The sequence below is a fragment of the Tamandua tetradactyla genome, chromosome 13 (assembly GCF_023851605.1).
Source record: "Tamandua tetradactyla isolate mTamTet1 chromosome 13, mTamTet1.pri, whole genome shotgun sequence".
NCBI lineage: Eukaryota > Metazoa > Chordata > Mammalia > Pilosa > Myrmecophagidae > Tamandua > Tamandua tetradactyla.
In genome coordinates this window covers 73,074,207-73,362,564 of record NC_135339.1, presented here as the reverse complement: position 1 = coordinate 73,362,564, position 288,358 = coordinate 73,074,207, and the positions used below count along the sequence as shown (strand labels likewise).

The 288,358-nt window shown below is 41.6% G+C and overlaps 1 protein-coding gene and 1 long non-coding RNA gene across 2 annotated transcripts; both read right to left on the bottom strand.

Moving 5' to 3' along the window:
- Positions 1 to 143,061: 143,061 nt before the first annotated feature.
- On the bottom strand, positions 143,062 to 268,853 carry LOC143653236 (uncharacterized). The gene is made up of 3 exons (XR_013161185.1): positions 268,734 to 268,853; positions 181,522 to 181,588; positions 143,062 to 143,326 (listed from the first exon to the last, which is right to left on the bottom strand). It is a non-coding gene; the product is annotated as an uncharacterized LOC143653236 (long non-coding RNA).
- Positions 268,854 to 280,676: 11,823 nt separating this feature from the next.
- ADRA2A (adrenoceptor alpha 2A) lies at positions 280,677 to 283,679 on the bottom strand. Its single transcript, XM_077124462.1, is given in 18 exon segments — positions 280,677 to 280,927; positions 280,929 to 280,998; positions 281,001 to 281,063; positions 281,066 to 281,107; positions 281,110 to 281,157; positions 281,160 to 281,195; positions 281,198 to 281,241; positions 281,243 to 281,282; positions 281,285 to 281,503; positions 281,506 to 281,544; positions 281,547 to 281,596; positions 281,598 to 281,690; positions 281,692 to 281,737; positions 281,740 to 282,072; positions 282,075 to 282,288; positions 282,605 to 283,120; positions 283,211 to 283,429; positions 283,560 to 283,679. Coding segments are annotated over 18 exon segments (2,310 nt in total). The 3' UTR covers positions 280,677 to 280,809.
- Positions 283,680 to 288,358: the final 4,679 nt, after the last annotated feature.

Below are 288,358 nucleotides of genomic sequence, written 5' to 3'. Positions count from 1 at the left end.
ACAACTAGGATTCCTATATGGTTCTCTTCCCTGATAGGTAGCTTGTCTCAAGAATATGTTAAAGCCACTTGACAGTGAATGGGGAGGTTAATGGAGACCAGAGGCCCACCATCACCATCTCAATTTCCAAACTCCTTTTGCTACAGCAATTCCAAAGGTACCTGCTTTTAATTTTCTCACGTAGGCCCCTGAAACCAAACACCATTCTAGCACTTACTGGCCAAGACTATGGGGAAGCTATCTAATTTATCTGAGCTTAAGAGACTTTCTATGTAGAATGAGGTTGAAAGTAGCTGCCCAATAGATGGTTATGTGAGTTGAATAACAAATGTAGATAAAGCATCTAACAAAATCTGGTATATAGTAAGGGCTTTAATCTTAGTCCCTCCCCTTCCTTTCCTTTTCCTACTATAGAAAATTAGGTTGGGCAATGGTGGCTCAGTGGCAGAGTTCTTGCCTGCCATGCTGGAGACCTGGGTTCGATTCCTGGTGCCTGCCCATGTAAAAAAAATTGATGGTGCATCCCAACCTGGGATAGTCGAAGTGTGTGTCTGCTGCTTGGCACCAAGAGGGGGTAGCCAAAGTGTTACTTTATTTTTGCTCATTGGATTAATAGTGCCCAGAAAGCCCTTGAAACAACAAAATAATTGAGATGAACAGCTCAATCTCTAAGCAAACTCAGAAATTCCAGCTGGCAACAATTTTGCTTAAGTACCGAGACTGCTAGTTGCTCTCTAACTAACTTGCCTTATTTACTTACCAAATCCCTCTCCAGAAAGAGTTTCAGAAAACACTTCTGACTTCAATCAGCTTAACATAATAAACTCCAATTCTAATCCAGACCCTGCAGTGCAGGTTGGGCCCTGCTGAGGTGGGAGCTGACATGGCACCAATGCTTTGCATCAATACAAGATCTTTGCTGCTCCAGATTATCTGCTCAGAGGAAGAGCACCATTTTCTACTTAGCAGAAAGTCACTGTATAGATCAGCAGTGGCCCTGAGCCTTGTCACAATTCTGATCCTCTTCTAATGAGCACTGTCTTCTCCTTGGCCCTTAGGTACTTTTTGGTCTCATGTTTGCCTACACCAATTGGCTTCAGGAGGTTCTTGGCCTTCACTCTGTTTGGTCTGAAGCTTTTTGCTCTCCAGCAGAAGAGCTTGCAATCACTGGACAGAAATTTTTCTGCTGCCACTATTGTTCTTGCCCTCCCTTCTCTCTGTTTACCATTTGCCTCAGCACCTTTACACACACTGTTCCCTCAGCCTAGAACAAACATTCTTCCTGCGGCTGAATCATCTCATGTTTCAAATACTGGCTTAACCATCAACTCTTCAGGGAAACCTTCCTGGGCAGTCCTATTTAGATGGGTCCCACCCTCATCTACACTATTCTCTGCCACCTGCTGCTTTTGTGATAAGTGCCACATAACAGACAAAAAATAATTTATACCCACAATTATTGCTTGTTAATTTTTGTCTGCTGATTGAAATTTAAAACTCTCTGAGGGAAGGGGCCATATCTGTGTTTTCACTAATAGATGTTGTATTGCTAGCATATTTCTTGAAACAACCTTCCCCTTTCTATTTGTGGAATAATAGAATAAATTTATGGAATAAACGAATAAATGCTGGAATCACTCTTCCTCTCTGTATTCACATTTAGGTTGCCTATTATCTTTGGAACTTATGGGACTTTATCCTAGCAAACAGGTAACCAAACTTGTAAAGAGGCCTACTCACTGTAAGAACTATGGAAATAAAAGTTTTATTAAAGGAGTTAAACCATATGCAAACATGGGAGGAGCTGAGGAAATGAAAGTCTGGAGGAGGGAGTTAGAAGATCAAAGAAATGGTTACTGACCAGGCTGCCAAAAAGCACTGGTGCATGTGGATATCTTGGAGCTAAAAATGACATTTAAGGGACTGAGTGTATCCAATCCTGAAGCTGGATATAGAAGGGGGAGCTTATGGAGAAGTACATGGGTTTCTCTGCTTTTAGAGGTTAACACCAATACACCTGGTGGTGGGCCTGGATTGCTATTGGTCAGTGAGATGACGTGGGCACTGAGGAGAGGGTACAGGGCCAAACCAGGGCCCACTAACTATCCATCGGTATCTATCCATTGCATAACTGTCCATGACCACCATCCAATAGGAATAATTACTTCTTCACTGCCACCTTCCAAATGCATGCAAAGTCCTCTTTGGGCCAACTCTCATCCAGAACCCTACAGAAAAGGGTACTCTGGGAAACACAGCCCCAGCCTTGATCAAGCTGACAAGACACCACCCAGCAAACCTACCTTGCCCTATCAATGCCATGTCTTCTCTGACCATACCTCTCTGCAAGGTTCCTGCTGGCCCCAATGGCTCCTAGACCCAGTCCTGACAATGTGTTGAATAAGAAATGCTTACCTCTTTTGACTGGATCTCACAACCTCCTCTGCCCATGTTCCACCATGATTCACTCAAGTCTGTGGCAACTTGGTTTGGCTAAGCCCCACTAAGTGCAGGAGCAGCTTAGCTCATCCCTGTGGTTTGGAGAAAGGGGTTAAACCTTCTATGCAAAATGCCTCCCAGAAGACTGAAATAAAAGAATATACTGACTCAGGGGACACAATGTGATCTTTTCTTGTGTGCTGGTAAACCAGGACTAAAATCAACTTCTGCACTAATCCAAGGTTTTCCTGGTCTGTGTGAAAACCTGCCATTCCTTCTTTAGTCCCTAGCTTCCTCTCCCAATTCCATGCTCACAAAGTATAGCAGGACCCCCCTAGCAGGAAGGACAAGATAAACCAAACTTCAGGCATCTGTCCATCTCTCTATCTGCCCCCACAACTCCTCCCGTTTCCACACATCACTCCTGGACCCTTGAATGGGAAGGGATTTTGCCACCTATTCTTCAGTTCTCCCTCTCTTCAGGCCACTGATCTTATACCCTCATTCCTCTGGTGCATGACAGCACCCCTGATCCTCTGGGACAAACCAGAGCTTTCAAGCCAGCAAAGCATCCTGCCTCCCCTTTCATTTCCCAGGCAGCTATCATGTCCCCCACTCATCTTCTCTGGAGGTGATGAGCTGTCTGGCTCAGCCGTCATCCTGCTGCTCCAGGATGTAAATCACAGGAGGTATCCTGGCTAAGAAAAACAATTAACACAAAATACCAGGATTACTGTCTGCCACATATACAAATCTCTACAGCTTGCATTTGTCTCTCCCTACAATTTATGCCTCCACACTGTCAAGCTGTTCAAATATCCTATCTTTTCCCTAAATGGACTGACTCGTGGTTCTTGGCACTGCTTGGACCATTTATTATAAAAGCCAGAGTCATCAGCAGCAATATTCCATCAGAAGAGCTTGTGCCATGCAGAGGATCGTCATAGTTATATTTCTTTGTCCCACCAAAGTGAAGACGGGTTCTATTTCCAGTGAAAAGAGAATGCAGGTTCAAAAGCTGTGCAAATGCTTTGCAGGATTTGCATCTTCCCTGGGTGATGGCCAGCATGACGACTGTCCATGGTCAAAGTCATAAAGATAGGAAATCCTCATTGCAAAGAGAGTGCAATGATTACCCAGTGGTTCTCAACTAGGGGTCATTTTATCCCCTAGGGGACACTGGGCAATATTAGTAAAAATTTTTGATTGTCACATTTATAGGTTAAGGGGAAGGGGTCTACTGGCATCTAGTGGGTAGGGACAAGAGAGGTTCCTAATTATCCTACAATGCACAATATGTCCCTCTCCAGCATCATTTAAGAATTAACTGACACACAATTGTAATGGTGTATAGGTCGAGAAATAGTGCAAGTTGGCTTCTCTCACTCTTGTATCTCAAATACGGCCTCAAGTCAAGATGGCTTTTGGAGAAACATGGGAGAGAGAGAAGGGCTCAAATTAGATGGTTCGTTATTTCCTGATCTCTCTCCTATTCTTTACAAAAACAGCCATCTTAGTGCAAAGTAACCCAGAAAGAGCACTCCATCTAAAATGAGCTATCCATATTTGGATATTCATTACCTTGACATTCAGCTTCCCTGTCTGCAAAGTGTGGCCATGAAATCTTGCTGCCCTGCCATACTCACAAGGTCCTTGCAGCACCCAATAGGAGATAGTGTATTAGGAAGCTCACTGGGGCGCCAAGGATTTTAAATGGCAATCATGAGGATTCACTGTGGTAAAAAATGAAGTGAAAACAAATACTGTCCTAGCAGCTGGCATGAAAATTCCTGTTACAGAGAAAATTCTCTCTCTCTCTCTCTCTCTCTCTCTCTCTCTCTCTCTCTCTCTCTCTCTCTCTCTCTCTCTCTCTCTCTCTCTCTCTCCCCCTCCCTCCCTCCCTCCCTCCCTCCCTCTCTCTCTCTCTCTCTCTCTCTCTCTCTCTCTCTCTCCCCCCCCCTTTCTCGCTGTCTTTTGAAGACATGTTAGTTTGCTAAAGCTGACAAAATGCAATATATCAGAACTAGGTTGGTTTTTACAATGGGAATTTATTAACTCACAAGTTTAGAGTTCTAAGGCCATGAAAATGTCCAAATCAAGAAATCAACCGTGATGTTTTCTCCCCAAAGACCAGCTATTGGCGATCCTCGCGGCACGTGGCAATGTCTGCTGGTCCCTTCCTCCTCTCCCGGGCTTCACTGCCTTCAGCTTTTGGCTTCAGTAGCTTCCGTTCTGTTTCTGTGGTTTCTCTCTGTTTCTTTTTTGTGTCCTTGAGTGCTTTGAGAAAGTATAAGTGTGCATGTATGTGTATATAATTTTAAAAAGATGTTGAATTTCAGATATGTATCAACACAATGGAGGGCAGAGGCAAGATGCATCGACACAGGAACCTAAAAGCCGTAAGTACATCACCAGCACCCTCTACCCTCAAACACGCATAGAGTTTCACAGAAATTTTGAAAAAAGTCATGGAAATTTAAGGAGGAAGTTTGAATTGATGTTACATAAAGCCTAAGGGACAAGAAAGCACCCAGCTCAATTCTGAGTGTATTCCTGGCATAAGCTCAAGATTTTTGTGCATTTTTCAGTCAGTCTACATTCCTAGTCTAGTTCTTGGCACATTTCTCTGATGTGCCAGACCCCTGCCACTATCCGGTGCTATGGAGCAGTCCCTGAAGAGATGCCTATTTGGCCAACTAAAAAACTTCCAAAGCATCTCCCAACCAAAAGTGTCACGTAGCTTCCTGCCAATGCAGAGAGCCCCTCCCTCCCTGGAGATGGAATGAGGGGAATTTTGAAACTGAAGTTTGCTTCCTCTCTCTCATCAGTTTTGGATGGATTTGAAAATCCCAGTTTTGTCTAAGGAGTCAGTGTTGTGCTTAATTGGATGACAGCCAAGTTGGCCTTTGGGAAAAAAGTTTCTGAAGGCTCAATATTCATTAGTTTGGTTCTTCATTAAGTGAAACACATGTGGTGAAGGAATAATTAGTGAAGTTAATTTGTGGCTTCACAGAGAACCAAGGGGAATCCAGTGAAATGTCCTAATATTAATGAAGAGCAATACATTCAGTGTTCCTGCAAGTAATTGCAATTAGAAAGTGAGGGAAGAGATAGGGTCTCTATCTGTAACTAATCACACACCTTTATCACAGTAGACATGGGCTGCTGTATTACTGGAGACATCTGTCTTGTGTTCTACCTCTGCACTCTTGGGTAGGTTTTTGCTGTATTTCTCACCTTGCTAGTGTCTGTGTTTTGTACCTTCCACATATTCTAGTCCTGTCTTTCTAGAGGGGCAAGGATTCTTGACCATGTCTCCATTAAAACACAAATCTGCAAACTCCCTGACATAAGGTAGGTACTCAGTAACTATTTAATAAATGAATTAGTAATGAAGAGTGAGTGAGTGGGAAGGCTCTTCTCCCATTTATGCAGATTGCAATGGGCACCGACTCTTTGAAAGCCACAGAAAAGCTGACTCTGAGGATATGAAGAGTGAAAAAGGAGATTTTTCTGAATGGGGCTAGCACATCTAGAGCTGGTAGTTCCTGGGGTTGCCTGGCTCTAGTGAACAAAATGGCCCTTGAAGAGCATCCCCTCCCTCTTTTTCTGGCATTATCTTCTCAAGCAGGATGAGTTTGAACATTCAGACACTAGCTTTCCTGTTGCTGACACTGTTGCCCTCAAATTATTTATCAAATATCCTCCCCCACCCCCAAAGGAAAACCTGATCAATCCATGCATAAAATACAGGCACTTGCTTCTTCATGGATTTTGTAAAGCTTAGATTAGCAATGGAGGTAAGGCCCCTGGAAAAAGACTGGATCTTGACTCTTTGGTTTCCTGGAGACTTAAGAAGTTATTTCAATTCTGGAATGCATAAAATCTTAGATACAGAAGTGGTCCAGAGTTGAGCTTTGACCCAGAGTTTGTCTGACACCAATGTCTTGAGAAGTCTTATTTGGTCAACAAAATCTTTTAAGATTCTGCCCGTCACATTATATCCATATTCTTTTATATTATTAGAACCTCAAAATGTTATGATAACTTTATTTGCTATGATAGAAGATATAATAAAGAGATGCCCAAATTCATGGGCTTAAACTACTTGCAAGTTTGCTGAGTTCTCATATGTCAGTCCAGGACAAGTAGACCGCTCAGCTCAATGAAGCCACCCAGGGAAGGAAGTGAGGAGGGAGGCTCTGTTATCCTTAGCGCATGCCTTTGAAGGTCGTTTGGCAATGCCCTTCCAGTCATTTAGAAGGAAAGAATGGAAACACATTGCAAGGGATTTCCTTTTAAGCAAGTGACATGAAGTTTCATCCATCATTTCTGCTTAAATTTCAGTGGAGGAAACTATGTGGCACGGCTATACCATGCTGCAAGCAAGCCTGGGACATGCAATCTGTGCCAGTTTGAGGGGATGTATGTACCCTAGAAAAACCATGTTTTAATCCTATTTCCATTTTGTAAAGGCAGCTGTTTCTTCTAATCCTTATTCAGTACTATATGTGTGAAACTGTAATCAGATTGTCTCCCTGGAGATATGACTCAATCAAGAGTAGTCGTTAAACTGGATTAGGTGGAGATGTGCCTCCACCCATTTGGGTGGGGCTTGACTAGTTTACTGGAATCCCAAAAAAGAGGAAACATTTTGGAGAAAGCTAGAGATTCAGAGAGAGCAGAGAATGCTGCAGCACCACAAAGCAGAGAGTCCACGAGCCAGCAACCATTGGAGAGGAAGAAGGAAAATGCCTCCCAGGGAGCTTCATGAAACAGGAAGCCAGGAGAGAAAGCTAGCAGATGACGCTGTGTTCACCATATGCCCTTCCAGCTGAGAGAGGAACCTTGACTGTGTTCACCATGTGCCTTCTCGCTTGAGAGAGAAACCCTGAACTCATCGGCCTTCTTGAACCAAGGTATCTTTCCCTGGATGCCTTTGATTGGACATTTCTATAGACTCATTTTAATTGGGACATTTTCTCAGCCTTAGAACCATAAACTAGCAACTTATTAAATTCCCCTTTTTAAAAGCCATCCCGTTTCTGGTATATTGCATTCTTTCAGCTAGCAAACTAGAACACTATCTCTCTCTAAGTAGATTTCTTTAAAACCAGCAAGAGGAAAAGAATGGATTGGGGTGGGGGGGGGGCGCAAATACCAAAAAGAGAGGACTGTCTTCAATACCTATGATAGTTAATAAAAGTAGCTTTATCTCATCATTTTAATTAAATAGAGACCCACACCACATGGCATTATAATTGCCACTCCACCACTCTGTCATGAGTCCCCCAGAGCAAGGATCATGTTATTCATGTTTATAGCACTTAGCATACAGCAGGTGCACAGTAACTGAGAGGTGAATGATTGAACTAATCAATGAATGAATTACCATCTAGATCCCAATTTGATTTGGGCCCTACCTTGTGAAGGACATATTTCTCTCAGCACTTCTTCCCCCAACACTCAGGTGCCTCTGAATAGATGAGGCCATGAGTCTAATAATCTAACAATCTCTTAAATATCAACCCAGTTCGGGAAGCTTCTGAATTTCACCCATCTCTCCATTCACTAGTCGTTGAACCTTGGGGTCACTAAGACCCCACTCTCCCCTCAGCTCTATTGACATTCAACATTTACCTAGAAAACCCCATGGAAATAAGGATGCCTTTGACACTTTAATTTACCCATATCACACATTAGGAGTGTGAAAAACTTCTAGATGGTTCCTAACTACTAGTCATTATTGTCTCCAGTTTTGCAGATAAGAAAGTTGAGTCGCAAAGAGGCCAATGACTTGCCCAAAATGTCCAGTTAATAACAGAATTCAAAACCATGACTATCTAAAAGAACCACTGAAACTCCCACTGAACAAACTCACTCAGTGAAAGTCAGAAGACCAGAAGCTCATTCTTGAGCTTAACTTGTTCAAGTTTCAATTCATTTTTTTTTGTAGTTTATCACTTTTTAAGCCTAAAGAAAAAAAATGTCCCTGTCAAAACATCCCAAGTAAGCCTAGTTAGAGACCTTAGCTTCAGTCTGGTAAAGGGCTTTTATTGAAAGGATGAAGATAACCATATAAGCTTTCCTTCCTCATGTGTCACCACTGAGTTGGGGATCACATCACAGTTTATTGCACAAGCAAGACAAAGGCTTTCTTTTAATGACTGATGAGTAAAAGGTGACAGCTTCTCACCTGAAGAGACACCTTAGGGGACAAACAGCCTGATGATTTAAAAAGAAATGCAAGCAAGCAAATTGATGAACACTGTTCCTAACTTACTTAGCCAGGAAACTATCACCTTTTTTTAAAATGTCCATTTCATTGGAAAGATTATAAGAAGACATCAAATAAAATCATATCTGACTGAGTAATTAAAAATAATTCTTAAGGCCAAAACTTGCACGTTACTTTCAAATGCAGATGCAATGGAGCTAAAAACAAGGAAGAGGAAGAAAACAGCATGTGGGGGTGATTCTAGTGGTCATAGGGCTTAGAGGTGATGAACAAATGTCCCTCTAGTATGTCGAGAAATCCTCTGCCTTCTAAGCCCAGATTAGGGATGACAAATATTACGACACACACGCTTCACTCCTAGTCCCATAGTAGACATGATTTATGCATCATAACCGGACCTCAGAACCCTACTCAACTAATAATCCCTCCACATGCAATAATCAATCTAAGATGACAAAAGATAATACCTAATTATCATTCCTTGCCTAAATCAACTTCCTATAAAGTAGCTTTGATGAAGGCAAGCAAGCACCACCATAAGGCATAGGAGGAGCCTGAGAAAAGTTCAAATGAAGGGAGAAGGTACCATTCCCTCAGATTGGACATGTTGCAAAGCATGCTTGGGAATTCCCATAATTCTGAGCCAAAGTCTGCAAAGGCAGCCACAAGGTTTTCTCCTGTCAGTTTAGAAGCAAAGGACACCAAGAGTATGTCCTAAAGTACTTGAAGGGTTGAGAAGAAACCAGTGAAAAGTGTCACAATGTTGTTTCTAACCCACCTGAGGTAGATTGGTGGCAAGCTCTGTCCCTTTCTCTTATGCAATAGACTTTCTCTTGCTCCCCATATTTTTCTCTTACAATATATCTTTCTCATTCACAGAGTTCTGATTTTTAAATGGCAGCTGAGTCACATTTTGCTTAGATTCCTCTAACTGAGTCCCTCAACTGTCAGGGAAAAAAGCAGAAAAGCAGCAGAGAAGAGAAAAAAAGAGTGTAATCAGTTTTTGCTATTATCTGTCAATTGAAATTCGTGGAAAAATATGATAATCATATTTCTTTAATAGCTTCACACTACAGGCCCTTATGAGACATTTCTCAGAACTCTGCAGTTTCCTTGTTTGAGGATTAGGAGACTATGTACCCTCAATAAAGACTCATCATTCTGTAGCTCTATAAATTCTTGGAGAATTTTCAAGGCCTCGGTTTCATGTGACTTTAGTACAATGTAACGGTCTGAAAGCCCTGAGTTAAAGGCCCAAAGCTGGGGTGCACATACAGACACACAGCTCCACAATGGGAAGCACAATATTTACCATCTGACCTCCTGGGACAGCTACTCACCCTGCTTTTTCGAGAATGGGCCTTTGTAACCGGGAAACCGGCTTTTTTCTCATTCCAAAGATACCGGGAAAATATCAGCTTTGGGCAATAATCAGCTAAAGAACAATAACGTTTGATACCCTCCACTCTTCTATGATTAAATAGGATAATTGTAACTACTTTTTCCTAATACCCATCTGGAAAGCCAATCAATATGGCAAAGGGAATGTCATCTGTGAACAGAGATGACTTTGCCACTCTGTCCTTGCTTGTCTGCATTTGGAAGAGTCCAGATTGACAAGTGGCCAGGAACCATTCTGAATATTAAGCTTCCAGTTCTACAAAAATTATAATATTCACCCAGAAAGAGAAATAGTTCGTAAGTTGGTAGCGGCAAGGACTCTAGATCCATGTGATACCTCACCCCCTCATCATCTAAGAACAGTCTCTCAAAGCCCTTTCTTAGCTGTGTTCTGAGCAATGACTTCTGGTCCATCAGTAATTATAAAGCAAGGCAAGATGAAGGATGTGTCTACAAGAACCTAACAACCTTCCAAGGCCATCAAAATCTGACTTCTTTGTATATAAAGCATATCTGTATCAACACATTTTCTTTAGTTAAATGTTTTTTTAAAAAGAAAAGATATAGATATCTTTTATTTGATAATAGATAGGACTGTTGGCTTTACTTTCAGGGGAAAGACTGACGAGAGCAGAATAGATCAGGACTGAATTTCTTGGTAGGCTGGTTTCAAATACCTATATGCATTTGGAAAAGCAAAACTTCAGGAGTTGTTATTTCTGTGCTATTCTCTGGGAACATACAGATGAATGAGACATGACTCTTCCCTTCAAGACTACAGAGCACTTATAATAGTGCTATGTTCAATGTGATCTGGGAACACTGAAGAGGGAATGATTCATACTTCCCAGGGTGTGGGGAAGAAATTTTATCATCTTTAAACCAAGCATTGAGGATACATTTTATACTGCAGTGTTGAAGAGTAACTCATTGTTCAAGGCCTGGTCTCATATGATTTTTCTTCAAGTAAAGTAACTCCTGCCCTCTTCTTTTAAAAAAATCCCAGAGAATGAGGATAAAAAGAAAAGAAACTTAATTTCCAAGGAAACAAGACAATATCTGTAAGTCGAAACAACAGAATATGAAGATTGAAAGTTGGTGAAGGATGAATTGGTCAGAAGCATAGAAGCAAACAGATGGACCACACAAATAGGTTATTCAGATAGTTTTTTAAAGGAGTAATTTACAAAGGTGTGGGTCAGGTTAAGGAGAAACAACAAGGTGCAGTACATCAGGGTAAGCAAGAGCAGAAGGCTGTTTTCTACACCAGGTTTGGACCAGCCAGGATTACCTGGCTCCAGAAAGAGCCATGTACAGAGGACTCAGGCAGAAGCTGTGGTCTTAGGTAAAGAGACATAAAGACAGGTCAAGGATGGGAACAGGTGAATAAATGCCTGACTTTATTCTCTCTTTGCTCTTTAATCTCTGCCAGAGCATCCTGTTGGCCAAAGCCAAAGAGAATCCAGAGTATGAGCAAATCTGTTAGCAAATCCTTAAGAAGGGTGGTTTTGCTGGAAAAAAATAAAGCAATTATGACTAAATATTGTTATTAGCATTAGCTAAACCACTTAGCATTTATCATATCCCTGGCACAAAAAAAACAGACAAAAGTATCACAAGAAAATAAAATGACAAATCAACATCCCTCATGAACCAGATATAAAAATCTTCATGTGAAAAAGAATGAAGTTCTGATGCATGCTACAACATGGATGAAACTAGGACATCATGTTGAGTAAAACAAGCCAGACACAAAAGGACAAAGATTGTATGATCTTGTCTATATGAAATATCTAGAAGAATCAAATTTCATAGAAACAGATAGTAAAGTTTAGGTTACCAGGGGCTAGGTTGGGAAGGGAAGAAGGAGTTATTGCTTAATGGGTGCATAGTTTCTGTTTGAGATGATGGAAAGTTGGGGTAATGGATATTGGCGATGGTAGCACAATATTGTGAATATAATTAATACTATTGACTTATACATCTGAAAGTGGTTAAAATGGGAAATTTTGAGTTTTATATGTTTCTTCAACAATAAGTTTTTAAAAAATCTTAAACTATTAGTAAATCAAGTCTAACAATTTACAAAAATGATAAAACATCATGACCAAGTAAGATTTAGCCTGAAAATGCAAGGATGGTTCAACCTTCTAAATTAATGATCATATCAACAATCTAAAGAAGAAAAATACATTTAATCCTCTTGATACCAAAAAATAATTTGACAAAAAACAAAATCCATTCATAATAACAACTCCCAGCAAAGGAATAAAAGGTAACTTCTTCAACCTGATAAAGGGCATCTGCCAAAACAATAACAAAAACTACCATCATAGTTAATGGTATAAGACCAATGGTTCTCAAAGATGGATAAACCAACCTCATCCCTGCCACCTGCCAATAACTTCATGATCTTGCAGGATAATAACTGAGTGAGACTCTTCACCACCTTCTAGTCTTGGTGACCTTGAACACAATTTATTTCACATCTCTGAGCCTCTGTTTGCTCTTAATAAAACCTAACTTGAAGAGTTTTGGAAGGATTAGATGAAAGATATGAAAGCTTGGTACAACAGCTAGCACTTAAAAGATGTTCAGTAGATGCTGATTCAATTCCATGCCTTTCCATAGACTGGCCACACATACTTTACGACACAATTTATGTTACCCCAGCATTTTAAAAATCCTTATGTTTATATTTTCATCCATATGTTTACGATCTATGTCCCTAATTGGGTTGTCAGCTCCTTGAAGGCATGAATGTGGCATATGTGTTAATGTGTCTTCCATATTGTAGAAAATGTAGTCACTCAAATTAACTAGTTAGTAAAATGCTAATGAAAATGGTCTATCTGTCTATCTCCCTCTGTAGCCTGCCTGAAACTCTTCCATTATGAATTTGAGCCCCGGATTAAACCACGGCTCAGTGTGAATATGAAAATACCCATGGGGGTGGGAGATGTTGGTTTACACATTTGGTTATTCTCAATCTTTTCCACCTAATGAAGGAGTCTTTGTTCCTCAAACTCTGAGCTCTTCCTCACTAAATTGGAGACCTAGATCAGGGAAAAACTTGAGATAATGAGAGCTAAAGTGACAAGGTTTGAGAGAGGTATGAGGGCCAAAGCCTAAACTCAATGGAAGGGAAGTTTAAGTCATAAAGGGAAAGTTGGACACCTGAGAACTAACTTGAGAGAGAAGTTAATCTATCCTCTGTGGTCAGCCCAGAGCAGCACAGAGAGTTCATTGGTGGTGGTGGTATAGTAGGGTAAGAGGCAGGCATAGCAGGTAGGGGAGAGGGAGGGTCTAGGAAGCCCACCTCCTGCCATTTGTCCCTTTTCTCTTACAGCCACTCAGGTTGGTGCTGACCCTCACAGACTCTGACTGGCAGCATCAGGAAGATGCTTAGAACTGATGGTGATATTGTCCTGGAGTCTCCTCTCAGCCACGTCAGGAGAAAGGCGCCTGCAGGATGATGTGGCAATTTGCAAGCTACCTCCACATTAAAGAAACAATTCCTTTGGACTCCTAGTTTCCTTTGCGGTCAGTGCTCACAGCAGAAGGAGCCCTTCTTCATCTTCTCTAGGCTCAGAAAACAGTTTGTGGAAAAACACAGAGGCTTTGTTCCAGCTGAGAAAGGGTGAATCATTGGTACTGGCCCAGACAGCTTGGCGAGGGCCTTTGGTGCCATGGGCACCAGCTGGGACACTTAGTGGGCTACACCCACCCCACGGCCTCGTCATATGCCCCTCCTCTTCCTCTCAGTCTCAATGGAGAATGACATTGAGCAGAAAGGAGGAGGTCTTATTTCAGGCTTTCGCAGGGACCAGATTTCTGTGAGAAGAGGAAGTGCACATCCTTCCCCATCCAAAAGCCAACATCTCTAGAGGCTTCTCCTGCTCGAATCATCCAACAGCCTTGCTAATGCCAGACCCTGAATCCCTGGCCTTTCCCACTCTACCTGTGGGCACAATGCCATCCCCAAAGGAGGGCCAAGTGGACACGGCAGGAAGAGTTCACTGCCAGTCACACAATTTAATCCAATGTTCAATAACTTATTATATTTACATGTATAAAATATTTTTGCTTTATAGAAATACTCCATGAAGGACACCTGCTTGCTAAGGTATACAAAGCTAAATAAGCATAATTCCTGCTCATAAGAAATTTATATTACAGGTATGGAGGGTTTAGAAAGGTTAATAAGACAATTTATTGATCATGTGCTAGGCACCCTATTTGGTTACTATTTTACTTTTTCATATATATGGAAATATATATTTATTTATGCAAACATATTTAGTTTTCAATATATAAATATATATCATATCTATGTATAAAATACATTTACATATCTTTATATGTATCTTACATGTAACAGGATGTATTTATGTATTTATCTTCATATATATTAGATATGCTTTGTTTTGGAATGATAATAGCATTTTCCCCAATATTAAAAATAATAGAGTAGTAGTTAAGAGCACAAAATTTAAAGTTAAACTGCCTTTGACCTTGGGTACATTACTTATCCTCTCTGAGGCCTGTTTTCCTAACAGGAAAAAAAAAAAGAGAAAGAGAAAAAAAATTGAAGGTTAAAGAGATGACACATGATATATAAACACATGGCTGTATCATTTTTTTAGTTGTTAAAAAAAAAAAGAGTCAAGCAATTCAAAATAGGCATAGAAAAGGAAATTAAAATGTCCTATAAGCCCATTACCCAGAAGTAAAACAGTTAATATTAGGCTAAATGTAATTCCTGAGATTTTTCTATACATTTAATCCCCTACCCATGTACTCTACTTTTCCAAAACTGGCATCATATTATGCCTTCTCTTCATACTCTAATTTTTTTCCACTGAGGTATGTAGCTGACATCTTTCTCAGTAAGTACATATAGAACTCTATCTTTTTCATGATTTCATAGTATTTCAGTCTGCAAACCGTATCATCTCACAAACTCATTTCTTTTTCTAATACAACTGCATATGCAGAAAAATAACACTACCAAATAAGTTAAGATAATGAACATTCTTTTCCTGCTTCTGACTTGAATGAGCGTTTTACCCCTCAGCCATAGGCTAGCCATGGGTTATAAATACATGTTTTATATGGCTATGAGCATATCCATTTACTGATATTTTCTGATCTATGATTGGATGTTAATTTTTATTAAATGCTTTTTCACCATCTGTCAAGATGGTCATTATATTGGTTTAATTTCCTTGCTGTTAATATATTGAATTACATTAATTAATATTCTAATATTAGATAACATTAATGATCTAATATTACCTTGCCCTGGTGCTTTTTCTCTAACATTGCTGAATTCTATTTGCTTTGATGATTGTATACCTATTTGTGTATGTGTGTGTTTTTAGGACTTCTATCAGAGTTAATACTGTTTTTCATAAAAATAATTGTCAATATTTTGTTCTATCTTTATACTTAAAAGGCATTCATAGATTTATTCCCTGAAGGTTTGAACACACTTGCAAGGGAAATAATCTGCCTCTACCCTTTGACAGATTTCTCAATTTTCATCTAGATACTGTTCTAGTTGAGTTTTCTACCTCTCTTAGAGTATGTTTTGGTTATTTACATCTTTTCCTATTTGGGGCTGAAATAGTCTTAAAAGCCCTGAGGCTCTCTAGCTATTGGAATCTATGCATTTTCCTCCATTCAGCAACCTTTGTGTAATGGTAGCCCTCATTCTCTGTGAAAATGGCTTTCTCCACCTCTCCTAGTAACCACTGGAACAGGTTAAGGAATTGTTCCCCGTGCAACATTAGTGTAAAACCACCAGGCTGTTGAGAAGCTGGATAGAAAAACAATACTAGGTGAGGTGTGACCTTGAGCACACCACTGTGCTTTCACAGTGGAGAAAGACGATGCTATGGGCATTGCCTACCTCCCCTCTGGCCTTCCCAGGGCTTCCGTCCGCAATATTTTAACACTAGAAATCTATTCAATGTCATTGAATAGCCACCTTATGAGTACCTACCTCTTACCTCCATTTTACAGAGGAAACTGGAAACTGGCCATGGGCATTTTCCTTCACCAAGCTGAGCTCAAACTGGTGGTTAGTGATGCAGAGTCAGGATTTGAAGCCCTGACTGCCTCCTCCAAAGCGATGGTCCTTCCACTGCTCTAACTGTAATATCTGGGGTCCAAGTTTCAGGTGCCCTTGAAGCCCTATGGATTTAGGTTTTTGTCACTATGATGGTTTAGAGCTATGTAACCCAGAAAAATATGTTCTTCACCTTAATCTATTTCTGTAGGTATGAACCTATTGTAAGTAGGAACTTGTACAAGTATGAGGTTACTTCAGTTAAATTGTGACCCAGGCCAATCAGGATGGGTCTTAATCCTAGTTCTAAAACCCTTTATAAGAAGAGTGAAATTCAGACAGATAGAAAGCCATGGGAAGAAGCTGAAGGTCAAAGGAAGCTGGAAGAGAAGGGAGAGGGCAGAAGAGGCTGCCTTGTGCATTGCCATGAGACAGAGGAGCCCAGGAGCAAAGAGCCCATCAGCCAACCCCAGAATGCCATTTTTCAGGAAGAAAGTATCACTTTGAAGATACCTTGATTTGGACTTCTGTTAGTCTCAACACCATGAGCTAAGGCATTCTTGCTATTTAAGACAACACGTTGCATGGTATTTGCTTGAACAGCCAAAGAAACTAAAATAGATTTTGATACCAGGACAGTGGGGTGCTGCTATTGCAAATAACAGAATGTGGAAATGGCTTTGGAATTGCAAATATCAGAATGTGGAAATGGCTTTGGAATTGGTTAATGGACAGAGGCTGGACAAATTGTGAAGTGCTTAATAGAAAATGTTAAGATTACTTTGAAGAGACTGTTGGTAAGAATATGGTTGCTGAAGATATTTCCTATGAAGCCTTAAGAAGAAATGATGAATATGTTACTGGAAACTAGAGGAAAGGTAATCCTTGTTTTAAAGTGGCAGAGAGCTTGGCGAAATTGAGTGTTGATATTATATGGAAGACAACTTCAAAACAATGAACTTAGATATTTAGCTCAGAAGATTCCCAAGCTAAATGTGAAAAATACAGCCTGGTTTCTCCTTGCAGCTTATGGTAAAATGCAAGAGGAAAGGGATAAGCTGAAAACTAAAACCTTAGGCACAAAAAAACAGAAATTGATCATCTGAAAAATTCTTAGCCTATTCAGTCAATGTGCTCTGAGACCAGAAGCAGCTTTATCTAGGACTTCTTTGGGCTTCCAAAAGAACCTGAGATGAGGGCCCCATGTGAGGGTTTAACTGAACATGGAAACAGTCATTTCATTGAAAGTCTGGATGGGAAATGCATTGGAAAAATCTATGGAAAGTTCTGATGTTTGATGGTTTGGACCCCTGTAAATTACATGCAAAGCCAACAAGTTTGGGTTTTTTGTTTGTTTTTTTTTTTAATTTGTATGAGCAGCACTACTGCTAGCCTGGAGTGGAAGGGACAAGTTGAAGGAAGAATAACTTCAAAGCAGAACCATGGAAGCTGAGGTATGGACTGAAGATATCTCTTCAGGCCCATGTACATGGAAAAGTCAGGTCCACCTTAGCCTTCAGAGGGACCAGGCCTTGAACCTCATTGCTCAAGAAGAGTGCGGCCACCTCAATACTCAGAGATGGTGGGGCCTGTGTCAGGGCATTTGTGGAGAATCTGGCTGCCACCTCAATGCTCAGAGAGTTGGGGACTGTGTCTGGGGGTTTGCAGAGAGCCTGTCTGCCACCCCAGTGCTCTGAAAGGGCTGGGCCTATGACTCAACATTCGCAGAGAATCTGGCTGCCATCCTTATGCTCAGAGAGGGTGGACCTTTCAACCCAGTGCTCAGGGAAAGAATGGCTATTGTGCATGAGCTTGGAAGGGGTGGGGATGCCACTCCAACAGGCCTAGAGGACAAAACATCTGTCCATAGATGATTCTCAGATCTTGAAATCCAACGGAATTTGTCCTGCTGGGTTTCAGAATTGTTTTGGACCTGTGACACCTGTTTTATTTTAAATTTCTCCCTACTGGAAAGGGGATCTCTAGCCTATACCTGACCCTCCATTGTATACTGGAAGCAGACACCTTTTTTTCTAGATTTCACAGGTTCACAGAGAGAGAGGGGAATTGGTCCTTAGGGCAGACCACGCCCATAACAGACCTTTATGGGACTCTGTACTTAGCACCATTTCTGAAATGACAAAACTTTTGGGATATTGTGATGGAATGTGGTTTGCATGTAGAAAGAACACGTTTTTTTTGGAGTTCAGAGGGTGTACTATGGTGGTTTAGAGCTATGTACCCCAGAAAAATATGGTCTTAATCTATTCCTGTGAGTGCGGACCCATTGTAAGTAGGACTTTTAGAGAAGTCAGGAGAGATCATCACGTGCACTGCCATATGAATGAGTAGCCCAAGTCCAAGGATCACCCACAGCAAACCCCAGAATGCCAGGCTTCAGGAAGAAAGCATTGCCTTGATGATGCCTTGGTTTGGACTTCTTACAGCCTCAAAACCATGAACTAATAAATTCCCATTTTTTAAGCCACTCCATTGCCTTGGAATTTGCTTTAGCAGCCAGAAGACTAAAACAGTCTTAGAACTAAAAAGCACCCAACTAATAAAGCTGCTAACATGTATTCATCTAGGACTACCTAGGTAGTAAATCTATGTAATGATGCACTCCAAAGGGCCCACGTAGCACAGCAACTGACATGGAATAGGATTTCAGCCTCCATAAAAATGTGAAAAGGAAAATCAAGTTTCTAAGAAAATCTATAATCATTAGATTGATTCTGACGCTGGTTCCTAACTATAAATCATTAAGAAATCTAATTTAAAATGTACCCCAAATGTACACTCATAAATGCAGAATGTGAATGGAGAAAAAATAGCAAGTTAGAAGGGTTGACTCTTTTTTTTAAAAGACGAGTTGACATGATACCATGTTGCCAACCCTGGCTCTTCAGGTTACACTTTGGTCTTTAATTTCCACAGCCTTAATATAAATCACTGAGTTTATTCAGAACGAAACATATGTGAATCCTTGAGGATTAAGTAGTGCTGGATGCAACCAAATTGAACAGAAAACTTTTCTAGAGACAAGCAGACCCCAAATTTCAGATTCCTTGATGTCAGCAAGAACATGATGACAAATCTATAATCTCCATTTCACAGATGAGGAATCTGACCCTGGACAAACTTCTTTGCCAAGTTTCTTTGCCAAGAAACTGAAAAAGAACAGTTAGCATCTAAAAGAGCTCCTGAATTCCATGGTATTAGAAAAGCTAAAACCTCCAGGAAACCCCTTCCCCACTTTTGTATTAATCTGGATTGGTCTAGATGTGAAAACCCAGTGCTGGGAGGCACCTTGAGATTTTCTGATTTTACATTCCTCTGTACAGAAATTTTCATGTGTGAAGTTCTCCATCTTCTCTTTGGAAGAGAAAAGTTTGTTATCCAAATACTGCTGCATTATCTGTAATTTTCATATTGCTGACATTGCTAAACACTGTCATTTCCTTTAATGATATTATTCCTAAGCGCAGCAATTGCTCCTAAAATGGCAAAAAGCCTTATTTTCCCTGATATGAAAACAGCAGCTCTGCTGAAATGTGCCCACTTCCAAACAATGGGAGAAGACACTTCCATACCTGCCTGAGAGGCACCTGAAGGATATTTACTCTCATGGGCTCTCTGTTAACTGGAAATGATGAAGCAAATCATATAATAGTGCTGTTTATTGGATTTACTTATTAAAAACATATAGGATCCAATTAAAAATTGAACAGTCATTTTCGTTTATTTTTATTTGTAGGAATGAAAAAATCATTCCCTTGTATCTCTAGCTGGGCTTCTCCCATCATCTGATGCACTGGAAATTAATTTGCAGCAAAGATTTTTGCTGTATCAGGACTTTTTACAATCCTGAGAAATAAATGTTACCTATAACTGTATAAAAAGAAAAGATTAGATGATGAGCTCAGCTTTATTTCCCCAGTATCTACCAGGTGGGGGTGGGGCACCATTTCTTGAAAACAATTAGTCTCCAAAACAAAAAGGATGTTCCTGGGAAAATCATGAGGATGCCTTTGCTTTTTTAAAAGAAAGCTGCTAGCCGAATGTAGCTCCTAAGCTCCAAAATAAGTAAAAAATGTGAGTCTAGCAAATTATTCAGAATTTCAGGGGAAGGAAATTTTTTTTCACCGTATTTTTGCTCCCTTCCCTACCATTTTGTATCTGGATACCCTTTCCTGGGTGATGGGAAACCCCACCCACCCTCACATGAGCTCTGGTCTTCCTTTTTCAGGAACAACCCAGTGGTCTGGTGTTTCCTGTGGGCTAAGTCCTAGGTCCTTCATGTGACAGGCCAACGTACAGACAAGATCACTGAGGTCAATGGGCCCAGACCCTGAGTCAGGGAATTCACATGATGCTCATAGCTGAGCCACAATGCTATTACAAACTGATCTGACACTGTAGCAAACAGGTCCCCCTGTCCCCTTCTTTTTCTTATTTGGCTGCCTTCTCTGCAGAAAATCCCCAGACCCCCTCTCCTGACCTCCAGGAACAGCTGAAACTGCAGCCAAGTGAGATAAGACACATTCCTGGGATAGTGACCCCCTCCCCAGCCTCCAGGAATGGGTGAAACTGCAGACAAAAGAGATAAGAGGCTTGCCTGGGATGGGGACCCCTCCCCTAACAGCTCATCTGCTTCTGTAACCTACTCGTGCCTTAAACTGACCAATTGTCTTTCCTTTAATATTGCTAATTGCAATATTAAGCTTTCCTTATCTCTAGCATTTAATACAGTCTATAAAAGCTAAAGTTGCCTTTTCTTCAGGGTTCAGACTTTCAAGGTGACTCAGCTCAGCCCTGTGTGCACGAGCCAATAAATCACTTGCTTCCTAAAACTACGGCCCCTTAGTCTTGGCCTATTCTAATTTCGCGGAATGTTCCCAGAGGCCTGCGGCCTCGTTCCTGGTTTTTGCGCCAGAACACTTGCAGCTAAAGCAAATTGTTCTCATCTTGGGCATGAACATACCACAAAAACCCACACAGACCAAGTCACTGCACAACACAAAATACCAAATACCCCTCCCTTCCCTTGGCTAAATGACTGACTGCAACTTCTTTACCAATAACAGTACTAATTTATGCTCCCTCTAGGCTGCTCTATAGATACCATTTATCAAGATAATCAATCATAGGATTGCCCAGTCAAGAGAGATGCCCCACTTCCTCAGACCCTCCCCAAAACGACCCATCCAAAGCTCAAATCTCTCAATAGATTCTTTTTAACACCCTCGTACTGAAAAAACCCCAGCTCACCACCCTGTGTTCCCCCTTGCTGCAACAAGTAATAAACCCAACTTTTTCAACTACAGGTTTTCTTGTGGCCTTTACTAAAGAGCATTGGCAAAAGCCTGCAATTTCCAGTTGCTATGCCACATTTTCAACATGTTCCATGAAATGTCTTAAGCCTCCATTTTCTCATCTCTAAAATGGGAATAATCCACATACCTAACTCCTGGAAGGTTGTAAGAATTAAATGGAATGACATGCTTAATAACTGCAAGTGGATTCTATCATCATTCCCATCATGATCATAACACTATTTTTATTATTATGACACTATACTACTTTACCAAACCTTTTCTGACAGCCCAAACTCATAGGGTTCTCTCTTTCTAAACTTCACACAGCAACTCCTGCATGCAAAGCACATTTCCGTACCTCTTAGAATTCCTTTCAGCTGAAAACCTCATAATTTTCAAGAAGTGGAAAGTTTCTGCTCACTATTAAATACCTTTCACATGTTATCTTGTACATTCCTATTGTTATACCCCTTGTCTCCAAAACAGTGGTTTTTTTCTCTAAGGCGTATACTACATCTGGCAATTGGAACCCACATAACTCCTGATACCTAGCAAATGATCAATAAAACATGTGTTGATTTAATGATTGAAATGAAAGGCCAGTATGGACAGAAATGAACCTCTGAGATGAAAACAAGAAGGCTCTTAAACCCAGGTTGCTGAGGCATGAGGGCAGACAGGAAGAAGCAATTCAGGAGCCCTTGGGCCTAAGCCCCCTTCTTGATGACTTATACCCTCCTCTTAGGATTCCTGGTTTCACATTCTTTAAGTGAAGAGTTTGGCCCCCTTTCCAGTGAGGGAAGAGCCTTACAAAAAGAGTAAATTTCACAGTCTTTCCATTCAGGAATGGTGTTTTTACACCTCTTTTGTTTTCCACTCTACCACCATATTTTTTTCTTGGCTTCAGATAACCCAGATTTCTATTAGTAATGAGGAATTTCTTCTTGATTACTAATTTTTAACACCCCAAAACTTTTGTCTTATTTTTTAAAGATATGGGTGGGATATTTTGAATCAAATATTTTGAATCAAATATGAACACTTAACGTGCTAGATCTCCAGACTGCTGTGTTGGGTTTTCCATATTTCTTGGAAAGGGGGGTAGGATGACTCCTTTTCCACTAGCAAATATACAATTTATATTCTTTGAAAATTGCTTGGCTTTTAATATTAAGGAGATGGTTAACTGCACCACCACTAAGACCAAATTCAAATGACAGTCTGTTTTCCTTCCTTCCTCCTCCCCCCCTGCCTCCACTAGCCCACAATGTACCTGGTGCACAAAGGGCAAGTCACAGAAGGCAGCCTCCTTCCAGACATTCTCACCAACAATCTAAGGAGTCAGGAAGACAGAGACTTAGAAGATGGTATTTGGTGTATTATTTTTTTCTCCTGTTCCACAACTGTTTGCATTTCTTCCTCACTCAGTTCCAGGAAAAAATAGCTTGGAGGGCTGCATCTGTGTTTCTGTGTTGTGGCATAGTGTACAGCTGCTTACATGAAAGGCTGTATCTGTGAATCTAGGATGGCCTCGGTGCATTGCTTTACATGAGAAAAGCAAGATGCAGAGTACAATATATATTATGATATATATATAATGAACCCACTTAGGTAAACTCTTACAATCAAATCCCTATGTAAGTGTTTCAATACTTATGTATGATTGTCAGACTGTGAGAAAGGTATAGCTGGATATATAATAAACTGTATTGGTTTCATCCAAGGATGGAGGTCACAGGAGGAGAAGGGAAAGTGGGGAAGAAATTATCTTCTCTTTATGTTTTTGAACTTCTTTTCAACTTCTTAGGATAAAGTATGTGATTGTTTTTAAAAATTAAAGAATTAAAAAACAAAAAGATAATATTTTAGCACTTTCTGGCTTTTGAAGCTGTACCTGTAGTGTTCAAAATCTCCTTCTGGGGAGGGTGAGAAATTGAAACCTCAAAAGACCACAGTGTGATGTGAAAAAAAAGGGCCTTGGGCTTGAAGTAAGAACAATTGGCTGTAAGAAAATTTGAAATAAGCAAAACAGATTATTGTTTGCCTCCAATGGAAAATTATGCATTATTTAGCTCACACCCGTCAGGATTACCCAATTGAGCCTTTTGTTGCCTTTGAGCAATTTCACAACTTATTAAATTGCAGACAACTGATAGCAACGCAAATAATAATTTTCTGTAGATATGCAATTGAAATTTTTCCAGTGGAAGGACAAGTTCCACCTTTCCCTCGCTCCCACCTACACTCACAAACACACCTCATGTACACACCTCCCTGCTCTACAAATGAGTCTGCCCTTCAGATCCTCCATTGAAACAGTTTTAGCATTTTATCAGTTGCCTCATTAATGATGAGTTAAATAAAATATTTAATGCATATTCATTTTACAACTGGATGAGGGTCACCATTATTTTCCCTTTTTTTTTCATTACCCTTTAACATGGGATTAGATCCCATTGTGGCTAGGAAGGAGCCAGCTGTATCACTAAGGACACATTCCTTCACTTCACCATTCCATCCATCTATCCATCCCACCATCCTTTCTCCCTTGCTTACAATTCTCTTTCTCCACATGGAATCAGAAAGATAATCTGCAAAAATATTCACTGGTTATTTCTGGCTGGTGGGATTTAAGCAAACTTGTAGCATTTTTTATTTGTGTACATTGCTCAAATCTTTCATAATGAGCATCTATTATTTTTATAAATTAGTAAAGTATATAGGAATACAATTCTGATATTCATCAGGATTTGACAAGTGCTTCTTTCTCACCTAAATGTTTTATATCTTTGATCTTCAAAGAACCAGGGCTGTAAGAAACCTGAGCTATCAATAGGGACTAGTGAACTTTACAAAAAAGAAATTAAGTATTCAATTTACCTAGAGTTAAAGGATTAGAGTTTCTGAAGGGCTACCCCAAATACATGGAAACCCCTGGGATGTCATGGTTTTTTCAAAAGGAGGCCCCAGCCCTAGTGTCCAACACCCCAGTCATACAATTGGACCCTTAAGGCCTTTTCCAGGGGGTCAGAAGTTTTTGGGGGCAGGCTTGACCATCCAGTATATCCCTAGATATGCCATGGAAACGAGCATATCCATTTTGGAACAGCATTCACCAGAGGCATTTGAGGGACATAAATCATTCAACAGGTATGTGCGAAAAAATTACAAAGGACATTTATGGACATTATCATACTTGGTTCTCATCACAATTACTTTAGGGAGGCAAAACAGATAGAAATGCTTCCCTGTGTGAGTGAGGAACAAGGTGCACAGAGGTTCAGAGCCAGAACTCTCAGGGACAGATATGACCTTGACCATCTGTACTGACCGCTTAAACATGTCTCATTACAGTGTGCCCACCAATTTATGGGGAGAAGTTAAAATTATTCTTTACATTAACATTTTAAAATCTTAGTCAAAAGAAAATTTTTAGGGAGAATTACAGAAGCTGAGTTCTACTCCAACTTTTAATCACTCACTATAAGAAATAGTTGAGGAAATCATCACACCCCTCTGTACCTTAGTGTCCTCTCTAAAATGAAGGACTGGACCCAATTCCAAGAGCTTTCTGAGCTCTTACAATCTTCAACCCCTGGAGAAAGATACAAAGGAGAACAAAAAAAAATACTGTATACTCATTTTTTTCCCTGTCAAGCGTCTTTTTTGAAACATCTTAAATACTCTGGCCCTGTATCCTTAATAGTTCCTAGGACACAGTTCAGTGTAGTAGTGACAAGAGGGCCTTGGAGTCAGACCAACCTGGCCTCAGTCTTCATCCCTTCCATCTCTCCATAAGATTATCTTTTTTTTAAGATTAAGAAACACACTCAAAAAGGCATTCCTGTAAGAAATAGCATTTCCTTACCGACGTGAGGATTGACAGATAAAACATGATGAGAGAGATAGTGTCAATATTGGTTAAGAACTTGGTCTCTGGAGTCAAACGGGCAATGGCAGAATGTTAGTAAATAACCTTGAAGAAATTACTTAAGCTTCTCTCAAATAAATGAGGATAATACTAGACCTGCATCATAGTAATGTTGGGCAATGTATTGAGATCAGGTACACAAGGGGCCCAGCACAGTGCTGGGCATATAATAAGGCCTAATAAACAGACCAGCATTGGTGCTACCATCCCTTAAGGGAAATTCCAGTGGCTTAGACTGTTATGCAGTGCGGTGTCAGAGTATGTAATGCTGCAGAAGGGGTCTGATGCAATTGAAACCCAAGAGAGACTCCAATCAGAAATGACTAGAAAGTATCTAGTTATTCTACAAGGTTCAGCAAGAAGTTAGCATATGCCAGAGAAACCAGCCCTGCACAGACCTCATAGTAGATTAGCATTAGCTCAGGCAACTCCTGAAACACACTGGTACCAGGACCACTGAGGTTTCATTGGTCTAAACGTGTTGATAGAGGGTGGTAATTGTGAGCCTAGCAAAAACCTTCTAAAGAACAGTTCCATGGGGCAAGCATAGCTTTTATTTCTATGACTCCAGAATCTCTTCTCTACCTTCCAAAGCCCAATATTTGTATCTTGTCAATGGCTGCAGTGACAGGAAGTCCCAGAATCACATGGATTGTTCACATCTCCCACTTTCCTGCTAGCCTTAAGAGATGTCCTAAAGACTTCAAACTCTGGGTCCTGATTTGAGGTCCAAAAGACACGGTCACTCATATAGGCAATGCTTGGCCAAGTGCTGCAGCCCCTGAGAGAAGTTACTGGTATCTGAGATGAAAAGACATGCTCCAGAGAGTAACAATGTGGCTGGAATGCCATATTTGTTGAGTGAGATTTTCTTCTTATTAATGATGTTATTGGAATTGATGACAGGAAATGAATTTGCAATCAGCAGGGATCTCCAGCAACTTTTATGAAAGAAGTTTCCATGCATATATAACCACTGCATGATGACCCTCTGGATTTCTCTGGCTCATCCCTAAGTGGGCTTCCTGCCTCCTGGCCCCCTTCAGGAGGAAGGGCATCTACTTGCTGCCTGGAAAGGCCTGGGGCCAGCACCTTTCCATGGAGAAAGTCCCAAGTTCCTGGGAGGCAGGAAAAGGAGGATCTAGAGGGCAGAGTTCCCTTGAAGACGCATCATTTGGCTGAGTAGTTTTTAAAGCTTAAAGCAAATAATTATACAAATGATATAGACCAATGATCATGAGCATGGATTCTGGTCAGACAAACCTGAATTAGAATTCTGACTCTACCACTGGCTATGGTGTGAATTTGGAGTGAAACACCAAACCTCTCTGAGCTTCAGTTTAACTCAGCACCATCAGAGGCTAATTTTGAGGGTTCAGTGAGATAATGCATATAAAGTGCTAAGTACAATGCATGGCTGCTAGAGAATACTCAATAAGTTACCTCTTAATAATGGCTGAAAAAGGCACAAGCTCAGACCATGCTAGTACTGTGTTTAAAACAAATCTCTGCTGTCTCCTTCTGAAAAGAAGAAATACAAATGGCCAATAAGCCCATGAAAAGATGCTCAACATCATTAGTCATTAGGGAAATGCAAATCAAAACCACAATTAGATACCCCTTCATACCCACTAGGATGACTATAATAAAAGTAAAAATTAACAAAAGAAAAAAATGAGTATTGGTAAGGATGTGGAGAAACTGGAACCCTTGTACCTTGCTGGTGGGCATGTAAAGTGGTGAGACCACTGTTAAAAACAGGTATAGTTAAATATAGAGCTATTATGTGACCCAGCAATTCCACTCCTATGACTATTCCCCATACTTGAAAATAGATGTCCAAAGAAAAACTTTTCTTTTTAGACGTCTATTTTTGTCCAAATATATGTCATGGAATGACTCATGGAAGCTCTATTCACAATAGTCAAAAGATAGAAACAAATCAAATGTCCATTAACAGATAAATGGATATAAAATATGTGGTATATACATACAATGGAATATTGTTCAGTCATTAAAAAGGAATGAAGTAATGAAATGTGCTACCAACACAGATAAATCTCAAAAACTTTATGCAGCGTGAAAGAAGGCAGAAACCAAAGGTCACATATTGTACAATTCCATTTATATGAAATGTCCAGAATAGCAAATGCATAGAGACAGAGAGCAGATTCACGGTGGCTAGGAGCTGGGGAGAGAAGGAAGCAGAATAGACTGCATAACGGACACAGGGTTCCCTTTTGGAAGTGAGGAAAATGTTCTGGAGTTAGATAGTGTTGACAATTGAACAGCTTCATGAATGTCCTAAATGTTGCTGAACTGTACAGCTTAAAATGGTTAAAATGGTGAATTTTGTATTATGTGAATTTTACCACAATAAAAAAGTCTGTATCTTTGATAACTTTGGTAACAACAAAGCCTCTTCCTTCTAGGTCTCCATGTCTGAGAAACAACATTAGACAATTTGCCATTGCAATCACCCTCATTTATTCACATTAATGGAGGCACATAAGGCACAGATAATTAAAACCATGTGTATTTGAAAAGTACCATTGCTTTGAATTTTGAATAATACTACCTGAATTCATCCCCAGGCCCCCACCCTGCCCCACAACCCCCAACCCATCTCATTTTGCTCCAGTTTTTGATGGAGCTGGAGTGAATTTGCATTGTCAGAGACAAACTAATGGCTCTGGAAATAGGCAATTTAATAAATTACTGGGCACACAGAGGAGCAAATTAGGATTAACTACATATTTAGTCTGGTGTGGGGTTTCTCAACCTTGGCACTATTGACATTTCAGTCCAGATAATCAGTTTTGGGGGACCGGCCTGTATATTGTAAGATGTTTACCAGCATCTCTGGCCTCTCCCTACTACATGCCAGCAGCATTTACTCTCCCAGTTGTGATCAGAAACATCTTCAGACATTTCTAAATGTCTCTTGGAGAGTGGAGAGGCAAAAGCTCCCTTGGTTGAGTTTACTGAGCTGCTACTCTGACCAGGCATTGTGCTAAATTCTGGAATTACAATATTGCATAATGAACAGTCAGATGGGGCAATCACTTCCAGCTAATCCACTTGCAGATCCTTGAAAAGTGATTCTGATAATCAATTTAACTGAAAATAGACAGGAATTGGAGGCTTTATCCTGAGAACATGTTTTGTGATCAGAAGTTGGACTTCTCAAAACATCTCAGTTTTTAGGTGTATCGTTATTTGTGTGTGTGAGTGTGTGTATTTTGTAAACATGTTGACTTGAGGAAGCCAGTTTTTCTTCTTGTAGAAAATTATCTCCTAAAAGGAGTTCTTAAGATCACTAGTTTATAAGTTACTTGATACTACATAATAAAGGTGATCTGTAGCCAAACTACAATGTAGTTTGAGAAACCCTTCTTTTTTACTAGAAGACCACTCTTATAGTGTATATTGTACATTGCGATGCTCCAAGGGGAAATATAGCACTTGCCAAGCTTATTTTACTATGGAACTTTTTAGCATAAAATGTGGTGTGGTATTTGAGTTCCATAGGACCCTTGGAGGAGCTATTTCAATGTAATTTCAAGTGTAGCTACCTACTCTGTGAGCCTTGGATCACCAAGCTAATGCCACAAGGAAAAAGCCTTTATGACAACCCATCACTCCTGCCCTTCAAGTCAATGCCCAACTATCTATCTTGGCCCAGTTTATGGAAATGTAATTAACCAGGGTTCATAATAGTCAGATACCAATAATGTTTATCTTCTTCATCTGATTGGCAGATCAAATCAGTTGCTCTTCTGCAGCCTAGCAGGGCATGCCAGCTGATTGGAGAAGCTAAAGGAATTGAAACAGGGCAGGAAGAATTATTCAGTCACAGCTTTCCCAATGAAAAGGAGCAAATCAGAACTTCCAGCAGATGAGGGCCATTAACCCTTCCCAAGGTAGAAGTCAGAATTTACCTAGATATTGATAAACGGACAAAAAATTGCTCTTTTAAAAGATACCAATGTTAACTCTTTTTACTGTCCTAAGTAAATATATATACAAGTATTTATTCATATTCTTATATACTCAACATTTTTGCTCTATTGCCTTCTTATTGGAAAATTTTATTGGATTTTTTTTCCTTCACTCTTACATCAAAAGTCACAGAGCCTTGCAAAATAATACAAAGCATAGCACTTACCTTTCATAGAATTCACCATCTAGCTAAAATGTGTAACACAGACAAATTCTACACCCTTAGTTGCACACACACCAACAAAGGGAAATGGCCCATCTTAGATCATATGATCAGCCAATGGCTGCACCAAGTTCTTAGCATTTAAGTTTGCAATTCCCAACGCTGGCTGGTCAATAGAATTATCAGGGTGTTTTTCAAAATATAGTTTCTAGGCTCCTTCCCAGTCTTACTGAATGAGAATCTCTAAGCACAGAAATCTATTTTTGTAATGTCCTATAAATGATATTGATGATTAACCAGATTTGTAAAACATTATGTTAAGTTTTCAGATTCCAAGACTTGGTGAAGTGTTGGTTATGTCATACTTTATTTCATATGGAAGTACACTAGTTATTGAATTAGCAGTTGCCATTTCATCCTAACTCATAGATCCACTATATTAAAAATTAGAAAACCAGAATATATTAATATTATCATATGTTTTCATTCTGTATCAAACACAGAAGAGATATGTGGAAAGATCTTTGCTCTAAGTTTTCCAGAATATTTCCAAGTTCAACTCTTATTCTTGTAGTCCCATCAATAGTGTAAATTTACATGAAATTCCAATTATATCTATTGAAATATCTAAACCAAATATGGAAGACAGTTTTGCATATGTAGCAACAACCCCCAAACCCTCCCCAACCCAACACCCCAAATTTTGTTTCATTCATTCACTCAACAGAAATTCTATGTACACCTTTAGTTCTAGAAATTGTTTTCAATAATCAAGTAGTTTTTGTTATATTTGGAGGAACAAGACTGGTGCTCAAAACCAAAATGCAAAATGTCAAGTATAATTGAGTGCTGCATTACTGTCTGATAAAATCAGAGCTCACTGGAGATCAGTGAAGGCTCTGGCAGTCATGGGAGGCTGCCCAGCAAATACAGGGGAGCCCTGAAGAATAGAGATTAGGAGAGAACCTGCAGGGGTGCAACAACAAATCCTTTGCAATTTCTCCCATTGCCTTGGCCAGTAGAATACAGCTTAGAGCAAAAAAAAAAACCCTACACATTCTTAAAGAATTGATGCTTGGAAAATATCAATAGTAAGGTCATTTGACATCTGCTATAGGACCACCCATAATAGTCAAGCACTCTCTCACCATTACTGAGCATATCCATTTAACCCAAGCCAGACCCTGACCCACCTAGCATCCACTCCAGCCAGCTCCTGCTTTACCATCCATAGCAGGGGAGAATTAAAAGAAAAAGTGATGCAGTCCCTAGTCATCAATAGAGACAGAGCAATTGCCACAATGCTCAGTTCATCTTAGCTCATAGCTGTCCAATAAAATATACCAAGTGTGGTAGTTAGATTCAGTTGTCAACTTGGCCAGGTGAAGGCACCTAGTTCTGTTGCTGTGGACATGAGCCAATGGTATCATCTGTGGCTGATTACATCGGCAGTCGGCTAGGAGGTGTGCCTGCTGCGAAGAATAATGTTTGACTTAATTGGCTGGTGCTTAGATGAGAGACTGCAACGAAGCACAGCCCACGTATCTCAGCATACCTCATCTCAGCACTCCTCAGCCAAGGCCTTTGGAGATGCAGAAAGAAATCACTCTGGGGAAATTTGTTGGAACCCAGAGGTCTGGAGAGAAGGCCAGCAGAGACCACCCTATACCTTCCCACATAAGAAAGAACCTCAGTTGAAAGTTAGTTGCCTTTCATCTGAAGAACTAATGAAATAAATCCCCTTTTATTAAAAGCCAATCTGTCTCTGGTGTGTTGCATTCTGGCAGCTAGCAAACTAGAACACCAATTTATTTTGGGATACTGAGTTTTAGTTGATACCAAGTTCAGTAGAGGGAATAGACATACATTTAGGATCTTAGCTAATTTTTTTTTTTAATGCGATATATCACAACACCAAAGTATGATGTAGAATATAATCCATGGAGACAATATTGGCCAACACAAAAAGTAAAGTCCATTGTAGATAAAATAAAATGTAAAATGAAATGTATCATTTACATTTTTATAGAAATGAAGCTTCTTGTGGTATTGCTGCCAAAAGTGTGTCTATTTCTCACATTAATAAGCCGATAATGGATTGATGTTTATGCCTAAAATGATTAAACATGAATATTCTCCCCTTTCCAAACTTCCCTTTCAAATTTATTTTTTTTTTTTTTAAAGGAAAGACAGAGAGAAGGAAGGAAGGATAGAAGGAAGGAAGGAAGGAAGAAAGGGAAACATCTTTTAAACATTTTCTTGTTTTATTGTATTCTGTTTCTCCGTTTTTGTTACATGGGCTGGGGCCGGGAATCGAACCGAGGTCCTCCGGCATAGCAGGCAAGCACTTTGCCCGCTGAGCCACCGCGGCCCGCCCTCAAATTTATTTTGATTCGTTTGTGCATCAACACAGAAGTGAGAATTTACACATGAAGTTAGTCCTGAAAATAAAGTTCTAATTATCTCGTATTTTCATAGGTCAGACTTAGTGGAAATGCATTTAGAGCTAGAGTGGTTATATTAATATTAGACAAGTAGATTTCACAGATAGGAATGTTACCAGAGATAAATAAGGGTATTCCATAATGTAAAAGGTTAAAAGATCAAGAGAACATAAAAAATCTTAGAAGTGCATGCACCTAATCAGTTTTAAAATATGTGAAGCAAGAACTGATAGAAATAGAAGGTTAAATAGACAAACCCACAATTATAACAGGAGATTTGAATACTCCATTCTCAATTAATGACAGATCAAGGAGACAGAATAAGAGTAAGTATACATTAGACTTGAATAATAGTCTGACTTAATTAATATATATAGGATTTTCCACCCAGCAGGAACAAGAGTACATATTCTTTCGATGTGTGTAGAGAACATTGACCAAGATAGACAATAATTTGGGCCACGAGACAAGGCACAATAAATTTAATATGATTGAAATCATACAAGTGTTTTCTCCTACCACAACAAAATTAAAATTAGAAATCTATAACAAAAAAGATGAGAAAATCCCCCAAATAGTTGGAAATTAAACAATATACTTCTAATTAACACTGCATCAAAGAAGAAATCACAATAAATACTAGAAAATACTTTTAACTGGGTAGAAATAAATCAAAGCGAAAATAGAAAAACAATAGAAAAAATTAAAGAAACCAAACGTTTTTTCTTAGAAAAGAGCAATGATATCTGTAAATCGCTAACCAGATTGAGCAGGGCAAAAAAAAAAAAAAAAAGAGAGGGAGTATAGGATGTTTGGGGTGTTGCTTTTTTTAGCTTTATTTTTATTTTTATTCTTATTTTTATTTTTTGTAGTAATGAAAATGTTCAAAAATCAAGTATGATGATGAATGTACAGCTATTTGATGACACTGTGAACCACTGACTGTACAATTTGGATGAATATATGATATGTGAATATATAACAAATCTCAATAAAATTGCATTTAAAAATTAAATTAAATTTTAAAAAGAGAGTACCTATAGAGAAAATGCTGATGACAGAACCATGTTAAGTACCACTTATGAACAGCAGAACCAGGAAGGTACAGAGAGATAGAAGGAAACAACAACAAAAAAGGAACATCCATGCATTGGAAACCAAGAGAAGAGTTAAGGAGGTATAGCAAAACTGTGACCCATTTTTCCAAAACCTTACTTATGCCTATATTTTGGCTGACATGAAATAATTCTTATCAACTTTGAGGAAGTTAGCCATTGAGTTCCACCCTACCATCACTTGGTACTTGGGCTAATAGTATAAAAGCATTTTTAACTTGGAAAAGATTATTTTATATAACTTTAAAAAATGAGGGAATCTTTTAAAAAAAAATCCTTAAAGAAGTTGCTGCAATGTTAAAAAAAAAAAAGCTATTTTTTCAACTAATACCTTTCTTTTCACAGACCTTCATATTAGAAGATAATCATGATTTTTCTCTCTCAAACATCATCTCTTATCTGTCCCTCCTTCTCTGTGCTTCAAACTACATGGCATGGTTTCAAACAAATTCAATATCTTGGTCACTCTCTTTTGAGTATGATGGAATTATGCATATTTAATTATAGAGAATTTAAAGAAATAGAAGAAACATAACAGTCGTGAAGAAAAATCTCATTTGGAATGCATTATGTAACCGAGGGTGGGGAGAATCAATTTGTTTTATTTCAGTTATCATTAAATTATTGTAACATAAATATGCACTAACTAGTAACAGAGAAACCCATCCTGCAATGCAGAGAATAAGCAAGTAAGAGTTGCCAAAACAGCATTTCCAAGAATGCAGGATAACTAATGCTTCTTTTGATTGAGTTTACAGTTTTAAGAATTGTTAAAACTGAAAAAAAAAACTAATGAAAAATTAAACCTCATTATTATTTCATCAAAGATGGTTAATGTGGTTCTTGCTATAAATGTGCTACTGAAAAATTATTTTATTAAAAAATTTAAGTAGACCTAAGTGTATTTCTTCATGAGGACACCCTAACCAGATGGAAAATTTTTAAATGAGTTGCAAATATTATTAGAGTATAACTGGAAGGCTAAGGGGGTAGCCTAGCAGTGTTAAGCATGAACTTTGAGATCTGAGCTTCAATTTCAACTCTGTCACTTAAAATAGATGTGTGATCTTTAAATTTAGCTACTTTGGGCTTCAATTTCCTCATCTGGAAAATAAGAAAATACAGCATCTTCACTTGATATTTTTGTTACAATAGTTTTAAATGTAAAAACATGAAAATACCTAGCCTGGTGTCTACCATTAGTGCACAATAAATGTCATTATTTCCTTGCCTCTTAAGTAAGAGGACTGTGGAAAACTAAATACCAAAATTTTACTGGATAACTAGATATCCAAAGAGTAAAATTAAAACCAGAAAGATTAAATTGAAAAAAAAGAAACAAAAGGAAAATCCCCACAGAATGTATGTTCAGGTCCCACCCTTGGTCCTGTGGGTGTGAACTCATTTAAAAGAAAGGTCTTGGCAGTGGTTGTACACTTTGGTTGGGTTTTATGGTATATGAATATATCTCAGTAAAATTGTATTTAAAAAAAAGGAAAGCCCTTAGAAGATGTTTTAGTTAAGACTGTGCCCAAACTGAATGAGAGTGGGCCTTTATTCAATATGGCTGAAGTCCTCACAAGAAGGAAAATTGGACATGAATGGAGAAAACACAGAGTAGAGCTAGAAGTCAATAGAACCCGGAAGAGAAAGATGCTGCCATGTGCATTGTCATGTGATGGAAAAGCTAAGAAACTCCAAAAGACTGCCATATAGCCAGTCTTTTGAGAGGGAAGGAAGCCTTTACCTTATCAAACTGAGAGTCAATATATTTCTGTTGTTAAGAAAAGACAAAAACAAAAACAAAAAAAATGAAGAAGAAGAAAGAGAAAGCATAAGTAATCCTATATCTTTTAAAAGAAATGGAATTTGTAGTTAAAAACCTTCCAGTAAAAAAAAAAAGTCAGTCCCAGATGGCTTTATAGATGATTCTACCAAACATTTAAGGAAGAAGTAAAAACAATTCCTCACAATTTCTTCATAAAATAGAAGAGGAGTGCATACTCACATCTTATTTTACAAGGTCATAAAAATCTTGATACCAACCAGACAAAGACATTGAAAGAAAATTAAACTACAGGCCAATATCCCTCATGAACCTAGACGCAAAAATCCTTAACAAAACTTTAGAAAATTGAGTCCAGCAATATATCAATAGGATAATATATCATGACCAAGAAGAGTTTATCCCAGGAATGAAAAGCTGGTTTAATGTTTGAAAATCAACCAATAGAAATCATCATATCAACAGATTTCAAAAATAGATAATCACAATAGACAAAGACAAAGCATTTGAAAAAATTCGCCAGTAATTCCTGATAAAAACTCTCAGTCAACTAGAAATCAAAACTCTATAGCTAACGTCTTAGTCATTAGTGAAAAACTGAATTGTTTCCCCTAAGATCAGGAAAAAGGCAAGTGTGCCCAATGTTACACTTTTATTCAACATGGGCTTAGTCATTATAGCTAGTACAATGACAATAAGGTAAGAAAAAGAATTAAAAGGCATATACTGGAAAGAAAGAAAGAAAATTGTCTTTATTTGCAGACAACATATTAATATTTAGAAATTCTAAAGAATTTGCAAAAAAAGGTATTAGAATTAATGCTAGTTTAGCAAGATCACAAATTCAGTGTCACTATACAAATAATCTTTATATATGCAGCGATGAACAACTGTTAAATGAAAATTTTTAAACTATTCCACACACACTATATAAATTTAAAAATACTTTCAATCATACTTAACAAAGATTATACAAGGTAACCTGCTCAGTGAAACTAAAAAAAAATTATTACAGAGAAAATTTAAAGATCTAAAAGAATGGAGACTATGTTCATGAGATGAATGACTCAATTCAATTAAGATAGCAATTCCCCCTAAACTGATCTATAGGATCAATGTGATCCCACTCAATATTCCAGCAGGCTTTCTCATAGCAACTGGCAAGCTGATTCTAGACTTTATACAGAAAAGCAAATATCCCAAAATACCCAAAGAAATTCCTAAAAAGACTAAAGTTGGGGTCTTACACAACCTGAGTTTAAGACTTACTATAGTAATAAGGTAATCAAGACCGCATAGTATTTGCAAAGTAAAGTGTAAATATGTGTGTGTACACATAAATACACATACACAATTAGAACCAAGTAAAGAATCTAGAAATAGACTCATAATTTGGTCAACTGCTTTTCATCAAAGATGCCAAGACAATTCAGTGAAGAAAAGGAAAATCTTTTCAGTAAATGCTGCTGGAACAACTAGAAGCAGATATAGAAAAACAATGAGGAACAATATTCACTCACCATACACCCAAGAAATAAATGCTTAAGCTATAAAACTCCTAGAAGAAAACAATTTAGAGTAGGAAAACATTTCTTAGTACAACAAAAAAGATATGAATAATAAAAGATAAATTGATAAGTTAAACTTTATCAAAATTTAAAAATTGTGCTCTATGAAAGAGATACCATTAGGAAGAAAAAATGGCAAGTCACAGAAAATATGCACCAAATGCATATCTAACAAAGGACTTGTATTTATAATAGACAAAGAACTCTTCCAACTCAATAATAAAAACAGAAATGATCTATTTTAAAATGGGCAAAGATTTGAACAGACATTCCACAAAAGAAGATATACAGACAAACAATAAACCTATGAAGATTCTCAATGTCATTACTCATCATGGATGTTAAAAATAAAACCACAAAAAGATCCCATTCCATGCCCTCTGGAATGGCTAAAATTTAAAAGACTTATTAATTTTCTGTTCTTGCATAACAAATATTACAGAATTAACAGCAAAATTTTTATCTAGCAATTCTGTGAGTCAGAAGTCCAGATGGGCTGAACTGGTTATCAGAAGACCAAAACTGAGCTCACAGTCCAAAATGGGAGCTTAGTGAAGTGTGGAATTTAGTTCATCCTCCAGAGCAGCTAGTAAATAGCCAGGAACAATACAGAACAACTGCTGGAGCCACATTAGTGACCGGACACACAGTGTACACCAGTCTGGACAAGCTGGACCAACTGTAATCCCACCCAGAACTGTGAGTACCCAAAGCCACTGAAGCCAGTGCCCCTCCCCTACAGGCTGCTTCCCAGAGAGGAAAGGAAAGAGACTTTACTAACAGCAAGGGGCTTAGCTCAACCAAGCTACAATTGTGGAATTAATTAACAAATTCTGACTTCTAAAAACAGATCTCCAGTTCAGCTGAACCTTGAGTAAAAGCTGAAGTTGCTGGTTTTTATCCTGGCACAGAGGGGGCAGGGCTGATGGAAAAAGAAAAAAAAAAATAGGTTTTTGGGATTGGACAGCACAAAATACTTGAAAAGGTCTAGGCCCTGAAGGAAATGAGGGGGCACATAGGACCTGGAGATACATAAAACAGCATACCAACTTAAGCTCTTGATTGGCAAACCCAAGGAACAGGGGTCCTTCTCTGAAAAGGATTTTTTTTTCCTTTTCTTTTTTGTGGCTGTGTTTCTATGGCTTGACTGCTCTTTGCATACAACTGCAAGGCTTCTCAGGCTCCAAGTGCCCCAGGCAAGGGCAGAATTAAGCTTGTCTGAGAGGCAGAGGCTGGACAAGTGAAAAGAAGTAATTCCCTGGAGGCTGTGCCTTCCCCAGGAGAGGGGTGGGGCCCAGCTCAGGTAGAATCCCTCCCTCAGGGAATTCAGACCCCAGCATCTGGAAAACTGAAGCTATTAAAGCCAGACTACAACTTCTCCTCTATCTTGACCATGCCCCAGTAGGGAGAGTCTGCTAAAGTTACAAGTACATCACTTTATGCTGGTGGGACCTGCAGGCAGACAAGCACCACATACAGGGCAGGAAAGGAAAAATGCAGAGTCTAGAGGCTTCATTGGAAAGTCTTTCAATCTGCTGGGTCTCATCCTCAGAGAAAACTGAGGTAGGTGACTCTTTCCTCCTGAGAGGAGGCTAGTCTGGTCTGGAAAAGTTTGACTGGGGTATATAATACCTAAGTAGACCCTTGTAAGGAAAAAAAATTAAAAGGCACCATACAGGCAGGGCAACAAACAAGAACTGAAAAATTCTTATCTGTTAAAACCTAAGCTAGAGGTCTATAATAAGCTGAACTGAATGTCAAAGAACAGATAGACAACAAAGTCATCCAGCAAGAAAATCCTAGGTGAAAACAATCTCCTGAATAAACTAATTAAGGAAATTAAATGTCTAGATGCCAGCAAAAAATAACAAATCATACTAGGAAAATTGAACATATGGCCCAGTCAAAGGAACAAATCAACAATTCAAATGAGATACAGGAGTTGAAACAATTAATTCAGAATGTTCAAACAGGCATGGAAAATTCATCAAAAATCAGATCTATGAATTGAGGGAGGATATAAAGAAGGCAAAGGATGAACAAAAAGAAGAAATTAAAAGTCTGAAAAACAAATTACAGAATTTAGGGGAATGAGAGGTACAGTAGAAGAGATGAAAAAACAATGGAAACCTACAATGTTAGATTTCAAGAGGCAGAAGATAGGATTAGTGAACTGGAGGATGGGATAACTGAAATCTGACAAGCAAAAGAAAATACAGGGAAAAGAATGGAAAAATATGAGAAGGGACTCAGGGAATTGAATGACAACATGAAGCACATGAATATACATGTTGTGGGTGTCCCAGAAGGAGAAGAGAAGGGAAAAGGAGAAGAAAGACTAATGGAGGAAATTATCACTGAAAATGTCCCATCTCTTATGAAAAACATAAAATTACAGATCCAAGAAGTGCAGTGTACCCCAAACAGTAAAGATCCAAATAGACATACTCCAAGACACTTACTAATCAAACTGTCAGATGTCAAAGAGAAAGAATTTTGAAAGAAGCAAGAGAAAAGCAAACCATCACAGACAAGGAAAGCCCAATAAGACTATGTGTGGGTTTCTCAGCAGAAACCATGGGAGCAAGAAGGCAGTGGAACAATATATTTAAGATTCTAAAGGAGAAAAACTGCCAACCAAGAATTCTATATCCAGCAAAATTGTCCTTCAGAAATTAGGGTGAAATCAAAACATTTTCAAGAAAAAAATCACAGAGAATGTGTGACCAAGAGAAGTGGCTCTGCAAGAAATACTAAAGGGAGCATTAGAGACAGATAGGAAAAGACAGCAGGGAGAGGTGTGGAGAAGAGGGTAGAAATGAAGACTATCAGTAAAGGTAAAAAGAAGAAAATTAGATACGACATATAAAATCCAAAAAGCAAAATGGTAGAAGAAAGTACTGCCCTTACAATAATAACACTAAATGTTAATGGATTAAACTCTCCAATCAAAAGACATAGACTGGCAGATGGATTAAAAACTAGGACCCATCTATATGTTGCCTACAGGAGACACATTTTAAACCCAAGAATAAACATAGGTTTAAAGTGAAAGGTTGGGAAAAGATATATCATGCAAACAACAATCAGAAAAGAGCAGGAGTAGCTATACTAATGTCCAACAAATTTGACTTCAAATGTAAGACAATTAAAAGAGACAAAGAAGGACACTATGTATTAATAAAAGGAACAATTCAACAAAAAAAAACATAATAATCATAAATATTTATGCACCAAGCCAGAGTGCTTCAAAATGCATGGGGCAAACACTGAAAAGAGAAATAAACACATCTACCATAATAGTTGGAGACTTCAATTCCCTGCTCTCATCAATGGACAGAATATCTAGACAGAGAATCAATAAAGAAACAGAGAATTTGAATAATATAATAAATGAACTAGACTTAACAGAAATTTATAGAAGATTACACCCCACAACAGCAAGATACATCTTTCCTCAAGTGCTTATGGATCATTCTCAAGGATAGACCATATGCTGGGTCACAAAGCAAGTTTCAATAAATTTAAAAAGATTGAAATCAAGCAAAACACTTTCTCAGATCCAAAAGGAATGAAGCTGAAAATCAATAATAGGATAGGGCCAGAAAATGCACAAATATATTGATTTAGCTAGGGTTCCGTAGAGAAACAGAATCAGCAGGAAATATCTGTAGATATAAAAGTGTCTCATGTAACTGTGGGAATGTAGAGTCCAAAATTCATAGGGCAGGCTGTGAAGATGACAATTACAATGGAGGGTCTAGAAGAACTCCACAGGAGAGGCTCACCAGCTGTAGCAGGAAGAGAGCTTATCTCTTCTGAATCTTTCTTAAAAGGCTTCTGGTGATTAGATTAAGCATCACTCACTGCAGAAGACACTACCCTTGGCTGATTACAAATGGAATCAGCTGTGGATGCAGCCAACATGATAATGATTTAATTCTATGAAATGTCCTCATAGCAAAGACAGGCTAGCACTTGCCACACCAGACAAATCGGTACCACCACCTGGCCAAGTTGACACATGAGCCTGACCATGACAGTCTACCCCTTGTCAACTTGGCAGCTGTACATAACACCTTAAGCCATACTTAATTTCTAAATAGAAAACCATAAAAGACACATTTTTTCCTCACCTGACAATACTCAACTGTCCTGCATACAGCCAGAAACACATTAAATCTCCCCAGAACAGGGTACAAGTCCTTGGGTAATATTCATTCTTAAACTTGATATCTTATAACTTAAATACTATAACATGAACAAAACAGCATTACAGTCCTTGTTTCTGTAACTGATCACATGGTCATAGTTCATATTGAACTCATATTGATCACTAACTTCTTCCACTACCCATTCCATGTTCCCTTTACCCTCAGCAAGCACTTGGGCTGGCCATGGTTCTTTGCTTGGTGCAGTGACTCAAACCTTCATCCCTGAAGTTTCAGAGCCATTGGTAGTTCTGCCTGGATTGGGTTGTTGCAGTTTTCCATTGATTTTAATCACAGGGCATGGTAGTACTAAAAGATATCCTAGGTGATCTCCTATATTTCAGGAAAACTCTTCTTTACCTCCTGTTCTAGTTTTCTAGGTGCCGGAATGCCATATACCAGAAACGGAATGGCTTTTAAAAAGGGGAATTTAATAAGTTGCTAGTTTACAGTTCTAAGGCCAAGAAAATGTCCCCATTAAAACAAGTCTATAGAAATGTCCAATCAAAGGCACCCATCCAGGGAAAGATACCTTGGTTCAAGAAGACCGATGAAGTTCATGGTTTTTCTTTCATCTAGAAGGGCACATGGCAAACACAGCCAGAATTTCTCTCTCATCTGGAAAGGCACATGGTGAACATGGTCAGGGTTTCTCTCTCATCTAGAAGGGTACATAGCAAACACAGTGTCACCTGCTAGCTTCTTCTCCTGGCTTCCTGTTTCATGAAGTTCCCCAGATGGCATTTTCCTTCTTCATCTCCAAAGGTCACGGGCTGGCAGACTCTGCTTCTTGTGGCTATGTCATTCTGCTCTGCTCTCTCTAATCTCTTTCATTCTCCAAAATGTCTTCTCTTTTATAGGACTCCAGAAACTTATCAAGATCCGCCCAAATGGGTGGAGACATTTTGTCACCTAATCCAGCTTAACAACCACTTTTGATTAAATCACATCTCAAGGGAGATGATCTGATTACAGTTTCAAACATACAGTATTGAATAGGGATTATTCTGCCTTTATGAAATGGGATTTAGATTAAAACATGTTTTTTCTAGGGGACATACATCCTTTCAAACCAGCACACCTCCATTGTGTAGTTGCAGTCCTATTTTCCCCTAATATTCAGGGTCAATCACCCCAGTCAGTGACATAATCTCCTTCTTGGCTTGTTGATCCAGGGGCATGAGTAGCACAAAGTGCCAGGTGGCAGTCTTAGATTCTAGTTCAATGGAATCATTGTTGTTTCACCTGGTGGAAGCACTCCCCCTTTTGGAACTAAAACTGTAGACTGGCAGAGCTCAAGGTCACAGGGACAGGTAGCAAAAATTTCCCTAGTGGATCACTAGGGGTAATAGTGAGTGGTGCCACTCCCATTTCCACCCCTTGGTTCCTGAACCAATGGATCCTGGCTATGGGAGAAACAGCACCATACAGTGGATGCTGATTCAGAGCATACAAAGCTTCCTGGAGAACATTATCCCAGCCCTTCAAGGTATTGCCACCTAGTTGGCACTGTAACTGAGTTTTCAAAAGGCCATTCCACTGTCCCATCAATCCAGCTGCCTCTGGATGATGGGGGAAATAATAAGACCAGAGAATTCCATGAGGATGTACCCATTCCTGCACTTCATTTGCTGTGAAGTATGCTCCTTGATAAAAGCAATGTTGTGTGGAATACCATGATGATGGATAAGGCATTCTGTAAGTCCATGGATGGTAGTTTTGGCAGAATCATTTCATGCAGGGGAGGCAAACCCATATCCAGAGTATGTGTCTATTCCAATTAGAACAAATTGCTGCCCTTTCCATGAAGGGAGTAGTCCAGTGTAATCAACCTGCCACCATGTAGTTAGCTGGTCATCTTGGGGAGTGGTGCCATAACAGGGGCTGAGTGTGAGCCTCTGCTGCTGGAAAATTGGGCACTCAGCAGTGGCTGTTACCAGGTCAGTCTTAATGAGCAGAAGTCAATGTTGCTGAGCCCATGCATAGCCTCCATTCCTACCACCATGACCACTCTGTTCATGAGCTCACTGGGCAATGACAGGAGTTATTGGGGGAAGAGGTTGAGTGGTATCCACAGAACAGGTCATCTTATCCACTTGATTATTAACACCTTCCTCTGCTGAAGTCACCCTCTGGTGCACATTCACATGGGATGCAAATATTTTCAAGTTTTTAGCCCACTCAGAAAGGTCTATCCACATACCTCTTCCCCAGACTTCTTTGTCACCAATTTTCCAATTATGGTCTTTCCAAGTCCAAGACCATCCAGCTAAACCATTAGCAACACCCCATGAGTCAGCATACAAATGCACCTCTGGCCAGTTCTCCTTCTGAGCAAAATGAACAACGAGGTGCACTGCTTGAAGTTCTGCCCACTGGGAGGATTTCCCCTCACCATTGTCCTTCAAGGAAACCCCAGAAAGGGGTTGGAGTGCTACAGTTGTCCACTTTCAGGTAGTACCTGCATATCGTGCTGAACCATCTGTAAACCAGTCCAGAGCTTTCTCTTCCTCAGTCAATTCACTGTAAGGAACTCCCCAAGAGGCCATAGCTCTGATCTGGGAAAGAGAAGATAATGTGACAGGACTGGGGACCATAGGCATTTGGGCCACTTCTTCATGTAACTTACTTGTGCCTTCAGGACCTGCTCTGGCCCTATCACATATATATCATTTCCATTTTATGACAGAGTACAGCTTCGCATGCCCAACTTTATGGCTTGGTGGGTCAGACAACACCCAGCTCATGATAGGCAACACAGGTCTCATGGTAACTTGGTGGACCATGGTTCAGTGTTCAGTCTCTACTAAGGCCCAGTAGCAGTCCAAAAGCTGTTTCTCAAAAGAAGAGTAGTTATCTGCAGCAGATGGTAAGGATTTGCTCCAAAATCCTAAGGGTCTGCATTGTGATTCTCCTATAGGGGCTCGTCAAAGGCTCCAGACAGCATCTCTATTTGCCACTGACACTTCCAGCACCATTGGATCTGCTGGATCATATGGTCTAAGTGGCAGAGCAGCTTGTACAGCAGCCTGGACCTGTCACAGAGCCTACTCTTGTTCAGGTCCCCACTCAAAATTAGCAGCTTTTCTGGTCACTCAATAAATGAGCCGAGTGGCACATTTAAATGAGGAATATGTTGTTGCCAAAATCCAAAGAGACCAACCAGGCATTGTGCCTCTTTTTTGGTCATAGGAGGGGCCAGATGCAGCAACTATCCTTCACCTTAAAAGGGATATGTCGACAGGCCCCATACCACTGGAGACACAGAAATTTCACTGAGGTGGAAGGCCCCTGTATTTTTGTTGGCTTTATCTGACAAGCAAATGTCTTACCAATATTCTAGAATAGTTGCTAATTCTTGCTCACTGGGTCTAATCAACATGGACCAGTGTGATGTCTTGTGGGAGGGAGAAATGATCAAGGTCCCTGCAGACAAAAATATGACATTGGGCTGGCGAGTTTGTACACCCCTGAGGTAGGACAGTGAAAGTATATTGCTGACCTTGCCAGCTGAAAGCAAACTGTTTCTGGTGGTCCTTACTACTGAGAAAAAAGTGTTTGTCAGATCAGTAGCTCCATACTAGGTCTCAGGGGATGTGTTGATTTGCTCAAGCAATGATACCACATCCAGAAAACAGTTGAAATTGGAGTTAACACCTGGTTGAGCTTATGATAATCCACTGTCATCCTCCAAGACCAATTTGTTTTCTGCACAGGCCAAATAGGAGAGTTGAATGGGGATGTGGTGGGAATCACCACCCCTGCATCCTTCAAGTCCTTAAGAGTGGCAGTAACCTCTACCATCCCTCCAGGAATCCTGTATTGCTTCCGATTTACTATTTTTCTAGGTAGGAGCAGTTCTAGTGACTTTCACTTGGCCTTTCCCACCATAATAGCCCTCACTCCACGAGTCAGAGAGCCAACATGGGGGGTGGGGGATTCTGTTAGTTGCTCAGTATGTCTATTCCACTTATGCATTCTGCAACTGTGGAAACAACCACAGAATAGGACTGGGGGCCCACTCAACTGACTGTAAGATAGACCTGAGCTAAAGCTCCATCTATCACCTGACCTCCATAAGCCCCCACTCTGATTGGTACACCAGAGTGATGTTTTGGGTCCCCTGGACTTGATGTCACTTCTGAACCAGTGTCTAATAATCCTGAAATATCTGATCATTTCCTTTTCCCCAATGCACTAGTTACCTTGTAAAAGGCCATCAGTCTCCTTGGGGAAGGCTTGGAGGAAGATTAACAGTATAAATTTATGGTAGCATAACAGGGTTCTCCCCCAAAGGAATGTGGCTTCCCTCTCATTCAAGGGGCTCTGGATCTGTAAAGTGTTTCAAGTCTGGAAATTGATTAAGGGGCTGTGACTCTTTGTTTTCATAATTAAGTTAGACTTCTGTTCACTTGACCTAGAACTCTTTTGTTTATACAGCTCAAACAAGAATTTAGCAGACTGCCTATCTATTGTACTTTAGGTACCCCATGATTTATTAGCCAATACCACAAGACTCTGTGAGTCAAATTATTTTGACTTCTGCTTTGAGTCTGCTATTATGATAGCCATGTCTACCTTGTCTTTGGCAATTAAGTTCTGCCACCTGGCTTCTACCACCTCAGGATCCCATCATCCCCATTGTGTTTAAGGATTCCAGCTCAGTGACAGCAGTTCCTACAGTAATATGTGACCTACAGAGAAGAGCAACTACAGAGCTCTTCAGGGATGATGGCGCTAGTCTCACAAATTTACTTCTCACAGTTCTGGTAAAAGGTGCATCTTCCTGGCATTCCTGGGGTGTAAGAGCAGGCTTTACATGATAAAACACTCTAGTATTACAATCTCCCTGAGCCTCCTCTCATCCACATTATACCAGGGCAGTTCTGGCATTTCAACCTCAGGTAATGTCGGCCACCTTTTGATCCATGTTTCAGCCAACCATCCAAACAAACTGTTAATGCCTTTTCTAACCCCTTTAACTATAACACTGAAAGCAGAATCTCTGCTTGGTGGGCCCATAGCAATAAATTCAGCCTGATCCAGCTTTATATTCCTGCAACCATAATCCCACATAATTAAAATCCATTGCCACACATATTCCCCTGATTTCTGTCTATATAAATTGGAAAACTCACACAATTCTTTTAGAGTATAATGTACCTCATCATGAGTGATATTTTGTATCTCACCATTAGGAGCCTGTTGGGACCATAGTCTAGTTATAGGTCCAGAAGAAATGAGGGGTGGTGGGGGTGGGTCATGAAAGGAATTAGAAGTATCTTCTAAGCCATTTGCTTCAGGGCATTCATTTGCAGTTTCATTTGGTGAAACAAAATTAATCACTCTAGAACTAATCCTTTCAAGTGGAGGTTGGGTGGCCAATCAGGGAAGGATGGAGGTGGGGTGGCTATATCCTCAGGGCAGACTATTATAGGGTTATTTAGAGAAGACTCAGCAGGACCTAGGGTTTCAACCTCTCCACTTGACATCATTATCAATCCACATGTTGCCATCCCATTTTTCAGGGTCCCATTCCTTTCCAATCAATGCCTCATTTTAATGGCAGACACCATACAAGATTGAGATTTCAGTTGCTACTCTAACAATAAGATTCTGAGTCTGATTTTTAGAGCTCTCAAGTCCACAGCTACAGTAAATAAGGAATATGAATGTTCCTTCAGGACACTCATAGAAACGTTTACATCTGTCTGAAGGCACGTAGGTGTCTCATATGAAGCCTTAAGTCCATCCCTTTCACTCATTAATGTATCCATGTATCTAACAACAACCAGCCAACATTTCTATACTTCCTATTTCCACAAAACTCCATAAAGGTGTCAAAAACATTACTCTCCAGAGCCTGTCTTCATACAATCAAAGCATTAACAATCAAATGGTGATATTTTGCCTCTCTTTTGCCAACTCATGCCATGGACTGGCAGTATCATTCTGATTATGGGAATCAGAGTCCTTCGTGGCTGTGAGACCAGTCAGAGTAGAAAACCAATTGTAAAAACCCATTTTTTTCCACTGCGGCCTGCCCTTAAAAATTTTTTTAAGATCTCATTTCTTAAGAACCACTCCTGGTAGCAAGCTGTACTAGCTAGGGTTCCCTAGAGAAACAGAATATCGGGAAATATCTGTAGATATAAAATTTATAAAAGTGTCTCACATAACCATAAGAATGTAGAGTCCAAAATCCCCAGGGTGGGTTGTGAAGCTGACAACTCTGATGGAGGGTCTAGATGAACTCCACAGGAGAGGCTTACCGGCTAAAGCAGGAAGAGAGCCTGTCTCTTCTGAATCCTCCTTAAAAGGCTTCCAGTGATTAGATTAACCATCACTCATTGCAGAAAACACTACCCTTGGCTGTTTACAAATGGAATCAGCTGTGGATGCAGCTGACGTGATCATGATTTAATTCTATGAAATGTCCTCAGAGCAACAGAGAGGCCAGCACTTGCCAAATCAGACAAACGGATACCACCAACTGGCCAAGCTGACACATGAACCTGACCGTGACATTTATGAAGGCTCAACTACACACTCTTAAACAACCAGTGGGTCAAGGAAGAAATTACAAGAGAAATTAGTAAATATCTCGAGGCAAATGAACATGAAAGCACAACAGATTAAAATTTATGGAATGCAGCAAAGGCAATGCTAAGAGGGAAATTTATTGCCCTAAATGCCTATATCAAAAAAGAAGAAAGAGCAAAAATCGAGGAATTAACTGTTTACTTGGAAGAACTAGAGAAAGAACAGCAAACTAGCCCCAAACCAAGCAAAAGGAAAGAAATAATGATGATTAGAGCAGAAATAAATGAAATTGAAGACATGAAAACAATCAAGAAAATCAACAAAACCAGAAGTTGGTTCTATGAGAAAATCACTAAGATTGATGGACCCCTAGCAAGGCTGACAAAAAGAAGAAGAGAGAAGATGCAAATAAATAAAATCAGAAATGGAAGAGGAGACATAACCACTGACCCTACAGAAATAAAGGAGGTAATGAGAGGATGCTATGAATAACTTTATGCTAATAAACTAGACAATGTAGATGAAATGGACAACTTCCTAGAAAGGCATGAACAACCAACATTAACTTGAGTAGAAATAGATGACCTCAACAAACCAATCACAAGTAAAGAAACTGAATTAGTCATTAAGATGCTCCCCAAAAAGAAAAATCCATGCTTCACGTGTGAATTCATGTGAATTCTACCAAACATTCAAGAAAGAATTAGTACCGATCCTGCTCAAACTCTTCAAAAAAATTGAAAGGGAGGGAAGGCTATGTAACTTATTCTATGAAGTCAAAATCACCCTAATACCAAAGCGAGACAGAGATACTACAAAAAAGAAAATTAGAGATCAATCTTTCCAGTGAATATAGATGCAAAAATCCACAAAAAAATTCTTGCAAATCGAATCCAGCAGAATATTAAAAGAATTATATACCACGACCAAGTAGGATTCATCCCAGGTATGCAAGCATGGTTCAACATAAGAAAATCAATTAATGTAATATACCATATCAGCATATCAAAGCAGAAAAACCAAATAATCATCTCAATTGATGCAGAAAAGGCATTTGATAAAATCCAACATCCTTTCTTGTTGAAAACACTTCAAAGGACAGGAATAGAAGGGAACTTCCTCCACATAATAAAGGGAATATATAAAAAACCCACAACTAACATCATCCTCAATGGGGAAAAACTGAAAACTTTCCCCCTAAGATCAAGAACAAGTCCCACTGTCTCCATTATTATTCAACATGGTGCTGGAAGTTCTAGCCAGAGCAATTAGACAAGAAAAAGAAATACAAGGCATCAACACTGGAAAAGAAGAAGTAAAACACTCACTGTTTGCAAATGATATAATACTATATGTCAAAAACTCCAAAAAATCCACAGCAAAACTACTAGAGCTAATAAATGAGTATGAAAAAGTGGTAGGATACAAGGTCAACACTCAAAAATCTGTAGTGTTTCTATACACTAGTAATGAGCAATCTGAGAGGGAAATCAAGAAAAAAATTCCATTTACAATTGCAACCAACAGAATAAAATATTTAGGAATAAATTTAACTAAGGATATAAAAGACCTATACAAAGAAAACTATAAGAAATTGCTAAAAGAAATCATAGAAGACCTAAATAAATAGAAGGGCATATGATGTTCATAGATTAGAAGACTAAATATAGTTAAAATGTCAATTCTACCTAAATTTATAGATTCAATGCAATACCACTTAAAACCTCAAAAGCATACTTTTCAGAAATATAAAAGCAATAACCAAATTTATCTGGGAGGGCAGGGTGCCTTGAATAGCTAAGAATATCCTGAGAAAGAAAAATGAAGTTGGAGGTCTCACACTACCTGACTTTAAGGTGTACTGTGTAGCTACAGTGGTCAAAACATGCTGGTACTGGCATAAAGATAGATATGCTGACCAATGGAATCGAATAGAGTGTTCAGATATAGACATTCTCATCTATGGACAATTGATCTTTGATAAGGCAGTGAAGCCAACTCACCTGGGACAGAAAAGTCTCTTCAATAAATGGTGTGTTGAGACCTGGATAGCCACATGCAAAAGAATGAAAGAGGATACATATCTCAAACCCTATACAAAAATTAACTCAAAATGGATCAAAGACCTAAACACTAGATCTAAGACCATAAAACATTTAGAAGAAAATGTAGGGAAATATCTTATAAATCTTATAATAGGAGGCAGTTTCGTAGATCTTACACCCAAAGCATGAGCATTTTAGAAAGAAATAGATAAATGGGAACTCCTCAAAATTAAACACTTTTGGGCATCAAAGAACTTTGTCAAGAAAGTAAAAAGACTATTTGTAAATGATATATCAGATAAGGGTCTAGTATCCAGAATATATAAAGAAATTGTTCAACTCAACAACAAAAAGACAAACAACTCAATTACAAAATGGACAAAAGACATGAACAGACACTTGTCAGAAGATGTAAAATAAATGGCTAAAAGGCACATGAAAAGATGCTCAACTTCCCTGGCTACTAAGGAAATGCAAATCAAAACCACAATGAGCTATCATCTCACACCCACCAGAATGGTCATTATCAATAAAACAGAAAACAACAAATGCTGGAAAGGATGTGGAGAAAGAGGCACACTTATCCACTGTTGGTGGGAATGTAAAATGGTATGTACAACCACTGTGGAAGGCAGTTTGGTGGTTCCTCAGGAAGCTAAGTATAGAACTGCCATATGATTTGGCAATCCTATTGCTAGGTATCTGTTCAGAGGACATGAGGGCAAGAACACAAACGGACATTTTCACACTAATGTTTATAGAAGCATTATTTACAATTGCCAAGAGATGGAAGCAGCTGAAATGTCCATCAACAGAAGACTGGTCAAACAAGCTGTATTATATACATATGATGGACTATTACACAACTGTAAAACAGAAAAAAGTCATAAAGCATGTAACAACATGGATGGAACTTGAGGACATTATGCTGCACAAGATTAGCCAGAAACAAAAGGACACGTACTGTATAGTCTCACCGATATGAACTAACATTAATGAATGAACTTGGAAAATCTCAGTTAAGAACAGAGACCATCAGAAGACAGAAACAGGGTAGATTTTGGGTAATTGGAGCTGAGGGGATACAGATTGTGCAACAGGACTGATTGTAAAAATTCAGAAGTGAATAGCACAGTACTACCTAATTGTAGAACAATTAGAGGGGTGTCATGGTTAGGGACATGTGTCAACTTGACCAAGTTGTGGTACCTGTTTATATGTTTGGGCAAGTGCTGGCCTGTCTGTTGCAATGAGGACATTTCATAGGATTAGATCATGATCACACCATCTGCATCCACAGCTGATTCCATTTGTAATCAGTCAAAGGGGAGTATCTTCTACAATGAGTGACGCTAAATCTAATCACGGGAAGCCTTTTAAGGAGGACTCAGAGGAGACAGCTTCCATTCCTGCTTCAGCTGGTGAGCCTCTCCTGTGGAGTTCATACAGACCATCCATTGGAGTCGTCAGCTTCACAGCCTGCCCTGTGGATTTTGGACTCTGCATTCCTGTGGTCACGTGAGACACTTTTATAAATTTTATATTTGCAAGTGTTCCCTGTTGATTCTGTTTCTCTAGAGAACCCTAACTAATACAGAGGGGAGGGCTGGGGGGCACATATGAAACCAGAAGGAAAGAACAATGATAAAAACTGAGATGGCATAATCTAGGAATGCCTAGAGTGTACAATGATAGTGACTAAATGTACAAATTAAAAAATGTTTTTTCATGAGGAAGAACAAAAAAATGTCAATATTGCAGGGTGTTGAAGACAGAAGATAAATCATATTTTAAAACTTTAACTTACATGTGAGACTAAAGAAAAAAATGTTTATTTGGTAGAAAATTTACATTTTGACTAGTGCATTTCCTAATATAACTTATATGGACAGTTTAATTGAACACCATAAGTACATGTAACCTTGAATAGGGCATGAGATTTTGTAAGTTTGTCCAGAGTGATGCCCCAATAAATCTCAGAGTGATTTGAACTGTGAATAAAAAAGTATTTGCAAAGTCCTGTTGGGGGAATGGCGATAAAAGGGGAAACTTCCCCATTTGGAGAATTTCTGATATGCTCACAAGCAGTGGGAACAACCAAATCAATAGGCCAAGCCCTCAATCTTGGGGTTTGTTAATATGAAACTTATCCCCGCAAAGGATAGACTAAGCCTACTTAAAATCAGGCCTTAGAGTCACCCCCAGAGAATCTTTTTTTGTTGCTCATATGTGGCCTATCTCTCTTTCAGCCAACATGGCAAGCAAACTCACTTCCCTCCCCCTTTCTACATGGGACATGACTCCCAGAGGTGTACATCTCCCTGCAACATGAGACAGAAATCCTAGAATGAGCTGGGACTCAGCATCAAGGGATTGAGAAAATCTTCTTGAATGAAAAGGGGGAAGAGAGAAATGAGACAAAATAAAGTGTCAGTGGCTGAGAGATTTCCAGCAGAGTTGAGAGGTTATCCTGGAAGTTATTCTTACACATTTTACAGATATCTCCTTTTTAATTTAAGGTGCATTAGAGAGGCTAAAGGCAAGTGCCTGAAAATGCAGAGCTGTGTTCCAGTAGCCATGTTTCTTGAAGATGAATGTACAATGATACAGCTTTTGCAACGTGACTGTGTGATTGTGCAAACCTTGTGTCTAATCCTCCTTTTATCTACGATATTGACAGATGAGTAAAAAATATGGATTAAAAATAAATAAGTAATGGGGGGAAAAAAAAAAGACCAAAGTTAAGGTGCTTGCTAAACTGGACTCTTATCTGCTTTGGAGATAAGTCAGGTTATTGGGAGACTCTAGCTATTTTTAGTCCCCATTTCCTACCGGCTCTCAGCTGGGAGCTGCTCTCAGCAACTAAAGGCTACCCACGTTTCTTCTCACGTGGCTCCTTTCATCTCCACATCCAGCCACAGTACACGGAGTCCTGCTCAGTCTTTGAGTAACTTCCCCTTCTGCCACCAGCCAGAAAAACTTCTCTGCTTTCTTCATGTGATTAGACTAGGCCCACCCAGACGATCTCACTATTTTAAAGTGAGCTGTGACATATAACCTAACACACTCCCAAGAGTGATATCTTATCACATTCAAGGATCCCGGAAATTAAATTGTGGAAACTTGGGAGCTATTTCTAATACTTCTGCTTATCACACCGATTATGCCAAGAACTGGAGTTACTGGAGCAACTGGAACATCCAAACACTGCTAGCAAAAATGTAAAGTTAAACGATTTTGAAAATGGGAAATTTTACATTGTAGATTTGTTACCAGAATAAAAATATTTTAAAAATCATAGGCCTGTACCACACAGAGGGAACCCTAATATAAACTATGGACTATAGTACACAGTACAATTATAATAATATTGTTTCATCAATTGTAACAAAACTACCACACTGATGGAAAAATGTTAATAATAGGGGAATTTGTGTGGTAGTTTGAAGCTATTAAGTACCCCAGAAAGGACCATGTTCTTTTTCCTTTTCTTTTTTTTTTGGCTTTTATAAAGGGGATTTATTAGTTTAAAAATTTACAGTTCATAAGCCATGAAAATGTCCAAATCAAGGGCATCAACAAAAGGATACCTTCACTCAGGAAAGGCCAATCATGTCTGGGGTTTCTCTGTCACATGGAAGGCACGTGGCAGCATCCTCTGGCCCTTCTCTTTTGGGTTGGTTTCCAAAATGGCTTTCTCCACTCCTGCGGGTTCTCTGGCTTCTGGTGTGGTGCTTCCTTTCTCCAAGTATCTGTGGTTTTCTCCAAAATGTATACCTGTTTTTTTTTCAACAAGGGAAAGCATTTCTATATTTTAATCTATAGGTCTTCAATTCATCATCCATGTTGTCTGGAAATGGGACAGTTTTTTTGCTGTGCCATGCTTTCAACAGTCATTTCTAAATTTTAGCATCTTTGCCATCAGGATATGCCTAGAATTCATCGTCTCTTTTCTTTTTTTTTTTTTTTTTAACAGTTCTCTTAATTTATCTCTCTCTTATATTTTCCTATAAACAGCAAGAAGAAATTAGGCCATCCACAACACTTTGCTTGAACATCTTCTCAGCTAAATATCCACGTTTATCATTTATAAGTTTTGTTTTTCACATAATTGTGGAAGATAATTCCACTAAGCTTTCTACCACTATTATAAGACTCCTTCTTCTAGTTTCCAGTAATACATTCTTCACTTTCTTCTGAGTTCTTCATTTTCTTCCTCTACATTTTCAATACCTATATTTCAATTAACAGTAGTTTCAAGATAATCCAGGCTTTTCTACCAGACCCCTCAAAATTCTTCCAACTTCTTACCACTGTCTGATTCCAAACCCACTCCCACATTTTAGGAAATCTCTTATGGCACCAAAAATGTTTATTAGCTTTCTTCTTACAGCAAATCACTACAACATTTACAGCTTAAAACAACACCCACTGAATATTTCACAGTACCGTAAATCAGAAGTCCAGATGGGTCTGCTTGGGTCCCCACTTGGGGTTTCATAAGGCTGTAATCAAGGTGCTGTCTGACCAGGCTCTTATCTGAAGGTCCTAGAGAAAATCTTGCTCCACATGCATTCAGGTTGCTGGAAAAATGAATTTTCTTGTGGTTGTAGGACTGAGGTTCCTGTTTCTCTGCCGACTGTTAACCAGGGGCCTCTCTCAGCTGCATAAGCTGCTTGCAGTTTCTTCTCATGACCTCTTCCACCTTCAAAGCAGCAATGGCACATTGATTCCTTTCCATGTTTTCCTATCTCTGATTTTTTCTGCTGCTTCCAGTCAGAGGAAACCCTACACTTTTGAAGGGCCCATGTGATTAGATGGAATTGATTGTACTGGAAGTACTCGATAGTGCATTAAAGCAGCAAAGTAACATAAAAGGTATAATAGCTAGAAAGTAAAAAGCATCATTTTGTGCAATGACATAATTGAGTATGCAAAAAAAAAAACAAACCAAAATTTGTGAATACATCATTAGAAAAAAGGAAATTTGCCAATGTTGTATGACAACACTCATTTGTGTATAAATTAGCAAGAAAAAAATTGAAAAATGAAATTTTTAAAAACAATTTACAGTAGCATTTCAAAATAGCAAAATGTGTGAGATTTGATATAATCTCAGTGAAAATCTTGAGTATTTGTTGAAATTGAAAAGCCTTTTTTAAAACTTAAATGAAAAATGCAGAGAATCTAGAATAACAGATTATTTTGAGGAAGAAATCAGAATGACAACACTACCTAATGCAAGACTTCTTATATGCTATTTAATGTGCTATTAATTTAAAGATAGAGAAATGAATCAATGGAATAGACTTACAGACTCCAGAAAACAGACCACACATATAAAGTCACTTAATTTACAATAAAGGCACAATGCAATTCAATGGGGAGAGGATGCTCTTTTTGAATGAATAGCAATAGAACAATTGAATATCCATTTGGGAAAAAATGTTTGACTTACACCTATTCATACCATACATAAATATTCATTCAAGAAAAGGCCTAAATGTAAAAGCAAAAAGTATAGAACTTCTAGGGGGAACAAAAGGAGAAAAATTTTATCACCTTGAGGCAGGCAAAGATGTCTTAAACAGGATACCAAAATTGGACTTCAATAAAATAAAGAACTTTTGTTCATTAGATGATGACCTCAGGAGAATAAAAAGCAAGCCACAGATAGGAAGAAGATATTCTCAATACAGATATCTAACAATCCAATAAGAAGACAAGTAATCCATATAAAATAAGCTAAAGTTTTAGAAAGACATTTCACAAAAAAGGATATCCAAATGGCCAACAGACCTGTGAAATGATGCTCAACATCAGGGAAATGCAAATTAAAACCACAATGAAATGTCAACACACACCCTCCAGATGGCTCAGATTAAAAGGACTAAGAATACTAAGTATTGGGGGGATATGGAATTACTGGGATTTGGTGTACTGTGCTGGGAATGTAGATTAGCACTACCATATTAGAAAACTGGCAGTATCTTGTAAACCCTAATGTGTACTTAACCAATGCCCAGCACTTCCACTTCTAGGCATTTGCTCAAGAGAAATGAAAACATGACCACCAAAAGGCATGTACAAAAATATTTATAGTACTACATTCACAATAGCCCAAAACTGAAAGTAACCATCAAGAGGTGGCTAGATAAGCAAATTGTAGAGTATCTATGCAATGGAATACTACTCAGTGGAACAAACAACTGACACATAAAACACCATGGATGAATCTCATTATAATATGTCAAAGGGAAGAAGCCAGCCCCAAACAGGTCCAGATTCCAGCTATATACTCTTTGATTCCATTTTATGAAATCCAAAAGCAGACAAAACTAATGCATAGTTAATAGAATCAGAATAGTGCAGTGTTTCTCAACATTTTTTTAATTCCACCCCTGCCACCAAGAACCATTTAGACTTTTTTTTTCTCTAAAAACCACTCCCCATTAAATTTTTTTCCCACTACGTTTTAATATCATGGATATATAATGTTCTGTTTCCATACCTCGGCCCTGTACCAACCAATAAGATCTCACGCCATTATAGTAGCTAAGGATTTTTTTGCCTTCCAAGAACCAATGTTCATTTCCTTGGGGGAAATATTGCCCACATTGGTAATCCATGGTTTAGTGCTTGTATTAGTTAGGGTTCTCTACAGAAACAGAATCAACAGGGAACACTCGCAAATATAAAATTTATAAAAGTGTTTCACATGACTGCAGGAACACGGAGTCCAAAATCCGCAGAGCAGGCTGTGAAGCTGACGATTCCGATGGAAGGTCTGGATGAACTCCACAGGAGAGGCTCACCAGCCAAAGCAGGAAGAAAGCCTATCTCTTCTGAATCCTCCTTAAAACGCTTCCAGTGATTAGATTAAGCATCACTCATTGCAGAAGACACTCCCCTTTGGCTGATTACAAATGTAATCAGCTGTGGATGCAGCTGACATGATCATGATTTAATTCTATGAAATGTCCTCATCACAACAGACAGGCCAGCACTTGCCCAACCAGACAAACAGGTACCACCACTCGGCCAAGTTGACACATGAACCTGACCATGACACTGCTTATCTCTGGGGAGGCATTATCTAGGAAGAGACATGAGAGTACCTTCTGGGATCCTGGAAATGGTCTATATTTTGATCCAAGTGGTGGTAGCAGAGGTGTACACCTTCTGCAAAATCTGGAAAGTGCTCTCTGTTCTGCCGCACTCACAGGAGGATGGTGAGGATGAAATAAGATGAAATGGCTTTAGTGATAGGGGGCAAGATTCTGAGTTTTAAGATTACAGCAACACCAAGATTGGGAATTGTTCCAGCCAGTGTGAATTAAGCAATCCTACAACACCGTATCTTGCATTTCCTTATTTAATGAACAGAACTAATGGATAATGACTGACTTATCCTTCACCTCTCCAGAAAAGGAGAAGCCCAATAGCTAAGATGTTTGGTAAACCCAAATGGGACGCCAGGAGTTCATAAGGAGAGGGTAGGAGAGAAACTCGCAGGTCAACAAAGGTCACTGCAGCAAGCACAGGGCTCCTTCTTCCCCCATAGAGTTCCCTCCGACTGCCCCTCCCTCCTGCTGTCTTGTAGTGATGGGGGGAGGGTGGGGATTAAAATTAGGAGAACATTGGGAAGTTTAGTCAAAAAAAGTGGCTTTCAATGTTTTATGTCAAGCTTAAACCAGAATATCCCTGGGCACTCATAATTAACAGAACTAGCACTTACTTCATTTGCCACCTCCTTCCACCTTAACTTATCCCAGAACCCAAAACGGGACACAATTACTTGGAAGCTGAGTCACACCTGGAAGAAAGCCCTGAAGTTAAAAACCAAAGGTGCCAGACTGAAGTGAGATTTTCACAAGCATCTTTCCATTACCTCTAAATGTACTTTTACCAGTTTAGGAAAATATCCGTAAACACCAGGGTTTGCATTAAAATAAGGCTATAACTGAAGGATTGCAGGTCAGAGAGTAAAGGGCCAGCCCTGAGCTTGCCAGCATTCATTTCCCAAAGATACAATGCTAGTCCTCGAGGAAATAAAACTACCCTGGCAGCCAGACGGAAGCTTGACTGAGTGCCTCACATGCACTGAGAGCCGGCTCTTGGTGGCCTCCAGGACATAAAGGCACAACCTTCTTACAGAGAAAGCTGCAGTGGATTTTATGAAATGAATTAAATCCTATACCCAAGCATGGGTGTGGAATGGAGACGGGGGGATGGAGGAGAGATGGTAGTTTAATTGCAAAACTTGAGTTTAATATAGAGATGAGTTTTCTCCCTCGATAAGCCTATCACTCCGTGTACACTAATCTGTCTTCATTTCCAGCACAGAACCTGCTACAGACTTTTAAGTTGCCATCAGGGACAGGAACTAAAGTGGAACATAAACCAGAAACTAGAATGAATATACTCATTTGCTAAATCCCTCAGTGAATCCAAATATTAACTTTCTAATTGAATTGAAAGTTTTTTTAAAACCAGTGAACCAGCTCAAACTGGAACTGAACCTATACATTTTCTAAAACTACAAGTAGAGAAGAAAAAAGAGGTAATCTAAAAAATCTCCGAGGCATCTGTTTAAAAGAAATAAAAACATATGTCCAAACGAAGACTTTCAGGCAAATGCTCACAGCAGCATTATTCAGAATAGGCAAAAACTGGAAGCAACTCAAATGCCCATCAACCGGTGAATGAATGAATGAAGTGTGGGACATCCATATATTCGGCTATTATTCAACAATGAAGAGGAACAAAATACTGATACACACTGGAAAATGGATGCACTTCTAAAACGATATGCAAAATAAAAGAAACCAGGCACAAAAGACCACATGTCGTATAAGTCCACTTAAATGAAATGTCCAGAAAAGATTAGTGGTTGCCTAGGGCTGGGGTGGAATGGGGAGTGACAACAAATGGGCACAAAGGACTTTTTTGAGATGATAAAAAGGTTCTAAAACTGGATTATAGTGACGGTTGCATAATTCTGTAAATTTACTAAAAGTCAATAAATTCTCCATTTCTTAAAAGTCGCACAACCAACAGATACTGCTTCAAGTTACTGTTTCCTACCCCTGTGTGTTATCAGATAGCATATTTGGAAATGCCTTGATCCCTTGGCTTCTGCCCATCATACCATGAATTGTTAACCATGGTAAAGACAAGTTGGAGATGCTGCCCAGTTTATAAGAGTTGCCCCAATGGTCATGTCTTCTTCTCATAAAACAACTGCTACTCATACCACCAAGGCGGATGCAGAATCAAAGCCAGGCAGGCCCTCATAGTACCTCTCAGACCTGGCCTCAGGGATAGGCTCAAGGTGTGGCCATAGAACCCAAACCCAGGCAAGTAAAGCCCTGCTTTAAGATGTTAAAACTTAAATAATCATGGTGATGAATACACAACTATGTGATGATATTGTGAGCCATTGATTGTACACCAAGTATGGAATGTTCATGCATTAAGAATGTTCGTGTTGTACATTGATTGGTTTTATTAATGAAAATTTCAAAAAAAAATTTGAAGCTACTAAAGAGTCCCTCTTTTGCCTCCAAGACCAGAGCTAGAAGATGTGAGTTCAGAGCTTCCTGGTGCCATTTTCCTGTGTTTAGTGAGACTCCATGTACAACAGAAAATGAAACAATCCAGAAGGAAGAGAAGACATGAAAATTAGACAGCAAGAGGTTGAGGACCTTTAATTCTAGAAGTCAGATCATCGCTCAAGCTAGTTCCACCCCTGTCTTTTTTGTGTTTTAGCTACCTTGTCAATAAATTCCTCCCCATTTATTTACTAAAGCTAGCTTGATCTGAGATTCTGTTACTAGCAAATCAAACACCAGAGAAGAGACAGACACAAAGAACTTAAGCTGACCTTCTCTGGGGAAACTTTCCAGAATAATTTCACTAGATTTCTCTGGAAACACCTTTTCAACCCCAATGCCTTCATGTAGCAGTGTATTCTCATGCTGAGCCCCTGATCAGATGCAGTGCTCACTGCACTCAGACACCATTGCAGCTCAGCACACTTTTTTGAAAGAAGACAGAGTCATTATTCTAGACTTTGCTGGTCATACAGCCTCTGTCACAGCTACTCAAATCTGCCATTGTAGCACAACAATGCCATAGAAGATACGTAAAAGAACGGTCATGACTTATTCCAGTACAGCTATCTGCAAAACAGCTGTTGGGCCCAATTTGTCCCATAGGCTATATTCACCAACTCCTGTTCTATAGATTATACTCATTCATTTTAGGGTTTTCAGAATTAGACTAATCACAATCCTCAATTTATGAACTGCTATCATCATTGGTCCAGAATGATCTCCTTTTATTTGATTTGATTAATTTTAATCATATAACAAACACTAGTGAACCCACCACCCACCCAAGACCTGGAACATTATCAACAAAGCTGTCCTAGGTCTGGTAAGCAAGAGTTTACCAGGACAGGGCAGCTTTCCAGGCAGAGTGAATAGCATGGGCAGTGACATGAAGCCATAGAACAGCACTGTTTGTTTCAGGGTGTGGCTTGGCTGGAGTGTACAGTGAAGTGGAGGAAGCAGTAGGAAATAAACCTGAGCAAGAAGTCTGGTGCTGGTTCATGAAAAGTCTTGCCCAAACATTGCAAGTAATTCATCAAAGAATGAAAGTCTGCCCTGCCGAAAGATCCCTCTCCTCTAAGTCCTTCCATGAAGCCTGGAACTTGAATTAGGAGGCATCTTTAGGAAACTAAGAAGTGACCATTGTAAACAGACTCATCCATTCTGCTGAACTTCTGATTGTAACGGGCTCTGGGAGTCAGTGTTACCAGGCAAGCTTCAGCATGGCAAAGACCTGAGCAGGAGCCCTAACGTAAGCATTCAGAAGGCAGTGGAAGTTTATGGAAATGCTGCAGAAGAGGAGCTGACCTGAAGATGCTATATGAAGGGCAAGAAGCAATAATTGCCCAAGCAGAGAATATGGTATTCTTGTAAACTGCAGTCTTCTCACCTGTGGTGGTTATTATTGCAAGATACCACAGATTTCAGGTTCTCCCTCTGTGCACATAGTAAGATCACACTTCCCTGCCCTCTGTAAAATTAGGTGTGACTTGTATTGCCCAATGAAGTGAGTGGAAGTGCTGTGTATCACTTCCAGGGGGAAACTTCAAGAGCCAGGGTGGAGTTCAACCATCTCTCTTTTCCCTGCCAAAATGATGCAGAAGTTCTGATAAGATAAAACCTCCGCAGCCTGAGTCCTTCAGTGTTCATGACAGCAGAGCTACTCTCTCAACCCACACAACATAAATATAAACCAGAAATAATCTTTCTGTTTGTGTTAATCCATGAGATAGGAGGTTCATTTGTTTGTTTTATTAAGAATAACCTAGAACAATATTTAAACATTAATATTTTAAAATGTCACCTTACGTGTGAGACTAAAGCAAAAAATGTTTATTTGTTACAAAATTTATATTTTGACTAGTGCATTTCCTAATATAACTTATGTAGACAGTTTGATTGAACACCATAAGTACTTGGAATCTCCGGTAGGACATGAGATTTTGCTGGTTTGTCCAGAGTGATGCCCTGATGAATCTCAGAGTGATTCAATCAGTGCGTGGAAAAGCATCTGCAAAGCCCCCTTTGGGGAATGGTGAGAATGGGGAGAAATTCAACTTCCCCAAGTTGAATTCTTGATATTCTCACAAGCAGTGTGGACAACCAAAGCTATAGGCTGGGCCCCCAGTCTTGGGGTTTGTTCATATGAAACTTAACCCTGCAAAGGATAGGTCAAGTCTACTTAAAATTTAGGCCTAAGAGTCACCCCCAAGAGAGCCTCTTTTGTTGCTCAGATGTGGCCTCTATCTCCAGCCAACATAAGGAGCAGCTCACCACCCTACCCCTCTCTACGTGGGACATGACTCCCAGGAGTGTGGAACTTCCTGGCAACGTGGGACAAAGATCCTGGAATGAGCTGAGACTCAGCATCAAAGGACTGAGAAAAACGCTAGAATGAGCTGAGACTCAACATCAAGGGATTGAGAAAACCTTCTCGACCGAAAGGGGAAAGACAGAAATGAGACAAAGTGTCAATGGCTGAGAGATTCCAAACATAGCCGAGAGGTTATCCTGAAGGTTATTCTTATGCATCAAGTAGATATCATTTTGTTATTCAAGATATAATGGAGAGGCTGGAGGGAACTGCCTGAAAATGTAGAGCTGTGTTCCAGTAGCCATGTTTCTTGAGGATGATTGAATAATGATACAGCTGTCACAATGTGACTGTGTGATTGTGAAAACCTTGTGTCTGATGCTCCTTTTATCTATCTTGTCAACAAAGGAGTAGAACATATGGAATAAAAATAAGTAATAGGGGGAACAAATGCTAAAATAAATTTAATTTGAAATGCTAGTAATCAATGAAAGTGAGGGGTAAGGGGTATGGTAGGTATTAATTTTTTTTTTCTTTCCTGTGTTCATTTTATTTCTTTTTCTATTGTCTTTTTATTTCTTTTTCTGAATTAGTGCAAATGTTCTAAGAAATGATGAATATGCAACTAAGTGATGATATTGTGAATTACTGATTATGTATGTGGATGTTTTATTTTGTTTCTTTATTTTTTAATTAATAAATTTTTTTTAATTAAAAAAAAGAATAGCCTAGAACAGATGAGTAAAACATATGGATTAAAAATAAATAAGTAATAGGGGGAACAAATGTTAAAATAAATTTAATAGATTGAAATGCTAGTGATCAATGAAAAGGAGGGGTAAGGGGTATGGTATGTATGAATTTTTTTCTATTTTCTTTTTATTTCTTTTTCTGAATTGATGCAAATGTTCTAAGAAATGATCATGATGATGAATATACAAGTATGTGATGATATTGTGGTTCTATAGCAAGAATGGAATGATCATATGGTAAGAACGTTTGTGTTTGTATGTTGTTATGTTTAAACAATAAATAAATAAATAAATAAAAATAAAGAAAGAAAGAAAGAATAACCTAGACCAGGGTCAACAAACTCCTGAGTTCCAAATACAGGCCACAGCCTGTTTTTGTGGATACAGTTCTACTGGCACACAGCTGCACCCATTCATTTACATATTCTCTATATGGCTCTTTTCACACTACAAGGGCAGAGCTGAGTGGTTGTAATGGATATCATATGACCCACACAGCCTAAAGTATGTCCTATCTGGCCCTTTACAGAAAGTTTGCTGACCCCTGACCGAGACAGCCCTGACTGAAACATTCTCCAAACTGGAAAGTAGAGCAGGATAATCAATTTGAAGAGCTTTTTCTCCACACCCCCACCTCCTTCTTCTCTTGATGTCCTCCTACCCTTCTCAGGAAGGACCTTAATTCTCTCAAGAAAAGATCTACTATCAGTTATTTGTACCTTTGTGGGAAACACATTTGAAGCACAGTGTGATCTCTTCCCGGAACAACATTAAGTCATGCCTTTCATTGTGGAATAAAAATCAAAGACCCCACTGAAGAAGGCATTAGTGAAGAGGTGGGGATTTGTTTCAAGGAGAAGGCAGGAGTACCTTCAGCGTTCCCTGAAGTTGCACCATGTAGGTGGCTGCTTTCTTTAATTCTGCATGCAAGAGCATTCCTAGGAGTAACCTAATAACAGCTGTCTTTCAAAATCCCACTTGTCTACCCCCAAAATGGAGGCACTGAGTTCTCTAACAGTTTCATGCACCATCAACATAGCTGAGAACCAGACAGAAACACAAAAAGGCCTCAGGGAAGCCAAAAAAAGATATTACCAATCCAATATACTAAATAAAAGGACTTTAGATCTGCCTATTTACACTTAGTTTACACACAATTCTAACCTGAAGATCTTGCTTATAAGGTCCCACCAAGAACTAAGTCACAAAAACTCCTATCACTCCATCCATGAGTTTATTGTATATTAATTCATTCATCCAGCAAATTTACCCGCTGAAATTCCACTTACCATGTACAGACTAATTTACACTCTAAACCTTGCACATATTTGAGCTGTCTCCTATAGGAGACACAAAGATCAATAGGACTGTGCCTTTGCTCTCAAAGAAATGATCAGCCACCAGGAAGCAGATTTGACAACGACTGACCCTGTCTCAAGGCAAGCCGGAAAACTGTTTAATAAAGGTAGAAGTGAGTTTCTGTGGGAAAACGGGACCAACAAGATCCGACCTAAAGAGCTGAGCAGAGCCCTGGGAGGCAGGCACAATCGACAGTCAAGAGTAAGAGTCAACAGAGTGATCAGGAGAGTCAGACAAGGCTAACACAAGATCACAAAGGCCACCCACATTCCCTCCTGCCTGGACCACCAGGAGAGCCTCCTCAACCTCCCCTTCCTGTCATTCTCCACCACAGTCCAACCGAACTTTCAAGATAGAAATACAGCATCTCACACCCCTGCTTAAAGCTCTTCGTGATTTTCTGCCATGTGGATCTTGGCCCAGGCTACTGAGTCCAGCGAGGATGGCCCCTGTGTGTCTGCAGTCCAGACAGCTCAGACACTTCATCCCTTTCTCAGCCATTCTTCCATTGCTAGTTGCCACTAGCCATGGGCTTTAGGGCCATTTGGTATATGCATAAAGCTTCCTGCCCTTAATAAACCTGAAAGGTATTGCAAACAGTGTAATGCAGCCCAAGTGTTAAGGTTTAAGGTATTGACTTCTGTGCTCTCAAGCTTTCCATTAAGTGGACAAAAAACAAAGCCTGCGATAAGATAGGTGCTCCATAAAGTCCATATTCTCTATTTTGGGAGGCAAAGAAGATTGTCACATTTGAGAAATACTTTTTAACCCAAGTGGTAAATCATTTTAAGTCCTGGTGTTTAAAGGAGTAAGTATCCATTTGAAAAATATGGCTAAGCAACACGAATTCCTAAGGACAGCACAGTCATCCCATCTTCCTCGCAGGCCGGATGTACAATCAAACTTGCTTGTATCCACAAAAACTTCCCGCTCCCACCACCCTCTCCTCTGTTCCCCCTGCCCAAGGCCACAGTATTGCTGAGCAGTGCAGTTCTTTCAGTCCAGGCGGAAGAGAGTTGATTCAGGTGGGAAATGAATTGTGAGAACAGATGTTCTTGAAATCAAGTATCTGGTTTCATGCAAATATTGTCAGAAATAAACAATGAGAGAACCACAGAGGAAGTGCAATCGACACATAAACCTTGTTTCTAAAACAAATTTCTAAGCCACCCACAGGCCTGAAGCGAGCCTCCAGGAGTGTGATTCACAGACAGCCTGAGACGCAAGCAAATTATTCAACTGCGTAAACTCGGCCTTTTTCAGGATACCAAGAAGTTCTCCCTACTCTCAAATAGCTAGATAACCGTAGGGCCAAAGTACTAGAAAATTCACAATTAGATATTGACTCTTTTGGATTTATTTTCTCTAGCCCATTTTTTTTTTTTTTTTTGGTATCCTGTATGGCGAGGTCACATTTCATTATTTTTCCATGTGAGTATCCTGTTATAGCAGCACCAATTGTTGAATTTTTGTTTGTTTGTTTTACTTGCTTGTTTGTTTTTTGGGGAAGTACAAACAAAATCGAACCTGGGTCTCCTACATCGCAGGTGCAAATTCTACCACTGAACTGCACCTGCACCCTACTTTAGTCCATATTTAAAAGATGGGGTGGAGACATATTCCTGAGCAAGATAAAATACTAAATGAAAATCACACTAGGGTGAGAACAAAGTATTAGTAATAGTAATAATGATGTCTTACATTGGTACAGGACATTACAGCTTCCCTGGGAAATGGGTAGGATAAGCACTATCTATCCACATTTTATAGATAAGGAAATGGAGCTTCAAAGAAGTGAAGTGACTTGCTCAAAGACATGAAATTCTCAAGTGCAGAGATGAGAGCAGAAGCAGTTCTCCTGACTCCTAGTACAGTGGGTTGGGCAGGTGGTAGCAGTGGAAGTTTGGGAAGGGGGTCTTCAGCTCCTCCATTCAGCCCTGTCAACAGTTCTTTGACCTAGACAAAGGCTTTCTAAAGTGTAGATGAAGTACTTTGCAACCTGCCTCATCAAGACCCCATCCACCCACCCCCACTTCCAGCTCCAGTCCTTGCAACCAGATTTAGTCTCTGAAGCCCCTCCTCTGTGGAGACCCTCAGGACCCAGTGGAAGAGGAGAGGCAGGCTTGGGGCTTGGAGGAGAGCTAGCACGGCAGGGAAAGCAGACTTAGCATTTGTTCCTTCCTTTCCAGTGGTTTTACAGTCATGGGGTTCCTCTGCACCGGTTTCACTCACCTCCAGTGAACCGACCTGTGAGTAAATATCCTTTAATTCCCTATTAAAAATGAGAAAACTGAGACTCAGAGAGAAGACTGCACAATTTGAGAGCAGTATTTGATCTCAGGCCTCAGGTTTCCACGCTAATTCTCATGCAGAAATGTCATTTTATCCCAAGAAACCAAGAGAAGGCTCTATTCAATACCTTCTAAGCACAAGTTAACTCTATTATAATTGTAAAAAAAATCACTGAAGAAAAAAGTTGGCAAGCACAGGTTGAGGATGGACTGAAACCTGATTTATTTCCTCAGAGACCCAACAGACACAGGAGTCACTTCATCATATTTTAGCATTCACAATCTCCAGAGTTAAAAATACTCAGTTTTGAGGAGTGGCGTCATCAACATGGTGATGTAAACAGCTACTAAAAACCTCTCCCCAGAAATTCAGCATAAAAAAAAGACAATTCTTACTTGTTCAAAACAGTGGAGGAAGGTGTAGGCTAGAGAAGGATCCCATAAATGCTGAATCAGAGAAAGAGAAAAAGATCAAGTAGGAAACTTCTGTCCCAGACCAGCAGGTCCTGTCCCTTCCCCACCCAGTTTGGGAAGTACACAGAAGTAGTGGCCAGGATCCCTACCACCTTCCACCTGAGACACAGATGATAAAACCTCTCATGGCATTGAGACAGATCCCCAACTATATACAGACACAGAGACCTAAGCCACAGGGATGCACAGCAGGAGTTAAGCCACAGGGGAGGGCAGAATACAAAAAGGCAGTAAGGAAGAACTTCCAAAATGGAGGATCAAGGAGGGAACCACAAAATCTTCACTAAAAGCAGGAAGTAGTCAGGCAGAAACTATCCAAATCAACTGTCTGGGGATCCAGGGGACAGTGGAGGACATCTCAAGGCTCAGGTCGGTGAGGGACGAAGAGTCTGACAAAATGTTTACAGACCTGAGTCTGGGTGTCCATCCACGTCCCCTGAAGAAAACAGGTGTCGGAGGCTAAGTCTTTGCCTTGGGGGGAGGGGGGGGAAGGGGATTGGGCAGGGTGGGCAGCTACAGACTAGGACAGCTGGGGAAATCCTCTGCCACAAGGAAAGTGGGGGACACAGCCCCAAATCGAGCCATATTTTGACCCACGAAGGCTGAACCCTTCAGTTTCAGCTCCATCAGGTCAGACAATGTCTGGGCTCCAGGAGGAAAACAGATTCTGAGGACCATCAAATCACTGAACACCACCATCTGCTGGGCAGGCCAGGAAGTGCAGAGGAATTGCCAGGCTTTTCAGAGCCTCTCCAGACCCTATCACAGGCCTATAGGAGTTGGTCTACACCCCCTGCACAGGTACCCGATCCTGCTTTGGCTGGGAAATAAGGATGACCCAACTGTCAAAGCAGTCCCCTAATCAAGCCCCACAAACTACCAAACCCTAGCAAGAGAGAGAAATTAACATCAGAATAAAACCATCAAGATAATCAGATGACCAGATATCAGCAAAAACGACAAGGCATACTAAAACGCAAGAAGAAATGGCCCAATTGAAGGAACAGCTCAAAAAGTCAAAGGAGATACAGAATCTGGAACAACTAATCAGAGATGTGCAGAAAAGATCTCATGAATCAATACAAAGAAATGAAGGAAAATGTGTATAAAGAGATAAAAGATATTAAGAAGACATAAGTACATAAAGAAGAATTAGAAAGACAACATAGAAAAATAACAGATACTATGGAAATAAATGACACTACAGATGAAATTTAAAATATACTAGAGACACACAATAGCAGATTTGAAGAGGCAGAAGAAAGAATCAGTGAACTAGAAGAAAATCAACCAAATTTGAACAGACAAAAGAAAAGAGAAAAATGGAAAATTTTGAGCAGGGACTTCAGGGAAATAATTGATAACACAAAGTACATGAATATATGCATCATAGGTATCCCAGAAAGGGAAGAGAAGGGAAAAGGGCCAGGAAGAATATTTGAAAAAATAATGGCTGAAAATTTCTCAACTCTTATAAAAGACATAAATATGCAAATCCAAGAAGTCCAATGTACTCTAAACAGAATAAATCTGAATATACCCACTCCAAGAAACATAGTAATGAGATGGCTGAAGAGAGGGAGAAAATTCTGAAAGCAGCAATAGAAAAGTGATTCACCACATACAAGGGAAGCCAAATAAGACTAAGTGCTGATTTCTCATCAGATACCACAGACGCAAGAAGGCAGTGGTATGATATATATATAAGATGCTGAAAGAGAAAAATTGCCAGCTAAGAATTCTCTATCCAGAAAAGCTGTCCTTTCCTCAAAAATGATGGAGAGTTTAAAATAGTCACAGAAAAACAGAAGCTTAGAGAGGTTGTTAATAAGAGACTGGCCCTATAAGAACTACTAAAGAGAGTCCTGCTGGATCAAAAGAACAGACAGGAGAGAGAAATCTGGGGGAGGATTCAGAATTTAAAAATATTAGTAAGAGTAATTTAAAGGATAAAAAGAGAGAGAAAAAATAGATCTGACAAATAAAAACTAAAAGATAAGATGGTGGAATCAAGAACTGCCTTTACAGTCATAACTCTGAATGTTAATGGGTTAAACCCCCCCCAATCAAAAAATGCAGATTGTCAGAATGGATTAAAAAATATGGTCCCTCTATATGCTGTTTACAAGAGATTCATCTTAGACCCAAAGATGCAAATAGGTTGAAAGTGAAAGGATAGAAAAAGATATTCTGCACAAGTAGTAACCAAAAGAAAGCTGGGGTAGCTATATTAATATTAGACAAAATAGACTTTAAATGCAAAAAAAAAGTTACAACAGATAAAGAAGGTCACTATATAGTAATGAAAGGGGCAATCCAAAAAGAAGAAATAACAGTCAGAAATATCTATGCTCCTAATCAAGGTGTCCCAAAGTATATGAGGCAAACATTGGTAAAACTGAAGGGGGCAATAGATGTTCCTACAATAATAGTGGGAAACTTCAACACACCCCTCTCTTCTATAGCTAGAACAACCGGACAGCAGATCAATAAGGAAACAGAGAACCTAAACAATATGATAAATGAATTAAACCAAACAGACATATATAGATTATTATGCCCCCAAAACAGGTTAAATATTCTTGGGTGTTTAAGGAATGTTCTCAAGGCTAGACAACATGCTGGGGCAAAAAACAGGTCTTAATAAACGTAACAAGATTGAAATTATACAAAGTACTTTCTCTGATCACAATGGAATGAAGCTAGAAATCAATAACAAATGGAGAACCAGAAGATATACAAATATATGGAAGTTGAACTATAAGCTCTTAAATAATCAGTGAAATAAGAAATAATCAGTGAAATAAGAAAAAATGCTAAAGAAGTCAGTAAATATCTCAAGATGAATGAAAATGAGAACAAAATGAATGAAAACTTATGGGATGCAGAAAAGGCAGTGCTGAGAAGGAAATTTATACTCCTAAATGCCTACATTAAAAAGAAGGAAAGAGCTAAAATCGACAACCTAACTGAACAACTGGAGAAACTAGAAAAAGTACAGCAAACTAATTCCAAACCAAGCAGAAAGAAAGAAATAACAAAGATTAAAGCAGAAATTAGTGAAATGGAGAATAAAAAACAATAGTCAATAAAACCAAAAGTTGGTTCTTTGATAAGATCGATAAAACAGATATACCCTTAGCTAGACTAACAAAGATGAAAGGGAGAAGCTACAAACAAACAAACAAAAAAAAAAAAAAAGAGAGGCATTACCATGGACCATGAAGTATTTAAAAAGATCATGTGTAGATGTTATGAACAACCATAGGCCAACAAGCTAGACAACTTAGATGAAATGGACAACTTCCTACAAACACACAAACAACCTACACTGACTCAAGAAGAAATAGAAGACCTCAACAAACCAATCACAAGTAAAGAGATTGAATCAGACATTAAAAGCTACCAAAAAAGAAAAACCCAGGACTGAAATGCTTCACAGGCAAGTTTTACCAAACATTCCAAGAAGAATTAATATCATTCCTGCTCAAACTGTTAAAAAAATTGAAGAGGGAACACTACTTACTCATTCTATGAAGCCAACATTACCCTAATACCAAAGCCAGGTAAAGATATTAAAAGAAAAGAAAACTTAAGACCAGTCTCTGATGAATATAAATGCAAAAATCCTCAGTAAAATACTTGCAAATTAATTCAACAGCATACGAAAAGAATTATATACCATGACCAAGTGGGTTTTATACCAGGTATGCAAGGGTGATTCAACACAAGAACATTAATATAATACACCACATTAACTAATTAAAAGGGGGAAAACATAATCATCTCAATTGATGCAGAAAAGGCGTTTGACAAAGTTCAGCTCCCTTTTTTGACAGAAAAACCATTTCAAAAGGTAGGAATTGAAGGAAACCTTCTCAACATGACAAAGGGCATATATGAAAAACCCAGCTAACATCATACTCAATGGTGAGAGACTGAAATCTTTCCCTCTAAGACTGGAATAAGACAAGCATGCCTATTGTCACCACTGATATTCAACATTGTGCTAGAAGTTCTAGCTAGAGCTATTGGGTAAGAAAAAGAAATAAAAGTCATCCAAATTGGAAAAGAAGAAGTATAATTATCACTATTTGCAGATGACATGATCCTACATTAAGAAAATCCTGAAAAAATGACAGTAAAAAACCACTTCAGCTGATAAGTAAGTTCAGCAAAGTGGCAGGATACAAGATTAACATGCAAAAATCAATGGTGCTTCTACATACTAGTAATGAGCTATCTGAGGAAGTAATCAAGAAAAAATTCCATTTACAACAGCATCTAAAAGAATCAAATATCTAAGGATAAACCTAACCAAAGATGTAAAGGAATTTTACACATAAAACTACAAAACATTGCTAAAAGAAATCAAAGAAGACCTAAATAAATGGAAAGACATTCTGAATTCATGGATTAGAAAGCCAAATGTTGTTAAGATATCAATTCTACCCAAATTGAGATGCAGATTTAATATAATACCAATCAAAATTCCAATAGACTACTTTGCAGAATGGAGAAGCTAATCACCAATTTTATTTGGAAGAGGCCTTGAATAGCCAAAAACGTCTTAAAAAAGAAGATTGAAGTGGGAGGTATCACACTTCCTGACTTTAAAGCATATTATAAAGCCACAGTGGTCAAAACATGGTATTAGCATAAAGATAGACATATTGATCAATGGAACTGAATTGAGAGCTCAGAAACAGACCCTCAGATCTATGGTCAATTGATTTTTCATAAGGTTCCCAGCCCACTTAAAGAGGACAGAACAGTCTCTTCAATAAATGCTATTGGGAGAACTGGATAGCCATTACCAAAAGAATGAAAGAGGACCCCTATCTCACACCCTATTTAAAAATTAACTAAAAATGTATAAAAGACCTAAATATAACAACTAGTACTATGAAATACCTAGAAGAAAATGTAAGGAACCATTTTCAAGATCTAGTGATAGGAGGTAATTTCTTAGACTTTACACCCAAAGCACGAGCAGTAAAAGAAAAAATAGATAAATGAGAATTCCTCAAACTCAAATACTTCAGGGCTTCAAAGGACTTTATGAAAAGGTGATCAATTCAATGGCAGAAAAATTTGGAAACTACATATCTGATAATATATTTCACATCCAGTATATATAAAAAAATTCTCAACAATAAAAAGACAAACAACCCAACTACAAAATGGGCAAAGGAAATAGATAGACGTTTCTCCAAAGAGAAAACACAGATGGTTAAGAGGCACATGAAAAGATGCCCAGCAGAATGTAATATATCAGATAATTGGCTTTTACGAAGGGCATTTACTAGGTTACAAATATACAGTTCTAAGGCCATGAAAATTGTCCAAATCAAGAGTAAGATACCTTCTCTGAGGAAAAGCTGCTGACATCCGGGGTTCCTCTGTCACAGGAAAAGGCACATGGCAACATCTGCTGGCCCTTCTCTCCTGGTTCTGGTTTCAATGACTGTCTCTAAAATGTCTCTGACCATTTCTTTCTCTTTTAACTTCTTTAGGGCACTTCCTTTCTAAGCTCTCTCTCTCCATGAACTCTCTTAAAGGACTTCAGTTAAGGATGAAGACTCAACTTGAATTGAGTGAGCCAAATTTCTATGGAAATAACCTAATCAAAAGGTCCCACTCACAGTATTCTGCCCCAAAAAGAATGGATTAAAAGAAGAGTCTTTTCTGGGGTACATAACAAGACTCAAAGCAGCTCCTATCTATTAGGAAAATGCAAATCAAAACCACAATGAGCTATCATCTCAAACCTACTAGAATGGCCGCTGTTAAACAGGGAGGCAACTACAAGTGTTGGAAAGAATGTGGAGAAATTAGAACACTTATTCACAGTTTGTGGGGATGTAAAAGGGCACAGCCACTATGAAGGATGATTTGGACGTTCCTGTGGAAGCTAAGTATAGAGTTACCTTTCTACCCAGCAATACCTCTACTTGGGATATACCTAGAAGATCTGATAGCAGGGTCATAGACCAATGCACACAGATATTCAAAGCAGCATTATTCACAATTGCCAAAATATGGAGACGGCCCACGTGTCCATCAACAAATGAAGGGATAAAAAATGAGATACAGGGCAGTGCAACAGTGGCTCAGTGACAAAATTCTCGCCTGCCATGCCGGAGACCTGGGTTTGATTCCCGGAGCCTGCCCATGTAAAAAAAAAAAAAAAGAAAAAAAATGAGATATATACACTCGAAGGAATATTATTCAGCAGTAAGAAGAAATGAAGTCCCGAAGCATGAGACAACATCAATGAACCTTGAGGACATTATGTTAGGTGAAATAAGTTAGACGCAAAAGGACAAATACTTAATGCTCTCATTGATATGAACTAATTATAATATGTAAATTCATAGACATAAAATATAGACTATAGGTTACGAGGATATAGAATGAGGCTACAGAATGGGAACGGTTGTTAAATATGTGCAGAATATTCAACTAGGGTGAACTTAAGTACTTGGAAATGGATAAAGGTGATGGTAGCATGTTGTTGTGAGAATAATTAACAGTGCTGAATGGTATGTGAATGTGGTGGAAAGAGGAAGTTTAGAATCATGTATGTCACCAGAAGGAAAGTTGGAGATTAACAAATGGACTATATAGCTAAATGAATCTTGTGGTAGGCAATGTCTGTGGTTAACTGTACAAATATAAAAAAGTTCTTTCATGAACTAGAACAGATTTACAACACTATTATAAGGAGTGAATAGTAGAGGGGTAAATGGAGGAAAATGTACCTACTGCAAACTATGGATTATAGTTAACAGTAATATTTTAACACTCTTTCATCAAATGTACCCCACCAATACTATGGATAAATAATAGGGGGAGATAAGGAATATGAGGGATTATGTTTTTTTTCTTTTTATTTTCTGGAGTAATGAAAATGTTCTAAATTTGATCATGGAGCTCTATGTAACTATGTGATGATACTGTGAACCAGAGATTGTGTCCTTCAGATCTTTTCTATGCCATGTGAATATATCTCAATAAAATTGCATTAAAAATAATTTGACAAAATGTTAAAAATCAGTAAATCTGGGTATCTGGGTAGGGAGTATACTGGAGTTCTCTGTACTGTTTTACTAATTTTTTTTTTTTTTTTTTGCATGGACAGGACCAAGAATTGAACTCGTGTATTACTGTTATTTTTTTTAACTTTTCTGTAAGCTTGAAATTATTGCGAAATAAAAAGTTAAAAAAATACTCAGTTTCAAAACAAAACAAATACTCAGTTTCCTCAATCCAGTGGAACAACAGAGCATGTGGGTGAGCAGAGGAAATACATAAAACATGTGTGTCCACTGTTCTTGCATCCTAATCGCATATAATATTCTCACTGCTCCATAAGCAAAGAATTTAAGTGGACCCATGATGTGTCTAAATTCAGCAAGACCTAAAGCCAGAACAAGGTAAGCATGTTATACCTACAACAGAGTGAACAGGAGCGCTGACAGCCGTGGGAAGCTGTACATTTCCTTTGATCAAAAACTTGCTTCTAGTTGTTGGGACTATAAAATGGTGCAGCCACTATGGGAAACAATATGACAGTTCCTTGAAAAGTTAAATACAGAATTACCACATGACCTGGAAATTCCACAACTTGGTATATACCCCAAGAAAGTGAAAACAGGATTTCAGATGTACACGAATGATTATGGCAACATTTTTCACAATAGCCAAATGGTGGAAACAATCTAAGTGTTCATCAACAAATGAATATAAGCAAAATGTGGTTCATATACACAATAGAATATCATCTGGCCATAAAAAAGAATAAAGTTATGAGACTTGCTACAATATGAAAGAACTTTGAGAATATTATGCTATTATGAAATAAGCAAAGCACATAAGGACAAATATTGTACAATACTTCTTTACAAGAGATAACTAGAAATAGCACATTTGCAGATAAACAGTAGATTGGAGGTTTACAGGAGATGGAGAAAGAGGAAAGGGAGGGGGGCTTTGTTTGGAAATTTTTGTTTTTTAATTTTTAAGAATTGCTTCAAGTACAGAAAGACCGCAATGGGGTTTCTAAGATACACTAATGACTCTGTCATAGCTTTTCTTACTCATGTATTGGCCAACCATTTACACCAACCTCTAGCCTACTGTATTCCCTAAGTCCAGAGACAAATATCAAGTCCTCCAAATGAGCTGTGCTGAAGCCATACAGTTTGGGCTTAAGTTAACGGAAACATACTCAGAACAGCACTCTCCAAAGAAATCATTCTCCCAGACCCTTCTCAAAGATTCTTGAGGATTCTTCTCTTGAAAGAATCCCGCTCTTGCAAGAAAACTTAACATTTTCACAGAAATCTATACATGAATTTTTATGGCAGCTTGATTAAAAATCAACAAAATCTGGGAAGAATCCAAATATCTTCTACCAGTGAATGAATAAACTGTAGCACATACTACCATGGAGTACTACTCGGTAGTAATGAGGAATGAACTACTAATACACACACTAACATGGATGAATCTAAGATATATTATACTAAGTGGAAGATGCCATACTCAAAGCAAAACAAAACAAAACAACCAAATAAACAAACAAAAGTGCATGGAAATCTTTTGAGGTGGGCTCCATCTGGGCATATTGAGTCTCAGAAAAGTTAACCATGTCTTTGGACTGATCAAGTCTCAGTCTTCAAGGGGTCCAGTTTCAAAACTTATGGGTGGCAAGAAAAAGCAATTCAAAATTAGTCAAAGGTGAAGACAAAGCCTTTTTCCCCTTCTACCCTGGGCAATCCCAGAGCAGAACCAGGAGAATGATCAGACAGTGGTACACAATAGATGCACACAAGCCTTCTGCTGCCCATTAATTCAACACCATATTTATCCAGCTCACAAGCACAGAACTAGAACTTTAGCTTATCACAGTCAGTAACTAATGCTGAAAAAAATCTGCCACACAAATTGATTTTATTTTCTGTCTCAGGATGACTGAAGCCATTTTTAGTCAGAGTAATTTGAATTCAAAGTTAGCCATAGAAAATGGAGAAGGGAAAAGAGACCTTTATTGCAATTCATTTTTTAAAATGTATCAGAAATTACGAGAAATAACTCAACCATATCAGCTAAAATAGGGCTAAACTAGACCTTGGCTGCAGCCCTGGCTCCAATATGCCTGCTGGCCTCAATCTGTTTTTCAAAACTCCCCCTTTAAAAGGAAACTTTGTTCTTGGCATCGTTAGATGGTGTGAGTCCCTTGACCTGGCCTCAGTTCAGCACTTTCCAAACCCTAAGCCTCCAAATGGAAACTGGCACCAACCATGCTCCTTTTCTGAACTGCAACTATAGTCAACCCAGGACAGAACACATCAAGTGTCTTTCATGGACTGATGCTAAGCTGGGTGTAGTGAGAGATATAAATCCTGTAAAGCAATTCCTGAGGGAAGACCTTTATGTACATATTGTTTCATGAGTGGAATACCTCTCTCCAAAGAGAAAATGATGAAAGACATAAACCCAAAGTACTAAAATTTAGCATCAAGTTTAGAATATTGAATTTTAAAACAGCAGTTTTAAAGCTTTAGTGTATTTCAGAATCACTCAGGGTACTTGTTAATAATTCATACTTTTCAACAACCTTCTTTGCAGAAATGGAAAAGCCAATCACCAAATTTATTTGGATGGGTAAGGTACTGAAAATAGCCAAAACCATCTTGAAAAAGAAGAACAAAGTTGGAGGACTCATGCTTCCTGACTTTAAAACTTATTACAAAGCTACAATGGCCAAAGCAGCATGGTACTGGCGCAAGGACAGATATATAGACCAAAGGAATTAAATTGAGAGCTCTGAAACAGACCCTCACTCACATCTATGGCCAATTGATTTTTGACAAGGCTGTCAAGTCAATTCATTTGGGAAAAGTCTCTTTAACAAGTGGTGCTGGGAGAACCCAATATCCATATACAAAAGAATGAAGGAAGAACCCTATCTCACACCTCATACAAAAATTAACTCATAATGGATCACACACCTAAATATAAAAAATAGGACCATAAATCTCCTATAAGAAAATGTAGGGAAGCATCTTCAGGGTCTTGTGTTAGGCATCGGTTTCTTAGACTTTATACTCAAAGTACAATAAGCAAAAGAAAAAATAGGTAAGTGGGACTGTGTCAAAATTGAAAGCTTTTGTGCATCAAAGGACATTATCATGAAAATGAAAAGATAATCTGCCCAATCAGAGAAAGTCTTTGGAAACCACATATCCAATAAGGTTTAATATCTAGAACATATAAAGAAATCCTACAACTCAATAATAAAAAGACAAACAACTCAATTTAAAAATGGGCAAAAGACTTGAATAGACATTTCTCCAAAGAAGATATACAAATGGCTAAAAAGTACATGAAAAGATAGTCAACATCACTAGCTATTAAGGACATGCAAATAAAAAACACAATGAGGTACCATTTCACACCCAAAAGAATTGGTTCAAAAAACAGAAAATTACAAGTGTTGGAGAGGATATGGAAAAATAGGAACACTCATTAATTGCTAGTTGGAACATAAAATGATGCAGCTGCTGTGGAAAACAGTTTGGCAACTCCTCAGAAAGTTAAGTTTATAGAATTATCATATAAACTAGGCAATACCACTACTAGGTATACATCCAAAAGCCTTGAAAGCAGGAACTCAGAAACAGATTATTTGCATTAACAGCATTAACCACAATTACCAAAAGATGGAAGCAACCTAAGTACCCCTTAAACAATAAATGGATAAACAAAATGTATTTTGTATACATTGTATACATACAATGAAATAGTATTCAGAACAAAAAATATCTGATTTATGCCACAACATGGATGAACTTTGAATGCATCATGTTGAGTGAAATAAGCCAGACACAAAGGACAAATATTGTATGATCTCACTCATATGAAATAATTAAAATAAAGAAATTCATGAAGTCAGAATCTAGAATACAGGTAACCAGGGGCTGGGATGGGGGTAGGGAGTGAGGGGTTAATAGTTAAATCGTGCAGAATATTTATTAGGGTTAATTATTAAATTTTAGTAATGAATGGTAGTGGTGATAGTAGCACAACATTGTGAATGTAATTAACAGCACTGAATATATATTAGAATGTGGTCAAAAGGGGGAAATTTTAGGTCTTATATGTTCCTAGAATAAAAATTACAAGAAAAGACATGACTACACAACACAATGAACCCTGTTGGAAATGATAGACTATAGTTAATAGTACAATTATAAAAATGTTCTTTCATGAATGATAACAAATGTTGCATGCTAACGCAAGGTGTTAATAATAGGGTTGTGTATGGGAACTCTGTAATGTATATATTTTATGCTTGATATTTCTGCAAAACTACAACTTCTTTAACAAAACAATTATTAATTATTATTTTTTTAATCTCAGACTCTTGGGCATGACCCACATAAATTCTATACCTGTAAGTCTGGAGTCAACCCCAAGAATTTGTATTTTTAACAACACCCATGATTCTGATGCCACATACTTTATGGCCCTTCACTAACTAAGGTTTCTTCAAGAGAGAGGTCCACAGCCAAGAACATCAGGATAGGTCATGTGAAGAGATCAAGTAACATCAGGATAATCCAGAAGAAATGTCTCTCTTAAGATACCAAATAAAACAGAACAGAGGACCTGACAAAGGAGACAGCAAACACCCCCTCTATTCTCATTTCCACAAATTTCAAACATTCAAATCCCCAGTCTCATCTCTTTGATGAAGATGTCCTTTGATATGGGAAAGGTCAGTCTCTGGCCTTCAGCTAAGAAAATATTTGCACTAGGAATATGACGGCCAAAAGAGAGGCCAAGTGGGAGCCCCAAAGGGCAGGGCTGCGGTTAGCAGATGCCACTGTTGGCTTGCTGCTGTGTGCAGTGCCCCTTGGGTTTTTGCTCTGAACGAAGGATGTCCCCAGGAGGCCCACATAATTGTGGGAACCACTGTGGAAGTTCTCCACAGGCTCTGGGAGAGGGAAAAAAAGTTAGAGAAATGTGGAAATGGGCCCCAAAGACCCAGGCAGCCATCTTCTCAGTCTTATGCTCCTGTGTGGATCACATGGCTCCTTCTTTTTTTGCCTTAAGTTTCCCTTAGTAATTGACCAATGAGAACTGGCAGAAAATGGTTTCTCTATGGAAGTTGTCCTAACAGATCTCATATCAAAGAAAGGAAGTGAGAAAAGGAATAAAAAATTCTGAAATAGTTGTAGCCAAAAGAAAAGAGGCAATCTGGTAGTCTTGCTCCAGGCAAAGGAAATTGAGCACATGTGCTTTCACTTATGAAAATTTTTGGAGCATTCTGGTTTCAGGCTTTGTGAATTGCCAATTAATATGAGTAATGGTATGTATAAAATGTTTAACACAATATCTGAAGCAAACACCCTACAGACTGGTGAGTCTCAATTCTGGCTCCACCTGGGAATTACTTAGGCACTTTATAAAACATGGATGCCTAGGTCCCATATCCAAATAGTGTAGTTAGTTGCTCTGGGCTGGGCCAGGACCTCAAGATAAATTTTATTATCTCACACAGCTAAGTATTCTAACCTCTATCTCACAGGTGAAAAATTAAATATCTCAGTAGTTAAGAGATTTTTCCAAAGTTATTCACCTAGTATAATATTCTCCTGTTGGAGATTTTTAGAAAAAGAGAGATTTGGAATTGGGAATAGAAAAAAAAAAGGATATGAAGTAGATGACATCGCAGATGTAGAGGTTTTGGCAATAAAGTCTTGAGAGAAATGAACTGGGGAGGGGGCAAGGGAGCAGTGGCAGTGAAGCCAGGCCTTAAACCAGCTTCCAGCAGCTTCAATGAAAGAAGGAGCATTTCATAATCCTATGAACCCGTGGATTAAATCTCCTAAAGGGCTCTTGAATTTCTTTGCTTCTCCTTATCTCCACTGCTGCCACATTGGTCCATGCTACATTTTCTCTCAGTCAGACTACTTTAACCTAACCTGCATTTGGTTGCTTGCCACAAAAACCTAACTACAGTGGCTTAACTAAACAGAGGTCTATTTTTCTCAGTAAACAAGGACTATGGAGTAGAGTGTCTCGAGTGAGAAAGCAGCTACAAAGTTATCGGTATTCCAGGCACCTTTAAGGTGCCTCAGCACAGGACATTTTCTTCATTCTTGGCACATCACAGATATAAGACTGCTGAGTTCATGTTTCAAGCTGATATGAGAATGGCATAAAGAAGGAAGAGGTGGTATCTGCATCAGGAGAGAAAACACTTGACCAGGAATCTCCAGCAGATTTCAGCACATGGTTCATTGGTAAGATCTGTGTCACATGGCCATAAGGGACTCTGAGCAGATCTATTTTGACCCAAAAAACACCATGAGGTGTGGTTGGAAAAGTGGACAGCATGGTTCCCATGCTTTCATTTTTGTCTCCTTCCAATCTTTTCCCTGCAAAGTTACCAAAATGATATTCCTGAAAAGCAAAAATGAACTCAGAATTGCTCCTGATTAAATCCCTCCAGGATATCCCATTGCTTTAGTGCAAAAAATATGTACAACATCATGGCCTACAAAGTATTACATCCCCTGTTACCCCGTCTTCTTCCCAAGCTTTCTGCACCCTTTCTACATTGGTCTTCCTTCAGTCCTTTGAATTTAGCAAGTTCCCACCAGCCTCTATCCCCCTCCACATGCTGTTTCTTCGCCTGGAAGACTCCAAGATACTCTTTTTCCCACTTTATATCTCAACTTGAATATATCTTCCATGACTTTCACAGCACCTCCAGATGAGGACCAGTTCCCTACTATGTGATTGCAAAGCACCTTATGCTTTCTTTTTATCATTGTTGCCACATTTTATTAATTGCATAATTGATGAGTTGCTTAAGGTCTGTTTTCCTCTTACAATGTGATTTCCATGAAGGCACAGTTCTCATATGTTTGTTCACCATTTCAGACCTAGATTAGTGCCATAATGAACAGGTGGATGCATAAAAATGAATGGAGAGAACCAAGACAACATAACTGTGAGTTCTGGGGAGAGTTATAAAAATACCACCCTGGCAAAACTGAAATAAATAAACAAAACTTTTTTTCAACCATCCATGTCATGGATAGTATATGGGAGCCCTGTATTTCATGCATTATTTTTCTGTAAACCCACAACTTCTCTAGTAAAAGAAAGTTTAACTAAAAAAAAAGAATGCATGTCACTCTGTTCTTATGGGGCCTTGGTGAACTCTAGGAGTTGGCTTCCAAGAAGCAGAAATCAATGACTCTAAGTCACAAAATCCAAAAGCATTTAATATTCATATGGAGAACTAGAGTCCTAAAAATCACAAAACATGGATGATTCATACAACAATGCAAAATAAATTTACAAATATCTATAAGAAGATCTGAAACATTCCTAATGAGCAAGTGATAATGAAGGAAAATTAATTATCCATTCCAGATATATAAAATGTCATGATATGCTCTTTGGTGGGCAGTTGTTATCACTGGATTTTAATAAACATTTTTTAAAGTATGATAATATTCTTAAATTCATTTCTGGTTTTGTTTTCACACATCCCATTACATATGTGCACACACACATACACAACACAGGATCTTATGCTTTCAAATAATTTATTCTTCAAACCATGATGGTTTCCGTGAATATAAACCTAAGGGCTGGAAGGAAACGACAGCATTTCTCTGAAGGAACTGAGGTGAAGAAGGGTCAGGAGGTAAATCTACCAAGAGAGGACCCCCAGATAGATAGTACTTAGTAACATCCAGGTTACTCCAATGGTTGGCTGAGGTACTGTAATTACGATAAAATTCACACTTCTAAATGTATAGTTTGAGGAGCTGACAATTACCTAAAGTCATGAAACCACTACTACAATCAAGAGATAGAGCAATTCCATCACCCCAAGAAGCTCCCTCGTACCCATATGCAGTCAATTCCTTCTGTCCAACCCAGGCCACAGGTAATCACTGATCTGTTTTCTGTTGCTATAGTTTTACCCTTGCTAGACATTTATAAAAATGGAATCATTGTCCCTGAACCAGATAAGTCCTGAAATGCAGAGAGGCCAGCCCTTCCAGAACATCAACTAGTTCCATCCCCCTATGTCATATTATCAACAGCTCCTTCCAACATGAAAAAGCTAGAATGGGCATAACTCAAATATCCCTAAAAAGTGGGAGAAAGATCAAAGGTGATGGTGGAGTTATACAGAGAAGGCTGGGTTTAACAAACTAGTAAGATTGCTGAATCATTATATTGATATTTTAGTCTCTAGTACCATAGAGCATCATAGAGCAGCTGGAAGTAAAAACCTAAAATTGTGGAATTGTAACCCATACTAAACTCTGAAATTTGTTCTACAACTAATTGTTGTGATGTACTTTGAAATTTATGCTGTTTTTTGTATATATGTTATTTTCATCAAAAAAAGAGGAGTATAACAGAAAAAAAATAAAAATAGAATCATGTGGTATGCAGTTTTTTTGTCTGCATTTTTCCACTTAGAAATATGCTCTTAAAAAACATCCATGTTGTTGAATTATAATTATGAGCTCTTTTTTATTGTTAAATTGTACTTCACAGTATGGATATACTGCAATTTGTTTATCTTCTCACCTGTTCACGGGTATTTTTTAGCTGATTCCAGTTTTTGGTGATTATGAATAAAACAGCTATGAACATCTGAGTAAAAGTCTTTGTGTGGACGTAAGTTGATATTTCTCTTAGGTAGCATCCAAGGAGTAGTATATTGTTGGATCATATGGTAAATGTGTGTCTTTAACTTTTTAAGATATTACCAAACTTCTTCCAAGGATACTGTACTATTTTGCATTAGCAATAGCAACGCATAAGTGTTCAGTGGTATAAATCATAGCAAATATTTGGTACAACAATCTTTTAATATTTTAACCATCTGGCAAATGTGTAGTAGAATCTCATCATGGTTTGAATGTACTTTTCCCAGTTATTATATGTAGCACTTCTGTTCTTTGGAGAAAGTTTCTGTTCAAATATTTTGCCCTTCTTAACTGAGCTATTTTTTATTATTACTGAATTGTAAAAATTCTTTATATCTTCTGAGTATATGTTCAGCAAATAATTTGTCTCGGTTTGTGGCTTTAATTTTAACTTTGTAATAGTTCTTTCAAAAAGCATGAATTATTAGTTTTGATGAAAAAATTTATCAATTATTTTATAGTTTGTACTTTTGTACCATATCTAAGAAGACTTGTCTAACACAAAACAAAAATGATTTTCTTCTAGAGGCTTTATGATAGCTCTTACTATAAAGTACTGGTAAAATCTGTGTTAATTTTATATTCAAGTGAGGTAAGTGTTGATGCTTGTTTTTCCATATGAATAGTTGCTTGTTTTCCAGCACTATTTATTGAAAGACTATCCTTTCAACAATAAATATACCTTGGCACCTTTGTCAAAAACATTTGTGGAGTCAATTTCTGGATCTCTTCTGTCCTGTTGATCTATATGTCTACCCATTTGTGAATTCTACCATGCCTTGATTATAAACATTTTATAATGAATCTTAAAATATGTTAGTGTGCATTTCGCAACTTTGTTCTTTTTCAAAATTATTTTGGCAAAGTCCTTTGAGCTTCCATTTAATTTTAGATCATCTTATTAATTTCCACACAGAAAAAATGTCTACTGGGACTTTTATTTTGATCATGTGAAGTCAATATATCAATTCTATAGATATGATATCTTAACAATCATATACTTTAGTATCTTGTTTTGTATCTTGTATTGTTAGTATCTGTGTTAGTTAGATTCAGTTGTCAACTTGGCCAGGTGAGCATACCTAGTCTTGTTGCTGCGGACATAAGTCAATGGTACGTGAACCTCATCTGTTGCCAAGTACATCTGCAGTCAGCTAGGAGGCGTGTCTGCTGTAATGAGTGATGTTTGACTTAATTGGCTGGTGCTTAAATGAGAGAACGCAATGTAGTACAGCCTAGGCAGCTTGGCATTCCTCATCTCAGCACTTGCAGCTCAGCCCAGGCCTTTGGAGATGCAGAAAGAAGTCACCCCGGGGAAAGTTGTTGGAACCCAGGGGCCTGGAGAGAAGACCAGCAGAGACCATTCTGTGCCTTCCAAGTAAGAAAGAACCTCAGTGGAAAGTTAGCTGCCTTTCCTCTGAAGAACCAACAAAATAAATTCCCTTTTATTAAAAGCCAATCCATCTCTGGTGTGTTGCATTCCGACAGCTAGCAAACTAGAACAGTATCTTAACAATCATATACTTTAGTATATGACTATGGTATATCTCCACATTTCCTTAGGCCTTCTTTAGTAGTAATATTTTATAGTTGTTAGCAGACAGGCCTTATACATTTATTTTTTTAATTTTTCCCTAATTCATGTTTTTGATGATATTGTAAATGGTATTTTTAATTTCAATATCCAGTTGTTCATTATATTGACCTGGTACCTGTAACATTGCTAAACTTACTTATTATTTCTAGAAGTATTTTTTGGTAGATTACTTTGAATTTTCTGCACAGATTACAGTGGGGGTAAAAAAGAAATCTTATCTTTCCTTCCTAGCATGTATGACTTCATAGTTTTCCTTGATTTATTGTACGTCTAGGACCTCACATAGTGCTGAATAGATGTAGTAAGTGGATTCTCCCCTACATTTCAAATTTAGAGAGAAACACTCAGTATTCAGCCATTAAGTATGATGCTGCAGACACCCTTTATTACACCTTAATAATGGGGCTAAATTAGCTCTAGACTAAAGATTGTTTATGACCTACTTTAACAAAGCTTAAAAGCAAACCTTGAAAGCATCAAACCAATCCACAAATAATTTAACAACATACCAGAATAAATTCCAACACTCAATAATTTTAAATTTAGGATTGACGTGCTATCTCGCATGGATTCATTTATATGACAAGCACACACGACCGGATAATTAAGGTATGAATTACTGTTGCTTTTCAATATACACCCCCCACTCCCACATTCACATTTCAAGCCAGTTGTCAAGTCCTTTTCCAATTTTCTCAAGGTTCTTTTGCTGGGGTAAAAAAGTGAAAGGTATTAAAGCCAATTGTCCTGGATTGAAGAGAGGATACTGGATTCCTGGAGGAAGAGAAAGATGTTTTTTTCCAGTCTGGGAAGTGGTCAGAGGACATGGATCTCCAGAGCAGTGGGGCCTCTCACGCTGCTCCTAGGTGGAGCTAGGAAGACTTAGAGGAGAACAGTCGTGTGGCTGTCAAAGGAGCCGAGGTTCTCAGCTTCAGCAAGGCTTCCAATGAGCCAGAATTGGCCTAGAAGTTTAAAATTATGGGGTCTCAGGGAACCAGGTAAGCTGGAACAATAAGGAAAACAACGGTGAACCTCATGAATGCAGACCAGAGGCTCATGCCGTATCTGTAAGTACCACTAAGTCGCCTAGATTCTTATATAGCTCTTGGAAAGAGCAGAACCTGAGCTAATGACTGTCATCATCCTATCAGCTTGAGTGGCGAGAGGAATTCAGGGGGAATGGACAATTAAAGTACTGCAGAGAAAAACATGTTAATGCAATAGTTCTCAGACAACTCATTCTGTGACCGGAGATGTATTCTGACTACAGACCTAGAAATAGAAGTTTGCGCCTTGGGATTTGAACTAACATCAATTTTTATATGGTACAGAGATCAGTTGTAGCACTTACTCAAATACTAGCTTTGTTCAGACACAGTATTTTGGTATGAATATGTGCTTATGTCATTGAATTAATGGAGGCATCATCAGAGAGCAGCAACAAAAGCTGTCCAGTCCACCCAGTATAGACAACTCCCTGAATAATACCCAAAGGCCTTTCTTTGGAACTTTAAAAGAATATAAAGATTTGTTGGAAAAAGCTAGGCCCATATATCCAGAGGTTTAGTTTGCCACTAGAGACGCCTTCAAATAACCTCTGCTCTGAATTAGTGGGGTGGATCAATAACCCTCTTCCTAGGAAAAGCATTAGGATAATAGTTTCTGTGTTGAGTGCGCTCTGAAAGCTTATTCTACATTATTCAAATGCCATTTCCTCTAGGGACTTTTCCCCGTCCTCTCAATCCATCTACTTCAGCATCTGGCCTGGTGGGAGCACCTTGGATGAAATGATGTCCTCTTGCTTTCTGAGTATATTAGAATTCTTGCTCATAAGAGACAGAAACAAAAGTCAAATTAAATCAAGGAAGAAAGGGGATTAGTTTCCTCAAGGAATCCAAGAGAGAGTGAACTAGATAAGGGAAGTTCAGGAATGTGGTTGGGGGCAAAGACAGTCCAAACTTGGATTCAAACATCCTCAAGGCCATCTCTGTATCGTGCTTTTCTCTGTATATCAGCTTTTTCTCTTTCCCTCTGCCCAGCTTCCTGCAGGTGGTGAAAAACATGGCAGCCAACAACATTCAAACTTTTTACAGTTTTTTTTAATTAATTTTTCAATTTTTTTAAAAATACCAAAAAACACCAAACAAATGCAAACATTTGTAATTTTTTATCATCCTGTTCTACATGTATAATCAGTAATTCACAATATCATCACATAGTTGCATATTCATCATCATGATCATTTCTTGGAACATTTGCATCTATTCAGAAAAAGAAATAAAAATAAAACAGAAAAAAATTCATACATACCATACCCCCCACCCTCCCCCTCACCTATCACCAGCATTTCACTCTAAATTTATTTTAACATTTGTTCCCCCTTAACATATATTTTTAACAACCAGAGATCCTGTTTTATTGATCTTTTCAGTCCTAACACTAAAAATCTCAAGGTTATTACATATTAGCTCAACTTGGATCATATGTCCACCACTGGATCAATGAACTGTGCACAGAAGGATAAAGCTAGCTAAGAAAAAGGAATCTCCTACAGAATGATACAGATAAAATGGTAGAATGGTGGATAGAGGGGGAATGGGTGGTAAGAAGTGGGGACCAGGACTATTAGACAGATAAAACAATAATTACCCCCTACACAGGGCTTTTTATAATAACATTTTGGACACATATTAAATAGCAAATTCCTCTAGTACCCAGAGCCTGAAATACCCATAAATGCACACATACATACGCACACACATACACAGGAAATGAAGGTAACAAATGGCATTAAGTTGCTATACTTTTGATCAGTTCCCTCAGACAAATCAAGCCAGATACCCACACTGCTAAGGAATCATCTCAGAGAATATGGGCTCCCATTTTCATTTCTGCCATATTAGTATGTTGGAATGGCTGACATCAGAGGTCCCTTCAGTGCCAAGCCTCAATCTCTTTCATAAAGTCTCACCTAGGGAATCAGGCCAGGCCCAGGTTATAAATCTTATTCCAAAATGGACACGTTTCCAAATCCAGCATTTGGAGGCTTTAATAGAGGAGTGGTGTATTTCTGAGGTCATCCTCCATCAGGGAATCACCTAATGGAGGAAATAAACCTCTCCTAATTAAACAGCTCTTAAGCAAATTAATTTACATATGATTTGACCCTGTTAATAAAAATGGATTAAATTATCTCTCTTCTGGGGCTGCAGTGCTTCATTCTAATCAGAGCATCAGAAGAGGACAAAATGAAATATGATTCCCAGCTCTCCAGCAACATAAGGTAGATTCAAAAAAATAGTGCAGAGAGGGCTAGCAAGACAGACAAAAAGAGTTGGGCATAAGTTCAAAGACCAAGGAAGGAGAGTTAAAGTCCAATTCCTGAAAATCACAAAGAAGTCCAGAAACTGATCATTGGTCACTAGCTGATTTCTTGATCAAAGGTAATTTAAACTTAGGCAATTGTCAATCTTCTAGGGGTATGAATAGTCTAGCCTTAACAAAAAGAATGAACATTTGTTGAGTCTAACCATGCGCTAGACACATACTAAGTGCTTTATGGTTACAATCTCATTTAATCCTTTCAAAACCAATGAGGCATATGATTATTACAATTATCATCAAAGCAATACAGTGGGAAGGCAAGAACACAATATCTGGAGTCAGACGTCCTGGCTTCAGGTCCTGGTTCCACTACTTTCCAGCTCTGTGCCATTAGGCAAGTTAGTTATCTTCTTTGTGCCATTTTATCAGTAGGTATTGACCTAATAATACTCACCCCAAGCATTGTTGGGCAAGTTTTTAAGTTATTAAATATAAGGAGCCTGAAGACCTGCCTTGGGCTCAATAAAGTGCCTGATAAATCTTAGCCATTGTTAATAGCTTTGTTTTATACATAAAGCTCAAGAAAGGCTAAGAAATGTGCCAAAGGTCACACAGCTAGTAAATAGCAGAGCTGGGGATTCAGATTAACCACTATACCATACCATACCATCTCTTGCCATGCTTAATGAAAATTGAAGCGGCACAAAAGCCAGATTTGTTATTGTATGCCAATTTTTTTTTTCATTAACAATTATCATGGTTGGGGATGATCTTAAAGTGGCCTAGAATTGACCCTGAAGTCCAATAATTATGAAGAAATGTTTCTTCAAGAAATTAGGTATCAGGCATAGACATCCACAGTTCTTAACAGAGTACTAAAGAGCAGCCCTGCAAAATTCAGTTTTTGTCTCAGTGGATAAATTCAGAAGGATTTTGAGATTGCATTAAAAGGGAGATAAAAAAGGAGATGCTTGACTCAGAGCAAAACTGAGGTAAAATAAACGTTTCGTCAAGCGAGAGATGGATGTCAGTGCAGTTAAGACAGCAAAACAGTGAGGTTACCGCTTTTTCAGGCTCGGAAGGAACACAAAGGGAAATTGATGCAGCTAAATGAAAAAAGCAAATTTTCTGGCGGACAGGAAGGGCTGGGTCAGTCCTGGTTTTGCTGAATCTTAAATGAAGCAAATAAACAACCATCAACCCGAAATTATATTTTCCTCCCAGGGAATTTTTCTTCTGTATCTCTATTTCCTGGCAAGTAAAAACAAGAATCAAGAATCTGAAATGCCCTCCAGGGGATATCTCTGTTTCATAAAAAAAAAAAAAAAAAAAACACGAAAGAAAGAAGGCATTTGCTTGAAACTACTCTGCAATGCTTCTGGCCTGAACTTCACATTCAGAGTGTGTATGGTTTCAGCTCACCTATCCCCTTTGCATTACATGCTGTGTCCTCCGTCAGCACCCACAGCTGCACCGCAGAGTGCAAATCAACACAGCAGGGCTGAGCTCCATGATAAATGTGCCTTGGGTCCAGCTGACTCTCACTCTCAACTCCGTGGACTGTACCTCAGAACCCAGGAGTGACCTCTTCCCAAAAGCCCTTCCTTATTAACCCCATAGTCTGTACTCTGCATTGTAAATCTAGATCCATACTTCCTATGACGATGATAGTAAAACTGGGGAATTGCTCCATAAGCAGGGCAAATATGGCCACACGTCTCATTTTTAAAATTAATAATTTATTCTCCCAGAAAATGAAGCAGGTATGTCTTTCTCTCTTGAGACATGTCCCCCTGGGGTTTACATAGCCCAAAATGATCTTTCCAGAGTCCTTGTCTAAATGGAGTCAACCTGTCTATTCAAACCACTGCTGTCAGGGCTTCTTGCTGCCACAGGGTGTCACTGTTGGAAACCAGACCTATGCAGTCCAGTGTTTGCCATGCCACTAAGACCTTACGCTGGTAGACATTTCCACACCAGTTGCTATAGTTCTTTGAGAAAGGAGAAGCCTCTCTCTCATTGCTAATCATGGCCAAGGTTCCCATGTTTGGACTTCAAGGTTGTGGCTCTTATTGGTCAGTTCTATAATCCCTATACTGAGCCTCCTCAATCAACTCGCCCAGGAGTGGGGTCAGGACCAGGCCAGGACAGTCACCTTCAGTGGGAGGGTATGCAAAACTACTTGGTAAAAGTTGTAAATGCAGGGAGGGGTAAAACATTAGGGTCAAATGATGCAGTCTTTCATAGAGCAAGAGTAAATTATCACATCATCATCTTTCCTTGGTGACCATGTTCAAGGTCAAAAGGAGTTCCAGATATTCACATTAGATTCATTGTGTTTGGTCAGCCTAGCCCTTTGTATTAATAGTTTATGCAAGGATTTAAATATTAAAAATCAAACATTTATTTTCCCATTTTTATATTACACATCTTTCTAAAAATGATCTAAAATTGTCTACAGACAAAAATCTTTAACAAAATAAAAATTAAAACAATAACCCAGTAAAAATGGGAAGGAATAATTGCATTAGAAATCCTAGGCTATGGAAGGCTACTTCAGTTGAAGTCAAAATTAGCCTTGAGCTCCCTGGAAGCCAAGGCAAACAGGGAAATCCAATGACTTATGTAACTTTCCTTGTTTCAGAAATGAACAAGTGTCACTTCATCAAGGCAGACAAACATTTTCCTGGATCTAAAACCTGATACTGTTAGTGTTGCAATGATAATTTGGTTCATTAAAAAGAAATTGTTAAAAGTTCTTGAAGATAGATCATGAGATTTTAGGCAGGATAATTATATAAGTTTTAATCTAAACTTATATTTTTGAAAGTGAAATGGATAGTGACATAGGAACAATGATGTTAATTAGAAATTTCCAAGCAAACTGGGATACATGTTCACCATAGTTCTAGGCCATGCAATGGTACATTAACTTTGGGCTAACACAATTTGGTTCAGCATAATATGCTATTTCTTTACAAGAGTCATTCTCAAAAATTAGATGCAACTACTCAAATCAACTGCTGTAATTATCTTAAAATTCTGGTAGGGATTTATCCAGAAGATAGGGAAATTTTATTTGCTCTTAAATAGTCATCTTAAGGATATAGACATTTATCTAGCATTATTATCTATTCATATGATTCCAAATACCTATCCAAGAACCTATAAACATTCATCTCTGTCTTGATTTAAAGCAGGAAATGATTGGGCCTTTCCCAACTGCCATTTCTTCTTGTAGAAACTGTTCTCCTACATGTTTAAAGGCCAACATTAACATAACTCTCTTCAATTTCTTAATACAAATGACCTGTTAAAAAAGAATTTCTAGATATGCTTCCCACCCTGGAAAAGTAGACACTGCCTTAAGATTTATAAATTATTTTCAAAATTAAAGCTGATTCAACCTCCTCGAACAGTATTTAACGCTCCTGAGATTGGTAGATGCTACAATAATAATGGATAGCATTTACTGAACGCTTACTATGTTCCAGGTAGAGTGCCAAATGCTTTCCTTATATTTTTCTCATTTAACTCTCACTACAATCCTAGGAGATATTATTATCCCCATTTTATAGATAAGGAAATCAAGGATCAGAAAAGCTAAGCGACTTGCCCACAGTTGCACCAATGGATAATGTCAAAGTTAGAGAGTCAAATCCAAGTCTGTCTGATTCCAGATCTTAAATCCTTAACCACTACATTTGCTCACCAATCATCTTTCATCCCTTCTGATCCAGTGGAAAGTAGTTCAGGAAACAAAATATTTCAGGGAAAAGACTCATAAAGGGGCAAATAAAACATAGGTGACTATTTCCTTTAGTTTTCTCAAGAGAAGGGCTCCCAGAAGGGCTACCCAAAAGCAACTCAAACGATCACCCCAATATCAGCATCTCCTCCACCACATGGGAGCTCTTGGTGACTCTGGTCCAGACCAAATTCCCTCTTTCCTTCTAGCCACAGGCACACTCCACAGTAGAACCTATGACGTTATGCTTAGAAATATTTATTGTTTATGAGCCAGACAAAAGAAACACTCTGAGAAGATAATGCGGTTAGAGGATTAAGTTACAGAATCCTGAAAAGGTCAAATTCTTAGGGAGAGGTTTGCAAACGTAATTGGATAATGACATTTTACCTAAAACAAGAGAAGTCTGTAAATGAAAAGTTGTTTGATAGGCTGAATTGTAAGCTGCAGAGAATGCTCATCTCCTCTCTTGGTTATTAAAGATTACAGAGTTTGCTTTTCATTTATGAAGTGCAGGATTTCAAGATTTTTAAGGTCTACAGTCTCAAAAGACCATCAATCTCTTAATCCCACTTATGAAGTAAAACACGTGACCCCAAAGGAATGAGGGGCTGGGATTGATTTGCCAAGAGCCCTTGGAGATTAAGTCTGGGTTTATTCATTGCCGTAAGAAATTAATCCAAAATGATAACAAGACTGTAAGTGCTGTCAGCACAAATGCTACAAGAGCTTCTCCAGGTCCAAACTAAAATCTCTACCAGGAAGAAATGAAGGAAGCTGCATGTGCCTTCTCTCAGGTTCTTCTGATTATATTATTCAAAATCTGATCCTCCTTCAACGTGGTGCACACCAGGAGATCATAGTCACATTATCCTCAGAATAAGAAGGAATAATGGTGGCAAGGAAGGTGAGAACCTATTTAGTCTTGAGCTGGCTTAGGATGGGTGCAGATATCAAGGGCTGCTGTGCTGGGTACATAATTAATTTAAAACTCACAGATCTCTACCCCCGATCCTTTTATCCATTCTCTGGGAGAGGCATGGCAAAACAAGTTACTAAGCTTGTATTCAGCTGCTTTTGGAGAGCACATGACAACTGAAACTAGATTAGGGGATATTAGGGGGGAGGGAGGATTAACTGGCTCAAGTAGTCCAAACTGCAAGAATTGCAGGCACAGAACTGCTCCAAGTGCTTCCACTGCCCTCATCTCTTGTTTTTGCTTATTACCAGAGGTCAGTTCTAGTCTCTCCTACAGGACACAAATCCCTTCCACAAGGTGAGAACAATAACTGCTAATGGATCTCAGCCCTCTCAATTTTCCAAGTATCAGTAATGTGGTAGATTATTTGCAAATATTACTGCAATAACTCCTTCCATCCCCATATACATGACCCTTTGCAATATGATTTTTTCTGTTCTTCCCATTAAAGGTGGAAATTATTTCCCTTGTCTTAAATCTGTAACTTGCTTTGAGCAAAATACAGGGCAAGTATACTGTTGATGCCCAACCCTTGGCATCAAGAAGCCTTGAGGCTTCCATTTTTGCACTTGCAGAGTGTTCATGAAAGGAAGCCCAGGATGGACTTATATGGAGAAAGAGGCCTAGCCAACAGCCAGCACCAAAACTCTAAACCTGAAAGTGAGACCATACTTGACCCTCCAGCCTCAGCCAAGCCATTATCTGACTGCAGCAACACAAAGGAACACATTTAAGACCAGAAAACAACTACTTAGGTAATCTACAGAATCGTAAAAATAATAAATCATTGTTATAGTAAGTCACTAAGATTTGGGGGATGGTTTGTTACCAGTAATAGGTAACTAATAGACATGAAATGTCGATCTATATTTCAATCACTGTGCTGAAAGAAGCAGGATTACCTACCAAAAGGACAGTTGCCATGGGCCCACATGTCCAAATGAGGGACAATAAAAAGTAATTCTCTCCCAAAAAAGGCTGGTGCTATTCCCCAAATAGGGAGATGAATCTAGCAGGACAACTAAATGTCTACTACCATGCTATAGCACCTAACAATTGATAGTATCTTGTTTAATTTTCACAAGGCTCCAATAATGTTACAAAGACTAACATTATTCTGATTTTGCAGATGAGGAAATTGAGGCTTAGAGAGGTTTCAAGTCTCTTTCAAGGTCACAGAGCTATTGTGTGGCAAAGCCAGAGCTCAAATCTGACACTTCTGACTCTCAGCCCAGTGCTCTTCCTATTAATGAGTGACCTGGGACAAGAATGCAGTTATTCAATCCAATAAAGCCCTGACCACCAGTCCTATCCAAAGCACGTGAGTGGTGAATGATCCAGCTCTTAACCAGAGGTCAATGCACATGGCCAGCAACACACTCCCACCAGCCTAGGACCCCCCGTGTTAATGGATGGGGGATCCACCAGACTAATGTGCTAATAGATCCATCATCATTGTCTACGCTGAGGAATAAACTATGAGTAGAAAGGCCGTATAATAAATCACAGATATTGGCAATTTCATTAGATTAAGGTACAAGATTGACACTGCATTTAAACAAAAAATGCTTTCAATTTAGAAAATCAAAGCCCCTTCTTGGAAGCCACTTAAGAAGGAATCCAAAAGGCATAGCAAATGCCCACATGCTCAAACTCTTCCTTCACTGCAAGCCCCTTCCATTTCTACCTTCCATGAACAACAGACTTTGAGTGTTTTAGACTTCCAAATATAGTGTAATTACTATTATCAGTTTATTTTCTGGATTTTTATGCAAAGAACATTCCTGACTACAAATTACACAGTCTAATCAACATGTGATAAAGTGTTACTATACTGAGTTGCTATAATATCAGGCAAAAGAAAATAAAATTTTATTTTGCATATTTGTCCACAGTTAGATTTCACAGGTTACTTCTATTACACTCCTATTAAATATTGAAGAGAGTTGAAGGATTCTTCTTAATACTGTTTATGATTTATAAGGGCCCAAGCTAGGAAAAAGGAAAAAGGAAAAGCAGTAAACACTTTTTGGTTGTCAAAGATTCACAGGTATTCCAAGAATTACAACTATTAAACGCATTCTTTATTACATTTGACACTCTGCTCACACTTCCCAAGAAAATTTGAGGTAGTTTGTAAAAAAATAGTGCTATATAATAAATTAAAAAGCAAAAATACAGATCATTAAATGCAAATTCTAAAATTGGAAAGGAAAAATAAATTAACCAAAAGCCAAGACTAATATACTCACACTGATCAAACATTAATATCTGAACTTCTAGGAAATACAAATGGCCAAAAGGCACATGAAAAGATGCTCAACTTCCTGGCTATTAGGGAAATGCAAATCAAAACCACAATGAGATATCATCTCACACCCACCAGAATGGCCATTATCAATAAAACTGAAAACAAGTACTGGAGAGGATGTAGAGAAAGAGGCACACTTATCCACTGTTGGTGGGAATGTCAAATGGTACAACCGCTGTGGAAGGCAGTTTGGCGGTTCCTTAGGAAGCTAAGTATTGCTAGGTATCTACTCAGAGGACATGAGGGAAAAGACACAAATGCCATTTGCACACCAATGTTTATAGTAGCATTATTTACAATTGCCAAGAGGTGGAAACAGCCCAAATGTCCATCAGCAGATGAGTGGCTAAACAAGCTGTGGTATATACATACAATGGAATATTATGCAGCTGTAAAACAGAATAAAGTTATAAAGTATATAACAGCATGGATGGACCTTAAGGACATTATGCTGAGTGAGATTAGCCAGAAACAAAAGGACAAATACCATATGGTCTCACTGATATGAATTAACATTAAGGAATGAACTTGGATAATTTCAGTTAAGAACAGAGGTCATCAAGAGATAGAAATAGGGTAGATAATGGGTAATTGGAACTGAAGGGGTACAGATTGTGCAACAGGACTGATTGTAAAAATTCAGAAATGGATAGCACAATACTACCTAGGTGTAATACAATAATGTTAGTACACTGAATGAAGCTGAATGTGAGAATGATAGAGGGAGGAGGCCTGGGGGCACAAATGAAACCAGAAGGAAAGACAGATGATAAAGACTGAGATGGTATAATCTAGAAATGCCTAGAGTGCATAATGATAGTGACTAAATGCACAAATTTAAAAACGTTTTGCATGAGGAAGAACAAAGGAATGTAAATAATGCAGGGTGTTGAAAACAGACGGTAATTAATATTTTAAAACTTTATGTGTGAGACTAAAGCAAAAAATGCTTATTTGGTGCAAAATTTATATTTGACTAGTACATTTCCTATTATAACTTATGTGGACAGCTTAATTGAACATCATAAGTACATGGAACCTCGAGTAGGGCATGAGATTTTGTAGGTTTGTCCAGAGTGATGCCCCAATAAATCCCAGAAGGATTTAAACAGTGAGTAAAGAAGTATGTGCAAAGTCTCCTTGGGGGAATGGTAAGAAAGGAAGAAAATTCATCTCCCCTAAGTGGAGAATTCTTGATATTCTCACAAGCAGTGGGGACAACCAAAGCAATAGGCTGAGCCCTCAATCTTGGGGTTTGTTCATATGAAACTTAACCCTGCAAAGGATGGGCTAAGCCTATTTAAAATTAGGCCTAAGAGTCACCCCCAAGAGAACCTCTAATGTTGTTCAGATGTGGCCTCTCTCTCTCAGTCAACATGACAAGCAAATTCACTGCCCTCCCCCTCTCTAGGCATGGACCTTCCTGGCAACGTGGGACAGAAATCTTAGAACGAGCTGGAACTCAGCATCAAGGGATTGAGAAAACCTTCTCGACCAAAAGGGGAAAGAAGAAAATGAGACAAAATAAAGTGTCAGTGGCTGAGAGATTCCAAACAGAGTCGAGAGGTTATCCTGGAGGTTATTCTTACACATTTTTAGTTAAGGGGTAACAGAGAGGCTGGAGGGAACTGCCTGAAAATGTAGAGCTGTGTTCCAGTAGCCATGTTTCTTGAAGATGATTGTATAATGATAGAGCTCTCACAATGTGACTGTGTGATTGTGAAAACCTTGTGTCTGATGCTTCCTTTATCTACCTTATGGACAGATGAGTAAAACATATGGATTAAAAATAAAAAATAATAGGGGGAACAAATGTTAAAATAAATTTAGTAGATTGAAATGCTAGTGATCAATGACAGGGAGGGGTAAGGGGTATGGTATGCATGAATTTTTTTCTGTTTTCTTTTTATTTCTTTTTCAGAATTGATGCAAATATTCTAAGAAATGATCATGATGATGAATAAACAACTATGTGATGAGAAAACAAGAATGTTTGCATTGTATGTTGATTGGTTTTATTAATAAAAACTTTTAAATATATATATATATGAACTTCTTGGCAGCTAAGGCAAAAAGGTAACTATGGGAAATACACTTCCCTTTCTAGGAAATAAGTCATATCATCACATTAGAAAAAGGAGAAAACCATATCAGAAAGAGAGTCTCTCTGTGTATTTAATATTAGGGCATATCTAAAGTGAGGTGCATATCTAAGGTGAGTTAATGGTCGCCTTTATATTTTAAAAAGTCTATAAAAGACAAAAAAGTAAAAATGGAAAAAAGAAAATGTTACCCATGAACCTAACAGCCAACCACAGTCCTATTAGCTTATATTTTGGTTTTGTTTTTTTTTTCAGTTTTTTTACTCTTTGCATGAGGTGTTCTTAAACTCAATTTTATTTAGAGTGCTTATGCACTTTTATGTTCTATTTTGTTTTTTTAGTTTATATTATAGTCATGTATTTCATTACTAAATATTGTCATCAGAAACAATGACTGCAAAATATTCCATTGTATCATATTTTACTCAAACATTGCCCAACTGTTGGACATTTTGCCAATTTCTTCCAATTTTGAATAAAATCACCCGAATAACTGTACATAAAGCACTTCCCATATATTATACAATCATATTAGGATATGTTCCCTAAAGTAATGTAACTATAAATGAACATTTTTGTTTATTTTATTTCTGGTTTAAGGAAGAACACATGTTTACAATGGAGAACTTGGAATGTTTAAAGGAGTATAAAGAAGGAGAAGAAGGAATAATTGCATACAGATGCACTGGCTATTGACCATTCATCATAACGTCTTTTAGGCACAGTTTTATATTGCTAGGGCTCATACAGTATCAACAATGTATTCTGCCTTTTCCACTCATCATGCCGTAAGTATTTCCACATCCTTGTGAACTGTTCTCAAATAATTGCATCACAACCTTCTATCATAGCTAATAATTTATTCAGTCAGACTCCTTCAAGTCAAACTTCAGAAATGTCAAAATCAAAACTCTCAATTATTCTTCAGAACTGAGGTTGCAAATTGTAAGCAAGGCACCAAATGTGGCCCACAGCTGTGTTTTATTTGGATTCACAATGTTTTTGTTTGGTTTTGTTCGATTTTTTGAATTGCCAACATTTAAAAAGCGGGAGATTCCATGAAAAATACAAATTTCCTTTGTCCCTTATAAAACCAGAACCTCTGAGAACATGGAGCCCACATTTATACTGGGCAGCACTAGGCAAGAGCTGAGAAGAAGATGGTGGCTTCGATGGACATTCATCATCCCTTGTCCAATCCAATCCCTTTACTTGCCTGGCCTTGAGGACATGTGAGACTGTCTTCAGTTACGGATTTGTTATAGATTTGTTTGAATTGAAAGTGTGACTGTGCCCAGCCCCTGTATTAAACACAAGGCTGCACCATTACCTCCTGGGTCTGAAATGCAAATATTTTAAGTAAAGGTAAAAAGAACCAGGAGGATAAGTTAACCCCGGCTTCTCCTTTGGACTCCACCAACTGCTAGCAGGGTAATCTTAGGTCACACAAAGTCTCTCTTAACCTGGTCTGTTTATTGACAGAAGGAAATTAGACAGAACTTCCCAATGTTCATCCTGGATATAAATACATTAATTAATCAATTACAATAAGAGAAAATTCCCTGGTCAATAACATCTCAGGCACACTTCTTTCTAACTGTGTCATGATAGGCCATCAGGGCCCATGAACAGGACAGCATCCACATCTGCAGTCCATTCCCATAGGCCCAGAGGCCTGCACAGAGACCTTCTCCATACACCTGCAAGGGAAGGACAGAGAGGCTGCAGACTGCCATGCTAGCCTTTCTTTCAGCTAACCCAGAACATCTAAACTGAGTGAAAATAACTGTACAGCACAGGTCCATGGCCTCAGCATCCCGATGTGAAAGTGGATTTCAACAAAGTACCCAGATAAACTGGAATCTGAGATCCACTTTCCCAGCACACCAGTGGACAGAGATAATCTCTACCATCTCTTCCAGACCTAATAGTGTGTGATATTCTTTCTGTGATCCAATAGCCTATTTAATGAGTCGTCTCAAACTTTCATTTCAATTCATCTGCTTCTCTAAAGTTTCCCTCTTTTTTTAACTGAGGAATTCCATCTCTGGGAGCTCACCATGATTTACATTTTCTAACTAAGTACACACTCACAACTAACGTGTTGTCAAAGAATTAAGGAAACAGAGCATCAATTTCTTTTCAAAAATCAAAAACCAAAACCACATTCTACTCTAATGTTTATAAGATCAAGATGCACCATAAATTGTCTAGATTTAATGTGATATTTAATGTTACGTGTTATAATTGAGTAGCACCTTAAAACTGAAGAAATAGAAAATATTTCTTTTTAAATGTCTGTGTAAAGTTGCCATCTATCTGTCCTTTCTTAAAAGAAACCACCCTTTACTCTAAACTCTATCCCTTTTCATTTTTAAAATGGTAAAATCTCCTTCCATTTAAGAAACGTTGGTAGTTGTACACATTGCTTGGTAAAAATATCCTTACTAACAAAATAAAAGTTGTCAATTCAGTCAGGCCCATATAATTTTTTAACGGGCCCTTAAAATCAAGCCATCTGAGAACCACTGCACTAGATAATCTCTACCATCTCTTCCAGACCTAAGAGTGTGTGATATTCTTTCTGTGATCCAATAGCCTATTTAATGAGTCCTCTCAAACTTTCACTTCAATTCATCTGTTTCTCTAAAGTTTCCCTTTTTTTTAACTGAAGAATTCCATCCCTGGGAGCTCACCATGAATTACATTTTCTAACTAAGTACAGTGACTGAGCCAAGCTGCTCCAGAGCCTCAGGACGCCCCAGGAACAAAGAACATGTGACAAGCCTCTCTCTGTTCTACTCTCTCACCATCTTTGCTACAAGGGAATGACCTAGTAGACTTCACAACTTAATAGTTCCTTCTGGCTCAGCCTGAGGTATTTAGATACTATCACTATGTTTGTTCAAGTCCCAGCTAAGCCATTTACAAGACCTAACCTGGGACAAATCTCACAGCCTCATCTGTAGAACCCAGCATAACATTAAACCAAAATGTTTGGAAGAGGGCTTGGCCCCTAGTAAACTCTTAACAAATGTTCTGCAGAAACAAATAAAATTTTGAGACTGCTCTGAGTAAAACTTCAAATGCCCATGACTAGTGAAGCCATTGGTTGTATGCTTCAAAGGAACTATACTTTGTTATTTGCCATTACCTCCTAGAAAGTCTGGCTGACACCACTGGTCACAGCTCTACATCTGCTCAACAAGCACAAAATCATCATCAAGTGGCATTGGTGAATGTTCAACTTTAATGACCCCTTTGGAAAAAAGGAGAGAACTAATAGTTGTCAATAGCCTATTCCTTCTTCAGTCCTAGCAGCATGGATTTATTTTTTTTCCTTTCATTCCATCACTCATTCAGTCAACAAACATGGAGTGTGTGCTTACCAAATGCCAGGCACTGTACTAGGCACTGGGAATAAAAGGAAGAATTAGACACAGCCACTACTCCTAAGGCACTCTGTATAGTGCAAGTTCATTACAACTCCACTGCCAGGTCCTAAGGTAAGGTACAGGTACCATATGTTCAGTCAAGCCCTGAAGGGCATGTCCTGGGAGGAAAGGAATATTTCAGGAGAAACTTTCACATGCTCCCCTTTCAGGAAATGTGGGCATGATTTTCTTTGCCAGTTTTCCCTCTCAGCATGATAAAAAGTGATGTGCGGCTGGTAGGAAGCTCTTCTCTCCTAGGGGAGCATTAATAACAAGTCATGTGGAGCTGCTGCTGCACAACAGTATTCATTACAGCTGTGACTCTGTCCATGTGCAAACTTTCAGGGTTTATTTCTCTTCTGGTCACACTGAGAGGGCCAGTCCATTTATCATTTTGCTTGTGTCATGCTTTTTTTTTTTACTTGCCGCAGATATAAGGCAAAGTGTATAAATGATTTTGTAATGGTGGGTTCATGTAACTTGCAAAACTTGGAGAGGGAACAAAGAAATGAGGTTGCAGTGCTGCAGTTAAAAGGCAGAAATTACAACAACAAAGGGACTATTGGCCAAGACAAAACGACAAAGAATAATGGGTATTCCGCCAGCTTGTGTGGAATGGCCACTGAAGAGCAATCTTCGCTCTGCTTTCAACCCAGATTTAGGAAACGCGAATGACCACTTCTCCCCTAATTCTCCCAGCCCAATTTGTATTTTTTGGCTATCATTAATGAGACTATCACTGTGATAGCCAAAAAATTTCACTGGAACATCCACTAGCCTGTCATTTCAGCTTTAGTGACACCACTATGATCCTTACCAACTTCGTTTAGGGACACTAGGTTTTTCTTTGCTATTGGGTCTGCTATGCACACAGCCGCTGAGCAGGATAACATAAAACAAAGACTTCTCAAGATCCACCTACTGAACATGCAGACATAGCTCCCGGAGCACGCAAGACATGCTAAGAGTCCAGCACCCTCACTGGAAATGTGAAAATTTGCACATGACTGAATTTATCATTCAAGACAGTATGGGAACTGAGCTGCTTGGAAATGTAGTTGCACAGCAGAGGAAGACATGCAAATGTAAGGTGTGGGGCCCTCAGAAATGCGAGGAAAGGCCTTAGTCATTTTGGGATTCAGGACAAGTTTATCCAGATTTCTGACAGGTAGAAAATATTGGCTAACATCTGGGTTACCTGAATTATACTGGAAATTCTCATCTCATCTTCTCCTTTCCAGCATTGATCCCCCTTCTCTACCTTTCCCAACTTTCTTTTTTTGCCTCCCTCTCCATGCAAACTACCTCTTAACCTAGTGAGTCTGGGATTGGTGGAGAGTGGGTATGTGAGTCAGCTCAGTGAGGAAGTCCTGCCATTATCCAATGTCCTGGAGGAGGCCTGCAGCCCAGGGTCCCGGCTATGAGGATCTGAGGACCAACAGAGCCCGCACAGGAGGGCAGAGGCCATCTGATACCCTCACCCCGGGGGCACCCCTGTGTCCACCCACTGGTTCAAGAAAGCAGAGCCTCCCAGGGTGGATATCCTCAACCTGACACCCTACTCGCCTTTACTCACTGTGGGGGGCATTTCACCCCCTACAGTCCCAGCCATCCTCTGCCTCGGTATTATGACAACTGTAAGCAAACCTACACTGGCCTCTGTTCCAGCTGGAAAGCACTCAACACGGAAATAATGATGAGAAACCAGAGAACTCAGTCAAGACTGAGGGCCACTGGGTCAAATCTTACCAGTAAATAAATAAAGCTCTTGCACACTTTCATTTATTTAGCAAACATCAATCATGCTTCTGCTATGAGGTAGGGGCAAGGGAGATGCAAAGCAAAAGTTTGTTGAATTAGTAAATGTCTGGATGAGAGACCATCTTTGCCCTGATGAGTTAAGAAACCTGAGTATTTTGTAAATCTTATGATTTTTGTCCTCCTTTGATTTCAGTTGATCTTTACAAACAAATATGTAAAGGCAGTATTACTACAAACAAGAAAGCAAACCAAGCTTAGAGAGATTAAATACACTTTCTATCATGCAACTAATAGTTTAACTAGGGTTCAAATTACTTTTCTCTTTTTAAAGGATCCTGGGCTGCGACGGTGGAAGAACAGGCTCAGCTGGACTGCTGACCGGTGCACCTACATGCATTCTCCCCCGCATGGCTGGCCATCTCCGGTAGCCCGAAGTCTTACATGGAAGTCGAGGGCTCCAAGAGTAACTGTTCCCAGTCGCACTAATTGGAAACTGCCTGGATGTTCATGACCTGGCTTCAAAAACCATGCCTTCTGCTGCATTCTATCTGTCAAAGCTGTCCAAAGCCACCCAGATTCAAAGAGGGGATACAGACGTCCCTCTCGATGGAAGGAGTGACAAAAAATTCACAGCACATTTAAAAATCACTGTAATGTATGCTCTGGCCACAAATTATTTACATTTTTCCCACAAGTAAAATATATTCTATGCGCTCTCAAGATCCCATATAAGTTTTATATCTATACAGCATCAAGATCAAGCTCGTGGCTCTGAATATCACCTTCTAAACCAGGTCTATCTGCAAATGAGGTATTTCAACTAAGTCAAGTCCTGGCGCAGATGAGGCTTTTCAAGTTCAGTAGCTCAGCAAAAGTTTCCTTTAATCTTAAGAACTGCTAATAAAAAAGACGTTATGTTCATGCGTGCTCACACATACACACACACCTGATGTGGTGGAACAGGGAAAGGATAATAAACACAGACACACTTGATGACAGAGGGTAAAACACAGGAGACACACAGCAGTTACTGGTCCATGGCAATTCTAAAATGTATCTGGCACATGTAGCTAGTTCCTTTTGTAGGACTTGATTTTGCCCTTTGGGAGTGATTTTCCAGAGGTCTAGGCTCTGCCCTCTGAGTTGTCTTCTTCATTAAAGCAGCCTTGTCTATAGCTGAATAGGTTCTCAACCTTCCTCCTGCCCACAGACATTTACTGGGTCAAATCTTACCAGTAAATAAATTGCACACTGTCTTTCTCCCTTTCGGTCTAATCTGATATAATTCCTTTAAAAACTTCATGGATTTCTTATGGTCAGTTTAAAATCTACTCCATTAGATAGGTGCTAAACCCACAAATCTCTTCAAGATAAGCCCTTCTGTATCCTGGGCTCCCTGGGAGGCCAGTGTGGACCAAAACCACTAATATTTTTAGAGGCTTTGTACAACAGAGAAGGTCTGAGGCACATCTTTTAGATCCTTAGAAGTTTTTTTTTATTTGTTCATTTATTTTTGTTTCAAACTGTCTATAAGACATCATCTCAAATGATTCTGTATTCTTCCCCCAAAAATCATTTACAGTCATACCCTTTGGAGACCACATCTCCTGCCAGTGCCCTGGATTGCAATTTTTTCCCTCTGGGGCTCTCTGTTAACTTGAGAACATTTTGCTAGCTGGAAAGACTGACCAGGGGCTTGGACTTTTGTTCCTAATTCTAGTAGAAAACTAAACAGTTCTTTCTTCAGTTCATCTTTCTCCATTCACACTTTATCAGAGGCATAAAGCAGAAGCCAAGTGACTCTTTCAACACATTGCCTAGAACTCTCCTTAGTCATATCTTTAAGTCTATTAAGTACATTCTCTGTACTTACCATATTATCACAAGCCATGGTATTGACAAACAATCCACTATTACAAAATAAGGCTGCCCTTTCCTTCAGCTTCCAATAACACTTTGCTTCAAGCCTTCACAACACTCTTCTCAAGGTTTACCAGGCTTCTGCTAACAACTTCCTCAAGGCCCTTCCAGCATCCACCTACCACCAGTCTCAAAACCAATGCTACTTGCTTTAGGTTCTTTTTTTATGGGCAGCTTACTTCCAGGTACCACTTTATATTCAAATTATATATTGCTGGGTATCAAACCACCCCAAAACTTGGTGATATGAAACAGCACTAATTTCATTATACTCATGGATTCTGTGGGTCAAGAATTTAAGGCACAGCAGGGATGGTGCTTGTCTGATTGCCAATAACTGGGTCCTTTGCTGAGTTGATTCATCCAACTATGGGAAATTCAAATGGCTGAAAGTTGGAATAGCTGGGGTTGGAAGACCCACTTCCAAGAAAACTTCTTCACTCACATGACTGGAGCCTGACCTGGAATGGTAGAAGACAAGCTCAGCTGGGACTGTCTACTAGAAAACCTACTTACAGCCTCTCTAGCATGATAGTCCAGGGTAGGTAGTTAGAGTTCTTACAGAGTGGCTCAGGAATTTAAGAACAAGTGTTCCTAGCAGCCTAGTCTTTTATAACCTAATCTTGGAAGTCACATAACTTCCATTCTTATGTACTTTTTGTACATAACTTATTGAAGCAGTTACATATATGCCCAGATTAAAGAAGAAGAGACACATTCCATCTCTCAATGAAAGAAGGATTTGAGAATGTGTGGCCATGTCTCAAAACTGCCATGAGTATTTATTGCCAAATGTGTACTGAGCAATAAAGATGAAGAAATTGTAATGAATAAATTACTTGAACAGTTTATGATAACTGAAAAGCTCATTTTCATCCACTTGAAGATATATGTGACTTCAAATCTAAGGAATCTAAAGAGCTGAAATAAATCTTCACCCCACAAGCAGAACTCAAAAAGAAAACTTATAAAATGAAAAATCATAAATGGAAGATGGATTTTCCCCAAAATAATTAAGACAACCTGTTGTCAAAAGGTGTGCTATCTGAAGAGAAGAAGAGGAGGGGGGAGGAGGGAGAGGAAGTAGAGAAAAGGAAAAGGAGGGAAGGAAGGAAGGAAGGAAAGAGTCATGAAAGTATGCATACACCATGAGTCTTCATCTTTAAAAAGAGAAAACTGAAAAAAAAAAAAAACCCTGTTTTTTCGTGGTTATATGCGGTAGAAAATTCATCCTATAGCCTAGAAGAGCAAATAAGTAAATACTTAAGTTTTAAGTGATTCACTGAGACCTCAATAGAATCTATCAGTAAGGGTAAAAGAGAAAGGTTCGGGCATCTCCCTGGGAAAAGTACTAAAAGTCTCAGATTGGAAGTTGGGGGACCTGGATCCTAATTCTGGCTGCAGACTGATTTAGATGAAGAAAACAGAGTCCAGAAAGAGGAAGTGATTAGCCCAAGGTGACCCCAGGAATCACATTTTCCCAAAATATGTGCCCACGGAACACTAATATTTATGGTGGCACTCCACTACTAAAATAAAATAATGACTTCTTCGAGATTATGGAAGATTAAGTTAATGTCTTTTAAGTTTTTTTAAAAGTTTTTTTCACATAAATTGTCTTAAACTGTGGGTGCTCTGTACTACTTTTCTGTACTTAAAGATATACAATTTATTAAACTCAATGTATCATAAAATAATCTATTTTATGGAGTTCTGAAGAGTACTATGAATTCCAAATATTTCACTGCTAGAATAAGCTGAAGCATCCCTAGATGAATGATCTCAGCATTGACAATATATGTCTGAAAGTAAGGGATGCCTTTATTATTTTATTATTCCAGAAGTGTGGCCTGACACACCCACAAATTGGGATTGGCAAAGGAATAATAGATGGTTAAGATACTCTATGAGAAGCAGGAAATTGGACTAGGTGACCTCTTATGGAACAATTGTAGATGCTCTGTTTGATAAAGGTATCTATTTAGTCTTTAAGTGTCAGTATCCATTATCCAATTTCTCAGTATCATAATATAATCATTATTAATTTCACACTTTGAACCAAAAATGCTAACAAGTATCCTACCAGCAAACAAACAATGTTGGGAGACAATTCTCATTACATCCATCGCTCTCTCACGTTTCTGGACATCCCATGAGCAGAGGCAGTAACAACCTTTGTCATGGACTATCTTTTCAAGGATGCTGAGAAGCAAACAGCCTTGGAAGACAGGGGTAGTATATTCTCTTCCAGAGCAAAGGGAAGGTCTGCTTGCTTGCCATCCAGTAAAATACTGATTTGGATTCCTAAATTGACGTTTCCTCTCCTATCACGCACTCCATGTGCAACTATCATCTGGCCCTCTTCACATTGCCTTGTGGGAAGTGGGGTTCAGGGAATCAGTGCAAATGCTGAGACTCTGGCTATAGCTGATACTCTAGTGAATAATGAACTGCTCTTTGTCTCTGACCCAGGAGTCTCATATCTTCAGCTGACCTTCATGAAACTGTGGCAGGCTAACTTGTTATCTTTCAAATAGGGTGAAATATCAGACCCTTCACAGTCCGTGACACAGACTGCCCTGCCATCAGAGTCTTCTGCCAAGGAAAAATTTTGGCTGCCCATTCAGGGCAAAAGTGTCCACGTTCTAATATATATTCTCTATATTTCCATGGGCCTTAGCTATTCAAAGGTAATGAGCAATTCCTCCATCTTAAGAAAGATATGAGATGTATGCAAAGGGATTTTTACTGCAGCGTTCATTCATTTTTTCTATTTTCTGCACTGCATATGTATTTTCTGTTGTTCACAGATGGAGTAAAATAACCCAATCAATAGTTTTTTTCCCCTCAATCTCTCTTTCAAAAATTTAAAAAGCCCCAGAGAGGATGGTAGTAGTGCAGACATGAGGGTAGAATTAGGGAGGCCAGAGTAAGGGTGAACACTAGGACCCCAAGCTTTCAGGCTATGGTCAGCAGTCTGGTCAGGAGCACAAAAACTCTCCAGACACGGTCTGCTGGGTCTTTTCTGTTTTCTGAATGTTATGCCCTCTAAGTAACCCTCTAAAGGCTGTCTTTATGAAAAGACCCACAGGCTGTCTGCCTTGCTCTGGCTTTATTGGAAAAACGCTCAAGAGCGCATGGATTTTAATGTGCTTGAGAAGCAGATCTAGAGATATATCAAACAATGGCCCCACTCCCCACCCTTATCTACACCTAAAACAGCTGTACTATCATTCCCAGACTCCGAAGCTAGCTCTCTGCTAGCCGACTTCATTCACATATTAAGATCATTGTCAATATACTGCTTTCTGACCCTAAATATAAAATTCGTTTCTACTCTTGTCAAATGTCTCCAAATTGCCTCCTACTGATATGACCAAGTCCTAATTGATACTGAGAAAGATCTGGCTCACCCAAGGTATCAGTATGTAGGGTCACTGGTGGTGGTACGGCTCCTGGCACTAAAGTAAGGATATACTAAATTTTGACTCCTAACACTTGGGTTTGAATTCTGACTCTGTTATTTACTGGCTGTTGGTCCTTGGGTAAGAGAATAAACTACTCAACTTTCTCCTGTGTTAAATGGGGATTATAAAACTCACAGGTAAATGCAGTACTATCAACTCAATGGTCCAAAGACTAAGAAAATCCCAAATGTACCCTGCAGGGTTGGGGGAAGGCAGTAAGTTTCAAACTTTTCATAAGGTCCAAGCACTTTCACTTCTGAAGGACCCACACCCAATGTGGTATCAAACATATTAAAACTAGCCACATCCCACAATAAACACAAATGAAAATATGAATATAAATACATTTTCTGCCATAAAAATATTTTAAAAGATCTTAATCATGTTTCCTTAGAAATCAGGTTATAAGTAACTCGCTTACCATTGACTCTGATTTCTCAACAATCATGCATATTTAGGAATTCTTGTGAAGTGAAAAAAAAATCTAGCATACAAACCACTTTGAAATGTGGTTAAATTTTTATGAATACTAAATTTAATAATGAATAGTGTAGGCATGCTATGTTTGGGACACAACTTTGATTTTGCGGTAGTCTCCCATATTTTGGAGCAAATACGATATTTTTTTTTCAGGTCTCAAACATTTCCATCAGCCCTGGACAAGCTCTTAGGCCCCAGACACTGTTCTTAGAATGCCCGGTAAATAAAATATTAGATGTCCTCAGAGCGGCCCCAGAAGATGGTAAAGAAGTGGCCCACTTGAGATGCTGATAAAAGGCAGATTCTCAGGCCTCACCTACACTTAGTAAACCAGAATTTCTGGCATGCTGCTCAGGAAGCCACATCTTTACCACTCATCAGTAGATTATCTACATACCAACATCTGGGAACCAATAATCCTGCCCCACATAACAACACCTTTGCAGGAGCTCGGCGGGGCACAGCAACCTGCAAGTTGAGGGGCAAAAGGTAGGAGCATATGTACCTAGATGAAAATGGATTTCATTTTTATAGAAATAGCATAAGCAATGTATATGTTGCATTAAGCGCCTGGTTGTTGAGTTGAGTTCCTTTTTCAACTGGGAATGAACAATGTATAAATCTATTGTGTAAATTCAAAATCATAAGCCTGCCTGTTGAAGCAGTGTTGAAGCCCATGCTTTGAGGACATTTTCATAAATCCTCAAGTACTTTTCTAACTAAAAATGTATGAAGTGGCTTTTGAGAACACTGAGCCGAAGATCTGCAAAAGTGTGACCTACAGAGCACATGCAACTTTTTAAAATGCAGATTCCTGGGCCTTACCTCAGACTAAAAGTTAGCAGGTAGGGTCCACAAAACTGCATTTTAAATAAGGACTCCAGACAACTCTTCTGCACACTAAAGTTTGAGAACTGTTGCCTCCAGACTGACAGCTTCTCTTTCTGGACCAGGGACGTCAGCTGACCCCTAAAGACTGATTTCCACAATGAGTTAGCTCTATCTTTTTGGTAGAGGTGTGGCTTCCAGCAAGAGGTCAAATATATTCCCAGGATTGCAAGAATAACTACCAGGAACACAGCCACCTTTGTTCCCTTCCCAGAAAGCTCAAGATACAGACACTGCCTGTTAATCCCCCAGATACAGGAAAAATGCCCACATGTCCTCTGGAGGATTCTACCCTGTTCCAAGGAGCCATTTCCCAGGTCTTTCCAAAGACAGAGACCCAGAGACCGCCTTGAGAATGTCTGGTATATTTAGATGCACCTAGAAGGTGGAGAGACTGGATGTGGGGGAAGGGAAGCCCTACCCCTCAGCCCTCTCCTGTCTGATGAATTCGCTTGGCATTGAGAGCCTTGATTTTGGTCTCCAATTGCATCAACTTCACCTCATTTGTCTGGGTCACCTTGCAACAAGTGAAGCATTCTTTGCCTCATTGGTCAAGATAGTGACTCCTGAACTGTGACTGGCCAAGAAACTACCCCAAGGGCTTAAGACTTCCCAAGAGGCTGCTTAATGGACCCAGAGAAGTGATTAATTTTCAGAGTCATTGCCACACTTACAGGTTTGGTATCATGGGATCCAAAACAATTGGTTCTTGCAGAAAGTGTACTTTACTGCATATTCTAGAAAACATTTTTTGGGCTACTTAGCATTACTTTCATGCTCAAGCACTATACCATTTGACACTGAGATGTAGGGTGGGGGAGTTGTTAGAGAGAGGGGAGAGAATAAAGCAATATGAAGTATCTCTCTATATAGGTCATTTGCTGGGACTGAGTACTGATTCAAAGAGAGAGAGAATGGCGTTCTTTTTATTAAGTTCTTCCTAAAGAAGGAAATTAGAGAACTCATTAGAATGGGCTGCCTCTCCACAAATGAATTTGCAAATACAAAAAACTGACCACTTGACCCCGAAGCAAGGAAAGCTACAAGTGACACTGGCAGACCAGCCAGTGACAGTTCAGTGATGACCCAAACAAAACACCAGAATGAGAAACATGATGCCTACAGAGGAGAGGTGGGAATAGTCTTCATTTCCACTGAGAAAAATGTTCAGTCCTACTTCCATTGAATCAAGCACCCCTATCTCCTAATTATATTTTACTTTCCCACTTGTGATGTGGGCATGGATTCAGAGAACTATTTCTCTATTGTATAAGGGTATTAACAGTGCAAACATAATAATAAACAGCAAGAGGCCCTTGCCCCAGTGTTGGGGATGGTGGAGCCTGGAGCAAGGAGGAGAGTATATGTCCTGCCTAACAAAAGAGAACGGCTCCTCCTGGGCCCCAGATGGCCGATGACATGCAGTAATATGGACTGGGTGCTGCCAAATCTTTCCATTTTGCAAAAGCAGCTAAATACCCAGATTTGCATGTGACTGTGACCTCTCTCAATTTATAATATGGGTTCTATTTTATTTTTAAGCTCTGAAAATAAAATAAGCCAGTAGGCTGCAACCTCTGCCCTAAAGACTAGGGGCTGCAATAGGCATCCCCATGTTCTCAGGGACAGCAGGAACAAAGAGGTGTTACTGTTCAGCTCTCTCAAGATTCACTGGTGGACTGAGAACCCTGACCTATCTGAGGTAAAAGGCCAATCACAGCTTCAAACCATCTGATGACACAGGGGATTAATCCTCAAACAGTTCATGGAGGCAAAACGCCTAGGCTCCAGCATCCTTACCCTAGCTGGGTCTCCTGAACCCCTTGCATCATCAGCCAGGTAAGCTATAATTACACAGAACAATGCCCAAAGTGTCTGTCCCTCCTACTTCCTTCTATTGGTGAAGGAAGCTTAAAGCTTCCTTAAGGGTCTTAAAGCTCAGTCTTTAAGACCCAGCTCAAATGTCACCTCCTCTGTGACAGCTTGTCCAATGCCCTCAGTTGAAGCTAGCCACACCCACCCAAACTCCTTGGTGTTCACAACAGTTCAGATAGCTCTACCAACTACAGGGCCAGGTGACAGATGCTACATCAGACTAGAAACTCCATGAGGGCTGGGAGTGGAAGTTAAGATGGGGACCATTTTTACTTAACAATTATCATGGGCTTGATGTTTTATAGCCATTATCTTTCGTTATACAACTCTCCCCATTTTACAGAGGGGAAAGTCAAGCTCAGAGAGGTTAAGTAACCTGTCCAAGGACACAGAGTTGGAATGAGAGACAGCTAAATTTGAATCGAGGCCTGGTTTGTCCAAAGCCTGTGCTTTTTCTACACCCCAGGGCCAAGCAAAGTGCAATGAGTATTTGTGGTTCAAGAAACAAAAACTAAATGAAAGGAAAAAATCTATTTGATAAATTTTCAGAAAACAAAATGCAAAATTCTGCAGTGATTTGAATATGGGTGCATACCCTATAGTGTTACTCAAAATGAACAAACATTCTGTCATAAAACAACTTCCACAATATTTTGTCACTTAGAAAAGGGAGGGCATAGAAGAGGGGATAGTGTTCTACCCTCTGTGTAAGGATCTACGTGTTTAAGCTTACATTCTCCCAAAAGTCATCCCTGGGACAAGGAGTTGGATGCAAGTAGTCTATTTGGAAGGAAACTTCAGGAAACCCCATTAGAGGAGCGGGGAAGTGAGGCAGAGACAGGAATGAAACAAATAAAGGGTTATCAGTGCACAGGTTTCCACTGTGAGCAGCTGAGACACCATCACTTGACCCCTGGGAGACCTCAGAGGCCAAGATAAGGGCCCGAGCTTCTTTTTGAGGAAAGGGGGAAGGGACGAGAGAAGAGTGGGAAGAGGGCAGGAGAGGAAGGAAGAAGAGCAGAAAAGAGGGAGGATGTGGAAAGCAGTGGGCAGGGGACAGAGGGGAGAAACGGAACCTCTTAGCTACCTAGGCACGTGAGTCCTAGAAATGAGTCCAAACAAAACGTTCACTTTAGAGAAACCGTGATCCAAGCTGGCCTAGAATATACTGATTTCTGAAAGAGAAACTCCACCCGGCAGACACTCATTCAAGAAACCTCGGGTATTTGTAAGGCTCCCGGATGCTTACCAGCTCACTGGCGCTCTCGCACCATCGTCATCGCTTAAGGGCCTCTGCCCCCAAGGCTTCAGCAGCCCATCCGTGGGGAGAGGACGAGTCCAAGTTTCCACAGCAAGTCCGCGCCAAAATCAAGGTCAAAAGGCACAAGAAGCCGGCTCCACCGACAGTAGTTAAGCTTGATCCAAGCGACTTAGAGAGTCATATCTTTCTTAGTCTCCTTAGTTACTCAGAATAGCCGGTTTAAAGAGCAACAGCATCAAGTCAGTTTAATGCTGAAGATAACTTTGGTTAAAATGCTTTTTTGTTGTTGTTGCTGTTGTTTCAAAGGAATATATATAATTCTGTGGTATTTATAAGCTTTTCCCCCTGCTTGGGCTTATTATTTCTTCTCTCTCACTTATTTAGCTTCATGTGGCTAAATAGCTATTCCCTCCAAGAAACTTTGCAAACTGGCCATTTCCTTCCTTCCTTCATAATCTCTCAGTTCATATGTGAAAATGTGAACCCAACACTGCTTGGCTACCGTGGTCCCCTGTCGGAAGATACCAGGCCATGTGGTCATAAAGTTAATCATGTCTTTGGCAGGAATAATAATGGAAAGTAAAAAAAATAGCTACAGCATACAAGAATGGTGGGGGATTTTGCCCCCATAAGATAAGCTCCATGAGAGCTGAGCCTTCATTCACCATTTACACTGGTAGTTAGAGGAATGCCCAGCACATTGAGAGCCCTCACTCAATATCTACTGTACGAATAATCTCCATCAGTGATACACCCCTTCTCCAAACCAACTTTAAGTTCAAGTAAAAAAGCTTGCTCTGCAGACATAGGTTTGAAGCAAGACCCTGGCCCCCAACACTCTCCCCTCTCCGATCACATCACTCCTCTTCCTATACAAGCAATCTGGTGCTTCCACTGACTCACACACATACGCCCACCTACCCGGGCCCTTCCTCCCCACCCCCACCCCGACATTCACACACGCCACCCTGAAGCTGAGCATTCAGTGCAAGCTCTCTAAAGCAAGATTTTGGAAATGTCTGGACTGGTGTATTCCCACAATGGATTTGGACAGCTGTCTATCCTGTCTTCCATCTTATACAACAAAAGATAACACACTCACAAACTGGTGAGCCAAACTAGCCTTGCACCAACATATCCCATGAGCTTAATGGTCAGCATTAGAAAAGGAAAAGGCATGACACCAAGGGAGTATGTCACTTCTGGCAAGTCACAGATTTCCAAAGGCTCAACATTTAGAGAAAATTTTAAATCTAAAATTTAAAATAAAAAAAAGGTGTTTTAAATGTCTGGATCCTTGTGATCAGTTGTTGTTTATGTCATCCAAAGCCCTGAGACTTCTGCCCTGAAACTCTAAAGGTTGCACTTGAGGAAGAAGCTTGTTCTGGATCCAACAGCAAGATGGTGCCAAAGTCAGGGCAAAAGGCACTGACTAGAGAGGAAGTTAAACTGTCTGGTAGGCTGTACCTTGCTGCTTCAGCAGGCAGGCTCCCCACAGGGCCAAACGTGTCAGGAAAGGGAGAAGGTTCACTGTGTTTTTACTTTAGACAGTTTACTGCACACACTCCCAGGCTCAATCTGGGATCCAGGCTCCAGAGGGCAGGACCACGTCTCACCTGTCACCACCTCCCCAGGGCGCCACACTCTGTCTGGCTCACAGTAGATACTGAGTAAGTGTGCGATGAATTGAATGGAATCTACCTGAAACAAGGACAAAAACTAGTTGAAGGACTTCCAGGTACCAGATACTGGTGATGTGATTTATGTGTACCCCCACACCCTTTCACAGATGAGATAACTGAGATTCAGTAGAACTGATAAGTGAAAGGGCTGGTACTTAAACTCAGATCTGAGTGTGAGCAAAAACAATGCTTCTTCCCCAAAATCACTGCCATTTAAAAATTTTGGTTCCATTAGGCATTGCATCCTACAAGGTACCCCTAGCTACAACAGCATTTCAGGCACAATGGAATGTTAAATATTTGGCAATTACGGTGGTTCATCAGAAGCGAGGGCACCTGGACTAAAGAAATGACAGGGCAAGTGTTTAACATGCTCTCGTTTGGGTGACGGATGGGCACCCAGCAGTGGCCGAGGTGAGGGGAGCTGTCATGCACACTTGCACTTTGAGTAAGGATCTGAGCGCAATGCCCAATGCCCAGCCACATGAATTATGGCTCAGGAGAGAAACACAACAAAGCAATTTGCCTCTGTAACTAATTTCTCTTGTCCCTAGCATTGAAGGAGCAATACTTTAGCAGCCAGTGAGTTGGATAATTGGAAATAAGGGCAACTCTCTGAGTAAGCTAAGGAAGGCTGAAGAAGGCTGGTTTTTATCAAGCTCAAAGCTATTTTTATAATCAGTGTATGAGTAAAAAATAAAATAAATAAATAAGAAAAGAGAAACAAGAAAGCCCTCCTCATCCACCAATACAGGAAAAGCTTTTTTTTTTTTTTTTTAATTTACTACCTTGAAACACTATTAAATAATAGTGAAACTCGACTTCTTGGTCTTAGAAAGAATCTCAGAGTAGGTTATCTGATGACATTTCTGCAGAATAAAATAAAAATTGCCAGAACTAATGTTCACTCCAATCTAGACAGAGAGAAGACAAAGCCTGACTTTTTCTTTAAGAACTTTTGTCTTCTGACTGCTAAGCAAGACTTAAGCTCCTCTTTGCTTTCTGTCACTCACTGTCCTTGATGGAACCACCGACAGACCTAGAGAACCAGAAGACAAGGTGAGCACAAGCACACACCTGCCAGACTCAGTCTCCTCCACGTGCGATTCCATATTTTTTCTGGAATCAACCAACTCACACCCCAAAGTAAGCCAACATCTAATCCACAGTTTAGAAAGTATCACAGAGCCCCACAATACAAATCTGCATTTATACCAAAGGCAACTTTCAATCCTCATCTCAACCATTTACTTCTGACTCCTGTGGCCAAAGATTTTTAAGTGCAAGAGCTGTGGGCAAAACTTTATGCTGGAGCCTTCTATTGGCTGAATAATGAAGAAAAACCCAGGGTAGGGAAACTATTTCCCAGTATAGGGTTTGCAGATACCACAATTCAGGCATAATTGCAGGCATATAATACATAGAGAAAAATGGAGACTATTACATTCACCAAAATCTTTTTGGGGAGAACACCGAATTTACTCTGAAGATATTGCCTTGTGAAACTGCTGACAGTGAAGGGTAGAAACAGAAAGCTCAAGACACAAAGGTGATTATTAAATTGCTTTGCATAATAAAGGAGTGAAAATTTTGAACTTCCTGCAGGGAATCCTGGAGTGGAAGAAAGATGATGACAGAGAAGAGGTGATGTCGCCCGCAGAAAGAAAGGGGGCAGTGGGGTGAGCCCCTGGGATAGAGTAGCCACAGAGGGAGTTTGAGGCAGAAAAATATCCAAGGAGAATTTCCAACACTGCTGGCCACTTAGTCTTAATAAAATGTCAATATTATAACATGGTTCTCTGCTCAAGTGGCTTCCTGTTTCTTCCAGATGCAGCTCTAAAACCTCAGCCTGCTCTCCAAGGCCTTCTCACTCCAGGCTGGCTCCAACTGAACCAAGCAACTGAGCAAGTGCCCAGAGATGAAGACACTCCAGATGCCCAGCCTAGCCCAGAGCCCCCCAGCTTGTACATCCCCTCCATAATTGCATTTCCTCCCACGTAAAATGACAGAGTGATGCCAGCTGGTCTCTGACAGCCCTTTTTTCTCTATATTTGACGACTTCACAAGGACCTTCTGCTCCCACCAACCTCTGCTCTTATCTTTCTCTCCCTCCTTATCACTAAGTCCACACCTGTCTTGGATCTGAAATGACCTTTTTCTGCTTGCCCTTCCTATCCTTAAAACCAACCCATCCTTTGGGTCCCAGTAGGAGTTGCACCAGCTCAAAATTCACCAAATGCCGCAATACCCAGGAATCACGCTTTCTGTGAAACGCTGTGGCTCACAGCATCTGATTCTTCCGTTCTCTTACTCGGTGTACTGGTTTGCATCATTGCTCAACTCTTTCGCATGAGAACGTGCTGTTCCTTGTCTAGATCATAAACCCTATGAAGCCTGAAACAACCTTATTTTATTATTACTACTATTTTGGAATCACCAACAAACTCTTACACAGTTCTGGGCACCAATTAAATACTGAATAAACAAATGAACAAAGTAAATTTCCTTCTCTCTACCAGGCTTAACTTTTTGGCCCAGATCCAGACTTCGTATAACTTAGAAAGTTTTCCAGAACTCCACCTGCTGGAGAAAAACTTTGTTGCTTTTTCACTGTAACTATTAATTCCAGATCTGGGACAGCATTGTGTATCAGCCTAGTAAGTGTATTTATATCTGCATATGCAAAATGAAAGAGCAGAAGTTCATTTTGCAAACTCTTGAGTAAATAGCATCACTAAAGGTAAGTATTTGTCTCCTCCGATAGCTGGAATCTGAAGCTTTGCCTATTTTGAGGGCCACGGTAATTAGGTCCTCGTTGGGAAGCCATGTTCTGCCCCTGGAATGCGACTCCGTGGGAAAAGTGCCATGATCTGTTTCCCTCATTCACCACAGTGTTCCTGGCCCCTAGAAGAGCACTTGGCCCAGGTGGGCCCTTGAGATTTATGGGGTGAAGGAATCAATAAACTAATGAGCAAGTGCATGCTCACGAGAACCCTGGAAAATGTCCACAGGGTTGTGGCTGACAACCGGAAACTCCCGTCGGATGCCGGCTCCCATGGAGCCTCTCTTAAGAAGCAGCACACAGGATAGAAGGAGTTGAGCAGTTGAGTAAGGTCAAATTCTGGCCTTCCATTTCCTTACTAGCAAAATGCTGCTAATGATCCCTACCTCACAGGAGCAGGAAGGGGCAGGGCAGTGCCTCATATACAGTCAGTGTTGGCTCTTGGTCCCAGCTGTGGGGTGATAGTAGAGGCTCAGAGTTCCCAACATTTAAATACATTCAAGAAGATGTCAGGTGACCTTGCAGCTCCCTTGCAGGATCGAATGGAGTGTCTGAAAACCCCCGTGTGTGTGGATGAGACATAGTGTCCTGCAGACCTGGAAAGGGGCCTGCAGATCTGGAAGGGCCCATCACAGCACACCTCCCCTCTCCACCTGGAGCAACACAGGGCCCTTCAGTTGTAGGAAGGTACTCCCTATCCAGAGCTGTATCACAATGGGACTTGTTCACATGAGACTCCCCTTTCTTCCCCGTACTTCCTCTGCCTTTCAACACAATCTTTATGGGATGGCAGCAAAATGAATGTGCAAAGTGTGCCCTTGGTTCAAGCCAAAACTAACCGACTCATACTCAGCGAAACCCAGGACTATAATTTTGAGCAGGGTAGGTGGAGTCACACCCAGAAGAGCTGGGAGAAAAATTCATGTGGTAGAAGAGCACAGTGGTTACAAGTACAGACACTGGAGCCAGACTGCCTGGGTTTGAAACGCACCTCTGTTATTGCTAGATGTATGACAGTGGGCATGGTAACTAACTTCCCTATATTAGTTTCTTCATTAGTAAATCCCTCAGCTCTCTGGACACTGGGCCACATGATGCATACTTAAAATGAATGAATGGTGAAGTAATTGTACTCGCACAGTAGCTGGGTACTTCAAAGGATGTCATGCAAATTAAATAAGATAGCACTTGGCATGCTGTGTCAGATAGCTATTGCTGTGTAACAAACCACCCCAAAAGTTATTAAAATAACAATCATTTATTTGCTCATGATTTTGCAACTTGGGTAGATCTTGGCCTGGATGGTTTGTTTTTGCTCTGTGTGGTATCAGCTAGGGTAGCTCTACTAGGGCCAGGAGATCTAAGATGCTTCATCCACATGTCTGGCACCTAAATTGGGAATAGCTGGATGTTTGGGGGTACCTGTCCTCTCTCTCTTTCTTCATAGTCTCTTACCCTCTGTAAGGTAAGAAACTTATTCCTTTACATGCCTTCCAAAAAAAGTAAAGGCAGAAACCACCAGGGCTTTTTAAGGACTAGGCTGGAAACTGGTACAGTGCCGTGTCTACTGTATTCTATGGTCAGAATAAGTCATCAGGCCAGCTCAGGGTGGGGAGAAGAGACTCCAGTCCTCAAGGTGGCTTGTGCATAGCGGGGAAGTTGGAACTGTGGACCATTGTATTTGCAGACAACCCACCACATTGCTATATATTCATTGCTATGTTATGGCTAAGGAAAGCCTCAAGTCTAAACACTTGGATGGAACAGAGAAGTAATAACATGTTGCCATGTTCTTAAACATGAAACAGGCCTCAGCTACAGCAAGGTAAAGTGCAAATCCCAGGACCATCACTTAACAGCTATGTCATGTTGGACAAGTCACTTTACCTTTCAAATACCCTAATGTCCCCCAGCTATCCACAGAAGGAAAGCTTACAATGCAGGCAGAACAGAGTAGGTGCCTTGTGTACTTTGCTACTCAAAAAATGCTTGTGGGATGAATGAAATCTAAAATGGCTTGTTGAATGGATGAACAAATGACTTAATCAATGAGTCAGCACAGAGAGAGAAAAGTCCCAACACTCAGCCCCTTCCCAGGGCTGGCAAACGCTTTTCCCCAGAGGAGCAATTTATACCAGGAGTCAGTATCCTCTAGTGGCAAAAGCCGAACACTGTTTTGGGTTCAAAGGCTCCTTTACCAGCTGTGGGATCTTGGGCAAGGTAAGTGTCTTACGCATAGTAGATGTTCAATAAATATTTGTGAAATTCATGAGTTCTAAAATGCATGTTGAATGAATAAGCCCATGAGTAAACAGAAAATGATCCCCAAGACTGGCACACTTCCTCCCACCCCAGTGCTAGTGTATTCTTTCCTCTAAGGGCCCTCCTTCCTGGTAACACCATTCAGTGGTAATTTTTCTTCCTCCCCTAGTATTTCTTCTCTTATATAATAGCCACCAGACTCGGCCAGAAATTGCCCAGCCCCACTGGGTAAGTGCAGTTTTTATTTCTTTGCAGCTAAGTCCCAGAACATACCCTAATTTACCCTTCATGTGTGAATATGCTTGTCCTAGCCAAATGTCTAGAAAAACTGACATTCTGAATTTTGCATGGGAATTTTCTAGGTTTCCTTGACTGCAGTTAGGCCGAGTGTCCATTCTGCTTCCACATAGCTAGCCTTCACCACTGTGAGTTGCTTCACTATAATATCCAATCAAATCTTTACTTCCCTGAGAGGTGTCCTATATGCCTGGGGCAATACTTGCCTAACACTATTACATCTACTATAAAACTACCACTACTAGAACTTCTACCACTGCCACTACTAAAAATAATGAATCTTAGCTACTATTACTATTGTGTTATAATATGTTAATAAATTTATATTCCTTAATTTTTTAATCTTATCAATACTCCATAAAAAAGACATAATTATAATCTCCAGTTTATAGATGAGGTCCTGAAGCTCAGAGAAGTTAGGTGACTTGCCCAAGATCACACAGTTTCTAAGTGGCCAAGCTGAGATTTTCAACCCAGGCAGTCTGACCTCAGCGCTGCCTTGTCACATCACAGCCATGGCCACGCTGTTCTCATTTTTTCGTATGACTTTCCTACTAGATTGGCAGCTCTCTAAAGGCTGGATCTGGTTCCTGCTTATCCCTGAGGCCTCAGTGTTCAGCACAAGGCCCAGCACAGAGAAGGTGTCTGGTGGGAGATGTTTATTGAATGAATGACACACGGGGGCCATTAGCCATTGAAGAGAGCATCCAATCCATTGGACAGGCTTCATTGCTCCAACCAGAAGAGGCATTCTAAAACCTTGCCCAGTGAGGTAAGTACCACTTGGCTGGAAGAGATATTCAATTCATCACTCCTGGACATCACAGGAACTGTGATGCAACAAGACAAATTAGAATCCTCAAAGCTGCCTTTATTTTCTTAAGGTTCTCTCTCTTTCTTTCTTTTTCTTTTCCCTTTGTCTCATAGTACTCACATTCAGGCATTTATTCGTCTCTGGCATTTCACCAAAGGGAGACCTCTCCAGCTTGCATGGCCCCCTGCCTTTTCTAACCACCTTCTCTGTGCATTCGCCTGCACAACTCAGACAAGCTGGGAAGAACCCCTTTTCCTTAGTGAACCTCAGATGCCCAGGAGATGGCAGCACATGGATGTTTGAGGAATTGATCATTTTCCAATCCCCTACAGGGGATTGTGCCCCCAGAGACAGCCTGGCACAGGCACCTCAACACCTAGAGCATGTCAGGTGAGCCCCTTGACATGCGAGATGCTGCACTGGACACCTCCGTGCACGTTTAGCACACCTCAGGTCACAGCACTATGAACCCTTTGTTTGCAAGTGACAGCTGAAGCCAGGGGATCACAAATATCAAGAGGCTGGTATTTAAATGCAAATGAATTGGCTCACAGCCCAGCCTCTTTCCTCCTCACCTTGGGTAGTGTGAGATTAAGTGAGGTCATTTCTGGGCATATAGAAGAAAAGACAAGACAAGGCCAAAGTAATGAAGAATACAAACCAGTTAGTTATCTCAGGAAAATGATCTTATTTCTGGCACAAATAGTCATATGGAGAAAGACAGAAGGTTTTCAACGTAAGAACTCTTCCGGGAACATTCCAAGTATGACCTGTGAGCCACCCAGGGAACTCATTAAAAGGCAGATCTTTGGGTCCCACCCAGACGGACTGAACTGGAAGTTCTGAGAGGGGGGGCCTCTTTCCCACTCCCAGGATTCTGATGCACTCCCAAAGTTTGAGGCTCAAGGATAAGAGGCATAGGACAAGGGCCCTTGCCCTGGAAAGAGAGTAGGCTCTGTGGGGCCACACACCTGGCTCCAAGGAAGTTATCCTGGTGCTAGAGGAGCACCATATGGGACCTCCCTCTGAAGTTCTTTACTTACCCAATCTCCTCATTGGGGTTAAATTCCTCATTGCATCTCATGGGCATCTATTCACCTGAGGTCAGAGATGGGCATGAAGCACTTTGCTCAGAAATGTTCCTCTTTCTTCTTCTTTTGTTGGAGAGATGTAAAGACTCGGCTTTTAAAATGTTTCCAAATTGAAAAATGTGATATATAAACTCAGTACCCAGAGAAATGAAACCTGGCTTAGTATAGATTTAACCATTTTTTACATTTTGGGGGAAAAGCAAAAAAGCATATTGAATTTCATACAATTTTTATCATGTCATAAAGTGAAAAGCCACTTTCCATTTATAAGAGGAACTCTGACAGGTTTCTCAGTCCCCTGGAAGAAAGCAGAAGCCAAAGAACCAAGAACAGAGCCGGACTTTCGAAGCAGTGCCTGTTCCCTGAGCTACGTTGACATTTCCTGGAAAAAGGAGACTGTGAGAAAATGTTCTTCTTTCCAGAGTTAATTACTACATGGTGCAAAAAAAAAAAAAAAAACAATGTAGGTCCTTTGCTCTGTTTTGAAAATCATGTCTTACAGGTTGTCAGCAGATCTTGGCTGGTGCTGTGTGTGGTTTTCTTTCAGTTGTGTGTTGATCATTAAGATGTGTGAACGCTATTGTGGTAGGATTTCTTTGCCTAGTCTCTCCCCTGGGGACAGGGCCCTTAGGGTTTCACAAATGGAGCTGATTCAATTCTTCCCCAGGTGCTAGGACCTCCCTCCAGGAGAAAACCCAGCCCCCTCACCTCAGGGGGCCATGTTCTGTTGGCATGGACTGGAAACTTTGAGAAATGAACTCACACTGTGTGCACACATGTGTGTGCACACGTACACACATATTGGTTTCTATAGCAATAGTCATCAAGGCTTGGACTAAGGTTAGCAGAGTTAGTGAGTCCCTGCAGGAACTAAAGACAGTCCCTCTCTGATGCTTTCCTGAGACAATTTTTTTTCTCACCCTGACCTGGCTTCTGATAGTCACTAACCACTCGATATAACACTCCTGCTTCTGCTCCCCAAATATATCCTGCAAATAACAGCTTCCATCGAGCTGTTTTTCTGCTTCCAAACAAAACTACATCATAATAGAGAAGGTTGCTAAGATCACATGATTTATCACAGCTTTCTTGCAAGGGAAGGTAATTTTCATTTGTTATTACTATGAACCACCCATTTAATAAGTGCCTACTATACACCAAGCACTGTTCTAGACATTCAACATACATAATCTCATTATTCAAAACTGTCCTATAAACTCACTGTTATAATCCCCATTTTACAGATGATGAAACTGAGGCCCAAAGAAGCTAAGTGTCATTCTCTAGATTCCATAGCTCTGTGTGGAGAAAACAAGATTACAACCCAGTTCTTTCTGATTTCGCCAAAGTTACCCACTCTTTCCATCTGACCCTGTGCTACCTTGGACAAGTGCCTTTCTTCTTAGAAGAATTAAGAACTTTTCAAGTCATATATTGTTCCCAAGCTTCTCCTCTGTGCTTTAAGTTATTCAACCTCCTTCAAACATTTCTGTTGAATTACATGTTCGGGTTCTTTCTCTATTGCTCATTTCTGAACCATCTTAACCTCTCCACCTTTCTCAGTAGAGTATTATATAGGAAATGTCTTAATAAGAGGAACAACAGTTTTTAAATTTACAATTTTCAAAGCCACAACATGCCAAGATGACGGCCTCTTGGGATTCCTCATGTAGATTTTACTGGGCAACATTTATTCTGACCATTCTTTTCAGGGCTTCAGCCTTCTAAAGGAAGCAGTGGTGGAGAGGACTGAGGAAATACAGGCAAAAGAGCAGAGATAAATAGTCTGGGATAATTAAACAATCTGATGTATTAAAATGTGGTGGAAATAATGACCCTATCTTATAAAATACTAAAAGCTAAAAATATTTTTTTTTACTAAAAAGTAAAAATCCTTACTGAATATTCAGTTAAATGTTAATCTACATTTAGGATAAGGCTGCATCTTTATCCACTTGCAAAAGTTTCCCAAATGCCAGCTTCCCAAGCCAATGATCACAGCAAATAGGCTGCCTCCTAAGTAAATTTCACATCTACAAACTCGATTATTGCATTTTTCAGGCATTAATGTGCAAGAAGGCTGAGAGATATTGCAGCCACCTCTCAGTTCAACGGTTACAGTGACAGGGCTAGAGCTGGATTCAGGGCTTTTTCAATCTTCAAAAGCTTTTATCGCTTACCTCTTTCTAGACTGTGAATTTATTGGTCCAGCCTCTTTTTATTGGGCTTTTTGGTTTTTGCTTTTGCTTACAGCCTGGCCTCCATTTACTGGATCTCAGCAAAATTCCCTTCATTTAGGCTGTGATCCAAGCCCCCCAGAGAAACAGCATGCTCCTGGACACAGAAATCATCTGATGGCTAGGGAAGCTCATATTCTTTTACAAGGGGCCAACTTTTCCATTCTCAACAAGCAAGGAATGACATTAAGTCAGCAACAATCAGTTCATAGAACCATTATTATATTTTAAAGTTTTTAAGAAGAAAGTAAAATTTATATTTCTTACTCTGATTTCAAAGCACAGGACATTCTGGTACCATCCTATCTTCTCAACTCTTCTTGCTCCACGTGAAAGAAGAGCTTTGCTTTGATCTAATGACAATCAATCTTTATTGAGTCATTACTGTGTGCCAAGCATTGTGCTACTTTTTTTTTCCACAGGGTTACACTGGACTGCCTCCAGTAGCAGCTGAGAAATTAAGGCACAAAGAGGTCTGTCTAGTATCGTACACTTTCTAATGGGAGAGTCAGATTTTGAACCCAGGAAAGTCTGACCCCAGAGACTCTGCTCTTTACAGAGAGATCACTCTACTTCTCAAGATATCCAGGACAGACCAACCTCTCCCCTCCAGCCACCCAAATTCTGATTGTCTTTCAAGGCCTTGTTCAAACTTCCTACAGTATTCTGTCTCCTTGGATGTCCTCGGCCAATTTGTTACCATCACACTGATTCTGGCAATTGCCATCTTCTGTCTTCTGTTAAATAACCACGGAATAGTGGAAAGAATTCTCCTGAATCAGACTTGGATTCTAAACTCACCTTGGCACTTCCTGGCTGTGTGACTGTCCATTCACTCATCTATCAAATATTCATTAAGCATCTAACATGGGATTGACTCTGTGGACTCAGTAATGAGTACATTACAGTCCAGTTACCTGGCCCACAGAACTTACATGGATTTTGGGCAAGTACCTAATTTCTTTGAGCTTCAGTTTCCATACCTGTAAAATGGCAGTAACGTCATCAACCCCATTTGCTCAGCTCATAATAGTCTAAAGATATAAACATACTCTGTAGAGTGCCTGGCACACAGTAGGCACTCAGCGAATGATGGTTACTATAATAATTATTATTATAACTATTAAAGCTTTTTTTTTTTTGCTTCAATCTCATCCTCCTAGGTAGATAATAAATCTCTGTGCATTCAGGAATCACTACCCACAGGCACCTAGAATCAAGTCATGCACATAGATCACAAAAGCAATTTACCAGAGTCAGGAGTTATGGCTCCACCATGAACTTGCTGGAGGGATGCCACCTCTTTCTCTGTTGTTTTGAAGTGGCAGAGTCAGGACCTAGTGAGCAGAGACACCTATGAAGGTGGTCATGGTGTGTGAGGTTCTTGTGGCTTCCACTAACCAAGGGGTAACTGCAAGCACTCACAAGTACTTGGGAGATGATCAGCTTGGAAAGAGCAGGGGTATCTTCAGTCTTGAGTGGGGAGAAGGAGATAGGGTTCATGTCAAATTCTTCCTCACCACCATCCTACAAGCTCTGCTAGTAATGCGTCCATTTTTTTTTAAAGCCATAATGAAGAAAATTAAGCACAAATGCAGATTTGGCCCAATCACTCACTTGCTCAAAGGTTCCCACTATCTGAAAGATAAGGTCCCAGTTCCTTCACACAGCATGTACTGCCTTTCTGTACCTTGCTTCTGCCTTGCTTTCCAGACATATTTCTTGCCAACTCCCATTCCCTCACACTCTGTTCTCCAACCATGCAAAACCCCTTGCCACTTCCCAAATATACTACGCTGCTTCTCTGTCATGTGTCTTTGTAATTCTTCTCCCTCTGACTGAAAGGTCCTCTTCATCTGGTTCATATGTTAAAGTCCCACTTGGTCCAGGATCACCTGATAAATGAAACCTTACCCCCACCCCAGATTTATGCAGGGAGAGTTGACCACTTCTCCTCCCTAGTCCCATGCAGTGCTTTGTCCTTTTCCTCTATAAAGGCTCCTGCTGACCCTGCAGGATATTGTTGTAAAAAGGGGAAAGGATGCCCCAAAATATTTCAGATGCCTGCCATGTGCCTAACACAACAATAGGCACTTTACATAAACTCTCTCTGCTGTTTGTATATTGCTTTCCTTATTAGATTATGAGAAAGCTGAAAGCAGGAATCACTTTTTTATTATCACAGCATCCCCAGCACCTGGCACTTTGTAGGTGCCCAAGAACTATTCATAAATTTAAATTCAACTCGCAAATAGTTGACTGCAGAATGACCAATGACTACTATAAAAGCATTCAAGTGGTTAAGATTCCACATAGTAGAATCAGCTACAGGGAGGTTTCTATGGCTTCATCATTACACTGAGCCCAAGAGGCCCACTTTTAAGGTCAGTTTTCAAGGCTTGAAATAACAGAAAGAAGAAGAAGAAGAAAAGCTCCCACTTATGGACAAAAACACCAACTGCAAAAAGAAGTCAAGAGATAGAATGAGATATAAATATTATATCCCGAAGAATCCATCCAAGTACCCTTGTTCCTGTGCTCCTGGATGGATGGGGGGAGGTAAAATTTATATATCTGGATTATATCATTTGGGATATTTTTTAAAAGGTGATAAATTGCTTTAATCAACCTGGCTTATTATTTTTTCTCCATGTCTGATATAGTCGTAAGCTAGAAGGCAGTTTCATGCAATTCCTCCTCCTGTTTAGTTGATATATTATGCTCTCTTCCAAGTTTTTTCTCTCAAGAGCATCCCTCTTTTATTACTTTTCTTCTTAGTTGTTATAATGAAGGTTTTGCAAAGCATGACTACTCTTTTTATTCCTGATCTAAAAGGGAGATGCTATGAAATAAAAACAATAGAAGTATGGCTGGAATGATTTTTGAACAAAACGTTGTACTCTTAACAGATAAACATCATGCAAAATATAGGAGCTGGGTTTCTTTGAAATTGAGATACCAGATTCAATTGTGAGAAGTCCAAAAGAGAAATAAAATGAAACCAGGAGCCAACTTGGCCTTCCTCACATAGTTGATCTGTCTTTTCCAGGTGTTTTATTATTGCTATCTTTTTTATGAAGACTGTATCCATAACTAGGTTTGACACTGCACTAGCTACACTGTCAGCACACAATAAAGTTTTATCATGATTAATGAGAGTAACAATCATGCAAGGCAAGAAAGGTTCATTCAATTTCCCCAAGTTTTATTTACCAGTTTCTTTGCATTTTCCCTGAAATTAGTGGAAAGAAAAAAGCTTAATATTCCCTATGCCATGTCATCCCACTTTCTTTATTTGCCAGATGTCTCAGGAAAGCAAGATGCCAGGCTGAAAGAGTTAACAATTCAGAAGCTCTATCCACAAACATTTCTCTAATTCTGCTGCGTGTCCTTGAGCAAGTCACCGACATCCTTAAGATCTCTTGCTCCCTTGTCTGCAAAGGTTGGAGCCTTCATATTAGGCTATCTGCTCTATCAGATGACAATGCCTTGGGACAACCTGACAGCAAAATTACACTGCCCTTCATGATCTGCCATGGGTTTTCTTATATTTCCCTTTCAGGAAGGAGGTTGAAATAAGATACTGGTCATACTTGCTGATTGACTGACTGAACCAAACTGAATTGATCATCTATGAATAATCCATTCCTCATTCTAAAGGGCTTCCCCCAGCAGGCATCTCCTCCATGAAGCTTTTCTCACAGGACCACCTTCTCCCACACACACACACACACACACACACACACACACACAAACATGCATGCTCCTTCTGTGTCTCCAAGGTCCAGTGTTTATACCTCAATTTAATACTTGTGTCCTGTCTGTTTTCCCTTTGAGGGCAGAGGCCATGTCTTACTCATTTTGGGCTGCCCCACAGCAGTTGTACTCAGTGGGGAGACGTAGCAACCCCCAAAGGCCGGTGATTGCAAGGGAACAAATAGAAATCAATTGTAGAAGCCCAAAGTGCATGTACATGGTGTATCCTATTAGGTGGTGAGGTGAGGCATTTGAGGGAGTTCATCTTACCCAAGCAGTGAAACAGAAATCAGCAACCACAATGAAAGACCAGACAGAGGACAGAAGAAGTTGAGTTGGTATTTGTTGTGATTCCCTGATTCTCTGGTTATTAAAGCAAAGTTCTCCTGTGGGTGAAATGCTATCAAAAAAGCATTACAAACAACCAGTTCAATAGGCTGAGCTCTTGGTGGTGGGGCCTGCTCCTGTGAAACTTATTCCTACAAAGGAGAACCTAAGGCTACTTATGACTGAGCTTAAGAGTCACCCCTAGAGAACCTCTTCTGTTGCTCAGATGGCCTCTCTCTCTCTAAGCCAACTTGGCAGGTGAACTCTGCCCTCCCCCAAAGCGGGACATGAATCCCACAGGTATAAATCTCTCTGGCAACGTGGGACATGAGTCCCGAGGATGAGCTGGGACCTGGCATCATGGGATTGAGAAGACCTTCTTGACAAAAAGGGGAAGAGAGAAATGAGACAAAATAAATTTTCAGTGGCTGAGAGATTTCAGAGTCAGGAGGTTGCCCTAGAGGTGATTCCTATGCATTATATAAATATCCCCTTTTTAGTTTATGATGCATTGCAGTGGTTAGAGGGATGTACCTGGAACTGTTGAACTGTATTCCAGTAGCCTTGATTCTTGAAGAAGACTGTATAACTATATAGCATTTACAGTGTGTCTATATGACTGTGAGAATGGGTAAAAAAATAAGGACAAATAAATAATAGGGAGGATAAGAGGTAAAATAAATTGGGTAGATTGAAATGTGCTCAGTGAGAGGGAGAGGTAAAGGTATGGGATGTATAGCTTTATTGTCTTCTCATTTCTTTTCTGAAGTGATGCCAATGTTCTATAAATTATAATGGTGATGAATATACACTCATGTGATGATATTTTGAGCCATTGATTGTATACTTTGGGTGGGCTATATGGTACATGAAAATATCTCAATAAAATATTTTTTTCAAAAGCATTACATGCTACAGAGAAATCTTTTATAAATGGAACTGTCAATTAAGGCAGCAAACTTCATTCTTGTCTTATTTTAAGAAATTGCCACAGCCACGCCAACCTTCAGCAGCCACCACCCTGACCAGTCAGCAGCCATCCACATCAAAGCAAGACCCTCCATCAGCAAAAGGATCGACTCACTGAAGATTCAGATGATGGTTAATACTTTTTAACAATAAAGAATTTTTAATTATGGTATGTACACTTTTAAGATAAAATGCTTTTGCCCCCTTAATAAACTATAGTAAAGTGTAAACATAACTTTTATATGCACTGGGAAACCAAAATTGGCACGACTCCCTTTATTGCAATATTCATTTCATTGTCAAGGTCTGGATCCAAACCTGCAAGACCGCTGACGTATGCCTGTACAGTATTATATAAGTGTTAAATTTCTGGCTTTTGATAATTGTGCTGTGGAGAATACCTTTGTCTTTGGGAAATATTCATTGAAGTGTTTAGAAGTAAAGGGGTATGATGTCTCCAATGTACCCACATATAGTACACACAGTATATATATAAAATCAAATGGGGTAAAAAGTAAACATTTGGTGAATTTAAGCAATGGGTATATGAGAGTTCTTCACAACTTTTCTTTAGCAAACTTTGTGTCAGTTTTAAACTATATAAAAGTAAAACAACAAACCAAAACCTAATCTTTAGATAAATGAGAGAAATGTATATGAACAGGGCTAAATTATATCAAGGGATTACTGATAATTCTGATAGGTACGATGATGAGATGATGGCTGAGTTTATTTGTATTTAATTCCTTGCTAGTTAGAGACATACACTGAATTATCTGTGGGTGAGAAGATATGATGTCTTGGGTTTGCTTTAAAATATTCCAGTAAAAACAAAAGGTGGGGAGGAGAGAGAAAACAAGAATGGATGAATGTTGATAATTGATGTATCTAGGCAATGGTTTCAATAAACTATTCTCATTCTTGTGCATATAATCGAAATTTTTCCATTAAAAAGAAAGAGGGTTGCCAGACAAATGAGGAGAGAATTCTACAATAGTAACAGAGAAGGAAACCGGCTCCCTGGGTCGCAGTTCCCACTCTGCCATGGCCTCACCATGCAGCCTGAGCAAAGCGATTTCTATTGGCCTGGATGTGGCCATCTGTAAAATGAGACTAATGAAGCTGTCTCTTTCTGCCCCATGGCCAGTGCCGTGGGAGGTATGGGGGGAATAACCTCTTAGAGTGAGAGTGAGGATGATTTACAAGTCCCAGAGAGCATCCACACGTGACATGGCCAACATGTCAACATGTCTGGTTAACAGAGTAAGCAGGTTCCTCTCCGCACTTATCTTGAACCACTCAGCAAAATACCATCCACTCTGCTCTTACCAGGAGAGCCCGTTGGCCAGCTGAGGCACCAGTTCTTCACAGCCTTCTCTGGAAGCTGCATCCAGCATACACACTTTGTGCTTACCCAAATACTTTGGCATCAACAAATGTGGGGGCGAGAAGCAGGAGGGGGAGCTGCAATAAAATAAGCCTGCCCTCATTACAGAGGAAATAAATACATCAACAGTGATTTTTCTCCCTCAGGAAGAAATTAATTTCTAAATGAAATAATGAGTTTCCTGATAGGCATTTGGAAGGCTTGAGACCTGGGAACCTGTCCCTCTCCCTCTCTCTGTTCACCCCACTCCTGAAACTGATTAGCTTTCTCTGCCATATCTGCAGGTGAATGCCTCTTCTCCTGGTGAAGCTCACCCTGGCGATAAAGAAGGTCTGCGGAAGAGGACAATGAGACTCCCATTAAGATGAAGTTCAATGAGCACTGGCTCCCAGAGGCACAGCCCACCTTGCAGGAAGGGCCTTTCAGCAGGTCTTGGGATAAAGGACATGTTACAGATCAGCTCTAGGACCATCGTCCTTTTGTGTCCCTGATTGTGCCCTTCTCAGGCAGCTCAGAACAAGGGCAGCTATAAAGTAAACAAAGCATGACTTCCAGTCTCTAGCCCGTGAGGGAAAGGATTCAGGAAGCCCTCCTTGGGTAAGCTGGTAAGGACTTGGTCCTGAGCATGCTGTTGTGTTATTGAGTTTGTCAGAATCACTATCCACCTTTCAGACTGCTGCTGGCCCAGCCAACAAATCCCCCTGGGGTGGGGAGGGAGTGAGTGAGTTCACCAAGCCAGTGGGAGCTCTACCCCCAAAACAGTAAAGATAGAAGAGTTGCATCCCCAATAAAAATAATGATACTCAGCTATCATTCATTGAAGGCTAAGCTTGAAATGTATTATTCATTCAATTCCCCTGAAACATAAAATAAAACCAAACAAAAGGCATGTTAGATACTTTTATTATGTGCTCTTTACATATCAGAAAACTAAAACTTAAGAAGATAAAGTGACTTCCTCAGGCCACAAAAGAGAAAGCGGGGGTAGGGAATGTGGACTGGGATTCGAATATAGAACACTTTGAGTCTTGAGTCCCTGCTCTTTAATCACTATCATGTCCTGCTACCAGCTCATAGGAACCAAAACCCAAACTTAAATGGCAATGTCTAGGAATTCTCCAGCTCCAGGAATGGAGGATTCAATCAAGGATAGTCTGAAATTCTGGAACAAGAAATTCAGACCTTAGACGTGGGGTAAAGGCTGACATCTGGTCACTGACACTTGATCTAAGCCAAAAGACTGAGAAGCAATGCATCTGGTCACTTACGAGGCCATCAGGCAAAAAACCAGGGAAAGAGAGGTGAGGAAACCCAACGGCTAGGGATAGAACTAGAGGAAGAAGACTTGGAGATAACGCCATTAAAGTTCAAGTAGGAGGTTCCTCAAAAAGTTAAGCATAGAATTACCATACGACTCAGCAATTCCAGTCCTAGCCATAGTCAAGAGAAATAAAAACATGTGTCTAACCAGAAACTTGGACACCAATGCTCACAGCAACATTATTAATAGTAGCCAAAAGGCAGAAACAGCCCAAATATCTATCAATGGATAAACATTACATATATATCTATACACACACACACACACACACACACACACACACACACACACACAATGGAATATTATTCAGCCATAAACAGGAATAAAGTACTGATAAACGTTACAACTTGAATGAATCTTGAGAACATCATGCTAAGTGAAAGAAGCCATACTAAAAGGCCACATACTGTATGATTCTTTCTATATGAAATATCCAGAATAGGCAAGATTATGGAGACAAAAAGCAGACCAGTGGTTTCCAAGGGAGTGGTTAGGAGAATGGAGAGTGACTACATAATGGATACAAGGTGATGAAAAAGTGTTGAAACTAGAAAGAGGTAGCAGTTGTACAACATTGCAAATACACTAAAAGTCACTGAATTGTACACTTTAAAATGGTTAATTGTATATGTGAACTTCACCTCAATTAAAATGAAAAAGATAAAAGATAATTAGGGACCAGTCTTTGAATGGGTGGCTGAATTTAGTTGAAGTCAGGGGAGATAAAGCAGTCCTTGTATGCTGAGGCAGTCAAAGAAGGCTTCCTGGTAGAGGGGGCCATCTAGCTGACCCCTGATAATGGGAAGGATCAGGGTAGGAGGAAGATAGGAGGAAAAGTCTTCAACTGGTTACCAGGATAAATGGAGAAAAGATGGGCTTAGTATTTCCTCCTCTGGTACCAAATGTGTTTCCAATTTAGCCTCTGCTAATGAGGCCCATTTCAAGGAATGGCCCTTCACAGGGCGCACAGCATAAGAGATACCTTCTCATCTAAGCTCCATCATCATCCTATGAGTATAGGCAAGTGCCGTTGCCATTCTGTAGGAAGGGATCTTAAGCTCACTCTGATTAAGAAAAGACAAAGTTAGTTTCAAATCCAGGTGTTCAGAGACCATAACCCCTGCCTTTGTAGGCACAGGGAAGGAGAAGCTCACTCCTTGCTGTTGCAGCTACTGGGAAAAAGCAGGAGGTTCAACCTGCTTCTGCTTCATCTCATTTGCTGACATCACCAAGCTTAAGATCAGCCTTTCTGAAGGATGGATGGGAATTGGGGTGTGGGGATGGAGGCAGCCATATAAAATAATGAGTTATTCATCAATCCATCCGCCTATCAAATCTATAGTGAACATCTGCTATGTCCAAGGCACTGTGTTTGATTTACTCTATTGCCCCAGCTCCTAGCAAAGTCCCTGTGTTCATAAAGTGTGCAGTTCGGAGGGGGTGAAAGATATTGATCAAATAGCACAAATGTAGAATTACATTTCTTCATAATAGAAGTAATGAAGAAAATGTGCAGGGGGATTACAAGAGTTGTAGCAACAGTCCAGACTTAGTCTGGGAAATAACAAAAGGTTTCACTAGGAAGTAACATGTAAGCTAAGATCTGAAAGATGCACAGGAATTACAAGGGACAGCATGACTTAAAGAGCATTCTGGAGCGCTCAAACCACCAGGGTAAAGGCCACGAGGCAGGAGGGTACAGAGGATGCCAGTGGAGCAGGAGCTGGTGGAGCAGAAGAGAGATGTGACCCTGGAGAAGCAGGCGGGACCAGAGAGCGGCTGGCCTGGGGGAAGGGGGTCTTTTTCTTAGGTGCGGGGGAAGCTACTGTAGGGTTTTCAGCTTGGGAATTCTTAAGTAGAACTGTGTTTTAAAATCAATCTGACTATTTTGTTGATAAATCAAATGCGGACAAAAGTATAAGCAAAGAATATTTAGAAAATCAGTGCAGGAGAACAAGCGGGAAGTAGAAGTGTCTGACTGGGGACATGGCCATGGATACAGAAATTGATAGATTCAAGAGATAAAAATGTGGTGTTATCAAAGAACTTTTCCTAGAAAAGAAGACAGACCCCACATGAGCAGTAACACATAAAACTCCTCCTGATCATGCAACACTGAGTAGGCACAGCTTCTTGGCTTCATAAAGGAGGAAACTATCAATACAAAAGGTGATCTGAACTCCTTAAGACTACTCAGTCAGGAAAAGAGCCTGGGTCTCCAAATCCAGGCTTGTCCAGAGCCTTTCCTCCAGGGCTATTTCATATTCTTTGTTAAAAACTGTCTTTAAACACAGCCCATTCACCAGCAATCATTTTGGATCTAGCTCCTCTAGCTAATTAAATAAGTCCCTGTATTCATTTCCTATTTCTGCTGTAGCAAATTACCACAAACCTAGTGGCTTAAAACAATACATATATATTCTCTTGTAATTTTGGAGGTCAGAAATCAAAATAAATATGTCTGGGCAGTACAATGGTGGCTCAGTAGGTAGAATTTCTCAACTGCCATGCCAGAGACCCAGGTTTGATTCCCAGTGCCTGCCCATAAGAAAAATAAATAAATAAATATGTTTCACTGAGGTAAAGCCTTGGTGTAAACAGGACTGGTTTCTTTTGGAAGCTCTAGGGGAGAATCTATTCCCTTGTGTTATGTCTTAGTTTTTAAGCTGCTGGAATGTGATATACTACAAATGGAACAACTTTTAAAAAAAAAGGAAGTTATTAAGTTGCAAGTGTACAGTTCTAAGGCCATGAAAATGTCCAAATTAAGGCACCAATAAGAGGTTACCTTCACTCAAGAAAGCGTGATGCCATCCGGAATACCTCTGTCAGCTGGGAAGGCATGTGGTTGGTGTCTGCCAGGGTCTTTGGCTTGTGAACACCTCTGTCAGCTGCAAAAGCACATGGTGACATCTGCCAGCTTTCGTTACCGGCTTCTTCAAATGGGTTCCCCGGGGGCGTTTTCTTTCTACATTTCCAAAGGTCTCTGGCTGTGTGGGCTCTGTTGGATCTGTGGGCTCTAAAGCTTTCTCCAGAATGGTTCCCCCTTAAAGGACTGCAGTAAACAACCGCACCTTGAACGTTTGGAGCCTCTAGAAGCTCTAGGGGAGAATCTGTTCCTTTGCCTTTTCCCACTTTAAGAGTCCATCTACCTTCTTTGATTTATGGCCCCTTCCTCCTTCTTTAAAATCAGCAGTATAATATCTGCTCCATTGTCACATTGCTTTCTCTTCTATAGTCAGACCTCTCTCTCTCTGCTTCCCTCTTGTAAAGACACTTCTGATCACATTTATGTCCCACCCAGGTAGTTCAGGTTAATCTACCCATATCAAGATCCTTAATCACATCTACAAAATTCCTTTTGCTATATAAGGTAACATTCACAGGTTCCAGAGGCCAGGACCTGAGTATCTTCATGGATCATTATTTAGCCTACTATAGTACCTACTTATCCACAGTGAGGGGAAGGCAGGACTCCAGACCTTCCAGACAACAGGGTCTATTACTCTTCATAGGGCAACTGGTTAGGATAATTTAAGACTATTGAACTTTCCCAAAGTAGAGACAAGCAGGAGACAAAATAGAAAACAGAAGGTAACTGAGGATAAGCCAAGAAGGTTGACCTCATATTGAGCCAAAGATATCTACCATTACAGAGGCCACAGGGTCACCACCACCACCCTTTGGAGAATACAATGAAATATTTGGATACTTTCCCAAAAAAATGCACAGTCCTCCAACACAGCAATCTGTATATGGTTTTATATATTTCACAAACTCAGTGAAGGCCTCAAGGCTAAACATTTGCTATGTATAATCAAAGCATATATAACAGAATTGACTTAGTGTTTAGGAGTCTCCACAGCTATGTAACTCATTCCTGCCTTAGTTCAGTTGGTCTTATGCTTAGTTCAGTTCGTCTATGACTCTGTGTCCTGAGTAGCTGGGGGTAGGCACTTTAACAAATCAGCCATCAAGCAAGTAATGTCTTATGGCCTCTGCTGGTAAAGGCTCCAGCTAGAATAGACCACAAAAATATCTGACAAAGATATTCTGGAATACCCAAATATTCTAGCTTCACTCACATACACCCAGTTTTTATAAACTATACAATGAAAATGCATTCATGTGAATGTTTGGAGGCAAGTCAATTTCAGAAGCCATCATACTAGACATAATTACTTACCTAAGGCAAATAAAAATGAGTGTATATTTTATAAGAAAGATACAGGCAACCCAAGAGAAAAAATGGACAAATACTTGGACAAGCAGTTCACAAAAGAGGGTAATATGGCTCAATTTCATCAGTCTTGCAAATTAATTCCATGAGATAGCATGACACACCCACTAGAATGGCTTAAGTGAAAAACGACAGATATCAAATGTTGGCTAGGATGTGAAGCAACTGGAACTTTCACATGTCATTGTGGGGAAGTGGGTGGCAATGAGTAAATTAGCATATCTGCTGTGGAAAACTAATGACAGGATCAACTAAAGCTAAACATATGCACATTCTATGACCCAGCAATTAAAAGAGAAATATGTATAAGCATTTACCAAAATACATGAATTATAAAATATTCATGACAGCATGATTTGTAATAATCCAACAGCAGAAACTACCCAAACATCCATCAGTAACAGAATGGATAAATAAATCATTGGATAGTCACACGTGGAATATTAAATAGCAACAAGACTAAAATAACTACAATTAATAACAACACAATGAATCTCACAAACATAAAGTTGAGCATAAAAAGCCAGATACAAAAAAATATTGACTTCATGATTTCATTTATATGAAATACAAAAGCTGGCAAATTTAATCTATGCTTTTATAATCAGGACAGCTGTTTCTCTTGGAGGAGGTAGACAGTACCTACAAGAGGGTATGGCAGGAGAGGCTTCTGAGAAGCTGGTGATGTTCCATTCCTTAATCTGAGTGCTGGTTTCATGAGTGTGTTCAATTTGAAACATTCATCAAACCGAACATTTATAATATGTGGACTTTTCCAGATATACGTTATACTTCAATAAAACGTTTATTTTAAAAATGAACATTTTATAGGTAGAAAGCATGGGAAACAGTATTTCACTGTAAAAACCCTTATGGAAGGCTGCCGGTCTGCCAAAGTGTTTTACTCACTACCACCTGATCTCCCAAAAAGCTCAACAAATGAGAATTCAGCAACAATCACCTGCGTAGAATGGCTGGCCAGCTAAAAATCGCTCAAGTTTCCAGCTACATCTACTACAGTTTATGTTCTAAGTTCATAAAGATGATATAAACAAAGTGCATCATCCATGATCAGTGTCTACTAATAAAATAATAAAATTATACTTGTTGCTAATATGTCTATGACTGGGAGACAGCATGACAAGTGCAGACAATTAAATCAGGATATGCAATAAGTTAATCCAGGGAGACTCTGGGAGAATGAAACTTGCCTCATTTATGACTGTCACAGAAGTCTTGCTAGTAGCTCCAAAGCACCTCTGGCTGCAGGAGCATACAGGAAAGATGTCTTTTTACATTTTGTCCCTTTGTACTGCTTTACGCAAAGCTAACTCTCCCTTGCTCCCCTCAGGCCTTTCAAATTATTTATTCCATCTAACACTTCTGAACATACTCCCTTGCCAAACACTATGATGAACACATTCAGAACCATCTCATTTAAATCTACATAACTGTTCATGGGGTAAGTGCAATTATTACACTCATTCTTTTTGTTCATGCATAGCAAGTAAGTGGCAAATCTGGAATTTAAAATCTGCTTCCAGCCTAACTTCCTAAGCACTATCCCATAGTGCCTGAGTCTCCTGATCTGTCCCCTCCCACAAAGAACTCAGGTCTTCCTAAGGAAATAAGCCTTAAAGGATGTGGTGTGGCCCCCGATGATGCCTGAGCCCTCAGCATCCACACATCCTGCTACAATGCTGCTCCACAAGGATTGCTGCACCTGTCTGTCTCACTCACTGGGTTAGTCAAGGTTCCCCAGAGAAACAAAACAAAGCAGGCAGGAACCTGTATGCACTCGCTGGCACATTCTCTCTCTCTCTCTCTCTCTCTCTCTCTCTCTCTCTCTCTCTCTCCGCCCCCCCCCCCCCCCCATCTCTCCACATGAATTGGCCCACATGACTGTGGGAATTGGCAAGTCTGAATCCCATAGGGCAGGCTGCAGTTTGGAAACGCCAATAAAGGTGAAGTTGAATTCCCCAGGTGAAGCTGACTGGCTGAAGTAGAAGCAGAAATTCTTCTTTCTGACTTCTGAAATCCGCAGTTCTGGTTTTAAGACCTCCAACTGAGTGGATGAAGAGACTCCCCTCAATGCTGAGGTCAAACTCCTTTGCTGACTGTAGATGCAATCAGCCATAGATACAATCAATAGACTGTAGATGCAAACCCATCTACAAAAGATCTTCACAGTAACATTCAGGCCAGTGCTTGCTTGACCAAACATCTGGACACCATAACCTAGCCAAGTTGATACATGACATTAACCATCACACCCACTAAGCAGGGACTGTTTTATATTTATCTTGGAATCCTCAGCACCAAGAAGTGGGCTGCCACAAAGCCAGTGATTAATAAATGTTTATTGACTAAGAGGGAAGGGAGAAAGGGAGGAAGGAAGGGAGGGAGAGGAAAATGATTCCCTTGGACGGAAACTATAGAATAGTCTAGAAGTCATTGCCATCACTACTCTCTGAACTTAGCAGGTTAGAGAATCAAAGTCAGTCTCCTCACACCTAAATATAGGAGGCTGAATTTAGAGTACTTCTTGGTGAATTTCGGGCCCTGCCTTCATTTAAATTTTTGATAATTTGGTCATCGTGGGTTTTTTGCAATAATTTTTATTTTTCTAAATATTGCATAAAAATATTTATCTTAATTCCTGAGGTGGTTTTTGTTTGACACCACCTTACATTTGTTCCCAAAGTGAGTGACTTGCTCATTTTACTTTAACCCTGGTCCTGCCCTATTTTTACACTTTAAGCAAAATTCACTCTCAGGTCACAGCAATTATATGAGTGTACACGGCATGCTATTAGCTTGCAACTCCGCAGTTCACCCAGAAAATTCCAGCCCTGACATCCCCAGGAAGTGGAAACACTTTTGTTGGCAACTCCTTACCATACTTGAACAATGTCTTGGTATTTAATTAAATTCCAAGAACACCTGCTTCATCAGCTTATAAATTCCAACTGAATTTTAAGAGACTTCTCTTTGGCATGCAAAGTTTTTATTTTCTGGGCTGTAACCACAGCAACATGTTTTCTTTGAATATCTGTCCTTCGCTCCTGCCACACATATCCCATTCTCCCTTCCTCTGCCTTTCATGGATAGAAAGCTCCCCACCATGGCTTTTCAAATATCCCCATTCAGCACCCTGGCTATAAAAATAGCAGTGCAATAGCATTTTGTGCTGTTGTTTTATTTTTCTTGATGTTTCACCTAGAGTTTGGACATTTGTACAAGAAAACACTGTGCTATAAGCTGAAATTCCTTTGCTACCTAAAACCTAATAACAATAATAGCTGTGCTTTTTTCAAGTATCTCTAGGATATATGTCAAGCCCTATGCTGCATGCTTCACAGAGAGTTGCTCTCTCTCTGAGCTTCAATTGTGCAAGAGAGGTAATTACCCTGACTCCACAGAGCTTTTGTAAGGATTAAACAATTCTCCCTGAGGTCACATCTCTGGGGAAGGGTAGAGTAAGAATCAGATTAGGAACTCTTTCAGACTCCAAAATCTGCCCTCCTTACCTTCTGTTTCTAGGACACCAAAGCTACTCTGTTAAAGGAGCCAACAGTTAACAGCAATTAGGATGAGAACTCAAACACCATCACCTGCATGAAGTTTTGACTTTGGGGGTGTGATGGAGTGTTTGTTAAACAGTCCCCCACCTACACTAAGACTAAGCCCAGAACATGAGCAGCAGGTTCAAGTTGTGTGATGGTATTGATATAACAACTCAAGGTCTGGGATCAGACACACTCCACACTGTCTGTCCTAACTTCGCTGGGCCTCAGATTCCTCATTTAGACAATGATGAAAACAGTTTCTGCCCCACAGCTTTGATGTGTTAGAGTTAGAAGAATTAATTAAAGTAAAATATTTAGACCTGGGCCTAACATATAATTAGAGCTCAAAAAAATGTTATTGCTATTATTACATATAATATACAATAATATATTAAGTAGTGTTAAAATATTTATATATTACATGTGCTTTGGCTATATCATCCCCAATAACTTCCCAACATCTTCAGGAAAAATGTCAAACATTTAGGGGTTGGATAGTCAGTCCAATTATGTACTTGGCTCATCAGCTTACCTTGGGTCATGCTATAATGTTTCCTCATGTGCCCTCTCCTAACCTGTGTTTAAGGCCATACTGGAGTCTATCTTCTATGTCAAGACTTCCCAGAAAACCTTAGTCCTCAGTGACCTTTCTCTCTTCTGAACACCAGCCAACACCTGCTGCCCTATCTTCCAATTCTCATGACATATTCGAAAGCCACTGTGCATTGGTTGACCTGCTGGACATGACCTAGACTCAGTGCCCAGTTCAGCCCTAACCCACTCTCAGTGCTCATTCATTCATTCCTTCCCCATCTATCATGGGCTTTACGCTAGACCCTGGGGATACAGCAATGAACAAAACAGATGTGGAACTTATTCTCATGGAGCTTAGAGTCCAGTGAAGGAGACGATAATAAACAGGTTATTAGAGAAATAACTATATAATTACAAATGGTGATAAATGCAGTAAAGAATAGCAAGACTAGAAGAACTATCTGGGGATGAACAAATATTCTTTCCATCAACGTTAATTTAAAACAGACACTCCACAATTTCACAATTCCAACATTAACTTAAAACTAACACCAAGGGGATACAAGGGTAGTTCAGTGGTAAATTTTTGCCTGCCATGTGGGAGACCCCAGTTCAATTCCCGGCCCATGAACATCCAAAAAAAAAAAAATCCAACATATGGTGCTGCAATAATAGGATAGTCACATGGAAAAAGTGACTATCACCATAAAGCATGCAAAAAAAACTGACATCAAATAACAATTTGGGTACATACCCAAAAGAATTGAAGGCAGGGACTCAGATAAGTATTTGTACACCCAAGTTCATAGCAGCATGTTTCACAGCAGCCAAAAGGTGGAAACAGCCCAAATGTCCATCAGCATATGAATCAATAGACAAATAGTAGTATATACATACAATGGAATATTATTCAGTCATAAAAAGGAATGAAGGACACATGCTACAATTTGGATGCATCTCAAAACCATTAAGCTAAGTGAGAGAAGCCAGACACAAAGATCAGATACATCTGATACCATTTATATGAAATATCCGGAATTCATAAATCCATAGAGACAGCAAGCAAATTGATGGTTATGGGTATGGGGTTCTACTTTGATGTGATAAAATATTTTAGAACTAGAGAGAGGTGGTGATTGCATGACATTGTGAAAGTACTAAATGCCACTGAATTGTTCACTTTAAAGTGATTAATTTTGTTTTATAGGAATGTCACCTCAATAAATTACTTTAAAAAAAGAAACTTTTATGGAACATAAAACTTTGTTATTGATATCAATAAAAACCTTATTTTCTCAAAAAAAAAGGTAGTATGTATTCATTGTCAAAAAGAAATGTGACAAATGTGGAAAATTAAACATTCTAAAAAAAAGTAAAAAAATGAACACTTCATTACGTAGTCCCTCTTTCTAATGATGACATTCTTTGGCACATAGTAACCTACTGTCACTAAACACAAAATCTTCCTTTACATCAAGGAAAGAAAAGACCAAATGGCCATCTACAGTTTTCTTTTACTCAGCTATGGGATCACTTGACTGTGGTTCCTGCTGAGCCTAAGGGAAGGAACAACTCATTTAGAATCCCTGCTAGGCATCTAGGAGAAAGCAGCATTCAGATTTTCTTCCACTCATTTGTTTACAAACAAAAACTGGCTGGGTTTTTTAAAATAACCAAACAAAGACAATGGTGAAAAAAAAAAAAAAACTACTACAAGCAGAAAACTGGCAGCTGATGTCCATACCTGGGGTCAGAGTCATGCAAACATGCAGGGAATTGCGAATTCTCAAGCCCAGAGGAGTTTTCCAGGTGATTTCAGAGGATCACGAGATTTTCTTTTTCCATTCCAATCAGAACATTCTCTGAAGGATTTTTGCACAAACCCGGTGTTTCAGTTTGCTAGCTACCAGAATGCAATATACCAGAAATGGAATGGCTTTTAAAAAGGGGAATTTAATAAGTTGCTAGTTTACAGTTCTAAGGCCAAGGAAATGTCCCAATTAAAACGAGTCTATAGAGATGTCCAATCAAAGGCATCCAGGAAAATATACCTTGGTTCAAGAAGGCCAATGAAGTTCAGGGTTTCTCTCTCATCTGAGAAGGTACATGGTGAACACAGTCATGGTTTCTCCCTCAGCTGGAAAGGCACATGGCAAGCATAGCATCATCTGCTATTTTTCTCTCCTGGCTTCCTGTTTCATGAAACTCCCTGGGAGGCATTTCCCTTCTTCATCTCCAAAGTTCTGGCTGATAGACTCTCTGCTTTGTGGTGCTGCAGTATTCTCTGCTCTCTCTGAAACTCCTTCATTCTCCAAAATCTTTCCTCTTTCATAGGACTCCAGAAACTGAACAAGATCCACCCAAATGGATGGAGACATGTTGTCACCTAATCCAGTTTAACAACCACTCTTGATTAAATCACATCTCCAGGGAGAAGATCTGATTACAGTTTTAAACATACAGTATTGAATAGGGATTATTCTGCCTTTATGAAATGGAATTTTGATTAAAACATGGCTTTTCCTTTCAAACCAGCACATTCTACCCTCTGGACCCTAAATAAAGACATGTTTTCCCCATATACAAAATACATTCATCCCATAACAATATCAGAGAACCTTAAACCATTCCAGTAACATTTCAAATACAAGATTAATACAAGATTAAAATCAGTACAAAGTCTCATCAAAGTTAGCTAAAGGCATGCACAGTCCTAAGGCAAAATTTTCTTCATTTGCTCTGGAAATGTAAAACTCAGAACAAGTTATTTGCTGCCAATACACAAAGGAGGAACATTCATAGGATACATATACCCATTCCATAGGGAGGAAGGAACACAAGGGTCACTGGACCCATTCAGTTTTGAAACCTGCAGGGCAAAGTCCATTAGATTTCAAAGTCTGAGAATAATTTATCTTTGGGGCTCTAGAAAGCGGCCGTCCCACCCTTTCCAAGGGCCTACACAGAGGTGTGTCTCTCTCCAAATGCAACCTTGAAGGACATTGGGGGGATCACCTTTTTCTCGTCTCCACCTTCTCCAAGCATTGGGGCTGCACCCAGGTTCTCTGCCATCTCCGGGGCACAGGCTCAACCCCACCATGTGGTGGCAGTCAGGCTCTCCCCAAACCCCAAGGAATGTGCTTCACCCTTTCCAAGGCCTGAGGCGGCATGACTCTCCCACTGCAATGAGGTAGAAGGCCCATCCTCTGCCTCTGGGGCAAACTCACCCTCTCCACAGGCTTGGGTGGGTCCATTTTCCTGGCCCAAGGCTTCTTGACTTTAGACCTTAGCCTCCATGGTTTTGCCTCTGAAGTTATTTTTCCTACAATGTGTCCCTTCTCTGAACCCCCCAGTCCAGACTGGCAGTGGCTCTGTTTATACAGGTCCCACAACACTCTTGTTGGCTTTCTATGCAGTAGCCTAGGGTCATGCCCATCAGACATAAGGAGTTTCCACAAATCCTTCCTGGATAACTCCGTGTCCCATCTTGGCTTTCTCTGAAATGGCTGGCTGGATCCACATTTAGACAAATCCTCACACGGGGCACCATTCTTTGGGGTCTCCCCTCCAGGAAGCCCAGAATTTTTCAGAACATCAATTTCTGCTTTCTTAGTACCCAAGAGTTCAGTTCTCAGCTTATCTCTTTCCTGTCACATTTCACTATAAGCTGCAAGGAGAAACCAGGCTGCATTTTCACATTTAATTTAAAGATCTCTTCTGCTAAATATCTAAGTTCATGGCTTTTAAAATCTGCCTGCCAGCCAAAGCCACTAGTCAATTCTGACAGTATCTGCCATTTTACAACAAGGATCACCTTCCTTCCAGTCTGTAATGACACCCGTTTAATATTTCTGTCTAGAGCCTGGTCAGAGGTATCTTTAGAGTCCACATTTCTACCAAGATTCTCTTCAAAGCATTCTAGGCCTTCTCTATCAAGCTTCTCACAAATCCTCCAGATTTTTCCCCCTTATCCATTTAAAAAGCCATTCCAATGTATTTGGTATTTGCAAACTGCAGCAGCACCCCACTCCTGGTACCAAGTTGTATTAGTTAGGGTTCTCTAGAGAAACAGAATCAACAGGGAACACCCACAAATATAAAATTTATAAAAGTGTCTCACATGACCATGGGAATGCAGAGTCTAAAATCTGAAGGGCAGGCTGTGAAACCAATGATTCCATTGGAAGGTCTGGATGACTTCCACAGGAGAGGCTCACCAGCTGAAACAGGAAGAGAGACTGTCTCTTCTGAATCCTCCTTAAAAGGCTTCCAGTGATTAGACTGAGCATCATTCATTGCAGAAGACACTCCCCTTAGCTGATTACAAATGGAATCAGCTGTGGATGCAGTTGACGTGATCATGATTTAATTCTATGAAATGCCCTCATTGCAACAGACAGGCCAGCACTTGTCCAACCAGACAAACAGGTACCACCACTTGGCCAACTTGACACATGAACCTGACCATGACACTTGGCAATTCCCTTTTTCTTTCCTGGAATTGAAGGCACCCCACCTTCTCTTACCTTTCCTCTAAATCTAACTTACAGTCCACGAACCCATTCTGGAACTGCAATTACTTTGTGTGGAGGCCGTGGATGACCTTCCTCCAAAGGGACAGCTCTCCTGATTTGGGGAGGACTCATTTCCCAAACAGCCTGTCTGCCCTGCTGTGATTCCTGCCGGGGTCAAGACTGACCCGCACGCTAGGCCACAGACCTTTCTAGCCCCGCCCCTCCCCTGAAAGCCCCGGGCTCAGGGCCAGCACTCACCTTCAGTTTCCCTGCTCCCTAGGGCTGGCCATGTTCTCTTTTCTGACTCCATAAGAGTTTTCCTAGATCTGTTATACTTGCCACATTCCCCACCTTAGCCAACTTTCTTGGACTTCATTTCACTGTTCCTATTTATAGAACCCTTTACAGTCTGCCAGGCAAATCAAACTCCTGGTCATAGATGCAAAATGTGGCAGACAAACCTGGTCTTTCAGATCAGACAGGCTTTCACTCCAATCCCCAGCAATTCCATCAACCAGGTGAGCTTCACTTTATTCACCTGAAAAATACAGGGCTCTGTAAAATTAGAAAACAGAGGAAAAATACTTTATGACTTTACAGATTGAAGATATATTCACCTAGATCTCCAGACTTAATGGTTATGTGATAATAATATCAGTATTAGCCATATGGACTTTATGGATTAGTGACAATACCAATCCCATAGGATTATTTCAAGGATTAAAGAGGTAAATACATTAACCCTGATCCATACCTGACCCTTAGAAGGGGTACAATAAATATTTAGTCCCCTACCTCTCTAGCCCAAACTGGTGTTTTTCCCACTGACACCATTATATGATATCATTATATCACAATTGCCTATTTGATGCCTCTTAGCCCCTGTGCTATATTGTCTCAATTAGAGCACTCACTACCTTTTGATGCAATTGTCCATCAGAAACATCTACTTCCTTGGGGGGCATGAGGGGTGGGGAGGGCAGGGAGGGCACAGGGGAGGGGAGCAACCAGAACTAGCTGTTGTCATTTTCTCCTCTTTTGGATTGCCATGGAGCATATGATTTTTACAAAAGTATATCTTGGCAGTCATACTGCATAATGCTAAAATTAAGAAATCAAGATGCTTATTTTGCTGAAGTCCAAATTTCTAGCAACAACCTGTTCCTTGCCTATTAGGAAAAAGGGACAGAGCTATATATGATTTGGAGACTCTGCAGAGGCTCAGTTTAGATTGTTCTTGATTCCACTAGAAGGTACATTTTCCAAACCAAAGAATTTATTAACATTACCTGCAAATGTAAACCTGTCATTTATGTATTCTGTACATTACTTTGAGAAAAATAACTCTCCTTTGTAACTAGAATTTTCCTTTTGTTCATTTGTGGGCTGTGGGCTGAATTGATATGACAAAGGGGTTCCTATTCTAAAGGTGTGGTAAAAACTGCTTTTCAGAGGAAGTAACTAAATGCATTCCAGGCTTTTTAAGGAGTACATGTCTGATGAAATATACATGTGGTTTCAATGGAAGAACAGCTCAAACTTGCTTAGATTTTTAAACAACAGATACAATTTAGCTCAGCCACTCCCCCTCCTGTAAGAAAAAGCTCACAACTATTTCAATGACTTACACCCCAAAGATAAGATGCATATACATCTAGTCTATGTGTGCTTGCACTACTCACACATTTCCATTTTAAACCTTGACTTCTTTCTGTTTGGGAAGAAGATAGACTACCAGGTGATGGCTCCTATGTCCAGATCTGTAGACAAGGTACTTGCTTCACATACATCAACAGCTTCCTAGGAAGCTGCCTTGCAGATGAGACCCAGAAGCACTTTCCCCAACTGTCAGTCTAAGCTCCTCAGGCTCAGGGAAGACACAGCAAAGGTCACACAATTCCGACCCCAGCACCTCCACCAAGCAAGACCCACAGCAAGCTTCCACAAGGGACAACAGTATAGATGCAGCATTTCCCAAATGTATTTGTCCTAGAACACTTTTGGGGGGATCATTTCACTGGGTTAGTACTTTGTGGATCACAGTTAAAGTATCACTGCTTTAAGGGCATCTTGGCTAAAAGGATAATTTAAAAGAGAAAAAGTAGTGGCCATCAAAATGTGTTCTTACCTCTCATTTGGCAACCTTAGTTAAATACAGGTTTTTATTTGAGGGTAGACAACATAAGAGATTTTAGAGGAATCTCTAAAGACACATAGAGCTTAAGGAAGCTCTCCCAGGGAATCCAAATTCTCCAGAAAATAACTCTAGGACCTATAGGCCGAAACACACCCTCCTTTGGGGTCTCCATAACTATGACAGATAGTTAACTATGTGGTAGACAATAACAGATGCCCAAACACATATTGGATTCTTTCAGAGTAGACAAGTCAGTTACAAAAGAGAAAACCCATCAGTCATGTTCTCCCACCTCCCCAATAGGGCTCTCACAGGCATTCATGTCTGGGCAGGGAGTATAAGTACAAACAACCTTTTTGTTGCCCAAATGTCACCCAGGGTAGGACAAGGAGAATGTCTAGCCAGTGCTCGTGACCATTTCTGGAGGGACAGCCTTGGCATTGGGAGAAACCTTAGCACAGGATGCCTTTCTGACCTTGGAGAATGAAATGTCACAGTACCACAGAACTCCTCAGGATTCTTCTAAACTAGCTGCCCTGTACTCCAACTCCTCTGTCTTCCACACCAATTCTCAGGTTTTCTGATTTCATGTCTTGCTGGGCCCGAAAGTCCAGAAACAATAACTGAAGGTAGGCCTTCCTACTAATACTAGTTGAATCCATTCAGCCCTTCCTTGGCCTTTCAGGGACCACGGATCAGAGCTAACTGTAGAGATTATGGGACTGCCATTCAATTAGAAGCTACACTTCTGGTAGCCCAGGTGAAAAACTAGCTGAATTAGCAAAGGCAATCTAAAGGCAAGTTTGCCAAGTTTGAAGGCTTAAAAAAAAAAGTCATTATTAAGTTTTAAGACTTAAAATAGAGGAAAAAACATCAACCTGGGGAGGTAAAAAGGTATTTGCAGCAAGTACATTCATTTAACTGGTATTACAATTTCTCTCTTTCTGTCAAACTAAGATAAACCATAACATAACCATTTTAGATTCAAAAGCAATAATAAAAAGTGAAATTTGTGATCATTTTCTGTGGACAAGGTACTCAGCAAAGCCTTCTCCATGGACTATTTTATTTAATCTCACAACAATTCACTGAGGTACATGGTATTTTTATTCCAGTACACAGAAGAAAAACTGAGGCTTACGGAGGTTAAGAGACCCGCTCAAGATCACCCAGTACTTAAGAGGTAAAGCTGGAATTCGAACCCAAATAATTTTGAATCCAGAGTCAAAGCTATCAACCAGTTCTCTCACTAAGCATAAATTATAACTTCCCCCTGGAGCTGCTGCGTTTAGGAGAGAACAAACCAAAATTTTAATCTCCTTTTCACGCAGTTAGCGATTATCACATGCCCACCGTTTGTCAAGCACCATCTCAGGAGTTCTACATTCATCATCACTGAATACTTATAGCATCTCTTTGTTATGAGTCACATCCCCTATTATGTGAGTTAACATAGGCATTATATATGAGCAAACCTTTCATATAAACCTTTCTGAAGCTCATGTCACCTGTTATGAAGAAACAAAGTCAGAACTCAACTCCAAGCCATGCCTCACCCCAATACTGGTACCCTTCACCTCCAGGCTACTGCAATATTGATGTTTTTATTGACAAATTTGGAAAAACTTGACTACTTGGAATTATCAGAGTATACTGAGAGTCATGACAAACTTCTCTCCACAAATTTCCAGAGTAACCTCTTTGTCTCTCTAAATTTTAAAACCAGTCAGCTGTCCCCAAGCAATCAAGACCAACTCAGTAGTTCAGCATTTTTCAAGAGAACATAGGTGGCAAAAGTTCCTCATGTTATAAAAATTCCCACTAGTAGTGTCATGGAACATGGAGATTTCTATGCAAGTCTGAGCCTCCAGCTGTATAAATATCCTCTACCTAAGGTTCCATCTTGGACATCTTCACTTATGAAATGTTAGCTTTTAAAGAAGGATTAAGGAAGTCCTGCAGAGAGCTCTGATATCAAGTGCGAGTTGTCTTAACAATAAAAAGATGTACACCCTCCCCACTCTCCCATCATCCAATGCATTATTTCCTCCAGTTCCCATTATTAATAGCACAGGGTAGTTTCAGATCAAAGCTTGGGCCCCAGTAGATGTGTTGCAAAGATTTTAGTCAATTTTCTAAGAATTTCTTCTACCTCCTTCCAAGGCTGGCTTCATCTGCCTGCTACAGAAGCATCAGCAACTCTCACTGAAGTACTCCCAAGGCTTTCATCTTAGAGGACAGCTTCACGATAAAGAAAACCCAGCCCACTTTCCATCCTGTGCATTGGCCATTATAAAAAATCCAAGTGGAACTAATGAATGCCTTTTACTTCTCTTGAACATAAAGAGTCTTAAAGAAATCAAACCACACAGAGCCTGCCAAATTCAGGGAATCGGTCTGGTCTTAGAGAAAATGAGTTTGCCATTCCAGCCCCCCAAAATAGTCCTTCATTTTTTGTGTGTGCCCACCTAAAAGGGTAATTATATCTCCACTAATATTATGCCAGCAAGAAAAATGTTTCTTTTCCAAGGAGGCAGAGACACATTTTCTGACTGAGCCTAGGAGACAAAATGTAAAATCTGAATTCATTTTCTTTAAAATATCTAGGATCTGTCCCTGAGTTCTGTGCAGTCAGCAGTTTCCCCAATAAGCTCATTTATTTTTCATACTGACCAGAAATAGAGTTTGATTTTCCCTAGCCCCATTCCCATCTCCCCTGGAAACTTGCAGAGAAAGGCTCCTGTTATCTAAGAGAGCAGCTTGGAAGAGATGTATAGAAGGCTTAGCTGCTGAAAAGAGCCTAGAGTGGTTTCCTGAGGAGGACAACACTAGTGAGCACATCTTAGTGATTTTTCTGCATTTCCTTTTCTGAAGTTCCCCAGACAGAGCAGGTCCCTGAGAGGGCTGTAAAGAGGGAATTTCGAGCATCTGCTCATAATGCCTCATCAGAACCATTTCAGAAAGAGAAACCAACATGGTGTAGGATGGAGCCATCACACTTTCTAGACTCAGAAGCAGGAGAATCTGCCATCAAGGGGAACAAAAAAGGAGCCACATGAAAGCTCTAGTCAAAAGCCCTGCAAAGCCTTCTGCATGGACTATTTCATTTAACCTCACAACAATTCACTGACGCACGTGGTATTTTTATTTGCTTATACAGATGAAAAACGTAAATGTATAAAATAACTAGATATCTGAAGCAAAAAGATTCTAATGAAATGAGATGAGCTCTAAGAACAAGAAGAAATCAACCCCAAGCTCCCTTATCAGAGACCCAAACCACCAGGTCTAGAGTTCTAGGGTGCTGCCTCTCAGATATTCAGAGTGTTCTGAAAGGACAAGGATGCAGTCTCTTGAGGATGAGAACACAGTCGACTACTCAGCCTCATCCTTCAGTATGCCCTCCTAGAATCAAAGAGCCCAAACAGGTTAACGAAATCTGAAATTGCTCCCAGATAAAACAGGCAGCAACTGCTACAAGGGGACCGAGGTGTAGGAGCTGTCCTTGGTGCTGCATCAATGGCTGCTGCATCATAGGTGATCAGAGAGTCTCGCCTATTTATTTACCTGTTCATGACTCCTGCCCATGTCCAATTTCTCATAACTGCTTTTCTGGTTACTGAACCAAATTTATTCCTTTCCAACCACACCCGTTCTTAGGCTCTGCTTGTCCTGCAAAACTCCCCAGTGCCAGTGGGCTGAATTCCATCTACTGATTGAGCCCCTCTGCCTCCAACTCAGCCCACCAATACCTCAGAGAATTGAATGCAATGTGATCACATTTGCACTTCATCCTGAGAGCAATGTGGAGCTATTGAAGGGTCTTAAGCAAGGAGAAATGACAACAGGAGTGGCCTTTTGGAAAGATCATGCAGAACTCAAGGTATGGAACGGAAGACACGGGAAACTAGTTAGAGACTACTGCAGTCACCAAGGCAAAATATAATAGATTAGATAAGAACAGTGGCAGGGTAACTGTAAAAAAAGACAGTAGTTTTGAGAAATATGTAGGAACTAGAATAACCGGAGTGTGGCTGATGAAGATGAGGCTGATGTGGGGGCGGAAAGAAGAAATGAATGTCAAAGATAATCATAAGGTTCCCAGCTGACAACACTGAGTTGAGGACACCAGAGGAGAAAAAATCAGATTTGAATGAAAAGATGCCAAATTCAATTTGGTATCTATATAATCTGGAGAATTTGTGTGACATCCATATGGAAATGCTAGGTGGATAGTTGAATATAGGTCTAGAACTCAAGAGACACCTGAGCTCAAGATAGAAGATTTGGTGTTGTTTGATAAAGGGGTAATCAGAGTCATATGACTGAGCACAACTATATTCTTTAAGAAGAGATTGAAGGGGAAAAAAAACAATGAATCCAATACTTAGTACTTTGGAATAGGAGTCTTCAAAGTGATCGATGAGGAGTAGAGAGATAGATAGGAGGTGCAAAAAGAAGACTATGTATTAGGAAAGTCAGATGAGAATGCTTCTCTAAAATGTGTACCATGATGCCACATGCCACAGAGATCAGATAAAATGAGACTTCAAAAGTATCTACAATATTTAATGACAAAGAGATATTATGCAACCTCCACCCAGCCAGCCTTTCATTGCAAGGGACTGGGTGAGAGTGGAGTCAATGTTGAGTGGGTTGAAGAGAAACTAGAACATGAGGAATTAAAAGAGTGAACAGATACAACTCTTTCAGAAGTTTGGCTGTGAACAGGAAGGAAAAGCCAGAGGAGTGGGTTGTGAAGCTGTAGAGTCATAGGAAAGTTTTATTTTTGTTGTCAGCATGGAAAAAAATTTGAGTATATTTAAATGCTGATTGCATTGAGCCAACTGAGAGGGATAGGTTAAAGATGAGAGGGGAGATAATTGTAAGACAGAGATCCCTTGGAAAGGATAGTAGAATCCAGGGCAGGAGCATCTCTTTCCTGGAAACAGAGAAACAGAGGTCAGAACAGATACAGATCTATAGGTAAGTGAGTCGATTGAGTGGTTCGAAGTTAAGGGTGTTTCTGCCAACCCTGCATCAGAGAGCAACAATAACACACTCTAGCCCCACCACTTTATCAACCAGAAGAAGAAATATATTTTTTCTATCAGGAAAACTGGAAATAATGGGGGGGGGGGCGGTATTAGGACAGGCAGATTTCAACTCAAGAAAGGAAGAATTTTTCTGATTACTGTAGCTGCCAAGTAACATAATAGTGAACTGTCGGTCAAAGGCAGTGTTCAAGTAGAGAATAGAAGACCATAGCCTTCCTAGCCAATCTAAATGAATCTTGCACTGAAAAGAAGCTTGAACTAGTTGGTGTCTAGAGTCACTAACCCCTTTTCCCAGCACTAAACTCCTTCCCCAGGAATCCTGGAAATGGCGACTATTTTGTCTACGAGGAGTCTGGTGGTTCTTGGATCACCAATGCCATTTGCAGAGATACCCCAGGAAGTGTTCAGGAGAAAAACTTGGCTCCTAATAAACAATCCTACATGCTGTCATTTCACTATTGAGAACTTATTCAATGGGCTTTGATCCTCCAAAGCCACTATGAAACTATAAACATGCTTAGCCAAGTTTCAACTTTACACTGGCATCAGCCAACAGCTGGCTGACACATGAGAGCAGACCTCCATGAAAACAGGCCATCCATTATCATAGATGAGATCTGGACTCAAGCATCCTTCTACCAGGGTTCAATCCAGCTCCATCAGTGTCAGCAGGACTGACCACTGGTAAATTACTCAACATTTCTATGCCTTGGAATCCACCCCCAACAGATTTGTTTTGGAGGATCAAAAGGCTAATCCTTAGAAAAGTGTCCAGCACATAGTAAGTACTCAGTAAATAGTTGTTAAATATCTGAATGGAACAGCAATGTCAGGAATTTAGAACAGAGTGCAGTTATGGTTGGTGAAAGGATGCAAAAGAAATGTCACTTCATTATCTTTCATCAAACTTTATAAGACTTGCTCAACTCTCAGCCTTTTAAAAGATCTTTCAACATTATAATTGTTAGCTAACCAGCAAACACATATTTGTAGCTCCAGTGGAAAAAAAAAATGCTCTAGGCTGGAAAGATTAACCAGGCAGTGGTTCCAGTTCTACATTATGCTCTAGGGAGACCACTTCAGCTCACTGAGGATGTTGTACTGATTTCCACCAAAACGATACTTGTAATCAATATTTATTTAGTATCTATGGTAACCAAGGCAACTTAATTGCACAGGTTATCTATACTCCTCAAAAAAAAAAAAAAAAAGAGGCCCACATGGCAGGTGTTGTAGTTTGCTAGCTGCCAGAATGCAACACACCAGAGATGGACTGGCTTTTAATAAAAGGGGATTTATTTCATTAGTTCTTCAGAGGAAAGGCAGCTAACTTTCAACTGAGGTTCTTTCTTGCATGGAAAGGCACAGGGTAATCTCTGCGGGCCTTCTCTCCAGGCCTCCGGGTTCCAACAACTTTCCCCGAGGTGATTTCTTTCTGCAGCTCCAAAGGCCTGGGCTGAGCTGTGAGTGTTGAGAGGAGGTATGCTGAGCTGGCTATGCTATGTTGAGCTCTCTCATTTAAGCACCAGCCAATTAAATCAAACATCATTCATTGCAGTAGGCACGCCTCCTAGCTGACTGCAGAAGTAATCAGCAACAGTTGAGGTTCACATGCCACTGACTCATGTCCACAGCAATAGAACTAGGTATCTTCACCTGGCCAAGTTGACACCTGACTAACTACCACAGCAGGTGTTTGCCCCATCTTACAAATGAAGAAACTTAGTCGGCAAAATTTTAGCAATTTGTCCAAGATCATACAGCTAGTACTTAGCAGGTAAAGAACTCAAACTCAGGTCTGTCTGACCCTCAAGCTCATTTTTCCTATTGTTCACCCTTATTTTTCCAGTAAAGACCTATAGTTATGAAGCTTCTAACAGGCAGGGCAATACCTTTGTGTTTTCCACACCGCCTAACCCAATCACATAGGAGGGATCAGTAAATGTTTGTCAAATTGAACTTCCAAGTACACAAAGACAGCTTGGTACTTTCCAGATTGTCAGCCATTATTGTGTCCTGTCCCTTACCTAACTTTCAACAAGATAGTCTTCTAATAAGCTCAAATCCCAAAGCCTCTTCACTTCTACCCATAAGAAATAATCCCCAAGCATGAAAGTCCTAAAGAGGAGGTCATGCCACTGCCTGTTCTATCAGTGAATCACACTTACCACAGTGTGTAGTAACTGCACTGTAAATTTATCCAATATTTTATATGGATGAAGTCAAGGATAGCCAAGATTGGGGCATGTAGGACAAAGACAAATCTCTAATGTGGCTAGGTCAGGAAAGTAATCCTGAACATTTTGCTGAAACCAGCACATTTTAGGCTCTTTGTCACTCAGCCTTTCCCACCCCATTCCTCTACCGTTCCCACCAAGATGTTTTCCAGCCTGGCCCCTACAGACAACCATCTTCTCCACTGCGGTATGGTTTATAGCACCTCTTTCATCTGGAATGCCTCTTCCCACAATCTTGGCAATTTCTACTAAGGCTTCAAGACTGCCTCCAGGAAGCCTTCCCTGACTCCTCAGGCCCCCTTAATCTTTGTCTCTTCTGAGATAATTTCTAACTCAAAGCACAGCTCAGACATAACTACATGAAGCCTCTCATTGATCACAGATGCTTCCTGCCTGTATTCCAAGTCTTTTCAAGTATACTGAGAGTTCTTTGTAAGTGAAAATGATGCTTTCTTTTCTTTTGTCTCCCAATACACATGCCCAATATCTGGGCCATGCCTCAATGTTCCCAAAGACACAGGCTCTCCTGCAAACTAAGCTTCTCATGATGTAATACTTAGAACTCTCCACCATGGCAAAAACAGAAAGTGTTATCCTCATCCCAGTGACTTTCCTAAGTCATCTTTAACTAGATTATACCCCTCCCACAGAACAGAGAATCCTCCAAGGAGGCCCGGATGGACACTGGCCCCAGCTCTTAAATTAATTGTTCCTATCCTCTTCCGAGACATATAAGGAATTAGCCTTCCAAAAGCAGTGTAGTCCTGGAAAGACATTAGTGGTGACTCATGCAGTGATGGGGGTGAGGAGAGACTGGAAAGGAATGGGAGAAAACAAGAGTGTACAGGACAGTTATGGAGCCCCAGAAGGAGGCACATTAGCCAATTTAGCCAATTACACAGCTGAAGCAATTAAATAACCTCTCAATGGGAGGAAGAAGTGTAAACAGAGCCCACAACACTACCATCTAGGCCAAAAGAAAAACAGGCTGGGCTGCTATGATGGAACATACCTTCCTCCCTTCCTACCTAACAAAAGAACCCCTCTTTCCCACAGGAACCTAGTTCATACATTTGAGGTAGGATTCACATCCTAGGGCATGGGGGCATTGTACCAGGATTAGCTGAATGTGTCCCACCCCTAATCCTAGTGGTTGAATCCAGGATGAGCATATTACCTTGGTAGGGCTTCTTTTAATCTCGCCTGAGAGGGGAAATTAAGATAATGAAGAAATCAGTCCCTCCTCCTTTTGGATCATGAACTTTAAGCTATGCCCTTTAGACTGCCAGTAGTCATTTTTCCTTTCAAGAGGAGAAAGCCTGTCTGAAAACGAAGGCAACAAACTAAGGGGAGCAGAGTGAAGAGGTATACAGAAAGACAGAGCTTTGATGCATCATCTGAACCTCTGGATCCAGCCATGCCTGAAGCTTGTAGACTTACCATTCACAAAAGACAAAAAAAATCCTCTCCTTTTCCCTCAAGTTTATTTGATATGAGTTTCAGGTTTTTTGTGTGAGCAAGAGACCCAACATATACAGTCACTTAGGTTTGGAGCTGACACTCAGGGGCCAAAAGATAGCAAGCATCAGAGAGATATCAATGAAACAGGATTACTCCAAAATCTTATTGAAAAAGCAATCTGGTAGGGCTTTCAACCTTTGACACATTAGAAGCAACCAACCAGCCTGAACTGAAACCAAGAAAAGAATGCTCAAAGCAGAATGCAGGAAAAGGAATTTAGTCTTCCCCTAAAATCTAATCTAAGTTTTAACTGGACTGGAAATGCAGTCCTAATTCTACCAGAGATCCACAGCCAGCTTCCATGTTCTCCAGCCCGGGACCCAAAAATCTTCTGAAAGGTTCCCATTTAAGGCCTGAGCTGGCTTTTCTAGTGCCTCACCTGAGATACTGATCACCACATGTGAGAATTCCCACAACCACCTTCCAAAAATGAGGGGTACAGAGCCAGAGGTGTGGCCAAGCCACTCTCCTAATGACTTCACTCTCTCTCATTTCTCAGGAATGATGCCAGTGAAGCATCCACAGTTCTCTGGAGGGTTGAAAGATGAGCTATTAATCATAAAGGAAAGATCTATACCTTCAAGGTGATTTATACAGGGGCCTAACTCTTCCTGGGGTGGGCATTCACCCAGACCCTGATCTAGCAGAGATTCTCCAGGGAGACCTGGCATGGATGCAAAACTGCACCAGTCCACTAAACCGCCTTGGGTCCTGGCTGTTAAAATCATTGAACAGCCCAAGATAGACCACAATTAGAATGCTGATTGCAGGACTTTGTGGCAGAGTCAGCAGATAAGGATATGGAAGAAAGAAAAGCCACTATCTCTGCCAGCTGGTTCTTTGAGCTCAGCTTGGGACCTTGTACTCTCTTTCACAATAATAAACTATAGTTAAAAAGGAGTTCTGAACGTTGGCTGCAGATTAGAATCATCAGAGAAGCTTAAAAACAAAACAAAACAAAAAAGCATTAGGTGAGGAGATTAGATACACACAAGATGGGAAAAATAAAATCATAAATGCCCAGAAAGGTGGTAAGTATCATGGGGGTGGGGTGAGGAGGGAGGACATCACTGGAAATATCTGCCTGGTCAGGATGGTCTTGGAAGTCTTCATGGAAGAGCTTGGATTTGAGTTGCTGTGTTGATGCCTGGCCTAGCCAGCCATTCACAATGCTTTTCTACCACTCTCCACGCCACTCCTGGGAGAAACTGGCCAAACCAGAGGAGGAATTGCCACTAAAGGACACTTTCCACAGCCTAAAGATTTTTAACGGCCATATTCTCACGCAGGGCCTGTATTAATTTCCCGGGGCAGCCATAAGAAAGTACCACAGATGAGGTGGTTTAAACAACAGAGAGTTATTCTCTCAGAGTTCTAGAGGAGGGAAGTCTGAAACCAAGGCGTCAGCAGGGCCATGCTCCCTCCAAAGCCCCTGGGGAAAAATCCTTCCTTGCCCCTTCCAGCTTCCAGTAGCCCTAGGAGTTCCTTGCCTTGTGACAGCATAACCCCAATCTCTGCCTCCATCTCCACATGGCTGTCTTTTTTCTTGTCTGTTTCTGTGTCCAAATTTCCCTCTTTATATGGACAACAGTCATAATGGATTTAGGGCCCACCTATTCCAGTATGACCTCATCTTAACTAATCACACCTGCAAGGACACTATTTCCCAATAAAGTCACATCCTGAGGATTCAGGTGGACATGGATTTGGGGAGGACACTATTCAACTCAGTCCAGGGCCCATCAGACATTATTTTCAGATGAGGTTTGGGTTTGGTGCTAAACAGAAACCAGTGTCCTCCCTGCAGTTAGAGGCAGATCAGGCCCACGCACCTACTCCAGGGCTGCCTGCAAATGGTCCCATAGCTGCTGGTTTCCTGGATCTTTACTGAGGCCGTGCTCCACCTTGAGACCTTGCTCAACTCTGCTTGGAGAAGGAGCCAAGTGCCAGGGAGTTAATGTTCCAGGTGTAATCCTCAAGCAATGAGGGACAGAAGTTCATGATTAACTCCCCCACTTCCTTCTCCTCCTCAGCATAAGGGTCAAAGGCAATTCTGTGTGTTCCACACAATTTTTCAGAGTCTCCAGCAGGACTAAGTCCCAGCTGCCCACAGTGTCCCTAACTTTAGCTTACCCTTTACTGGGTTTCCTCACTTCCCTCTCCCACTCCCCCAACTCCCTCACTGAGATTCCTGAGATCACCTCCCAGATAAACTGCATGTACCAAATCTCAGGATCTACCTTTTGAGGCACCCAAACTTAGCCATAAGGGGAGCAGACCCTAATAGCCAGGTGGGGTGTGGGGCTCTCTGGGAGAACATTCCCCAGCTACCCTCATGCCTGCTTCTCTTGGGGCAGACTGGATTATTTGCTCTCTGCCTGTCTCCTTGGTGGTTTTCAATCATGTTTGTTCCTGTTCTTTGCTAATCAACACCATTTGATGTGTTGCTTCGTAGGTCTTTGCTCCTGCAAATGAATTAGCAATATTTCCTGGAGGATCTTCTAACAAGCATCTTTTTTTTTGGGGGGGGGGGGGCAGTTATGGTACTCAGCAGATACACTTGAACCAAATGAGCTGTTAGACATTAGACATGAAAGTCAGTCAAATGCTCATGCAGGCCCACTCAGTGATTCACTGGGGGTGAAAGTAGAGCACAAGCTGGATGTTTGTGTGCACTGAATCTTCTTAGAGGTAAATAAATCAGCAAATTTCCCTGCTTGGCCCCGGAGCTGAGTGTCAGTGACCAGGAGTAAGCTGTTAGCCTAACTGCTGCAATAGCCCAGCTCCGTAATGAATGGCAGCACCCACAGGCCAGGCTGTGAGGGCAGGAAAGGTCAAGATGTCAGCTCAAGAAAGGGATGGGTGAGAATGGGGTGGCATGTGGTTCCCTTGGCAGGACTCTACCGATTAATGTACTTTGGTCTTGTCTGGTTAATACCATTCACCTGTGATGTACTCAGAAGGGAGTCACATGGAAATCAAAAGTAAACTGTGCTTTCTTGATGTGCCCAGGGCTGGACTACCCAGCAGCATTCAGTGGCAGTATCATTAACCAGAAGTATTTAAGCTCTCAGGACAAGAAGAGAAGGTAAAACAATCAATCTGGAGATGCTGAGTTCAGACAGGTGATCCAGAGACTCGCTATGAGACTGGGTCTGTTTCCTTTCTCCTACTGCATCTAAGTGTGGGCAGAAGAGGGTTGAAACTCAGAGTGTTTGAGTGGGAAATAAGGGCACTCCCCAGTCACACAGGTCGCTCCAACTCTGCCATTCTTGAAAAGGAAGTTAGGAAAGAGAAGGCAAGGGAGAGAAGAGAGACTAGAAAGAAAAAGGCAGCTAGAGGAGACAGTAGAAATAAAGCCACCCAAAGGACAGAATCCATTTTGAGTATAGGCTCATCAGAAGTGCCAACACTAATCCCTTCATTCAGTACCTACTTACTGAGCACCTACCATGTGCTAGTCACTGAGCCAGATTCTGGGAACTTATGACAGATGAGGTGCATATTGTCATAAGTTTCCCACCAAGCAGAAAAGCAGAACTTGAAAAAATAGCATTGATGAAGTTATGGAAGTGTAACCTAAGCAGAATCACAGGGAGCTTTGGACAAATGCAAGTCATATCACCTAGAAAAGAAGAAAGTTTCCCAGAGTCCTAAAGTGATGTCTAAGCTGAAAATAAGTAATGAACAGAAGTCAACCAGAAGAAGGATGGAGACTGTGGAGGAGGGCATTCTGTGCAAAGATCTCAAAAGTCTCAAGTCTTTCCTTAAAGGACTGAAATGCTAAGGAAGGAATGCAAGCAACAGGATAGGTGGAAGAAAGAAAGCAAGTAAGAGGATGGCACCAGAGAGGCTAAGGGGGGCCAATTACTAAGGGCTTACTAGCCAGCATTCTGAAGAAAAAGCTAAGCAATGGAAGAGACAATCAGATCTGCATTTTAGAAGGATCACTGAAGCAGCAAGTGAGGAATGGATTTGAGATAAGGAATGCAAATTGGATATGGGAAGACCAATTAGGAGGCTACCAATTTCCAGAAGGGATAGTAATATGGTCTATAATAAAGTGTTGTAGGGATGGAGACAAGCAGACAGTTTCAAAAGTTCAGGAAGTAGAAAGAAAAGGACTTGATGGTTAAAAGCCCCATCTTATTGGATATTAGGGAACCTAATTAGGGATATTAGGTCTACATCAAATGGTCCTCTGGCCTCCAGAAGCTTCCTGGAGAGGCAGACACAGCCTCAGCTCTAACAAAATGATGGGAGAGCTCACCTGGCATAGTACTGGTGACACAGCAGAGCAGACTGGGAACAACCCGACTCTGGCTTCAACCCTAGACCACCAGAAACTTAGCGAGGCTACTGATTCTCTGGTCTGATCCTAAGTTGCCCTTTGTCCATCATTGACTAAGAACTCACCTCAGAGAGAACATCCTGCCTCTAGCCCTTCCACTAGGCCAAATCTGAACAGGCTCCCTTCTCATCACCCCCTGCGGTGAGCCCCAATCACTTTCCCTTGATGGCCACTTGTGAGTGACCTCCATGGTTTTATTCATTTTAATGGCCTCCCTCCTCTGCCTTCATCTTCCACTTGGGAAAAGCCTAGTTGTTTCAAAGTAGCTTCTTTTAATATCTCTTCATAGAAAATGTTCTTCTCCACTCTTGATCATGTAGTCACCCTCAATACTAATTGGAAATCTTACCCATAGTTTCTGTTCAGCTATGAGAATAGACAGCTGTGACTGGAGTGCCAGCCTCCACCTTGCAACAATGGTAATCCCAGACATCATAGAATCTATCCCCCATGACTGAGCAAGATTTGACTGGTAGATAGGGCTGCAGTTAAGACCTCAGGCTCTAGGGGAGTCAAATAGTCAGTTTCAAATTCTGGCTAACTTCTAGCTGCACATTTTGGGCAAGTAACTTAAACTCCCAAAGTCTCAACTTTTCTACTTTTAAAATGGGGTAAATAAAAATAACAACTTTAATATATCTAGTAAAATAATTACTAAAATAATGTAGGTGAACAATTTCATACAGTATTAATGAAGGTTTGCTATCATTATATACAACCCCTTATTTATGCATTTATTTTATTTGGGGGACAAGAGAGAAGGAATCACAAGAGATGATCCAAAAGAATTCCCCTGATACCTTCTATTCCTACAGTGCACCAGGAAAATTCTACCTGTTCCTTAGGAAAGCCATTCATCAATATTTTTTAATGAGTAGTTCTCTGCTAATTAAGAGGACATGGGCTGAATAAAACAGTAACATGGTTAAATTCCAAAGATCAGCAGAACGATCCTGTATTGGACATTGTCTATTGATACTCAGCACCATGTCTTCCTTTCTGAACTGCGCCCTGTGTCACAGGTGCTAAAAATCATGAAACTAATTTCCCAAACTTTATTATCAGCAGGCTTCTGGTTTAGAGACCACAAATGAGAGGTATTCACCTAGGATTTTGAAGGAAGAGAAAGGGTACCATGATTCTCTTCCAATAGTGGCAAAAACACTCAGGACAATTAGCAGACATGAGGTTTGCAGTGGCTTGTGAGCAATCTACCATTAATCACTTGCTGTGGTGCTGCAGACAGCTGGAGTCATCAAATGCAGCATCCTGTGATTCCAACTTTCCCCAATTTCCTGAAAGCCAGCCATGATGCTCCCCAGCTCTCACTCAGGCCTTCCAGCAATTTTGTTAGAAGCTAATTCTCTTTACTAAATCCCTTCCTGCTAAAATGACTAGAGTTATTTCTGTTTTCCTAACTAATAAAGTTCCTTTGCCCTTGATCTTCAGAGGATCAATTCAAAGGCATGACATATAATGGACACATTTCATAGCCTAATGTGGGCCTAGCTAGCAGACAACATTTATTATATTGATAGCTCGCCACGCCAGATGTCAACAAAGAAGAGAAATCCTCCCTGCTCTCTGTTCTTTTTAAAGAAATCTTTGTTTATTTTGTTTCTGTTACTCTCTGCTCATGGAACAGAGCACTAGAAAAAATCTTGTTATATATTCTGTTAAGGAAAAGATCTCACCTGAGTACTTATGATTCCTTGGAGATACTCTGCATGACTAATCAGATCAAATAAACACAGTCACTTAACAGTTCAAGTTTCTCAAGGTTAACACATTCTGATAAATAAGAAAAATTTCTGCCAAACGTACAAGATGAAATGGATTAAGAGGAAAACTCAGTGGCTGAGCCTCAGTTCTCATCTTCTCTTCCAGAGTGTGGATTCCCTCTTCAACTTCCTTCTCACCTTTTGTTGCTTTCTCCCTTTTCCCACTCTCACATGGCTACATTCCCAGAACCCATTTTCTTTCTTTCTCCTCTGTTCACTTATTTTTTTTTTTGTTCACTTATTTTTTCATATTGTACTAAAAGAACATGTTCTGACTGGTATCTCTAACTCCAACACTGTGTTAGCAGCTGGGTGCGCAATTGGGTGGAGAGAAAGATAGATAATTCTGAGAGCACAAGAAACAGTCCACCTGTATAACACATAACACGCATTATCACTAAATTGTTACTTCCTAGAGTCAAGGAGAATAATAGTAAGAGACCCTAGAAACTGGCAAATAAATAGGCACCAAGTGAGCGCTTCAGATGGTTTCCATATTCTGGCTCACCATGAGACCAAGGACAGTTCTAGAAGAATTTAGGAAGTGGTAGCTCTTAAATTTAAACAGGTCCTGTTCACCTGAGACAGCATATAGGATGGGGATTATTATTCTAACAATACATTCATCCAGCTGGTAGCTTTAAAGTGACCTTTAGAACAAGTCACTAAACCTTTGATGCCATCACATCTAATGCCCTGAGATGCAGAGTGAAACCTGAGGCTCAAGACACAGTGGCTTTAAGATTGTTTGACCCTAGCCTACCCAGAGAATATGGCTTGAGACCTTGTTAAAAATTAACTAATTGTTTTTTTAATTAATTTATTAATTTTATTCAATCTTTGATTAATTGATTTAGACTAGTAATATTCAAGACTAAGTTAATGCAGGTAGTCCCCATCCTGCTCCAGATACATAGAAATGATGGGTATAAAACAACTAACAACACAGTTAAACCCATTGCTGAGCCTGAATACAAGAAAAGAATATCTCCTAATGCCAGAACAAAAGGGCAAGTCGAACCTGAAGAACTGAGCAGGGGTCAAAGGGGAACACAATTAGAATTGGATAAAGAGTTTAGGGCCGGCAGTTTTAACTCCCCAAGCCTTTTGTACAGAGAAGTTAGATTTGAGCTGCCTTCAAAAAGACAGAATCCTGACAGAGATGTCCTATTTGAAAACAAAGCAGGAAAAATTCAGCTCATTTTGCCTAGGCATACATCACAGAAACAAGCCATCTATCTAGGGCATGGATGGAAAAGGCCAGCTATGAAAAATCAAAATTCTAGGACTGTTTCATATGAGGTTTAGCATCCCAATCAGAACTACCCATGGGATAGGAAATTAAAAAAAGAAGCAGGAAAACAATTTTAAAAGCAGCTCTATAACTCTTCTACATAAAACCCACAGGACCCTAGTAGAAGTGAAACAAAATAACCCATAGCAACACCCCACAACCTAGAACATTCAAGATTCATATGGAAAACAAAACCCACTGAAGATGAGTTCAATGTAAAAACTTACATGACACACAGAGATTAAAAAATCACTATGAGAGAGGGTCAACAGATACTACAAATGAAAGAATAAATATCCTGTAAACTACTAAAAAAATGGATTTATTTGTTGAAGAGTGCTTTGAAAACTATTGCTTTTTTTTCTTTCTTTGCTTTGAATATATGTTATACATATATTATATTATATATATATATATACATATATTATATTTCTTGCCTCTACTCAGGGATGTAGAGTGCTGGAAGGAGTGCCACTCCCAACCTTAAAAAAAGATCAAGACTTTTGTCAAATCTAGAGGAAACCTGAGGTCTCAGAGCAACCAAGCTCTGAAGCATCAAGGTAAAGTATCTAATTCAAAATCTAAGGAGGGACATATAGGTGCCTGAAGGAAGAGAAGAGACGTGAGTGTGTGATTACCTGGGGTAGCTGTAGTCACTCACTAGTAAGACGAGTTTGGCTATAATAATTGAATTGGTGAAGGCCAAATGCGGGCTGCTGAGATGGATTGAAGCCCTGGGATCTGTGGAAATCGAGGGAGTCAGCACACTCATGAAAACTCTTTTTCCTATGAAACTCACTAGGCATGTACACACACACAAAAAAAAGATAAAAGAGAACCCTTAAAAAGTGCCATTGTGGTGAAGAACTGGGGGAAGGAAACAGCTACTATGTGAGTCAGCCCAGACTTTCTTCTGTCTACTCAAGGAACAAATGTCTTAATCTGAAGGGAAGGACAACAAATGCTTTCACTTTTAAGGCACTGGTGAAAAATCACTGTAGCTGGAGAAAAGAGCCTACTCTGGGGGAAGGGGGAGGAATGGAGACTGGGCCCCAGCTGTACCCAGGAGAGGGGGAGGAGAACTGAGAAGGCCATACCTCTGAGACCCAGGAACATGATGCCTGCCAATGGCTGGGACTTAAACAGGGTGACAGACAATGTCCTCACTCCACCCTCCATTATCTGGATACTAAGCTTCAACTAGCAAATAATAGAAGAATGCTGCTGGCAGAGGGACAGAAGAGGAATAAACAGGACCTCAGGCATCATGGTCCTGCACCTTGCAGGGTAGCAGAGGCTATACCTATTAGCTAAATGATAATCACATAGGGCTTAGTGTTCCTCCCTTACTGCCACATGGAACTATGTCACAATGCAAGATAATATGAAGCAGATGGACAGGTAGATGGATGGATAGACTGAAAGACTGCACCAAAGTTCAGTAAAAAAGCTATATTTACATGTGCCTTGGAGGCAGGACTTTTGTCCTCATTTATAGCTGTATCCCCAGTACCTAACACATTACTTTACACATAGTAGTTTCTCCATAAATATCTGTTGAATAAAAGATGAATGAAAAGGAAGTAGGTGATAAATGGTCTTCTGTGTCAAATGCTAAGCTTGTCTCGCTTGTCCACATCCATGTTTAAGGTTGACTCCTGTGTCTCCGCTTCTCCAACAGGCTCTACTAAAGCTTGAGGGAAATTCAAAGACCAGCTCCTTTGAGGCTGACTTTTTCACACAATGAGCTGGGAATATCTAGAAGTTCAGTAGGCTTTCTAAAACCCTGGTAAAAAAGCAAAAAATTCTGAAGAGTTCACAGAGCAGAGGGCACATAAGTTTCCCAAGGGTATCTGAGAAGATATCCTTGGATACTGTCAACTTTCAACACTACTGATCATCACACTAGTGTTCAGAAGCAAGTACTCCTTCCACAATCAAAAAATAAAGCATTGTTAACAGCATCCAAGAGAGACCCTCACCAGAGGAAGTTGGTCAGGATTCATATGGAAAGGGAAGCAGCCAACAATCTGTTCTGGCAGGTGCTCTGGGTGTGACTGTATAAAGCAGAAACTCATATTTTTAATGTATATAATTTTCCTTTTATCATGTTGGGTTTCAGAGATAGGAGGGGACAAGTTCTCTATTTACCTTGCAGTGCTATCTTGTATTCAGTAATTGCTTATGCAGGATCATGTTTATCGTGCCAACAAGAGCAACACACTGTCCTTGAAATCAGTGTGAATATGCTTGACTTAAAAATAACTGGAGTGTTGCTTGGTCCCCTGGGCATTCTCTGAAGAAGAACTCTTGCCAAAGAGGCTCTGCTTCTCTGGGGCAAAAATTTATAAGAAAGAGAAAACTGCATTTTATACATCATAAAAGTATTTCTGTAGACCTGAGTTTTTCTTTTCATAATACATAAGACCACAGTGAATAACCAAGTTTTGGTTAAAATTCTTCATAGAAACAGCATGAAAACATGGACCCTCAGAATCCAAAAATGTTTATTCAGGATACCCTTCTTGTCATGGTGGAATAGGACTTTGTTCACAAAACCCAATTTCAAGGTTTATCCAAGCCCACCAGGTAGACACCTATGAATCATTCAAGCCAACTCTGCAGAGACCATCTGCTGCAGAATAAGTTGCATTTATTGTACAGAGGTGTCCAGAGGTTTCTCCGTGCTGTCACTTATTCTCTTGCCCTCCATGAGAGGACCCCTTTCTTCCCTTGTTTCTCAGAAAGACAAGCCACTCTCAGAACAGTACACAGCTCTGAGCTGAGGGAATGGTGGCCTGTTCACAAGTACTAAATTCACCACTCTGGTTCACCAAGTATGCAGAGATGCCACAGAAGTCTGCCATGCAATACACTGAGGTCTTGTCTGTTACTATCCCCTGCCCTGAGCAGACAAAGTGAGTTTATGCTGTCCATTCTCTGTTTGCCTCCTTAGATCTGTTCTCTACCTTTCTCTGCCCTGGGAGGTAACTCCTAGGAACCCTGCCACCAGTGGTCCTTTGTTTCCTGCCTTCTGCCTTCTGGGTGACTCATCCAATAAGAGGCACTGCCAAGAGATTAGAGGGTGGAGGAGGAACCAGGTGTCTTTGTCCTACTTCCTCCACACTCAGCTTTTGTAGGGTGGTCCCTTCTCCACATCCAGCTTTCACTGGGTTCCAATAACACTATTCGCTCCTCTACTTTTCAAGCCTAGGGAAGGGAAAGGCTTCCTGCTTTTGCTGGCTTCTGGATTTCAGCATTCTTTGTTGACTCCCATAACCCTGGCCATACCTCTAAAAGTCCTCCCTCATTAAACCATCCAATGTGGAATTGTGTTTCCTGGCAGGGCTGTGGACAGTGAACAGGTACAAAGGAAAGGATATTAGAGTTGTATTAAGAGAAGCTGAATTCTAGATGCTGTTCTGCTTCTTCCTAGCAGTGTAACCTTGAACTAAACACTACCTCTCTGGGCTCCTAGTGTTCAGACAGCTGAACCTCATCATCAAAAGGAGGAGGCTGAAGCCCACATGACCCTCTCAACCTCCCATTTCTCCTCATTAACACCAATGATCTAAGGCATCCCTTCAAAACCCTGGGCCTCTAAAGAACAGCCTTTGAAAGCAGGACAAGTCAGTCATACTTGTCCCATTAGAGAGTTTGATAGCTGATATCTGATTAGATGACCTCTCTGGAGAATTTATAAAATAATTATGATCACAACTCACTTAAAAGTGATTTTGAGGGAGATTCACAAGGCACTCTGGAGAAGCTAATGAGCAACTCCTCACAGAGCCAAAGATCCTGGAGGACTCAAGGAAGCTGACTTGGCAGAAAAGAAGAGAGGGGAAGCATCTAACAGGGCAAACCCCAGAATAAGAGGTGACTTAAAGATGAGAAGAAGAGATAGGGGACCACTGCTCGTGTTTTCCTGAGCTGTCTGAACACTAGGAGCCAGAGGCCTTGTGGTTAATGAGGGGTGGGGGTAGAGAGAGGCCTCCTCACAGAGACCCTCAGTGCTTGATTTCCATTCTCAGGTCCAGACCCCTAAACCCTAGGCAAGGGTGGCCTTCAGCATATGCAACCTCCACCACAGCTCAGACCTCACCCTGTCATAACAGACACTGGCCAAACATGGGTTCTAGAGGCTCCTGGAGAAAGGAAGAGAGCAGTTAGAGGGAGAGTGGCACCGGGGATGTGGAAGGAAGCTCTCAGGTCTGTGGCTATTTACCACCTTATAGAAGTATTTCATCATTTTAACTACCAGTACAAGCACAGTAGTTAGCCTTGCCACCAGATGACAGTTTGAACCCAAAATAAAATAGCACCCATGAACTGAGTGCCTCTTTTCCACCTGCTGTCTCCTGGCTTCAGTCCATCCTTCCACCCTTGCATACTGGGATTCTTCCAGCCCAACTCTTCTCTCCCCCTGATGCTTTGGCAGTCCCAACCCCAATTCTTTTCTAGCAGCCGGGAGAGTTAGCTCAGGAGAATCTGAAAACACAATTGCCCAAACTCCCTGAGGTCTCTTGACAACTGTCCTTCAGACAGATCCGAAAGTGAATCTTTTCTAGTGGAGGCCATACCCTCTCACAATTATAAACAAGCAGAAAAAGTCATTGTCACAAAGCAAAACAACCACCATAAATCAGGTTGGGTTCCCTAATTGGTCTTCAGTGAGGAAGTAAGGGAAAAAGGATAGGATAGGGGGAAAAGTGAAGTAGGAGTGGCATCTTAGCTGGGGTCTGAGCCATGGAGAGTTCCAGGCACAAAGTGCCCAGCAGATCTGGTCCCCTCCTGAGGCCAGGAGGCTGGCCCTTCTCTGTCCCTTCAAGCCCACGCCTGGGGGCTACCAGAAGTGGGGAGGGAGAGCCCCAACCCCACAGCAAGGCACCACCCATTCCCTCAGGTGAAGGGAGCGGCCAGGAGCCCTCACAAACACCTTTTATGCTTAACAAGTGATTGACAAGTACATTTGAGGTAACCAGGAGTCAAAGAGGCGTTTCCCAAAGTCACACAGTTAATCTAGGGAGAGCTGGGACCAAAATCCAGGCCTTAAGTGTCTTTTTCAGAACAATATATTCAATTAATGTAGATGATTAAACTAAATTGCTGGCTTTAAGGAATTTGTATTTGGAATGAGGCCAATGTTTGCATGTTTCCATTCCTGATTAAAAGCATGTCCCCTGGCTGTTCTCCATAATGGTCACAGGCTTACCCGGAAATGAAGACAACTCTCTGGGAACCATGACCTCTTATCAGGACTTTCCCACAGGCTTTTGTGAACGTAATTTCACATAGGTGGGGCCCCTATTCAACCACATGTGTGTGGGGAGGGGAGGGCATTTAGAGGGTTGAAGTATTTCCACCAAGGTCAAGTGGCTGTTTAGCCCCCAAGTCTGCTCTAGAGCTCACATCCCCTGATTCTTTATCTAGTGCTCTTTCTGCCCCCTTATAATCCTTCAGTCATTCAACAAACATGTACCAGGCTTGTGCTAAGGACTGGGGAAAGAAACAATGATGACAAAACCCAGTCCATGCCCTTTGACAGCTTGAGTCTGATGGGAAAACTGAAACACAAACCATGGCACAGGCCCAACAGCATTGTGTGTACCAGGTGTGCTGGGAGCACAGATGGAGGACCATCTCAGGCTTCCTTCGGGAGACTACAGAGGAACAAGGTGAGAACTGAGACTGGAAGGATCTGGTAGGTATCTGCCAGGCTAGAATACTGTGAGAGAAGGAATCATTCTAAGGGACAGAAGGAGTTACATGGGGAAAAGCATGCATGAGCATAGCATGCCCAGGTAGCTCGCCATGGCAGAAGCACCAGATGTGAGCAACAAGCCACGATGAGGTGGGATAGGTCAATAGGGCCAAGGATGAAGAGTTGTCCCTAAGTACATGCATGTAGCAGTAACTTCCACTGGAGGGGCCCCATGAAGGGTGAACCTCAGAGTTGTTAAAGGATTTCCAAATGAATCATGATACAAGACTGTGCAATAACTGCCCCACCTGGAAGCATGGTATCTGGTGATTTTTAAGAGTCTCTTACCAAAAATGGGTAGAAAACAATAAAATAATAACAATACTTACTAAAGTAACTGCCACCTGTTGAGTGTATAGCATGCCAGGCACCAGAATGAGCCTAATACAGGGTAATGATCAGAGTCAGGCTTATCACAACATCTGCTGGACTTATATCCCTCTGTGTGATGAAGATGTGAACATGCTTAAGAACAGAGAACCACCCCACCTTCATGGCCAACCAGGCCCACTCCCACGCAAGGAGCTCTAAGCCTCCTAGGATGAGCCCAGCCCTCCTGGGTATCTCGCACCTACTCTGGACATCCAGCCCCACCCAGTCCAGAGTTTATGGGCCTTCCTGGGTTCTGAGCTTCAACACCCTGTGGTGAGTCTGGGGCCCATACCAGTACCCCTCACACCACTTCAAGTTGCTCTGCACACACTGAGGATGTTAAGCAAAGATTTAAGGAAGCAACTCTCACCCCCACCCCAGACACAGCTGCAAAGTACAAGCTGTGCATGCCCATCTTGACAGCTTGTCTGTCTGCTGTGGCTCCCCTGGAGGGAGAGCAATTGATTCCCTGGCATCTTACCTTCCCTGTGATCAATGTCTCCTGGCATTTGTTAGACTTTAACACCTCCTCTGCTGCCCTTCAAGGGGCAGGTTCTTTCAGTGGAAACTGTGAACACAGCTCAGCTGAAGGGAGACAGTTTGTTTTGTTCTCTCTTTCCACTTTTCAGTGAAGAAAAATCAAGGCAAGTTAGACCAGAGAATAAAGGGGACAAATCTACAGCAGAGAACTAAAAAACGCCAAGGTGCAAGGTCTCAAATGGTATGTATTCTCAGAGGGTTAAAGAGAGTGGCCTAGTAAGGGATCCAAGTTAGTGACTTCTTACACGGTGACCCTCACTTGATAAGAAGCTGTGACACTCTATCCTCACCCCTGACAGACCCTAGAATCTCATAGGTTAGGGAGCCATACCTCTAGATTCTGAACATTTTTTCATCTCCAAGAGTCCCTTTTCTCTTGCCAATAGTCAAGGAAAGGACTAAACCTTAAACTCTTTGTATGTGATATCTTAGAAATAAATCGAGGTAGGAGATTCTGCTGAAAATTTGGTCCTGTGAAAAGTGGAACCAAGGCATGGCCTGTGGGGAGGTTGAGACTCCAGGCAGGTAGCTCACTTTCATAGAGCCAAATAAGCAAGCCATTCACTTCTCCCAGCTTCAGCTTCCTCATCTGTAAGAAGGGGATAATATACACTTCACATGAATATTGTAAAAATGAAGGGCAATAATACATGAAAATAAGTTAACACAGAGTCTGGCAAGTAGCCAGAACTTAATAACTGTTCCCTCCTATTATTAATAATTTTTTAATGTTTGGAAATGTGGCTTATTTCTTTGATTAAGCTGCAAACTCCTTGATGAGGGCAAGATCCATATTTAATTTTACATCTGTCTTTCCTCCAGGGCCAGGCACAGTATTTGGAACAGAGCAAGCATTTGATAAATGCTTGAAGAATAAGTAAAATAATTTAAAAGTGAATGAGGGAGAGAAGAAAGATTGACCAACAAAACCCACTGCGTTGACTTAAGCCATGCCTAATCAGCCAAGAAGCTAGGTAAAAGGGTGACACAGCAAACCCTAAATCTAAAGGCCCCAAATCCTTTCTAAGACAGTCCTACTGTGTGTGGGTCCTGACTCAGGCTGCAGTGAGGCTGGGGAGGTGATAGGAGAAGGAGGTTGGAGAAGGATCTGGGAACACAGTGAAAATTAAATGATTCACTTTCAAAAGCTATCAAGCTAAATTCAAAATATATAATGGATCACATGGGAATATAGATGTGATTTATATATTTATAAATGCATATTTATATATTTATATTTATGCTTAATGCTTTTTCTAAAAATTTAGTTTCCTTGGACAGCTTGACAAGTCTCCCGGGACCCACTTTATGACAGGAAAGCTATTTCCAGACGGTCACGTTAAGAAACCAAGTCTCTGCTGAGAATTTTGGCGTGCACCCCAAGTACTAAGAGGATGCAAGGGACTGTCCCATTGGCCCTGCTGAACTGATCTGGGCACAGGCTCCCTTTTCCTCGTTCAGAGCAGGGCTGGGATTCTAAGCCAGGAAAAAGTTCCCAGAAAAGCGATGGGTCATAAAGCACGAGGGCCAGAAAACTAGAGGAAAGATCAAGTATTTGAAGGAATGTAGGGAATGAAACACTTTGTTTTCACAACAAATTAATTTAGGAAGCACACGCATTCATTTTCTTTCAAGCCTGCTTTAGAAAATATCCATATTAGCCTTTGCAAACAATGATCAGGAAAAGTGAGAAGGTGAGAAGTAAATCAGAACCAAAGGCTTAGAAAGGGAGCAGGAAAAACCCCCGCCTGACTAGAAGAGGTCCTATCCTGATTTCAACTCTCCCAAGTGCTCCTGGGGGATCTCCTAATGAGCCTGCTGGGTCTCACCATGGACTCAGCCCCTCCCCAACCCTTTGGCAGAGTAGCCCTCCCCGGTCAGCACCCACAGCAACTGTGGACAGTAAAAGTCCTCTGTGGTACCTGACACCTACCCATGTGTGGTGTCTCATGGCTTCTTGAAGGCTCCTGTGTCTCAGAACGGGAAGTGGGCTACACAGCCAGGCTTTCCATCCCTCGGTGGACTGCAGAGCCCCCATCCTCTTCTTACTCTTCCTCTCTGGCACAACCCTGCCTGCAAGCCCCTCCCATGCCCTGAGCTCCTACGCAAGAGCCTGCTTGTGCTTCTTTTCAAACAAGCTCTTGGATCTTTCCGAAAAAAATATATCAATACTCAGTATGGGAAACACTAGACCCCAAGGGAAGGGAGAAAGAAAAGTAAGGAGGAAAGAATTCAAATAGTGAAAGAGAGAAAGGAACAAAGCATTTCTTGAGCATCTTTCCAACAATTTCATAAAGTGGACCTTATTATCCCCCATTTTACAGATAAAGAGGCCAAAGCCCTAGAGATTAAAGAACTGTCAAGAGTGTACAGCTGACAGAAGCAGAGTTGTCTGGCTCCAAAATTTGCATCCAATAAATTCTGCTGAAGAGTCAAAAGTGAATTCATTTCTAGAATTGCGAGAAATTAGCAAATTCCCCTGGGAGTAAACAAATCATCAAATTACATGGAGTGATCCCAAACTCCCCATGCCTGCTGTGACACCTGCACCTAGCCAGACCCGCACTGAGGCTATCTAGCAGGCCACTGCCCCCACACCCTGAGAATAACGGGGGAGTGACTGCTTTTCACTGTCCTGTCTTCTAGGACTTCTGAAAAACCAGCCTTCCCCAAAGATTAGTTTAGCCCTCCCTATTCAGTAATTTCAGGGAAACGGCTGCTGCTACACGGTGGTCTTGGCACACATCCCAGGGTTAGGGCTTCACAAAAATAGCCAAGGTCCAAAACGTGTCCCATTACAACCCTGTGGCCCAAACTGCCACCCCAAGTCATTCTATTTTTTTTACATACGTAAAACTTAATTTTTAAAATATCCTCAATTCAAATTTAAAATCTGGGGATTCTCTACTACCCCCAAAGAATTAAGCAACATGAACTACAGAGAAAATTCATTTAAAAATATTATTTAAAAAATGAAAGATGATATCCAATAGGCATTAGTCCAGTTTCTAAGAGTCAGTACAATTCCCAATGTAGCCAGAATGCCAGAGTTAGTAAAGTTGTCTCACACTTTGGAATTATAATTTAATTCCTTCCATAGAGCAAGGGATAAGAAAAATGACATGACCCAAGAAGGGAAAAACTGCTCCCCATTGACTCTACTGGATTGATCCCCACATTTTCAACCCGAGATGTTATTGGGTTTTCCTTTTCCACTGACCCTTTAGATATTTCCCCAGATATCCTGTCATCACTCTTTATCTCACTTTTTGGCTGAGCATGTGGAAACTTTTTCTGGAACAGAGCATGTTATCCAGCAGCAAGACTCCATATTTTAAAACATGAGTGCATATGTGACTGAGTTTTCAATGAGAATGCCCCCCATGTCATCCCTCCTCAAAACCATGAGTCAGCACAAAAAGCAGGAGTCCTCCTCCTAACACACCAGAGACCTTCATCGCTTCAGATCTAGGTCTAAGGGATCACAGGAAGCAGGAATCCAAGTCATTCTATTTATATATGAGTACATATGTATGTATATGTATGAATGAATATGTACACATAACATATTCACGAATGTTCTGCTTCATTTCAAGATCTATCTACATCATATATATATATATATATATATATATATATATATGTGTGTGTGTGTGTGTGTGTACAAACTTAAAATGAAACAAAATGCATGTGAATTCAGGTACTTAGGTGCTCATCTGCCTGTAGGCTAAGCCAACACTATACACTTCAGCAGGATTTTGTTCAGCAGGATTCCTTCAACAGGATTCCAAGAAAAATTAACAGAGGAAATAGGGAGAGGTGTGGAAGAAAGCTGCTTCATGGCACAGAAAATGGGTGTGCCCTGGAAAAGCCTCTTTGCCCCTCCTTTCCCTTCTAGGTGCTGATATTTAAATCAGGGCAAGGAACTTCTCAGAAATAAGTTCATTATTGCTAACTTTTGAGCCCAAGCTGCCCAGAGTCTTGAGCCCAAGTTAAGAGGAGCCATCAAGGGTGAGGAACCCAAGGTCTTCAATGGCTGAGGCCACCTCCTCCGGAGATAAGCTGGGAGCTCAGCCACAGCTGCTTCAACTGTGAATTGTTTTCATGATAGCATAAAAAAAAATGTTTCTCATATTTCAGGGCCCCTTACAGGCACACACTACGTTCAACTACGAAATGACTTTCCTCTCTACCATAAATACGCCCTCCTACATTGAGATTTGGGCAAAAAACTGAAGAGAAATCATTAAGACTGGTAAATCAAGGTAACTTTCTAGACCATTAATGAGTTGGGGATTTTTCTTCATGGGATGTTCATTTTTAATTCAAAGTGTATTACCTGAGTCTAACACTTTCTTCATAACACCCTCCCTCCCCAGCACTCACTTCTCTGGGATGTATTCAAAGACAATCAAGTCAGCCTTGGGCTAAAGAATTGCCTTCTTGAAGTCCTACGTCCTTTCATCTTCCACACTCACATCACCCTGGTGCCTTAAGGACACTGTGAAAGATAAATCAGAATCGAGTATGCAGTCTCTAGCCTTTTATTCAGGTAATCAACGTTTTACTGCAGCAAAGGAAGCCAGAATTAGCTTTGGGGTTGTAGGGATAGCAAAGTGTTTTGATAGACATAGAAAGAAAGTTATTTTTGACTCCTATTGATTGGACCAGGGTTCATCCATCTTATAGGGGTGGGTTTAGGAGAGGTGAGCTTTATTTTGTATTAGGTCAAAGGTAATGAACTAGGGACTTCTGGGTCAGCTGTCTTAGTGGGATTACAAATTTCAAAAGATAAAGAAGAAACCCAGGTGGCATGGTGTTTGGGCTTTTGCTTTGTTTGTTTGTCTTATTTTGTTTTGTTTGGCTGAGGAGACCCATAATTATTATCAACATAAACATGTGAAAGTAGCAAGATAATGGAACCCACATTCAAAGGCACATGTGAGGTAGGTGTATGTCATGGGGAAAGGAAGGAACATTTTAAATTATCCCATTAAAGAGGATCTGAAAAGAAAGAGAAGAAAAAGCAGGCTTTCAGCTCAGGACAGGCAACAGGTTGGGAGAAGACTTGAAAAAAACAATAGGAGTTGAGATGAAAAGAGAAGAGAAACTGAGGAAAAGGTAGAGTTGATTGATGTAAGGTCTGTTAGATTCAGGATGATGCAGGGAAAGTGAAGCCTTTGCCACAGGCTACTGCGGCTCCCAGACAGGCAACAGAGCAGCAGAGTGCTGACCTGGAGAGACAAAAATGAATGGCCCTACCTTAAACAAGGCACAAGTGGAGTCACCATGTCTCTGAGTTTAAATATTGCCCACCCTAAATAGTCTCAACGTGGAGTCAAGTTAAGTTGTACACTAACTGGATTGCCTAAGTATTGCCATTGTGTGATAGGTGCCTATGAACCTAAACATAAAACATAGCCCTAGGCTCAGAGTTCAGTCTGGCTCCCTGGAACCCTCCTGCCAAACATCTGACTTCCCTAGACTTGACAACTTGCGTATCTTACCTGAATATAGTCACCAGAATTCTCCCACAAAACTGGACTGCTTGGCTCAACTTGAAACTCAATGTGTGTGTGTGTGTATGTGTGTGTGTGTGCGTGTGTGTGTGTGTTTTCTCTAATGCTAGACTACGGCAAAACAGAGTGAAACTGCAAACATGGTGAGATCCCAAGAGGAGAAGGCAGGGAAAAAGTAATGGCCAATCAGATGGTGGTGATGGCAGCACAATATGAATATAATTAAGAGCGGTTAATAAAAATTTGAATGTGGTTAAAGGAGAAATCTCTTTTAAACAAAATAATAGTTTTGGTTTATTTCCATAGCAGTGGAATCTTATATATTGCCCTAGGTGTTCTTTAGGATTGGCTGGAAAGGTCCTGGTTGGGGTTTGGCAGGTTATGATATGTAGCAATGTCTAACTGAAGCTTGCATAAGAGAAGCCTCCAGAGAAGCCTCTCGACTCTATTTGAACTCTCTCAGCCACTGATACTTTACTAGTTACACCTCTTTTCCCCCTTTTTGGTTAGGATGGAATTGTTTTCTTCAGTGAATGACCCCTTTATTATTGTATAATGGCCATCTTTCTCCCTGATAGTATTCTTTGTTTTGAAGTTGATTTTGTCTGATATTAGTGTAACCACTCTGGTTTCTGTTGGTTTGTGTTTGCCTGGTTTATTTTTTTTACCATTCTTTTTCTTTTAGCCTAGGTATGTCTATGCTTTTAAAATCAGTTTCTTATGTATAGTAAGATCTTATTTTATTCAATTAAAAAATCCATGCCTTTTAATTTGATTGTTTAGACTATTCTTAATATTCCCAATATGTTTCAGTTTAAATTTACCATCTTGCTATTTGTTTTCTATTGGTTGCATATGTTATTCCCTTCTTTTTACTTCTATTGGATTACTTTTATTTTTTATCATTTCATTTTTTCCATGCTGTTGAATACTAGTTACTCATTTTTGTTGCATTATTTTAGTGCTTGCTTTAGAGTTCATAATACATATTCTTCATCCTTAACTTTTCACAGTCTGCTTTCCAAGAATTAAACTACTTCACATATAATGTAAGAACGTTAGAACAATATAATTCCATTTTCTCCATATTATGCCTTGTGCACTGTTGTCATATATTTTATTTCTACATTTGACACAAACTCATAAGAAGTCAATATAAGTTGTTTTGTTTTAGTTATCTTTTAAAGAGATTTAAAATAAAGAATACTGTTCATATTTACCCTTTCTTCTGCTGCTGCTTCTCCTTTTCCCCTTCTCCTTCCCTCCTCCTCTTTCTCCTTCCCTCCCTCTCCTTCTTCTTTCTCTTCATCTGAATCTTCTTTTCTTCTTCATTAAATTCCGGCCTCACTTCTTTCTTCATAAAATTTCTGGCATCATTATTTTCATCTATCTAAATCACTTTTTAAAACATTTCTTACAATGCAGTTCTGTGCGTTCTGAATTCTTTCAGCTTTTGTTTGATGAAAATGCTTTTGTCTTCATTTTTGAAAGTCACTTTTATTGGGTATAATATTCTGCCCCCCTTTCTTTCATTACTTTAAAGATGTCACCTCTTTTTCTTTTGGCTTGCATAGTTTTAGACAAGAAGTCAGCTATCATTCTTAGTTTTGTTCCATTGTAAGTAAAGCCTCTTTTATTTCTGTCTGCCTTTAAGACCTTTTTTTTATCTCTGGTTTACAGCAGTTTAACAAGAATGTACCTAGGTGTGTGTGTGTGTGTGTGTGTGCACGCGCGTGCGTGCGTGTGCACGCGCACACGCATGCATATGTATTTAATGCGTTTTCCCTGCTTGGGCTTCTCTGAGTTTGTTGGACCTATTGTTTGTTGTTTTTCATCAATTCTTAAAATTCTTGACCTTTACCTCTTCAAATATTTTTGCCCTGTTCTCTCTCTCTTCTCTTCCAGAACTCCAATTTCATTGCTTGTTAAATCATTTGATAATGTCTCAAAGTCTGTGGATACTCTGTTGTGCTACTTGTCTTCTTTTTTCCCTGTTTTGATATTTTTATTGACTTATCTTCACTTTCATTGATTCTTTCTTCTATGATGTCCAGTCTTCTGATAAGCCTATTTAAAGAGTTCTTCACATTTGATATCACATTTTTTATATCTAGCATTTTAGGTTCCTTTTCTAGTTTTTATCTTTCACTTGACATTTCCCACCTGCCTGTCCATATTCTCCACTTTTAACATTAATCATAGTTATGTTAAAGTCCCTGTCTGATGGTTTTAACTTCTGGACCATCTCTGTCACTGATTCTGTTAAGTACTTTAACATTCAACAGTGGATCATTTTGAATGATTATTTTTCCTGCTCCTTTGTGAAGCTTGGAATTTTTTTTTTTTTATGAATTTTGTGAATAGTACATAGGATGACTAGTACAGACCGGGGTAGATAATATTTATGACCAGGACTGGGCTTGCCTATTCTGCTCTCAGGCCATCAGTGTTGTGAGTCAGGTCTGTCTAGTCAGGAGTTGAACTGGGTTCAGGTTTTATTGTTGTTATAGTTACTTACACACTTAAAATTACTCCATTCATGGATTGCTGCTACTTTGTACTTATTGTGAAGCCTGAAGTGTCCAGGAATTTTTCTCAGTGTTCCTGTTCCACTCCCAGCTTTTCTCTCTTAATGCTCTTTCCCTTCCTTCAGTGGTAGAAAGATGTGGTTTATTATGCAGTGTAAGTCACATGGTGGGGACAAAAGGTGTTCTCAGTTATCTTGCACCTATAGGATATCTTAGGTACATCCTATAGTCCAGAAGCTTGAGGTGGGATTTTCTTAGCATATCTCCCCTCCCCTAATACATCAGCCTTATATTAGTGGGGGATCTTGTCCATGAGCAAGTTTCCTATCCCTCCCCCAGAGGCTTTGCATCAGTGTGGGTTCTTGGCCCAAGCATGTTTCTTGCTCATCTCTTAGCAGCCAATGGGTTTTGCCTATTGTCAATGCGTCAGATGGGGACAACTTTCCTACCCCATCAGGAACTGACCTTTGTCTGGGACCTGGAGGTCAGAGGGGTGCCAGCAAGGGAGGATTGTCCTGCACTCAGTAATTCTCCTGGCACTCAGAAGATTCCTGTAGAAAAGAGCTGGTTATTAGATGTGGACTTCCTATATGTCTTTGGCTGCCAGGGACCCTAAACTGTCATGCTAGCCCACACTTAGCCTTTAAAATTTTGTTAAACTTTCAGTTTCCTTATTTATACCTTCTATTATTACCTTCTCTTCTTCTTGTGTTCTCCCTGAGGCTAAACAGTTGGTATGGCACACCTCTCCTTTGAGAGGGGCTCCTTACCTTTTGGAATTCAACTCATCTGATTGTCTTGCAATGTCAGCCCTATGGTGGGCTTGAAAAAGTTTTTATTTTTCTATTCTCCAGCTTCTTTTTGTTTTTATTGTTGTCAGGAGGGGAGGAATGTTCTCTTGTGACTTTCTATATCATAAGTAGAAATGGAAACCCTCCATCCCCATCTTTATTTAAACTATGCACAAGCCCTTCACAACTCTGCTCTGGTTTCAAAAAGAAAAAAAAAAAGACTTCTTCCACAAGATTTACTTACAGGATCAATGGATTACATGGCAGTTTACTTTCACTTTCTTTTTTTAAAAATCCAAATAAAGATATGGATACCAGAAAAATGAATATATGTACACACATACAAAATATCTGAAAAGAGTTTAAAGTGATTCCATTTTGAGAAGGTTCTTGGTAAATCTGGAAAGTAAAGAATGTACTGCCTTGCTGGTTGATTTGTCCAAATTTTTGTACAATTCTCGTTTCTTTTGCCCTGGTTCACTTATTCTCTGTTATCACGAGGCCTGGTTAGTTTGTTAAGAATACTGGGCGGGCAGGCCATGGTGGCTCAGCAGGCAAGAATGGAGACCAGTAGAATATGCTGGGAAGTGTCTGCTGGCTAAAGAAAAGGAAATCTCAATTTAATCCTGGTTCTGCTGTCAGCTAATTATATGCCTTGGGGCACGCCTCTCAATCTAAAACAATAATTACTATAAAGCCTCTTAGATCATTGCTCCACTGTGAGTCTACAATTTTCACCTTTCCTTATTACTCTTATGGGCCTAGGTTTTTATAGAGAGTTGTTTAAGGAGAAAGGGCTTTGGTATCAGTTAACTTAGGTTTGAATTCTGGCTCTACTTTGTAAATTTTGGCAAGTTACTAAGCAATTTTAAGCTGCAATTTTCTCATCTATACAGTGAGGATATTAATAGCATACTCTCACCCATAGGGCTCTGTGGATGAAAAGTGATAATGGATGTAAATTGTATAGCACAGTGCTAAAGTTCATAATAAGTTCTCAATGTATAGGATCTGCTTTTTGTTTTTCACTTGAAATTATATCAGAAACATTATTTCATAAGTCTATAAAATCTTTATAACTGTCATTTTATGGCTAGAGAGTAGGCTGTAATGCAAATATAAATTGCTATGACTAACTCAGTTCTATTTTGTTTCACGGGTTGTTTCCAATTTGGGCGCATTCTAGATAATACTATAATTAATGGCTTTTTCCATGATACGTGTGTGTGTATTTTTTTTTTTTACTTAAAATACTGATTTGCTTTAGTAAAATCATTGAAATCATAATTCTGGGTAAAGGGTATGAAGCTTGACATGGTTCTTGCTAAATATCCAAGCATACCTTTTGAAATCACAGTAGAGACCAGAAAAAGGTGTCACCCCCATCTCTGATCCTCATGGGGATCAGAGCTATTCCTTGCTCATTTTTATACCCTCGATAAAGATGCCTTCATTTTGTCTGTTCTTCTGCTGAATGAACTGTCCTGGCCTTCCCCACTCATCCTAATGGCTCATTATTCACACCTGTCACCCATTTCCGTGGTTCGGGAAAACTGCAAGTCTTGTTTCATGCAGACTGCCTTTGCTTGGGGGCCTCTCAAGGAGAAAAGCAGCCTGCCGTTGCCTGTAAGATGCCCATTTTGCAGCTCTCTCCTTATTCAGCTCAGTAGGAAGTATACATTATCTGGGAGGGGTTGGTCCGTGGCTACTTAGAAGTTTTCAAGTCAGCCAAAGAAGCAGGGCCTCATGTCCTCCATGTAGAAGTTCTCATTTTTTTATGCACATTCCATTGCTTGAGAATAAAAAGTCTGGAGGACACACTTCCCTTTTCTAACAGTGCCGGCTCCCTCTAGCTGCTCCCACCACAAGACTGCCACTACTTTCCTTTCTTTTCCTTTTCTTTCATTATAGAAGTTGTAGGCTTACAGAAAATCATGCATAAAATACAGAGTTTCCACATACCACCCTATTATTAACACCTTGCATTAGTGTGGTACATTTGTTACAATTCATGAAAAAACATTTTTATAATTGTACTGCTAACTATATCCATAGTTAGGGTTCACTTTTTAAAAAAACTGTTGTTTAGTAATATATATACTAATATTTTCCCTCTAAGAACACCTAGGGCGTTATATTCTACAAAGGTTCCATACACTAGGGTAACTTTCCAAAAACCTACAACCTCCATATGGGTCCCTGGACCATATAAATCCTGAAACCCAGAGAGCCCAGCCTCTCTAGAACATTAGATAGTTCCATCTCCCTATCCCATATTACTGACAGCCCTTTCCAATGTGAAAAATTTAGAATGGCCATAGCCAAAACACCCCTAAAGAGAGGGACAGAAAGATCAAAGGTGATGGTGGAGTTATACAGAGAAGACAAGATTCAACAAATGAGTATGACTGCTGAATCATTACATTGACATCTCTTTTAGATTCCAGTATCTTAGAGCAGTTAGAAGATACTAAAATTGTGGAATTGTAACCCATGTCAAATCCTGAAAAAATTCTACAACTAATTGTGGTGCTGTGCTTCTAAATTTATTACTTTTTTTTATATAATGTTATTTTTCACAAAAAAAAAAAGAAAGAAAAAAGTCAATTGTGGTGACAAAAAATATTTAAACCTTCTAGTCTCCTATATTCTGGAGTAGCTAGAAGGAAAAATCTGAGAGGATGGTATGGTAGCCCATGACAAACTCTGGGATCTGTCCTGTAACTACTTGTTGAAGAGTGTTTGAAAACTATTGCTTTTTTATTTCTTTGCTTTGTATATATGTTATACTATACGATAAAAAAGTTAATCATGGCCCTAAACTGTAGTCCTTAACATATTTAAATGTCTGTATAGGGTACACAGGTTAGCATGACTTTACAATACCCTCAATTGACTCCCCTCCACCCAATAACACTCAATTGGTTTGGATTGAATTGATCATTTTACCCACAACACGGTTCAGCTGATTTGGGCTATTAGTCTATCTCCTACCTATTTTGGCATATTGATCATCCATGCAATCAGCATGCTTTGGTCCAGAAGTTGGCTGAAATTGCAGGTTACCTATTCTTTGATTTAAGGATTTCATTTATATTAACCTAGCATGAGTGAGGATAGAGAACCAGTTTTATTACCCAGCGTCCCTGGATCCAGTATATAACAAGGAAATGATAATATTTGTTCTGTGAATACTTCAAAGTGACTATAACTTTAGTGAGCTGATAGCATCTTGATTTATTTATGGTAATCAGAAGAAACAAGAGTTTGCATGAAACAATATCCTGAATGACTATACAGTAAATATAAATTACAATTATTATTATTGTAACTGTCATGTAAAACTCATGTAAGTCCTCCCTTCCTCATAGCCATTTATTAAAAAAGAAAATAAATATAAGATTGATTCTACTTAGTTTTTAAAAAAAAAGAAAAAAATAGCAATCCTAAATATATATATATATATCTCTAACAACAGGACTTCAAACTACATGAAGGAAAACTGACAGACTAAAAGGAAAATCAAACAAATCTACAATTATGGTTGGAGACATTAACTTGAAAACAAGTAGCAGAAAATCAATAAGGCTGTATCCGACTTGAACAAGTTTCAACAAATTTGACCTAATTGACATCTAGAGATTACTGCACCCAACAACACGATAGTACACACTTTTTAAGTGCACATGGAACACCCACCAAGATAGACCATATACTAGATCTTAAAAAAAAACTCAACAAATATGAAAATACTGAAATTATGCCAAGTATGCTTCTAATCAAAACAGAGTTACTGGAAATAAGTAACAGAAAAATAGCTAGGAAGTCCCCACATATTTGAAAATTAAGCAACACGCTTCTAAATAATCTATGAATCAAAGAAATCAAAAGAAGAGTTGAAATTAGAAAATATTTTGACTTAAGTGAAAATGAAAACACAATGTATAAAAATGTATGAGATGTAGCTAGAGAAGTGCTTAGTGGGAAATCTACAGTACTAATTGCACTTATTAAAAGAGAAGAATATCCAAGCTTCTACCTTAGGAAACTAGAAAATTAACATGAAATTAAACCCAAAGTAAGCAGATAAAAGGAAGTAATAAAGATAAGGGCAAAAATCAGTAAAAGAGGCCCAGAAAAAAACAAAGAATATCAACAAAACCAAAAGTTGGTTCTTGGAAATACCTAATTAGACTAATCAAAGATAAAAGAGAGAAGACATAAATTACCAATATTAGGATAAAATAGGGAACATCATCACAGATATTACAAATTTTAAAAGATAATGAGGGAATATAATCAATAACTTTATTCCAATAAATTCAATATCTCAGATGAAAATTACAAATTCATAAAAGAAATGAACTACGAAAGCTTACCCATAATAATATAGATAAGATAAATTCAGAAAATTGACTCTGTAGTTAAAAACATTCGCACAAAGAAAATTCTGAGAAAATTCTAAGATGGTACATGAAAAAATATTACAGACCATTATCCCTTGTGAGCATAGACATAAACATCCTTAACTAAATATTAACAAATCTAATCCAACAAAATATAAAAATGATAATATACTTTGACCAAATGGGCTTTATCTCGAAATACTAATTTTTGAACTTGAACTTGGCTCAAATTTTGGATATCAATTAATATAATTCACTATATCAACTGACCTAAAACAGAAATATCAGCTCAATAGACAAAGAAAAGGCATTTAACAAATTCAACATCCGTTCTTGATAAAAGCACTCAATAACTAGGGAAAAAAAGAAAATTTTTTCAACTTGATAAGGGGCAGTTATGAAAAACCTACAGCTAATATTTTACTTATTATAAAGGACTGAATGCTTTTTACCTGAGATTGCCAAGAAGGCAAGGATGTCTTCTCTCATCAGTTCTATTCCAATATTATACTGATGGTTCTATCCAGGGCAGTCAGACAAGAAAAAGAAATAAAAGACAAACAGATCAGAAAGAAATAAGCAAAACAATTTCATTTATACATCACATGATTGTCTGTCTATGTAGGAAATCCTAAAGAATTTTTTTAATCTACTAGAATCAAGTAGATTGAGCAAGGTTGCAGGACACAAGGTCAACATAAAACAATAAAGTGTATTTCTAGATTTTAACAACCAATAGTTGAAAATTAAAATTTTAAAATACTATTTATAAGATTTCTCGCCTGCCATGCGGGAGACCCAGGTTCAATTACTGGTGCCTGCCCATGCAAAAAAAAAATACCGTTTACAATAGCATCAACTCAAACAAAATATTTAGAGCTAAATCTAACAAAATATTTGCAAGATCCATATACTGAAAATGCAAACTTTGCTTCGATAGATTTTTAAAGATCTAAAGAAAATGGAGAGGTATGTCATGTTCATAGTTCAAAAGACTCAATATAATTAAGATGTTAATTTTCAGCAAATTGATCTAAATATTAAATACTATGGAAATCAAAATTCTAGCAGGCTTTCACGCTGAAACTGACAAGCTGATTCTAAGATTTATGTGGAAATGTAAAGGTCCTCAAATAGCCAAAACAATTTTATAAAAGAATTAACAAAATTGTAGGACTCACATTAACTGATATCAAGGCTTATCGTGGACTACAGAAATCAGAACATATCGCTCAACAGAACAAAACGGAGAGTCTAGAAACAGACTCAAACATACATGTTCTTTGATTTTCAACAAAGAATCCATTGTGACTCAATAGGAAAATGACAGCCTTTTCAACAAGTGGTGCTGGAATAATTGACTATCTCAATTATTATTGATCTATCAATAGATCAAAACAAACAAGCAAACTAAAAAGGTATTCAACCCTTACTTCACACATTATTCATAGATCTAAATGTAAGAGCTAAGATTACAAAACTTCTCAAAAACAAGATAAAATTTTAAGATTTTGAGTTATTCAAAGATTTCATAGACAGGACATAAAAGCATGACCCATAAAAGAAAAAAAATATTAAAACTGGACTTCATCAAAATTCGAAACTTCTACTCTTCAAAAGAGTTATGACAATTAAAGATAAAGCAACTGATTGGGTGAAAATGCTTGCAAAAATTCACATTTGACAAAAGGCATGAATACAAAATACATAAAGAACTGTTACAACTCAATAATAAAGAAACAAAAAGTGCATAAAATACCTGAGTAGACACGTCACTAAAAATGGTATGCAAATATCCAATAAGCACATGAAAAGATGCTCATATTACTCATGTAATCTAAAGTTAAAAAGACTGACAATCCTTTTTCAAGTGTTGGTGAGGGTATGGAGAAATTGGAACTTCTGCTTACTGCTTGGCAGGAATACAAAATAGTACAGGCACTTTGGAAACCAATTTGGCATTTTGTTATAGAGTTAAACATTTATTTACCATGCACTCCAGCAACTCTCCCTGTAAATAACTAGTTATTTACCCAAGAAAAATGAAAACCTGTACCTACACAAAGATCTGTATGCAAATGTTCATAGCAGCTTTATTCATCATAACTGAAATCTGCAAACAATCTAAATGTCCTTCATCTGGTGAATGAATAAGCAAAGTACAGTATATCAACACAATGGAATATTACTTAGCATTTAGAAAAAGAATTACTGGTACATGAAATGATAAGGATGAATCTCAAAAGCATGAGATTCATCCTTATGAAAGTATTAACTGACAGAAGCCAGAATCAAAAAGCTCCATACTTCATGATTCCTTTTAAATCATATGCTACAAAAGGTAAAACTGTAGGGACAGAAAACAGATCAGTGGTTGCCAAGGACTAGGGGTCTGGTGAAAGGATTGACTGCAGAGGGACACAAGGGAACTTTTGGGATGCAAGGGGATCATGAAAATGTTCTATATTTTTATTGTTGTGGTGGCTACATGACTGAATACATTTGTCAAAACACTTCAAATTGTAAATTTAAAAAGGGTGAATTTTATTTTATATAAATTATGTCTCAATAAACCTAGCATTTAAAAATGTGATGAAGTTTGTCAGACGTTTAAAAGATAACTACTTCATCTAACGCAAATAGAGCAAAAATGGGAAGTGTTTCTTCTTAGTTTGCAATTCTCTTGTATTTCCTAAATTATGAGCCGCTGGGCCAACACTTCCATTTGGGGGCCCCAGCTTCATTAAATTGGGCAAAGCAGTTTGCTGCCTGCAGGACCCTCTCTTCTCTGCCTTCCTTAAAGAGGCTCAGAAGATCCCCTTCTTTAAATGGCATTTATTGATCTACTGAGTGATGTGCAAGCATGAAGACTGAATGAAGATGCAGTCTCTCCTTGAAGCAAAGACTGACATTTAAAATGGAAAGAAAAAGAAATAAATAAATAGACTCTTCTGTGACAACTGACCTATGAAATACTAGTGCCAGAGGACAGCTAGGCTCTTCCACAGACCCCATTACCCTGCCTCTCAACTAACCCCCGCTGAGAGGAGACCTGACAGCAGGAGGAGAGGTTTCCTGCTGTGGATGATGATGATGGTGATGATGACAATGGTGATACCAACAGCAGGAGCAGCACAGCACGAGGTACTCCCTAAGCATTCAGTAAATATGAACTATGAGTTTGATATATATTCTCATTCAGATTACAAGACAGTCCTATGAGATAAGCACTTTATCTCCCTTCAAAAAGGAGGAGAAAGAGGCACAAAGACATTAAGTTACTTGCTCAAGATCACTCAGCTCATAAGTAACAGACCTGGGTTTTGAATCTATGTGTCTCTGACTCTACAGTTAGAGTTTATCAATGCTACTCATTCTTATGAGACCACATGAAAATGAAAAATCAACTTTTTCCTAAAAGGTGAGTGCTTTCTCTAAGCAATAAGCTCAGAGATTTTTTCCCAATTCTTTCCCTTCATTTTCCACAACTAATGAAATCCAAACATAAAATGCTTTGATTTTACCTGACTACCCTAAATCCCATATTGGGACCCAAAGTTTCCCACCTACTTGTAATAACTTCACAACTTTTCCTGAGTTCCAAGTACTGACAAAATGAGGGTCTCAAGTTTAATTTGAACTTTTATCCCAAAACAAGCCTATAATAGGGAATCAAATACTGAGGCAAGAAGACAAAGCTTGATAGGTAGGGGATTAAAGAGCTAGAACAAGATAAAATTACGGGTAAAGTAGAAATCCAACTCTCAAGCAGCCACCTCTATGCTCTGAGACCTATAATCATGTCCACCAAATTCTATCTACATCTTCAAAATCTCCATGGGGGCATGTAGAAAATACTCAGAAAATGGAGCAGGAAGAAAATCCAATTCCCAGATCTCTGATACCATAAAAGAGAACTATGTAAAACATTCTCAACCCAGCCAAATCCTCCAAAGTCATATCCTCCAACTAAGGAGAGCTGCTCAACTTTCTAAGGTAGAAATCTATTATGAGTATATTTGATCCTTCTAAAAGGTTTTTATTTCTGGATTCTCCCATTCCTTGGATTGTATACTTATCATCTGTTGGATAAGGTTGTACCTTCTTTAAATTACCTCAAAGGAGCAACTGACTTATTGGATGCTTTACACTTTACATACTCTTTTTGCATACATGATCTCATTGTCTATTTTAGATGACCCATGTGACTAGTTCTGGCCAATGACTTGTGAATGGGAATAACGTGTCACTTGCAAGCCAGACTATTACATCGCTGTGCAGGATGCTCCAGAATTATCTTTCTCTCTACTAGGAACACAGCAATGATGGAGATGGTGACTGCTTCCTCACCCCGAGAATCACAAAGAGAAGATATGCAGCACAGCTTCTGACAGGTGACAATGGACATGTGGTGTGGTGTTAAGAAAGCCACGAAGACTTGGGAGATGTTCATTACTGCAGCACAACAAAGTCTATCCCAAATTTACACTAGTCAAAATTACTTTCATGGGTCAATTAGACTAGGTATTCCATGTTGACTCTTTCTAAAACCTTCAGGTTTTAGTACTTGATCACACATTTCATCAGATTTGGTATTTCTGGGATGAAGTTGCCTAGCATTTAGAGTCCTCCTTCATGTATTTCTTCCACCATTATCACTGCCTAGCCCCCACACACGCAGACACATTCACTCACATGCACTCACACACACATACAAATATCTTGCTCCATTTGATGGCAGTAGCTCAACAAGGACCTGGTGACATGGAGCCTTTCTTGCTACATCAGTTGAAAGTCAATTAACAGAGCTACAGAATGGGTTTGAAAAAGTAACTTCCAGAGAGAATGGCGTCTTCCATTTTATAAGTGTATGGCCAAGGAAGGGAAAGATGGAGCTTAGCCTGCAGAATCAGATAAAGTAAGACAAACAGCAGGAAACGTAGAAGGACCCTGAACTTAGGGGCAGAGGAGGCAATAAAACTGTGGTGCTCCAAACAAATTCCTGTTCTAGGAAATCATCAGATAGTTCCAAGCCAGTGGGACTCTCCACTGATGCTGGCTAAAATGAAGATTCCTGGATTCCATCCCAGATCTCTGAATCAGAATCTCTGATTCATATCAGAGGATCAGGGAATATGATTGTTTTTTATAAGTCCCCAGGAGATTCTGATGATCAGCCAGGTTGGGAGCTCACTAGATTAGGTGAATTCTGAAGCCCTTCTGGTTTTGAGGTTGCATGGTCTATAATTAAAGTCAGAAAAGAATATAAAGAATTAGTGTCCCCAGATATTAGACCAGGTGCTAGTCTGTACTCATTTATCAGACAGCTCTGATAAATGTGAACAGCAAAATCTTTGGAGAAAAGATTAGAAAAATAGCCTCTTTGGTGCCAAGGTCAGACATGACTATGAACTTCATGGTAATGTGGATGGTCTACCAGAAACTAAGTTAAGCTACATGTGCCAACTAACACGTCTCTTTAATTAGCCATATTCTGATTCTCCCAGATAGGACTGGCTTTGTGGGTATACAACATGTGTGGTCTATAGAAAGGGTCCCATGTTCAGCTTAATATTCTGCTGTCACCATCTTGAAACTCTCATTAATTTTATCTTGGAATGTATGCTTTGATAAGTTAAATCTAATGAGACAACGGAGATGTTTATGAGCAGAGATACACTAGACAGCATCTGGGCTCAGGCCTTCAGGCTCAGCAGCCAGAGGCAGTTTGCATGCAAGCAGCTGACCTAGCTATATGATACAGAAGTGCAATGGGACCCTGTTCCAGCTTGCTAGCTGCCGGAATGCAACACATCAGAGCCAGATTGGCTTTTAATAAAAGGGGATTTATTTCATTAGTTCTTCAGAGGAAAGGCAGCTAACTTTCAACTGGGGTTCTTTCTTACATGGGAGGGCTCAGGGTGATCTCTGCTGGCCTCCTCTCCAGGCCTCTGGGTTCCAACAACTTTCCCCGGGGGTGATTTCTTTCTGCATCTCCAAGAGCCTGGGCTGAGCTGCGAGTGCTGAGATGAGGTATGCTAAGCTGCTTGGGCTGTGCTACACTGAGCTCTCTCATTCAAGCACCAGCCAATTAAATCAAACATCATTCATTGCAGCAGGCATGCCTCCTAGCTGACTGTGGATGTAATGACCAACAGATGAGGCTCACAAACCATTGACTCATGTCCGCAGCAATAGAACTAAGTGCCTTCACCTAGTCAAGTTGACACCTGAATCTAACTACCACAGACCCCAAGGGGGTGGTCTGGGCCAGGACCTGGGCTCAGATGGACAATGGCAATGGCGATGACAGTAGCAAAAGCAACAGCAATGGGAAGCTGGCTTGCACCCCATTCTTCAAAGACAATCCCAGTGGCATCTGCATAAATATCATCAACTCTCTGGCCTGAGTGCCAGGACAGGGATTGCCAGTTCTAGGGAGTAAAGTTTGTCAATAAATTACTACAAAATAAAAGACCACCGAGAGAAATTGTGATAAAGCATATCAAGGAATTATTAAAATTCTTCAATGAGTTTAGAATCTTCAGTTTTGAAAACTGCTGCAACATTGAAAAACAAGCATACACAGGCTTAGAATTTAATATAATGATTCTCGTATTCAATGGAAAAGAACACATTATCAGTGAAGTTTCAGATGAACAAATTATTAACAAGGAAGACAATTTTAAATTAAATTTTCCTTGTAAGTAAAGATAAGCAATAAAATGCAGAAAAAAAAATTTTGAATTGTGTGAAGAATGTACAAATCCTGAAGACCCTTTTAGTCTCCTGTGGGATCACAGGAAAATTCAGCAACATTAAAATGCTGACATGTAAAATTAAATTCAGACTTACACAGAACTGGTTTGTACAAAGAGTTAAATCTTTTTAGAAAAATCATTCTGCATGCCAGAACTCGACTCTTGGCTTGCCAAGGTTTACATTTTGAAATAAATTATCCGAAAAGTAACCCAGTGCTTTTATAGCCTATAAAATATTCTCAACAGCTCCAGCAAGAGTCGTATCAACAGAAAGATTCTTCTCAAAATTAAAGATTAACAAAAATTATTTGCAATCTTGCTTTTGCAAAGAGCAACTGGTGGCACTTACAATTATACTGACTGAAAATGAAGTTGTTAAAAATATAAATTTTGATGAAGTAATGAATTTGCAGAAAAGTGATCATATGATCAATTAAGATATCACTCAATAAGGTTTTATTATTTGCTGTTTTATATAAAATTATGACTCCCCCCAAAATATTTTTGCTATTTATAAGTTGATGTTGTAACTCACATATCATTATTACCTCATTACATTTTATAAATAATAAAATATTTTTAAGGGAAGAGCTTTATATCTTAATACCTTTACCTGTACTTTTTTCTATTTTTTCAACAAGGGGACTGCGCTGGTTTGAAAGGATTTGTGAACCCTAGAAAAGCCATGCTTTAACCCTGATCCAACCTTGTGGGAGCAACTATTTCTCTTAAGCCCTATTCAGCACCATATTATTATAAACTTGATTAGATTATCGCCACACAGATGTGGCTCGCCAAGTTATAGGTATTAACTTTTGATTAGACAGCTTCCATGAAGTTGTGACTACACCCATCCCAGGTGGGTTTTGATTAGTTTACTGGAATCCTTTAAAAGAGGAGACAGGGTGGGCCACGGTGGCTCAGCAGGCAAGAACACTTGCCTGCCATGCCAGAGGACCCGGGTTTGATTCCTGGTGCCTGCCCATGTTAAAAAAAAAAAAAAAAAAAAAGAGGAAACATTTTGGTGAAAGTCTCTTCTTAGAATGACAACAGGAGAGAGGCAAGAAGCACAGAGCCCACACAGCCAGAGACCTTTGGAGATGAAGAAGGAAAACGTCCATGGGAAAGCTTCATGAAACAAGAAGACTGGAAAGAAAGCTAGCAGATGCCAACATGTTTGCCATGTGCCTTTCCAGTTGAGAGAGAAATGCTGAACTTCATCAGCCTTTCTTGAGTGAAGGTAACCTCTTGTTGGTGCCTTGCTGGATGGCAGGGGTCACATTTCATTCTTTTTCTATGTGAATATCCCCTTATTGCAGCACCATTTACTGAATTTTTGTTTGCTTGGTTTTTGTTTGCTTTTTTTAGGGAAAAATGGGCCAAGAATCGAATCCAGGTCTCCGCATTCTGGCAGGTGAAAATTCTACCACTGAACTACCCTTGCACCCCCTGGTGCCTTAATTTGGACATTCTTGCTTTAATTTGGACACTTTCACGGCCTTAGAACTATAAACTTGCAACTTAATAAAGTCCCCCTTTTAAAAGCTGTTCCATTTCTGGTATATCACATTTCAGCAGCTAGAAAACTAAACAGGGCCCCACATGGTCATTTTATACTAGGCCCTATATTTTATGTTGTCACCCTGCTGGAAGGGTAATTATTCTGAGGTTTTTCTGGAAACATCAAGATGGATCTGAGAGCCCCATCTTGCCAAAGGTTTTCGTGATTTTATCAAATACAAGAATCTAGTATCTCCTGTAACCCAGAGATCAAGAGCATTATAGCAGCTACATCCTCAGTGTCTATTCTCTCTTAAGTTCTGAGGCATCCTTGACTTTAGGTCCAGACTTTCTGACCAAAGGCTGAACAGAAGGAGCTGCACGTCAAGCCTTCACCCAGTGATTCATGAGGATAACATCTTTAAATGAAAGCAGGGCAAGTCGGGGAGAGAGGATCAGGCTTTTTTGACTGTGAGCCAGAGTTTCCAAATGCAAAATGTTCAACAGCTCAGTCTCTCCTGGCTTTGTAGATAAACAACAAGATGGCCTTTGAAGTCTAAAGTAGCAATGAAAAATTCTATTTCCTTATGGAATGCTGCGTTTGGAACCAAGTTTTTCTATGTTTCTTCTCAAGATAACACACAAAATGTCCCAATGAATGCAAATTATGGGGTTCCTGTGGCCAATCCAGCTATTCAAACATGATCTCTTTTCCAAACAAAATAATGCTAACACATCCATAGGAATTTTTCCCCACAGGAGTGGAAATCCTCCTTTTCCCTAGAATGTTGTATCTTCGGGTTCCTGGGAAATGATGTTCTTCTAATACTTGGTCCTGCAAAAGCAGGGCATGTCCTTACTCTCCCTCCAGCCATTTTAGAACACACTGAGGCATCCCCCGCTACCACCTCCAGCGAAGAAAATGCAACAAGTATTATCCACTCTCCACAGAACTTTCAATACATTTTCTCTTCTCTATTCCCAAACTTCCCTAAGAAAAAAACAATCATGTTTCCCAGGCCCCACCAGCCCACGGATAAAACCAGGGTGGCCATAAGAGTCATGTTCCCACCCTCCTTTAAAAAAGTCCTCTGCCCCTCTGTCCTCTGCCAACCCTAACATTCAAGGGGGTCTAGTAATTACTCTCTTTACAGGGTTGCTTTAAATAACAACTCTTCAGGGTGAATTTAAAATAGAACTTGGGTTACAAAATTTGGGTTTACATGCAACCTTCCAAGAATAGGTCAAGAACATGCAACGAGGTCCACTCAATGATCATTTTAATCACTCACAAAATATTTAGCTCAACAATAAGCTACCAAAAAAATCTTTGTTGCATTCTGTTTAATTTGCATTTAAAACCCTACATCTAAAAGCTCTTTATCAGACTTGAAAACATGAGAGATCTCTCTGCTATATCATCCAATGGAAGAAAAAGAAAGAACTTGACCTTGATCCCAAGAATATGAGAAAATAATGGATAAAAATGGCTTACATGGCTACGTGTCTTTCCCTGGCTCTACAATGGAATCATGACCCTTGATTTCCATCTGAACAGCATCATCAACATCAACATTAATTGAAAGCCCACTGGACAAAGCATCAATGTTTCACATGTCTGCAAACTACATTATTTTGTTCATCACTGGTTCCCTAGGGCCTGAACAGTGTCTGGCCCAGAGCAGCCACAGAGTATCTATTCACATGGCGAATGAGTGAGTAGTGTTTCCAAGGACTTTATTATCTAGGTTAAGGTGTTGCAAACATGGGCAAACACCACCCAAAATTTGAATGTGAAAAGCAACAAATGCATGGGTCAGACAAGAACTATTTCAGTTCAAGGAAAAGAGAGGGCTTGGAAGAGGTTATAAAAGGAGTATGTGACCTAAACATTAGATCTAAGACCATAAAACTTTTAAAAGAAAATGTAGGGAAATGTCTTATAAAACTTGTAATAGGAGGCAGTTTCCTAGATCTTAAACCCAAAGCATGAGCATTGAAGAAAGAAATAGATAAATGGGGACTCCTCAAAATTAAACACTTTTGTGCATCAAAGAACTTTGTCAAAAAAGTAAAAAGACAGCGTACACAATGTGAGACAATATTTGGAAATGATGTATCAGATAAGCATCTAGTATACAGAATATATAAAGAAATTGTTCAACTCAACAACAAAAAGACAAACAACCCAATTACAAAATGGGCAAAAGACAGGAACAGACACTTCTCAGAAGAGGAAATGCAAATGGCTTAAAGGCATATGAAAAGATGCTCAACTTCCCTGACTATTAGGGAAATGAAAATCAAGATCACAATGAGATATTATCTTACACCCACCGGAATGGTCATTATCAATAAAGCAGCAAACGACAAGTGCTAGAGAGGATGTGCAGAAAGAGGTACACTTATCCACTGTTGTTGAGAATGTCAAATGGTGCAACCACTGTGGAAGGCAGTTTGGCGGTTCCTCAGGAAGTTAAGTATAGAACTGCCGTATGATCTGGCAATACCAATACTAAGTATCTATTCAGAGGACTTGAGGGCAAGGACACAAATGGACACTTGCACACCAGTGTTTATAGCAGCATTATTTACAATTGCCAAGAGATGAAAACAGCCCAAATGTCCATCAACAGATGAGCGGCTAAACAAGCTGTGGTATATAGATATGTTGGAATATTACGCAGCTGTAAGACAGAATAAAGTCACGAAGCATGTAACAACATAGATGGACCTTGAGGACATTATGCTGCATAAGATTAGCCAGAAACAAAAGCACAAATATTGTACAGTCTCACTGTTATGAACTAACATTATTGAATGAACTTGGAGAATTTCAGTAAGGAGATAGAAATAGGGTAGATATTGGGTAATTAGAGCTGAACGGATACAGATTGTGCAACAGGACTGATTGTAAAAATTCAGAAATGGATAGCACAATACTATCTGATTGTAGCACAATAATATAAGTATACTGAATGAAGCTGAATGTGAGAATGATAAAGGGAGGAGGGCTGGGGGCACATATGAAACCAGAAGGAAAGATAGATAATAAAGACTGAGATAGTATAATCTAGGAATGCCTAGAGTGTACAACGATAGTGACTAAACAAAAAAATTAAAAAATGTTTTGCATAAGGAAGAACAAAGGAATGTCAATATTGCAGGGTGTAGAAAATATACGGTCATTCATATTTTTAAACTTCAACTTCTGTGGGAGACTAAAGCAAGAAGTGTTTATTTGGTACAAAACTTATATTTGACTACTGCATTTCCTAATATAACTTACACGGAAAGGTTAATTGAACACCATAAGTACATGGAACCTTGAATAGGGAATAAGATTTTGTAGTTTTATCCAGTGTGATGTCCCAATAAATCCCAGAGTGATTTGAACAGTGAATAAATAAGTATTTGCAAAGTCCCCTTGGGGGAATGGTGAGAAAGGGGGAAATTCAACTTCCTCATTTGGAGAATTCCCTGATATTCTCTCAAACAGTGGAGACAACCAAATCAATAGGCTGAGCCCTCAATCTTGGGGTTTGTTCATATGAAACTTACCCCCACAAAGGATAGGCTAAGCCTACTTAAAATTAGGCCTTAGAGTCACCCCCAAGAGAACCCCTTTCGTTGCTCACATGTGGCCCCTCTCTGTCTCTCAGCCAACACGGCAAGCAAACTCACTGCCCTCCCTCTCTCTATGTGGGACATGACTTCCAGGGGTATAAACCTCCCTGGCAACATGGGACAGAAATCCTAGAATGAGCTGGGACTCAGCATCAAGGGATTGAGAAAACCTTCTTGACCAAAAGGGGGAGGAGAGAAATGAAACAAAATAAAGTGTCAGTGGCTGAGAGATTTCAAACAGAGTTGAGAGGTTATCCTGGAGGTTATTCTTATGCATTATATAGATATCTCCTTTTTAGTTTAATGTATATTAGAGAGGCTAGAGGGAAGTGCCTGAAACTGTGTTCCAGTAGCCATGTTTCTTGAAGATGAATGTACAATGATAAAGCTTTCACAATGTGACTGTGTGATTGTGAAAACCTTGTGCCTGGTGTTCCTTTTATCTATGGTATGGACAGATGAGTAAAAAATATGGATTAAAAATAAATAAATACTAGGGGGAACAAATATTAAAACAAATTGGGTAGATTGAAATACTAGTGGTCAATGAAAGGGAGTAGTAAGGGGTATAGGAAAAAAAAAAAGAGTGTGTGGTTAAGAACTTCACCTGTGAACAATTTCAGTAGAACTTCATTTGTTCTGTTGGACTGAAGGTGTGGATGAAGATTACATATACAGGTTAGCAACGAGGATGATTTCCTGGGTGACAGTGCCTTCTAGATGGCTCTGATGAAGGGAATTAACTAGCAATATTGTTACTCCCTTTTAATTTTCAGTGCCTCTTTTAGTTTTGTCATTGTCAAAACAAATACCAAGCAATGGGTTGGCTTAAATAATGGGAATTTATTGGCTCACAACTTTAAGGCTTGTATATATCCAAAATCAAGGCATCCACAAGTCAATGCTTTCCCTTGAGAAAACTGGCATTCTGGGGATGGCTGATGGCAATCCTTGATCCTCAGCTTTTCAATCATATGGCAAGAAACATGGCAGCCTTTCCTGACTTCTCTACTCTCTTCTCTCTTTTTTCTCTCTCTCTCTTGTTTTCCCCACAAAGGAAGAGCTTCAGTCATAGGATTAGACCCATCCTGATTCAATTGAGTGATATCTTAACTGAAGTAACCTCATCAAAAGGTCCTATTTAAAAGTTTCACATCCACAGGAATGGATTAAATTTAAGAACATGTTTTTCTGGGGTATGTAGCTCCAAGCTACCACAGTGCCTAAGTATGGAACTGCTCTTGGAGAGAGCCACTCTGCCTGCACCTCCTAAGGTCCAGGAGGCACAAGAAAATCACAATGGATCCGCTTTCCTATGCAGAGAGCTGGGAAACATACCCAGCATGGGAAACTGTCTTCAGAAATAGCATTTCTGCTGACTCACCACTGGTAGACAGAGAGAAAACCTTCCCTACACATCCACTTTGAGCAAAGTGGGATCCAGCAGAGTCCAAGCTGCTCTAATAGGCATGGTTGGTGATGGGTGGCCAGAGAAGATCCATGAATGGCTGGAGGATGAAAATTCCAAATTTCTATCCAGAAAATTAGTTTGCTGTTTAATATGACATAACTGCTCTCTGACTAACTTTATTTCTCCTTCATTTTGCCTTAGCGTAGATAAATCATTTAAAATGAGTAGTTTAAAAAGGCATGTGAGTTTGTCATGTTACATATTAGCACCTGAGCAATAAACTCACCAAAAATATCTCAAGTAGGTGGTATATCTCCTAACAAAGTCCCTGCACTCTGAAATATACTCACTATGCAAAAACTGGGCCTTGCACAAGAATGTATAAACGTCTCATATCAACACCCCATAAAAGAAGATATGATTAATTTTATGCCTTGTTTAATATGTTCATTTCTTTATGATAACCAGTATTTGTCATGTTTGCATTACATGGACACAGACTAGGAAGTAAAGTGGGGGATTAATTAGCTTTATATTTGAAAAACAATAATTCAGTATCTTCCATTGAGATTTCACCTGCCTGAATAACTGCTGGCTGCCAGAGAAATAAAAATGAAAGGGTTTTAAAATGGGAAGGACCTCATTATTCACTCCTTTAAAATGACAAGCTCCTTGTGTGCCTTTAAAATGGAGTTCAATTATAAAAATTAAATCCACAGACACACATTTCCAGGAATACGCCCACTGTATATAATGAGGTAGACCTATAACATTGACGTATCTTGTGAGGGCTATAACGCACAAGATAAAATGAAACATGAAAGTTCTGTGATATTCTTATCATTAAGAGAAATACAGTGGTTATTGTTATTAAGCCTATTCACACCCAGAACCTTTGAACTTGCATTTCCTTCTGCCTGAACACTGGAAAACTTTTTCTAGGTTTATCAATGGCTAACCTCATTTCATTCAGGTCTCCACTCAAATGTAGCTTCTCAGAGAAAGTTTCCCTAATTTTTCTAGCTAATGTGGTTCCCTCCACCCCACCCTACCCCTAATGTCACCCTTTATTTCTCTTTGTGATACTTGTCACCACCTGACATATCAGATCTCTTTATTATCAGCTGCCCTGAAAAAAGTTCCACGAAGACAGAGATTTATTTTACTGTTTTGTTCACTATTCATATTTCTAACACCTTGAACAACACATACTAGGCTCAATAAATATTGAGTAAAGGAAGAAGCAAGCAAGCAAACAAGACCTTGGTCTTGCCTCAAACAGATTCTGGAATACTTCAGAATCTTCCCATGCTGCCACGCATCTCTGACTGCCTCACATGTGACAATGCTCATAATGCAAGCGCTCTCTCCTTTAACAAATCTCTCAATCAGCAATGGGTATTGAGCAGGTCATTTACTCTCCTTGACCCATATTGTTTATTTATCAGACTCAAGGATTAGCCATCTTCCATCTCTATTTCCTCAGCTATTCAATAAAATACCTACCAAATTCCAAGCAATATAGAGGGACAAACACAGAATGGGTAAATGCTGGGATGATAGCGAGAGCCAAGGAGGAAGATGTGACCCAACCACGAGCTGAACTGAAAAGGTCCAGGTGCCCGGACAAGGATAGAAAAACAGTTGTTTCAGAAGGAAAGAACAAAAGACACAGAGGTGTTAGTTAGGACAGCAAAAATTGAGTCAGGAAAGAAACTGGCAAAAAGATAAAGAGGAAGAACAGTAAAGTCAAATTTGAGTCCCTTGTACTGGTAAGAAACAAATGTGGTAAGCTGAGCATGCACTGTTTTACCTCTCACCACTAACTCCCAGCCCAGGAATGTAAATAACTTACAATAATGTGTGTGAGCTCATACATATGACAACGTTTGGACCACGTAATGCTCCACATGCTCTCTCACAAGAAAGAACTGGCTTTTGAAAAAAAAAATCACTTGGATCATAGAGAGCCAATGCCTTCTACTCGAAGATAAAAATAAAAACAAACAAAAAATTAAGACCCAGAAATTTTGACCTAACTATTCTAGGTTCCATAAGCAGAATATGGTCAAACCAGGAGCAAAATCCAGATCTTCATAGTATATTTCCTCACTGCTTAGATGCTTTGAGCAGAAGGTTGAACAGCTTCTCAGTCTAAAGATCTCTCTCACTGGTGCCTGAAATTCCCACCATCTGAAAAATTTTTGTCATATGGAAATAAATGCATTACCGACCTCAAAGTCTTAACCCACTAGTACCCACCCATTGTGTTCACAACAATAAATAATCAGACTGGTTAGAGATTACCAACTAGGTCCCTGAAGGAATGGTACAAGTACATTTTGATAGAACTAGAATCTGAAAAATTAGGTCATGAGAGATGAGGGGTATTGATCTAAACAGCAAGGAGGATGCGCTGGGCTATATCAAGAAAAGAGGAACATGAGGATGATGCAACAACAGGGAAAGAGGACCTCCAAGCAGAGACAGGAGGCACAGAGCAGCACGGTTTACCCCGGCTCCACCACTCACAAGCTCTGCAAGGTCCAGCAGCCCTTGAGCTCCTGTAGCTCATAGGCTGCTTATGAGGGTTAAATGAGATATTGCATACACAGTTCTTAGCGCAAGGTAGGTGGGTACATGTTGGTGCTAAGAAAGAAAAGAAAAAAGAAGGGAGGAAAAGAAAAAAGAGGGAACAGAAGTGGGAGTCCAATGGAGACCACCTGCCCAATTTGTCGTGCACCCAAGGGCCAGCTGTGGCAAGGGGATCAGGGTCTGGGGCTGTGTGGGCTGACACCTTCCATGCCACATGCATGGACAGCACTGAGTACACTGCCCTGCTGCACAGACAGGGACCCACCAGGTCCCTTCACACTGCCCAGTTGTGACTAGACAAGGAGTATGGCCAAACAGATACTGCTCAGGCAGATTATAGCCCACAGCACTTTTTATTTTAATATTTATGCTTCTAAAGTTCCTCTCACAGCTTAAAAAAAATATTTTTTAATTTAAAAAATGTTGACCTGGCCACTGTGTTCACCCTGAGTAAAAGAAAAGTCTTTTGTAAAAGTGTAGCACCTACTGCCAAAACCCCCAAAACAGAATGTTCTGCAATAATCCAAAATACGTGACAACCATTAAACACTGTCCTGGTAGGACAAGCTGGCAGCCCTCATAGCAAGGCTGGAGAGTTGACTTATCAGGATGTGTATTCTCAGTTGGTTAAAATCTTGAGAAAAAGAGGAGAGAATTATTAGTCTTGCTTAACCTTCTTAATATATTATTGGATTCATAATCTTCTCCTCCCAGATAACATAAAGCTTTATCCTGATTAAAATTGGGACAAATAAATCTAACTGTATTGCAAATATATGGTATAACCTCACTGAAGAGGATGGGGAAGAAAGAAGCAGATCAAAATAACTCTGGAAAGCAGCGTTGTTGTTTACAGCATGTAGATATACTGTAAGGTTAAAAACAAAAAGAACTGTACAGTAACACTATCCTCTAGGTGTTAAATTAGTTTTTCACAAGAGTACAGGTTAGCAATTCCGAAAACTACATGTATACTAGGGCTGAACAATAAATAAATATATTGTACACAATGAGTCATGTTTTTTACTATCAGAGGAAGAAGTTACAAACAGCAAAAGGGGAAGGCTCTAAAGTGAGCCCTGATGTGTTAGATATGAATTAGAGATATGAGTATGAACTCATATTTATTTAAAAATATATATAGGTACATATAGATGCAAATTTACATTTGTCTGCATACATGGAAAATTACATATATATGTGTATGTATGCCTATAGTACGTGTGTGTATATATATCTTTTCTCCTTGAGCTCTGTCCATTGAGAGGCCCTAGAAGCAAAAGTGACATCTCAATAGCAATGAGCACACTAACACACAGAGCTTGGTTTCTAAATACCATTTCCCTATAAAAATAAATGGTTAATTCTAGGTTTGGGACTTGAAGAATATTGTAGTGCTAGAAAGCAAGGAATACAGAAAGAAACAGAGAGAGAAGGAGGGGAAGAAAGGGCAATGAGGGAGGGAGAGGGGAAAGAAGGAAGGAAAGAGGGAGGGAGGGAGGAAGATGAGGGCATGTCAAAAGAACACAGGAGCCTCCAGATGGGTCCAGATAAGTTCTGAAACCTAGCCCAGCCTCTCCAGAACATCAGATAGTTCTATCTCCCTACCCCATATTAGTGGCAGACCCTTACAATATGAGAAATTTAGAATTGCCATAGCCCAAACACCCCTAAAGAGAGAGATGGAAAGATCACAGGTGATGGTGGAGTTATACGGAGAAGATAGGATTTAACAAATGAATATGAATGCTGAATCATTAAATTGATATCTCTTTTAGTCTCCAGTATTTTAGAACAGCTAGAAGTAAAAACCTAAAATTGTAGAATTGTAACCCATGTCAAAGTCTGAAATATGTTCTACAACTAATGTGGTGCTGTGCTTTGAAATTTATAGCTTTTTTGTATATATGTTATTTTTCACAAAAAAAGAAGGAAAAAAGTCAATTGTGATGGTAAAAAAATATTTAAGCCCTCTAACCTCCTCTATTCTAGAGCAGTGAGAAGGAAAAATATGAGAGGATCGTATGGTAGCCCATGACAAACTCTGGGATCTGTCCTGTAATTACTTGTTGACGAGTGCTTTGAAAACCATTGCTTTTTATTTCTTTGATTTGTATATATGTTATACTATACAATAAAAAGTTAAAAGTAAAAAAAAAAAAGAACATAGGAGCCAACCTTAAAGAGCTCCCAAAAGCCAAAGCTAACCTGAGCGACAAAAAGAATTACAATAGGATTACAACCCAAAGAATAAATATCCATGAGTCTATAGTGACTTAAGTAAATGAATGAATAACTAAACAAAGGGATGGCAACTATTTTTAAAAATGAAACATAAATGTTGGAGAGAATGTGGAAAAATAGAAACTCTCATTCACTCATTCGCCATTGAGGAAATGTAAAATGGTACAGCTGCTGTGGAAAACAGTTTGTTACTTCCTCAGAAAGTTTAATAGAACTACCATATGACCCGGTAATCCCACCTTTAGGTATATACCTGTGATGGTGTGAAACTGTATGTACCCCAGAAAACATATTCTTAAATTCAATCCTTCTCTATTGTGTGAACCCATGCTAAGTAGAAACTTTTGATGAGTCTCTATCAGTTAAGATCTGACCCACCTCAATCAGGATAGGTCTTAATTCTATCACTGGAGTCCTTTATAAAGGTATAAGTTCAGTCTTGATAAAGAAAAAGCAACAGAGCAGCCAGAGGCTGAACATCAATGAGCGGAACTCAGAGACGCTGCAAGTGCCTTGTGATGTGACAAACTAGGGATCAAGAATAGCTAGCAGTCAACCCTAATCTTCAGAGAGAAAGCATTGCCTTGATGATGTCTTGATTTGGACTTTTTTTTAGCCCCAAAACCATAAGTTAATAAATTCCCATTGTTTAGATCAACCCATTTCATAGTATTTACTTGAGCTGTCTAGGAAATGAAAATAATACCCCCAAAGAATAGAAAGCAGGGACTTTAATGGACATTTGTACACTGATGTTCATGGTGGCATTATTGAAAAACACCAAAAGATGAAAGCAACGCAAGTGTCCATCAATATTTGAAAGGATAAACAAAATATGGTATATACACACAAAGGAATAGTTCAAGTGTGAAAAGGAATGAAGTTCTGAGGCACAAGATGGCATAGATGAACCTTGAAGACATCATGTTGCATGAAATAAGCCAGATACAAAAGGACAATTATTGTATAGTCTCTCTGATATGAAATAATTGGAATAAGCAAATCCATAGAGTCAGAAATTAAAATACAGGTTGCCAGGGGCCAGGATGGAGATAAGGAATGAGAAGTTAATGCTCAATTGGTACAGAATTTCTGTTTGGAGTGATTGAAAAGTTTCAGTAATGGGTGGTGGTGATGGTAGCAAAATATTGTGAGAGTAATTAACAGCCCTGAATTAGATATTTGAATGTGATCAAAAGAGGAAATTGTAGGTTGTATATATGTTATTAGAAAAAAAATTTGAAAATAAAAACTATAGTACTATACAATACACAGAGTGAACTGTAATGTAAATTATGGCATACAGTTAATTGTACAATTATAATAATAATTTTCTTTCACCAATTGTAACAAAGGCACCACATTAATAATAGGTGGTATTAATAATAAGGGCAGAAGGTAAGTGGGAACTCTATATTTTCTGCATGATTTTTCTGTAAATCTACAACTTCCTTATTAGAAATTATTAAAAAATAAATAAACAAATGGGGGAGAAGAGATAAATCTTTTAACAGAAGAATTCCAATTTAAAAATATAGAATGAGTGAGGAAAATAAAAAATCATTTTTAGAACACCACAGTTCTAGAACTGATAAACTGTTTCCCACAGCTGCTGCACCATTTTATATTCCCCAATAGTGAAACCTCTCCAGCATTTATTTTTCATTTTAAAATGAAAATTTCCATTTCATTTTAAAACGAAATTATTTAGAATAATTACAACAGGCAATGTACACTGATGAATGCTTAAATTAGTGGGCAAAACTTTAAAAACAAACAAGATACTTGCATAGCCTCAAAGTACCTCCCCTAAAGTATTTATTAATTACTGTGGATGGTTTAATATGTCCACAAGGTCTTTGATATTCCCCCCGCCAAAGATGGTGCTTATTTTCCACATTTTGAGTGAGGCTGGACTTAATGACTTACCTCTAATGAACAGATTATGGAAAAGGAAAAATAGTAATGTTACAGTGGACAAACCTGGCAGATATCCTCTTAGCCAATGATGAAAGTTAATATCAACAGTAATAAATCATGTTGAAACCATGTAGCCCCTGATATGATGTATTGGGAAGGACATGTCACCTCTGTGGTATTCTTCCCCAGTATCCATAACCTCAGCTTAATCGTGAAAAAGTAAAAGCAATACTAAATAGTGGGAAGTTCTACAAAATACCTGGCCAATACTCATCAAAAGTGTCATGGTAGTTCCAGAGAAGATGGCGGCTTAGTAAGATGCGCGGGTCTTAGTTCCTCCTCCAGAACAGCTACTAGAGAAGTAGAAACGATTCAGAACAGCTCCCGGAGCCACGACAGAGACCAACAAGACAGCGTACCCCATTCTGGAACGGCTAACTGGCTGGGAGAACCCGCTCCGGTGAGATCGCCGAGGGGCACAGGCTTCCCCGGGCCGGGGCGGCAGGCGGCCGGAGTCCCTCCCTCCCTCCTTCCCGGTCCGGCTGGGAGAATTGGACAGGCGGTCCCCTCAAGTCGCGGCAGCTGGCGCCCCCCCCAATGCACGGCCCCCCGGACCAGCTGGGAGAATTGGATCGGAGATCCCCAAGCCGCGGAGAACAGCAACCGGGGTCCCTTCCAAACATGTGGCTTCCCGGTCCGGCTGGGAATGGTGGATAGACACTTCCCCAAGCCGCGGCGGCTGGGGCCCCCCCACCACGCTTTGTGCCCCAGGCCAGCTGGGAAATTTGGACAGGAGTTCCCCAAAGCCGTGGAGGCCGGCGACCCTCCCCGCGCGCGGATCAACAGGCTGGCTGGGAGATTCGGATTGGCACTCCCCCAAGCCGCTTTGGCTGGCGACCCCCCCCTACAGCGAGAGTTTTCCAGTTAAAGGAGCCACAGCATCTTTTACTGGTGGGACCCGCAGACAGATGAGTGCCACGAGTGCCACCTACTGGGCAGGATAAGAAAAACAGAACCCAGATATTTCACAGAAAAATCTTTCAACCTGCAGGATCTTACACCCAGGTAAATCTGATTAAATGCCCAGACGCCAACAGAAGATAACAGATCACGGTCAGAAAATTGAAAATATGGCCCAGTCAAAGGAACAAACCAATAGTTCAAATGAGATACAGGAGCTCAAACAACTAATGCTGAATATACGAACAGAAATGGAAAACCTCTTCAAAAACCAAATCGATAAATTGAGGGAGGACATGAAGAAGACATGGGCTGAACAAAAAGAAGAAATAGAAAAACTGAAAAAACAAATCACAGAACTTACGGAAGTGAAGGACAAAGTAGAAAAGATGGAAAAAACAATGGATACCTACAATGGTAGATTTAAAGAGACAGAAGCTAGAATTAGTGAATTGGAGGATGGAACATCTGAATTCCAAAAAGAAACAGAAACGATAGGGAAAAGAATGGAAAAATTTGAACAGGGTATCAGGGAACTGAATGACAATATGAAGCGCACAAATATACGTGTTGTGGGTGTCCCAGAAGGAGAAGAGAAGGGAAAAGGAGGAGAAAAACTAATGGGAGAAATTATCACTGAAAATTTCCCAACTCTTATGAAAGACCTAAAATTACAGATCCAAGAAGTGCAGCGCACCCCAAAGAGATTAGACACAAATAGGCATTCTCCAAGACACTTACTAGTTAGAATGTCAGAGGTCAAAGAGAAAGAGAGGATCTTGAAAGCAGCAAGAGAAAAACAATCCATCACATACAAGGGAAACCCAATAAGACTATGTGTAGATTTCTCAGCAGAAACCATGGAGGCTAGAAGACAGTGGGATGATATATTTAATTTACTAAAAGAGAAAAACTGCCAACCAAGACTCCTATATCCAGCAAAACTGTCCTTCAAAAATGAGGGAGAAATTAAAACATTCTCAGACAAAAAGTCACTGAAAGAATTTGTGACCAAGAGACCAGCTCTGCAAGAAATACTAAAGGGAGCACTAGAGTCAAATACGAAAACACAGAAGAGAGAGGTATGGAGAAGAGTGTAGAAAGAAGGAAAGTCAGATATGATATATATATAACACAAAAGGCAAAATGGTAGAGGAAAATATTATCCAAACATTAATAACACTAAATGTTAATGGACAGAATTCCCCAATCAAAAGACATAGACTGGCAGAATGGATTAAAAAACAGGATCCTTCTATATGCTGTCTACAGGAAACACATCTTAGACCCAAAGATAAACACAGGTTGAAAGTGAAAGGTTGGGAAAAGATATTTCATGCAAATAACAACCAGAAAAGAGCAGGAGTAACTAGACTAATATCCAACAAATTAGACTTCAAATGTAAAACAGTTCAAAGAGACAAAGAAGGACACTATCTACTAATAAAAGGAACAATTAAACAAGAAGGCATAACAATCATAAATATTTATGCACTGAACCAGAATGCCCCAAAATACGTGAGGAATACACAGCAAACACTGAAAAGGGAAATAGACACATATACCATAATAGTTGGAGACTTCAATTCACCACTCTCATCAATGGACAGAACATCTAGACAGAGGATCAATAAAGAAATAGAGAATCTGAATATTACTATAAATGAGCTAGACTTAACAGACATTTATAGGACATTACATCCCACAACAGCAGGATACACCTTTTTCTCAAGTGCTCATGGATCATTCTCAAAGATAGACCATATGCTGGGTCACAAAGCAAGGCTTAACAAATTTTAAAAGATTGAAATCATACACAATACTTTCTCAGATCATAAAGGAATGAAGTTGGGAATCAATAATAGGCGAAGTGCCAGAAAATTCACAAATACGTGGAGGCTCAACAACACACTCTTAAACAACGAGTGGGTCAAAGAAGAAATTGCAAGAGAAATTAGTAAATACCTCGAGGAGAATGAAAACGAAAACACAACATATCAAAATATGGGATGCAGCAAAGGCAGTGCTAAGAGGGAAATTTATTGCCCTAAATGCCTATATCAGAAAAGAAGAAAAGGCAAAAATGCAGGAATTAACTGTCCACTTGGAAGAACTGGAGAAAGAACAGCAAACTAACACCAAAGCAAGCAAAAGGAAAGAAATAACAAAGATTAGAGCAGAAATAAATGAAATTGAAAACATGAAAACAATAGAGAAAACCAATAAGACCAGAAGTTGGTTCTATGAGAAAATCAATAAGATTGATGGGCCCTTAGCAAGATTGACAAAAAGAAGAAGAGAGAGGATGCAAATAAATAAGATCAGAAATGGAAGAGGAGACATAACCACTGACCTCACGGAAATAAAGGAGGTAATAACAGGATACTATGAACAACTTTACACTAATAAATACAACAATTTAGATGAAATGGACGGGTTCCTGGAAAGACATGAACAATCAACTTTGACTCAAGAAGAAATAGATGACCTCAACAAACCAATCACAAGTAAAGAAATTGAATCAGTCACTCAAAGGCTTCCTAAAAAGAAAAGTCCAGGACCAGACGGCTTCACATGTGAATTCTATCAAACATTTCAGAAAGAATTAGTACCAATTCTCCTCAAACTCTTCAAAAAAATTAAAGCAAAGGGAAAGCTACCTAATTCATTCTATGAGGCCAACATCACCCTCATACCAAAACCAGGCAAAGATATTACAAAAAAAGAAAACTACAGACCAATCTCTGTAATGAATATAGATGCAAAAATCCTCAATAAAATTCTAGCAAATCGTATCCAACAACACATTAAAAGAATTATACATCATGACCAAGTAGGATTCATCCCAGGTATGCAAGGATGGTTCAACATAAGAAAATCAATTAATGTAATACACCATATCAACAAATCAAAGCAGAAAAATCACATGATCATCTCAATTGATGCAGAGAAGGCATTTGACAAGATTCAACATCCTTTCCTGTTGAAAACACTTCAAAAGATAGGAATACAAGGGAACTTCTTAAAAATGATAGAGGGAATATATGAAAAAACCACAGCTAATATCATTCTCAATGGGGAAAAATTGAAAACTTTCCCCCTAAGATCAGGAACAAGACAAGGATGTCCATTATCACCACTATTATTCAACATTGTGTTGGAGGTTCTAGCCAGAGTGATTAGACAAGAAAAAGAAATACAAGCTATCAAAATTGGGAAGGAAGAAGTAAAACTATCACTGTTTGCAGACGATATGATACTATACATAGAAAACCCGGAAAAATCCACAACAAAACTACTAGAGCTAATAAATGAGTACAGCAAAGTAGCAGGTTACAAGATCAACATTAAAAAATCTATAGCATTTCTATACACTAGTAATGAACAAGCTGAGGTGGAAATCAAGAAACGAATCCCATTTACAATCACAACTAAAAGAATAAAATACCTAGGAATAAATTTAACCAAAGAGACAAAAAACCTATATAAAGAAAACTACAAAAAACTTCTAAAAGAAATCACAGAACACCTAAATAGATGGAAGGGCATACCGTGTTCATGGATTGGAAGACTAAATATAATTAAGACATCAATCCAACCTAAATTGATTTACAGATTCAATGCAATACCAATCAAAATCCCAACAACTTATTTTTCAGAAATAGAAAAACCAATAAGCAAATTTATCTGGAAGGGCAGGGTGCCCCGAATTGCTAAAAACATCTTGAGGAAAAAAAACGAAGCTGGAGGTCTTGCACTGCCTGACTTTAAGGCATATTATGAAGCCACAGTGGTCAAAACAGCATGGTATTGGCATAAAGATAGATATATCGACCAATGGAATCGAATAGAGTGCTCAGATATAGACCCTCTCATCTATGGACATTTAATCTTTGATAAGGCAGTCAAGCCAACTCACCTGGGACAGAACAGTCTCTTCAATAAATGGTGCCTAGAGAACTGGATATCCATATGCAAAAGAATGAAAGAAGACCCGTATCTCACACCCTATACAAAAGTTAACTCAAAATGGATCAAAGATCTAAACATTAGGTCTAAGACCATAAAACAGTTAGAGGAAAATGTAGGGAGATATCTTATGAAACTTACAATTGGAGGCGGTTTTATGGACCTTAAACCTAAAGCAAGAGCACTGAAGAAAGAAAGAAAGAAATGGGAGCTCCTCAAAATTAAACATTTTTGTGCATCAAAGAACTTCATCAAGAAAGTAGAAAGACAGCCTACACAATGGGAGACAATATTTGGAAACGACATATCAGATAAAGGTCTAGTATCCAAAATTTATAAAGAGATTGTCCAACTCAACAACAAAAAGACAGCCAACCCAATTACAAAATGGGAAAAAGACTTGAACAGACACCTACCAGAAGAGGAAATACAAATGGCCAAAAGGCACATGAAGAGATGCTCAATGTCCCTGGCCATTAGAGAAATGCAAATCAAAACCACAATGAGATATCATCTCACACCCACCAGAATGGCCATTATCAACAAAACAGAAAATGACAAGTGCTGGAGAGGATGCAGAGAAAGAGGCACACTTATCCACTGTTGGTGGGAATGTCAAATGGTGCAACCACTGTGGAAGGCAGTTTGGAGGTTCCTCAAAAAACTGAATATAGAATTGCCATATGACCCAGCAATACCATTGCTAGGTATCTACTCAAAGGACTTAAGGGCAAAGACACAAACGGACATTTGCACACCAATGTTTATAGCAGCGTTATTTACAATTGCAAATAGATGGAAACAGCCAAAATGTCCATCAACAGACGAGTGGCTAAACAAACTGTGGTATATACATATGATGGAATATTATGCAGCTTTAAGACAGAATAAACTTATGAAGCATGTAATAACATGGATAGACCTAGAGAACATTATGCTGAGTGAGTCTAGCCAAAAACTAAAGGACAAATACTGTATGGTCCCACCGATGTGAACCAACATTCGAGAATAAACTTGGAATATGTCATTGGTAACAGAGACCAATAGGACTTAGAAACAGGGTAAGATAATGGGTAATTGGAGCTGAAGGGATACAGACTGTGCAACAGGACTAGATACAAAAACTCAAAAATGGACAGCACAATAACACCTAATTGTAAAGTAATCATGTTAAAACACTGAATGAAGCTGCATCTGAGCTATAAAAAAAAAAAAAAGTGTCATGGTCATGAAAGAAGGAAAGATCAAGAAACTGTCACAGACTGAAGAAGACTTAGGAGACATGACAACTCAATGCAATGTGGATTAGATTCTGGAACAGAAAAAAAAGGACATTAGTGGGAAACCTGGAGGAATGCAAATAAAGTCTGTTGTATAATTAATAGTAATGTACAAATGTTAACTTTTTAGTTTTAGCAAACATACCATGATTATGTAAGATGTTAACACTAGGGGAAGCTGAGTGAAGAGTATATGGGAACTCCGTACTACCTTCACAATTCTTGTATATCTAAAATTATTTCAAAGTAACTTCTAAAGAAAGCAATTACCAAAGGAATATATATATATGTCTTCAATCAATAACGCCAAAAGCTGGAACTTTGAAAAGATTAATGAAATGGATGAACTCCTAGGAAGGCTAATCAATAAATGAGAAGACACAATTAGCAGTAAAACAAATTAATAAAGCAGAAGACCCTACATTGAAAACTATAAGACATTACTGAAACAAATGAAAGACCCAAAGAAGTGGAAGGATTTATGCCATGCTTATGAATGGGAAGAATCAATGTCGTAAAGATGTCAAATTTCAAATTGAATCTACAAATTGTGTAAATCCCATTCAAAAATCCCAGCAGGTTTTCCTTTGGAAATTGACAAGTGATTCTAAAATCTATATGGAATTGCAGAGAGCAAAAGAAATATTCATGGCAATGTTGATGAATAACAACAAAGGACTCACACTACCTGTTATCAAGACCTTTTTAGAAAACTTCGGTAATTAAGACAGCATGGTATTGGTCTAAGGACAAACCAGCCAATGACACAGAATCTGGTTCAGAAACATAAATAAAAATGCGGTTATCTGATATAGGACAAAAGTGAACCTGTGTGTAGTGAGAAAGGGTGTCATTTTCAATAATAAGCTCTAGTTCAACTGAGTATCCACACAGAAAAAAATTAGTCTTGACCCTTACCTTACAGCTTACATAAACATCAGATTAACTGTAAATCTAAATGCTAATGGTAAAACTCATAAACATTTTTAGAAAAAGACATAGGAAAATAGTTTAGGGTAAGCAAAGATTTATCAAATGAATCATACAGAAAGGAAATGCATAAACTAGACCACATTAAAATTAGGAACTTCTGTTCATCAAAAGACAACACTAAGAAAGCTATTTTTTTAAAAGCTACAGACTGAAAGATGTTCACAATATATATATCTAGCAAAGGCTTCATCTAAAATAGATAAAGAACTTCCGTAATCAATATGTAAAATAGGGACAACCTAATAAAAACAATGAGCAAAGGACCCGATTAGATTCTTCACAAAAGAGGATATCCAAATCACCTAGTCAGCAGATGAAAAGGAGCATGACTTCATTAGACATCAGGGAACACAAAGTTAAACCACCACAGTCAGAAAGCAGGATGCACCCACCAGAATGGTTAATGTGAAAAAGCCAGACAACGCCAAGTGTTAGGGACAATATGAAGCCACTGAAACTCTCACATACTGCTATAGGAGTTTAAACAAGGATGACCCCGTCAGGAAATGATTTTGCAGTAGCTACTAAAATTACGCATATGCATACCCTATAGTCCAGCAATTCTACTCCTAGGAATATACCGAGCAGATATGTATACCCATACTCACCTAAAGATATGTACAAAAGTGTCCACAGCAATACTTTTCATAGTAGCCGAAAGTTAAAATAACCAAAATGCCCATCAATAGAGTGAATATTCAGGGAAACACTATACACAATGAGAATGATCAAGCTATAAATATATGCAACAACACAGATGAATCTCACAAATGTTATTATTGAACCAAAGAAACACACACACACACACAAAGTATGATTCTATTCATATAAAGTTCAAAAACACACAAAATTGATCAGGTTAGCAGATATCCCGGGGCGTGAGGAGGCAGGTTATTGACCAGAAAAGAGCAAGGGTATTTTGCATCTGGATCTGGGTGCCGATTAGACAGGTGTGTTAGGCTGATGAACATTGGTCAGTGGCTTACTTACGATTTATATACTTTTTAACATGTATGCTATACTCAAGAATAAGTTTACTTTCAAAAGAGAAGAAAAAGTGGAAAACATATAGGTAGCTCTAAAAGACCTTTAAAGAGGCTTGGCGAGGGCATGTTAATGGGAGAAAGATGGAAACAAATCCACTTTTAGAAGGAAATGAATGACAGCCAGAGACTGCTATGGAGCCAGTGGGTGGAAACGAACTGAGCAGAAATAAACACATCCAATCAGGGTGGATGAACCTCTGATTAGGTCTGGCTCCTTTTAAGCAAACTGTCCTTGCCCCAACCATCTCACCTTTCCCGTCAAATCGCCTGTTTCTCTTTCTGCTCTCTAGAGCTATAGCACAAGAACAGACTGGAGACGGCTCGCCCTTCCGTCCTAAGTTGTGTGTCCGAACCATCTCACCAAGTTGGGATGCTAGGGTCCAACAAGACGCTCTCTGGGAAAATGCAGCATCAGATAGGCCAACCCTAAAAGCCAGAGAAAACAGAGGCAGGTCGCCGATGTGTCCACGAGAGCCCTTTGTGGGATGGAAGAATGTAAGGGCATGTGGGGAAACACAGAGTTCTTTTTGTCAGCAAGAAACTTGAAGCTGTGTCCTTCACCCTATCAATCAAAGCATCTCGGTGATTTCATCTCTAGATAAACATTCATCCTGGTGACTCTTGTGCCTTGCCTCTTGGGCCATAAAATCAAGATTTAAGAACAATGTGATACAGGAAGCTGGGGGTTAATTAGAATCGTCTGGAATTCATCGTTAGATCACCAACTAAGCTCTGATTTAATGCCAAGTTCTTTTCAAGTGGGGGACAAACAGTGCCATGTGACTGGTTTATGGAAAACTTGAGTTGACCCTCTGTGCCTCCCTCAGACCATCTGTCTTTAAAATGTCCCCTGCACTGTCTGGCCTCCCGTGGCATTTCATGAGTCAGAACGTTCCAGGGACTGAGCTACTTCCTGAGTTACCACCACACCGGTGACCATCCTGAATCTTCATTTGGCTTCTGTTGATGTAGCCAAATGTGTCTTATCCTCTCCGTTTATACTTCCAGACCATGTTCAGGGCACTTTCTCTTCCACATGCTATCAACTCCTCCCAGCCTCCCCATGGCGTCTGTGCCTCTTGGAGGCACTTTCAGAATTGCAGGGCTCAGCTGGTGGTGTAATCTGTTGATGTGGCTGCCTCCCTTTCTAGACTCTGACCTGTATAAGGGTGGCGACTACACCTAGGCATCACGTTGTCCCAGCTCCCAGCACAGTGCTTAATATCTTTATTGCTTTTTCTGATAACACATGTAATACAAGGCAGTATAAAATTCAAATTTTATGAAATACAAAGAGCAGGCAGTGAAATTTCACCCAGATCTCACTGTCACAAGATAACAACTGTCAGTTTGATACATATTCTGTCAACAATTTATACACTAAAAATGTATAAATTATAATTTTATAATTTTTCCTAGACATGAAATCATTATATACAACTTGCTTTTTATCACTGAGCAGCATAAAAGTGGAACATGCTTTCTTGATGAAGTGCATTGCTTTGTTGTGCTCTTTTTAATGGCTGCATAATATTCCATTATATGGAAATATTGTTGTTTATTTACCTACTCTTCATTAGATGAACTTTTGGGTGGTCTCCATTTTCTTTGCTATACAAACAATCCTATCATGAACTTCTTTGTGTATATCTCTTTGTGCCCCAGAGAAGAGTTTCTCTGGATAAATCCTAGAAATTGAAGTACTGGGATCCTTACTGCCTTCCTTTCCCTCTGCAGAAAACTGGTGCAGTACCCTTAACCAGAGGTGCCCTAGAAATTATGTACGCTGACCAAATAGTGGGAGTAGATAAAAGAAATTACTATAAAAAGACTATTTCTGTTTCTTTTGTAAAGTAGCTTTTAAAGATTTGTGTTGTGCTCAGTCCCTTACACAGGATTCACAAAATAAACTCCTCCTATGTCTCACTTGTGTTTGCTCAATTCATCAAATACTTTCTGAGCCAGAAGCTGGAGATGCAGTTTATACTGGTAAAAAGGTGGTGATTCCTGGTACAAAACTAAGCTTCTTTTATTAGCTAATTTTATTTTATGCCTTGGCTTCCAGGAAACTCAAAACTCAATTACCTTTGGCCTAGGATTTCTCCTACACATGGTCACCCCTCTTAGTATCCCATTACATTTCTTTGTGAGATTTTTTTACCTACTTTACAATGGGGCTGTTTATATACATCTTACCACAAACAACCTCAAATCCATATTAAGGGTAACAAGAATAACAATTTTTTTATAAGGGATTTATATTTTTATCCTTATTTTTAATTTTATTTAATCCCTGTTTTTGAAAAGTTGTAGTAAAAGTAGGATAGGGATTGTCAATGTCATCTAAAATTTGCAGTAAAGTGAACTGAGGATTCAGAGAGATTAATTGTTTTATCCAAGGCAACAGACAAGAAACTATCTGGGTTTCTGATTTTATAAATAAAAAGTAAAGGGAAAATAAAATGATCTCATGCAACGAGTCATGTCATCCACCTATCAACTCCCTTGTCCAGCTTAGTATGCTCACCTTCTCTCACCTGCAGACCTGCGTTCTCACAGGGAGCAAATGAGATGTTCTTGGGAGCGGTGAAGGCATCAGTTATTAAGAGTGCAGCAAGGTTAAAATTGCTGCCACACACACACACCACCACCACCATCACACACGTCACTGTTTTCAACTCTGATTTCTCACTTTTCACCATGATGTAGTTACTTCTCTAATGTCTCTTATGACTTTTGCCTAATTCTCCCAGAAATGTCAAACCACATAACAGAAGGGGTGAAGAAGTGGGTTCAGGTGGAATGGGGGGAGGAGGGTGGGGACAGACAGAGAGAACAAAGGAACCAACGAATGAACGAATGAATGAACATAATTCTGTTGGATAGATTCAGCCATCGAAAAATTCTCTACAAACAATATCCAAACAAAATCTCTTCGTTTTCCTCCTAGCTTTTCTTTGCTTTTATTTTCTATATAATGGGGGTTGGGAAGACTGTATTTTTTACAATGTTGCAAAACAAATAGAATTATGAGCTACATTTCATAATTTAGGTAGCAATTTCATGTAATTTTGACCCTTCTGAGTTCCAAACAGTTATAGTTCTTTCCTCTTCTGAGGCCTAGGAGGCAAGGAACTGCCATCCCTCCCAGGACTACCTATCTGTTTATGGTCAGCATCCTGGGCATTTCCCTGGCTGTATCTATCCGTTTTCCTGCCAGCCTCTTTGATTATCTAATTCAGGCATCTCCCTGACCCTGGTCTCTTTGATCTCCTTTCTTGGAGCCCATTTACTTGACTCTCCAATGACTTTTTGTATCCATGAACTGTTTTCTAACCTAGACCTTCAGGGGTGTTTTTACATTTGCTCCGTAGCTGATGGCAAACCCTGGTCCCACTGTGCTTTTGACAACTGCATGCTGTCCAGCTCTCTGGACACTAGTGTCCTCACCGATCAACAATGGGAAAGGACAATGCCAAAATACCTCCACTTTACATTCATCATTCAAAGTCTTGTTGGTGGAGATATTCAGAGTCAAGAAAAACTGTGCTAGCAAATGGTGAAAATTCAACAATGTATCTCTCTGAGACACACCTGTCTTAAGGGTACCAGCCCCACATATCACCTGCCTTCTGGACCACCCTACTTGAGTGGTTCCCAGACAGCTTCTACTTGACATGTGCAAAATGGCACTGGTCATCTTCTTCTCCCCACTCCTTTCCAGACTCCCATCTTGGAAAACAGCACTCCATTTACAAAATAACAACTGCTGGAGTCATCCTGCTATCTTCTTCTCCCTCACCTGCCAATCATTTTACCTCCTAAACATATCTTAATATACAGTCATTACTCTCCAACTTCACTACTACCATTCCTTTCAAACCACCATGACGTCATGACTAGTCCACTACGTGGCCTCCTGGCTGGTCTTCCTGCTCCCCACTCTTACCTCCCTTCAATCAGCTACAGCACTAGAGTGGTATCTTAAGAACACAAATCCTTGCATAAACAATCCAATGGCTTCCCACTGCCTTTAGAATTAAGTACAATTTTTACCCTGGCCTAGAAAGCCCCTGCTTATTTCTACAACCTCACCCTCACCACTCTACACAAATTGTCTTTCTTTTATGCTCAAATGTACTGCATCCTTCTCTTTCTTGGGACCTCTGCACATGCTTTTCTTCCATATCTGCATGGGATGCTTAGCCCCTACTCAAATTCACCCCCTCAACTTTTCCTCATCCTTCGGGTCTCAATTTAAATAGCCACATTCTCAGGGAAGCCTTCCTGACCCTTTATCCTGAGCTCTCACAGTATCCTGTGTTTTTCTTTAACAACATTTATGACAATGATAATTATTTTTGTGGTTTATTTTTTGAATGCCTATCCTCCCCCCAACTCCAATTCCCAAATTGCAAGCTTAACAAGGGCAGAGACTATCAGGTGCTATCTTATATTCTGGATATGCAACAGTGAACAAAGTAGACCCAAAGTAAATGCTTAGTAAATGTTTATGGAAGGATAGATAGGAGAGAAAAGGAGGGAAGGGAAGAGAAGGGCAGTTGGTTGGTTCCTTTTTTAACTGATTTCTTCTTTATGTTAGGAACAGAGGAAATAATACTCTGACTTGAAGGGACTCTGTTTTTGAAAAAAAAAATGTGTTTATGTGTATATATAAATATATTTATATTTATTTTCCCCATTACTTCAGTAAAGTAAGTCCAGGAAATCCAACCTTAGTTGGCACACAAAATGTGTGGTAAAAAAGTAAACCATTTGAAGAAGAGGTATGAGTTATAAATAAGGACTGTGCAGAGAAATCTCAGCTCACTATAGCAAATGCTTATTTTCCTAGATTCCAAATAACTGGAATGAGTAAAGAGCTGAAGTTTTCTTCCCCTAGTGTTTATTTCACTTTTTGTGTGTTAATCTTTTTAATCGTTTTTCCCTCTTTCTAAAAGTTGCAAATGTCCCTTAAGGATATTAAGAATTTCCAAAATTTTTAGCAGAATCAGCCTAGTTCCAGAATCTACCGCTCTGGGAAACAACCTAATCTCTAGACTGAAAATAGTAATTGTCTAAACCCAGCAGCCAAACCCGAATCCCCTGCAGCAGAGTCCAGCACGAGCATCCTAATATGAAATCAACATCTCCTGGGTTCTGGGCAGCTGCAATGTAATGAGATCACTGAGTTAACACCCAAATATATCCTTTACAACAAACTTCATCCCCTTCAAAGTAGTCACCTTGGAAAGTAAACCCTTTTTCCTAATATAATGTTCATACCCAAACAGTTTTTTAATTTACCTTTCTTATGTCCTCAGTGGTGGCAACTTTTACCTATTGAGGTTCAAAGAATGCAGATTTGGAATGAGTGTGTAAAAAAACACATAAGGGCCAAGCCCTGTGTACAAATGGAGGCTCAAGCTAAGCAATACCATTTTTGGTTTTTAAAACACCCACTGGATATTATCACAGACATAGAACATCTCATATCTCAGTTGGCTTTTCTGCAGGACCTTCCAAAGTGGACAGCCTGAATGGTCCTCAGAAGAAATTTTTCCTGTGTTCTCCACAATGGCACAGACGGAGGATGTCTTCCAGCAGCACCATATGGTGGGGGGAGCTTGTGAAAATGCAGATTTCTGAGCCCTACCGTGAACTTATGAGGAAATTAACTAAACCTCCTAGTGAAAAAGAACAAGGGAAGCCACCTTTGGATTTTCTGACAAGACATAAAGGGCAAGAAGAACAAGGCATGGGATAAGCAGGAGACAGGGTATTCCTGGCAGGGTAAACTGAGGCAGGAAGCCCTTAGCAGGGATGTGCATGGGGTCTTAGGGCTTAGGGGACATGGTGGGTGAGGCAGAGACCAGGTGAAATGAGGCGAAAAGGGCAGGTTGGCAGTGGGAGTCACTGAAGAATTTTAAGCAGGCAAGTACCCTGGACAACTTGTGCTCTGAAAAGATCCCTCTGGCTACTGTGTGAAGACATTGGAGGGGCAACAAAAGAAATCAGAAGACTATTTAGGTTTAGCCCAAGTTGGTAAAAGAGGAAACAGAGAGACGTGTGTGAGTTTAAGGAACAAGTTAGAAATGACAGGGGCCAGGTCAGGGAGTAGAAAGAACCTGGGATTTCAGTCAGTTCACAGCTTCTACAGAGTGGAGGGTAGCACCATTTGCTCAGATGGGCAAGCCTGGGGAGTAATGGGGGAAATCAAGAAATCCCTTTGGGCATATTCAGTGTAGAGTGTCTTACCTGGAAAAGCGTCTGTACAGTGTTTAGAATGACGGGGATAACGTACATAAAGTACTTCAAGAAACATTATTATTATTATTATTGTTGTTGCAAATAAAACATCAAAATATTTATTGGTACAATGAAGATGATTAAGCCAGCATTCCATTTTGGTTTTTTTGTTTGTTTGTTTTCTCCTAAAATGCCACTTCTTGAAGCTGGATTAATGACACCCACTGAGCAAGTTCAGCGCCAGAGACAACTTGCTTGGAGATTCTCTGCCTCTCCCTAACTGTGACATGCAAATTCTGACATCACAGCCTTGATCCACTCTTAACAGGAAACACGCAGCTCCTTTATGGCCCCAAGGACTATGCTGGGAGGCAATTTGTACATTCTCAGTCTCATATACCATTGCTTTTATTTCCCACATTTGCATCCCCAAACCTGTGAACTTTCTCCAGATTCAACAACCATAATTTCACAAGACTTTAAGGGAAAATCAATCTCACCCTTCAAATCAGCAAGCCAAAGGAGACCCCGGCTCATGATGAGAGGAGGTGGGTATTCAACAGGAAATCAAATCCCTTAAGTACATTTTAAATGGCGTAAAAGATCAGGCGCACAACCCTGTCTGTACAAAGAGAATTCCAATGGGCTCTGAGGAATTAAGTGATTCCAAAAATGTTTGCTGGAGATTTACTGAGGAACAATGCAAAATCTCTTTGTAAAACCTGTTCACTGACAGCAGGTGACAGTTCAGCCTGAGGCCATTCGGCATGTTTCAGGAGGGTAGGCTTGATATCAAAAATCTTTTGCCACCAGAATAGCAGGGAAATGATGATTGTGGCTGAAGGGATAAGCAAGGCCAGAAAAATAAAACCATCTAATAACCCCAAAGCACATAGGAATTAAGATGACCCAGGATAGAGGCTGGGAGTTTATCACGTCAGCCTCAGCAAGGAGCATTTTGCAATCAAGGCTGTCTGAGCCAAGACCACAAGTATGGGGATGAAGAGCAGGGCAAAAGCCTCCTGAACTCTCAGGGGCCATTGATCTCAACCCAAAGGGGGGGGCAGTTCTGACCAATCCAGCCATCTACATGTGGTGATAAAAGCAACTGGATGTGGAGCGGAGCTAAAGAGGGGCAGGGCCGGGAGGCTGAGTGATGCTGAAGCAGCCACCAGCCCTCCCCATGGAGCCTGATGAAACTGAACACTCTCCAGCTCTCCAGGTCAGCTGCCTGCATACCCAGCCTCTCAAATCAGGGAGAAGGCAATTGTCAGGCTTGAGAAGCTACCAGCATTACTAGGATTGGTACAAATGTCAGTCTAAAGCTGCTCTCACAGGTTGTCCTGGCAGCTCAATAGAATGTAAGACCATTCCATTGTCCTCTTCCTAAAACTCTCTCGAGAGGACATTTAATGGAAGCCCCCACCCACCCCTGGCACCACCCAGACCGAAGCATATCAATCCCATTTACAACCATGGACCACTCAAACGTCCAATAATCTTGATTATCCCCTGTCGGGAATGCAGCTGGGGTAGGAAATCAGCACCCAGGAGAATCAGAGCAGAAACTAGCCTTTCCATCACACAGGTATTACCAAAGGAACAGAACTTACATCTTGTAAAATGGAAGTTTGAAACAGGCAGGGGACAGAAAGTTTTAAGTTTATTTTTAATTTTATTTTTTTAGAAAAAGGAGAAGGCAATCAGCTTATAAACCAGAGACATCTGATTCTACCTGAGACCTCCCAGCTTGCTAAACATAGCCCAGGGGAGGTTTGTAATAAAGCAATTGGATAAAGATACATAAATACACACAAAAAATTGAAATAGTGTCCCCCACCTCCCCTCAACCACAGACTCCCAACTACACAAGAGCACAGCCACTGCTCACTCTAATAAGTGAAGACCACCTGCCTGCCTGAAATAAAGCCCCATTGAAATATCACAGGAGCTGAAAGGGCACAGAAGGGCAGTTTCTGGGAAAAAAACCTTTAAGATGCCCTGACTATTGATCACCAATATTGCTGCTGCTATTTGACATTAAGTGCCTGGAGAAAGCATCCAGTTAACCATTTAACGCATATTTATTGAGCATCTACTGTGAGCCAGGCCCTTTGCTAGATGCTAAAGAGATAAGACATGGCAGACATGGATTTCATGTACACATGAGAGGGGGAAATGATAAAAACAAGGATATAAATAATCAAGAAAGGTAAATATAGAGGAGGTTAAGGGCTATGAGGGAGGTAATCAAGGTGACATGAGAGAGTTGTTGGGGAGGGTGACCATTCTACAATACTCAAAAAAGGCCACTCTGAGGACGTGGCATCTGCATCAAAACCCACAGGGTATAAAGAAGGCAGCTTCAAGCAATAAGAGGGGAGAATATAACACCTGCACCAGTGTACACTGAGACAAAGCCATTCCCAATTGTACAAAATAAAAAGAATGGACGGGTAGCAAACCGTGCAGGGTCAGTTCTGTCTCAGATATGTGCTTAGCAGGTGCAAATGTGTATGTAATTAGTATTAAGATGTCTCATGTTCCTTCCACAACCAGGTGCCAGGTTCTTTGGGTTCTGGCGTCTTAGGACAACTACTAGCCCATCTAGACTTAGCAAGCTCCCAGGCAGACCCCAGGCATGGGAAATAAATGGTCAGTCAGCTGTGATCACAGACCATGGAAAAACACTCTGCGCTGACATCAGGGCTTCCTTTCCTTCTTCACTCTGAGCATGGTACCACTCGGCTCCTCCTGTGGGTTCCTAGGGAAATTTTCTTCTGTTGGTTACCACAGGGAGCAAGGCACCTTTCCCACAAACGGTCTGGAGCAGACAGAGCTCCATCACATTTCACAGTGAGCTTGGCCTGGATTTATGCTGGGTCATTGCGCCCCATTAAGGTTACCATGGTTACGCCAGGCCCTTGTTACCTAGACTTTTGATATGCTGGATGCCGGGGCAACAGCTGCTTTGCTTCTTCAGCAATTTGCCAGGAAAGTGACTGAGAGGCTCAAAAGGTAGAAATGCTAGACAAGACAGAGGTTAGAGAGGCAGCAGGTGGGACGAGCACGCCCACCACTAAAAGCGCAGGGCTCTTTACTAATCCACCAGAACACAAGCTCCACTGGGCCAGGGCCCCAGTTTGATACATCTTGGTAGCCTCCTGCACCTAGAACAGAGCCTGGCACATAACAATGCTCAAGGAGTGTGATTTGCTCTTTTTATGCCAGGGAAAACAATGGGGATAAAAACAAAACCTCCACCTTGGGCTTAACTCTCTTTAGAAGTCAAGGGTTAATGAGAAGATTACAAATAAAACTATGCCCCTCTCATTGTCAACCAGACATGACTGGGAGAGGGATTTCTCCCGACAAGAGACAGATGTGTGTATGTGGGAGTGGAACCTGTCAGTATCGAACTCCTGGAAGCAGACACCAAGACTGGAGGAGATATGCATGAGATATATTTGGGAACATACCAGTATAGAGCAAAAGGGAGTAGGAGGGGAGAACTTTCAGACCTCAATGCAGTTTTGACATTTATGAGAGTAGAAGGAGCAAAAGGGAAGATTGGGTAGGAAAAGCTCCGGACTCCAGGGCAGGTCCAAGCCACAAGTGATGAAGACTCAAACATACCAAACAGGCAAGGACACCTCTACAATTATTATGCCAGTCAAAAGAAAGCATTCGAAATTAATCCCAGACAATGCCAATCAGCGATATGCTTTGACAGGTTAAGGAAGATGAAGGTGACAAATAGGTTTGGATCTTGCTGTGGTTTTGTTTGAAAAAAACAACACCCAGGTCAGGATATATTTTACAGGATACCAAAGAATATGGAGATGGAAAAGAAAGAATGCTTTACCTCAGTTTAAACACTGACCCTGATGTACGGTGGAAAAAGAACCCAAAGAAAAACATGAAGATTCAACAAAAGACACAACTGAAGATCCAGACCAAGACAAAGAAAAGGAAATGGATATAGGAAAAGATCAAGAGAAACAACAAACAACAAAGAAATCTACAGCTGAAAAAGATGAATTTAAAATTGAACTCTCACCATTTGCATTCTATGTGGAGACGGAAAGTGAAATTTAAGTTATTTTTTTGGGAGAGACTTGTTTGGGATACTTCCCCCATGTCCCCTTCTCCCCCTCCCTGTAAAATGTTGGGATTGTGGGTCACAGGAAGAAATGGGGTTTTTAGTTGAATTTTTAACATTCCTCATGAATGTAAATTTGCGCAGTTTAACTATTCTTGGTATCAAATCTTGCCATGTGTATAAAAATTTAGAAGTTGCTCCTTTCTAAGAAAATCTAAGCCAGACGGATGGAGAGGCCCTGAGCAAAGGACATCCACTGGAAGAGTCCCATGTTGAGTAGGAACGGCCAGTCCTGATGTCCCACTTTGATTAGCTGCTGGCTGGGAGAGGCCCAGGGAAAGTGGAACACCACAGATCCAAAGGTGGGCAGCTGAGGCTGTCAGCTGTGCTCCAACAGCAAGGATAGCTGAACGGTGGACCTTCAAGGCCACTATGGGAAATGGGAAGAGAAGGAGAGGAGGGTCCCCAGGAAACTGGAGGCTGGAACCAATGTAGCTGCAGCTTTGAGGAAAGAACCAAGATGATGAAGTGGCTGGGAAAGGATACCAATCTGTCTGCTGGTTGCCTATCTACTAACCATCCTCCCCTTCTCATTTAAGAACAGAACCTACCTAGATTCCATTGCAGCTAGAGGTGCTAGAAGTGGCCATGGGACCTGATCCTGGCAAATGGGCTGCAGACATGGAACTGGACGTCTGCTGGATGCTCCTGGAATGGGATTGCCTCCACTGGCACATGCCTGCTGCCCTTCGCTCTTACTCTCCTTTCTGGTTGGGGTAGGGATAAGCAGTCATTTGGCTACAGTAGATGATTAACAGGAGGATGCAAACCACATGCTAGAGATGGTAAACTGCAAAGGTAGACAAAGTCTGGAAAATAAATGGACTCACCTCCAAAATTTTCATTATATGAGAAAAATAAACCCCCATAGGATTAAGCCATGCAGTCAAGCTAGTATCCCAGGAAGCCAAACTCAATCCTAAAATAATCTTGAGGAGATTCAGGTGAAGACTGTTTCATGGTGAGCAATGGGACTCCCTCCCCCATCTTCGTACAAGACATTTGGTAAAATTAATGTTATTCACCCAGGCTGTTGGGGGGGGGGGGGCACGGTGTATGACAAAATTAGTCTATCTTTAAAGTCTGTCCAGGGCAAGATAAAAGGTAGTCCAAAAGAACACAATCACCATGTGACAAATGAGTCTCAAAGTAGTTTACAATCTACTTGAGGAACCAAGGCAGAGAAATTCTACCTTCATCTACGTGCTAACATTTACATCCCACAGTTTAATTGCTCATCACCCAAGACAGACATCAGCAATAAGGCATCATTCTTTCTGCTTTTAGCTAGGGAAGGCATGGCATCCTCCAGGCAGACCCTACCTCTCAGTTGAAGCTGCCCTTGAAACAAGACCTATTGGCTTAGCTTGAGGACACCTGCAAATGTAAAGATTTTCAAACACACAAAAAAAAGAAAACTGAAATATACTTTTTCTCCACCTCAATAGACATTAAGACAATTCTCCCATAAAGACTCTCAGAAAATTATTTGCCTCCTAGACACCAGTGAGCATGAAACAGCCCCTCAAACCCCACCACCACCACCACCACCACCACCATCCCACCCTTGCCAACACTAGAGAGGGAGCCGGCCCTTCCATGGATCTGCCAGTGTGAACATCTGCCTCCCAGGCTCAGGAGGGGGCTAGCACTGACCACTTACCCAAACAACTGGACAATGTGCAATAATGGAAGAGAGACTTACAGGCCACACTACACCTGTCAGCATATCAATCTCTGAATTGCAGTGGAGGCACTGACCTACCAGCATTGCTTGGTGGTTCAGGCATGGGAAATTTGATCAGCCAGCTGCATACCACATAGGCATATCTCACAGCCCAGAAAATTAATTAAGGTCCCCACCGGAAACAGAAAATTCTGGCCTCTAAAAAGTGAAGCCAACTCTCCTCCCATTTCATCCCTTGGAGAGTCTGTACAAAGTCAATCTTCTCATCTAGACACAAGTTTCATATCCTCTTCTAATTGCCTCAACAGGAAACAGTTTCCAGTGGACCTTCTCAGTTGTGTCTTCAATCTGAAGCAAATACATTTGATTAATAATCATGTAAGTACATTTCCAATTCAATGACGATTATCATTGTATGGGATGACCCAGAGCTACAACCATGAAGTCCATCAATTATGCTTACAGCCACAACTTTGGGAAAAGTGGGACTTCTGTGTGAGGACTTTCTGAATATGCAGATACCATGCAGCTAAATAGGTGGAATTCAGTGCTTTCAGGGATTTATCTAGGAACACCTGTCCTGTTAGCAAATGAAAACTGAGCTCTTAAAAATATTATAAGGATTGGGGCCAGGAAAGAAAAGGCAGACTGCTGTGTTCCGCTTGCCCCAACTGATTCCATCCGCTAACTCCGAGTGCTAAAATAACCATCACCATACATAGAACTCCCAATGCCACTTTGAACTCCAAGTGCCCCAACTCAGGGCCTGACATCCCAGTCAGGGGCCCTACCTGTTTAGAACAGGTTCATAAACTGTCCATCAGCCACTAATCTCTGTCATGACAGCCACCCTGTCTCTGTGTCATCTGTACTAATATATAATTAGATTTTTTCATTCAATACTTTCACTTTCTTTTATTAAAATAAGTTCATTTGGTACACAAAATTTATATCCCCAGCCTAAGTAGAGAACTATCACCAGCTGCCATGATGGAAGGAACCCATAAAGATCAATACAATAAAAATTAAAATAATGCCATGAAATTCCAGATGGATCCTATTGCCTGCCAACAGCTCTGAGCAGGAGGACTGTCCTGCTAGTGTTAGAAAGAAGATGAGAGAGAGTTGTTTGGGTGCTGGAATGTGTCTGCATTAAGGATATGTCTCAGAGAGATGCTAATCAGAAGTAATGGCAGAGGGCTGAGAAGGAAATGCATTTCTCATCATGTATTCCTTATTATTTTATGGTATGTCTGTGTATGAAATCATCTCCTGTGTCTAGCACTTCTGGATATGCCCCTCCCAAGCTATAGGAGTGGCCTATAAGTGACCGAGGAGCCCACGGAAAGACTTCCTTCACAGCAATTACTCAGTGTCCTGAACAAGTGGCCTAGGTGTGCTGCAGGGGAGTTGCGAGTCCAGTCACAAGGATAGCTGAACAAGCCCACCTGACCCATCTTTACTAGGCAGCCCAAGCAGATAGCCTAGTAGAAGGTTCCCTGGTGATATATTAGGGTGGCAAGTATATGACCCTCCCTCCATAATGGAAGCCACAGTAATTACTTTCCTTCTCCAGCAGCAGGAAACATCACCTCAAAGCTCTAAGGTTGTGACGGCTGGGGCTCCCATGAACCAAGAGAGAAGGGTGCCAGACTCCAGGAAGCAATATTCTAAAGGGGAGGCTCTGGTGGTGCCCTGCTTCCTAAGGAACACTGGCTCTGTATCTATCTGCTGTACCACAGTTCTTTGGGGCCCACTCACTGGATTTACAGCATGCCCTCCAGAGCTCTTTTCTAATCCCCTGCCTATGCTACTGGATTATTTCCAGTTTGATAACTAGCAGGTCCAGTAAACCTGGAGGAATCCAAGCCAGAAGAAAGATGCAAGAGGGGCTCCTGAGGCAGGAACTGTTATATATTTAGGTGGACAAACTAAAGGCCAAATAGTGGAAAGAGTATGGGATTTGGGGTCCAGCAGATGAGGGTTTGAATTCCAGCTCTGGCATTTCCCAGTGGTGAGACTTTGGAGCAAATTGCTTGAAGTCCCCAATCCTAAATCTCCTCTTCCATGAAATGGGCCCAATAATAGGACTGGGGTAGATGCCTGCTGTGCTGTCTTCTTTGAGTTAAAGGGCCCTGATTTTATTTGAGGGAACTATCCCCACTTCACTTTCAATTCATGTGTCATGGATGGGGCAGACCTCACTCCCTCCTCCAAGCATCTGGGATACACATATGACCTGGGTCTGCACAATCAACTGAGTCCACTTCTCTGGTTCAGGGATGAGCATGTGGCCAAATGCAATGTACTGAAAGTGAATGCTGGAGCCATGGAGCAAAAAGTTCTTTCTTTCTCCTGGGGTTTCTAGATTGGTAGGATGTAAGCCAGAGCTACTAGTTGCATCTTTGCCAACTCATAGGAATTTTCTTCTAAAAACAAAGTCAATATAAAGGAAAATAAATCAATATAATGAGAGAGATAGAGTCCTTATCATTATTTGAGCACCTGGAACCAGCCAGGCCTGAAGTTATAAAATCTATCCCAAGAACTTTACAGTTCCAACATTCAATAAAACTCACCTGGGCATTAAAAAGAACTGAGTCAAGTTACTGTCATGTGCCCTAAACAGGTAACTACACCTCAAAAATTATATGAGGGGTAAATGAGAATGCCATAAAAATCACTGAGCACAGCCTGAAATATTATAAGCCCTCAATAAATGTGAGCTATTGTTTTCTGAGCCTCAAGTTAGATCATGCTCAAGTAAGTCTTATCCCAAGTATGCAAGGATGGTTCAACACAAGGAAATCACATCATATTAACAAATTGAAGGGGATAACCCACATGATCAATTCAATTGACACAGAAAAGGCATTTGACAAAATCCAGCATCCTTTCTTGATAAAAGCACTTCAAAATATAGGAATAGAAGGTAACTATCTCAACATGATAAAGGGCATATATGAAAAATGCAAAGCTAACATTGTACTCAATGGTGAAAGACTGACAGCTTACCTCCTAAGATCTGCAACAAGACAAAAACATCCACTATCACCTCTGTTATTCAATGTTGTGCTAGAAGTTCTAGTTAGACCAGTAAGGCAAGAAAAAGAAATCAAAGAATAAACAATTGGAAAAGAAGTAAAAGTTTCCTTATTTGCAGATGACATGATCCTATAAATAGAAAATACAAAAAAAAAAAAAAACTACAGCAATGCTACTAAAGCTAATAAATAGGTTCAGCAAAGTGACAGGATACAAGACCAACACGCAAAAATCAGTAGTGTGTCCACACATTAGTACTGAACAATCTGCAGAGGAAATCAAGAAAAAAATTCTATTTCCAATAGCAACTAAAAGAATCAAATATCTAGGAATAAACCTAACTAAGGGTGTAAAGGACCTATATAAAGAAAACTACAAAACATTGCTAAAAGAAATCAAAGAAGGCCTAAATAAATAGAAGGACATTCCATATTATGGATTAGAAGACTAAGTATTAGTAAGATGTCAGCTCTACCCAAATTGACTTATAGATTCAATGCAATCCCAGCCAAAATTCCAATGACCTATCTTGAAGGGATGGAAAATCCAATTATCAAGTTTATTTGGAAGGGTAAAGGCCCATGAAGAGCCAAAAGCATCTTGAAAAAGAAGAACTAAGTTGGAGGACTCACACACTTTCTGACTTTAAAGCATATTACAAAGCAACAGTGGTCAAAATAGCATGATACTGGCATAAATATAGACATATTGATTAATGGAACTGAATTGAGAGTTCAGAAATAGACCACACATTTATGGTCAACTGATAAATATATACACATATATATTTTTTTCATCAACTGATTTTTAACAAGGCTGCCAAATCCACTCAACTAGGACAGGAGAGTCTCTTCAATAAGTAGTGCTCAGAGAACAACCCATATCCAAAGGGATGAAAGAGGAATGCCTTCTCACACCATGTACAAAAATCAACTAAAAATGGATCAAAGACCTAAATATAAGAGCTAGGCCCACAAAACTCCTAGAAGAAAATGTAGGGAAGCATCTTCAGGATCTTTTGGTAGACAATGGTTTTTTAGACAGTATACCCAAAGTACAAGCAATGAAAGAAAAAATAAATGTGACCTCTTCAAAAATAAATACTTTTGCGCTTTGAAGGACACTGTCAAGTGAAAAGGAGAAATAGAAGAAAATATCTGGAAACCACATATCTGATAAAGGTTTAATATCCAGGATATAAAAAGATATCCTACAAGTCAATAATAAAAAACAACCCAATTAAAAAATGGGTGAAAGACTTGAATAGACATTTTACAAAGAGGAAATATAAATAGCTAAAAAGCAAATGAAAAGATGCTCAACATCACTAGCTATTAGAGAAATGCAAATGAAATCCACAATGAGATATCATTTCACACTTACTACAATGACCACTATTAAACAAACAAGAAACTACAAGTGTTCAAGAGGATGTGGAGAAATAGGAACATTCATTCATTGCTAGTGGGAAAGTGAAACGGTGCAGCTACTTTGGAAGACAATTTGGGAGTTCCTCAGGAAGCTAAGAATAGAACTGCCATAAGATCTGGCAATCCCACTGCTAGGTATGTACACAGAAGAACTGAAAGCAGAGACACAAACACATTTGCACATCTATGTTCACAGCAGCATAATTCACAATTGCCAAAAGATGGAAACAACCTAAGTGTCCATCAACAGATGGACAAAATGTGATATATACATGATGGAATATTATTTGTCTGTAAGAAGGAATGAAGTCCTGATACATGCAATGTCAAGGATGAACCTTGAGGACATTATATTGAGTGAAATAAACCAGACACAAAAGGACAAATGTTGTATGATCTCACAAATATGATCTAATTATTATAAGTAAACTCATAGAGTTAAAAATCTAGAATAGAGGTTACCAGCAAATAAAACGAGGGTAGAGAACAGAGAGCTGATATTTAACTTTTGCTGAATTTTTAATTAGGTTGACTATAATTGTTTGGAGATGAATATAGGTGACGGCAGCACATTATTGTGAGTGTAGTTAACAGAGCTGAATTATGTGTGCGGATGTGGTTGCAAGGGCAAGTTTAGGGATGTGTACGTCCTTAGGAGGGAAGCTAGAGAATAAAACACAGGACTGTATAACACAGTGGACCCTTTCGTGGACAATGAAGGCAGTTAATAGAACAAATATTAGAATGCTCTTTCATGAACTACAACAAATGTACATCACTGTTACAAGGTATTAATAATAGCATGGCAACAAGAGAAAAAATACACCTAATGCAAACTATGAACTATAGTTAACAGTAATATTTTGATATTCTTTCACTGGTTGTAACAGAGGTTTCACACCAATACTAAGAGTCAATTATAAGGGGGTATAAGAGGCATGGGGTTTTCTTTTTGGAGTACTGGAAATGTGCAATCAATGGTGGTGATGAATATGCAATTCTGTGAATATAAGCCATGAATCATACACTTTTATTATATTTATAGTGTCTGAATATATCTCAATAAAACTGTTTTTAAAAAATTGAGATCATGCACTTGAAGAACTTCTCCCATCCCTCACACAGAGCATGCATTCCATACATGGACTTGCTCCCATCAGGAGCACCATTCACTCATCCAGCAGCCCAGCCAGCCAGCAGACAGAAGAAAGCATATTGCTAAGGCCCCACGTTCTAAACTCCAGAGATGAGACAATAAACCCAAAAGAAACTACATCTGGTAAGTGACAGTGCTCACTGTAGCAACCACTCAGTTCTTTGTGGTTTAGTGGATCTCAGCAGAGCCATTCAAATGGAAAAACAAGGGGAGATCATTTGTTACTGGTTAAGTTCAGGCAAACTCTGAAAGCAACCATTAGGTTGTTGCAGAAGCTGAAATTTTTCACAAGGAATAAAAAGAAAGGCCAAGGGGAAAAAAAACTGTCTTGTTTCTAAAATCCAGATTTAGATGCTGCCAAGAGTTATGCATGACACACAACCCCATTACATCTTGATGACAAGAAAGATTTAATAATTACTTTTTTAAAAGGTTGACGTGCATAAGCATTCTTCCAAAAATACCAGTGGGGTTGGGGGGAGAGGGTAAAGGGAACAGATGGAAAGTGACAAGATGCATCAGTTGCCCACATCATTTCACAACACTAGCAGTCAGAAGTAGAAGGGATCGAACAGCCATCTTTGGATCCAGCCACCATTGACAGATTCTCTTGTACCTGCTATAGACAAGCCCATCCTTCGAAAGAAAAAAAAATCTGATATGGAAAAACATCACAGACTCTTTATAAACTCTTTAAAATTATCTTTTGAAGACTTCTGAATTCTTTCAAGTTCTAAGTCATGGACAGGCAACTTATGACACTGGTTTCACCTTATTGGGAAGAGGGCAGGAGGGAGGCAAGAAATTAACACTTTTGAGGAGCTACCACATAAGTTCTCTCCTCTAACCCTCACCTTCAACCTATAAAGTAGGTAATTAGTAAGCCCATTTTACAGATCTTGAGCTCAAAATGGTTAAGCAACTTAATGTTACACTAGAAGTATTAAGAACATGTCAATCAGACTCCAAAACTGTGCTTTTTCCAATATTCCATGCCAGACACTACTTCCCACCCTGTGAATCTTTCTCTTCTCTCCCCCTTCCACTTCTCTTATTTTATCTCTCTTTTATTCCCTCTCTAAGAGCTGAAGCTCAGTGAGAAATGGACTAAGCCTGAACTGTTAAAGAAATATTTGAGGGAGGAAGTAGGAAAGAAGGAATGAAAGTTGGCCTAGCCAGTGGAGCATTGTGGAGTCCCCTGAACACTCAGAAAGGAGCTCAAACCCAGATAAATTTTGTGATAACTGCTATTTGAATGACTTTTCCTCTGTTTTCTTCTTTCAGCCCTATGGAGACCATGAGAAGTCTATGCAGATTAGAACTTTCCAATCAAATTAAGTCTAAAGAAATATGAGAAAGTCACAATAATAATGGCTAACATTGTTTGAGCTAAGTGCTTACTATCTGTCTGGCACTCTTCTAATCATTCCACATGTATTTACTCAGATAATCTCCATCGCAATTATCATGACAGAGACCTGAGGCCCTGAGAGGAGAAGTCACCTGGTGCAAACTAAAACCACTGCCTCCAGAGCCCCTGCTCATATACTCCATTAGTCCTCAGTGGTTAAGCTCTGTGTAGCCAAAGCTTCAGACACATGGGCACAAGGGGGCTTTGCCTGAAAAACAAGGAGTCCAGAAAAGGAGAAGAAAAGTGGAGTTGTACAAGCTCCCTTCAAGCACAATGAGCCAGTGTCATGGTAGGAACGAAGGGACATCTGCATACAGCAGCCCCTCAAACCCACCTTCCAGCCCCACCTTCCAAGACTGAAACAGGGCGAAGAAGGGTAAAATAAGAACTGCTAAAAACTCATGGTACTGGGATGGTGGCAGACCCAGCTGCTACAGAAGGCAGCTGCTGGGTACAGATGGCAGGAGAGCCCCCAGCACTGGAGGAAGAGCTGCAGTTGTTGGCATCCCCTGAGATGAGAAAGCCAGAAGTGGAACAGCAGGGATGGCAGATGCCTTGGGTCACTAAGAGGAGAGCAGATGTGTTCACAAGTCTTTTGAGGAGGGCTGGCGTTTCCACAGAACATATGAGGTGGGGCCAGAGAAATTCTTCTTTTTCTCAAGACCCTACTTCTACCCCAGGCTAGTTTAATCTGGAAAGTTCTGTGATCTTTACCAGAAAAATATGTAATCAAAGTCAGACAGATATATATTTATACACACATTTTGCTCATGTGTATGATAAACATGCATTTGTTCATGCATGTGTATGTATATAGACACATGTACTCAGTTTCCACCAAGTGGTGGTCATTTTCTTCTCTCCTGAACCACTGAGTCATTTGAAATATAGAGAAGAGACTCATAAACCTTGTGGTGAGTTCTTCAGCTTACCTGAACAGGTAACATCTGTAGAAGAGTCCTTTAGAAGAGAACTAGTTGGAGCAAACCTCCGGGACTCATAAAACACATCTTGCCTGTTTTTAAGATCCCACAGAAGCAGCACAAGCCCCTCAGCCCGAACATTATCACAGCCCTCTGCCTCAGTGCACACATTCGGTTCCTTTGGGTCTCAGGTATACCTGCTTCACCTTCCCAACCAACTTGTAAATCCCTTTGGATAGGCTCAATTCACCTGTTTCTCTGCCTCCCATCCCAGTGCCCAGCAAACAGCAGTGAACTCAGAGGCTAACTTCTCAGCATCTCGATGCATGTCAATTCTCACCTTGAGCCCTGGGCCCATCATCTGCATCATCTGCATGAGACCAAGGAATTGAGGAGATGCCCCTGGAGTCAGGTCTCTCCTTGTCACCTCCTTAGAGACCACTCCTGCCCTCCTACCTGCTTCACCTCTGTAAGCCACACTTCCAAATCTAGAATGATCTGCAGAGATGGAGTGAGCGGAACACTAAACTGAAATCAGAGAATCAGCACTGAAAGACATTGTGGCAGTTTCCTGCCCCATCTTTAGTCATCCATCCATTTATTTAGCCATTCAGCAAGCACTTACTAAGCATCTACAGAATGCCAAGCAATTCTTTATCCTTGGTAGAAGGTCAAGCATTGAAGTTGGCTTACTTTTCATTGTTATCCTCAAGAGTTGTCAGTCTCTTCTCTTTCTGGCACTCTAAATTGTTGGAAATTTTATTCACATATTGAATCAAAGTCTTCTTCCCCACAACTTATCTCCTTTGATTTGTATGCCCCCTCCCAATGTAATTACATGACTGCCAATCTCAGCATTTGTTATATTTCAAAAAAATTGGGAAAAATAAATGTACAAAATAGGATTTTGTAAATAAATTGTGGTAAACCTCTAAAATAAAATATTCTGCAACACTTAAAACATATTGCAGAAAAATATTTAATGATTTTGAAAGTTGTTTCTAATATTTAGTTACATAAAAAGGCCAGGTTGCAAAATACGTTCTTTTAAAAATTAGACAATATTTCTACATATACCGCGTATATTTGTGTAGGATGGAAAAAGAGAGAGAGAGACAAGAAGGCTATAAGCAATGGGTTAACAGAAATTCTGGATGGTGAGATTAAAGGCAATTCCCCCCAATTCCCTCTTCATCTTCCTCTCCCTCTCTCTCTCTCTCTAAATTCATGGTATTTGCCAATGACCATGGGCTTCTTCTCTAATAATAAAATTATCTATTGTAAGCTAACATTACATCCAGTATTTTAAGTGACTCTGCCTCATAATTAGTCCATGTTAAGATTTTCATAAAAAATAAAACCTAGGGACATTTTCCTGGTCTTGCATGGTTGACTTTTTTAACCTAAATGCCAGCATTTGCAGTAATCCCTACAGGATTTCATTATTTTGTTTTGACTCCGAGTTCCAGCCTCCTAGGGTCCTTTTGACTCTGGCTTCTGTCTTTGAATGCCTTGGCTTCCCAGCTCTGTGCCTTCGGGAAATTAATAAGCACGCCTCTGTCTCTCCTCCACTCTCTAAGGGTACAGAATTTAGGACGGGCCACTGAGAGGTCATTTCCCCTGTATCAGTCCAGCATGGGAGGTTGCCCTGGAGGATGAGGCGGCATCACCATGTCAACCCTCAGGATTGCCAGAAGGGAGAGGCAGAGGAGGGGAGACAGTATCAAAACAGAGAGACTATATGGAGGAGCCACAGGAAAAAATTCTGCCTCCAATCTGATTATAGAGCCAAAGAAATAAAACCTCTGGGGCCAGCTCTCCTGGCTGCCTGCCTCATCGCAGACCCAGGCACTGGGATGGACCCACTCTGCATCACTCACTTAAATGGCAACAATATCTGACAGACAGAGCATCAAGCCATGGCCCAGTGTGTCCCTAATGTGGTTAGAGTTGGAAAAATTATTCATCAGAGAATATACTAAAGCATTTAGTGTCCCCTGGATGCATTAGGGGCAGGTTCTGTCAGCCTCCAAGAAGCACCTCTGTGTGTTTATCCTGAAAACCCCTGAGCTGGCTGCCACACTGATGCCCTCATTACTCATCCCCAGAGCCATAGCCAGTCTCCGTGACTCACAGCCATGTGGTCACGTGGCAGTGCCTTTGCTCTTTCTTCATTTCCTTCCAGGACTCCCCCAGGCCACTTGCCACCCTCATTCCTAGGAGACACAATCGCCAGCCAAGATGTAAAATCCTCCTACTTGCAGTCCCCCAGTCCCACCATCCTCCTCCACCACTGCCTACCCACAACTGTTGCCTGTTCATCCAGACACCTCCACCCTCCACCTTCTTTGTCTAACAAAGTCTGGCTTAGGCCATTGTTTTAGTTTGTTAAGCTGCTGAAATGCAAAATGCCAGAAATGGAATGGCTTTTAGAAAGGGAATTTATTTAAGTTGCAAGTTTACAGTTCTAAGGCTGTGTAAATGTCCAAATAAAGTTATCAACAAGAGGTTACCTTCACTCTAGAAAGGCTGATACCATCCAGAGCACCTCTGTCAGCTGGGAAGGTATGTGGCTGGTATCTGCTAAGGTCTTTGGCTTCTGGACACCTCTCAGCTGAGAAGGCACATGGCAATGTCTGCTAACTTCTCTACTGGCTTCTTCAATGGCTTCTCTGGTGGTGTTTTCTTTAATCTCCAAAAGTCTCTGGTGTGTGGGCTCTAAATCTTTTTCCAAAAAATGGTTCCCTCTTAAAGAACTCTAGTAAGTAACCCCACCTTGAATGGGTGGAGATCCATCTCCATGGAAACCATCTAATCAAAAGCTACCACCCACAATTGGGTGGGTCACATCTCCAAGGAAACAATAAAAAAATCCCACTCAGCAAAATTGAATGAGGATTAATGAACATGGCTTTTCTGGGGTATACAATAGTTTCAAACCAGCATAGTTACCTTCCCCTGAAGTCTTCTCAGCATCCACATGCCAAAATTATGACACCTCTCTAGTTGTTCCAGAACACTTTCTTTGTGTTTCTTTCTAGCACTTCCCAAGTAAGCTTGGGGTATACTATTGAGGAGAAAGGGGTAAACCCTGGAGGGTAGTCAAGGCCACTACCTCCTACCCTTTTGTGCTTTGCACACAGCATTAAAACCAACCACCTGGGGCAGGCCACGGTGGCTCAGCAGCAGAGTTTTTGTCTGCCATGCCGGACACCCAGGTTCATTTCCCGGTGCCTGTACATGAAAAAAAAAACAAAAAAAAAAAACAAAGCACATCATCTTGGCATGCATCAGTTTCAGTTTCCTGTGAAAAATAAGGGTTTACCATTATTTCCAATGACCTGTTGCCTAAACACCTATCTATTTAATATCTCAAAGTATCTGAGGTTAGGAAAATATCTCTATTTTGCAAAAGAAACATTATCATCATTATTATCATGAGTGGCTTTCATTTACTATGCAGCTGCTGTGTACAGGCTCTGTTTTACATGCTCTACATATACTGTTTTCTAATCTTCACAATAATACTAGAACATCAGCCCTAAATCCATGAAGAAATAGGTAAGGTAAGGCACAGAGAGGTTCAGTCACTTGCCAAATGTCTAACTACGAGAAATTCATGGAGTCAGGATTTAAACCTCAAATCTAACTCCAAATCCACATTCTTGCCACTAGTCAGTGTTTTCTGGTAAACTTTATGACTCTTCCTTCAGATTGTGAATTGCCGAGCTCTACTTTGGTGTGTCCTTGGGGGAAGGACAGTGTAGAGACCAGGAGCAGGGTTCTGTAGCTAGTAGACTGGGTTTAAATCCTGTCTCCATTTACCAGCTGTGAGTCTTTGTTCAAAGCACTGATCTTCTTCACAGCTGAATTTTTTTGTCTGTGAAATGGAAAGGTGGCTCAAAGAAATCCCAACTATTACAATACTATATGAAATACAGCATGGCAGTGATCTTATTAAACCCTCAGAACAACAAAGAAGGCATAATCAGTTTGGCAGGAAAACGTGTGAGATGAAGGGCATGGATGTGTTTTGAAACCACTGTAACCTAAAAGATACTTTTAATGCAAAAGTATCTTGTAGACAAATTGGAAGTAATTTTATAGCCTCTAGAAAGATTATGATAAGCACATTTTCAGAGACACAAGGTCTACCAGTTGTCCAGAAATTGCTTGCCTTGATGAGAAAGGACATGAAGAACAGGGAGGAGTTCTGTGTTCACTTGATTACCCATTTAAAACTCTTCCTTCAATGGGTCCTCAGTGGCAATAGTAAAACTGGTAAAAGTCCAAACACCTGTCCTGTAAGCATTATCAAGCTAGCCTCAGGTCAAATCATCAGTCTTGTCACCTCTCACATGAATATTTCATTTCTCTATATTCAACTCATCCATCAGTACCCAACTTTAATGTACACTACTCAGTGGAACCTTCACTGATCTCTGTGGGGTTTGAGGTCACTGTTACTACATTCTTGTTTCCACAGTATTTTTGTACACTTCTCTACTACAGCTCTTCTTAAATTGCACTCTACTTAAATGCTTATATATCTGCCTCCACTGTCATGGATTGACATGTTAGTCATGGATTGTAAACTGGTTGAAGATAGTCATGTCCTGGTCATCTTTCATCTTTGTATCCCTAGTACCTGGCACATAGCAAGTGCCAAGTAAATATGAGTGCACATATGAATTAATGAAAAAATTTCAGTTTAATGGGAAAAAAGTCACTCCAGTTAAACCAGAGCTTAATAAAGAGTAGAAGCCTTCATCAGTGTCATTATCATCATCATTGAAGTCTTTAAGAGCTCAGCAATAAAGTCTGTGCAGCTGAGAAAACTTAAAAGGAAAAAGAAATTGAAAGCATAATAAGTTTCCCAAGATAAGATATTCAAACATGCAGGCCCTAATATATAACTAAGACACCCTGTGGAGAATTTTCTTGCATTGTTCTAGAAAATAATTAATAATAATCAAAAGGCTTTCTTAGAGGTCTGAAATAAAACTACCTTCCTCCTGCAATCAGTCTGGTCACTAAGAAATGGCAAAAGCATTTTTTTTTTGACGGTTGACTTATAGCTGTTGCAGGAACACTGAAACCCATGTTCACAGAAAAGCACATAGTAGGTTCACGGTAAATGCTTTTGGAGTGATGAGTGTTTACGGTGTAAGGCAGCTCTCCCGTGTGCCAGCATGGTAGTCAACTGGCCACATACCTCTGAGTCAGCTGCCTCAGTAATAAAGGGATAGGTGGTATTGCGAGAAAGAACAGTGTGCAGTCAGAAGATCCAGGGTTAAGTTCTGCCTCAAGCCCTTGCCAGCTGGGTGACTTTAGGCAAGTCATTTGCCTCCCTGGATGACAGTTTCCTCATCTGTAAAACAAGTATATTTCCCTTCCCTTGTTGAAGAGATTCAACAAAATCAATACGTGGGCAAGTATCTAATAGAAATATGACACGGTATTCAATGGACATCTGTAAGGCATGAACTTGGTTCTGTGATCTTACTAGACTTCCTTCCTGACTTCCAACCTCAGGACCCGGAATTTTATTTGTATCCATCCCACAAGCACCCAAAACAAGAGGATAAAGGAAGAGTAGAAAGCAGAACTGAAAGACTGACTCTATGCCAGAAAAGGAGTCTCTATCAATGAGACCAGAAGAAAGGCCAGGAAAAATATCAGGGAAACTGTCACCCCTTCCCCCTAATGCTGAGTGTGATACTGGGAACAAATTAAGAGGAGAAAAGGTAAGTTTATCTTGGCTATATAAAATTTGACAAAGTATTCTCCCTTATGGGAACAAGTTATCATTTATGCCCAATTTTATGCACATGCATATTATTAAATATATGTCGGATTCAATGGACTACAGCCAATATGCATAGTGAATTTTCATAATTTTTGCTTGTTTGAAGTCAGACAGTTACTACTTTTAAAAATCAAAAGGAATGTTGGCTTTTGTTCTTGCTGATATATGTAACCAAGGAAAGAATAACTCGAAAAAAAAAAAGATACATGGAATACCTTTCTATGATGCCATGATTTGAGATAGTTCTCAGTTTCCCCTTAATTCTTCCAATGCATAGCTGGCAAACGGGGAAACTTCCCAAGACAGCCAACCCCAGTTCTTTTCTAGAGACCTACATTCGGAAGGCTTATGAAGGGACACAAATTTCAATTCATCCTTTGAAGTGACCATAACCCTGCCAACAGGGCTGGCAAAATGTTAAACTAGGCCATTCTCCTTCCGGAGCCTTGACTCCCTGGCAGGTCCTTGACCGAAAACAACTCCACCCTCTAATCCTGTCCTGAGTATCTAAATCTGGTCACCAAAACAACCCACTGGGGCCCTCAGGATCTACTTAGGTAACCAGAAATCATTCAACAAACTGATACTAAGTGCATTCAAAAGTTTAACGGGCTGCCTTTCCCAGAAACCATATTTACATTTTCACTGGGCTTTCTGGAGACAATCATTTAATTCAAAGGAGCAAATACAAATCCATTTTCTCAACAAACATTTGTTGCTTATAAGACTCAAGAGCTACCGAACACTTTCTTCCCTTTCAAGGATGCTTAAGTCACAGACTCTGACAATAAGGTCTGAGTTCATCTGCCCCCATGGAAAGAACAGAATGCTGGGTGGCCTAAGAGAATCAAGGGCACCTCTCTGAGCTTCAGTCCCCCTTGCTTGTAAAAGGAGGTTCTTGGGCTAGGTGATCTCTCTCCGGGACTTTTCAATTCTAAATTGCATTGTTCCTGCTATGCCATGAAATTCACCAGCTCAGCTCCAACTACACAAACCAATCTAGTTAACCACATGAACCACATTCCAAATGGAACAATCAGTAGGTAAATAACACTGCCTTCCCACCCAGTTAATCCCACAAGTTATCTGAATAAAGGGCTCCCTACAGGACTGCAGGGCAAGGTTTCTGTAGCTTTCATCCTTAGTGCTTTGTGGTTACTGGCTTAACCCCTACCGTCCCAGGCTCCCAGAAGCTCAGCCTTTGAAACAAACTGAAATTCATTGCCAAATGAGCTGGGGCAGGACCCTCGAAGCAACTTTCTTCTCACTGACTGAAAGCAGACAGGAAGGGCACCCACAAACGGCCTTTTGTCTAAGGGACCAAAGGCATCAGAGCTTAGCATCCCTGAAGGAGGCAGGAAAAACCAGGGGCATCATGAGAAACAAGAGCCCTATCAAACTGTCCTTCCTCTCCCCAATCCCTCTTAGGTAGCTCAAGCCATCCCACCTCTACGGTAATTATATCACAAAGGAGTAAAGGTTCTCTGGTAGAAGCAAGTAAGAAACGACTGGAAGGGAACCTTGGGCTCAGGATAGGGCTCCCATTGAACCCATGGCTGACCGAATAACCCCTGCCAAGGGCATTCTAGAGCACTTGCAATGGGTCAAGCATGTACTGTCTGCTTCCTGGAAATGATCTCATTTGATTCTCAAGTGAAATAAAAACTTTTATCTCCACTTTATAGATAACAGAACTAAGACCAAATGAAATCAAATGACTTGACCAAGGTCATAGAGCCAACTGGTAGCAGAGATAAGCTAACCATGCAAGAAAGCAAATGTGTAGCTCACCTCAGCTTCGAATCACATTTTTAAATGCTCAATTCATGGAATGCTTCCCACTCACCTGTCCACAAAGCATTCCTCAGCTTTCCCAATTAGAGGTGCTTGCCTCTTTGCAGCCCCTCAACCCAGGGAAGCCTTTCCCCTTTTGAGAACTGATGTAGACATATTTGATGTTCTCCTCTGGACTTGGGTTCCATGCTCCTGCCTTGTCTAACTTGGTTTCCAACTGAATGGAGCCCAGTGCTACAGCCAGTAACCCATGATGACATATGAGATCACACAAGAAGAAACCACAAGAACATGGGATGCTTCACGGATGACACTTTCCAGTGATGCTGGCATTAAGAAGACCATAAAACCCTCTACCCTCATCCTCTATGTCAGTGGACCATCACCTACTGCATATAGCTAACACCAAGAACAGAACTTGCATTGTTTAAGCCCCATGCATTTTCTTAATCCAACGGAGTCATTGGCCTTGAAAATACCCAACAGCTGTGTGTTCCACAGTCAACTGTACATTAATCATGCATCATAGGAGAAAGTGCCATCATTGCTTCCAAGTACTCTGCCAGTACACAGACGGGCACCCAGCTTTGGAGCTGCAAGGGAATAGAGACAGGCCTCTAAATTCCAGCTGGCCCCTGTCTGCTAGCTGTAAATCCTCAGACATCTGGCTAGAAAGATTGGCAAATGTGCTATCCCTTGGCTGGAGAGCATATGATTATACCATTTAACAAAGCCACACTCACTCACTCCCACCCTGCAATGGTCTGATGGCGCCCACCCTCAGCTCACCCCTTTCCCTTTTCTCTCTTTTTCTTTCAGTCTCTGCACCACTTCTCTTCTGACCCTTTCTCAAACCCTCACACACACATACTTATATCAACAAAATAGGACAGTATGTGTTGAGAAAAAGTAGACTTAAAATATTAATTTGAAAAATGCAAAAAAAAAGCCAACAGTTCCTATTAGCTGAAAGCCTAGTGCATGCCAGGGGCTTTGCATGCACTGGTTCTAACCCTCATAAACACTGCAGAGTGAGAAGCATTTTCCCCAATTGCAAATGAAGAAGGAAGCAAATGGAAATTAAAGTCACACAGCTGGTAAGTGGCAGTGCCAGGATTCAAACTTTGAACTGGTCTCTCTTCTTTCCCACCATCCCCTAAGAGCCTCCTGCTATAGTTACTGCCTGGGTCAGGATCCTTAAGCCCAGAAATGGAAAATGACTCACAAGAGAGGCCAGGCCAACTCAAGACAGATCAGGAGCCAGGAAGGAGAGAAAGGGAAAGGAAAGAGGGCTGTCAGAGCAGGAGAAACCTATGAGGAAGGTAATGTAGAAGGAAACCATTCATTGTGAAACAACTCATTATTGCACCCGGGGGTAATTTATTATCAGGGAAATTGTTTCCATTAGCTTCCCATCACTTTCCAAAATAAATCTGTCGAGAGTTAGGTGAGGGTAAAAAGAGATGAGAGCGTCTCCATTTTAATTTTTCTGTTGATTGCCAAGTGGAGGTCCAGGCTCCATTTATGCATGGGAAGGGAGTTGGCCAGCATCCTGCATGGGCCACTCTGCTACAGTCAGCCCCTCTGATTTCCATATCAGAACAAAATGGAGCCCAGCTTGGGAAAATGAAGCAAATGTCTAGTCAACACAGAATGAGGCCCAGGAGTGGAAGCGAGCTCCACCACCAACTAGCTGTGGGGCATTGGACAACTCAGTCACCTCTCCAGACTTCAGCTCTCCCAGATAATAAATGAGATTCTTACAGTAAAGCTCCAGCCCCCAACATCTCCTAAGATTCGGTTTATTTAATTCAATAACTGTCTCAAGGGTGCTTTAGCCCAACATTTGGACTGTGATAAGAGCTCAAGAGATGGCAGTGATCTCCTCCATCCTTGCCACCAGGTGCTACTGTTCTCTGTATCTAATAGATGCAACTCCAAGGAAGCAAGTAGTAGTAGAACCAGGACAGGAATCCAATCTGAGTCCTCAGTCCATGCTTTAAGTCACAGCTCTGCACTGTTGTACGTTCCCATGTGAATCCAGGGAGCACCCTACACATATACACCTCCATATCTACACACAACACCATGTGTGGCCCTGCCTCCCTTGACCATGAGCAATTGAGGACAAACCATGATTGTTTTATTCTTTACATCTGACCTAGCCCAGAACCTCACTAAATGCAAAAATGCGTTACTACTTTTGGTACCACCAGTGATTGGCACTCAGCAGATATCCAATATGTATTCGTTGAATTAATTGATCACTCTGTGATGTGAAAGTTATCATTTAGCTGAATGGAAAACGATACATTAACCCAGGGAGAGGGAACTGTGCCTTCTGTATCAACGACCTAAATACTGGGGAAGAGAAGAGCTGAAGATGGTCTGGTAATTCCAGTGGGGATAGGCCAAATTATGTCTCCTTGGACAACTCAGCTTCAGCTGCACAGAGATGAATGCAACAGCTGATAAGGGTGCCAGAGACCATGAGATCTCTCTCCCTCCAGTTATCTAGCCCTGGCCATCTCCCCAGGGAGCTTCAGCTTTTCTCTTGGCACAGATTCCTGGTCATTTTCTCATCTGCAATGTGATAACGGAGCAGCATCACCCAGCCTCCACAGAAGGAGCCAGAAACTACTAAGTAACAGGATCTGTGTTCCTGGTACCTGAGATCTGCAGGGTTCAATACCAGGGAGCCAGGGGCACTTCAAGTTACAAAGCAGGCACCAAGCTCAAAGCCAAGGATGCCCCATTCTGTCATCCACAGAGGCACTAAGACATTTAGCTGCCATTATCAAGGTGTTTTCCCAGCTCCCTGGTCACCCTAGGTATAATTTGGGGGGTGGGTGAACTTTCCTACCTTGGGCATTTGTCTCACTCTACTCCTGCCTTCCAGAGGTGTTTGCTCAACAGATTCACAGTCGAAAGGAACACACACCTTGAACACACAGTTCAGGTGGTTTTCTAAGTCAATAAATAGCTTTGGTTACCACCGACCGTTCAAACTGATCATAGGTGTGCCTGCTGGGGAGGTAATAAACACAAGCTGAGAGAGAGATCCAGGTATCTGCCCCAAGGCCTGCACATCCTGTTTCCATCCTCCTCACAGGGGACATGGCCACCTGCATCCTCAAAGGATGGCTGCTTGGTTCCACCATCCATAAAATCTACATTTTAATATAGTAGACTGGGGAAGAATCTGAGATTCTGTATTTCTAACTAGCTTTCAAATGATGCCAATGCTACTGGACTGCAGACCACACTCTCTGGGCCTGTTTCCTCTTCTACAAAATGGGGCTCACACTAGCTACCTCACAAAGGTGTTAGAGATTAAATGTAAGAGTATACATGAAGCAGCCATCAAAGTGTCTGGCACATAAAAGGGCATGTCATAAATATGAGTTTCACATTCCCTGCTCTTCCATACCACTCTAACTGACCCCTTGGCCAGTGATTCTTGACCTTATTGGCTAATAAACCCCTTTGAGAACCAGATGAAAACGAAGGACTCTATCATTTGTGATGGGCTAGGCTGTGCTGTGGTAGCAAACAAGCCCAACATCTTAACAGAATCAAAGTTGGCTTCCTTTTCCTTCTACAGGTCCACGAGGGGTCAGTGATCAGCAAGAGCTCTGCTCATTGCAGTCACGCTGGGACACAGACTGATGGAGGCACCATCCAACAGAGTGGGGGGAAGGACACTCATCACTTCCACTCACATTCCAGAAGCCAAAGGAAGTCACAGGCAATGCCAAATTTCAAAGGTGCTGAGGAAGTGCAATACTACTCTGAGTCTAGAAAACGCAGAGCCAGAAGTATTGAGAAATGAACACTAATGATTACTGCCAACCCACTTCCCAGGGGAAGAATGCAAATACAGAAGTTTGTCTATAATTTCAGGAGGTCTACAGACTCTCAAGCGCGGCCCACCTTTAACTCTTTCTAAACACTGTCATTCATTATGTCAGCAAATGTTGGTCAAATATCTACTATGCCAGGCACATTCTAGGTGGGGAACAATACAGACCAGATCCATGCTCTCACAGGGCTTGTATTCTAATAGGGATAAAAAGAGAATAAATCAGGAAAGTTCAGCTAAGTTGTTAAGTACCCTCAAGGTAAGAACAATAGTGTAAAGTAAGAGAGAGTAACTGGGAGGTGGGGAAGGCAGAGTGGTCAGGGAAGGCCACTCTGAGAGGTGATATTTGAGCTCAAAACTGAAGGAAGAGAAGGAGACAGACAGGAGCATAGCTGGAAGAAAAGGATTCCTGGCAGAGGAGCAGCAACTGCACAGCAGAGAAGCAGTGTGTGTGCTAGGAGGATGAACAGAAGGCCAACATGGCAGGGCTTTGTGAATGAAGTGGATGGTGGGAGGTAGAGGTCAGAGAAGTCAGCAGGGGTCTGATCATGCAGGCCCTGGGTATGTGTTCATGCTGCCTGGCCCAGAATCTGGGTATCTGTCCCCCGTGACAAGGGAGGCTGAGGTATAATGGAAGACTTGTACAAGAGTTAGGTAAATACTCAGGTCAAGGCCTCAAGGGCAAATGACAACAGTGTTAAACCCAGCAGGCCAAGGAATGAGACCCTCCATAAACAACCACCTTTCTAGCCTTCTCCTCCTTCCCCCATCCCCACCTCCAATGGGACATAATTTGAGAACTCCCTTCCATAACGCACCACGTCTCTATCTTCTCTTATACCAAGACCCATGCTGCCCTCCTCTTCTGTCCTCAGTTGCACCAGACTGACCTCCTCGTCTTCAGAATAAGTTTCCTGTTTTCTTTCATCTAAGCAGTTATGATGTTCCTCCTCCTTAAAATACTGTTCCATATCCTCCCTACCTACACATGCTCATCTCCTCTTACAGGAAACATTGTAAATCCCACCTCCTCACTGACACCTCTAAGGTCCACCCACAGCTGGAACCAGCTGCCCCTTCTTGACTATCTTAGCTTTTCCAGCAGCTGTGACTGGGCCTACTGGCACTGGTTACTGTGTCAAACGGACCTCTCATCTCCCCGAGGAAGGTGAAAGCTCTCTGAAGACAGAAATGATGACATTAGCATGTATCTCTCTTGGGCACAAACCAGAATGCCTAGCACAGAGCTGAGACTCAGCAAATGGCCTGACTTGTTAAGAATGCAGCAGCAGGTTAGAAAGCATGGCAACTTTGCCAGTTGTCTCTAGGCCTCATGGACTGAAGGATCCTTACTGGGCTGGGCCCCTGGCTTGTTCATCTTTAGGTCCCCAATCTCCTAGCACAGGGCCTGGAGCTGTCCTGGGCTCAATGAATACTTGTGGAATGAACCACCATTCTCATCTTAGGCTGAGTGATTTGGGGTAGGTGACCTAAGTTCCTTGTACACAATGTAGCTGCAAAGATCACATGAAACATGAAAAGGTCTTGTGAACTGAGGAGTCCCCTCATATTAGGAATGACTGAATGAACTGCTGATCAACAGACCTTGTCATTTCCTAGTAGGCACCAATGGAGAAGGATGTGAACCAGAGCGTTTGTTCTAGTTTGCTAGCTGCCGAAATGCAATATACCAGAATCAGAATGGCTTTTAAAAGGGGGAATTTAATAAATTGCTAGTTTACAGTTCTAAGGCTGAGGAAATGTCCAATTAAAGAAAGTCTATAGAAATGTTCAATCAAAGGTATCCAGGGAAACATACCTTGGTTCTAGAAGGCCGGTGATGTTAAGGGTTTCTCTCTCAAGTGAGAAGGCACATGGTGAACACAGTCACAGACTCAAGTGAGTCAGGCACATGGCTGGAAGGGCACATGGCAAGCATAATGTCATCTACGAGCTTTCTCTCCTGGCTTCCTATTTCATGAAGCTCCTGGAGGCATTTTCCTTCTTCATCTCCAAAGGTCACTGGCTGGTTCTCTCTGCTTCTTGTAGCTGTGTCATTCTTCTCTGCTCTTTCTGAATCTCTCCCATTCTCTAAAATGTTTCCTCTTTTATAGGACTCCAGTAAACCAATCAAAGCCTACCCAAATGGGTGGAGACATGTCATCACCTAATACAGCTTAACAACCACTCTTGATTGAGTCACATCTCCAGGGAGTTGATCTAATTGCAGTTTCAAATATACAGTACTTAATAGGGATTAGAAGAAACAGTGCCTTTACAAAATGGGGTTAGGATTAAAACATGGCTTTTCTAGGATACATACCTCATTTTAAATCAGCACAGTATGTATGGTATGTATAATTTTTTTCTTTAAAAAAAAAAAAAAAACCAGCACAGTGTTCGTTACAGTATATCCTGCTTCCTATCAAGACCCCTAAAACCCAAAGAATAATAACAGCTTCGTGTTTCAGGGAAGAGTGTTTATGCTTTGAAGGATGAGTGTCTTCTCATCCTCCATGCCTGCCATCACCCTTGCTTGCCCCCTAATTCTTTCTCCTGGATTTGTGGTGAGAGGGGTGGGGTGGGGTGGTTTGGGCAGCCAGGTGGGGAGAGAAAGTCTGGACAGCCAGTTTTATTATTGTGTTCTTTGTCCCCAGCCTCCTCCCACTTTACTTGCTCTTTTCACATTTGAGTTGAGGTGCCCTCTCTGGAGATCCACTCCAGCTTCCCACACATTCCATCCATGAGAGGAGAGCCCTGGGCACTGAACAGCATTGGGAAAGGTCCGTAAGTCCATCATATGTTCAGGCAAGAGGATCAGATCCTACCAAGCAGTGAATGATGAAAAACTGGAAACCAATCCATCCTCAACACCTGCTCACCCAGGAAACATGCCACAGGTAAACAGGGATTGTTTAAATTCTGACTCTGCCACGTAGTAGCTCTGTGATCATGAGAAAGACTCTGACTCCTTCAAAGATTCCTAGTGCCTACTTCATAAGTGGTTCCAAGAATGCATCCGGATGAGCCTGTGGGGCACTTAAGCAGTGCCTGGCACATGCAAAAGCTCAATATAACTTAATCATTTTGATTAAGGCACAATCAAGGCACAGGTGTGGGATCTGATAGGTGTCTATTCATAGGGTTGGGAAGTAGGACCCTGGGTGTCCTCTCATACATCCCCCACCACTATAGGGTGCACTATAGTGCATGCCCCTATGACTCCTGAGGGTCTCGTTCCATCACTCACTGGATAAATATGTCTGAGCCCCATAAGCTTCTACTACACAACATATCCGGAACAAACAGGAAAATGTCTATTCTGGCAAGTTCCCAGACTCTGATGGCTCACATAAATAGCATGATTTGAAACTTCCCTTTTGATTAAAAAGTGAAAGGAATAGAAGGGACCAAAAGTGGAGATTCTAAATTTCTTTATGCTAAAGCCAAGTTCAAACACACACTCAATATCCACCGGTGGCATCTTACCCCATCAGCTGGTGACTCAGGAAGTAAGTCTGTCCTCCCCTGTTCACCGTCCCCAGGACACCCCCCCCCCCCCTTCAAGTGCCAAAGCATAACGTGCTGGTCACACATCTGTCTCTCTCATCAGATTCTGAATCTCTCAAAGGTGGGGACAGGTCTATACATCTTTAGGAATTCAACATGTGACAAACAATAGACTTGATAAATGCTTGTTTACTGGGCAGAGAGAATCCTATACTCTCCCCAGGGGCACAGGGCAACAGTCCTCCCTGGAAGGACTGCTCCTGCTCCCTGAGAACTTGCCTGGACTGATGCAACCACCCAGTGACCAATCTTTTAGCCCCCGCACTGACAACTGCATCTTGGACTATTGGTTCCCTGTTCACAACTGCCCCTCCCTCTGTGCTTACGAACTCCTGAAGGGTACGGACGCTCTGCCTCCTGCGACAGAAGGGGCAGGAGCATGAGTCTGATGTGCTGACTATTCTCCACTTGCCCCTCCAGACCCTCCCTCCTCCTTCTCTGCTCTCTGTTCTGTCCTGGGAGGCTGAACTCCATGAACTGCAACCTCCCAATATAAAAGCCAGCCCTGAACCTGGAGATGAGACAGTGAAGTAATAAAATTACCTGATGCGTGCTTGGCCCTCATTACTACGAAACATGCCTCCTGAGGGAAGGGCCTGCACAGGACAAAGATGAGCTGCACAGCAATATCAATTAGGATCAAGAAGGTGGTCATGGCCATCAAAATCTAACATGACTCTAGGTAGCACCAAAGAAAGGAAAGGGGCACAATTCTTTTCAAAGAGACTAAACCACAGCTTCTCAAATCTGAACACACATATGGAGCACTTAGGGGTCATGTTAAAATGCAGATTCTGATTCAGTAGGTAGGGGTGGGGGATTGAGATTCAGCATCTCTAACAAGCCCCCCAGGATTGCCTGTGCTGCTGGTCTATGGCCCACACCTCGAGTAACAGAGCAGAGTGATTAAGAGTACAGGCCCTGCAGTTGGATCCCCAGGTCCAATCCCCAGCTCTATCCTTCACTTGTATGTTTCAAATAAGGGAGATACCCACCCTTCCTGAATCTCAGTGTCATCATTTATAAAATGGGGGGAGAGGCAATAATAGCATCAGCTTCAAAGGGTCATTGTCAGATTAAAAGAGAAAATGAGCACAAAATGTGTAGCACAGAGTTGGAGCTCAATAAAAATTCTCAGCTGCTATCATTAATATGGGCACCAGACTTTTTTTAAGAGAGTGCATGTCAGTTGGAATATAAATAAATCTTATATCTAGTGACTAGAATGGTAAAAGGAGCTAGACATAAAACCAACAGAACAGTTCATAAAATTGAAAACATTCTCCCTTAAGAAAAGACATAGGAAGGGGACACAAGGGGCGGACTGGAGGAAGGAGCGAGATGATTAAAGGCTCTCCAGAAGATACTTGAAATAGAGTGTTCCTGAAAATGAAATGAGAATTATCCTGTAAAGCCCCATAAAGTTAAACAAGGACCAAGACATGGAGCAACTTGGGAAGTTAAAATGGGATCACTAAGAGAACTCGGGAGTAAGGGAAACTTGTTCACAGGTGGTCACTCACCAGGACGAGGTCTCCGTCAGGCCCCTGAGGCAGGCCGGGAGACTGCACCACCACCCCAGCCAAAGGCCAAAGAAGCTGGTCTCACAAGTTCATTTGGCAGATCCCCTACCCTCAGAGCCCTTCTAGAATTCGGGGCAGCTGAGTCAAGGCATCTCCCTGGGAACAGTCTCCAACGTACAGAGCCCTGGCCCTGGAGACTGGCTGTCCACAGGCCTCTCCTGGGGAACACTTGGCACATTCAAAGCTTAGTCATGACACATCAAACAATTTATTCAGATTTCTTCAATTCCATTATGAGGCCCTTTGGGAGCCAAACAGGAAAAAGAGTCAGTACATGTGCTGGCCAAGGAAAGCATCCATGTCCAAACAACCTGCCCCCATGAAAACACTGGCCCAGCCTTCCCACCGCATCCCAGACCAGGCTGCCATGTTGCCAGGATACTCGGACAGCCAAGCTGCTTGTTCTTACATTGAAGACTTTGTCAACCCACTCTGATAGATAGCCGCTACTGCCGCTCCGGAGTGCCACTGCCCATGCCCCTGCCCTAGGGCCCTCCAGACTTCCACACAGTCCAACAACCATGGGGTCAATGCCTGACGCAGCAGAGGCTTGAAATCCCCCTCTCACCCTCTGCCAAACAGCCAGCTGTGGACTGTTTTGAACATCACCCCATCCCTCCTGGACTTGCCCCCAGGCCCAGGCCAGCTGCTCCTAACCTCCTGCCTGTGGCTGAGCACTCCCTCCATGCTGAGCACAGTTAACAGCTTTCTTGAGAGCTGGCAAGATAAGGCAAGTCATTACTGCCCCAGACACAGCCAGCAGCCAGAACAAGTCTCCCAACAGTCGTGTGGCCCACGTCATACCAACAAGACAGCAACGGTCCTCCTGGCAGTACCCCCTTCTCACCCCACCCAGCCAAAAAGAGGCTTCGCTGGCCCAGAGATTCAGACAAGTAGTGAAGGGCTTAGTTCTGGCTCCATGAGGCCTTTTAGCCCCCATTCCCACTTTTACCCCCATTCTCCCCCGACAAGAGAAGAGAAAGGAACTTGCAATGGAACAGGTAAGGAAGGCAGGTGTAGGGTGGGGCAGAGAAAACAAGGGTCCTACTGCTGGGTAGGGTGGTTGGGCCATCTAGGGAGAGCCTTCGCCTACCAGAAAAATAGTCACCATTAGCAAAGGGGCACTCTTTTTAGCCCCAAGCTGGTGTTATACTAACTGAGCCCTGACTCTTGGCCAGGCACTTGACATATCTCTAGTCCCACAAATCCATGGGGTAGGACACGTTATTATCCTCATTTAAGAGATGAGGAAACTGAGGCTCAGAGAAATTAAGTGATTGGCCCCAGGTTATACCCCCTAAGTGGTAGAGGCAGGACTCAAACCCAGGCCCAACTGATTCCAAAGCCTACACTCAAGAATCACTCCAGACAGCCTCCAATGCCTGTACCGGCCTGCAACTAGAAGCACTGATGTGGCTGTCTCAACCAAGAGCCTCAATCAAGGTGCAGGGAAATTTGGGGGAGGGGACTGCTTCTCCCAATAGCATCTTCCTAAGGCACTTGAGTGACTGCTGGGTAGAGCATGGCCTTGCTGAGACCCTATAAGACACACACATTTGAGTTCAGGCAACCTGAAAAAAGCAAGAGCAGGCCCATCCCTGGCCCCCTTGGGAGGCCTACAGCCAGGTCCATGTGGACACAAGAGGCTGAAGAGACTGCCAAGTTTGCAGGCCTGAGCCAGGCTCTATCCCCCAGAGAATACAAAGTGCCCAACATTCAGGGTCTCTGCACAGCCATCCAACTGTGCCATCCAGCCATCTCCACCTCTCCCCCAGCATCCCAGCTCAGACCCTCTGCTCTGACCCACTCCTCCTTCTCTGCCTTTGTCAAAGCTACTCTTGCTGCAAACCTCAACACCATCCCCTTTCATTTATCCCAATACAACCATCCTCCAAGGCCACCCCACACACCATCTTGTCCCTCAGGCGTGCCAGGTCAGCTAAGAGCATAGCATGCCAGGATGAAGCTCACCAAGCTCCTCTCCCCTCAGCAACTCAGGCCACCTAGGCAGTTGCACCAGACTCAGTGCTGGGCACACAGCAGACAACCATATGTCTGAGGGACTCTGATCACAGTCCAGTGTCTGCCATTCACCATTCTCAGCACAGACAGGAAGCACCCTCCTTGCCCTCCTATCCCTTGGACACAGAGGGCTCATTTGGTCTGCCTGCCAAATCAGCAGACCCCTCAAGGGCAAAGACTGACTTGGGGGTCAGGCAAAGAGACATGACTTCAATCCTGGCCCTGCTGCTCTCTCACTTGTACTTGGGAGGTAAACAAACCCTTCAGGAACTCACCTCTTTTTTCTGTAATGGGAATAAAAGGACAATCCCAGCCTCACAGAGATGTTCTGACATTAGAGATGACGTGTATGAAATCACCTGATCCTGGACATTTGGTACATAATAACTTAATCACCCTGCACACCTTGCTAGAGATACCTCACCCCCAACCTGGGCAGAGTAGGCTCTGAGTAAATGCTTAATGATGCGAATCAAGCTTGAGTCTGCAAGGAGTACTCACCGGCTCTCAGGTTCTGTCTTAAAGTGGCATCCTAGAAACAGCCATCTCTCCACACCCCCTCACCCCTGTCAGCAGGCCAAGGCCAGGGAAATGGGGACCTCATCGTCCACGCTCCACCAAGGGAAACAAGTTCCAGGGGCCCAAGGCTCATGCAGCTGAAGCCCCTTCAAAGTGGCAGCCTGTTCAGCCCAGTCTGGGGAGAAGGTAGGATCCCTTCCTCCCCACCCCCAAGGCCTTGCTCCATCTCCAGCAGATCCCAACAGCTTCAGCTCGAACGTCCTGGCTGGGCCAGGCCTGATGCCCTCCTGGGCCCCTCTTGAAAGGCCTCCTCTGCAGGGGCTTCTTGGTGAATTCAGAAGGGAGTTGGGCCCACGCCTGCCACATGTGGTCCCCAGGCCAGCTCCACTAACTGCCTGACCAAGGGATGGAAAGAGGCCTTTGAGACGGGCCTGCAGGCAGCTGTGGCCTTGGACTGTGCCACCCCTAGCCTGTCCTGCCCTGGGCCCTGGCCCTGTTCCAGAGAGTTCAGTTATTAGTCTGGCATCTGCTGTTCGCCAGGCTCTGTGCTAGGAGAAGGGGCTTTTGGCTTGCAGCAGGAGAGAGAAGCAGGCTTAGCTAGCCAAGCCCAGTTATCTGAGGTGGTGGAAAGCGACACACGGGTCTCTCACTGTGCATCTCTAGGAATGCTTTTGTGGAGACACAGGGCCAGCGGACCTGTCCATCACAGCGGGGCTATAAACCAGGAGAGGACAAGTGCTCCGAGGCAGAGGGAGCACCAGGGACCAGCCTCTGAGGCAGATGGCCACTTGTTGAGAATGCAGATTTCCCAGAATATAAACATTCTGGTTCAGTGGGGCTGGGAAGGTTCCTGGGTCTGAAGCCACGTTCTGAGAAACACCTGGAGAAGGGAAACCGCCTGCAGGTGTCAGGGGTGAGAGTCCGGCATAGAGAAAAGTGCCTAGAAGCTCCTCTCAGGCCATCGTGCTTCCCGTCCGCAGAGTAGAGGCCGATCTCAGACCATCACAAGCCTGGAGCTGCTACTTTGAGAAACTGACTCGCCCGCCCCACCATAGCCCACCTTGGGTGCTGGGCAGACATCTTAGAACTTACGTGCCTGCTTCCTTTCCAAGACCAGACCCAAGGTGGTGGGGGCGCTCATCCAATCATGGTGGGCCTTTGGGCAGGGTCATGTGATTCTGGCCAATCAGATGCCAGCCTTCTGATGAGCCAATGGGAAAGGGGTCCTTGCGCTTTAAAAGTGACGCTCGCTACGGTTCCTGGTCAGGTCAGTTTGTGGGTCGTGCAGGAGCTGTATCGATCCTGTGGCCTGAGGCGCATCATCCTGGGGCGACTGCTGAGGGGTCCTCAGAACTGGTGGGGGCTGGAGTTGAAGGGGCTGCGGGCCTTTGCGCTTCCCATTAGGAGTGATTAACTCGGGCCCTTGATACTATAGCTGTGGTATTCTAAAAAGATGAAGGATACCCATTTCCTCACCTCTCCCCTCAGCGTGCTTGAGAAGCCTTCCGAGGTAGGGTTGCCCGACGCTGCAAATAAAAATACAGCTCTATTCCAAACCCCCTCATCCTCTTTCATGTAGTAGACTGTGCTTGGAAATGATTTTGCGGCCCTGAGGCACCAAAGCCCCCTCCCCGCCCCCAAGACAGTCTGAGAGGCGCTCCGAGAGCCCATGGGCCTGCCTGTGCCCCATTCAGGGGCACAGACTCCCTGTGAGCAAAAGGAAAGAGAAAAGGCTTTATTCTGGTTTATTCTCCCCAGTTCACCCACCAGTTAGTCACTCATCCTGTCACCACCCCCCACTCCTCACCTCCTCTGGGGAGGCGAGAGGCCAGGCATACCTGGGTAATGGATGAGCCTCCACATGTAAAGACCAACCACGTGGCCTGATCATGCCTTGTCAGCAGCATTTAAGGAGCCCCATCTAGGGTGCAAGCATCTCCTAAGGGGACCTTTGATGACCCAGCCTTGGCCGGAGTACCTAGTCAGAATGAGACCAGGCCAACAAACAGAGCTCCCTTCCCAACCTCTCTGGACCTCAGTTTCCCCAACTGTAATATGGGAGAACAAGAGCACTTGCCTCAAAGGTCAGGTTCTAAGGATTCAGGAAAAAGTTTGCATCATGCCTGCCCAGCACACAGAAGGCACTTGGCATGGGCTGTGGCTGTGGCCATCTCTTTTCTGACCAGGCAAGGGAAGTGGGTGTGACTAAGCAAAGTAAGGGCTTGAAGGAGGATAAAAAATAATAGGAAAGGGAGCTTTAAGCTGAATTTTGGAACCACTACATGGAGGGCAGCTTGTGGCTGGGTAGTTGCGAGGAGGCAGAGGAGAGATGAATGGGGGCAGGAGTGGCTTCCTGAGTGAACTCTGGGAGGGAACAGTCCTCCCCGGGAAGTGTGGGAATGGAGAAGGGGAAGCCCTCTGTCTGCCATCACACCCTCAGAACCTAATGCTGTCAGGGTTTTGACAAGCTTGAGGCACAAAGAGCTGAGGACAGCTCCCAAGGAAGTGCAGAGACTGGTACAGCTGGTGAGGAACTTAGTGCCCCCACAGGCAGGCCATGACTCAGGGTGGGGCCCAGGCCCAGCTGGAGCAAGGATGCTCACTAGGACCCAAAAAGTAGCTGCATGAACAAAAGGCAGAGATGATGAAGAAGGATAAAGAGAGCCAGGTGGATATGTAGACATCCCAGGTTCACTCCAGATTTCAGGTTCAGGCATGCATTCACTCTTACACATACCTTCATTCATTCATTCAACAAAAATGCATTGAGGTCCTCATCTGCCCTGGGCACTGTGACTGGGGAGAGAAGGTGAACACAGCAGCTGTGTCCCTGCCTCCGTGGACAGCTTATGGGGGTGTGGGGAACACAGACATATTTCATAATTGCACACTGTGGAAAGTTCTGTGAAGGAAACATATGGGGCTAAGATAAAGAATTGCAGACAGTCTGGCTTCAGAAATAACTGTCAGGGAATGGCTCACTGAGCAGGTAACATGTACGGTAGGACATAAAGAGTGGGAAGGAGCCAACTCTGGGAAGAGCAGGGGCAGAGCTTTTCAGGCTGAAGGAACAGGATTCAAGAATCAAGAAACCCAGCAGCCTAGCCAGAGCTCTGAGACTAGAGTTCCTTTTGGTCCTATATCCCCTACGCACTTCTTCCTGGAGGGATCTGTCACCTGAGCTTGGGGCCTAGGAGGCTTGTGGTCCCACCATCAAAATGGTTTCCTCTGCCTGGAATGAAGTTCTCATGCACGGTGCTTGGCCAAGGGCATGGGGGCAGAGCAGAAAGCTCGCAGAGCTCAGGGGAATGGGTGTGACACTTCAGAACCCACTTACTTACAGTCCTTCATGTGGCAGAATCTGGTCTGAGTCTCTCATTGCCACACAGCCCCAGGAAGAAAGAAGAAGCTGCACAGCACCAGCCCAGTAGTAATTGTTGGAAGCTGTCCATTTACCAAAAACCCTGACAATTATCAAAAGGCCACATTGATTTAGATTCCTTCACAGCTCCTCCTTCCAGGTTGGTGGGGTGCGGGGGAGAGATACTCAGGGTAAGAGCTGTAAAGTATGAATGTTATTTTTATTAACATTTTTTTGTTATTATTCAGGCCTAACTCTTCTTTAACCAAAGAACCTCTCTATGCTGGAAGAGATGAGGAGGAAGCAGGAGGTGTGGTTGTAGAGATTTAGAAGGCCACATACTGGCCTGCCAATCATGCAGAACCCCGGGGTTGGCAATGTGTGTTAAATCTCAGGACACACAGGCCCCTCACTCTCAAAATAGAGTGAGAGGCAGGGAAATGCATCCCCATCACCCAAGTCTCACAACCACAGTTAAGTTCCTAGAACCCTTTTCTCTCTTTTACTGCCTGGCAACACATGACATGAGACATGGCTGTTTTGATGTGGGGACACTTTGTCATGTCATATTTTGATGATGATTATGAGGATAATATCAGAAATAAGAATTGCATTGTACCTGGTGTATTGTTAACTAAATAAATGTTAGTTAAGTTCTGTATGTGAATGGTCTTATAACACAAAACCTTACGGAATATACAGTTAAACAGATGGGGAAATTGAAGTGTTAAAAAAAGTTGCCCAAATTCACAGAGCCAACTGCAATTGGAATTTGAATGCAGGCAGACCCATTCCAGAACGTGTGCTTTCAACCCATGGTCGATAAAATACCAACAGAATTTGGGGTTAGGGCAAGGAGAATAGATAAGCTAATTCTAAAATTTATATAGAAAAATAAACAAACCAAAATATCTGAAACTCTGGAAGAGGAAAACTATGAAACTTTTTTTTGAAAAATAGGATACTACGAAAAATAAGAGTATGCTATCTATTCCCCAGTAATTAAATCAGTACGTTACTGGCATATGGTCAGACAAATATTCCAATAGAACAGAAGAAAAATGTGAGAAGTAGGCCCAACTACATGTGAAATTTAATATGTGATTAATGTGACATTCCAGATCAGTGAGGGAAATAGGGATGAGTCAATAAATGGTGAGGGGTCAACTAGATGCCCATCTCAGAGGAAAATGCAATCAAAGTCATACCCCACAGTGTACACCAAGATAAACTCCAATGGATCAAAGATTTACAGCTAAAAAAATAAGAAACTATAAAATGGCTGGAAGAAAATAGAGTTCCTATACACCCGTGAATAGACATTTCTAACCAAGACCCAAATACCAGAAACCACCCAAGAGAAGACTGATCAATTTGATAAATAAAAATTAAAACTTCAGAGCAGAAAAAAAAAGCAATGAAATACTTACACACCATATAATAGAGGGCTAATCCCTCTAAAATGTACAATCTCTTAGAAATTGGTAAAATGAATTTGAATGGATACTTCATAGAAAAGGAAATATAAATGGTTCTTAAATAAATTCATAATAAAAATGCAAATGAAAACTGAACTGTGATATTATCTTTTATCTATCAAGTTGGCCAAAAGCCAAAAGTTTCACACACCCTGTTGGAGAAGACGTATAGAAACAAGGTCCCTCCCACATTGCTGGTGGGAAAACCTCCGTGGAGAGCAATTAGACAATATCTACAAAAATTGGAAATGCATGCACCTCTCAACTCAGTAATCCCACATGTGAGAGCTCACCCTAGAGATACAACTGCAAACATGTGAAGTGACATATTTACAAGGTTATTCACCGCAGCATTATTTATTACAGAAGAAGAAGAATGGAAACAAGCCAAAAGTTCGTGAATAAGAGACCGGTTAAATAAATCATGGAATTATTGTACATCCACCCAATGAAATACTGCACCACTGTTAAAAAAAAAAAAGAGGAAGAAGGAAGCTCTTTATGTACCGATACAGGAAGCATGCCAAGATACATATTGCTTAAGGGGAAGTGAAGAGCAGATGTAAACTATGCTACTTTTGGTATTAAAAATTAGGGAGAAAGAAGTATTTTAAAAAATTTATTGGTATTTTCAAAAGAAACTAAAACTTAGAAAAGAAACGAAATAAAAGTGGTTGCTTGTCAAGGGCAGGGAGATGGGAACTTCACAGAGGGGAGGTTGAGGGAGGTGGAGGTTTCTCACTCTACACTCTTTTTAAAAGTATGGGAATATATTACCTATTCAAAAAGTTAAATTTAAAAAAGCTTTAACGTTAGGTTTTCAGCTTTTTTGCATGTTGTACCAAATACTATGTTAGAGCAGACATCCTCTTCCACCCTTCAGCTTCCTCCTATGCTGGACACGGGAGTGAGGCTCAGGGATCATTTAAGTGAAAAAAAAAAAAAAAGATGAGGATCAAAGATAATTGGGTGCATTGGTTGGAAAGTGAAAAACAGCAAGTTTGCATTTTGATGGGGTTATATCAAAATGTCCCACATCTGGTTACATGGATAGGATTTTGCAGAAGGAGCCCAAATCCAGAATCCAAAGCCCCACTCCACCTCAATTTCTCACTCACTCCATATGGGTCGTTCTCAACCCTGGTTGACATTAGAATCAACGGGGGGGGCGGGGGTTAAAAAAATAATACCAATGCCCAGACCCTGCACCAAATCAGTCAAATCAGAATGTCTAGAGGTAGAGCCCAAAGATCTGTATTTATTTAAAATTCCCCAGGTAAGGCCAACACCACACACAAACGCATTCGCACCCTTCACATTACCGTGCTGGAGTAATCTCTTGAGTGTGACAGCCCTGCTCCCTCATTACCATGGGTGGAAATTAAACATCTCCCTCCATCCAGGAACCAGTAAGTAGGACTGAGGTGCATACAGGAACTGGGAGAAACTATCTGGCAAAAGAGAAGCCACTGTGCTAGGCTGTGCTAAGGCCCCAAGTCCCACTGGAGGACGGGCCCTGAGCAGCTATGCAACAGCCAGGTCACGGCATCCTAGAGGAAGTGCTCCCTGACCTCCCCGACCAGATTGGACCTGGGCACTATTCTTGGTTGTCACTGCATATCTGTGCATATGACCATCTGATGAGATCCTCCTGGGTACAGGGTCTCACATGCCTGGCAAAAAGTTGGTACTTAGTAAATACCAGTTGAGTGAATGAATGAATGAGTCAATCTTGGGACCTACGGAAGGGGGAAAGAGAGATGATAAGGCAATTGCTAGGCAAGGAGGAATCCCCCCTGCCAGGCCCCTTGGTGAGACCCCATTAGTTGCAGTAGCCAGAGTGAGGGGCACAGGACCGGGGCTGCAACCCTGCCCCTTACAGGAGAGACAAGGATTATCTGTAGGAAGCTCATGGATCCTGCTAAGGGCTGAGGAAGTACTGATCCTCTCCTCTGAGCAGGTCACTGAAGGTTTCCGGGTGTTCAGACAATAGTACATGAGCCCTGGGGCACTTCCAGAGACCCCAAGGAAGTCCATATTTGCACATCACAGAAACTGGTCAAATAGCAAAATGCAACCTAAGAGGTCCCGCCCCCATGCTTTTGGTCTTTCTCCTTAGAGTAGCAAAAATGAGTCAGGAAAACTGGATTCTGGGATCAGCCCAGCCACTCACCAATTGTGTGACCTTGGCCAAGTCACCCAGACTCTCTGGGCCTCAGTTTCCTCACCTGTTAAAGTGCCAACAATACCTACAGCTTAGGCTTATTGTGGCACAGCATACAGGTGCTCAACAGATGTTACCTGGATCCACATAAACCATGTACCCATGACCCGAACCAAACTAGCAAAATAGTCCCATAGGAGGTAAGAGGTGTAGTTCTCTCCTTTAGAAAGTATCCCCCAATCCGACTCCCCCCCACCCCAGCATCTTAGCACCTGTGGCTTTGTTGCCCAGGGAGACTTCAGGAGTCCAAGAAAGCCAGAGGTCAAGGACCAGGAGACAAAGGGTTAAGGAGAACTAATCCCAAGGTGGGCACAAGAGTCATGCTCAAAGAAAGTTGTTGCCAGAAGCTAAATCCAAGGATGGTGGTCAGCACAGGCAAGTGGAACAGTAAAGAAACTGCACTTGAGATGCTCATGAGTGTGAGTGGCCCCGTGGGTAGTTCTGGACCCTCTCTCTCCACCACCTTCTTGTCCAGGGTTAGGAGCTCTTTTGCCCTGAGTCCTGGAGCTTACTGGTAACAGTACATTGAATGAGCATTTGCTGAGAGCTTTCCCGAGCCCTTTGCATGTATTACCTGTTATTACAGGACCCCCTTTGTCAGGCGAGGAAACTGAGGCACAGAGGGGCTAAATAACTTGCATAGCCTTTGAGGATGAGCTGACCAACACAATAGCCTCTGGTGACATGTGGCTATCGAGCCTTTGAATGTGGCTAGTCCTAATTCACTGTAAGTGTAAAATACACAGCATTTTGAAGACTTAGTATGAAAACAGAATGCAAACTATCTCAACAATTTTATATTGAGTACATATTTTGGATATATTGGGTGCAATAAAATATATCACTAAAATTAATTTCACCTGTTCCAGTTTACTTTTTTAATATGGCAACTAAGAGTTTGAAAATGACATATGTGACTTGCATTATGCCCTGCTTTGAGGCATAATAAACTAAGGAGATGGGCATGACAAGCATTTGAGTAAGGCCAAACACTATAACTGAAACTCATTTTGCACAATTTCCCAAGGACGCATCTGTTTCTAAGGCGGCACCAAGTCGTATCTAAACTGTGCATTATCGACTCTCACTGTTGGTCTTCTCTCCACTGAACTCTGAGCTTGGGACCTTGGGGAGGAAACCAGGGCGTGGTGCCAGTGCCAGCATGGCCTCAGGCCATGTCAGCAGGGGGTAAGAATGGCAATGACCCCCATGAACCCCTCACTGCCCCCTGTGAGGAGCAGCCAGGGTACGCTGAAGCTCCTCCACCCCGCCAGGTCAGGAAGCCACCGGCAGCTCAGTCCAGTGGGGGAGATGGAAGAAGGCCCAGGGGACACTCATGTGGCCTGACCTCCTCTCTCCTCCCCACAGGGGCTCAGCAACCAGGACCCCCTTCCATTCCTGACTACATGTCACTTGGTCTGTCCCACCTGATTATGAGCTGGTTTGAGTAACAGGCCACGGCCGTGCATGGATGAGGGGTCTCCCTGCCTCCTTGCCCTCCCAGTTGGCCAGAGAAGCCTTGACCATTGTCCCTGAGTGTGAGGGTAAGGGTGAGCCCATAGCCAACCCAATAGGAAGCCTTACAGCATCAATCCACACCAAGAGATGTCAGGTGCTGCAAAGACAAACAGACCTAAAAGATACAGTACCCAGAGGAGGTGAAATCACCTAGCCAGTGAGTACATGATGGGGCTCGGCTTTGCAGAGCTGGTGACCAGACTGAGGAGAAAAGCAGCGGGCCACTCCCCGGCCTCACCTCCGAGCTCCTTGCAAGGTGGCAGTTTGGGCACACGGTTCTCCGTCCCTCCACATGCTGTTCCTCGGCCTTGGGCAGCCTTCACTCATATTCCTCGGCCTTGAGCAGCCTCCACTCATTGTCCGGACCCCTGACAAACTCCTACCCCTCCTCCAACGCCCAACTCGGGCCCCTTCTCCTCTGTCCCCTGCCACATCTACACTGCCTGCGGTCACAGCTCAGCTTAGGTGCCGGGTGCCCCAGGGAAGATCAGAGATGCAGGCATTATCTGGAGAAACTGACTCAGCTGTGACAGGAGCTACGTGAAACAAGCTCTGTTTTATCTCGACCTTCTTTTTTTCTACTCCAAACACTTAATCGAGAAGTTTTATCAGGCACATTTAATCACCACTCTTCCTTCTCTTCTCACATTACAACATGGGCGATTTAAGACATGTCCTTGGCAGGCTCCAACAAAGGGGAATTGAAATTCAAGTCATTTTTCCCCACCAGATCTGAGGTTCATTCACCTTCACCTTGATTCACTCAGTAAACCTTGGAGGCCCTGCTGTGAACCAGGAATACTGTTATGCCACAGAATCATGCAGCACCCAGGGTCCCTCTCTCCAAAGCTGGTGGTCTACTGCAGAAACAGCTTGCTGCCTCTTTAACTGTCCGTTTGGTCATCTACATACTGTAATAGAGAAAAGAGCAGAATGTTGCAGGAAATAATTGAGGGAGGGGCTGATTATGCCTGGAGAAATCAGGGAAGTCTACACGGAGCAAGTGGCATCCTATGTGGATCTAAAAGGAAGGGGAGAAAGGGACAGAAGATGTTCCAGGTAGAGGGGATGGCATAATCAAATGCCTGGAAATATAAAAGGACATGGTGAATCCAAGAAACAGTGAAAAGGGCGGGCCACAGTGGCTCAGCAGGCAAAGTTCTTGCCTACCAGGCGGGAGACCCAGATTCAATTCCCGGTGCCTGCCCGTGCAAAAAAAAAATTAAGAAAAGATTTGACAGGTTCATAGTATTGATTGGGTCCAGATTTTTTCCCCTGATATCTGCTTTATTCGGTATGTCCAGAAAGCAGTAGACGTATCTAGGAGGTGCAGTGTACGTCCTACACCGAGCTGTTCCTGTGGTGGTTCTATGAATGGGAACCATCTGCAGAAGGTAAGACTAGACCTAGTCCTGGCCATAGCAATAATTTTTTCTTCCTTCTCTTTTTATTAGGGAAACAAAAGAGAAATCAAGAGAGAAAGAAAAAGAGGGGAAGGGATAAGGGAGAAAGGAGGGTGAGAAGAAGAGGGAAGGAGGGAGGGTAATGTGGGCAGGAGAGGACTACATTCCCCATCTGTCCCCAAAATCTTGATCCAGGTCATACTCGAGCAAAATATGAGCGGAAGTTGCATTGACTTTCTATCTGGCAGCTGATCACTTCTCAGCCTATTAGTCACAGCAACTAATTCAGTTCACCTGAGCCTTGACATTATCATCTTTATCAGTCTGATATCAAGATTGTACGATATCTATCCTTTTGCATCTGACTTATTTCACTGAGGACTATGTCCTCAAGGTTCATCCACATTGTCATACGCTTCAGGACGTCATTTCATCTCACTGCTATGTAATATTTCATTATATGTAAATACCACTTCTGTCAATGGACATTTGGACTGCTTCTATCTTTCAGCAATTGTGGATAGTCCTGCTATGAAAATCGGTGTGCAAATGTCTGTTCATGTCACTGTTTTCAGATCTTCTGGGTATATACTGATATTGGGTCATAGGGCAACTCAATATTTAGCTTTCTGAGGAACTGCCAGTCTATTTCAATTGTGGCTGTACCATTATGCAGTTCCACCAGCAGTAAGTAAGTATTCCAATTTCTCCACATCCTCTCCAATTTTTGTAGTTTCCTGTTTGTTTAATGGCAGCCATTCTTACAGGTGTAAGCTGATATCTCGTTGTAGTTTTAATTTGTATTTCCCTTATTGCTAAAGAAGATGAGCAACTCTCTACGAGGTTTTTGGGGTCCAGATTTTGAAAGGCCTTGTGCCATGGCTGTAAATAGCAGGGAATTGCTGGTGTCTGTTCTACAGAGTGTTCACTCTGGCAGCCATGTAGAGGTTGGACCATTGCAGAATGTATAAGGTGCTGTGCTAGGCACAAATGAGCATATTTCTGTATATGAAGACTGACCTAGCAGGAGCTTGTTTTGCTTTAAAGGTCACATGAATACAGACTGGACATGCACGGATGGGGAAATCACCCTATTTGCCATTCTTGCCTCCAGGGATACAAAGCTTAATTTTGGGATTAGTCCAAACCAAGCAAACAGCAATTACTTAAAAGTTTAATGTAAAAGTTCCCAAGAAGTAATATTCAAAATAAATACAAGTAGTTGGTGGGGAAGACTCAAGATAGTATGATTTTTTAAAAAGGGACCTCAGGGTTAATTTTCCCACAAAGCAGCAGAATCACACAATGATTATCAGAAACTTTTCACTCTGTCTACCAACTCTTGGAAATCATAAGCAATTTTCAAGGCCACACTGCCAGGTTTTGCCTTACAATTTCCCCTTTTGCCTGCAAAAGGAGAAGGGAGTTGCAAAGTCCAGTATAAGAAAGAAAAAAACATCTAGTTAGGTTCCTAAAGGGCTGGGACAGCGATGTTCCTGGTCTGGTCCCACAAGATCTGCTGTGCCCCTGGCTGGGGACTTCGTGGGACTCAACCTGGCCACTTCCCCCTCCCCTGTTGCAGTCAAGAATCCCAGGGTGAAAGCAGGACTCTGCTCTGTGGGAGATCCGGGCTCTGGGCTCTGGCTGCTGCTCCCCATAGTCTTTGGCAAGCAAATGGGACAAGCAAATACCATGCTGCATTTTGGATCCTCCCTTCTCTGCACTTGGCCTTTGCCCAGGGACTGCCTTTCTTTCTCACACCTCTAACCCTTCACCCCAAGAAGCAGAAGGGACATGACACTGGCCCCCATTTTTGAACAAGCTGCAAGGTGCTGTTGAGAAGGGGTCCCAACCCAACTCTCTCTTCAGCCTCTCCCTTCCCTCCCAGGGAATTTGTACGAAGTCCCCAGCAGCCAGGACTGGGCCCCAACAGGCTGAGACCCCAAGCTGGTATTAGGAACCCAGCTCATCACCCCTAAAACCAGACACCGCCCAGACCCTGCAGGCAGGGCCACATTTCAGGGGAGAAACTTCACCTGTTATTGACATTAAAGCTGTAAAAAACCCATGTGGGGGGTGGGGTGGGGGGAGTCAACTCAAGGCGAGACCTAAATCTGAGCCAAAGTTCTCTCCTCTGTAAAATGGGGACAATGAAAGACCCTGTATAGTACGAGCCACCCAACACAGTACCTGGCATATGTGGGAGCTTGGTACTTGGTGACTGTCACCTGGGCCTCGGTTCACTGTCTCTGGGGAGTTTCCAGGTGAAAGGAGCAGGATGCACCATCTGAGGTCTCCTAGCCTGTGGTTGGGTGGGCGCTCAGGCAGTTCTCATGGGGTGGCCGGAGCTTGCAGAGAAGTGAGCAGTAAAACCTGGAACTTCCTCCCATGGAGAAGCAGGACTATCGTCAAATCTTCAGCCCATGGTTACCCCTCAAGCCTGCAGAGCTGCAAACAGATTCCTGTAGGATTCGGTTGAGCCTCCCTCCTGCTTTTGACTCTGGGTCAGTGACCCTAAGGAAGCCCACTCACAACTCCCGCCCACTGGCCCACCTCTTGAGCTCCGTGAATTCCCAACATGATTTGATTTCCTCCTGGTATGGCTAGGTCAGCCCCAGCAGCTGGGGAAGTTCCCACAGCATCTGCCTAATTCCTGCATCCCTATCCCTTGTCCAGTATGGGGCTGGACACTCCTGGTAGATGGTATAAACGTAGGACAGTCACATACCCGTAACCTCCCCACCTGCCTTTCTTGTCAGGCTTCATGCTTCTGCCCAGACTCAAGAGAGAAGACCCATGGGTCCCTGGGAAAGGGTTTCCTGGGTCACATCCCTGAAGGCTCTCCATGACAAGCACAAAGGTAGCCCCTTGGACCCAAAGCCTATGCTGCCCTTGGCAGGGCTGGCGAAAGGACGTGTGTGGCCAGGGTAGCAATTAAGTAGGTGACTGAATTCAGAGATCAGCGGATTGTCTTCAGCTCTCCTCTGCTGTCCCCAAGTGATTCAGCTCTGGTTCCAAACTGTAAATGACCCCAGCAATTGAAAGCCCTTGAGATAATTGTTTCCACCTTTATTTAGAGACCATCCTGTGTTCTCATAACCTGTCCCCGAGAGAACATGCCATACCCCAAACAACTTTTCCAAAAACAATCTTCTACCTTCATAGAACTTTCCCTAAAAGCAATTCAGGTAAATATAATTCTCCCCCAGCATATTCAGTTTCCAGTGAGTTATTTGTGTCCCCTGCAGGTGGAGGGACATGCTGTTGCCCAGCTGCCTACCCCACAATAGAGGTACCAAAAACCAGATCATTCCTTTCTTAGAAATCCACAGACCCACGAATGCCAGCGATTGCTCAGAGGAAGACCTGATCAGGCCCCAGGCTATTGCAACCTGCTTATGCTGGTTTGAAAGGAAGTTTGCCCCCTGAGAAAAGCCATGTTTTAATATAAATCCCATTTCACAAAGGTAGAATAATCTCTATTCAATGCTGTATGTTTGAAATTGTAATGAGATCATCTCCCTGGATGATGTGATTTAGTCAAGAGTGGTTATTAAACTGGATTAGGGGATGACATGTCTCCACCCATTTGAGTGGGTCTTGATTAGTTTCTGAAGTCCTATGAAAGGGGAAACATTTTGGAAGAATGAGAGATTCAGAGAGAGCAGCACCATGAGGCAGAGCCCACCAGCCAGAGACCCCTTGGAGATGAAGAAGGAAAACGCCTCCCGGGGAGCTTCATGAAACCGGAAGCCAGGAGAGAAAGCTAGCAGATGACGCCGTGTTCGCCATGTGCCCTTCCAGCTGAGAGAGAGGCCCTGACTGTGTTCGCCATGTGCCTTCTCACTTGAGAGAGAAACCCTGAACTTCGTCGGCCTTCTTGAACCAAGGTATCTTTCCCTGGATGCCTTTGATTGGTCATTTCTATAGACTTGTTTTAATTGGGACATTTTCTCGGCCTTAGAACTGTAAACTAGCAACTCATTAAATTCCCCTTGTTAAAAGCCATTCCGTCTCTGGTATATTGCATTCTGGCAGCTAGCAAACTAGAACACTGCTCAAAGGCAAAGGGGGTCTCTTGGCAAATCCAGAACCAAGTACAGAGGTATCAAAGTAGGTAGGCCCCTATCTTTGTCATGAATATTGAGGGACCCAATGGTTCTCACTCAGCTTCTTGTCAGCATGTCAAAAGATATGGGGACGGGGGTGGGGGGGTGAGGGGGGTTTAGAGGGGAGATTGGGCAAGTTATGCAGAGACATGGTATATTAGCAATCAGAAACAGTACTATTGTTAATATTACCAAAAATTACCATTTACTGAGCATTCACTACATGCCAGGCTCTGAGCTCACACTCAACATCATATTTTATGCAACCCAAAAGTTAGGTATTATTCCTGTTCTACAGCTCAGGAAACAGACTCAGAGAAGATAAGTAACTATGCAGACACTCAACCAGTCAGTGGAGAGACACGGATATATACCCAAGTTTGTCTGAACCTGTGTCCCTTCACATCAGTCACTATGCCTCTGGTGTGACACCCGTGCTGGCCCTGCCGCGGCCCTGGGCCGGCCTTTCCGCCCCCTATCTGTTCCCTCAATTGTAAAATGTAAGAGGATGATGCCTTCTGCCCACCCCACATCCCAGGACAGCTGTAGGCAGCTTTCAAGGTTAGAAAAGCATTGCGAGCTGCGAGGGGCTGTGCCCGCCGAGCCTCCCGGAGCGTTCCTGTAGCACCAGGGTGAATCCTCCACGGAGAGCACACCTCCTCTCCACTCTCACCCCTGCTGGCTGCGGGAAGGCGCTGGTTGCTCTGTTCCTTGGAAATGCTTTATGATGATAATTAAGCTCGATGTCAACCCAGTGTGGCCCAGTTCAGGCCCAGTCCTGATGCCGCTTGGTTCTCCCCGGCCCCGGCGCGGTCCGGAGGGGTCCCATCCCCAAAGCGCCCGGCGCGCTCACCCCCGGCCACACGAGCGGACACATCCTGACTTTTCCCCTGTGAACAGGTGCCACAAGGCATGAAAATAGAAATGGAAGGAGGAACTGCACCCCATCGCTGATCAGTGCTCTCCCTCACCGAGCTAAAAAGGAGACCACGGCAGGATCAGCAATGAGACGGCTTGTGGGGAGGAAAAGAGACGGCATTTTCTTGAGCTAAAAGGGCTAAAAATAGTGTGAGGTTTTCCAAGAGGCTGAAGTGGTGCTTCAGAAAGTGGCTTTGAAGCGTTTATTTCTACTGCCACTGGGCGCTCGCAGCCGGTCACAGTCACAATTGCTCACCCAGCTGCCGGGAGCAAGGACAGAACTTCTGCTCCCCGAGCACCCGGTCCCGTTCGGCAGGCTTAAGTGGCCCCGTCCTCTGAGTTCCAGCGACTCCTCCCAGCTGCGTTTCTCAAACTTTTTCACCAAAGCACCCCCAACAGCGGAGGAGAGTTTCCAACCCATCCTGAGCAGGGAGGGGGGAGACCCGAGGCTCGCCTGCAGAGGCCACCACAAGCACGGAATTTCTTCAGAATCTCAGCTTTATCCTAAGAATTCATGAAAAATCTCACTCTACTCCAAAAAAAAGTTTGTATTAGTGTTGAAAAATCAGGTTGGGGGAGTTGCAAGGACAGTTAGGTGGTAGAATTCTCCCCTGCCTTGTGGGAGATGCAGGTTCAATTCGCATCCATGCACTTCCCAAAACAAGCAAACAAAGAAACAAGAAAGCAAATAGAAATTCAATAAATGATGCTCAATAACGGGATTCTCACATGGAGAAAGAATGAAATGTGACCCCCCCCCCCACCATACAGCATTCAAAAAAAAAAGAAAATCAGTGGTTAGATATCTACTACCTGAATAAAAATTTAAAAATGAACAGGCATAGAACAAGGAGTTAACTCTAATGTAAACTACAGGTTTACATTAGGCACACAGTATAATTATGCTATTAGGTTAACAGCATAATTATAACAACAATGTTTCATCAATTGTAACAAAGGTAAAAAACTAATGTAAAATGTTAATTATAGAGAAAACTGTATGGGGGGTAAAGGGAATATGGAAACTGTACTATCTGCATGATTTTTCTGTACATCTGCAACTGTATTAATTTTTTTTTAATGGGGGAAAATCAGTAGCCTTTAAAAAATTCGGTTTAGTCTCACCAAAATAAGGGCAGGGAGCAGGGAGGCAGGAGAGGGTCAGGAAAGCCTTCTAAGGAAGGGGCGGGACAGGCTACGCCCCAGCAGAGCAGTTTTAAGAGCCATGTGACCCAGAGCAAGCAGTTAACCACTTGGTTACCTGATCTTTAAAATGGGTTATAATAGCTTCATAGGGTTTTTATGGGAATTAAATGAATTTCTCTGTGCAAAGTGTTTAAAATAATGCTTACTTCCTACCAAATGTTGAATAAATATTATATATTAAGCCAACACCAGAGGAATGGATGGAATTGGGATCAGGGGTGGGGGGGGTGGATAAAAGTGGGAAAGGAAACAATATGTTCAGACAGAAGGAACAACATGTTTATGAAAACATATTCAGTAAATATTTGCTGAACGAATAAATTTTAAAGGAAATGGGAGTGATGCAGTCTTGATAAGCCACACCCTCTATCAACTGTCCCCTGGTGTGCATGTATATGGCATACACTGGGAAGGCACCCACCAGTGAGCCTGCTGCATTTTTACCCAGAGTGACAGGGAATCTTAACAACAGGGATCAAGTCTCTCCCCTCTTTGGGTCCCAAAATCCTGAGCCAGGGTGGACTGCAAGTTCCTACTCTATGATTCCCCAAGGATGACTAATTCATCCCTCCCCTTCCGCTTTCTGTTATTTCACCATCACTTCCATTCTGGCGAAAGAAAAGATCAAGATCATTAACCAATCTCATTGGCCAAGCTCATCGGAGAGATCCAGATGCCCTACCTGATAGAATGACCTGAAAAACGCAGGCTGGAGGCAAAGAGCCCTGGGCTGGGGATCAGAGAACCCCAGTGTCTTAGCACTGCCAGCTGACAACCATGTCCCCTTGAGTAAGTCACATGGGACACCAGTCCAAAAAGTACACTGGACACCCATGAGGAGCAGGGTTTGGGCATATCAAGGCAGCAGGGTCACCGACTGGCCCCTGTTCACAGAAAACCAAGAGCTTTCTTGGGATTCAAAACATTGGAGCTAAAACCAGGAAAGTTCCAGCAAACAGGAATGAGTTGGGGTGGGCCACGGTGGCTCAACAGACAGTTCCTGCCTGCCATGCAGGAGACCCGGGATTGATTCCCAGTGCCTGCCCATGCAAAAAAACAAGAAAGAAAAGAAAAGAAAGAAAGAAGAAGGAAAGAAGGAAAGAAGGAAAGAAGGAAAGAAGGAAGGAAAGAAAGAAAGGAAGGAAGGAAGGAAGGAAGGAAGGAAGGAAGGAAGGAAGGAAGGAAGGAAGGAAGGAAGGAAGGAAGGAAGGAAGGAAGGAAGGAAGGAAGGAAGGAAGGAAGGAAGGAAGGAAGGAAGGAAGGAAGGAAGGAAGGAAGGAAGGAAGGAAGGAAGGAAGGAAGGAAGGAAGGAAGAAAGAAAGAAAGAAAGAAACAGGAATGAGTTGGTCGCACTATGAGGCAGCCACAAGGAAACCATCCCCACTGCCAGCCTGGCTCCCGCCTAACCCATTCTGCCCCCTTCTCCTCCCCAGACCAGAGTCACAAGTCAGCACAGAGCAGCAGCCAAGGCCTTCAGCTTCCTGACTAACCCATGAGACCGTGTCTACATGGGAGAAATAGAGGGGAAAAGGAAGGAGAAGCCTTTGATGCTACCTCCATAATATTTCCACGCTGGGGGTTGCCATCGATCAGCTGTTTGAAATAGGAGGGCCCAGCCAGAGACTTGCAGAAAATCCATGTAGGGCCAAAACCAGCCTAGCCAGGGTGTTCACAGGGCTGGAAGGTGGGGGTGGGGGACAGGGGAGGCTGGTCCACACTGCTCTACAAGACGTCAGGGTGATGGAATTTATGACCCCTGGTGATTCTGAGCCCATGGCCCCTCCCGGCAGGAGCTAACGGTGCTGCCACCCAGAGGCTGACCAGCTAGCCAGAGTGTGGGCAAGAGGGTGCCAGAAGTGGCATTCTGGGCAGGTCCCAGCCCCACCCATGCTCATAAATCCAAGAGAGCCCTCAGGGACTCTGCTCAGATCCCCATGGCAGGCCCTGTCTTAGACATCACAGCAGGCTCCCAGGCCATCCCATCAGAGGGGCATTCATGTTTTCAATTACCAGTCCCCATTTACGTCCTGATTTGGACTTGAATGCCAGGCTATATTAGGTCATGTTGAGCCAAGCCTGTTGTGCTTTCTCATTAGCCACATCACATCATATTTTTAGGGGCAGCTGAGACTGAGACAACGCCAGAGGGCTGGTTTGCTTCCTGAGTCCCCAAATGCCACCTCCATAAAAATATCAAGCTTGATGGCCTAAGAGCCACAGTAGTTTCTACCATGTTCTGTAAAGAGCCAGCTGAGACCAAGGATAAGCAGCTGGATAAATTGGAGGCAGTGGAGACCCTGGTCCTCCCGGTTCAGGCATCTACACTCAGCACACCAAAGCCCATCTGGGTTCCTGGTTCCCCATGGCCCAGTACAAGGGGACAAAAACCCAAGACTCTCATGTTGTCCAGACAGCCTTGCTTGGAGAAACCGCTCCCATCCCCCTCCTCTGCAGACCCCCATCACTTCCCTGTGTGGTGCTTGTGCTCCATCATCAGCCACGTCCATCAGCACCACAGCATGGAACATTGCAATTTTCCAAATGCCTCCTTCCCTGTGGTTGCATTGGATTTACCTGAGGGGGTGGGTGGTAGGACACCACTTTACAAATGAAGAAGTTGAGGAAGAGAAAGGGGAGAGCCATGTTCAACTCAGAGAGATGGGTAGTGGGAGGCTTAGGGCCCAGACTCAGCTGCCTCGATCTGTCCACACACACGGTAAACAAGGAGGAGCTGTTGTGCATTGGTTTCCTCTCCCCAGATTAGACTGCTCGCTCCTGGAAGTGGGGAGTCCTGGCATCTCAGGCCTCTGTACTTCCCTCCCTCCGCAGTCCTCCATACCCAGGACAGGAGCATCCACAGGGCTGGGGGCTGGGGCAGGGAGCAGAGAGGAAGTGTTCTCTGGGGTTTTCCACTTGTTCTCTGCCCCCTTATTCCTGTCTAGTTTTAAATCAGCCTCTCTGTCTCTTTCTTTCTCATAAGCAAACACACACGCACACACATGCACACGCACATGGTCACAGGCAAGACTGGGATTCTAGCATCCAAGAAGCCTCGTGCCATCTCAGGGGTGGGGGAGGGATCTACTCTATTGAGGTGCAAATTTCTCCCCCTGTCCACTGAGCATGGTGGTCTATGGGCAAGGAGTGGTTCCCAGGGAAGGCAGCCAGCAGGCCAGGGAGATGGTAAGGATAAAGACCCATTTCAGTGCAATTGCTTTGGGAACAGAGCTGGGTTCTTCAAGATTCCTGCATCTGTGAGATCTTAAGGATGAGACTGCAGACAAGGGAGGATCAGGGACCATCTATACCAGATGCTGTCCAGGAAGAGCAAGGGCGAGCCCACTGCCCACAGCTCTTTGGCCACCAGCCCTCCATGCTATTCATACCCCATGGGTCAGGTCACAGACCACTTAAGAGGGCTGGCTCGGGGGAAGGGCCCTGTTGGGGGTTGAATCATGCCCCACCCACAAGGCATATTCAGGTCCAATACCTGGTCCTGTAGGTGTGAACCCATTTGTAACTAGGACCTTTGTAAATGTTATTAGTTAAGGTGGATCCAAACTAAATGAGGTCCAAACTAATTTTGGATTTGCCTTAATCCAAAATGGCTGAAATCCTTAGATGCCAAGGAAATTGGACACAGACTCAGCAGCCATGGGGGGCAGTCAGAAATTGAAAATCAACAGAAACCAAAAGAGAAAGGAGAAGATGCTATGTGAATTGCCATGTGATGGAAAAATCAAGGAACCCCAGAGATTGCTGGTGACCTGCAGAAACTAAACCCACAAGGGAGGAAGCAAGCTCTCTAGCCTTCGAATCCGTGAGCCAAGAATTTCCTATTGTTAAGCCAACCTATTATATGGTCTTTGTTTTAGCAGCTGTGAAACTAAAACAGGCCCCAACCAATAGGTCAATTTACCTTAAGTGGCTGTAGTTCCTTCTTCTTCCAAGTCTCCAGCTCCGCTTGAAGCCATGAATCTAGGTTTACACTATTGAAGGCTCAGTGCGGCTGTGGCAGAGCCAGTGGGGTACCGGATGTGAACACACCGCGGACAACCAAGCAGGGGGTTAGCCTCCTTCCCTCTCTGGCTACTTCCCCTCTCCCTTGGCCACCCCACCAGCACCTCCCCTCCCCCATCCAACCCTCCTCCCACACTCAACCCTTCCCTTAGGCCCCATGGCAGCAAGAGCCCAGGGTAAAGGAGGTGATATCAAAGCCAGGGCCCTGTGCCAGACACCAGGTGGAGGGTGAGGGGTGCTGGCACACAGAGGGGTGAGGCACAGGCTGGGCCCACCCAGTGGTTTCAGACTAGTTAAAGGGGAGGGGAGGGGGGAGCTTACATAGAGTAATAACAATGATAATAACAAGGCAAGTCAAGGATCTGGCACACATCTCCCCACATGGTATAATTAAGCAATTAAACAGCCCAGAAAGATCATAGAAAGGAAAAGAATATGGGGACTTGGTGACACTGACGCTCAGCTTGGAAAATAAGGAGACATTCCTCTCCTCCTCAAATCACACAGCATGTAAAGAGCACAAGTCTGCAGGGTCCAGGGTTCATACTCAATCACAGTTGCTCCTTTACTTTTCACTGGCTCATGTTCACCCAGGGCTGACTTACAAAGAATATAGGCATTTTTAGGGACTCATGCCCAAATACCATTGCACAGATCTGAAGGCTAAACTTTCATAAGGATGTCCGAAGAAGCAGAAGGTAAGTGCAGAAAGCTGGCAACCCAAATTACCTCAACTGATTTCATTTCTTACCAACTAGATTGAAAAAGAATGTCCCCCAAATCTAGCACACCAAAATGCATGCACATTCTAACAATCTCTAAAAACATTTCCTGGAAGGTTTAGCAATGAAATAAATCATTGGGTGGCAACTCCTTTTGGGGACAGTCAGGATTTGGGCCATGGACTCAGTTACCTTTGGTAATGAGGATTGTGTTGTGCTATTTGCCTGGCCAGAAATAGTTGTGAGACCATGACTTTCTGTCCTCTTTGGAAACAAATGAAGGGTGAACTGTGTCTGGGAGCTGAAACCCCAAATGACCAGGTGTTTCTACCTCCTACCCAAAAGAATAAAAGAACTCCAGGGATCACTGAGTGACTAAAAGTTCCCCCTAACCAGTCCAAGATGTTCTACCAAGCAAACCCTATATGTGATGGCTGCCAAAGGACATGTGGGTGGCAGATTTCTGATCTTGAGCAATGAACCCCAGACAGTTCAAAGGACTATTTAAGGCTGTTAAAACCACAAGCAGGAGCGATGCCAACACAGTCTGAACTGGAGAGTTGATCATAACACAAGGGCTAAGTAGCTTCTGTCTAAAGGAGGAAAGCAAGTAAACTCACTTCAAACTCATAATGCCTTTGAGAATATTCATGAGGTAACTTAGATCAAAAGGTCCTAGGGGCAGGTGCACGGGTGGTTCAGTGGTAGAATGCTCGCCTTTCACGTGGGAGACCAGGTTCGATTCCCAGACCATGCAGCCAAAAAAAATTTTTTTTTAAGTCACAGGGACGTTTCTGTCCAGACTTTCTGGGCTACAGGTGACAGAAAGCCAAACTCAGAATGGCTTAAATGAAATAAAGTGTCATGAAATTTAAAAAAAAACATATACAGGTTGGACTCACATTAAAAACATTTGGATTAAAGGCTCAATTTATATCATTAAGATTCTATTTCTTTCCATCTTTTGAGCTCTTTTGTCCACTGTGGTAGCTCCAGATGGTAGATGGACGAAGCTGGTCCAGTGGAGAAGAATACTTGCCTCTCTCCCAACAATTCCAGTTAAAGTTTCCCAGCAACTCATGGGCTCTGGTTGACTCAGGAGTGGGACCACGACCCAATCGCTGTGGTCAGGGTGGGGAACACACTGATGGGCGATTGGCTTGGGCCCAGCTCATGTGGCCTCCCTGGAGTCCATACCAAGCATATGGGCTGAGGGTAGGAAGGGAGAAATAACCAAACATAGATAGGGGAAGGAGATCTTTGCCAGAATAAGGAATGGATACTGGGAGGCAAACCACAAGTATTCACAACAGGGCCTATAACAAATGGATTGGTTTTTTCACTTAAAGTCCTCATCATACACATGACCTTGATGAGATACAGATGGAAGCCAATCCCACCACCACCAACTCTGTTCCCTCCACTCCAGAACAGGGGAGATTTCTGGGAGTGCTGTGGGAAAGCTGAGAATATACAGAAGGGAAAACAAAGTGTCCAACCCCATGAAAAGCTTGGAGGTGGAACCTACCGACGAGCTCCAGATGTCTACAGCCTTTCTCCAGTTTGCTACCTTCCCTCATGGGAACTGTCCAGGTCCCCTCTGCAAAGTTGAGGGGAGTCTCGGCATCATCTCTGCTCTCCTGACAGGAGGGCCCCAGGGACTGGATCAAACCAGCCATGCAGGGTGAACTGGCCCAAAACAGCCTCCATGGCAGACATCACCATCATCAACTTCTTCTTTTCTTCTCCTTCTCCTTCTTCATCATCATCATCATCACGGAGAGACACCAAGGCCCAGAAGACAACAGCGTGTTGGAGAAGTGGCAGTGCAGAGACTCAACACTGAGTGTTCTTGGACAAGTCGCTTAGGCCCACCTGTAAAGTGAGAATGAAAACATTCACCTCCCGATGGGACTGGGGAAAGACTGCATGATGAATCGAATGTGAATGGGGCCTTTGTAAATGGTGAAACTTCCTGCACTCGAGGCATTATTAGAACGCATCTAATGCCTTCAAGTGAGCATTAGGGTTGTTTCTTATGTTTTGCTAATATAAGCAATATTATTGTGGGCATCTTCGAATAAATCCCGCCCCCTTCTTCCTTCTTTAATATTATTTCATTAGGGTATGTTTTCCAAGATTAGTGATAATGGAAACAAAGGAGATAAGTAATGTTATAGCTTTTCTGACAAATAGCCAATTTCTCTCCAGAAGAGCAGGCCCAATTTACGCTCTCATACCAGGTATGTAAAAATACACGTGTTCCCAGGGGTGATGTTCAAAATATTAGCCACTAGCACAGAATTGGGACAACAGCCACGAATTTCCTGTACTGCCACAGCCTTCCTGGCATTGTATTTTTAGGTTTCTCTCTACTTTTATGAGTTTATTGAAGTAAACAATGATACCTCTGAGTTGTTCTAACACTCATTTCTTTCATTGCTATAAAGTTGTTAAATTAATTAGGGAAAACCACTATCTACCTTCAGACCAAAGTGGTCTGAAGTATAAGTAGTCCATTTTAAATGTTGGTGGGTAGGAAATTTTTCTCGATTATGTTTGCTATCTAATGTCTTTTCCCACGGTGCTGACTGGCTTTCTGGTGGTTTTCTGTTTCATTTGTGAAGACTTTTTAAAATGTCTATAACTTGACTGCGTCCACGTTCTCTCTTCACGGTCTTCATTTTCTCAGTAAATAAAAACATGTCTTCCCTCTAAACTGAGGACACTCCAGTGCTTATTTTTTTACAAGGAATTTTAAGTTTGTGTTCAATAGTTAGGCACGATCATGATAGAAAGAAAGTTAACATTTCTAAAGAAAATTTTGGAAAAAAGAATTACTCACAAACTCCCCAACCCAGAGATTTAAAACAAAACTGTTTCCTGTTTGTTTTTTTTTTAATTTCTATCATACCACACTTACCAATTATGACATGTACTATTCTCTTAAATCTATATTGTGAAAATTTTTCTACCTATGTTTGTGTTCTTCTAAAATACACCTTCAGTGACTGCAGAATATTCCAGTGTTTAAAACGTTGGCAAGTTAGCCGATTCCTTCTGTGGGTCAGAAGCTGTTTCCGATTCCTCACCGTTACATAAAACGCACGGGGCATGGCTGTAGGGCTCTCAGCTTCTCCCTCACTAGGCTGAGGACAGGAATCAGGTCCTTCTAATTTTGTATCCTCAGCACTTAGCATGGTGCCAAACAAAGGATAATCATAATAACTTGCATTAACACATATTTCTTCACTCACACACAAGAAAACATTATACAGATGAGGCACCGAAAAGCTGAGCGACTAAGAAGCTTGGAACAGTGGGTGCCCCTCCCCTCCTGATGTGCCAGGCCCTCTCAGAACTTACCCTCTAGGAACAGGGAGGGCTGTGAAACCCGGGGCAGACCAGCCGTGGAATGTGGACCCACAACGACAGGGCTCCTAGGAAGCCCCTCCCCGAGGGCGACGGCTCACCCGGCTGAGGCCCCCTCTCTGAGCCAAACAGTCACTGCTGCACATTCATTGCCTCCTTTAGTCCCACAACAGCCCCATGAGGTAGGTAATATCTTACCTATTTTTCATAGGAGAATATGGAGGCCCTGGAAAACTAAACAATATGTTCAAGGACCCAGAGGGAGCCAGAGAGGGAGCCAGGGTACAAAGCCCCTCTTTGGAAGCTCCTCTCACCCAGGTGCTGAGCAGCCTGGGAGAAGTCATGCACTCCGGGTGACCGAAGGGGGTACATCGTTCCAAGACCAAAACAATCTGCATTTCTCGTACTTTCCTCTTGGTTTCCATTTGAAACTCTTCTGACCCAAAACTCCCCAGGCAGTGAGCCCTGCAGTGCTGGTGGAGACACCAGTCCCTGGCCCCACACCCTTTGAGAAGGGCGAGTGCTGCAAAGACCCTCCCTCAGAGTCTGAGAGAATGGCCACATGCCCACCCTGGAGCAGCCCCTCTCAGCCCCTCTCAGCCCCTCTCAGCAGCAGCTCGGAGCCCTCACTTAGCGCCCCCGTTGGGCATTTGCTGCCTCTGCGGCCAGGGAGGGCAGCTGACAGGGAGGTAGACCCAGGGTTTAAGCACTGCTATAACTGATGCCAAACCCCAGGTTCTTTCACTACTGAAGTGAGAAAGTGTTGTGGTGTAGCTTGGATTTAAAGTTTGGGTGCGATTTTGCCAGGCAGCAGAGGAAGAATGTGTTTGCAATTTCCACATGGAAGATAACAGCTTGAGCATAGTTATCGAGGCAGAGGCAAGAGGGTGAAGTTCGGGAGACAGTAAAACAAGTCTGGAGGGCAACGGAGCAGCAGGAACACTAAACTCAGAGAAGGGAGACCTGGTTACGGGGCTGGCTTTGCTGGGGCCCATGGCTGTCACTGTGAGACCTTGGACAAAGCAGAACACGTGTCTTGGAGCTCATTCACTCCCATGCCGCTGCTCCACTGAAGCCCCCAAGCTCTCCCATCAGGCTGGAGAGAGAGAGGGAGCTGACCACCTAAGAGGTTGAATCCCTGTTAAGAACCCCCCTGAAACACTGGTCACAGGGCAGCTTGCAGGGCCCCCCCAAAATGGCCAGTCCCACCCAGCTCATCCCAGAGTGGCATCATGAGCCAAAGAGCCCCTCAGCTCCAACACTGGGCTGGAAAAGACCAACACATGGCAACCCCACCACCACCCCTCCCCACCCCACCCCCATGTGGCAGGTACTGCTCTGGACAATTCCCCTGGGCCACCTACTTAGCCCTCCCCACAATACTAGAGACTGTTATCTCCAAGTTACAAATAGGGAAACTGAGTCTCCATCTTCAATTCAAGGTTGAAATCAAAACAATGGAACCAGAATTTGAATTCAGGTCTTTCTGACTCCAAAGTTCCAGCTTTAAGGTGCTTTTCTTAGGAATCCCAACCATTCCCTCCAAGACCTGGGCACCCCCACAGGCAGCTCCTGGGAAAGAAAGCTCCACCCCAAACAAGCAGATGTTGAAATTTAAGAGTTCAGTCTCCAGCAAATAAGCAAGTATGGAGGGACATAGGAAAAGGCCCTGATAAAGACAGTGAATCAGCTGCTGAAAGCTCCTCGGGGAAGGCAAAACAGAGAGGCTAAACTCCTTGAAAACAGAGGGCTTTTCTCCTGGAGGAGGTTGGACACGCCTGGGGCAGGAAGGAGGAGAGTGATTCCCAGATGTGGAGCTTATCAGATCTGATTACTCTCTTCTGCAACGAGTTCTGGCTAATGGGAGACACGAGCAGAGAGCAGGCTGCGGGAGGGAGAGAGGTCGAGGGGCCACCACCCCTAGCTCTCGCCTGTCCAGACAGTTTGCCAATGGCTGCCATGGTGCTCTACCAACAGCGCCTGCCAGGGGTCCGTGCCCACAGCTATAGTCTGGTAACAGCTTCTTCCCCATGGACTTTCCCAACCTAAGGATGCTAACAGCTTCCCACTCACTATGCAACTCCCAAGGTGCTTCTCTACCCCTTGCGGATTTTTCTTAACTCTGTCTACACATTGTAAATTGTCCTTCATAAGCTCTCGTCACTCACCCCTTCTCAGCATGCCACCTCGTTTCTCATAGTTTCAGATTCCACAGAGTTCCCAAGTTGCTGTCCTTATACAGATTGGAAAGAACCTTAAAGACCACTCCTGACTTCACAAGTCCCCCCAAATTCCCTCAATCCCAAAGCCCCCTTCCACAGAGAATGGGTCAGCCCGAGTGTTCCAGAAAATGCTTGCTAGAGAGCCAGTGTCAGCCTTTCCCACATCCCCAACTCCTTCTTCCCACTCAGCTCCATTGGCCTGGCAAGGGAGTGGTTTTACAGCTGAGGAGAGAAGGAAGCAAGGGAGGAGCCAACTCACAGCAAATTGCTATTAGAATCAATGACGCAACACCCCTTAATTCCCTTCTGTGACTTCTCCCAGGATAACTCTCCCTGATGCCCCTAATCCAGGTCCCGGGGACAAGGAGGCTTTGGTATCCATTTGAAGCAGACTGCATCTTGCCACAAACACATAAACACACTCATTCATACATGAACGCGTACATAGATAACATACAGGCAAGTGTAGCCTGTGCACACAAACATTCACACACGTGCACACATACACCACGCAGAAGCATAGCCCACATTTGAGAAACACGGTAAACCTTCGATTCAACCCCAAACCTCAGTGAGGCCGATGGCCCTTGGAGACCAGCTGATGCCAAGGATAACGTAAGATTTGGTCCCTGCCCAGCATCCCCACCCACAAAGGACAGGAGAGAGTTGAGCAGGCATTTTATAGAATCTGAAAACACACCAACAGAAAACCCCATGAGATGCTTCAGCTCAGTATTACCCAAGTGTTCCGACAAATGTGATTTGCTGAGATGTTCTGTAAAAAATAAAATTTTGAAGATCAGGGGGTTTGGGAAGGAGAACATCGTATCATCCCTTCTCAAAGAATCACAAACTGCAAGGGCATACTTAAGGCTCTGAAAAGTCCTGTAGAAAAGGTACCTATTAAAGGTTGCTAATGCAGCATTTCATCAGGTGGATGACAGAGATAGATAGATGCATACATACATACATACATAGAGATTTTGAGGTCAAACTCCCAGGAGCACACTTTTACGTAACACTTATCTAAAACAACCCCCTTCATTTTGCTAATGAAGAAACAGGGCGAGAGGAGTTGCCCAAGGTCACCTAGCTGGTAAAAGGCAAAGCTGGGACTAGAACCCAGGCTTCTGACCTCCCAGGTCCAGGTTTTTTCCAATAAGCCCTTTTCCCTTTTTGTATCAGACTCTAAACCCCAGGATTTCTGGTAATTGAGGAGATCGATGCTATTTTCAAAACAAACCCTGGTGTTTATGATCCTCTGAGAGACTTCAAAGAGCTTTCTTCTTGGGTGTGCTTCTGTTGGGGAAGGAGCTCCCTTCCCACACCCCAGGTCCCCACTGTGGTAGCGGCAGGGCAGGGGCCTGGGCTGCAGGATCCGGCTACCCTCCTTGAGTGGGGAGCGGGGAGGCTTCCTGATGTGTGCCCCCAAGTGGGGACAGGGACTTGCCGTGACATCTGCAGGGGTCAGGTGGGAGAAATGAAAGCTCCACAGGGCCGGGACAGTCCCGCAGGGCTCAGCTGCCAGGCCCAGAGCAAACTGCCTCCTCTCCCCTGCCCCTTCCACCAAAGTCTACACATCCAGATTCCTACATCCTGCTCCCCAACCCCTCTGGCTCTGCCTTTGCCGCCTTCCCCCACCCTGACACTGGTGAATGACTATCTAATGCTTCCCCCAGGTACATCCCAGCTCCCCATGCAGCCTGAAGGCTCCCAGAGGGCAGGCAGGCCTGAATCTCTGCTGACCCGCGCAGGGGCAACTAACTACTGGGCTTTGCAGGAAAGGGTCAGAGCTGCCTCACAGGGCCTAGCACAGAGCAGGCACAGAGGGGTTCTCTGGGGTTTACCAGCAACTCGTCACCACAAGTCATGTTGGATGCTTCTGGCACCAGCCCATCAGTCATGGGCAGGAGGGGGTTCAAAGGACTCAGCCGGCTTTCCTGGGCCTCAGGCCCCTCATCGCTTCGGTGTGGCTGTTGAGGATGTGTGAGGACATGCCAGGCTCGAAAACTAGGATTTGATTCTAGGATCATAGAGCAGGGAAAGTCTAGGTTGCTTTTTCTATCACTCTCCCCTCCAGCCCCGATGAACAGCAAAGATTGAACAAAAATCAAAAACAAGAAGAGGGAGGTGGTGTTTGGCCCAGGCTGGAACGAGGGCACTGCCGCTGCCCACTTCAACTCACTCTGCGGGAATAGTCCTGCCGAGACCCACCTCAGAACCCAAAGCCCAGGGCTTTTGACACCCCAACCACAGTTACCTAAAACAGGAGACAGGGCCACAAGGACAGACCCTCTTGGACCAGTTGGGATTCAGACAATGTGGACAGGGAGCTGTGAGGTGACCAGGCTGTCTGGCCCTCCCCCATTTAGGCTATGACCCCTGGACTACCATAGCACCTCCTCAGTTCCCCCCACCCCCACCCCAGACCTTTGTAGACTTCTGCTGAACCCTCAGCAATGAACAAACAGCATCCAAGCCTGGGCTCCTGCTCCCAGCTCCCCCTCCCCCCAGCCCCCAACCATCTCTGAGACTTCTCTGCTGCTGCACTGGGGGAGGGACAGCGAGGACCGGCCCCACCTGGTACCACTGCCCGCATCTCCCCCTTTTCCCGGGAGCAGGGCCTCCTGGGCTGAAGGCAAGGCAAATACTTCCCCAGCAGACAGAGCAGAAGAGAGAGAGTCAACAATGAGCAGTGTTTGTATCTGCCTGGGTGTCTGGGACACACAGCCAGGTTCCTGGGGGCCTGCCAGACTGCCCTATTGTCTGGCACTGTTTGCCTTTGGGGTGATGGGTACCCAGGGGTGGGGAGGAAGAGGCTGGCTGGGGGTGGAGAGCACGACACAGCATCGCAGCAGGCAGCCAGCTTTGGTGCCACCGTTGCCAGAGTGGCTCACAAAGCCCCCAGGCAGGGGCCGCCAAACTCAGGGCTTGCCCACCCTGTGGGTCTGGGTCCAGGCCCAGGTAACCGGACAATGGTGGGAACTTCTTCCCACCTTTCAACAAACCGCTCAAAACCATCGTCTTCCCCTCCCAGGACCCTCAGCACCCAGATCCCTTCTCAGGGCTCTCTGCCCTTCCCCCACCCCCACCCCCACCACACACACTCTCTCATCCCAATCAGAGAAATTAAGGAAAAGAAGGAACCTCCGAGACAGGTGCTGCCCCAGAAAATGCAGAAAACACCTGGAGGAGAGCCAGAATCTGCCTGCAGGGGGCGCACTGAGCTTGTCTGCACATGATGCTGCAGGTGGTGGGGCTTGCAGTGCCGGTTTCCCCAATCCACCACCTGCCAGTTGTTTGTCCCTTAAGCCCAGTTCCTTGAGGAATGTCTGCTCATCCATGCTGCATCCAACTATGTCCCCACAGAATTATGGCGCACCCTGTTTTCTAACATGGCTCCACCAGACCCGGAGTAATTCACTTCCTCTTGGACCTGCCTCAACTGTCAGAAGGGGTTGAATTCCTGGGTCTCTAAGGGCACTTTTAGCTCCAAATCACCATAATCGTAGGATGAGGACCTTAAGCCTCCCAGATAGCAGGCAGACCTCGAAATTACAGAAATACCAGAGGAAGGATGCACTCTTTTGGCAGGAGACAACTGGAGCCAAAACCTAACACGTGTTTCTATGTAGGTGTTCGGGCCGTTCTCTGAGCATACACCACACTATGGAGTCTCTGCCACACTCTGTAATTACCGCATTTTCAGGTATATCGCACATTTGGGAATGTATCCCACACTTTGGGCTGTAACCCATATTTTTTCGTGTCCAGCAGCCTTTACAATGAGCTCTTGCTGCTGGTGGCGTTCAGCAAAGCCGTGATGCTGATGATGCTGGAAAGGTAAAGCTTTGTGGTGAGGAGCACAGACCCCGGAACCAGATAGAGCTGGATAGAAATGCACTTTCACCACTTACCTGCTGTTACCCTTGAGCAAGTGAAGACTCGGTTTCTCCACTTGTGAAATGGGGATAATAATAGCACTTACCTCAAAGGGTCCTTGGGAAGTTTCAGGGAGCCAGGGCATGTGAGGGGCTGATGGCCACAGTGCCTGGTAGTCAGAAACCCCTTGGTAAATGGGAATTTTGTTCTTACCCTTAGAGTTAACAGTATTTTATAATGCATGTGTACTTTTTTTTTTTTTTTTTGAGGCATGTGTGCTTTTTAATTTAAAAAAAACACGTAACATCCAAAGCACCCAGGGTCTTAAAGTTTTTGAAAACTCAAGTAACAGACAGGACCACTTAATTTATGTTTTATTTCACATTTGATCTGTAAACCTTTTATTAAAAAAAAAAAACCACTGTCATTAGCAATATGTGCTGACGTTAGTTTTTCTTTAGTGAAATAAGAGTGCAGGCCTTAAAGAGTGTCTAAAACGTGTAGAAACGCCGCTGTAAACTTGGGGTCTCCGCCCTCCTCCCCCGACCTGGGGAGTTCACCACTGACACAATCTCCACCAGAAAAGCAGAGGTGGGATGGGCGGGGAAACGCTTTTGATACCTAAGAGTTCTCGGGGCAGGAACTGTCCACTTGCAGGCCCATCTGTCTCTTCCAACTGTTTACACTGGGCAAATGGCATCAGGTTCGTTTCTTCCACACAATTTCCACTCCTGTGTCTAAAAACAGCAGAGAAAACGTTTCCTGGTAGTCAGCGCTCTCGGGGAGGGAGGGACGCACGAACATACGTGATAGCAACACACCCCACCTTCCAGCAGGGACCCCAGGAGGGGGGAGGAACACCCGGAAGGAAGGAGCCGGCTTTCAAGTGAGTTATTGGGGCCTGCGCGGTGCGTGGGAGGCTCATGGCTTTATACACAGGACCGACGCGAGGCGGAAAGGTTCATCTTCTCCTGCCTTGATCCACCATGGTAATATTTACATAGGAAAAGGCAATTATGCTGTTAGGCACAGGGTGGGGAAATGGCCAGAAACCTTTTCGTCGTGAGGAAATCTCCAAGCAGGTGCAGCTCCAAGGGACCGTCACCAGCTGCTGGTGAAAAGGACACAGAGGGACGTAGTAACACTAGAAAAGGGTTTGCATTGCAAAGGGCCTGGCCCGGACCAGAGACTCGGTGTCTGCCTCAAAGGCAGCTCCCACGGCCACGATTCCAGCCTCAGGACCAGCGCTAACCGACATCTGCCCGGCCCCCCCAGCCTGAACTATCAAAAACAGTGCATATTTACAGGGCGGGGAGGGGGAGCGGGAGGCGGCAGGGCTGCCCTGAGCGTTTGTTTAAAACCCGAGAGTTGTAGAGGGAGGGCAATTAGCCAGGGCCCCACAACACCCATCCATTAACCCTTCGCCCGCGACCGCCCGCCGGGGCCCAAGGCCGCTCTGAAGACCCCAGGAGCTGGACTCGCAGCGGAGGGGGAAACGTCTTCAGGAAACAATACTGATCAGGCGCCGCCCAAGAGCCCGGAAGATCCCTCCGGAGCAGGAGTGGCCCTAAAGCAACTAGGAAGCGCTTGGTCCTCCCAGTAGCACTTTTCCCTGGTAGGGAAGAGCAGTGCCCGGAAGGGCCGCAGAGCACCCGCCGGGCAGGAAACACAGAGTGGGCAGGCCCCGGGTTCAGAGCGCTCCGGCTGTGCAGACGCGCCGCTGGATCCCGGCGGCCTGCGGTCAGCGTGAGTGGATAAGCTGGCGCGGGCCACGCGCTCACACGATCCGCTTCCTGTCCCCGCGGCAGAGGATCTTCTTGAAGGCGCGGCGGAAGTCGTGGTTGAAGATGGTGTAGATGACCGGGTTCAGCGAGCTGTTGCAGTAGCCGAACCAAGAAGAATTTGAAGAGCGTGCGCGGCACGGTGCAGCCGACGGCCGTGAGCGTGTAGGTGAAGAAGAAGGGAACCAGCACACCACGAACACGCCGATGACCACGGCCAGCACGAACGTGAAGCGCTTCTCGCGGTTCGCCGCCCGCGCCAGCGCGACGCCTTGGCGCCCCCTGCGCGCTCCTCCCAGGCCGGGATCCCGGGGCCCCTGGTACCGCCGTCCCCGACCCGCGCGCGGCAGGCTGTCCCCGGGCTTCACCTGGCTCGCCCGGCCTTGCCCTTAGCCCGCGGGCCACGCGGCCTGCGGAGCCCCGGGGCCGCTCGCATGCTCCGACGACGAGCTCTCCTCCAGGTCCAGAGGTCAGCTTCCCGCGGCCCCGCGGCGGGGCTCCCCGGCGCGCCGTTGAGCTGGACCGGCAGCTGCTCGGCCTCGGCGCCCGTGGGACCCGTGCGCGCTCGGGACCCAGGCCGTTGGCCTGCGCTCGGCGCCCCAGCCGGCGCGCTGAGGCGTCCGGCCGCGGCGACTGGGTGGCACGCGGTGCGGCGCTTGGCGATCTGATAGATGCGCACGTAGACCAGATCATGAGGCAGGCAGGCGCGAAGAAGGAGCCGATGCACGACAGATGACGTACCACTTCTGGTCATTGATCTCGCAGCGCGCTCCGCGCTGCTGCCGCCGCCCCGCCCTTCTTCTCGATGGAGATGAGCGGCGGGAAAGAGACGGCCGAGATGACCCACACGGTGACAATGATGGCCTAATGCGCGCGCGTGCCTTCAGTTGTATTCGATGGCTTGCGTGATGGACCATACGTCCAACTGATGGCGCACAGGTCACGATGGACGACTGCAGAACAGCACGTCGAGCGCCAGTAGATCTCGCACCACGCCCTACCGAAGTACCAGTAGCCCATAACCTCGTTGGCCAAGAGAAGGGGATGACAACGTGGCCACCAGATGTCGCCGAGCCAATACACAAGGAAGAGGTTCTGGGCCCTTCAGTGCGCGCTGGTGAACACGGCGATGATGACTAGCACGTTGCCGAACACCGTAGCACATGACAGGCCAGCCAACCACCACGTCAGCGTCACCTGCAAGAGTAAGGGTGGCCCGGCGCCGCCCCCTGGCGCCTCGGTCCCATTCCAGCTCGTTTGTCCGCGTCCGGCTGTAGGACCCATGCGCGAACGCCCGCGCCACCTGCTCCTGGCGGAACATGAACGCTGGCGCCCGTTCGCCAGGCCTGCTGCCAGCTCCTTCTGGCGCGGCGCCCGTGTCCCCTCTTCCTCCCCGCCCGCCTCGCCCGCTGCGCCTCACATGGAGGGACAGCAAGGACCGACCCGACTGGGCTGTTAGCGGCCCACGAGCGCGGCTCCGGAACACGCCCAGACTGCGCTCAACGCTCCGGTGGGCGCCTTGTCTCTCCCCCCTAAGCACAGCCAAGTTTTATTTCTAAGAGACTGAGAGAAGTGATAGGCGCGCCGTTAAGAACAATTTATTCTTCAAGAAAGAGAGAAATCATCGTGCCTGATGACTTGTAAGGACGACAGAAATTAATATATTTATATACGTATATCTTGACTCTTACCTGATCGAAAGCAAGAGGTCTTACCTGTGCGGCCCGCCCCCACCCCGGAAGGCACCTAAGTCGGTGCTGATGCGGGCTCGGAGTCGTGTTGTCTGCTTACATCCCCGAAGCGACTACCGACTCTCTCGCTTCTTCCGAACGCCGCGTTGCGGTCGGACCCACCGGTCCAGGCGCGCACTCTACCGCCTCCGAGCGCCGCGGGACTTCCAAAGTCCGCCCTGCTGGCCCGGTGCAGCGCGCGGAGCTCGGGTGGCGCACTGTATACGTGTGAGGACCGCATGAAGGCCCCTCCTCTCGGCTGCAGCAGGGGGCTACCAGCCCTCCAGGAGGCACGCTGGGCGGGCGTTCTCCTGGGAGTCCCCAGACGCTCTGAGCTCCGGCGCGGAGCGCGGCCGGCGCAGGTCCGATAACTCGTGAGTGGGCCGGAGAGCAGGCTGGAAGGAAAAGGCGCTGAGTGGCTGGCGGCGCCACGCTCTGGCGTCTGCACCGCACCAAGCCGCTGCTGCTCCCAGCACTCACGTGGACTCGTTTTTCCCCAGATCAAGCGCCGGCCAGCCGCGTCAGCCCCCACTGGAAGCCGACCCTCCCCCGCCCCTCGCACCTCCCTTCTGCGTCTCTAGCCTGCCCCATTCCACCCCTGAGCGCTGCGCCCCAGCAGGACAGGCCCTCAGAGAGCAGCCACCTCACAGAGGGCTTAAAAGCTCGCCTGGGGAGTGGGAGCGCCCCTGCTGGAATGGCTGCGGACCCCCGATCGCCGAGCAGAAAACAGCGACACCCGGAGTACCCCCATCAGCTGCGTCTTGAGAGGATGGGGTGGCGGAGATGCCTGCCGCAATCTGGAGGAATCTACCGGGTGGCATAGGAAGCAGCCCCTTCCCGTCAGCCGCCTAGTCCGCAGGTGCTCCCGCAGCCGGGGAGCTGGATCCTACGAAGGAAGAAGGCGTGGTTCATCGAATCCTCGGGGCGAACGGTGGCACCCACGCTGAGCGAACCCCCAGAGTTTAAAGCTCGGTTTGGGAAGGATGGCCACGCGTCCCACGGCAGAGCATTCTAACGGACACACGCCGCGCGTCCTCCCGCGCCCCCAAGACCGCGACTGAGAGTGTCCTGGAGGCAGAGGCCGCGCGCCGCGACAGAGCGAGGCGCACTGACACCTGCTGGCCGCTCGCCGTCATGACTGGGAACGACCTCCGGCCCCGACCTTCCACCAACCCCTGCATTATTCTGCCTCCAACGACTTCTCCGGTCGCAGGACAATTTGGGTTCAAACTTGGGAAAGAAATTATAAAATGCACCTTGTCACGTTGAGAAATCTTCCTAAAGCTTCTTTGTCGATATCTCTGTTTTCTACCCGCACCGAAGTGGGTATTCGTCTAATGAAGTCGTATCGGGAAGAGCTCAGCACCCCCTGCAGCCCAAGACTGACGTACGCCCTGAAGCTGTACGGCCCCACCTTTCCTCCAGATCCCAGAGGCCCGATCCTTCCTCTCTGATTGCCCAGCTCTGGTCTCCGGAAACCGTTCTGTCTTTGTTGAGGCAGGAAAACTAGACACCACTCTCCACCCCACCCACCCACCCCACCCCCAATTTGAGAAGCACACACATCATCTTTCAATAAGGGGAGGGTATTGACAAAGGAGAATAATTTCCATGTTCTGTTTGATAGAATTGCGCGGGTGTATGAACGACAAGTTTTTCCTTGCATGCTCGATAACCTATAATAGATTTTAATATTCTCTAGAGCACCATCTTGCACTGTGATATCTGCACTTTTCAGGTGAGCAGGCAGACAGTGTGAGGGTAAGGCCCAGGAATATAGAAAATGTCAGCAGGAGAGAGATTATACACCTGGAAAAAAAAAAACTTGTTTATTTAGGGAACTACTAAACCAAAATATGTATTAATTACCTAAGCCAGAAATTCCAATAATGGCACAGACCCCTTCTCTGCTCAGTAAGGTGCAGATCTTGTTTGGCTGGGTGGGGTCTAAATGAATGACTTTGAGCATCACCTGCCAGCTGAGGTCTGCAGCCCCCCCCCCCCCAATGACACCAGCCAGTGATAGTTACTGATGCTGCTGCTCGACAGTAGACACTCAAAATCTGTTCTGTCCAAAGTAGTTCACAGTGGTTCATTTGATCTCAGTACCTTTATCTCCCTATGTTGGAACCAGTGCCATGAACCTCTCCTTCCCATTGCAATTCTGAGGAGCTGTTCTAATTCCTTTCTGAAGAATCTAAAAAAAGCCAGAGGCAGAAAGTCCTCCCTCTGCGGAGGCCATCATTTCCCATCTTCTACTCAAGTCTCTACTCTAGAGTCTCTTTGCAGGAGTCAGGGACGGTGCCACGAGTCTCAGTTGAAATGTTGCTATAGGAATTTTTGCATAGCAAAATTAGCCCCAAACTTCTAGTGTAAATATTCAGAGATAAAAAATCAAAGTCTGTGGCAATCTGGGGTTCACTGAGTTATTCAGAGAATTTGGGAAAACCGTCACTCCGCCATCTGCTTCCTATCTAATTTTGGGAAAAGGGAAATGAAATCCAAGGCCACAATGTTTTTCTTTCTTGAAATCTCTCCTGCTATATATTACATCTTTTGTCACATTTTCTAAATGTTTCCCAAACAGCCAACTGGTTTCTTAATTCCTGAATTTGGAGTCATTTCTTGAATGGAAACAGGCCTTTCAAAGACTGGGGACCCTGAGGGCAATACATGACTATTAATAATAACCATAGCTGCCTTCTGTTAAGTGCTTGGTAAGCATCATTCCCAGGGCTCTATACAGAGCCCCTTTAGATGCTGAGTTCTTGTCATCTGTACCTTACCACCAAGGGGTTTGCCTCCTTAGTCTGACACACCGAGTCTATATCTTTGAGCTTTGAAAAGCTTCGTGGACACCACTGGTGTTTGCTAGAAGATTTAGTACTGTGCTTGCTGAGTGAGACAGCCCTGGACAGAAAGACATCCAAAGAGACAATAATTCTTAACCAGGCCTATATATCAGCATTGTCTGAGACGGCAAAATACACTTGCCCATGCCCCACCGGGAAAAATTATGACATGTTAGGTCTGCAGTAGGATCCAGCAAGTATATTTTAACAAAGCTCCTTGGGAGATACTGATGTGGACTCTGCTTAAGACTCACTGTCCGGAGCAATAAATCTCAGTGGCAGGGGAAGTGCGGGGGACAGGAGTGATGAGCATGCACCCTAGTAAGGGCAATAGACAGTTGTCTAAATTACCTGGAGACTTTTATCAAGTCACCCTGAGCTGGAAAGAATGGACCCAGATTGAGAATTACTGCCTTAGTGGACCAGTAGGACTGCTGAGAGGGTATTGTATCCCCCACCCCCTGCCACTGGAGCAGGACAAATAGTTGAGAACAACTTGGAGATGGCCTTTGATGGCCTGAGGAGTCACCTCTGGGCACACAAATGGGGGTCCATCATTATTACATCTGTTAATAAGAATGAATACATTAGTACTGACCATATACTAGGGTCAATGTTGAGAAGTTTCCAGGCAATATATTATTTTATATAATTCTAAAAGCAACTCTGTAATAGTAGATATTATTATCTGATTTTGCAGATGGGGAAAACAAAACTCAAAAAGGCAAGGTAAATTTCCCAGTTAATTAGTGTCAGGGTGAAATCTGTTCTCGGTGTTTTCAGATTGTCAGCACAATGAGCTTTCAAACTCCCTTACTGCAGATTTGGGCCCTTTATCCCACAGATGAGGCGGCTCATCAGAAAGAAGTGTTGGCAAATTGGCGAATCCCCTGTATTCTCTCCCTCCCAGGCCATTCGTGGCCTCTAGAGCAGGAGGACGGTACAGGGGAAGATGTGGTCCTTCACATCTATGGTGCCTACTGTCTTGGAGGTAGCAGCAGGAACTTACGCACACAATAAATATTTCCAGGTGATGATCCTAAGCCCGCCTCTAACTGGTTATCCAACTCGGAATTACTGGCCTCCCCTTGGTAGAGGCAATGTCTCCCTCACATGGATACCCATACGTATTTCCAGGATAGCTTGAATAAACCTCTTTTGCACTTACTTACCTGTTCATTTGTCCTATGATTAAGTAGGGAAAAGGACTGTCCTGTTTATCACTGCATTCCCAAGACATACCTAAAACAGGCTTTTAAAAAAATCATATTTGTAGAACCTACTTCTTGGAGATTCTGTTTCAATAGGACTAAAGTAGGGCCTTGACACTTGAATTTTAACACCTAAGTAATTAGATAAATACTAAATCATAAGGTGCACTAGCATAAATATTTGATAAATGTCTGTGTGGCGAATGAGTGAATTGGTGAATGAATATATACTAACAATTAAACTGCCAAAAAGAAAGAGGCCCCAAAGAAGAAGGTTTAAGTGCCTAGCATTTCAGTCCAAAATCAGAATTGAATTGATGTACCTTAACTAGTTTAGAGATATATATCCTCTCCCTGTACCGTACATACAACCCTGCTCCTATAATTTTCTGAAAAGACAATGTAGGTAGAGGGACATATTCTATTTATAACTATTAGCTGGGCAATTTAGCAATGAATGAAAGCAGCTTAAGCTAAGAAATCTATTTGTTCTGGAATCACACCTGTAATTAAGATAAAAGGCAATACCAAATATGCTTGGTTTCTCTATCTTACTTTAGTAGTAGACTCATCAAAAGAGAGGGGTAGCTGGGGCAGGAGAGGGTATTAACTGCTTTTATTTAAAGAAAAAAAGACCAAACTGTCTAAGGAAAAACTTCAAGTCCCATTAGTTTGAACTCCTGGGCTGTGATATAACCTCACAAATAGAAGTTTGGCCTCACATGCACATGCAGACTGCATTTACACACTTAGACATGTGGAGAACCTGAGCAAATGGGGAACACAGCATTCCCACTACAGCGCATGCCCTGTGCACAGCTGGCCCTAAAGGCTGTCGTAAGCTAGAAACATCTGTCAAGAGTGAGGGAAGGTCACTCCAGAAAAAGCTCTTGCTGCTTCTTCACTATTATTTAAGCCCTCCGTTTTCTTGTACCTGTGCCTGAGCCCTCAGAAATCACATGATCATTGAGGTCTGATGGAATCCAAAAGAAAAGTATCAGCTCCAACAGTCTTGTGAGGAAGTGTGTTACCCACCATCTTCCATGTTTCTCATGGCCAACTATCAGATCAATCCTCCCATACTCACAAAAAAACAGTGAGGGGGCTGCAAGGGTAGTTCAGTGGTAGAATTCTCGCCTGCCATGTGGGAGACCTGGGTTCGATTCCCAGACCATGCACTTCACCCATCCCACCCCCCAAAATTTCAACAAATGGTGCTACAATAACAGATTGTAATGTGGAAAAAGAATGAAATGTGACCCCCACCATGCAGAAGTCTCCCCTCTGCCTCTCTTTCTCTCTGTTTCTAAAACACTGACCCATTGTGGCCCGGCCTGGAAAACTAAGCCAGGCATTCTCTGCCTCTGCAAGGGCCTCCAGCCATGACCAAAAAGACAGCGTGGGCACCAGGATCAGTGCCACCTTTCGAGTACAGTTTTAGTTTGCAGAAGCTGCTGGAATGCAATACACCAGAAATGGAATGGCTTTTAAAAAGGGAATTTACTAAGTCGCAAGTTTGCAGTTCTTTGGCTGTGAAAATGTCCAAATTAAGGCATCCAGAGAAAGATAGCTTAAACTCCAAAGAAAGGGCCAATGAAGTTTGGGGTTTCTCTCTCAGTTGGGAACACATGGTGATGTCTGCTAGCTTTCTCTCCTCATTTCATAAGGCTTCTCTGGGGTTGTTTTCTTCAGTATCTCCAAAGGTCTCTGGCTGTGTGGGCTGTCTTGGTTCTGAGCTTTTTCCAAAACCTC